The sequence below is a fragment of the Anomaloglossus baeobatrachus genome, chromosome 3 (assembly GCF_048569485.1).
Source record: "Anomaloglossus baeobatrachus isolate aAnoBae1 chromosome 3, aAnoBae1.hap1, whole genome shotgun sequence".
NCBI classification, from domain to species: domain Eukaryota; kingdom Metazoa; phylum Chordata; class Amphibia; order Anura; family Aromobatidae; genus Anomaloglossus; species Anomaloglossus baeobatrachus.
Window position 1 is genome coordinate 564,268,608 of NC_134355.1, and position 288,358 is coordinate 564,556,965.

At 47.5% G+C, this 288,358-nt stretch overlaps 3 protein-coding genes across 3 annotated transcripts; 2 read left to right on the plus strand and 1 right to left on the minus strand.

Moving 5' to 3' along the window:
• Positions 1 to 3,324: 3,324 nt before the first annotated feature.
• On the plus strand, positions 3,325 to 144,013 carry KLHL6 (kelch like family member 6). The gene is made up of 7 exons (XM_075340909.1): positions 3,325 to 3,607; positions 32,217 to 32,382; positions 69,412 to 69,861; positions 117,955 to 118,192; positions 127,616 to 127,818; positions 141,499 to 141,712; positions 142,439 to 144,013. The coding sequence occupies exons 1-7, from the start codon at positions 3,348 to 3,350 to the stop codon at positions 142,738 to 142,740; spliced, it is 1,833 nt and encodes a 610-aa protein (XP_075197024.1). The 5' UTR covers positions 3,325 to 3,347; the 3' UTR covers positions 142,741 to 144,013.
• Positions 144,014 to 241,370: 97,357 nt separating this feature from the next.
• On the plus strand, positions 241,371 to 242,687 carry LOC142295552 (putative G-protein coupled receptor 148). Its single transcript, XM_075338658.1, has one exon. It carries the CDS (start codon positions 241,453 to 241,455, stop codon positions 242,473 to 242,475), a length of 1,023 nt encoding a protein of 340 aa, XP_075194773.1. The 5' UTR covers positions 241,371 to 241,452; the 3' UTR covers positions 242,476 to 242,687.
• A 13,815-nt stretch (positions 242,688 to 256,502) lies between these two features.
• LOC142297301 (putative G-protein coupled receptor 148) lies at positions 256,503 to 257,537 on the minus strand. The gene has a single exon (XM_075341542.1). The coding sequence runs from the start codon at positions 257,535 to 257,537 to the stop codon at positions 256,503 to 256,505; it is 1,035 nt and encodes a 344-aa protein (XP_075197657.1).
• Positions 257,538 to 288,358: the final 30,821 nt, after the last annotated feature.

Below are 288,358 nucleotides of genomic sequence, written 5' to 3' on the forward strand. Positions count from 1 at the left end.
ATCACACAATTATACCAGGAGTCCTAGCTGCCCAGACATGGAGGTTAGTCCAAATAGTGGCATTTCAAGTTAGATTTTTAGTCTAGCTGCCCAGACATGGATGTTTTTAACCTAGATAGTGGCATTTTAGTTAGGGACCCGGAATATTGAGATTTACCTTGCCGTTTGTTTCCGGGCTTACATGCATTGGCCAATTCATAAACTAAAAATCTCATTTTTTCATATAACAGTAATACAGTACCAGAGTTCCCTTATACATTGATGGCATTTAGTGTGCGGCTGTATCCATTTTGTAGTTTCTAGGTTTTTTCAGCTGGCACCTATACACACTTGTAGGATGTGCGGGTCAGTTTTTTGAAATATTTGCAGTGAGTTTCTTTCTGACTGAGCACTCCGCCCTATAAACCAGGCTGTGTTTATAACCCTTATACCAGGAGTCCTAGCTGCCCAGACATGGAGGTTAGTCCAGATAGTGGCATTTCAAGTTAGATTTTCAGTCTAGCTGCCCAGACATGGATGTTTTTAACCTAGACAGTGGTATTTTAGTTAGGGACCCTGAATATTGAGATTTACCTTGCCGTTGGTTTCCGGGCTTACATGCATTGGCCAATTCATAAACTAAAAATCTCATATTTTCATATAGCAGTAATGCAGTACCAGAGTTCCCTTATACATTGATGGCATTTAGTGTGCGGCTGTATCCATTTTGTATTTGCTAGGTTTTTTCAGCTGGCACCTATACACCTATTTGAAATGAATCACACAAGTCTTGTATTCTAATGATGTGTATAATTCCTGTGCTGTGACATTATTGTTTCTAATCCTTGCACTCTGACATCACTATATGCATTATGCATGTATTCTAATGACGTGTATAAATCCTGTACTGTGACATCACTGTGTACATAATCCATGTATTCTAATGATACATACAGTGCCTACAAGTAGTATTCAACCCCCTGCAGATTTAGCAGGTTTGATAAGATGCAAATAAGTTAGAGCCTGCAAACTTCAAACAAGTGCAGGATTTATTAACAGATGCATAAATCTTACAAACCAACAAGTTATGTTGCTCAGTTAAATTTTAATACATTTTCAACATAAAAGTGTGGGTCAATTATTATTCAACCCCTAGGTTTAATATTTTGTGGAATAACCCTTGTTTGCAATTACAGCTAATAATCGTCTTTTATAAGACCTGATCAGGCCGGCACAGGTCTCTGGAGTTATCTTGGCCCACTCCTCCATGCAGATCTTCTCCAAGTTATCTAGGTTCTTTGGGTGTCTCATGTGGACTTTAATCTTGAGCTCCTTCCACAAGTTTTCAATTGGGTTAAGGTCAGGAGACTGACTAGGCCACTGCAACACCTTGATTTTTTCCCTCTTGAACCAGGCCTTGGTTTTCTTGGCTGTGTGCTTTGGGTCGTTGTCTTGTTGGAAGATGAAATGACGACCCATCTTAAGATCCTTGATGGATGAGCGGAGGTTCTTGGCCAAAATCTCCAGGTAGGCCGTGCTATCCATCTTCCCATGGATGCGGACCAGATGGCCAGGCCCCTTGGCTGAGAAACAGCCCCATAGCATGATGCTGCCACCACCATGCTTGACTGTTGGGATGGTATTCTTGGGGTCGTATGCAGTGCCATCCAGTCTCCAAACGTCACGTGTGTGGTTGGCACCAAAGGTCTCGATCTTGGTCTTATCAGACCAGAGAACCTTGAACCAGTCTGTCTCAGAGTCCTCCAAGTGATCATGAGCAAACTGTAGACGAGTCTTGATATGACGCTTTGAAAGTAAAGGTACCTTACGGGCTCGTCTGGAACGGAGACCATTGCGGTGGAGTACGTTACTTATGGTATTGACTGAAACCAATGTCCCCACTGCCATGAGATCTTCCCGGAGCTCCTTCCTTGTTGTCCTTGGGTTAGCCTTGACTCTTCGGACAAGCCTGGCCTCGGCATGGGTGGAAACTTTCAAAGGCTGTCCAGGCCGTGGAAGGCTAATAGTAGTTCCATAAGCCTTCCACTTCCGGATGATGCTCCCAACAGTGGAGACAGGTAGGCCCAACTCTTTGGAAAGGGTTTTGTACCCCTTGCCAGCCTTGTGACCCTCCACCATCTTGTCTCTGATGGCCTCGGAATGCTCCTTTGTCTTTCCCATGTTGACCAAGTATGAGTGCTGTTCACAAGTTTGGGGAGGGTCTTAATTAGTCAGAAAAGGCTGGAAAAAGATATAATTAATCCAAACATGTGAAGCTCATTGTTCTTTGTGCCTGAAATACTTCTTAATACTTTAGGGGAACCAAACAGAATTCTGGTGCTTTGAGGGGTTGAATAATAAATGTCCCTCTGAATAAACTTTTCACAATTTAAAAAAAAAAAAAAAAAAGCAATAACATTTTTTTTGCTGCAGTGCATTTCACACTTCCAGGCTGATCTACAGTCCAAATGTCACAATGCCAAGTTAATTCCGAATGTGTAAACCTGCTAAATCTGCAGGGGGTTGAATACTACTTGTAGGCACTGTATATAAATCCTGCACTGTGACATCACTGTGTGCATTAGCCATGTATTATATTGATGTGTATAAATCCTGTCCTGTGACATCACTGTGTACATTATCCATGTATTCTAATGATATATATATAAATCCTGCACTGTGACATCACTGTGTTCATTATCCATATGTTCTAATGATGTGTATAAATCCTGTGTTGTGACATCACTGTTTCTATTAGTTGTACTGTTACATCACTGTGTGCATTATCACGTTATTTTAATGTTGTGTATCATTCCTGTGCTGTGACATCACTGTTTCTATTAGTTGTAGTGACAGCACTGTGTGCATTATCATTTTATTTATATGCTGTGAATCATTCCTGTGCTGTGACATCACTGTTTGCATTACGCGTGTATTTGCATGACTTCTACAGTGACATAATTATGGTCCATGCCTAAGCCATTGGTTATGACATCAGTATGTTTATGATCCCTGCTCTGTGACCTCATGGTATGGGGATAACATACGCATTGATATATTCATAGACTTTTTGTTTATTTCTTCACTGTTTCAAGTAAATGAATAAAGCTTTTACAATGACTGGCTAGGATATTCTCTATACGTTATATGGCAATGCTGTGCTTTGTACTTCGCTTCAAGTTGTGTTACCCAATAAGATTAATGTATTTTGTCTGTCAACTAAGAAAGTTTAAGATTTCCTGTTTTGTGTGTGACGGTTTTAGATAAGTTTGGAGTCTTGAGCAGGAAATCCGTTTCACTTGTGAAGTGTGACCTAACTGCATTAGCAGCGCAGAAGTAGACACTTTGAGTTACCTACAGTCACCATCATGGGAGAATCCTTGGAAAATAGCAATGCTGACTTCATCATTTCGCTCAACAGAGAATGTCCCAAGGAATTGGGGGAAATTATTGAAAAATCCAGTGGAGACGTCCGTCGATTTGATGATACCGGATTTACGTTGTCACTTCAGAATGGGCTAGAAAACCTGCGTCTGGAGAACTCATTGACAGACGTAGTGTTGAGTGTCGGCAATAGCTTATTCTCATGTCACCGCGTCGTACTGGCTGCTGCCAGCAATTACTTTAGGTAAGAGACATCTTTAACCAAAATATTGATGCCATTTTTCATCTGAGATTAGGAGATACAGAATATGTTAGAATCTTTAATATTTGTAGACAAGTGCCTTATCTGTGATAATGTACAATTAATGGGTAAATTTAGTGAGCTGAAATAATTTATCTTCAAATTGATTTATATGACTTTATATCAAAATTCAGCAAAAACAATGTTTAACGGAAAACAAATTTAAAAGTAAAAGAGTAAAAATATGGCTATAAACATATAGACTCTATTCACAATATTGTGGCCTCTATTTATAACTTAGCCACTACATCTACCATTTTGGACGAGATACAAATAAATCTTGATAGATGCCATTGAGTTATAATGAAGACTGTCACATCCGTATTGTGGTTCTGATATTTTTTGTGACAGTAATAGCGCCGGAGACTTCAATATTCTTCCCGTCAAGAACTGAGATTTCAGATCAGTTTATAGCAACTATTGGGTATCTAAACACTGCTGTACCGCTACATAGCAGCAAAGGTTGGCAGATTAGCTCCTGAGGTCTATAGATCTTTAGCAAGCGTTGACCATGTGTTACTTCGCTAAAAAAACTTACTTTTACTAGGTCAGTGCAGCAAAATATAGTATGGTATATGAAATCTCTCTAAAAGACCACCTCTCTTCGAGAAGACCTCTGCATAAAAGACCACTTTACAGTCCAATATTGAGTGGCCACCCCCAAAATATTTCACTGTATTATATTTTCCAATAAGCAGAATTCTCACCTACATAGCTTATCCAACAATAACCATTCGCAAACTAAACATTCATCACAAAAGTACATTATTTTCTCTAGTGAATCTATCAAGAATTTGTGACACAGGTTTGGTCTTTAAGAGCCGAATGAGGAACCAGCTGCACGGAAAATACAATTTTGTATTTTCTTATATTTATATGTTCAGTATTTACCTTTTAGAAAGGTTATTTCTAAGAATATATTTAAATATACTACAGAAGCACTTCTACTAGACGTTGTTGCCTTAGAATATCTCTGGATAATAGCTGTAGACAGTAAAGGCCCCGTCACACACAACGAGATCGCTAATGAGATCGTTGCTGAGTCAGTTTCTGTGACGTAGCAACGATCTCTCCGGCGATCTCGTTATGTGTGACACATACCAGTAATCAGGCCCCTGCTGTGAGATCTCTAGTCGTTGCCAAATGGTCCAGACCATTTTCTTCAAAGGCGATGTCCTGCTGGGTAGGACACATCACTGTGTTTGATACCTACCAATGACCTCCTAACAGGGTCCCAAAGCCCGCTGAGATCGTTATACAGGTCGCTCATCATTACTGCATCATTGGCAAGGTCTGACTGTGTGACATCTCACCAGCGACCTCCCAGCAACTTACTAGCGATCCTTATCAGGTCGTACCATTGTCGGGATCGCTGGTAAGTCGTTGTGTGTGACTGGGCCTTATGACAATCTGGCCTGTAGCATTACTAGCAATATACATTAGCAGAGACGACAGGGACCTCCCAACAACCTAATGTCTATAGAGCGGTATGATCCATGTCAATACCATGAAAAAAAATAGATAGGATCTCTAGTATCTGTCTATTATGTCCGTAAGTTAGCAAAAAAAAACAAAAAAACTTTTTAGCTAATTAAAATGAGACGGTAATAAATATTCATTTTTCTAATTAGTTGTTTTTTTTATTGTACATTTTTTTTTCTATTATTACTAATATATGATATATATATACTATCTATATCATCGTGGGGGTGGCCATTTTGCCTGAGCTGCTGTTACGAGCATTCTAAAATATACTTCACAGCAGCTACATAGACCATAGAGAACATTGACTACTATGAGATATGGTTGCGGGTATGCTTTGTGACCACTGCAAAGGTTAGTGTGCAGGGTAGGGGAGGAGGTGAGCTGCCCTTGTTAACTATTGTTAGAGGTGGGATTCTATGGTGTATATACAATATATGTATATATATATATATATTGTGAGGTAGCACGGTCGGCTGCGCTGCAGAAGACACGGGATCCAGGCATTTAAGGTTCACAGCACACGGTTTTAATGTCCAAACAAAAAAAAAGTCCACAACAATATATACATGTGCCTCTCCAGCAGAGAGCTCAGGGAGTTCTGTTGACTCCCTCACACCCGGCACACCTGCCCTCGTTCCTGTTTCCATTTAACCCTTCCTTCAGCCTGTAGGGAAACAGGATTAACCCTAGAGTGGATTTACTTTCTATCATGGAGTGAGCACAACCGGGGCGAGACATACCGGCCGTCATAGATAACCCCGGTCACAGTCTCACATACCCCCCCCTCAGTTCAAGCGTGCGGGGTTGAACTCCCGCCATCAAACACGGGCCGCGGGACAAGGCATCGGTGTTGCCCTGCAACCTACCGGCCCTATGTTCAACCGTAAACCGGAAGTTCTGCAGAGAAAGGAACCACCGGGTAACCCGGGCATTCCGTTCCTTGGCGGACCTCATCCAGACCAGTGGAGAGTGATCCGTCACCAAGCGAAACTGCCGTCCCAGCAGGTAATAGCGTAGGGACTCCAAGGCCCACTTGATCGCCAGGCACTCCTTCTCCACTACGCTATAATTCCGCTCGGGAGGGGTGAGCTTCCTACTTAAGAAGGTGACGGGGTGTTCCTCCCCCTGAACCACCTGAGACAGCACTGCCCCCAGGCCGACCTCTGAGGCGTCAGTCTGTACTATGAACTCCTTCCGGAAATCAGGGTGTACAAGAACGGGCTGTCCGCACAGGACCCCCTTCAGGGCCCGGAAGGAGTCCTCGGCCTGCGGAGTCCAGCGCACCATGACGGACTTCTTGCCTTTGAGAAGGTCCGTCAAGGGGGCTGATAGTCCCGCAAAATCCTTTACAAACCTCCTGTAGTATCCCACGATACCCAGGAAGGCCCTAACCTGCTTCGTGGTCAGGGGTCTAGGCCACTTCTGGATCGCCTCAACCTTGTTAATTTGGGGCTTAATCACTCCTTGGCCTATCACGTAGCCCAAGTAGCGGGCTTCCGTGAGTCCCAACGCACATTTCTTGGGATTGGCTGTCAATCCGGCTGTTCGAAGCGCGTCCACTACCGCTTGTACCTGTTCCAAGTGGGTCTGCCAATCGGAGCTGTAAATAATGATGTCATCAAGGTACGCTGATGCATACGCCTGGTGGGGTTCCAGCACTAAGTCCATCAACCTCTGGAACGTGGCCGGAGCGCCATGTAACCCAAAAGGCAAGACAACATAGTGGAAGAGACCCTCCGGCGTAACAAAAGCGGTTTTCTCCTTGGCGGACTCCGTCAGTGGCACCTGCCAGTACCCCTTGGTCAGGTCGAGCGTGGTAAAATACCGCGCCTGTCCCAGCCTATCAATCAGCTCATCCACTCTGGGCATGGGGTAGAGATCGAACTTGGATATTTCGTTCAATCTCCTAAAGTCATTGCAGAACCTTAAGGAGCCATCGGGTTTTGGTATTAGGACAATCGGACTAGCCCATTCACTCCGGGATTTTTCGATGACCCCCAGGCGTAACATTGTCTTTACTTCCTCCGATATGGCTTGTCGTCGAGTCTCCGGTACCCGGTATGACTTCAGGCGTACCTTCAGGTGGGGCTCGGTGACAATATCATGTCGTATCAGACTGGTCCTACTGGGCAGCTCGGAGAAGACATCGGGGTTCTGCTGAACCAACCGTCTGGCCTCTCGCCTCTTAGTCTTGGTGAGGGCTTCTCCAATCCTTACTTCCGGTTCGTCCTCTCCGGAGGTCGCTGGAGCCGGAGGTGAACGACCCGAAGAGGAGGGAGATGGGGAAAAAACAGCCATCAGGCTTTCCCGTTCCTGCCAGGGTTTTAATAGGTTGACATGGTATATTTGTTCAGGTTTCCGCCTACCGGGCTGCAATACTTTATAGTTAACCACCCCGACTCTTTCCTTTATCTCGTAGGGGCCTTGCCACTGAGCCAGGAATTTACTCTCCGCCGTGGGGATTAATACCAACACCCGATCCCCGGGTTTAAAGGTCCGCACGGTGGCTTGTCTATTGTAGCGGCCGCTTTGCGCGGCCTGAGCCTCCTGTAAATGCTCCTTCACAATTGGCATGACCGCGCTTATGCGGTTCTGCATACCCAAAATGTGTTCAATCACACTTTTATGGGGGGTGGGCTCTTGCTCCCATGTTTCCTTTGCCAGGTCCAACAATCCCCGGGGATGTCGCCCGTATAACAACTCAAAAGGCGAAAACCCCGTGGATGCCTGTGGCACCTCACGGATGGCAAACATCAAATAGGGAAGCATCATATCCCAGTCTTTCCCGTCTTTTGAAATCACCCTTTTTAGCATGGTTTTCAGGGTTTTATTGAAACGCTCGACTAAACCGTCCGTTTGAGGATGATACACAGACGTACGCAACTGCTTGATCTGGAGTAGCCGGCATAGCTCTTTGGTCACTTTAGACATGAATGGGGTCCCCTGATCCGTAAGGATCTCCTTGGGCAACCCCACCCGGCAGAACACAGCAAACAACTCCCGAGCTATAAGCTTTGCTGCAGTATGTCTGAGAGGTATCGCCTCGGGATACCGGGTGGCATAGTCAACGATCACTAGGATGTGTTGGTGCCCTCGAGCGGAGTTTACGAGGGGCCCCACCAGATCCATCCCTATCCGTTCAAAAGGGACTTCTATAATGGGTAACGGTACCAACGGACTGCGAAAATGGGTCAGGGGTGCGGTAAGCTGACACTCCGGGCAGGTTTCGCAGAACCGTTTTACCTCCCCAAAGACTCCGGGCCAATAGAACCTTTGCAATATTCGCTCCTGCGTTTTCTTGACCCCTAGGTGGCCACTCATCAGGGGTTTATGAGCCAAGTCGAGGACCCGCCGACGATGCGGCTGGGGCACCACCAACTGCTCTACCCCCACGCCCCGTATTTCATCTACCCGGTAGAGTAAATCTTGCTTAAGAGCAAAATGGGGGTACCTTACCTGGGCACCGGGCAGCTGTGCCACCCTGTCAATTACTGTCACCCGACTCCGGGCATGTATTAATGTAGGGTCCTGGAGTTGGGCAGTCCCAAACGTATCCGGGGACGCCTCCAACTCCGGGATGGGTTCGACCGTCTCAGCCTCTCCTGCCAATACCTCTAGGGGCGACCTATCGGGTTCACATTCTGTCCCTATCATGGGGACCCCTACGGCAGGTGTCCCGGATTCAGGATTGTAGGGCTCAGGTCCCGGACTAACCAATATCTGAGGAGACTTAGGGGGTCCCTTCCATAAAGTCCAAAAATAGGGCAGATCCCTTCCTAGGATCACGTCATAAGGAAGAGTGTTAAGAAGTCCCACCTCATGTTGCACCTGACCGCAAGGTGCTGTGATGGTGACAATCCCCGTGGGATAGTCTCGGCGGTCCCCATGTATGCAAACCACCCCCACGGTACGTCCTGTGGCCTTTACTTTAGCCCTCAAGGTGGATCGCACAAGGGTCACTAAGCTTCCGGAATCCAACAATCCTGTAACCGGACATCCATTCACCTGTATTTGGCACAAGTGGGGCTCCGTCTCTGGGGAGACCAGGTCAGCGGCACACACCACCTGAGCATACATTGAACCCCGCCGGGTAACCCCACAATCCATGGGCTCCGTGGTGAGTGGACACTGGGCTTCCATATGTCCCACCCGCTGGCACCGCCAACATCTAATGGGGACGGAAACCCCCTTGACGGGTTGTCGTTTAGGGTACAGAACCTTCCGGACCTCAGGATTGGCGGCCGTGGCCTCAGGCGGGACGGTAGGGGACTCCTGCACCGTTGTCGGCGGTGGGTCCTTGGCCCTAGGCTTGGAGGGGCCGGACCGACGGGCGGTACGCAAAGTCTCAGTGTCCCGTATCAAGTCCTGCGTAGCCACATGCCGCTCTACCAGGGACACTAACTGGTCCAGGGTACTCGGGTCACCCTGTCCTACCCACCATTGAACGGTGACGGGTAAAGTGCGCACAAAACGATCCACTACTACCCTTTCCACCATCTGCGCCGGGCTCAGAGTGTCAGGCTGCAACCATTTTTTTACAAGATGCAACAAGTCATAGGCCTGGGAGCGTACGGGTTTGGCTTCCTCATAGAACCACTGATTTACCCGCTGAGCCCGTACATAGGTATTCACCCCCAACCGTGCCAGTATTTCGGCTTTTAGGGTCACATAGTCAATGGCGTCCTCGGTACAGAGGTCCAGGTACGCTTTTTGGGGTTCCCCCGTCAGATAGGGCGACAATACCTCAGCCCACTGGGGGGTCGGCAGCTTTTCCCGCTCGGCCACCCGCTCAAACACCGCCAGGAACGCTTCCACATCATCCCCCGGGGTCATCTTTTGCAACGCTTGTCTCACCGCTTTCCGGACGCTGCCGTCATCACCCGGTCCCGGGGTTGTTGCTGCCGGTCCGGCACGGATCGACTTGGCCAGGAGAACCATCTGTTCTTGGTGCCTTTTTTTCCTGCGCTTGCAAGGATTGCTGCTGACGTTCCAACGCCCGGAGCAGGTGTGCATTGGTCTGTTGCTGCTGTGCATTAGCCTCTTGTAGCTGTGCATTAGTCTGTTGCTGCTGCCTTAGTATGTCCTCCATGGCGTCACCGGGTTTGGGCTGTAGTATAGCCGCTCGGATCCAGGACATGTGCTGCTGGGTCACCAGGGATGGATGCTACACCTCACCGGCTGTCATGCCCGCCGATTCTCCACCATATGTGAGGTAGCACGGTCGGCTGCGCTGCAGAAGACACGGGATCCAGGCATTTAAGGTTCACAGCACACGGTTTTAATGTCCAAACAAAAAAAAAGTCCACAACAATATATACATGTGCCTCTCCAGCAGAGAGCTCAGGGAGTTCTGTTGACTCCCTCACACCCGGCACACCTGCCCTCGTTCCTGTTTCCATTTAACCCTTCCTTCAGCCTGTAGGGAAACAGGATTAACCCTAGAGTGGATTTACTTTCTATCATGGAGTGAGCACAACCGGGGCGAGACATACCGGCCGTCATAGATAACCCCGGTCACAGTCTCACAATATATATATATATATATATATATATATATATATATTGTATGTAAAGCGCTGTGGAATTAATAGTGCTATATAAATGAATAAATATTTTATACATATATATAGTACAGACCAAAAGTTTGGACACACCTTCTCATCTCTAGAACAACTGTTAAGAGGAGACTTTGTGCAGCAGTGGCTAAGGACAGGCAACAAGCAGAAGAGACTTGTTTGGGCTAAAGAACACAAGGAATGGACATTAGACCAGTGGAAATCTGTGCTTTGGTCTGATGAGTCCAAATTTAAGATCTTTGGATCCAACCACCGTGTCTTTGTAGAAAAGGTGAACGGATGTACTCCACATGCCTGGTTCCCACTGTGAAGCATGGAGGAGGAGGTGTGATGGTGTGGGGGTGCTTTGCTTGTGACACTGTTGGGGATTTATTCAAAATTGAAGGCATACAGAACCAGCATCCCTACTACAGCATCTTGCAGCGGCATGCTATTCCATCCGATTTGCGTTTAGTTGGACCATCATTTATTTTTCAACAGGACAATGACCCCAAACACACCTCCAGGCTGTGTAAGGGCTATTTGACTAAGAAGGAGAGTGATGGGGTCCTACGCCAGATGACCTGGTCTCCACAGTCACCAGACCTGAACCCAATCGAGATGGTTTGGAGTGAGCTGGACCGCAGAGTGAAGGCAAAAGGGCCAACAAGTGCTAATCATCTCTGGGAACTCCTTCAAGACTGTTGGAAAACCATTTCCGGTGACTACCTGTTGAAGCTCATCAAGAGAATGCCAAGAGTGTGCAAAGTAGTAATGAAAGCAAAAGGTGGTTACTTTCAAGAACCTAGAATATAAGACAAGATATATTTTGAGTTGTTTCACACTTTTTTAAGCATTTCATTCCACATGTTTTAATTCATATTATAAACAAAAAATACATGGCTAAATTATGTGTACACTGAGGGAGAAACTCCGTAGAATCCCTCAGTGGTACTTCCCCTCGAAAAAGCGCCTAGCAAAACGGACGTCGGGGCCTCCACCCGACACCACCTGTTGCCACTCCACCAGGTAATTGGCCTCTCTTTGCCCTCACAGTTATCTGTGACAGCGGTGAATCTTGCACTTACAAGCGCTGATCCTTCGCTGTCACAGCACACTCACTACCTGGCAGTGTTCTATCTTTCTGTGCAGAGTTCTTATCCTTTTTTTGTGATAAATTGTTCCACATAATATACAGTCAGGGCCAGAAATATTTGGACAGTGACACAAGTTTTGTTATTTTAGCTGTTTACAAAAACATGTTCAGAAATACAATTATATATATAATATGGGCTGAAAGTGCACACTCCCAGCTGCAATATGAGAGTTTTCACATCCAAATCGGAGAAAGGGTTTAGGAATCATAGCTCTGTAATGCATAGCCTCCTCTTTTTCAAGGGACCAAAAGTAATTGGACAAGGGACTCTAAGGGCTGCAATTAACTCTGAAGGCGTCTCCCTCGTTAACCTGTAATCAAAGAAGTAGTTAAAAGGTCTGGGGTTGATTACAGGTGTGTGGTTTTGCATTTGGAAGCTGTTGTTGTGACCAGACAACATGCGGTCTAAGGAACTCTCAATTGAGGTGAAGCAGAACATCCTGAGGCTGAAAAAAAAGAAAAAATCCATCAGAGAGATAGCAGACATGCTTGGAGTAGCAAAATCAACAGTCGGGTACATTCTGAGAAAAAAGGAATTGACTGGTGAGCTTGGGAACTCAAAAAGGCCTGGGCGTCCACGGATGACAACAGTGGTGGATGATCGCCGCATACTTTCTTTGGTGAAGAAGAACCCGTTCACAACATCAACTGAAGTGCAGAACACTCTCAGTGAAGTAGGTGTATCTGTCTCTAAGTCAACAGTAAAGAGAAGACTCCATGAACGTAAATACAAAGGGTTCACATCTAGATGCAAACCATTCATCAATTCCAAAAATAGACAGGCCAGAGTTAAATTTGCTGAAAAACACCTCATGAAGCCAGCTCAGTTCTGGAAAAGTATTCTATGGACAGATGAGACAAAGATCAACCTGTACCAGAATGATGGGAAGAAAAAAGTTTGGAGAAGAAAGGGAACAGCACATGATCCAAGGCACACCACATCCTCTGTAAAACATGGTGGCGGCAACGTGATGGCATGGGCATGCATGGCTTTCAATGGCACTGGGTCACTTGTGTTTATTGATGACATAACAGCAGACAAGAGTAGCCGGATGAATTCTGAAGTGTACCGGGATATACTTTCAGCCCAGATTCAGCCAAATGCCGCAAAGTTGATCGGACGGCGCTTCATAGTACAGATGGACAATGACCCCAAGCATACAGCCAAAGCTACCCAGGAGTTCATGAGTGCTAAAAAGTGGAACATTCTGCAATGGCCAAGTCAATCACCAGATCTTAACCCAATTGAGCATGCATTTCACTTGCTCAAATCCAGACTTAAGACGGAAAGACCCACAAACAAGCAAGACCTGAAGGCTGCGGCTGTAAAGGCCTGGCAAAGCATTAAGAAGGAGGAAACCCAGCGTTTGGTGATGTCCATGGGTTCCAGACTTAAGGAAGTGATTGCCTCCAAAGGATTCGCAACAAAATATTGAAAATAAAAATATTTTGTTTGGGTTTGGTTTATTTGTCCAATTACTTTTGACCTCCTAAAATGTGGAGTGTTTGTAAAGAAATGTGTACAATTCCTACAATTTCTATCAGATATTTTTGTTCAAACCTTCAAATTAAACGTTACAATCTGCACTTGAATTCTGTTGTAGAGGTTTAATTTCAAATCCAATGTGGTGGCATGCAGAGCCCAACTCGCGAAAATTGTGTCACTGTCCAAATATTTCTGGACCTAACTGTATACCCGCAACATTGCTCCTATGGCAGTGTACATCCGATTCCCTGTGGTACCTATTAAGCTGCAGAGCAAATCATTTGAGAGACTCTCCGCTGTATCTTATTGCGGCTTATTAGCCATATGTTTACACTTCTACCTTTTATTACGTGATAAAAAGTCCATGCTGACGAAGGCCTCCGGCCGAAACGTCAACTGTTTTATGGACCAAATACATACACGTAATAAATATTGAACGAACCTGATCAATAAAAAGACATTTGCATACTTATTTTGCATCATTGCTTTTTTGGGAGTGGTAGTGTGCCGGGGTTATTTTTTCCTTCGTATGTTTTTACCTTAGAGCACCTATCTATAAATAATCAGTGACCAAACAAATTTTCAACCAACATCAATTTAATAACCAGAGGGAGAAAAATTCTGTGGTCAATCAGATTGAAAGATAGTACCACCACCCCATGATTATAATGAATGGATATACAACTGATTCGAGGATAAATATACCACCAATTCACACAAAAGAATCAGAGAGCAAGTAAATGAAAGGTAAATCTTTATTGAAACCAAAGTAAAATAGAGAACAAGGGGTGTAATTACAAGACAGTGCACAAGGTGGCGTACACGCACCCCTGACGAAGCTAGCGCCGAAACGTGCGTAGGCGGGACCTGGCGTCATTTCAGCGGTGAGTAAAGTGATCTTCGGTTTTACATTTCTCTTTATATACAGTCACTCTGGGCGTTACTACCCACCACAGGGTTGTATACTCTAACCTATTCCTGTGTATTGGGCTTTTCCCTGAGGCTGTATTGAGCTTTATTGTTTATCCATCGGACACTATGATTTTTCCTTCACCGCTTATGTACGCCACCTTGTGCACTGTCTTGTAATTACACCCCTTGTTCTCTATTTTACTTTGGTTTCAATAAAGATTTACCTTTTATTTACTTGCTCTCTGATTCTTTTGTGTGAATTGGTGGTATAAATAATCAGTGATGCAGAGCTTCTCCTTTGTTGTTCCCCCCTTTTTTACAGGGGCCTTTTGACTGGTTCTATAACTATTATTAACTAGAGGTATCCCCTGTTACAAACTTAACCCATTGTGGTTTTATACAATTAGTATCAGATTTTTATAGGCCCTCCAATTGGCCATTTATTTGCCTTTTGAACTCCTGTGCCTCTGTTTTCTAATATTTGTTATATCTATCTGGCCAATACCCTGGTTCTATATTTCTTTCATACATATTTTGGCATATTGCGGTTACCCGTGTTATATATTTAACTAGGCCTTATATACATGTTTCTGGCCTTGCAATTTTCTACTTGGGTTTCCCCTCCTCCCCCTTTACAGGGGCCTTTTTGACTGGTCTTATAACTATTACTAACCAGAGGTATCCCCTGTTACAAATTTAACCCATTGGGGTTTTATACAATTATTACAAGCGTTAGTGACACCTCTGGTGTTCCCCTGCTATGTAGGCCCCTCCTATTGGCTATTTATTTGTCTTCTGAACTCTTATGCCTCTATTTTCTAATATATCTATCTGGCCAGCACCCTGGTTACATATCTACTTCTTACATATTGTGGCATTCTTTACATTTTACGATTTCATGGATTCTTTGACGTTATGAAAATATATGAAATATACAGAACGTAAAATTCTGATCCATGTCATATATAGTCTCATGTATTGCATAGTGGTGGCCTGGTTTTTGTCATGTTATATTATGTCCCTTTTTATTTCTTAGTCCACCTATACCAATGGGACCTCATTTTCCCATTTTATTGAAATATATTTTTTTGATATTGATATTAACTATTTTGAGATTCTGTATATTTATTGCTCAATAAAATTTACAATATTTTTTGCATACAAATTTGTGCCCTTTTTTCTTCCTTGTTCTCTTTGTTTATAATGTTTTAATTCATAGTTTTGATGCCTTCAATGTGAATCTACAATTCTTAGAGTTGAAAATAAAGAAAACTCATTGAATGAGGTGTGTCCAAACTTTTGGTCAGATCCGGCCCTTCTACGGGTGGCTCGAGGGTCTCCGGACCCGGGGGTCTCGCGGACACGCCGAATAAAAAGGGGGACGTAGATGTACGGGCTAGACCGTATTAAGTTCATGACGCCACCCACGGTGTGTGGTGAGGTGGGACACCACCGCTGCTGTTGTGGGGCACCCGGGGGAGATGTAGTGGCAGCTGGATGTTAACCCCTCCGTGGGCAGGGATGGTTGCCCCGGGGCCCAGTGTCCTTGTGCAGGGTATGGCGATGGCAAGGGCCGGCGCGCCCGGACGTACGGGGGAATGGTTGGTTACTCACAGTAAATGAATCACATGAGTCTTTTAGTAAACCAAGGTGCTGGTTGCCGGCCGCCGCGGCCGGTTGCATTCAGGTCCCCCACCCGGGCTGGTGGTCGCTGTCTTTTCCCTCTGCACTTGCTTTGTGTATGGTGGACTGCCTGGTCTGGAACTCAGGAGTCCGCTCCTGGCTGGATGTGGCCTAAGGAGCCGTGCCCACAGACGCTGGCTCGTGGGATCTATGGGCCCTGGTGGTGGCCTTATCCCTATCGGTGGGCTGTTGTCTTCTTTTAGGGACTTTGGGTGAGACAGGACCTATAATCCTGCCCTCAATCGGTTAATTAGCCAGGCCGCTGGTTTCCGGTCCTGGCTTCAGGGTCCGAGTACCCCCTCTGTGCTACAGTTTCCGGGTCAGTTCTCCGTGTCGGTACCGGCGGGCTACAACCCTGTCCCGGTCCACCTCGGATCTGCCGAGCCGTTTTCCCGTCTCCTGCTGACGGAGACCACCGTCTGCCACCTAGCCAAAGGCACCAGGGCTCCGACCCTGGCACCGTTCAACTTGAACCTCCTCTGCTGGAGCTACACCTAGCTCCAGCCCACACTCCTCTCAACTGGAACTACTAAACTTCACTGCTTGTTTTACCGCCCTGCTGTCTAGATCCCTGGGTGGGCGTGTCCAACTGCCTGGCCCCGCCCACTGGTGTGTCTATCTTTCCCTAAGGGGGGGTGACTAGGGTTTCAGGTCGGCTGTGTGTCACCTAGGTGAGGGATGGTGTTATGCTGGGGCCTATCTGGGACTTCCTGGTTTTGCCAGGGCATCACAATAGTACAACTTTAAAGATGGGAGATCACCTATAATAGGGGATATTGATACACACTAGATGGAGAAAAGTGTTGGCCCACACTTCTTAATTGAATTCAGGTTTTTCATTCAGCCCTTTTGTCACATGTATAATATCACGTACCTAGCCAAGCATTTTGCCTTTGCAAACCTCCTCCAACATTAACATCAACACCAAAACTTAATGGCATGTGTTTATGGCTGAGGAGCTTCATGCACATCCTACGTCACCAAGCACAATGCTAACTATCCATTTGAGTGGTATAAAGCACTTGGCCACTGGTTTCTGGAGCAGTGGAAATGTGTTGTGGAATCATGAATTCCACGTCCCTATCTGTGCCAGGAGATCGTTACTTGCCTGAATGCATTGTGCCAACTGTCAAGTTTTGTGGATGCGGGATAAGACTATGGGACAGTTTCTCATGTTTCGGAATAGACCTTTTAGCTCCAGTGATGGGAAATCTTAATGGTTCAGCATACAAGCCATATTGGACCATTGTATGCTCCCAACTTTGTGGGAGCAGTTGGGAGAAGGCCATATTGGGTTCCAGAGCAAGGTCCATAACGGCACAGTTCAGGAAAATTGGAGTGGAATAATGTGACTGGCTGCACAAAGCCCTGACCGCCACCACATAAGAGCTTTTGGATGAACACAAATGAAGTTTGTGAGCCAGGCCCCCTCATCCAACATCAGTATCTGACCTCATGGAGGCTCTTCTGGATGAATGGGTCATCAGTTCTACAGACACTCCCCAACATTTTGTAGAAATCTTTCCCAGAAGAGTGGAAGCTATTAAGCTATTATAGCTGCTAAGGGACCAACTCCATATTAATGTCTATAGACTTATGCGGGCGTCACACGAGACGATCTATCGTGCGATATGTCGTCGGGGTCACGGTTTTCGTGACACACATCCGGCATCGTTTACGACGTCGTCCCATCTGACACCTACGAGTGACGCAGAACGTTCGCAAATCGCGTATCGTTAACACGTCGCTCATTTTTAAAAAGTCGTTTATTTTTCTTTGCGCCGGTTGTTCATCGTACCCGGGGCAGCACACATCGCTCCGTGTGACATTGCGGGAACGATGAACACAGCTTACCTGCGTCCCGCGGCTCCCGCCGGCTATGCGGAAGAAAGGAGGTGGGCGGGATGTTTACGTCCCGCTCATCTCCGCCCCTCCGCTTCTATTGGCCGGCCGCTGTGTGAGGTTGCTGTGACGCCGAACGTCCCACCCCCTTCAGGAAGTGGATGTTCGCCGCCCCCAGCGACGTCGCTCAGCAGGTAAGTACGTGTGACGGAGGTTTAACGACTTTGTGCGCCACGTGCAACTAATTGCCCGTGACGCACAAACGACGGGGGCGGGTACGATCGCTCGTGCGATCGCATGATAGATCGTATCGTGTGACGCCCGCATTAGAATGGAATGTTATAAAACATCCTGTACAATGTGTAATGTGTAGGTCTCCCCTTACTTTTGTCCATATGGTGTGTTTGACCACGATGAGAATCTTTAATGTAATCTTGCTTTAAATTCTGAAATTGCAGCTGCCCTGCAATGTGCTGGTATCCACACCATCTACAAACATAAGAAAGTTTTTTAGTATGTGGCTAATCCTTAGCACCTCGTAACTTTCTATCTCAGCCTAATCTTAATCCTTTTTTGTCTATTTTTCACCTAATAGTAACAAGAATTAAACAGCAGAGGCTAAAAATGTGTAAGCAATCTAGGTATAAAATTACATTGCTTCATTAGATTACACATTTATTTCCTCATCTGTTGCTGCCAATAGTTTTATATGGAAAGAGAACTGATAAGGATCCTTGTCAGATCTGCAGCAATGTATGATACCAACAACCTAAATTATCTGGATAAACCAGAGTTGAGTTTCATCAGTAAAAGTCTGATCTGCATGTCTGGTACTACTGAGATAATGTATTGCTGACCGTAGGCAAAAGTGAAGCGCTGAGCTGTAGAGGCTGGTTATCTAACATCATGTCTGTACATCTGTACTGCAAGTTTTCCTCACTATCTGACATGAAATCAGAATAAACCTTTCCTGTTTTATGTCAATTAGGAACGAAAATTATTTATACTTGCCAAATGCCAGAATAATGAGAGAGAGAATGTCTTAAGGCATTTAATTACTTTCTGCAAAGTCAAAGGTTTACATACAACAAGAGTACTATGCTTTTAAACAATATGGGACAGCCCATATGATGATGTCATGTCTGTGTACCTTATATGAATATGCTTTGGTCAGACATGTGCATATCAATCCAAGAACAAAAGCAAAAGACCTTGTGAAGATGCTGGCGGAAGCTGGTAAGATTGTGTCATTATTCACAGTGAAATGAGTACTGTATCAATATGGTCTGAAAGGCCACTCTGCTATGAAGAAGCCATTACACCAAAAGAAACATAAAAAAGACAGATTAATGTTTGCAAATGCACACGGGAATAAAGACCTTATTTGTTGGAGACATGTCCTGTGGTCTGACTAAACTAATACGAACTGTTTGGCCATGAAACCCATCATAACATTTGGAGGAAAAAGGGAGAAGCCTAAGAACACCATCCCAACTGTGAAACACGAGGGTGGCAGCATCATGTTGTGAGGTTGTTTTTCTGAACTGGTGCACTTCACAAAATAGATGGCATCATGTGGAAAGTAGATTATGTGGCAATACTGAAGAAATATCTCAAGACAACAGTTAAGGTACCGTCACACATAACGATGTTTTCTGTGACGCAGTAGCGATCCCGTTAGCGATCTCATTATGTGTGACACCTACCAGCGATCAGGCCCCTGCTGTGAGATCTCTAGTCGTTGCCGAATGGTCCAGGACATTTTCTTCAAAGGCGATGTCCTGCTGGGCAGGACACATCGCTGTGTTTGACACTGTGTGGCAGGGTCACAGTGACTGCTGAGATCGTTATACAGGTCGCTACTGCGACCTGTATCGTTCCTGCATTGTTGGTAAGGTCTGACTGTGTGACATCTCACCAGCGACCTCCCAGCGACTTACCTGCGATCCCTATCAGGTCGCATCGTTTTCGGGATCGCTGGTAAGTCGTTGTGTGTGACTGGGCCTTCAGGAACTTAAAGCTTGGGTGGAAATGGATCTTCACAATGGACAATGACCCTTAAGCATACTGCCACACTGGTTACAAAGTGGCTTAAGTATAAAAAAGTCAATATTTTGGAATGGCCATCACAAAGACCTTATCTCAATCGTATTGAAACTTTACTGACAAAGTTGAAAAGGCAGGTGCGACCAACAAACATGATTCAGTTACACCAGTTCTGTCAGGAGGAATGGGTCCAAATTCCTACCAACTATTGTGAGAAGCTTGTGGAAAGAGATCCAAAAAGTTTGACTCAAGTCACACAGTTTAAGGGCAATGGTACCAAATACTAATGAAATGTATGTAAACCTTTGACTTTGCAGAAAATAATAAAAATGCCTTAACATGGTCTCTCTCATTAGGATTACCATTATAAATAATTTTGGTTCCTAATTGTTGTAAAACGGGAAAGGTTTATTCATGTCAGATAGTAAGAAAAACATCCAGATGTGTCTTTTTAGAGAATGTAAGTTATCTTCTGGTTTCAACTGTATGTACTTTGTCTGACATGTTTTATACAGTTAATGTCTAAGCGTGTTTTATTGCATATAGTATTTTACTGTATAATATGTACTTTATAGTATAATATGTTATGTGTGTGTGGCGCCCTGGACAAGCCAGGACGTCACAAGTACTGCAACAACACACCCCACACCCCGGTTAGGCACATCAGCTGCACACACAAAATCCTTGTTGCCTCCCTCCAGGGGCTGATGTCCACACCAAGTGGGGTGGAGCCAGGCGGTTGGCTCCACCCACCGAGGAGTTCACAGTCCTGGAGGTGGGAAAAGGGAGCAGTTCAGTTTTGGAGTGGAGTTGAGGAAGTAGTAGTGGAGGAGCTGACTGGCCGTGTCCGGGTACGTGGCCCGGGCACAGAAACAGCAAGGTTGACAGACGGTGGTGACCGTCTGCAGGCGAGGCCGATTGATGCACAACCGTAAGGACCGGGGACGGGCGGTGGCCCGCCGGTACCGGACCGGGGAGCGAAGAGAGGCCAGCACCATTCGGCAGGGCCTACGGACCCCGACCAGGCTTGGAGTCGCCATTAAACTGGTCAAATCCGTCAGCGACGGGAACCTCCGGGGTTTCCCAGCAGTAAAGACCCGACAAAAGGCAACCGCTCAACCGTGAAGACAAATACAGCTACCGCCAGAGCTAGAGTTCCCAGGGCCAGCGCCTGCGGGCAAAAGGGTCTCCTCCGGCAAATATACCGCTGGGGAGCGGGTTACCGGTGGGAAGCCATCAGGGCCGAGAACATAACACCGGTGCAGGGAGAGACAGTTACCGCCAACCTACCGGGAGTGACTGCCGCAGCCGTCTGTGGGACTCGTCCATCCAGCCGTTTGTTTTACCAGAGACTCCGTGTACGTTACTGACTGAGTAAGTACCACCGTGCCGTCTGGCACTGCGCTGCCCCGCGACCCTGCACTCGGCCAAGCCCCGCAATCCACCTTACAGTCAACAACTCCGGGCCCCGGGACTACCAAATCCCCCTACCCACGGAGGGGAGAGAAACATCCCAGCTGCTCCCTGTCATCGCTCCCGGGATCCCCGTACAGAGCAGCGGTGGTGCCCCAACCTCACCACACACCGTGGGTGGCGTCACAAACCGACATCCCAAACCCCAACAGACCACCCCTTTCACTCACGGGCGAGGAGCGCCGCTCGAGTCCCCGGATCTGGCCCACCGCTCGAGCCACCGAGCAGCAGCAGCAGCAGCCGGACCCGAGCACGGTCGAGCAGCGCACCCCCCGCCCGCGACATGTGACTAATGCATTAACCGTGTAATGTAAAGCATAGGAATGTTAAGTACGAGTGTAAGCAGATAGGTATTAGAGTAAGAGAAGGTTTTAATATGTACAGTGTAATAGATACTGTACTTCCTGGTTGCCGAGGAACTGAGAGCCAGGATGAGAGAAGTGTCAGAGAGCAAAGGATGGTTGGTGAGATAGGCCAGGAAGACAATTAGTTCTGCAGAGAGGTTCCAGCTGTGCAGACAGGTCTTGGTAACTTGGGCACATCAGGGAACCGGGATGTATCTGACTCGCCCACCTGAGGGCTATGGGACACCCGGTGCCGGGCCGGACTAGTCCGGGGGGTCGTCAGTGGTGGCGGGGCCCGACTCCGTGACCCTGGCGGGAGTCAATTAATATGGCTGACGCTTTGAGGGTGGTTATTAATAAAGTTTATATTCGTGATGCCACCTGTGGTTTGCGCTTATTAAGCCGCCGCTGCTGTATGGGGCCTCCGGGGCTGATGTAATGGCAGCTTGGATGGTCCTGCTCCCCACAGGTAGAGCGGTGCCCCGGGGCAACTGTTGGTGCTTGTAAGTGTCGATGTAGTGCTGGCGGAATAACTGAGGCAACTCCAGAGGGTGCAATTTCTAGGTGTTTACTCACAGTTCCTGGTAGGTGCACACTGGTGCCTCTGGACTGCTGAGACCCGCTGTCAGGGACCTCCGCCGATCCTGGGTAGAACTGGGGACAAAAGCCGGTACACCCCTCTATTGCATCTCTTTCTCGGTCGTCTTCTAAGCCTCGCCTTTTATGGATGGACCTGGCTTGGCCTCCACTACAGCCTCTGGGCCGGGGGCTAGCCTAGTTGGTGTTCTACCCCCTTTCCAGAGGTTCTGCTGTGGGCTGTAGCCCTGGGCGCGTGCAGCTGCCCTGGGCCTCGGTTTTTGCCTTTGGATCTGATTTCGCATCCTCCAGCTTCTAGGGACCGTCCCCTGTATGCGGCCTGATCCCTCCAGGTGTTGTTTCTGTGGAACAGGCCACTAGCCTGGAAGCTGTCTGTGGCCCTGGAATCCCTTCTGTTCTACTTGGTGTCACCTGGACCTACTGGGTCCCAGGATCTTCACCAGGAAGCGTCGCTTTCTTCTTCTTGCTCCTGACTGACTAGAGCTCTTTCCTACTGTCTCTCCTTCTCCTCTGCCTCCCGCAGACCTCCTCACACTCCTTCCTTCTCTCTCTTCTCTCCAACTTCATCTGACTAAACTCTGACCTTCCTTTCTCCTCTGCTCTCGGGTGGCTCCTCCCACCCCCCAGTTGCTAAGCTTCCACCCTATGGGAGCAGGGATGGGTCTTACGGCCCCTCCCAGCATGCAGCATGGGAGGGTTGCTGCCACTATCCCTGGTCCCTGTGTGTACCTAACAATGGTGTAGTGCAAATTTGCCTATGGACCGGCGTTCACCCCTTTCCTTACCCAGGATGGGACATCACACCGCTGGATGGGGTGCAATGTTCCTGTGGCGACGGAAGCCTCAGGGGCGCCACACTCCCCCACAGCGAATCCCAGCACGTGCTCGGGCTGAAAAACAACAAGAAATGTGGAAGAAATTGCAAAAGAAAACATTTTGGTGTACACATGAAACATTAAAACTTTCGAACTTTTCTTCCCTTTATGGGAGGCGCACTTTCTTTAACGTTGCAAACATTCTTATAAAACTCTAAAATTCTTTGGTGCCTTCCCACCAGAATTCTGGTAGGGGGCACAACAGGTGCAACTATATACAGGTAGGGATCTTCTGACCACACATAGTCCAGTGGCCCAAAACGTCTTTGTAACTTTAACTTAGGGGGTTGCATGAAAAGACTAACCAGCCACTAATTTCAATGGCCTGGTTAAAACATTACACATCATAAACAGGGGACCACATTCCAGTCTAGTGGCCCGGTACACAAACAAGGGGGTGACATCTTCGAAAAGAACAAAGGGGCAGGACATTCAGGATGGGTGACGTCTTCAAAAAGAACAAGGGCAGCACAAAAGGGAAAATCTTCAGAAATGACGAGGGGCAGACAGGGTCTATTTACAGTTCAGCTTCTTCTTTACTGTTCTATTTGCGGGGGTAGATATGGGGATCCCACTCCGGCATTGCTCCAGGCAACAGGTAGGCTGAGGAGATTATAGTTTGAGTCTCCTGGGTGTTGGTGGCTAGCCTGCTGGAGGGTGCTGCGTCCTGGGGTTGAACATGGCCGCTTGCTGGTGTGGTGCTGCTGGCGGAAGCGGTAATACACACTGGCATGGTGCGGCGCCACTCTGGCTCTTCTGGGGCTGCCTCCTCCCGCAAGATATGGACACTCAGGGCATACCAGCCACGGCTCCCCATCAGCCTTGTGTATTCCACCAGGTCGCCAGGCTTGACGTCGCGCCCTGGGTGGCCTCTGGTCAGGTGTTCTTCAATATCGCGGCGGGCAACAAACATGTCTTTGCCCAGGCCGGGCTCTCGGATAAAGCCCCAGCCGCCTTCCTGTCTGAAATTGATGACCTGGCCCCTTCTGACTGGGCCCTGGGATCCTTTGCGGGCCTGCCGGATTTTTGCTTTTGAGGCCAGGTTGGACGCCTCCACAGCCCTCCGCTTCTCCTCCCGGAGCTCCCGTTCCCGCTGCAATTGCTCCAGCTGGCGGGTGCAGGCAATCTCTGTTGCAAGCGGGGTCGCGGCAGGGCGCAGGGGACGGACCAGTCCTAGGTCGCGGACTGGAGCGGCATCCCAGTTCACCCCGGGTGAGCATGCATCTAGCAGGTCGGTAGGAGGGCTCGGCAAGGGGCCGCCAGGCTACCTGGGCCCGCGGTGCTCAGGGCGTCTTCGCTCCCAGCGTCTGCTGCGCTCTCTCTGGCCGCGGAGCTATCAGCGGGGGTCTCCTGCAGGCCTGCAGGAGAGCTCAGCGGTGTCATCTCGTAGCACCAGGGGCTTGGGCAGGCAGGGGCAACATGCGGCTTACCCAGGTCCAGTACCGCGGCCTGTTCTCGGTGGCCCACGACTTCTGCTGCCGCCTGGTTCTGCTCGGCACCCGCCCTCCGCTCTGCATCCTCCACCTGCCGTCCCACTTCAGCCTGCAGGGCGCTCAACCTCCGGGTGAGGAGCTCGACTTCCTCTCTCAGGAACTCTAGTCCAGGATCCAGCCTCTGGGTCGCCAGGGCGTCTGGCTGCAGCTTCTCCGCCATGCTGCTTGCCTGAGGACCGTTCACTGCTAGACTGCTCGGGTGGTAGACCACGCCACTCGGCTGCACCCTTTCCCCTTTTGGAGGCGGGGCCGGGGGCTGCACCAGCGCTTGGCGCCAGACTGGCACCCAGCCCATCACAGCCGGCACCGCTCCGCTCACTATCCAGTACATCTTCTTGGCTTGCTGGTCTGGCATTTAGACTTGTTCTGCCAGCCGGCCAGCTTTTCTAGTAAGTCCAAGAGGGTCTGGCTCACTGTAAGTGCTCAGGAAAATAACAATGTATAGTAGAAAAAAATCCCGGCACACTTCTGAGTCATAAGAAACAATTAATTTGTGTTCAAACTAGAGTTTATTTTGATTGAAATTGACGTTTCGGCAATTTTAGCCTTCATCAAAATTCAACTAGACAAAGGAAAAAAATATATACATACATGTATTAGTACCATACTATGTCAACTCATTATAATATATAGAAAATACAACAAAGAAAAAATACCTATATGGTATATAACAGATAATTCTCTCAATATAGGAATCTTGATGGATTATCCTGTGACAGACATCAAGAAAAAGGAGGGTCCATTAATTGAAAAAGACATATCATAAGAACTATACAATAAGGTGTATATGCCCAAAAATATAAAGAACATATTATATGAATCACATAAGGGAACAAAATTCCAAGGGCCAAAAAGAGTACAAGAGAATAAAGTAATAAGGGTTTTTTTACCTGAAAAGGGATAGAAGACATTAAGTGAAATCCAGTGTATAAGGGTATAATACCGCTATGTGGAAAGCTGGGAAATAATAAGAGTAGAAAAAAGGAAGTTTAGAACACCTTACTAACAATAAGACAATACAAAGCAAAAAGGCCCATTGGATAAGCTGGAGAGCAAAGCAGTGTTACCTGTGTCCAGGGTGATCAGCGGTGGAGTGAGTAGAGTGAACTGACAGAGAGGGTTTATAAAGGGGAAGGGCGGGACAATTGAAGCAATTTCCTGAAGATGGAATAGAAAAAAAAAAAAAAAAGAGAGAAAACAGGAGAAACAGAGAAAGGAGGACCCAAAAACTTCCATGGAGATGGCGGTGAGCGTCAGCGTAACTATAGGAAAGAGGGGAAAGAAGTAAAATTACATGTCAAAGAAGCAATATCATATCATTAGATATACGGCATTTAATTAAACAGCAAGAGTGGGTTTAATATGCTTACAAAATGGTGAGAAATACATCACAAGGGTATATGAAGACACACGGAAATAATCTGAAATATCAGAATAATGATGTGTCGGTATAGAAAACAGCACAGATAAGACGGACCTCAAATAAAATAAGATAAACTTAATGATACTCATACTCCCTATTGAGACCGTGAGGGGACAGGGTACCCAGCGTATGGATCCAATAGGATTCGGAATGAAAAGGATGAAATGTATTAACAAATGTAGTAAAAGGTCCTGTGCGTTTAACCGAACCAGTGGAAAAACTTTTTTGAAGAGCAGAGCAAACCACTGATGGAGGATAACCCCGTTGGAGAAATTTATGAGACATTTCTTGATGTCTGCGAGAGCGTAGCTCATGATTGGTAACTATGCGTGAAACCCGTTTATATTGAGAACAAGGTAATGATTGTTTCAGATGGCGGGGATGACTGCTGAAATAATGCAAAAGACTGTTGCGGTCTGTGGGTTTTACATATAAATCAGACACAATATTACCCAGATGATCCATGGAGATAAGCGTATCCAAAAAATGAATAGCTGAAGAATCAGTATGTTGTGTAAATGTTAAACCAGGAACCCTTGTATTGAGAAAGTTGAAAAAATCGTCAAAAAGGGCATGAGAACCCGAAAAAACGATAAAAATATCATCAATATAACGTTTGTAAAAGGTTATATGGGATTGAAAAAGAGGATGATTATATGCAAATAATGACTCGAAATGCGTCATAAAGATATTGGCATAAGGGGGAGCAGCATTAGAACCCATAGCGGTACCCTTAATTTGGAAATAGAATTGATCTTGGAAAAGAAAAAAATTCTTATGAAGAATAACATGTAATAATTCCAAGCAAAATTCTTTCTGTGGGGACGAAAAATCACTGTAAGTATCCAAAAACCAATTGACCGCTCGTGAGCCTAAATCGTGATCAATACTGGTGTATAGTGAATTTACATCCAGCGTGACGAGAAACGAGTCAGGTGGAAATGGACTGTGAGATTTAAGTTGGTGAAGAAAATCATCCGTATCCCGTAAATACGAGGGGGTCGTGGTGACAAGAGGAGATAAAATACGATCTAAGGTTATTGCCAATGGTGACAATAAAGAATCAGTGGCAGCAATAATCGGGCGTCCAGGTGGATGCCATAGATTCTTATGTATCTTAGGTAGTGTGTACATGACCGGAATGACCGGATTCACCTTATTAAGATAAGTAGCTAATTTAGAATCAATGACACCCGAGATGGAAAAACGTTGAATCAACTCTAAGATGGTACGTTTGATATCATGGGAAGGGTCACCCGATATAGGTAAATAAGTGGAACTGTCTGATAACTGTGACAAAATCTCAGATGTGTAATAACTCTTGTCCATAACCACCAGTGAGCCGCCCTTGTCCGCTGGCTTGATAATTATCGAAGAATTATTCTTAAGGGACTGTAATGCTTGGGTCTCACATGGAGTTAAATTATTCTTGACCCGTAACTCACCCCGTTTGACAGTATCAATGAAATTATTAATGTCAGTCTTAACGAGAGATACAAAGGTTTCTGCTGGGTGATAGTTGCGTGGAGGCATGAAACTACTGGGCATAGCCAAATTTAATGATGTGAATGAAAATAGTGAACCAGACAAGGTGGAACTCGGATCAGGCAGTATCTGATTAAAGTGAACTTTTAACCGAACAGATCTAAAAAATTTATTTAACTCTTGATCGAGTTTAAATGTATCAAAATGAGGAGTCGGGCAGAAAGTCAAGCCCTTTTGAAGGACTTGTGATTCGAGGGGGGACAAGGTGTAAGAGGAGATATTAAAAATGAGGTCCGCCTTACCTGAGATCTGGTGGTCATCCGATCTCCCGATTGAAAGTCTCCTCTGTCCCCTCCTCGTCGTTTTGGTGGCAGACCGCGTCGTGGGCCTAAAAAAGACGTCTGTGGAAAATCCCTCTCACTGCCGGAGCTAGCAGATGATGAATAATCGGGTCTGAAAGGTTGACGTCTAAGTGCGGGAGATTCACCGCACCGCCACCGATAGACTTGTCCGCGTTTATAATCACCCTTGTCTCTCATAAATTTGCTACGTTTACGTTCCTGAAGAGATTTCTTGTATTCTGATATGGTAGATTCCATTTTGGACTTCATAGTAACAAGATCAGAGGATGAAAAAGTGTTGGTTAATTGTCCTTCAATGGTTGAGATCTGTTGGGAGATGATATTCAGTTCCTTATGGAGATAATCAATAGTAAGTGTCATGAGATCATATGAGCATTTATTGAGAATCTGTTCAAAGGTAATACAGAACTCCGGATTGTCCGAGAACAAGGTTGGACGCAAAGAGACGCGTAAGCCACGGGGTATCCTCTTAACTTTGTAATACTCAGCAAGAGTAATGAGATGAAGCTCAAGGGCTACTTGGCGCTTCAGTTCACGTTCATACTCCTTGGTTCTTGATTCCTCACTTGGAGTAAATAAGAATTGGCCTGTAGAGGTCACTCGAGAATGAATAAGGGAAGATTGTTCTTCGTTATATGAAAAAATATTAGAAGCCATATTCAATAGGTAGGTACAACAGGAGCTCTAGACCAAAAAGTATGATCAGGTAAGTCCAAGAGGGTCTGGCTCACTGTAAGTGCTCAGGAAAATAACAATGTATAGTAGAAAAAAATCCCGGCACACTTCTGAGTCATAAGAAACAATTAATTTGTGTTCAAACTAGAGTTTATTTTGATTTTCTAGGCACCATTTCTCTCTCCTCCGTTCTGCATAGCGGGTTCCACTTCGCGCTCTCTCTTGCAGAACAAGGGGGCGGGGCTTACTTTCGCGCCCTTCTCCAGGCACGCCCCCCTTCTTCCCGCGCTCAGTAGCTTCAATGCAGTTCTTACAGTAAAACACACAGTCTTTTCAGGCGCACAGTACCCGGTGGGGGTCGGGCACGAAATCCTGTTCGTGACGCCAAAGTTGACTCGCCCACCCCAGGGCTATGGGACACCCGGTGCCGGGCCGGACTAGTCCTGGGGGTCGTCAGTAGTGGCGGGGCCCGACTCCATGACCCTGGCGGGAGTCAATTAATATGGCTGATGCTTTGGGGGTGGTTATTAATAAAGTTTATATTCGTGATGCCACCTGTGGTTTGCGGCTATTAAGCCGCCGCTGCTGTATGGGGCCTCCGGGGCTGATGTAATGGCAGCTTGGATGGTCCTGCTCCCCACAGGTGGAGCGGTGCCCCGGGGCAACTGTTGGTGCTTGTAAGTGTCGATGTAGTGCCGGCGGAATAACTGAGGCAACTCCAGAGGGTGCAATTTCAAGGTGTTTACTCACAGTTCCTGGTAGGTGCACACTGGTGCTTCTGGACTGCTGAGACCCGCTGTCAGGGACCTCCGCCGATCCTGGGTAGAACTGAGGGCAAAAGCCGGTACACCCCTCTATTGCGTCTCTTTCTCGGTCGTCTTCTAAGCCGCGCCTTTTATGGATGGACCTGGCTTGGCCTCCACTACAGCCTCCGGGCCGGGGGCTAGCCTAGTTGGTGTTCTACCCCCTTTCCAGAGGTTCTGCTGTGGGCTGTAGCCCTGGGCGTGTGCAGCTGCCCTGGGCCTCGGTTTTTGCCTTTGGATCTGATTTCGCATCCTCCAGCTTCTAGGGACCGTCCCCTGTATGCGGCCTGATCCCTCCAGGTGTTGTTTCTGTGGAACAGGCCACTAGCCTGGAAGCTGTCTGTGGCCCTGGAATCCCTTCTGTTCTACTTGGTGTCACCTGGACCTACTGGGTCCCAGGATCTTCACCAGGAAGCATTGCTTTCTTCTTCTTGCTCCTGACTGACTAGAACTCTTTCCTACTGTCTCTCCTTCTCCTCTGCCTCCTGCAGACCTCCTCACACTTCTTCCTTCTCTCTCTTCTCTCCAACTTCATCTGACTAAACTCTGACCTTTCTTTCTCCTCTGCTCTCGGGTGGCTCCTCCCACCCCCCAGTTGCTAAGCTACCACCCTATGGGAGCAGGGATGGGTCTTACGGCCCCTCCCAGCATGCAGCATGGGAGGGTTGCTGCCACTGTCCCTGGTCCCTGTGTGTACCTAACAATGGTGTAGTGCAAATTAGCCTATGGACCGGCGTTCACCCCTTTCCTTACCCAGGATGGGACATCACACCGCTGGATGAGGTGCAATGTTCCTGTGGCGACGGAAGCCTCAGGGGCGCCACATATCCTCCAATGTGACCGGAGCCTACGGCTCACCTCAGGATGGGCATAGTGTAGCCATCCAAGGCAGCTATTGGACACGGCAAGCTGTGGAGACAAGAAACAGGGAGAGTAGAGGTTTATACTCAGCTGCTGGAAGGCTAATATCCAGGGCGAAGGCTAAACAGAAGAAGTACACCTGAGAACAGCGGCAGCAGAACAGGATTACATTGGCCATGTCTGTCAAGAAGGTTGAAGAAGGAATAAAATTGATATTGTTGTTTTATAAAGAGACTCTCTGTGTAATGTTTTGCCCTCCCACATCTATGATGGTGATCAGCTGCAGGGAGGTGGAAGCACCCCGAAGATCAAAATAAGTGTCACAACCTCTGTCTGGGGTGGAACACACACACAGGTTCAGTCTGTTGAAATTAGAGCGGGGCCCTGTGAGCCTGGCAATTGCCCCTCTCTACAACTCTACCAGGTCTCTAATGTCAAAGATGACCATAGTACAGGGGCGGACACAGACGATATTAGGTCCCTGTGCAAATACAATACATGGGCCTTTTGCAGCCCATTAGCTCATCAAACTGCACAATATCTCCTGTTTGGAGGTGGTAGTGGGCCCCTCATCTCTTGGGCCTGTGTGAGGCAGCATAGGTTGTGATAATGGTATGTCCACCCAAGACATAGTGGTCTAAACTAGAGCAGAGAGATCCGATGTGACCAGCTCTGTTGATTGGGTTACTAGGTTGATGGCTAAACTGATAAACAGTCTAAAATAGAGCTTAGAGATCCAGTGTAGATGTGGCGCCCCTGAGGCTGCAGTCGCCACAGGGTACTGCACCTCACTTAAGGTGCAGTATTCATCTCGGGTAAGGAGGGGGTTAACCTCTGGTGTTTACACATTTCATCTTACACACAGCTTAGGTGCCTTCTCACTGGGGACTGGACAATGGTAGACAGGGGGTGGCCATCACGAAGCATGGGACTTTCCCGGTCACTAGGACAACCACCTGGGGGGCGGGCACTACTTGGGGTGGAAGTAGGAGTAACTCTTACACAAACTTTACTCAAGTTGGGACTTCAGTTCTGGCAGCACGACACCACTTTCTTCCTTCTTTCTCTTCATGGAGCCTGCGGCTTGGAGCGGGAAGCTCAGCCCAGGTTCCTCACTACTGGAGAGGCATTCATTGGGAAAGGTCACTTTCAAATACCGGTAGCTACCTCTAACTTACCGGGATCGGCTGGAGCCCATCACAGCGGAGACCAAAGGACAGTGAGTAAAGACCTGGAACCGCAACTGCCGTGTCCGTCCTTCATTGCCGGCGCTGTCGCCCCGCGCTATGGCGCCAACGGCCACTACTACCACCATTATCCTCTCTGGCACCTAGTTTCACCTGCAGGAAGCTGAACTGCTCTAGCTGTGACACCATCCGCCCCAGAGGACTGCGACTGCAGCGGCGGCTAATCCATGGCCGCATACCGCAGATGGGATCACAAGACAACTTCCAACATCCTCATCATCTCCCCACCATCATCCCACCATGCCATCCTCCACCCTTTTGGTGTACAACTTGGGGCCACGAAGCCGGGCAGGGCCACCCAGGACATCCCCCTGACCCGACATCACCGGCCCGGCTACGAGTAAATTTACCCCTGCCCCATGGGTGCTACATAGACACCTCTATTGGTTGGGTTATTAGGTAGATAGCTAAACTCATAAACAATTAGTGCGTATGTGCACCATTGAGTTAGGTGCCATGCTAAACAATAATGCCTCCTACTATATGACCATACATTACATTGTTGCTCACTGATGTAAGTGAATACCATGTAATACTATGGTAGATTTTCCATGCATCTGCTTCTGCAGAGAAATGTGTTTTGGGAAACACCAGGTGTAGACTTGTAAGAAGCGGGAATTGCAACTATTTGCTAATCACTTGGGCAGATTAATTTTAAAAAGTAGTTTTTGAGTCATTTTGAGATTTTTGTTATTCACAATATGCTTTGGTGCTGCCTTATCTGACTCAGATGTGTCTTTCTTCCTTAGAGCCATGTTCTGTAATGACCTGAAAGAAAAGTATGAAGAGAAGATTGTAATCCAGGGAGTGGAAGCAGAAACCATGCAGACTATCTTGGATTATACTTACACTAGTAAAGTAGTGATCACTAAGCAGAATGTGCAGAAAATATTAGAGGCTGCCAGTCTTTTTCAGGTAAGTCCACTATTGTCACATGGTGCCCACATTGGGCCCTGTATACAAGCTTTTGCAGGAATAAGAAGTGAAGAAGTGGTGCCTCAGAATAATGAATGCTTGAACCTGATTGGTTGCTATCTGCTACTACACATATTGTTGCTCTATGTTTTTTACATATAGTGCCCAGAATATACTAAGTTCCTGATGCTTCTGGACTTACTGAACACATGATTGCAAGATGCCTACCAAGCATAGTAGAGCTGCTGTGCAAGCAATGACTGTGGCTATTTTCCCCTGTAACTTGGGCTTAGTAACAAAAGTTTTGAGACTGACACAAATTTTCATTTTCACAAAGTTTGCTGCTTCGGTTTCTATAGTGACAAATTGCATTAACTAACAAAGGAGAGCAATGGAGTTTTAAAGGTGAAAAAGTTAAAAATACAATTTTATTCTGAACATTTTTTTTTAAAAAGATTACATTTTATTCTGAACATTTTTTTTAAAAAAAGATTACATGATAAAGTGCAATTTTAACATGACACCACAAAATGTTAATATACAAAGTAAGTAGAAGAAGCACAATGGGTGGCCATAGAGTAATGACTGGAGAAAAACCCTATCCTGGTGCAACCCGTATCAAAAGAACCTCAGGTGTGAGAGCACAATGGCATTAAATACTGGGAAAGGGGTTTGGAGGCAACAGGATTAATACCTAAGGTGTCATGTCAGGCCGTGTCACCTTCCTATTTGCTCCCCCTGCGGTGTCTATATGTTTCCATTGTGCGTGTCTCGGTGTCCATGGTTACCTTTTCGACTTCCGGGAACACACGTGGACTCTGACACCGTGGGGCGTTTACGATGGGATGACGCGTCCGCGCATACGCCGCATAAGTCCAATAGCATTGGGTGTAGTGACGATCATGTGATCGTCACTATGGATACAAAAAGGTCCTGCCGTCACACTTTAACATACCTACCCATGAATAAACGACTATAATTCCTTGTAAAACGTACATTGGGTCCTCCACACGGAGCTCTCCTTCCACCGGCAAGCTGTATGCACTGGCACCTTAGGTAATAATCCTGTTGCCTCCAAACCCCTTTCCCAGTATTTAATGCCATTGTGCTCTCAAACCTGGAGATCTTTTGATACAGGTTGCACCAGGATAGGGTGTATTTCCAGTCATTACTCTATGCCCACCCACTGTACTTCTATACTTTTGTAAACTTACTTTGTATATTAACAATTTGTCGTGTCAGGTTAAAATTGCACTTTATCATGTAATCTTTTAAAAAAAATGTTCATAAAATTGTATTTTTAACTTTTGCACCTTTAAAACTCCATTGTTCTCCTTTGTTTTATATATATTGGAGTAGGTATGGGTTCAACACCTTTATATATCATTGTGGTTGGCCCTACAATTTAATGTAAAAATGTGCCGCAGGTCTCTTTGTTTGGTAATTTGCATTAACTGTAGCTTTTTAGGAAGAATGATCAGATGAATTGCAAAAAATTGAAACGTCATTCCTTCCCATAAACTTACCTAGCCATGAAGGCTTCAAGGTTCACAGGAAAATAAGCAATTGCCGGGACCATCTCCTAAACAGGATTTAGCTGCAGAATCAGTTTAACACCAGTGCAGAGCTAGCTCCGAAATGGCAGCCTAACTGGCCTGGTGTCAAGAAGAGAAGTAAAAATGCCACCTCGGAAAAACTGATATTCTGCAGGAAGTAGAGGGATTGGACTGCAGAGGACTGGGGTAAAGTTATCTTCTCTGACCCAATTCAGTCTCTGAATGCTATTATACAGTAACTGTTGTGTCATACCAACAGTAAAACATCCTGAGACCATTCATGTGTGGGGTTGTTTTTCATCTATAGACCGGTTTTCTCACAATTTTGTCTAAGATCACTATCATGAATAATTATTTTTATCTAAACATCCTCCAAAATCAACATCTCCCAATGATCTACATGCAGTTTAGTGATGAACAATGCTTTTTCCAGCATGATGGAGACCATGTCACAAAGGAAAAGTGATTAGTGAACAAAATATTAACATTTTGGGTCCATGATTGGGAATCTCTCAAGATCTCAATCCCACTGAGAACTGATGGTTGATCCCCAAAAAGCAGAAGGACAAACAAAACTACAGAAATTGTGATAAACTCCAAGCACTGATTAAACAATATTGGGTTGCCATTTGTTAGGATTTAGTAGAGAAGCTGATATCCAGCTGCTAGGGTAAAGTGCAGAAGTCTTGAAAAATGGGGATCAACACTGTAGATACTGAACTTTCTCGAGTACTAGGATAAGGGGACACATGACTGTAGGAGTTTTTTATTGCCTTTCTTTATATTGATTTTTTTTCTAAAAAAAAAAAAAAAAAAAAGGGGGAAACACCCAGCCTAATATAGTCAATTTGTTTACTTAGTTTCTTATTACTGTTAGAAGGGCAGAGCTTAGAAAAATATAACTTCCTTTTTTATTGTCTCTTCTTTCTCCTACCAGAAGAGATGGCAGAAGCATTTCCCACTTACCCACCCCCTTTTCTTTGTTTTCCTCTGCAATTGTATATTTCATATCTTACTTGACTGCTTACCCTGTTTAGGCTTTCTTTATCATTTATCTTTTATCTATAACCTTCCTTTGTACTTGTTATCCCATAATAAAAAAAAAAACAAAAAACATGTTGATTTGCATTTTTTCCATTAACCGTCTAAGCCCAAGGGAGGGCAATCCTCCCGTCATGGGTCCCTAGAGGTTTCCTCCAAAGGGAGTTTTCCTTTCCTGAGTGCTATGGGATGACTCTTTCTGAGTTTTGGGTTTAGTGTCTTTTTATAGATTTTAGCCTGGTTTTGTTTAAAAAAATAAGTAAATAAATATAAATAAACATGTAAATGAAAAAGTCAAAATGAAAGGCGATTTAAATCAAATCAGATTGATATATTATTGTCACTGCTGTGATATTGCGGTTCTGGAGTCAGGTGAAGGTGGCCGGCAAGTTATGGTGGATTAGTTTTTATTTAATAGAAGTGTGACGCCCTGGCCTATCAGGTCGTCACAAGGGTGCCGTGCAATCTGCCCTTCTGCATGGTACCCGCTCCTCCTTGGTTACGGGTCCTGTCCCTTTGGTGTTGCTAAGAACAGGTATACACAAATCCTGAGGAACACTCTGCACCACACCCACCAAACACCCATTGAGCAACCTGAGGGGAATAGGGCCGCCCAGATGGAGGGATGGTAGAAGGAGGGCCAGAAGTGTAAGTAGTAGTCAGAGAGTGTCAGTGAGCAGTTACAGGAAAAGGTCACGCTGCGGAGCTGGGCTCCTGTACCCGTCCCAGGTGCCAGACGTTGCCCTGGCGTGGAAGGAGCTGGAACCCCGGTCGCAGGGGGTAGTGGCAAGGGGCACGGTACTGCCACAGAGGGCAGTTCGGCGGCCTTGTGCTACAACCGGGCAGGGGCCAGGGCACGACGGAGTATGCGGACCCTAGGCTGGGAAGTAGCTTTATGCAGCCTAGTAATTCACCCGACGAGGACAGAATCTTCATGAACCGCTCTCCACCCACTCCAAAATCAGGGTACTAGCGCAACAAGGGGGATAGGACTTCCCAATATCGTCCAGAAAATCCCAAGCGTTAACCCTGAGAGCAGGCTCACCTTGCTAGCCACACAGTTGAGCGGGACCCGAGTAGTTTTAGGCGAAAGGGATCCACCAAGTGTAAACACAGTGCCAAGGGACAAGGCTTCAGACCAACCAGCAATGCCAAAAGGGCACGGACACAGCATGTTCGAGCTAAAGCTACAGGGCATTCAAGACTTTGGTTTACCCGGTGTCCGTGTCAGCATCTCTGGACTGTGTGAGTACGTTGTGCCCCTTTGCTTCCAACGGGTCCCCAGCCTGCCCATCACCGAGCCCCGGGACACCTTCCCCTGCCCATGGAGGGGTTAACATCTCCAGCTGCCACCCCATGGCTCCCGGGCGCTCTCCCTCTCTCCTAAACGCAGCAGTGGTGGTATCACATTTTACCACGACCCGTGGGTGGCGTCACGAACACTATCTAATCCACCCTTTCTACCCCCTTTTTCATTTTGAGCGGCCATGGTCCGGAGACCCCTCGAGCCACTGCTGATCCCGATCCGAGCAGCCCGACGGCTGTCGTGGGGGCGGCACAGAAGCTGTTACACAATGATGGTGAATAGGCTGAGCTTTGGCAGCCAGTTTGAAGGATGTGATAATGGTAACTTTATCCAGAATCTTTGGTAGGGTCATTGTAGGTGTACCCTTTTTGGTGAACTAGCTTTGCTACTGTGGCAAATGAGAGCGTGCCGCGGCCGCTCCTGGATTGCAATCTGCTAGTTGCTGTACGACAGGCAGCTCAGGGATCTCACAGTATCCGTGAATCTCAGAATATACTTACATAGACTCTTATTATACCTCATGTGATTTTTAAATATAAAGCTCTGGCCTTTTTGTAGCTCCCAGAGAAGGGGGTACTCGGTCCCAGGCGGTAACAGACTGGGATGTCACTCTGGTGGCCGTTGCGCTGTCCCGTGCTCGGGGCCCCTTTTGTTAATGGGGTGTATTTACAGGGGAGATAAGAGTTTTTGTAATGTGACTGTGACGCCCCTGAACTAGTCAGGGTGTCACAGGGTACTGCACCCTCTTTATCTTTTGATGCAGGATTCAACCCCCCATTGTTCTGGGATCCTGACTTTTGGTGTTGCTCCATCAGCATTCAAATCCTAACCACACCTCACACCACACCCTGTCAGGCACACCAGTGGGTGGTCTAGCTGGAATAGGGCCACCCGCCTAGGGGTCAGGCAGACTGGTGGGAGGGGCAAAGTCAGAGCAGTGGTAGCCCTCAGAGAGTGAGGAGCTAGGGGAGTTGGAGCTCCCTGGGAGACGTTGGGTAGGTCACAGACGGTGGTCTGGGGCCGGAGGAGTCGGAGACCCGGTCGAAGGATATTAGAGAAAGGAGCCAGACTTAGTTTTGGAAAACGGTTGGCACCGGAGTACCTAGTAACTGAACCCGTCCCGAGCACAGTGGGGTATTGGACCCTAGATCAGGGAGTAGTTTCAAGCAACCTGATAATTAACCTGCGGAGGATAGTATCTCTATGAACTGTCCCCAAGTGCTCAGAGATCGAAGGCATCAACACAACGAGGGGAATAGGGCTTTCCAACCCATGCAGCCCACTGAAATCCCAAGTGCCAGCCATCTAGAGCACAGCTTCCCTACCTAATCGTGGGGAGTGGGACCCTGAAAGCTTCAGGCTGAGCGGTCACACAGAACATCTAACACTAGTGCATGGAGGCAAGGTACCGACCACCCGCAACACCAAAGGGAGCGGACTCCGGGACGAGCTCCCCCCAGAGAGGCAGCGGCACCCAGAGACTTGGTTTACCTTTGTGTCAAAGTCTGCTTTGCGGTCGCATCACTACCAACACTGCCTGAGTGAGTACACTGTCCTCCCCTGCTTCCAATCTGCAGCATGCTCCTACACGACTTCCACCATCCAAAGTCCCGGGGCCTCCCCCTACCCGTGTAGGGAACGTCATGTCGCTGCCCCATTCCATCTCCCCTGGGTACTCCCATCGGCAGTGGTGGTACTTCCTTTACCGTGAACCATGGGTGGTATCATGAACTCTTATCCCCTGTAAATACCCCCTTTTCATTTGAAGTGGCTGCGATCCCCCGGGTACGGAGACCCTCGAGTCACAGCAGCAACCCCTGGATCCAGGCGGTTCGACTGCTGCAGGGGCGGCACATGACGCCACCTGCAGGTTGCGGTTAAGGATGGAGAACCGCCGCTGCTCAATATGGGTACTCCCATGGATGGTGGTAGTGACAGCTAAGATGGTAGGCCCTCTGTAGGTAAGGCTGTGCCTGGGAGATGTAGTGGGGCAATAATGAAGACCACACCAGGTTGTCTTGAACAGTCTCTACCCACTGTGGACCCATGGATTGCTGGTTCAGGTCCCTTGGAGGACCAGTGCCAATGTATTGACCCAGGTTGCTCTGTCCCCAGTACTCTCTGTAGATTTGAGTCCCCGTAGCATGGAGTGTTTGGGAACCCTGGCTGTCCCTTTTGGGGTACAGTCTCCTTCTCCGTACAGCAGGCAGTGCGGACCCTGCGGGGAGGTAAGTGTCTGAACCCCGATCCTAGTTTACTGCTGATGCCCCCGGATTATTTGGTTCGATGAAGTCTGTGAAGGTGTCCTCACCATCCAGGTATTTATCAAACCGTTTGAAACTTGACATTTGACCTAGGGCCCTGTGCCCCGTTCGTGCTCTGGTCCCAGCGATATCTCGGTACCTGTCCTGGCGACCTCTCTCCTGTGCTCCTGGGTTCACCGTTACACAGACCCAGCTCAGGCACATCTACACACTTCCTCTGTGTGCTCCCGACTCTAGACTTTCTCTAATTGACTGCTGACCCCTCCCACCAGGCTGGCTATACCCAGGGACTCGTTCCCATGGTGACCATCCCCTTACATGGTTAACCCTTTATGCCCAGTGTGGAGAGGAGAACTAGGATTTTAGATGTGTGTTGGTGGAATCGGCACTGGTACTCCAGGTCCCAGGGGGTAGGTCTTGCATCCCCAAGAGGATGCAGTTCCCTGTAATGCCCTGAGGGTCTCAGGGGCGCTACATTTTGACACCAAAAATAAAGCGTTGTGTATGGTATTTTATTGGGCTTTGTAGTTGGGTCAAGTGCTAGTAAATGAGGGTCCATCACATATCCAGAAGTCATGAGTCTGCAGAAACTTGATGTATTTGTCAAAAAAAGTTTACAAACTTATGAAATGCTGATGATTATACTTCAGTAACCATAGAAACATTTGACTAAAAGTGCTAAAAACACAGAAGTAGCAAACAGTGTGAGACCCAAAATGTATATCACAAAATCGAAACTTCTACACAAATTCCGTACGCACAGGTACCTCATACAGAACGGCAAAAATGGCTTTATACAGCCATATCAGTAAAAAAAACCAAAAAACTTATGGCTGCCGAAATGTAAAATGGCAAAAAATAAAAAAACAATCCTGGAAATTAAAACTCTTTTGGGCCTGGTCATTAAAGGTTTAATAGTGGTCATTCAAAGGATAGCTATCTTTCCCAAACGCCCCCACACATAGCTTTCCTTTGTACTGTCAGCATCCTCTAATGGTGGCTTATCTCAGCATCAAACAAAAGGACTGGCAGTGAGGCCTCTTTTACACGTCCGTGAAAATCACGCACGTTTTTCACAGAAGTGTCAGAGGTGCGTTTTGCCCTTGGTGTGCCATGTGTATGGCACACGTGTGTTCTCCGTGTGTTATCCGTGATAACACACGGAGAACGGGAACTTTCTCCTCACCTGTCCCTGGATTCGCTGTCCGTGGTGCTGATCTTCGGTCTCCGGTCCTGCAGACTCCCCACTGCTGCTGCTTCCGGCCGCAGTGAAGTGAATATTCAATTAGCATAATGAGCGGCGGTCGGAAGCAAGTGACAGCAGCGGCAGAGACAGGAGGGCAGGAGAAGGTGAGTAAAGGTGTTTTTTTTTTCTCGCAGATACATGTGTTTTCTCCGGCGCGTGTCACATGGAACACATCCGTGTGGTCCGTTTGTGTTACGTGTGACCCGTTTGCGTTCCGTGTGACACCCATGATGCCATAGGAAATGTGGACATATCTACGTGGGGAGCACATGGGCACACGTATGCTCCACACGTAAACACGGTCCATGGCGGAATACGCACGTGAACGCAAACCCATTGATTTTAATGGGTCTACGTGTATCCGTGTCTCCGGTACGTGAGAAAACTGACGAGACACGTACCGGAGGCACAAACGTGTGAAAGAGGCCTAAGAATTTCAATGTACAAATCCTTCATCCCTGACATAATCTGTTGGGGAAGAGTTTAGAGATCCCCATACTCATGGCACCAAGTTTGGTAAGTTTGGCTGGCTTTAGTCTAATGTCTATGGGGGCTTTAACAGAAAAGAATCTCCTGTAAATGCAGGCTAATTAGCATTATTTTTACGAATGGTCATATCTAGAGTTCTCTGTACCAGATGCCACATGGATTAATTACCATATTTTTCGTTTTATAAGACGTGCCAGATTATAAGACGCACCTCAAATTTAGAGAAAAAAAATGCTGAAAAAAAATATGGGGTCCGTTTTATAATCCGGTGGTGTCTTACTGGAAGGGGGGTGGCAGCAGTGGTCACAGGAGGCAGGGGCAGTGCTGGAGTACAGCGATGCTGCAGGTAGTGCTGAGAGGCCCAGATACTCACTGTGGGCTGCAGCACTGCTCTGTCCTGAGGCTTCGAGCTCTGCTCTGTCCTGGGGCACCAGACACTTCTCTGTCCTGGGGCACCGGGCGCTGCTCTGTGCTGAGGCTTCAAAGAAATGAAGGTCAGAGTCGGCGCTGATGAGAGCTTGAGCTGAGAGCTCCATCTGTGCATGCGCCAACTCTGGGCGCCATTATTTGAAGTACTCATCACTGACATCTTCAGAATGGTCCATGGCTCGCCGCTCGCCAAACAGAGCCTCGCCGCCTGAAGCACACAGCCCCGTCGCACGCTGCATAGAGTCTTGCTGCCCACAGCCCTGGCACAGAGCACAGTGCCCCTGCCTCTTCTGACCCCTCTCAACTGAGCCTCAGGGGCGCAACATCTCCACCCAACCCCCCCCCCACCTCTCCCCCCGGTAAGATACATTCAGATTTTAAGATGCACCCCTCATTTTCCTGCATTTTATAATCTGAAAAATACGATATCTGCCTTACTTCCTGTTTTTTGGGGGCAACATTTTAAACATTGTGAATGGAATATATGTTTAATAAAAGGATTACAAATAACCTCAGTGAACCATGACTATTATTGAATGTTTGGTTTAGTATAGTGAATATTATCCCCATGTTTTGTTGTTTTTTGGAACCAGACTGGCTTTTAGACCTGCAGCTGCAGAAACCATATGTATACACTGCAATCGATGGCTTTATGCTTAGACTATAAGAAACATGAGGTTGTATACTGTGAGCAAACAATTCTAAGAACTTCTCTTGTGGGAAAATCACAAAGTTGCAGAGTTTCTGGTTTCTGTATTGCACAATAGAACCGCAGTTAGCTCTTTGGTGTCAAAGAAACGTCAATGCATTGCCAAGTTATGTCTTCTTAAGAGTTTGCACAAAGAAATAAATATATCACCAATGCATATATAATACTTGTTCTGTTGTTCATCCATGGGGTTCTGAGAGAATAAGAATGGTGCTCTGCAGAGCCCTATCTGAATGGAGCAGAGGTGAAGCATGTGCACCACCCCTCCATCCATTGTCAATGGCCCTGCAAGAGGTAGACGAGCGCAACGAGCCCTCAGGATCAATAGGTGTCCCTGTGCTGATTCCATGAGATAAGTTCAAGCTGTTGTCCACTACTGGAAATCCCCTGCTTAATTAGGTTTCCAGGACATTTATTGATGGTCTAACCTTAGGATAGGTCATTAATATCTCATCGGTGTGGATACAACACCCCCCAAGTCAGGTGGTGGCAGCCCGAAAGTGCTGAGTTACAGAGGTTCAAAGCTCATCTCCTTCAACAGTAAAGCTGGGTGCTGCTCATTCATTGGTTGAAATGATCTTTTGCACAGTGTAAACAGGACTCACACTGCCGAGAACCATGGTAACCTATGTACAGTGAGTTTGCCTGTGTGCCTTTCACGTCATCAGTGAGGCTATTTTGTTTCTGTTTTTGGAGCAGCAGTTTACAACATTTGACTTATATGGACTCACCATGTAAATCAGGGGTGGGGAACCTCCGGCCCGCATGCGGCCCGCCATGACCTTTTATGCGGCCGCCGGGCAGATTCCCGGGGGTGGCAGTGCTCGGCCACTGCCATGGTCTTACCGGGCGCCGGCCCTTTAAGGCTTCACATGCGCTGCTTGCGCGCACCAATGAGCTCTTTCCCTGGCAGGTGCCAGTGTGCTCAGGACTGACTTTGTGGGCGGGTTTAGCGCTCTGTGCTTCCATCCCACAGCAGCTTCACCGTTTCCTGCATTGTGCCGCCCACTCTCCACACTTTCTCCCATGCAGCGTGCCTCAATCAGTGCTGTGTGCTGCCGCTCCCCGGCGCTGTGTGCCGCCCGCTCTCTGCCCCTTCTCCGGTGCAGCGTGCAGCTCCACGTGCTGTGTGCCGCCCGCTCTCTGCCGCTTCTCCGGTGAAGCGTGCCCCCTGCAGTGCTGTGTGCAGACTCCCTAGCGATGTGGATCACTCCCACTGTTGAGTTCTCTCCAGTGCTCCTTACCACCCCAAGTGCAGTGTACCCCCTAGTGAAGACTGTGCTCTGCAAGTGCTGTCTGTGCCCCCCAGTCTCCTCCTAGTGATGTCTGTGTGACCCCCCCCTTAGTGATGTCTGTGTTCCCCCCCTTAGTGATGTCTGTGTACCCTCCCCTTAGTGATGTCTGTGTGCCTCCCCCCCTTAGTGATGCCTGTGCCCACCTAGGGATGTCCGTGCCCCCCCTAGTGCTCTCTGTGTCGCCCTAGTGATGTGTGTGCCCCCCAGTGTCGTCTGTGCCCCACAGCAATGCTTATGCCTCCCTGTGACCTAGTAATGTGTATTCCCCAGCATCTGCTGTTATGTATATGCACCCAGCCCCTCCTGTCATTGATATGCCCCAGCGTCTCCTGTGATGTGTATGCTCCAACCCCTCCTGTGATATATACGTCACACACTGGGGTATATACATCACATTGGAGATGCTGGGGCTCTACATATGACAGGAGGGGCTGGGGGCATATACCTCACAGGAGGGGCTGGGGGCATATACCTCACAGGAGAGGCTGTGCGCATATACCTCACAGGAGGGGCTGGGCGCATATACATCAAAGGAGAGGCTGAAAGCATATACATCACAGGAGGGGGCTGGGGGCATATTCATGTCCCAGCCCCTCGTTTGATGTATGTGCCCCCAGTGTCTTCTGTGATGTAGGTGTCTCTTGTGATGTATATACAGCAGTCCCAGCGTCTCCTATGTGATGTATATGCCAACAGCCCCTTCAGTGATGTATGTGTCTCCTGTGATTTATATACACCAGTCCCTGTGTCTGTTATGTGATGTATATAGTCTACCAATCTTATTATCAGAAAGAGTTGCCTGCGCCCCAGACCGTGATAAACCTGGAAAAGAGAGAAGCAACATAAGTATCACTGAACATCACAGCCGCACAAAAGAGAAGCAGCTCCGGCCACCACAATAGGGGTGAGTTAACTAACTGTTTGACCAAATATAGTTGGTTCATTTTCACATTGATAATTTTGTGCGGCCCCCAAAGGTTGGCAGAAATTTCCAAATGGTCCCCGGCAGCAAAAAGGTTCCCCACCCCTGATGTAAATGATGTCCACTGAGCGATCTGTAATAAATCACTCAGGTTCTTGCCAGTGCAAATCCTGTTTATATAGGAAGATACACCACTTGGAACATGTAGTACAAAAGATCATTACACTCTATAAATGTGTGTTTTGTTCATTCATCATAAATACTTTTATGACCAAAAATGACAAAAGTATTCTAGGAGTGGTACCTTTATTTGCTAACCTGAAAAGTTATATTTGCAAGTTTTCAGAACACAAAGGCTTCTTCTTCAGGCAGGTTTTTGTAAACATATCTGAAGAAGGAGCCTTTGTGCTCTGAAAGCTTGCAAATACCTTTATTTGCTAACCGCAAACAATATACAGTATCACTCCAAGAATACTTTTGTAATTTTTGGGCATAAAATAATTTACATACAGTAGATTTTTCTGGCTAACGGTACCACGATATAATTTTATATCGTACATTCATTGGGTAATCGGCAGCCTATTTACACTGCAAGCTAATCATGAAATAAGCGTTTTTAAGAGCGATCGTTCACAAATATCTTTTAGTGTAAATGCCGTTTAAGTGTATACAAAAAGACAAAATATGGGTTTAAACCTACCTTTAAAGTCAGAATTACAACAAGCTACAGTTTTTAAATAATGAGTGATGTTCCTTTATTGATTAATATCTCATTGGGCTCTAATTTTATATCTTTTTATATTTTTCCATAACTTCTTTGATCATTGCCAAATATTTAACTTTTTGCTGCATTTTGAAATCTTTATAGACACTTAAATGCATTTTACTGATAAACCCCCAATAATTTACATGATATTTGAGTTATTTTCCTGTAGATGACCACTCCAGTGTGTTATTTGTGGATGTTCAGCCAGTGTTTGGGTAAATAAGGACCCCTTCTTAAAGCTGGGTTCACACTAAACGACAGCGACAACGACGTCGCTGTTACGTCACCATTTTCTGTGACGTAACAGCGACCTTGTAAGTCGCTGTTATGATCGCTGCTTAGCTGTCAAACACAGCAGAAGCAGCGATCATAACGTCGCTGTGTTACATGTTCAGAGAGCAGGGAGCCGCGCTTAGCGCTGGCTCCTTGCTCTCCTAGGTACAGTACACATCGGGTTAATTAACCCGATGTGTGCTGCAGCTACATGTCACAGTGCAGAGAGCAGGGAGCCGCGCGCACTGCTTAGCGCTGGCTCCTTGCTCTCTTTGCTACAGTATACATCGGGTTAATTACCCGATGCATACTGCAGCCACATGTCACAGTGCAGGAGCCGGCGCTGGCAGCAAGAGCGGAGGCTGGTAACCAGCGTAAACATCGGGTAACCAGGGAAAGGACTTCCGTTGGTTACCCGATGTTTACGCTGGTTACAGCTTACCGCAGCTGCCAGTGCCGGCTCCTGCTCGCTTCATTTCGTCGCTCTCTCGCTGTCACACACAGCGATGTGTGTGTCACAGCGGGAGAGTGACGACGAAAAAATGAAGCTGGACATTCAGCAACGACCGGCGACCTCACAGCAGGGGCCAGGTCGTTGCTGGATGTCACACACAGCGACAGCGACGGGACGTCGCTGCAACGTCACAGAAAATGGTGACGTAGCAGCGACGTCGTTGTCGTTGTCGCTGTGTGTGACACCAGCTTTACTCTCTTTATCTTCACTCGTCTGATAGCAGAGTGGGATAAGTGTAAAAACCAGCTAACAGGAAAAGAATTCCTGCCAGTGGCTGAACGCCTTATGAACACTCAGCTCTGACCTTGACCCCCCTCTAACATCTGTACCGTCCTGGGGGTGGATTCACGGGACCGTGCACCAGACTCCCCCAGAGAGGCAACCCGGAGCGAACCCCTATACAGGGACTGTCCGGTCACCCCACCAGAGGGCCTTGATGCACGGTAGCCGGAACACTAGGGGTACGAGGTCTGAGTCCTTCAAAGATCTGTACAGGAAATGTCCATTAGTCCAAAGGGAACCGTAGGCAGGATGGATGTCTGGAACCAGGTTCAGGTGCCAGGAAGGAACAGCAGACGAGGTCCGGATCCAGCGGTATTTGCAGGCTGAGGTTACCATGTGGAATAGGGGACCGGTGACGGGGTCAGGCTGACGGAAGATGGAGGGATCCACAGCAGACAGTCACCGGGACACTTCCTGCGGAATCAGCAAGCTGGACCAGGTCAGGACGGCAGACGGGCTCTGCAGAAGAGGCAGTGTTATACGGGAGACAAGGCACAGAGAGACCTGAACACCTAGCTATGGAACACGTTGAACAGGCACCGCCCACCTGGAAAGGGAAGTCTATATACCCTGTACCTGCATCAGTCATATCCTGTTCTCGGGACGCTGGCCCTTTAAGAGGAGGTGAGTGAGCGCGCGCGCGCTAATGCGCATGCGCTAGGCCCGAGTGCCAGAGGCCAGTACAGGAAGCAGTGAAGGAGATGCAGGGGTGCCAGACAGAGTGTCCTGGGTCGCAGGGAGACGCTGGGACCGGCGAATGGGAGGCAGGGAGGACGCAGAGGAGGGGGAGTGAGAGGAGCAGCCGCGGGCAGGAGGACCGGAGCGGTGAGTGACAGGCGGCGCCGGGACCCGGGGAGCGTGACAACATCCCCCTCCAACAATGACCCCTTATCATCTCACACTTTTTCTACCACATGATTTAGCCTTTCTTGTTCGCCGTCCAACGGTCGTATCGCATTGACATAGCCGTGAGTTATCTGCAGAGCAATAGAAAATGGCGGAGGCTTTCCCGGGGGCTGCACGATATTTCTGCCTAGCTGTGCAACGGAGAGCAGTCCTCATCTACTGGAGTATACCTGCCAATATGTGAACCGGGCTTCATTGAACAACTTCCTGAATAAAGGAGCATAGAAAATAGTAGCAACACTTCAGGATTGGGTGAAGGGGAAAGCAGGAGAAAGCAAGAGTCATGGCATAGATATAGTGCAAGGCAACCTCATGCCAGGCTAAGCACAAGATAATGTGCATGGAGGCATGAAGGTATTTAGCAGCTGGTAAATGGGATCATCACACCTAGCGCTATGCTAAACTTAAGTCTTGGACCTTGAGGAGTTCTTTATTTCAATCAAGTGGATTATACTTGGGGAGTCAATGGCCTAGATACAATAAGTTGCTTGACCTGTTTGAAAACACTGGACCGCCTCTAGCTGACAATGAGAAGATCCAAGCCCTTCGTAAGGTGGTCACTGGTAAAATACAAGAGGGGAGGTATGTATCACTGAGATTGCTAGCCTCGGTGATGTGAACCTGGATATAGGCTCCAGTATGCTAGGTACTGAGAGAGTTAACAAGGCTGGGTTTTTATGAACTGGTAAAGAGATGGGTGGGACGACTGTTCACCATATATTCGCTTTAAGCTTTGGTCAAAGAGGTAAATCTAAAGCCTTTGGAATCCCTCCGGGCTCTGTGTATGGAGGTAGCAGACATCCAGAGCGGTGCTGTTGGTGTGCAAAGTGGAACCCTGAAGCTTAGCGAGTGGAACCCACAGTTATATGGACAGAATTTATGTTCTTTTATTTTGTTTGTGCCAGAAAGGTTTTTTTTTTTTCTTGTTTTGTTTTACTTTGGCTGGTTGATGACATCTAATAAACCAGTTGAAAATTTAAACAAGAAGCATTACTGTGACTACCTCAAACAGCCACTACCACACCTTCCTACAATCCAAGTACTATTAGAGCACTGGAGTTGTGGTTGTTGGAAATGAGCCTCTATATACGTATGTAGATATTGCATTCAAAACCAGACGTTTTCCAGCTAGAATAGTCATTTGCCTCATTAACAATGTATAGAGTGTACTTCTGTTTAATTTAATGTTAGCTTCATTGAAAAAAAATGTGTTTTTTCTTTCAAAAATAAGGAAATATCTAAGTGACCCTAAACTTTTTAACTGTAGTGTATACAGTGCCTTGCGAAAGTATTCGGTCTCTAAATTTTTCAACCTTTTCCTACATTTCAGGCTTAAAACAAAGATACATTTTTTTTAATTTTATAGTGAAGAATCAACAACAAGTGGGACACAATTGTGAAGTTGAACAAAATGTATTGCTTATTTTAAACTTTTATAAAAAATAATAAACTGAAAATTGTGACGTGCAATATTATTCGGCCCCTATAAGTTAATACTTTGTAGTGCCACCTTTTGCTGCGATTACAGCTGCAAGTCGCTTGGGGTATGTCTCTATCAGTTTTGCACAATGAGAGACTGAAATTCTTGTCCTTTCTTCTGTGGCGCCCCTGACCTGGTCAGGCGCCACTGAGTACTGCACCCATGCTGGGTGAGTGCAAACAAGTAACCCAAAAGGCTGGAATAGGGTGTGTACGCACAGACACATAGTGACCAGGTCTCCCACACACTAGAGTGGACCCTTGGGTAGACCCAAGAGGGGGGGGGCGTTCCTCCACATCTCAGCTAGGGGTGCTGGGGAGGGGTTGGAAGCTAAGGTGGCAGTGACAGTCAGAAAAGGAGTAGGAGAGAAGCAAGATAGTCTGAAGCGGAGAGCGCAAGGAGAAGGGGCGATCAGGCGCACGGACCCACTAGTCAGACCCTGCCCGTGAAGATGCCGTTAGCGGGGGAGACGGTTGCCACACAGTCAGCCTGAAAGACACCTGAAGAGAGAGAACAGGCAGTTGAGTACGGGGACTCCTGGTAACCAGGCACAAACGGGGTACAGGTCCCTAGAGCCAGACATCCATTTAGTGGTCTGCTAAACCTGCCGGTGGGGTGGACAACAAGTCCCACACCAACCAACACAGAGTCCGAGCATCAGCAGCAACGAGGGAGCCCATAAGGAGGATCAAGCCTGGAGCCATCTTTCTTGGTCCACACTGCCAGCAAACGGGCCAGAAAGGGGAGAAAAGGCAGTTGCAACTTCCCTGGATGACTCCCACGGTACTTTAAGTCAGGGATTGTCCGAAACAAGAAGTGCTAGGAAGGCAAGTTAGCGGTTACCCTCATACCAGCCTGAAGGATACCTCGTTCTCTCTTGGTGTATCTCAGCATCACCCGGGTGCCACTTGAAGCATTTGAAAGTGAGTAAAAACCAGTTGCAAGACACTTTGAACTGACACTGAGTCATTCTGTGACCTGTTGTTCTACACACATACACCCGAGCCCCTGGTGCCAGCCTCACTTTCAGGAGGCCACACCATCCGACTGCAGATTCCATCAGCCCCAGACGCTCGTTAAACTGCAATCCGATCAGAAAATTTGGACCGCCACCATATTGACACTGCTAAAAGTGCGTGAATTTGAAGACTGCAGCCCGCGCAGAAGGAAAGTACCACCAACGAAGAGATGTAGCTGTCTTAGAACCCCTGGAGCACTCTTGCTCCGCGAGAGGAGAAGATGGGGGCAGACCAGTCCCTGGACTTCGGGGACGTCCCAGTCCTGTGGAAGAAACGAAACTGAGCAAGGAGTGGAAGCAGAACCTGTTGAGCAGCGAGCGAGGCAAGATGGCGTCAGCGGGAAGCGACTGCGAGGAGCTGGGATGGACCAGGGCCATGACTGCTGCTGAGCTAGAGGCAGAAGTAGGAAGAATTGCCGACAAAAGAGAGGAACGGAGCAGGCGAGAGATAGCCGCTTGGAAAAAGGAGATGGTATCGACAATAAGAAACCTGCAGATGTCGGTGCAGCGAGACCCGCGTGGAGGTGCCGCGACGGCCATCTGGAGTCATCACAGGTGATAGGGACCCTTCTGCAGGATATCTCCAGCCCAACCATGGGTGAGTCCCACACTGCCCCTGCCCGACCGGGTATGCTGACCCCACCAGCGTTGTCACCAGAGGCCGATGCGATGCCTGATGCGATGCCTAATGCGATGCCCGATGCGATGTCCGGTGCGATGCCTGATGTGATGCCCGATGCAACATCTGATACGACGTCCGGTGTGATCCCCGATGCAACACCAGAAGTGACATCCACGGCCAAACCAGACCAGGCCGCAATGCCTTTTGTCCCGGCCAGACCAGACCAGGCCGCAACGCCTCTTGTCCCGGCCAGACCAGACCAGGCCGCAACGCCTCCTGTCCCAGTTGCCCGACCAGAGGTGGTCACGGCGCCCCAGCCGCTGACTGGAGGTCCCGTCCCTGTGCTCCAGCATGAAACAGACCAGGAAATGGCTCGGCTAAGGAGAGGACTAGAGGCTCGGTTCCCCGTGCACCTGGTAGACATGTACCTGGTTCCTAAGCTGCCATCCCGACCTGAAGCGGTCCCAACACCCTCTCCGCTGGAGAGGGACCCATCACCCTGCCCGGCTGCTGGAGGCTTGTCCCCAGAGCTGCTACCAAATCGATTGGAGGAGGACACAGCACCCTTAAAGAGAAAGGGAGGCCTGGAGGTCGCGCTGCCGTTCCCCTGATGACCGGCATAGGTTGCAGAACCCTTAGAACGAGAGGGAGGCCCGGAGGCCACGCTGATGTTCCCCCAACGACTGTAGGAGATTGCAGCACCCCCTGCCGAGGAGGAAGAACTGATAGCATATAGTCCCGGCATGTATGTTACCTGGGAGCCGGCTGATGACCAGGTGATGGTGATGCAGTGACCAGCCCACAGAGGACAGCGGCGTGTGAGATCCAGACACCCCCTTGAGAAGCCCACCCCAGAGAAAGAGCAAGTGGAGGCCAGGGACCTGCAGGAGAAGCAGTCCCTGCGGCGCGCCAGACATCAGGCCAGAGGTCCCCACCACCGTGGGGTAGTAGAAGAATTTAACTGCTGCACGGGGTATGGGTTTATTGTAGAGGCAGGGGTTAAAGAAGGCATCTTCGTCTCTAGAAGGGATGTGCAGTCCCACCTACAGCGGGGTCACCTTGATCGCGATCTCTACATGAGGGATGTGGTAGAGTACACTAGGTGACTCGCCCACCCCAGGGCTATGGGACAGACACTATGGTGCCGGGCCGGACTAGTCCGAAGGTAATCAGTGGTGGCTGGGCCCGGCTCCGTGGCCCTGGTGGGTGTCAGTAAAATATGTGGCTTGAATTAAAGTTTGTGTTCGTGACGCCACCTGTGGTATGCGGCTAATAAGCCGCCGCTGCTGTATGAGGCCTCCGGGGGATGATATGGCAGCAATGGTGGTACTACTCCCCACAGGTGGAGCAGTGCCCCGGGGCACAGTTGGTGCTTATGAGTGTCTATGCAGATTAAATAACAGAGGCAACTCCAAGGGTGCAGTTTCAAGTTCTTTACTCACAGTTCTTGTCAAGGCCGGCAGGAACCCTTGGACTGCTGGGACCACTGTCAGGGACCTCCGCCGTTTCTGGGTGATTCTTTTTTTTTTTTTTTTAACTTTTTTTTAATTCAAATTTTTCAATAACATAACACTGGCATAAGCGAATTCAGCATTGCAAATTCAACATTACATTGTCATGTTTGATCATCCCAAATTCCATACCAATTTTTAAAATCAATAACCGTAACATGGCAAGATAAAGCAAAGGAAAGCAGCGACCCCTTAACCCATCATTCTTATCATTCCCCCCATTGAACCCTTGTGAACATGGTAATGACATACAATAAAGAAGTCCCACTCAAATCGGTTATTTCCCCCTCTCCTTTTAGTCAGCTTTCAACCTTTCCTCCCCCACCTCCAAGCCATCCAATGTACCCTTCAATTTTTCAGTATGATACCAGACTGTGTCTTTGAAAGGTGACATAATCCTGACTATCTCCTCCCGAGTACAATAGGCCAGTATGAATTTCTTCCATTTGGTAAAGTGCTGTCGTATTCTATCCGCCCTTCTCTCTGCATCCAATCCTTCTATTTCAAGAAGATGCATGAGCTGACCCAAGATCTCTTCAATCGCGGGGACCCTAGACTCCAACCAATTTTTTAGTATCGCTCTCTTGGCTGCGAGAAGTATCACATGTATAAGTCTGGGTGGGTTAGTCATCTTCCCTTTGGTATCGTTCCCCTCCTCCCAATGGTGAAAAATAGCGAACCCAGGTGAGAGCCGAACTTCAAGACCCCACACCTTTTGTATACAACTTTTGATCTGTGACCATAATGGACTCAAATGGGGGCAGGACCACAACCCGTGAAGGAGATCAGTTCTACTACTCTTACACTTAGGGCAATACGTAAGCCTGTCTGGCTTTGTTGCTGATGGAGGGAGATTGAAACCATAAATTGCCTTGTGCATAATTCTAAATTGGGTTTCTCGCCAATTCTCATTTAAAATTGATTTACGAAGAGCATTCCACCCTCCCCTAATTTTTACCCCCATAGACGGGTCCTCAAATTGTTTTTCCCAAGATTTAAATAAACCTTCCGGGTGCTGTCCTATTAGTATATCACGCATGGCTCCATAAAGAAAAGAGATAGATGATGAAGTTATTGAGTTCTTTACCAGACAATCAAAAGAGTTAAATACTACCTCCTGGGTCACATCATGCAACTGAGTCATAATACTATATCTCACTTGGTCATATTGGATTACTTGGTTAGGCCGCAGGCCATACTGCGCTATAATTTCGTCTCTACTCAACCATCTAGGCTCTGAGGTGTGCAGGAGATGAGCAACAGTCCTTATACCCCTCACCTTCCACTCTTCAAACAGCTTATTGCTTGTCCCCTGCACAAACTCTGGATTCCCCCATATAGGCAAGTATTTGGATATTTTATGGGGAAGTTTGTAATTTTTCCTCAACGCCTTCCACGCTGCAATCGTGTCTTTAAATAAGGAAGAGTGCTTGACTTTCACTGGGAGATTAGCCTGCCTAGTATGAAGCAATGCCACCAGATCCCAAGGCTGTGCATAGTCTCTCTCAAGCTCTAACGCTGAATAATGCCTAGAGCCTTTAATCCAATCCAATATATATCTAGTCAAACAGGCTATATTGTAACCCCGAATGTTCGGCAAACTCAGACCTCCATGAACCTTAGATGCCATCAACTTCTTAAGCCCTATACGAGGGCGTTTCCCCCTCCAAATGAAATGTGAAAAAGCTCTATTTAGCTGGACAATATCTTTATGCTTGAGAAGCAGGGGAAGTGTTTGAAGATGATACATTAATTTTGATATCGACATCATCTTAATTAGGTGGACTCTACCGATTAGGTTCAATGGAAGGTCGTGCCATCTTTTAAGATCTTGCTCTATTTGGCTCAGAAGGGGTGGATAGTTTAGACTATAAAGGGTTGCCGGAACCTTACCTATTTTAACTCCCAGGTATGTGATATATGACTTAGCCACTGTAATTCCTTCAAAAGGGTTCTGCTCCCGTGTTTGAACATTTGTCCCTCCCAGGTATAGGAGCTCGCATTTTGACGCATTAATCTTGAAGCCTGAGTACGCTCCAAACTCTCGCAAAATTTGTAAAATCTCGGGGACCTGCTGAGCTGGATTCGAAAGGAAAAGCAAAATGTCATCCGCAAAAAAAGCTGACTGAATTTGTCTATTATTTACAGAAATACCCTGGAAGGTGCTATGTGTAGATAACAATCGTACCAATGGTTCCAGAGCCAGATTAAAAAGTAATGGGGAAAGGGGGCAACCCTGTCTGGTTCCTTTCAGTAACGGAAAAGGGGCTGACAGATATCCTGGAATGTAAACTTGAGCCTTCGGATTTGTGTAAATTTCTCTAATGTAGGTATAAAATGACCCCGAAAAACGCATTTCATCTAGAACTCTATAAAGCCATGACCACTCAATATTGTCAAAGGCTTTCTCGGCATCTATTGTAAGCAAAGCGGGAGATTCTCCTTTCAGAGGCTGAAGGTTAACCCTATCCAGGACAAGAAGAACTTTTCTAATATTTAGTGTCCCTGATCTTTTCTGAATGAAACCGGCCTGTGCTGGGGAAATCAGTTGGGGAAGAATTATAGCTAGACGATTTGCCATAATCTTTGACATTATCTTCATATCTAGGTTGATAAGTGATATGGGCCTATACGAACCCGGATCCTTCGGGTCCTTCCCCTGTTTAGGGATCAATTTTATATATGCCCGGTTATTATTTTGGAAAGACGCATTACCGTCTAGTATGCTATTATACAGCTCTAGTAATGTAGGTAAGATCTCTTCCTTTACTGTTTTATAGAATTCTCCCGTAAATCCGTCAGGGCCAGGGGCTTTATAATTATGCATGGAGTTGATTGTCCCCAATACTTCTTCCCCCGTAATTTTGGCATTCAGAAAAGTGCGATGCTCTTCTGTGAGTCGAGGTAGTGTCACTTTAGATAAAAGATTATTATCGGGAAATTTGTCTCGCTTTTCCGACGAATAAAGGTTTCTATAATACGTGCCTAAAGTCTCAATTATTGTCTTAGGGTTTTTGTGTATCTCCCCCTTTTGATTTTTTATTTGCATGGGTCCCTGAGTTATAATCCTATTTTTCGCTAAGTTGGCCAGTATTTTCCCTGCTTTATTTCCAAAGCGATGTAATGTAGCTTCTTGCATTGACCTAGCCATTTGTTCCCGTTTTTCCGCCCACTCATTAAAAGCTCTTTGGGCTATTACCCATCTATCTCTATGGTCCCTATCAGGATGCTTGTGAAAAGAAGTATATGCTTCCCTCAATTTATGGGAGGTTTCAGTAAATTTAAGATGAGCCTTTTTCTTCAAATAGGAAACATGTGCTATCGTTCTGCCCCGTAATACTGCCTTCGCCGTGTCCCATAATAACATAGGTGTGTCTTTATGTTGATCATTATGTACCATAAATTCCGTCCACCATTCCTTTAATTTCAAGGAAAAATCTTCGTTATCTTTAAGGAAGGAAGGATATCTCCACAGATAGTCCGTTCCTCTGGGATAAATGTTTGCTAGGTCTAGCACCACCGGGGCATGGTCAGAAATCACCAAATCCTGGATAGTAGCTGAGTGGAGCGCACGTACCAGGTTCCCTGAAATAAGGAAGTAGTCAATGCGAGACCAGGAGCTATTAGCATGTGAATAGTGCGTAAATTCCCTATCCTGAGGGTGCAATAGTCTCCACGCATCCCATAAGGCCGTGGCATTTAACAGAGGACGCATAACTTTATCATGGCCACGCGGTACATTTGGGGGGCCTTTAGCATTTTTCCTGTCCTCTAGCACAGATACCACCGAGTTGAAATCCCCCCAATTATTAGATTAAAATGGGCATGTTCTAAAATTTTGGCCTCAAGTCGTTGAAAGAATGATTTGTTGTTTTCGTTCGGGGCATAAATATTAAAGATTTTATAAATTCCTCCAGGTATCTCCACTGAGACCATCTGAACCCTACCTTCCGTGTCCGCATATGTTTCCAGGACTTGATGTTGTAATCTCCTACTGACTAATGTAATAACCCCTGCTTTCCTTTTAACTGAAGATGACCCATAGACTCCTCCAACCCACAATTTCCCCATCCTCTGCATGTCTGAACCTTCCAGATGAGTTTCCTGAAGAAGTGCAATGTCCGGTTTGAGGCGATTAAGGTGGCGTAATATCTTAATTCTTTTTTGGGGGGAACGTAACCCCTTAACATTCCAGGTAACTATTCTCATAAAGCACATGTAATAAATGGAAATCCTGACTTTCGTTTACCATGTTTTTGCTGCCCTCCCTTGCCAAAAAAAAATTCAACCAATTAGACAATTGAACATAGTGCTCACTTGCAATAATGAGAGTAGTAGTAATAATAATAACTCTGTGTAAAATCTTTGCTACTTCACTTGAATCCAAAATCCCCAAACATTTCAAACATCTCCCTCCCCTCCCCCCCCCAACTATACCAAAATACTCAGACTTCACTTTTTTCTGATCACTTTCCAAGCTCAGTCAACCTTATACTTGTATAGCATTTAACCAATATAAAGGACTGTCCCACCTACAAAGAAAGAGAGAAGGAAAAAAAAAAAAAAAAAAAAAAAAAAAGTTCTCTTTCCTTTCCTCCGCCTCAGATTTCTTAAACTTTTTCCACTGCGGCTTCTCCAACCTAAATCAAAAACAGGTGTCCCACCTTGAACTTTACACATCCGACATTTGTCTATTTGTCTTAGGTTCCCTTAAGTTCCTTGTTTTGCTGTCTCCGGTCCTTCGGGGAAGCTGTAGCGAGCTTCACAGAGCTCCCTTTGGTCACTCTCTGGTTCGGTGAGTCGTTGCGCCCTTGTACTGGAGAATTCCTGAGGTCACGAGGACTGCTGATCCGCTCAATAAAGGCCTCTGCCTCCTTTGGACTTGAGAAAGAATTGTAGGATCCATCCTGATGTCTGATAATCAACGTTGCCGGGTACTTTAACTGGAAGCGTATATTTCTCTTAAATAAGGCAGAGCATATGTATGAGAATGCCCTCCGCTGCCGTGCGACCTCCGCAGAAAAATCCTCGAAGAGTAAGATGCGCGAGCCTTTCACCTCCAAGGGATGTTTCAATTTCCTGTATGCCTGTAATATTTCCTGTTTATCGGAGAAGTCCAAGTATTTCATTATGACTTGTCTTGGGCGTCTGTTATTTTCACTCTCATCACCTCTCCTTGGCGGACCAATGCGGTGCACCCTTTCCACTTTTCTCCTTCCTGCTACTCCCAGGGTTGTAGGAATAGTGGATTCACACAATGTACGTAGCTCACCAACTGGGTATGTTTCAGGCAGGCCGACAATGCGCAAATTGCTTCTTCTGGAGCGGTTCTCCAGATCGTCCACACGGTCCCTCAGGATCAGATTCTCCCTGGCCAGACGCATGACTGTGGTGTGGTCAGAGCCGAAGTCCTCCTCTAGCGTCGACATTCTGGTTTCCATAGCCGCAACCTGTTCCACCGTCTCATCAAGTTGGTTCTGTATGGCACTGAGAGCTGTTGCTATTGATGCTTTAATTGTAGCGGAGATGTCAGGTAGCAAACGATTGGCGACTTCATCAGCCAGACGCTTATAATCCATACCCTCCATTGTTTTGAATACATCCGGGGTCCCCTGGGAATCCTCCATCTCCATCTGATGAGTATTTTCAGGTGACCGAGGGACACTTAATTCTGTATGGGCAGTCACAATCTTTTTTTCACACTGTACGCTGGATGTATGAGGATTTTGTGTTTTGGAGCTGCTGCGCAGCAGGTATCTTTCCATCAAATAGTGAGTGAAGGGACGTAAGTTTTGACACTGATTTAGTGTGGGTTGTCAGACAAATCTTGATTCTGCTCCCCCTTTTGTTTATTCTCACTTTCACCCCTTTCTCCCCCCTGCCAGAGTTATATGAATTCTCACTGTCCTGAAACTTTGCAGGGATGTATGTTTAAACTTCCCTCCTTCAGCTTCTTTCACTTTCTCCAGAGCTTTGCACTGAGTCTGTATGCCTAGAGATTCAGCTCCTGCTTATGCACAGGTCTGGACAAGATGGGGGAAGGGCCCAGGGATTCCCAGCTTTTTAACTCTTAGCTCTTTGCAGAACTTGTCAGTAGCGTGTTGTTTGCTGCTGATATCTTATCAGGACTCCAGGAGATTTATTATTCTGCTGCCGGTTAACTGCTTAGTGCTGGGGGAGTGAGTGCAAGGTAAGCTGCGTCCTGCTCTCTGTGTACAGATCTGATGTTAGTGCAGGGCAGGCTCCGGCGCCATCTTTATCATGCTGTCAGATCTTGAGAGGGAGGGGGAGAGCGAAATTCACCGCGCTGTTTCAAGTAATTATCTCCACGGCTCCCCATGAACTTCCCTGCATGTAGCAACTTCACTCACCGGTGGAATGGAGCGGGGGAGGCTGGTGGGTTGTCCGGTATATATGTCAGAGCTGCAGGGAATGACAGAGCTCAGGCATCCTGTGTCCTACATGATCAGCGCAGGAGCCGGAAGTCCCCTCTGGGTGATTCTTGGAGCAAAACCCGGTACCCTTCTCTTAAGTGTCTCTGTCTTCAGCTGTCTCCTTAAACCTTGCCTTTGTAGGATAAACCTGGCTCGGCCTCCACAACAGCCTCCAGGCTGGGGGGTCACCTGTCGGCTGATTACCCCTTTTCTAGAAGTTCTGCTGTGGGCTGTGGCCCGGGGAGTTTACAACATTCCCTGGGCCTCGGTTTTTACTGTTTGGAGATGATTTTGCACTCCTCCGATTTCTAGGGACCGTCCCCTGCTGCAGCTTGATCCCTCCACCGATGTTCCTGTGGAACAGGCCACCGCAGCTCTACAGCTACCCGTGGCCCTGGGATCCCTTCTGTTCTCTGCTTGGAGTCACCTGGACCCTGTGAGTCCCAGGATCTTCACCAGGAAGCGTCTCTTTCCTCTTCTCAGCTCCTGACTGACTTGGAGCTCTCTTTCTACTTCTCCTCCTTGCCTGCCTCCTGCAGACCGCTTCCTCTTTCCGCACTCTCTCTCAGACTTCTGTTGCTTTCTCTGTGCGGACACTCTGAGCTCACAGAGCTCCTTTCTCTTTCACAGCTACATGCTGGCTCCTCACTCTCTCACTCTCTGAGGTAAACTGAAACTAACTTGACCTTCCTTTCTCTATCTGCTCTCTTGTGGCTCCTCCCACCTCCCCAGTTGCTCTGATCTACCCTATAGGAGCAGGGATGGGTCTTACGGCCCCTCCCAGCATGCAACTTGGGAGGGTAACTGCCACTTTCCCTGGTCCCAGTGTGTTCCTAGCAATGGGTGTAGTGTGGATTTACCAGGGGACCGGTGTTCACTCCCTTCCTCACCCAGAATGGGGCATCACACCGCTGAATGGGGTGCAATGACCTGTGGCAACGGAAGCCTCAGGGGCGCCACACTAGGCATTTGGGGGAGAGAGGCTGGTTTGCCTTGGACGTGGTTCAATATCCAAGGGAAACCTTAGGGCACTCAGACTCCACCCCCACTGCTTCTACCAGGTCCCCAGAGTTATCGCCACCATGGGACGCCGAAGACACCACTTCCAGGGAACAGTGCACTGAAGTGCCAAGCACTGGTTCTGAGAGAATGAAGTCCGTTTAAATACTTTAGCAAACAGTCAGTCAAAAGAGTTTTCAGAGAATATTTGTTACCAGTTAAGAAACGTTTAAAAAGTTTAAGAAAATGTACACCCAAGAACTCATGTGTGAACTGTTGAGTATTTGTCACGCTCCCGATGCCTCGGCACCGCTCCTTACCCACTGATCCGGTCGCACCATCCCGGCACCGCTCCGTACCCACTGATCCGGCCTCACCGTCATTGCACCGCTCCTTAACCACTGATCCAGTCCACGTGTCCACCGGTCATGGCTGCCGCTCACGCTCGTGCTCTCCTGTGTCCTGTCCCCAGTCACATGTGTCTGACTCTGAGTCTTAGGGGGGCTTTGCACACTACGACATCGCAGGTGCGATGTCGGTGGGGTCAAATCGAAAGTGACGCACATCCGGCGTCGCAGTCGATATCGTAGTGTGCAAATCCTTTTTGATACGATTAACGAGCGCAAAAGCGTCGTTATCGTATCATCAGTGTAGGGTCCGACATTTCCATAATGCCGGTGCAGTGACAGGTACGATGTAGTTCCTCATTCCTGCGGCAGCACACATCGCTGTGTGTGAAGCCGCAGGAGCGAGGAACATCTCCTACCTGCGTCCCGGCTGCAATGCGGAAGGAAGGAGGTGGGCGGGATGTTTACATCCTGCTCATCTCCGCCCCTCCGCTGCTATTGGCCGCCTGCCGTATGACGTCGCTGTGACGCCGCACGACCCCCCCCCTTAGGAAGGAGGCGGGTCGCCGGCCAAAGCGATGTCGCAGGGCAGGTGAGTGCATGTGAAGCTGGCGTAGCGTTAATGTTCGCTACGCCAGCAATCGCAAGATATCGCTGCTGCGACGGGGACTATCGCGCTCGATATCGCAGCATCGGCTTGCGATGTCGCAGCGTGCAAAGTACCCCTTAGACTCATGCTTCTGTATAGGGTCGGGCCGCGCCTACTCACCTGGTCTTATGGGTCCAGCACTGCTAAATCAGGAAATGACATGAGGCTGTGCTGGGTATATAGGACTGGCCTTTCCATGTGGGCGGCGCCTGATCAACGTGTCTTGTAAGCCTTGTCTTGAAAGCTAGATGCTCAGGTCCCCTGGTGCCGTGTCCTGTTATCAATACTATTGCCTGACATTCCTACCCGGCACCTGTGCCGGATTCCTGCACTGTTTCCAGGAACTCTGAAGACCCAGTGACTCTGTTCTACCCGTCCCCTGTGTGATGCTGTCCTTGCCACGCTAGTGCTCCGGCTACCGTGCACCCAGGCCTCCGGTGGGGTGCACGGCCCAGTGGATCCGACCACCTGGACCTAACTGTATTTATTTGTTTTAACACCAGGTTATGTGCACTTTAAAAATGGACCACAGGCTATGAACTGGCTATAGCCACAAACTCTCGCATTGTAAAAAGTTACCCCAGTGGTACCAACCTCAGAGCATGCCTGTTTATGGGGCCTGGCTCTGCACCACCAGGAAGCACGCCTGTTGATGGGGCCTGTTGTCCAAAATTCCAGAGCACGCCTGTTTATGGGGCCTGGCTCTGCACCACCAGGGAGCACGCCTGTTTATGAGGCCTGCTCTCCAACACACGGAAGCTGGTACGCCTGTTTAGGGGGCCTACCCTGCACCACCATCCTCAGGAGAGGAAGATTGGAGGAAAGGTCTGGGATAGAGCTGGCCCAGACCTGGTCACCAAAGGGACAGGTGACCTGCCTCCTGGGAGGTTCTTGGGTGGGTTCAGGACTTGTGGGTGGTGAAGAATGGTACCCGGTATGATGTTTTTAAGAGAATGCCTCCCCTGTGTGGGAAAAATTGTATTAAATTTTTTTATTGTCTTTGCAGCCCGAGGACATGCTGTTGATAACCAAGGGGGAATGTGGCTCCCCTGACCTTGTCAGGCGCCACTGAGTACTGCACCCATGCTGGGTGAGTGCAAACAGGTAAACCAAAAGGCTGGAATAGGGTGTGTACGCACAGACACATAGAGACCAGGTCTCCCACACACTAGAGGGGACCCTTGGGCAGACCCAAGAGGGGGGCGTTCCTCCACATCTCAGCTAGGGGTGCTGGGGAGGGGTTGGAAGCTAAGGTGGCAGTGGTAGTCAGAAAAGGAGTAGGAGAGGAACAAGCCAGTCTGAAGCGGAGAGTGCAACGAGAAGGAGCAAGCAGGTGCACAGACCCGCTAGTCAGACCCTGCCCGTGAAGTAGCAGTTAGCGGGGGAGACGGTTGCCACACAGTCAGCCTGAAAGACACCAGAAGAGAGAGAACAGGCAGTTGAGTACAGGGACTCCTGGTAACCAGGCACGAACGGGGTAGAGGTCCCTAGAGCCAGACATCCATTTAGTGGTCTGCTAAACCTGCCGGTGGGGTGGACAACAAGTCCCACACCAACCAACACAGAGTCCGAGCATCAGTAGCAACGAGGGGGCCCATAAGGAGGATCGAGCCTGGAGCCATCTCCCTTGGTTCACGCTGCCAGCAAACGGGCCAGAAAGGGGAGAAAAGGCAGTTGCGACTTCCCTGGATGACTCCCACGGTACTTTAAGTCAGGGATTGTCTGAAACAAGAAGTGCTAGGAAGGCGAGTTAGCGGTTACCCTTATACCAGCCTGAAGGATACCTGGTTCTCTCTTGGTGTATCTCAGCATCGCCCAGGTGCCACTTGAAGCATTTGAAAGTGAGTAAAAACCAGTTACAAGACACTTTGGACTGAGACTGAGTCATTCTGCGACCTGTTGTTCTACACACATACACCCAAGCCCCTGGGGCCAGTCTTACTCTCGGGAGGCCACACCATCCGACTGCAGATTCCATCAGCCCCAGACGCTCGTTAAACTGCAGTGGCGGTCACCTATAACCCTGACCGCAAATCGAGAGTGGCGTCACAACTCAGATGTAATTAACCTGACATACCTGTTGCCAGAGAAGTCCCTGCGGCGTCCCTGGAGGTGGAGCGGTCTCTCTGAGGGACCGCCGTGGCCGGGGGCGACTCACTTCCTTTGCAAACAGCTGGAGCTGAGTGAGGTTGGATGGAGAGTGTTTGGGAACAGCAGTTTTCAGCTCTTTCCTCAGATTCTCAATTCAGGTCTGGACTTTGACCCGGCCACGTTTATTTGTGAACCACTCCATTGTAGATTTTGCTTTATGTTTTGGATCATTGTCTTGTTGAAAGACAAATCTCCATCCCAGTCTCAGGTCTTTTGCAGACTCCAACAGGTTTTCTTCAAGAATGGTCCTGTATTTGGCTTCATCCATCTTCCCATCAATTTTAACCATCTTTCCTGTCCCTGCTAAAGAAAAGCAGGCCCAAACCATGACTCTGCCACCACCATGTTTGACAGTGGGGATGGGGTGTTCAGGGTGATGAGCTGTGTTGCTTTTACGCCCAACATATCGTTTGGCATCTTGCCCAAAAAGTTCAATTTTGGTTTCATCTGACCAGAGCACCTTCTTCCATATGTTTAGTGTGTCTCCCAGGTGGCTTGTGGCAAAGTTTAAACACTTTTTATGGATATCTCTGAGAAATGGCTTTCTTCTTGCCACTCTTCCATAAAGGCCAGATTTGTGCAGTGTACGACTAATTGTTGTCCTATGAACAGACTCTCCCACCTCAGCTGTATATCTCTGCAGTTCATCCAGAGTGATCATGCGCCTCTTAGCTGCATCTCTGATCAGTCTTCTCCTTGTTTTAGATTCAATTTTTGAGGGACAGCCGGGTCTTGGTAGATTTGCAGTGGTATGATACTCCTTTCATTCAATATGATCGCTTGAACAGTGCTTCTTGGGATGTTTAAAGTTGTGGAAATCTTTTTGTAACCAAATCAAGCTTTAAACTTCTCCACAACAGTATCACGGACCTGCCTGTTGTGTTCCTTGGTCTTCATGATGCTATCTGCGCTTTAAACAGAACACTGAGACTATCACAGAGCAGGTGAATTTATACAGAGACTTGATTACACACAGGTGGATTATATTTATCATCATCAGTCATTTAGGACAACATTCGCTCATTCAGGGATCCTCAATGAACTTCTGGAGTGAGTTTGCTGCACTGAAAGTAAAGGGGCCGAATAATATTGCACGCTCCAATTTTCAGTTTTTTATTTTTTACAAAAATTTAAAATAAGTAATAAATTTCGTTCAACTTCACAATTGTGTCCCACTTGTTGTTGATTCTTCACCATAACATTAAAATTTTTATCTTTACGTTTGAAGCCTGAAATGTGGGAAAAGGTTAAAAAATTCAAGGAGGCCAAATACCTTCGTAAGGCACTGTATATATGTTCCATGTTCATTCCCCACCTATCAAACACAGGTAATATAATATACACCTGTTTATATGGGACATGTGTCCATTCTATTGTTATGTACATATATTCCATGTTCATTTCCCAACTAACAAGCACAGTGAATATAATATACACCTCTTTATAAGGGATATGTGTGGAATTCCCTGTAATCTACAGATATTCCATGTTCATTCCACGAATAAGATGCCCAAGAAACCTTTTATACCTCTCCAAATTTATGGACCAGTAAGCTATTACGTTCATTCTTTTTCTCCATTCTTTTTCTTCATTCATTTTAGTATGTCCCACTACTGGGCACCAACTCCTTAAACAATTCTCTCATCTGCTGCTTTCTTAAAGGGAACCAATCACCAGGATTTTCGTGTATAACCTAAAGCCAGTGCTATACTGGCACTATCATGCTGATTCTATATATACCTGTAGTGGTCAGCTCGGATGTATAGGTTTTGAAATCCAAGAAAGTAAAGTTTATAAAATTAGCTGCTTGTTGAGTGACAGCAGCAAAAGAGCAGATAATATCTGGGGGGGTATGCATAATTATGCCCTTCCTCTGTTAGAATTAGGTTGTGGCTAAATCCCAGTGGGTAGAAGGACCTGTGGATGTGACCGGCTTCCTTAATGGGCGTGATGCCTTGTTTGGTGGGCGTGGTGATGTTTCCTTTTGTCCACTTGCCCCCCCCTGCACTCCCCCATCTGGGGGTCTTTCCCCCGACCCCCGTGTCTGTTATAATCACCTCTATGCCGACATGGACTTAGAAGAATTATGTATCTTCTTGGTATGAGCAATGTCTTGGAGGCTCCTGCCCTTTCTGGTCACATGGGCGTGACATCAGCAGAGGTCCCTCTGGTTACTGGGATTTAGATGTTACCGTTAGGTTGATAGAATTAGCATAAGTATTATTCAATCAGGACCTGTGTGAGGTCATACCTATGTGACCTGGTATCAGCATTGTTGGCTGAGGCCCCGCCCCTTCTGATCACATGGGTATGGCCTCACACAGGTCCTGCTAGGTCAATTGAATAATACTTATGCTAATTCTAACAGAGGGAGGTGATAATTATACATACCCCCAGATATTATCTGCTCCTTTGCTGCTGTCACTCAACAAGCAGCTAATTTTATAAACTTTACTTTCTTAGATTTCAAAACCTAAACATCCGCGCTGCCCACTACAGGTATGTATAGAATCAGCCTGATAGTGCCAGTATAGCACTGGCTTTAGCTTATATACGAAAATCCCAGTGTTTGGCTTCCTTTAACACTGCATCTAGAGCCGAAAAGGGATCCCTGCCCTTTAGTTTACTGAACAGGACACTTTAAGACTGATGGGGTTTGAGTCGAAGTGTCTTTTTCCTCCCCAAGTGGAACAGCTAAAAAGCAAACTGTTTATCAATTTAATTTCCCCCATCATAGAGTGACATCTGGCAGAGAAGACACTGCGTGGGTGGGACTTTTTGTTGTTTTTTGTCCAAAGGGTTTGGGTATCCTCTTTTAAAACATACAGGTGCAGTAACTCCTTTTTATCATTTTTATTTGTTATTGTTTTCAGGTTTTAAATAAATTAGAAATGTTTGATTAATGCTGCTCTTGGCAAAAAAAACCCCAGCTACCATAAATAAATCTATTTACAGGGCTCTACAAGTTGTCACATGAAATATACACCAATCTGCTACAGACTTTCCTCACTGGATATTCCGCAGTAAAATCTGCACCATTGTTGTAAAAATGCAGTTTTCACGCTTTGCTTTACAAATAACGAATTTTGTGGTTAAAATCCAAAGCATAAATTAACATGATGTGAATTGCAAATTTTCACGGCAAGTGAGTTATACTGAGGGATTTCAAAAAAATCATTTTACAATGCTGGTACTGTAACATATGGTGCATTATCCCTTCCAGAAAAATATTTGCTGTGTATCCACTTTGCGTGCTAATATCCAATATCCTTTTAAGACCCCGTGCACACACTGCATTTTTGGTGCAGATTTGTTGTGGTTTTGGGTGCAGAATTGGTGCACTTTGTGTTTATAAACTTCAGCAGTCCTTCCCCAGCAAAGTCTATGAGAAATCCAAAATTCTGTGCGCATGTTGCTTCTTTTTTCTTACAGGTTTTGCTGCAGCTTTTTGCAGCGAAAACCAGCAGCATGTGACTCCTTTTCTACAGGTCCCTACGTTTTTCCCTGTGTTTTGCCATTGATAATATTAAAAAAACCTCAGGGACAAAAATGCAAGCAAAAACGTACCAAAAACGCATCAAAACGCTGTGAAAATGCTTGGCTTTTTTGGGTGCGTTTTTCTTCTAGATGGTGTGTTTTTCGCTGAAGAAACAAATCTACAGTGTGCGCAGATAGCCTAAAGCAGTGTCTCCCAATTCCAGTCATAAAAGCCCACCAAGTGCATGTTTTTTGAATTTCCTTAGTATTGTACGGGTGATAATTTATTCACCTGCGCAGGTAATAGTGCCAATACCTGTGCAATGGTAAGGAAATCCTGAAAATATGCAATGTTGGTTGCTATTGAGGACTAGAATTGGGGAACTCCTCCCCAACCTTTCTTACCTTGAGAGCCACATTAACCTGTTCACCCATGAGCCTGTTTTCACCTTCCTGGCCAGGCCAATTTTTTCAATTCTGACCATTGTCACTTTATGATGTAATAAATCTGTAATGGTTGAACAGATCCCAGTGGTTTTGAAATAGTTTTTTCATTACATATTGTACTTCATAATTAGTGGTGCACTGGTTGATGAACCACAACTTTGCTTGGGGACGCCATCAAACCGCAGTGGAGTAGGCAAGCAGTGGTCCAGAGCTAGGAACAGGAACAACTGGCTGTACTAGAGTGGCAGGCTGGATTGATCAGAATCTGATCCTGTCGGGTCATATCCTGATACAGTACCTGATGTGTAGGGGAACTGGGGTCAGTGGTGTCGACGGCCTGAGCAAACTGTCATGCTGTTGAGTGTTGACCACTGCGCCATGGGTCTAAGCTTACCTTGGAGGGAAGTGACTAACTAACTACTTTGTTTTCACTAGGGTCTCTGATGGTGAGGTTAGACTTATGCTAGAAGGTAGTCACCTGGTACCATTCCAGGGCAGCTCCCAGTCCTGCAACAGCTTACCCCGGGGGTTAGCCAAGCAGGTTCGGACTTAGGTACAGGCAGAACGGACAGCAGGTGGATGGCAAGTACTGGCAGGATGACAGGTTCTGAGAGAACGGCTGGTACAGACTAGACGGCAAGTACTGGCAAGACTCAGGAACTCGGGTACAGGAGCACAGGACTGCAACAGACTCAGTAACTTGGGCTGCAAAAATACTGGACTGGAACAGAGACAGCAACAGTCGTAAACGTATTCAAGGCAGGTTCAAGTTCAGGAGACCTGACTGTGGAGACACGGGGCTCAGTGGGTGCTCTTGTCCGCTGGCCCGGCCGCCTTTAGAAAGACAGTGTGGCTCAGGGCTCATCCCAACTGAATGCACGGCGTCCTTAACCGTAGGCGGAACACTACTTAGACAACACAGGGTGAGGGAATCACAATATTAAGACTTTATTGGATCCCCAAAATATTAACGGCACATAACACATAACCAGCAAAACACACAAATGTAACAGGCAACAGAGTCTCACCCTTCCACTGGCTCACCAGGGATTTAGAATGTCCATGCCTCAGAGGTTCCAGGGCTATTTACTCCAATCCAGCAGCACCCCGCTTTTGGCGGGCACCCACTGAGACTGGAATAACGCCAGATTTAGGAAGCTGGCTGAGGTCTGCAAAGTCTGTACCAGGTGACTAAATTGTCCCAACCTGGGTTTCCTCCTTAAGTAGTCTCTGGTTTGAAGTCATGTAGCCAAGTGTTCCTCTAGTCGGAGCCAAAGTCCCTAGACCGAATCCACAAGGTATCCTGGTTCTGATCCTCTAGCCAGCTCCTAAGAGCTTAGACTGGATCATGCAAAATCCATCAACAACCAGTGACTTAAAGAAGTCCCTTATTATAGCCATAGCCTTCCCTTTGGATATACTGTGCCCTTATCGGATTGGTTGTACAAGATTGCTTCTCTTATTGGATGAATTTCAAGCTGCATGGATAATGTTCATTTAATTGACGTGGATAGAAAGACTGAGGATATCTACATGAAGTCTGCAATCCCCAGACTGGACAATGGCTACTAAGGTAATTTACATTAGATTAGCAATACACAACTACATTACAATGATTGCTCGGAAAGGACTGGAGAAACAATAGTTTAGCAAACATGAGTTAACACACAGAAGAACAATACGTCTGGCTGAATTTTAAGAAACTTTAACCCATGCTAGGCATTGGGTGTCCATGTCATCACACGGACGACTAGCAAGTATGCAGACTACTGACAGGACACGTTGCTCGAGCACCTCCCAAATGGGATGATGCCTTAAATACTTAATGTCTCTCAGCCTAGAGAGCAGGAGGCAGTGAAACCCAAGCAGCCGGGAAGGTGAGTGCACCAGTGAGCGTGCTGGTGTTACACTTCATATGTGGTGTAAAACTACTCTTTGGGCGCATGGCAGGGCTTAGAAGGAAAAAAGCCCATTTTGGCTGAAAAAACATAGCAGATGCCATGTCGCGTTTGCAGAGCCCCTGATGTGCCTAAATAGTGGAAACCCCCTCAGAAGTCACCCCATTTTGAAACTACACCCCTCAAGGAATTTACCTAGATGTGTGGTGAGCATCTTCAACCCACAGGTGCTTCACAAAAGTTTATAACATTGAGCCATGAAAATAAAAACAATACATTTTTACCACAAAAATGTTGCTTTAACCCCAAATCTTTCATTTTCACAATGATAACAGGAGAAAATAGACCATACAATTTGTTGTACAATTTCTCCTGAGAGCACAGATACTCCATGTGTAGTGGAAAACTATTTTTTGGCACATGAAAGGGAAGGAGCGCCATTTTGGCTAGAAAAGGTTATGGATGCCTTGTCACATTTGAAGATCCTCTGACATGCCAAAACAGCAGAAGCCTTCAACAAGTGAACCCTTTCTGGATACCACACCTCTCAAGGAATTCATCTAGTAGGATAGTGGCAATTTTAGCCCTCAGCTAATTCATAGAATGGTATAAAATTGGGCTTGGAAAATAAAAAATAAATATTTTTCCGCTAAAATGTTGCGTGGGTAATAGCAGTAGATGAGCCACACAATTTGCTACACACTTTCTCCTGAGTTCACCAATATCCCATATGTGGTCAAATAGTACTTTTGAGGTACAGTGCAAAAATGAGAAGGGAAAAAGTGCCATATTGGAGTTCAGAATTTGCTGGAATGGTTTGAGGGTGCCATGTCACATTGTCATAGCACCTAATATGCCAGAACTGTAGAAAAACATTGTAGTACCCATACCTTCTGCCCAGCTTGTGCTTCTGCAGACACATACCCTCTCAATTAACTGGGCTCTTCTCACTACAACAATACCAAACATGTGGATGTTAACTGCGGTTTAGGCACGTTGTGGTACTCAGAAGGGAGAAGGCATTTGGGTTTGGGAGCTTGGATTTTGTTAGGTTTCTTTTTCGAGGGTGCCATAGCACTTTTCCAGAGTCTTTATGCTATCAATAATGTGGAAGCCCCCTATATTTTCATTAACAGATGACAGACCTGAATGGAGACTTGTCTTTTTTTTGGGTTGAGTTGAATGTTATTACTGGCAATTTGTAATACAGAGCATTTTGGATCAGGTCATATTTATCCTGTGCTTTATGCTGATCACTTACATTAGGGTTTGCACAAGCATTGTAATGGATTAAAACCCAGTACTGCACTGTCACTAATGCATGTTAGACCATGCTACTAGACAAGTAACTTAAAGGTCATCCGTTGACCTCGGGATACCATGGCAATGATTGGGACCCCATGATCATGTTGCTGCGGTCTCAATCAGGTGGAAGAGGAAGTGTCCTCCCCTAAATGCTGCGATCACTATTTATTATGGCATTTTGGGGGTTAAACTGCCAGGTGTGCTGCTGGGGGAAACATGTGGAATGAGAAGGGATTGTCCTAGCAGTGGACAACCCCTTTAAACAAGGAGCACAGTACTTAGAAGCCCTTTATTGTACTGTAGAGTGTAATTCGTTGCTCTATAACTGGTAATATTCCCTGTCATGCACGATGCTCAGTCAATTGGCACACTATGGTTCCAGTGAAACACGGCATAACCCTATAAAGGCACTGCAATTATTTGCAGCATGTCCTGCAGGACATATTCCAGAAGAGCATGTGAAGCATGAGAATACTATTTGTGAGTAAATCACATTAGATTCAAGAGGTGGGACCCACATCTATCAAATATTAATGGAAAAAAATATGGCAATCTGCTCACCATAACATCCTATCTCAGTATGTATCTCTGTGCATCTAAATTAGAATCCCCCATATCCTAGTATAATATCTTACCAGACGCACAAATGTAAAAGTTGCTAAGGTTTCACAATTTCCTATGTTTTTTTTTCAGTTCCTCCGAATGGTGGATGCATGTTCCAGTTTCCTTACAGAAGCTCTTCACCCCGAAAACTGTGTTGGAATTTTACGACTTGCAGATACACATTGTTTGGACTTGCTGAAGTTACAGGTCCAGAATTATATCATCCAAAACTTTTCCCAGGTCTTAAACCATGAAGAATTCCTTGAATTGACATCTGAAATTTTATATCATATTCTAAAGAGTGATGAATTATACGTCACAGAGGAAGCACACGTCTTTGAGACTGTAATAAAATGGATCCAATATAAACAATCCGAGAGAATGTCTCTGCTACCAAAAATGCTAGAATGTGTCCGACTACCTTTATTGGACCCCTGGTATCTTGTTGGTACTGTAGAAGCCAATGAACTGATTAGACAATGCCCTGATGTATTCCATTTAATGCAAGAAGCACGCATGTATTATCTGACTGGTAATGAGGTGAGTAAATATACAGCAAATATTTACCAAATTTGGAAATTACCTGAATATATAAAATAAATATCATGCATTGACAAACTGAACATTAAAGGCCCCCATATCCAGTATATTAGCTGAAATTTGTCTGAATCCCCCTAATGGGACTGGCTAACTGTCTGATGTGTATTGGGGCCACCCTTCACTACTCAGATAGATAATATTGAAGGAGAAAAGGATTGAACGTTTGGAATTTCAATTGTTGATCCTTTTGTTTTTATGTTTTTAAACCATTGATACTCATGAACACTTGCCTGAGCAAAGCACTAGTGTGTATTTGTGAGTTTGAAGATGTAGACGTTTGTCAAATTAATTTTCAGTTGACACCTATCTCATGCCAGGATAAAGGGTTATTCCCAAGTTATTAAATTGCTTTAATTAGTTAGAGACTATTAAAATAAGCACATTTGCAATTGACTTGCTTTTTCTATCTTCTGCAATGAGAGCTTTTATCTTCCATATTGCACAGCTGGTTTTCAGGGAGCCTGTCCACCAGTGCATACCAATACCTTGGCTGAGAGTGTACAGTAGTTATATTTCTGGAGAGAAGTTAATTCCTAATGAAACAAGTGAGCAACCATCACACCTGAGGTAGTGTTTTAAGGATCTCCTAATCCACTTCTATCTAGCCAATTAAAGAAAAAACACACAAACACTTTTTTTCTAAATATATTCTATGTATTGCCAATTTCTACATTTTTATTAAATTAATGCATTAAATCACATCAAGTCCATTAGCAATATATTCACTGTTCTGTAAACAACATGAATCCTTCACTTGGTGAAAATTCATGTTGTTAACACAAAGGGGAATATGTTGCTAATGCATTTGATGTGATTTATACATTGAGTTAATGGAAATTAAGAATTTGAAGGCTTAACGCCCAACATTCCAGCCATCTCTCTCCAGACCATTGATTTCTATACAGTCATTATCTGTTCACCTCTCTCTCAGCTTTGACAAGCTGCAGTTATAAATCTTGCAAAATCACCTGTTTGTAGCTTTACAAGCAGGTATCCTAATCACAGCTCTCACTGTCCCAAGTTATGTGCTTGTTCAAATGCCTAGTTAACTCTATGTGTAAATATAGTGAGAGCAGTGTAGACCTATGACCAAATCACTGATGCCTGAGTGTGTTACAGTAGAACTTGTGCTGAGCGTTATAGCTCTACTAAGACTAGGGTTATACAAGCGTATAAAAAAATTGGTCACATTTTCATCCAGAAGAGTGGGCCAATTTTTTCTCACTTGTCATCTGTGTGCTGTTTGTTTGCTGTCTTCATGCAATCTGTTTTTTACTCAGCAGCAAATCTCGCACCATAACGAGTTTGGAGTCAAATTGCAGTATGCTGCAATTTCTTTTTCATGCGGAATAGACCAGAGAAAAAAAACGCAGATCTGCACAGCATCATTGAATAAAATTGGTCCATATGCAATCCCTTTTTTTTTATTGGATTTCATTTGTCTGATTGATATGCTCCTGGTAGTGAGCCCTAATACTGCAGCTTTGCTAATCACCAGATCTGAGAGTAATTAGACTGCAGAGCAAAAAAAGCAAAAAAATTGCTTTAAAACACAGCATTTTTTGTTCCAGGAGGTGTAGACTGGGTGCAGGAATATGGTATAAAAATTTCATCACCAAATTTGCATCCCCTGGCCCAGAAATGCAAAACAAAATTTTTTTTCCTGCCAGGAGGTGCAAATGTGGTGTTGAAATCTGGTGCAGACGATTTCAGCACCAAATGTACACTTCCTGGAAGAAAACAGGGCAAACATTTCAGCAAAAAGCCGCAACAATAAATTGTGGCAAAAAATGGGTAAAAAAACGTGTTTTCTTGCCAGGAGTTGTAGATTGGGTGCAGCAATATGGTTGTAAAAAATTCAACACCAAATCTACATCTCTTGGCAAAAAAACGAATGTTTTCGTCCAGGAGATGTGGGTCTGTGAACTCAGTTACCTCCACCTGAGGTCAGTTTACCTGCGATCACAGGTGAAGGACCATGGGAACCTCCAGCTCTAACCGCAAATGACCTGAGTGATGTTACCGCTCATTGTGCAGCTCATTCATTCTCTGCACTTACAGCAGGCGGTCATGCTCTATGGCCCTGGCTGTGATTTGGATGTAGCAGAGCTGAATCTCTGTGGGATCTCATGTGGATTACTTCGTACCTGCAGGGGTGTTTGGGGGGTTAATAAAGTGGTGAAAAAGGGTGTTTTTTGTGTTTAATTTGAAATAATTTTTTCTGTGCTTGTGTTTATTTACTTTCACTTACAAATTAGTGATGCGGGTGTCATAGATGCTGCCATTACTACTCTAGCAAAGTTAGTAGCAGCTGTGAGCTGCTATTAACCCCTCATTACCCAAATTGCCATCACACCAGGGTAGTCAGGAAGAGCCGGTAAAGCTCCACGCTTGTCGCATCTAATGGATGCGACAATTCTGGGCAGTTGGAGGCTGAGATTTTTAGGCTGGGTCTCTCCAGCCTGAGAATACCAGCCCCCAGCTGGCATGATCTTGGCTGGTATCAAAATTGGGCAGAACTGCACGTCGGTTTTATTTATTTATTTAAATAATTATAGAAAAAAAAGAAGCCGCACATGGTTCCTCTTCTTTTGATACACAGCCAAGAGAAGCGCAGGACTGGGGCTGTAGCCGTGGGCTTTATCTGTACTGGGTGTCAGAATACCGGGGGGACTGTGCACTAATTCCTTTATTAATTTTATTTATACCACGATACTGACAGTAGATGCTAGAATGTATGGGCTCCTTTCAGGAAGATGTCATTTCAACACGCCCCCTATCACATAATAGAGGCATGTTCAAAATGCCGTCCGATGTTTCTAGTCAGAATAAACATTCTTTTTCTAAGTCCACATGGGCATGGAGCTGTTTATAATAGAAGAAGGGGTGTGGGGGTGAGACCCCCAGACAGGGTGAGTGCAGGGGGAGGCAAAGTTCCCCCCTTGAATGATTATGGTGGACGGGAGGAAACATCACCACGTCCACTAACCAAGCCAGTCACGCTCACTAACCTGGAATGAGCCCATACATTCTAGGCTAACATAAGATGCTAGAGTGTATGGGCTCCTTCAGTTACACTGTTTTCCCCGACCCGCGGCTGCCCTAGCACCTGTGATTGGATGAAGTCAGCTGACACACTGACACTCAGGGTGGGGGCTCGTCTAACTGTAACCAGCGGCCCAGTAAGTGAATTTGAAACCTAGGACCAGCATACAGCCATGCCGGAGCCTTGGTAAGACCACCGCTTGCACTCCTATTCCTCTATACCTTCTACTACAATTTCCATCTCTGGAATCTGGTCCCCATAGACTTATATGGGGGCGGATTCCAGACCGTATCCATATTTTTTTTAAAGAAAGCAGTTTTTTGCGACTCCGCCCAGCTATAGTTGTGATAAATAACAGTCAATGAATTAGGTTGAGGGTTTAAAAAAAAAAAGTGTAATAAAATGGGTCAAATGTGACTGTTGAGTGGTTTGGTAAATCTTCATCTTTCATCCTGCAGATTTAGTCATGTATTGGTAAGGCTTTTTTACAGCGATGCATAGTAAATATGACCTTCACATGGCAGAAATATGCCATATGGGTGCTATATAAAACTGTCATATAAAGCTGAAGTGCTGCCCTGAATCACAATCATTATAGAAGCGTGTGGGTTGTTTCTTCTAAAAATACTGCCACTTCTTTATTTGTGTCCCCCGGGTGCACAAGTTAGAGGTGTCTAGACTGATCTCTTCCTCTTTTTTGCAGCTGACTTATCGTACATCTGTAAATCTGTTTCTTACATACATCATAAAAATTTCCAATTTCATGACTCTGTGAAGGGGAACTTGTGCACCGTTGATTTATAGAACAAGTGGAAATGTTCAGTTTAAAGCCACAAAAACAAACTCATTAAAATGGAAAACAAATGTTTTGCACTGGATCTTTTTTATCTGTCTTAATTTTTTATTAGTTAGTAAAATAAGTTATGAGGGGGAACTAGCGTAACATACAGTAAAGTTGCTTTCCGTATACTGTAACTGTCTAAAATTTTTTTGAGGGAGCAGAATATTGGTTCATTAGAATGTGAAATTGGTCATGTTTCAGTAGTGAAGTGAATAGGACAATGCTACTTGCGGCATACAGGTGTAACGGGGTGCCAGGGGTGCCTCGGGGCTTGTAGTCGTGGCCCTTACTGTCAGGCTTACCCCTGGCTCCGCCGTCACTATCGGGACAGGAGATGTCTTGGTGGGGCAGAGTGTGGTGGTGCAGATGTCGTCCGACGTATAAACACTCTCCAGGCAGGATTCGATGCAAATAAAAGACATTCTTTATTTCACAACTCTTTCCAAGACCGGCAGTTATAGATGACGCTTCACACTTCCATACCTCCCAACTTTTAAAGAAGGAAAAGAGGGACAAAGTTTGCGGCGCGCGCAGGCAAATTTTTAGGCCACGCCCCCTAACCACACCCATTTCACAGTCACGCCCATATCCACTCCCCATCCACACCCATTCAGCATGGACACGCAGGCAGCCGGCGGGCCTCCAGCATGGACACGCAGGCAGCCGGCGGGCCTCCAGCATGGACACGCAGGCAGCCGGCGGGCCTCCAGCATGGACACGCAGGCAGCCGGCGGGCCTCCAGCATGGACACGCAGGCAGCCGGCGGGCCTCCAGCATGGACACGCAGGCAGCCACAGTGAGGCGGCCGGTCGCCCGCACAGAGAGGCGGCCGGCCGCACGCACAGAGAGGCGGCCGGCCGACCGCACAGAGAGGCGGCCGGCCGACCGCACAGAGAGGCGGCCGGCCGACCGCACAGACAGGCGGCCGGCCGACCGCACAGACAGGCGGCCGGCCGACCGCACAGACAGGCGGCCGGCCGACCGCACAGACAGGCGGCCGGCCGTCCGCACAGACAGGCGGCCGGCCGTCCGCACAGACAGGCGGCCGGCCGACCGCACAGACAGGCGGCCGGCCGACCGCACAGACAGGCGGCCGGCCGCCCGCACAGAGAGGCGGCCGGCCGCACGCACAGACAGGCGGCCGGCCGCACGCACAGAGAGGCGGCCGGCCGACCGCACAGAGAGGCGGCCGGCCGACCGCACAGAGAGGCGGCCGGCCGACTGCACAGACAGGCGGATAAAGCAGAGCTGAACCTGTTGGGCACTAGGACCCAGCAGCTCCACAGGCAGGAGACCACTGATCGGTAAGCTAATAGAAGTCTGCACTGCAGATGTAACTCTGCATAGGTTACTGCTATTGCCAGTGCTATCTGCAGGAGAGAGAAGTGTTGGTTGCACTTTCTCCTCAGCTTCCTGATTCCCCGTGTGTATCCAGCAGTGAGAAGCCACACACGGGGGAATCAGAGAGAACAGCTGCAGGGAAGCGCAGGCTCCAAGGCTGGGGATTTCCACTCTGGTGCAGGGGGGGGTCGGCTCTGGGGGGGGGGGGGTGCTGGCTCTGGTGCAGGGGGTTTTCCATACCTCAGCAGCAGCACAGGAGTTTCAAGGTGCGCGCTCGACTCTGTAATGATAGAAGGGACAAACAGCGAGGCGGGGCTACAGTGGGTGGGAGGAGCCACGGGACACACAGCCTCACGGGCGGGACTCGGGATCAAAGGCTCAAAAGAGGGACTGTCCCGCTGTATCCGGGACGGTTGGGAGGTATGCACTTCCTTTAGCTGGGGGAAAGCCTGTCCTGACGTCTCCTCCAGTGGGGATGTGCCCGGCTACTCTGCTTCACCTGGCTCCCACTACGGCTACCCACAGACCGGACCCACACCGGTACTGCTTCGCTCTCTGAGGTTCCGCCCGCTCCTTTTCTCTCCGGCTTCCCTGTTCTTCCAGCTCCCACACTCTGCCCCGGCTCTGCTTTCTTTCTCCCGTCCCGGACACAACTAACTGTGACTCTGCACTTTTCTAACCAACACTTCACCTCCCTCCCCTTGCTTCTGCCGGCTCCTCCTTTCCACTGTGGTGACAGCCGTCCCACCCGGCCACTAGGGGAACCCACTAAAACAATACAATAATAATAAAAACATTTTTATTAATAACAACATTCCCGGGTTAACTGTACTCCTTTGTAAGGGGTCTGCCCACACCTTACATACCTCCCCTCTTTAAGCCTGAGCCTCCCGGCAAGGCATGGATCTAAAACTACACATAAAAAACAACAGGATCATTGCAAGGAAACGACAAGCAAGTTCACCTTTGGGGCAACCGCAAGGGGCGCACCAGTCCAGTGCCCGGAGTTCCTCCTGGAAGCTCCCGGTCTTGGTCGTGCCCGGAGGCTTTTGCAGCACTCCCGGTCTTAGATGTTAAACGGCAGGAACACAACTCGAAAAACTGCTTCTTAATGACGCGGAGGGGCCCCTGGCTCAGTCCAGCAGCAGGTTCCCTCCGGGCTCAGCAACTTGAACGGTACAAACAGCAAACTTCTTCCGGTTCAAAAACAACGCCGGTGTCTAACGAAAACAGGCCAGCCATCTTCCGGTCTTGAAAAGTCACTCCGGATGATATGCACGTTGCCATTCGGCTCGTTGGGCCTGCACGTACTCCGACAGGGACTGTCCGGGCAACCGGCGCAGCCTCCGGAAGGGCTCATAACTGATGGTGGGCTCCGGTGTTTCAGCCTCCGGCTTTGCTTCTTCTACCCCCGACGGGGGTGAGGGGGTCGCTGCACGGGACGGCTGGGGGCTGCCCATGATGATTACCGGATGCGTGGTTATGTTTTGGTTAATAGCCAGCACCGCCGGGGTTCCTTTCTCCGGGTCAGCGGTCGGTCTGGGCATCACTTCAGGAGCTACGGCCAAGGTGCGTCTCGGGTGGGAGAGTTCAGCTAGCACCGGTCTTGGCTGCGACCGCCGCCGGTACTGGCATTCCTCCCACTCCAGTTCTTGCTGCCATTGAGCAGCCTCTTGTGAGGTAGGCATCCGGGTTACGCCGACTGCAAAGAGGCCTCGGCATCCCACCTCTCGCATAAACCGGACCTTTTCCCCCGGATATAACGTGTGCAGGCGCTGGGGTAGGCCTTCAATGTCCAGGTTCACTCTGTTATAAAAGTAGTCATCGCCGGTCTCTTCATCCTTGATGAAGCCGTAACCCTCCTTCTGATTGAACTTCACCACAATTCCTGTGGTGCACTGCTGCTCGAACTCCTCACTCCGGGAACCAGCCATCATTTCCCGGGCCACGGTCTCGGCAAGCAGTCGCTCCTGTACCGGGTCGGGTTCTGGTGACGGGGACTTTCGTTGAGGTAGGGGTGACGGCTGCACTGGGTCCCAAAAGAAGCCCCAATTGTCCCTCTCTAGCTTCCGGGCGTATGATTCTTCCGGAGCCGGATCTGGAACGGGTGTCGAGGGTCTCGCCGCGACTGGCGGGGGTGTCTCTAGACATGGGGTTCCCAAGAGCCGGTTCCCTGCTGGCAGCTGAGCGGTGTACGTCGCTCGGACCTCGGTCGTGGTCTCTCCGGTTACCGTGTCCCACGTCGTCACCCAGGTCACTTTGGTGGCCCGTCCCGGTCCTCCGGGTACAGTCGGCAAGTGAGAGGGAAATCCCTCCGCAGACGCAGCCGCAATCTGCTTCTGGTGGCTTCGGTCCAGACCAGGCGTGGCCACCACAGCTTGTTGTCCCTCGGGGTTCTCCATTTTGCCTGTAGTACGAGTCACTAGTAAGGGCGTCAGGGTCAGTGGAGATGCTGGAGGAAGTGGAGGCGGGCTTGCTTTTCCCGCTCTTGGGTATACTCCACCCCCAGTCTCACACATCAGATCGACCCCTCCGCGGCGGTTCTTCTTTCTCTTGGGAACACCGCCCACTTCACATGTCTTCAGCCGTGCCCTGGAACCGGTATCTCCCCTCTTTGGGCGGAGTACTCCGAACTTCTTTTTCGGCACCGGCCAGCCCCAGGCTCTTCTCTTGGCGCCAACTTTTCGCGCGCTTTCTGTGTCCTTGAAGACGACGGCCATCATGCCGCCATCTTGTGCCCGGTCCAACACCTCAGGCACGGTTTCTTCTTCCCACCATGGGATCGGGAACCTTCTCTGAAAGTCTGGATCCTGTGCCCGGTCCAACGCCTTAGGCACTGTTTCTTCTTCCCACCATGGGATCGGGAACCTTCTCTGAAAATCTGGATCCTGTGCCCTAGGCACCACTTGGTCTCCATCTTCTCGGTTAGGGACCCCTTGCATAGAATCCGCATCCTGCCGACTACGCCACATGTAACGGGGTGCCAGGGGTGCCTCGGGGCTTGTAGTCGTGGCCCTTACTGTCAGGCTTACCCCTGGCTCCGCCGTCACTATCGGGACAGGAGATGTCTTGGTGGGGCAGAGTGTGGTGGTGCAGATGTCGTCCGACGTATAAACACTCTCCAGGCAGGATTCGATGCAAATAAAAGACATTCTTTATTTCACAACTCTTTCCAAGACCGGCAGTTATAGATGACGCTTCACACTTCCTTTAGCTGGGGGAAAGCCTGTCCTGACGTCTCCTCCAGTGGGGATGTGCCCGGCTACTCTGCTTCACCTGGCTCCCACTACGGCTACCCACAGACCCGACCCACACCGGTACTGCTTCGCTCTCTGAGGTTCCGCCCGCTCCTTTTCTCTCCGGCTTCCCTGTTCTTCCAGCTCCCACACTCTGCCCCGGCTCTGCTTTCTTTCTCCCGTCCCGGACACAACTAACTGTGACTCTGCACTTTTCTAACCAACACTTCACCTCCCTCCCCTTGCTTCTGCCGGCTCCTCCTTTCCACTGTGGTGACAGCCGTCCCACCCGGCCACTAGGGGAACCCACTAAAACAATACAATAATAATAAAAACATTTTTATTAATAACAACATTCCCGGGTTAACTGTACTCCTTTGTAAGGGGTCTGCCCACCCCTTACACAGGTACATGGCACAATATAAATACTGAAAAGGCTGCAGCCCTAGCATAAGAGCTTCAAACATCTTATAGGTGGGGTATCAAGAATTGAACCTCCTCCGCCACCTAATCCGATATTGATGTCCTATTCTAATGATAAGCAACAGTGGTGCATGAGCATGCTCGCCATTGCTCGATACTAGATTGAGCATCGGGGTGCTTTGATATGTTCGTTACTCGATTAAGCATCACAGGTTCTCGAGCACCATGCTTTTTTAAAGAAAATGTGGACAATAAAAGCATGGTCATTTGCAACCTGTGCCTTACTAAGAATAGCAGGTCTCTGCCACTATCGGCCTGACCACCACTAGCATCATCAGGCACATGTCATCAAAGCACCCGACTAGGTGGTTGAACATCTGGGTCCACAATGTTTGCAGGGTTTTCAGCACATCCTCTTCATCTGTGCTATGTGCTTGCCAGTCCCCTGCCCAGGACGCAGATGCCTCCTGCCCTGCACCTGTCATTGCACATTTGAAAGCACCATCAGCAACCAGGTCCGATGCTTTGACCCAGCACAGCATTTAGCTGTCCCTACTTCAGGCCTTGGAATGCAAAAGGAAATACCCAGCCACCCACCCATCCACAGGCCCAAACACTAAATGGGCACAACATTTCCAGACAGCTTGACCTGAAAATGTTGCCATTTAGGCTTGTGGACACTGAGGATAATGGTGGCGGCACACGTACCATGCCTAGCCAACGTGCTCAACTTAGTGGTTCAGCGGTTTCTGGAAACCTACCCAGACTTGTTGGAGCGACTTGTGAAGGTACGTCGTGTGTGCGCCCAATTTTCTAAATCAGCTAAAGCTGCTGCCAGTCTAGCAGTGCTGCAGCAGAGCTTGGAAGTGCCAGCTCACTGACTGGTGTGCGACGTGCCCACGCGCTGGAACTACACATTACAAATGTTGACAATTCTTTGTGAGCAGCAGTGGGCAGTAGTTGAATACCAGCCACAACATATCCGTTGTTATTTCGGTCAATTTCTGCACATAAGAACCTAGGAGTGGCCATGAATGTCTGACACATGCAAGGTTCTACAAAACTTAGGGGAATCAAAGATGGGGAGCACCGATGACACCATAATCAGCGTAGCCATTCCGCTTCTGTGTCTACTCAAACTCTCGCTCCTCTCAATTTAAGAAGATTTGCATGTTAACCAGGTGGAGATGGAGGAATAAAGCACACAGGGTAAGATAACTATTGTAACTATTAAGCCTCCTAACATACCTGAACAGGTACAGGCTGAAATGCTGCAATAAATTGAAAATGCAGCTAATAATAATAATAGTCGGGTCCTTATTATGGGGGATTTCAACTCTCCAGACATACAGTGGGACATAGAATCTTTGGGTTGTGCTAAAAGAGGTAAGCTGTAACTATTCAAGACAATTTCCTCTCTCAGATAGTAGATGAACCGACCAGGGGAGATAATTTACTAGATCTGGTCCTCTCAAATAGACCAGATACAATTTCAGTTCTACAGGTCCAGGAGCACTTGGGCACCAGCGATCATAATATGGTAAGCTTCAAAGTAATATTCAATAGAATATTTGAAAGGGGAAATGCGAAAACCTGGAATCTTAGGAAAGCTGATTTCAACAAATTAAGGGAAAAGCTCAATTGTGTAGATTGGGACAATGTCATGGTAACTGGAGATACCAAACATAAATGTTGCAAGTGTAAGGATATACTGCTTGAGTCCTGTGAAAAACAAATACCCTCTGGTAATAAAATGTCCAGGAATAAAATGAAATCACTATGGATAAATAAGGCAGCGCAAAGTATAATAAAACAAAAATATAGGGCGTTTAAAATCCTTAAGGCTGAGAATACAGAAATAGCATTTCAGGAGTATAAAGTGTTATGATCCGGAACCATAGAAGACCACCATAAATCATTGGTAAAAGGTGACAAGAGCATTGGCAACTAATCTGGCCGCCATCCCCTTACTAACCATCACAACTAGAAGCAGCCGAGGGGTGAACTAACATCCTGTGCACCGCGAACCCAGCCGGAGAACTAGCTATCCTAAAGGAAGGAAAGATGAATAACTCTCTACCTCAGAAAATAGATAAAGAATAGCAAGCCCCCCACATTCAAAGACTGCGGTGATATAGGAAAACACAATACACAGATAGATGATAGGATTAGCAAAGGTGAGGCCCTCACTGACTAAAATAGGAAAAGGACAGGAAAGGGGCTGATGGTGGCCAGAAAAAAACCCTTCAAAATTCCAAATTCCTGATAGTACAAAAAGGCCCTCAGATCGCACGATCTGCACTCCATCCTATACCAGGCGCTCTTGTCATACCAATGAACATAAAACAGGAATCATTACAAATTCAAAAAGCCACAAACACATAGACTAATAGGAGCAATACTCCAAACCTAACTGCAGGGAGTTTCCCAGCTAAGCAACTGAGAAGGAAGATCCCTGCATACAAATAAACTGAAAACAACCACAGCAAATGACAAACTCAGATAAGAGCAAAAGAACCAAACAACAAACAAAGACATAGCACTTATCTGGGGTAGATGAGGTATGGAGCAGGATGAAGCAGGCTGGTGAACAAAGAACAACTGACATCCGGCATAGCCTGCTATCAGACCAGGATTTAAATAAAAACAAAAAAGTGAGCCGGAGTATGAGATGGTATACATGGTACTTGTGAGACCATGTTCACACTGGCCATGAGACAAAGAGAAACCAAGGAAAAAATTGTGAAAAAATACCCTGCTGTAACTAAATAAAAGCATAGTGCATATAAACATAGGTTACTTAGTAAACACTGTTTTTGATCAAACAAAGCATAAAGCTATCCCACCAACGCCAAGGTGTACCCAGTTGGGATAGTACCTACACTCTCTAATATTAAAACCTTACCATGGGTCTAAAATAGGCCTCAATGTGGCTAAGGGCTGAGAGCGACCGGGTCCCAACAGGACACACACAGTCAGGGGGATTCACAGAATGAAATGTCCAGCTCGCTGAGAAGGGGGCCACTCCCTGTTTGTACTGAATACAAAAAAACTACATAAAAACAAAAAAGTGAGCCGGAGTATGAGATGGTATATATGGTACTTGTGAGACCATGTTCACACTGGCCATGAGACAAAGAGAAACCAAGGAAAAAATTGTGAAAAAATACCCTGCTGTAACTAAATAAAAGCATAGTGCATATAAACATAGGTTACTTAGTAAACACTGTTTTTGATCAAACAAAGCATAAAGCTATCCCACCAACGCCAAGGTGTACCCAGTTGGGATAGTACCTACACTCTCTAATATTAAAACCTTACCATGGGTCTAAAATAGGCCTCAATGTGGCTAAGGGCTGAGAGCGACCGGGTCCCAACAGGACACACACAGTCAGGGGGATTCACAGAATGAAATGCTTTTTTTGATCAAAAACAGTGTTTACTAAGTACCCTATGTTTATATGCACTATGCTTTTATTTAGTTACAGCAGGGTATTTTTTCACAATTTTTTCCTTGGTTTCTCTTTGTCTCATGGCCAGTGTGAACATGGTCTCACAAGTACCATGTATACCATCTCATACTCCGGCTCACTTTTTTGTTTTTATGTAGTTTTTTTGTATTCAGTACAAACAGGGAGTGGCCCCCTTCTCAGCGAGCTGGACATTTCATTCTGTGAATCCCCCTGACTGTGTGTGTCCTGTTGGGACCCGGTCGCTCTCAGCCCTTAGCCACATTGAGGCCTATTTTAGACCCATGGTAAGGTTTTAATATTAGAGAGTGTAGGTACTATCCCAACTGGGTACACCTTGGCGTTGGTGGGATAGCTTTATGCTTTTTTTGATCAAAAACAGTGTTTACTAAGTACCCTATGTTTATATGCACTATGCTTTTATTTAGTTACAGCAGAGTATTTTTTCACAATTTTTTCCTTGGTTTCTCCAGGATTTAAATAAGCAGAGAATTAGCAATGGAAACTCCCATTGCTCAACACACCTGGTCTCTGTCCAAACCATTCCTGGCCACAAGAGGGAGCCTCCCAGCAGCCAAAGCATAACTGACATTCACAACAATAAAGATATCAATTGGAAATGTAAAAAAGAAATCAAGCAAGCAAAATTAGCTACTGAAACAAAAATTGCCAAGAACATTAAAATAAATCCCAATTTTTTTTTATAAATACATTAATGCCAAATGGAAAACAAAGGATAGTATTGGCCCCTTAAAATACAATAATACATTAATTATAGAGGACAAAGGAAAGACTGAGATATTAAACAGGCACTTTTCATCTGTGTTCACCAATGAACTCACTATTCCAGGGATCATTCAACAAGAAAAAAATCAAAGTTCACCACCTCATTTAAATAATTTAACATAAGAAGTACGCCTGCGTCTGAGTAAATTAAACATTGACAAAACCCCAGGGCCAGATGGCATTTATCTACGAATATTGAGGGAATTGAGCTCAGTAATTGACAGACCACTGTATCTCATTTTTTTAGACTCGATTGTAACAGGGTTGGTGCCTCAGGAATGAAGGATTGCTGCTGTGGTACCGATATTTAAGAAAGGTAAGAGGGTGGATCCAGGCAACTACCGTCCAGTAAGCCTGACATCAGTACTGTGCAAAATTTTTGAGGGCATTTTAAGGATAAGAACGCACTTTGCGTTCACCTACTTGCAGTTCTAAACGCATGTTTTGGGCTTAATTCATTTGACCAAAGTTGCCTTTTTCTGAAGTTTAGCGCTGAAAACGCATGCGTATTTACCGCGTTTAAGATGAGTTTTCAGCGCTTTTTACATGCTTTTTCACCTGCGTTTTGACAGATGCGTTTTGAATATTAAGACACTGCTAAATAAAGATTAAATAGTCAAACAAAATAAAAAAAAGTGAAAAAAAGGAACACATAAAATTTTAGAAATAAATTAAGAAAATAAAAATATTTAATAAAATGATAGCGGTAATATACTATTTATTGGAAATATAGGAAAAAATTTATAATTTTCTTAAATTTAATTGTCGGACTATGTGTGTGTGTAAAGGGACATATGAAATCATTATTTTAATGTCCAAAAAGCATGTGTTTTGGTAGTCCAAAATGCATGTTTTCTGCACATAAAAAGCAGGTAAAACACAGGAATTTGAAGGATTCTTGGTTTTTGCCATTTCTTATTGACTTCAATGTTAGCAAAACGCACCCAAAATGGCAAAAACAATTGACATGCTGCTTCTTTGAACGCATGGTTTTTGCCACAAAATATGCAAATTAAACGCAGCGTTTAGAAACGCAAAGTGCGGTCTGAAAATCACAATTTTCCATTGACTTTGCTGGAAAATCAAAACGCATGCCTTTTGGCATGAAAAAGGTGCTTCTCAAAACGGACCTAAAAAGCAGCTGAAACGCAGGTGGAAACGCAAAGTGCGTTCTTACCCTAAGAGAGGACATGCAAAAATATATTGCAGAAAATAATATAACTGACAGACAGCATGGATTCATGAAAGATAAGTCGTGTCTAACCAACCTGTTGGGGTTCTATGAGGGGGTAAGTGCAAATCTGGATATCGGTAATGCAGCTGGTGTGCATTATTTGGACTTTGCAAAGGCATTTGATACTGTACCACATAATAGCCTTATACTAAAGCTCCAGAAGCAAGGACTAGGGGACACAATATGCAACTGGGTAAGGAATTGGCTAAAAGATAGGAAACAAAGAGTAGACATAAATGGTACATTCTCTAAATGGGCTATAGTCAGCAGTGGGGTGCCGCAGGGATCTGTGCTAGGACCGATTCTTTTTAATCTCTTGGGATTGGATTGATAGTAAAGTGTCAGTCTTTGCTGATGACACCAAACTATGTAGGATATTAAACACGGACATTGATAGTACAATATTACAAAAAGATCTGGATAAGATGTCAGAATGGGCAGACACTTGGCAAATGAGATTTAATGTTAATAAATGTAAAGTAATGCACCTAGGACGGAGTAATCCTATAACTGCGTATACATTAAATGGAAGTAAACTTGGGACTATAGAACAGGAGAAAGACTTGGGTATTCTGGTTACAAATAAGCTGCAAAAGCAAACAATATTTTAGGGTGTATAAAAAGAGAGATTAGATCCCATGATCTCAACGTATTGTTACCCCTCTATAAATCACTTTTAAGGCCACATCTGGAATATGGGATCCAGTTTTGGGCTCCAAATTTTAAAAAGGACATTCAGACAGAGTATGTTCAAAGGCGGTTAACTAGACTACTACAAGGAATGGAAGATTTCCCATATGATGAGAGGTTGAAAACGTTAGATTTGTTTAGCTTAGAAAAAAAAGTCTCAGAGGAGATCTCATTTATATGTATAAATACGTGTGTGGGCAATATAAATGACTTATTACTTCCCAAAGTCAATACTAAGGACCAGGGGGCACTCACTGCAAGTGGAAGAAAAGAGATTCTGGCAGCTAAATAGGAAAGGTTCTTTACAGTTAGAGCAGTCAGACTGTGGAATGCCCTACCACAAGAGGTAGTAATGGCAGATACTATAAAAGCTTTTAAAAAAGGGCTGGATGATTTCCTCACTACACACAACATTGTTGGTTATAAATGACTTAATGACAAAATGTATAATTGGTGGAGGAAGGTTGAACTGAATGGACCTGGTTCTTTTTTTTCTCATCTTCTTAGTATGGATAGGGTGAAAATGAAGAGAAAGAGGACCAACAGGAGATGGTTGCCTGCGCTACAGAGGGTATTATCCACACCAGCTTCACCCTGTCTGTTAAGCGCGGATGAGCTGAAAAGGAGAAGGAGAAGAGGGAGGGTGAGGAGATGGAGAGTCATCTTCCTGATGGGGACAGGGATGTTTTGCCTGTTGGGGGTGTGGAACACATGGCTGACTTTATGTCTCACAACCTTTCCCGTGACACTCACGTTACACGCATTTTATCCAATACTGATTACTGGTTGTTTACTTTTCTCAACCCAAGCTACAAGGAGAATTTTCCATCTCTTCTTCCTGCGGTGAGAGCGCTAGTGAAATGGTGCAATACTTGAAGGCCCTATTCCAATAACTAGTGCAAATATTTCTGTCGCGGGCGGAGGAGTGGAAGCTGCGCTCTCCCACTGCTCGGGTCCGGCTGCTGCTGCTGCTCGGTGGTGGCTCGAGCGGTGGGCCGGATCCCGGGGACTTGAGCGGCGCTCCTCGCCCGTGAGTGAAAAGGGGGTTTGATTGTGGGGATTTGGTGATTGTCCGTGACGCCACCCACGGTTGTGGTGAAGTTAGTGACACCACCGCTGCTCTGGACGGGGATCCCGGGAGCGGTGACAGGGAGCAGCTTTGATGTTAGTTCTCCCCTCCGTGGGTAGGGGTTGGTTGTCCCGGGGCCCGGTGATGGGGTAGGGATGGATGGCAGGCGGGTTACGGGGCCTGGTGAGGTGCAGGGTTGCGGGGGCAGCGCTGTGCCGCACGGCACGGTGGTACTCACTCAGCCAATGATGAGGACACAGTTCTCGGTAAAACACACGGCTGGATGGACGGGTCCCTTTTCCCGCCTCCAGAACTGTGAACTCCTCGGTGGGCGGGGCCAACCGCCTGGCCCACCCCCCTGGTGTGAACATCAGCCCCTGGAGGAAGGCAACAAGGGTTTGTGTCTGACTTCGGTGTGCCTGACCGGGAGTGTGGGGTGTGGTGGTGTTGTTCTCTGTGGCCCCTGGCTTGTCCAGGGCGCCACATTTCCATCTGACAATGCTGACACCATAGGTCATAGTTCCTTTTTTCATTTGACTCATTTGACAAATGTTCCCTTTTTTCTGGTGTATGCCCATACACGTTTCATGGTTTCTTCTTTTTCTTGTCTTCATCCACCACATCAACAGGATTCATCATGTGACTCTCACATTTTTTTTTTTTTAACAGGTGGCCCTTGCTGAAAATTTTTAGCGTCATCAAGCGACCTTTGCCCAAATTTTTAAAGGGTCATCATGCTGCCCTCGCTCCAAATTTTAATAGAGTAAACAGGAGGCCCTCACTCTTAATTTTTCCAGGGTGTGTACGATGCACTGTGTGTATGAGGCTTACCTCTACAATTCTCTTAGATATTTAGATGTATACCCCCAGGGGTAAATGTTTTTCACCTATTGAAATAAGTGCATACGCTTTACAAATCTAGGAGTCTAACTTCTTTACTGCCTTTTATAGAACTCATTATACAGGAAAGAATGTTTCCTAACATTTTTTTCCTGTAAAATCCATTTATCTTTGGATTTGTATGTTTTATTGTCAGTCCATAAAAGTGGAGTAATACTGTGACAACATTGTTTCTAGCAGTGACCTGGGAGTCAGAGATGCCTCCAGGTGTCTTCCCCATGCTGTTTCCATCCATTTCAGCGATTTTCCTGCCCCCTCAGCCCTCCTGGTAGGGTCTTGTGGAAAAATGCTCCAGTTTCCAGTTGACTTCTATTACACTCGGTACTCAAGTCGAGCCCATCCGAGCATCCGACCTGTCTAATTTGAGTACCAATCACTTGAGCATTTTTTAGTGTTCTCTCATCACTAATAGGCAATCAGTTGTCTGATTCCAGAAAACCCTTTTAGGCTGGACTCAGACGAGCGTACGGCATCTGATGCGACAGCATCGGATGCGATATGCTAATGACTCCCAGCTCAGGCTCTGCTGCGAGTGTGAGCCGAGTGTCATGCAACTGTGACCCGATCATCCAATCAGGTCACAGCTGTGAAGGTGAGGACGGGCGCTGCGGAGGAGAGGGAGGGGTTAATCCCCCCCCATCTCCTCCATTGTCAGCCTGTGCGTATATCGCACTGCACTGGGTTAACATCCGAGTGCAGTCCGATGTATCTCTCGCACCCATTCACTTGAATGGGTGCGAGGGATATGGCTCTAGCAGAAAATCGCAGCATGCTGCCGCTTTTCTCGCATTCAGAATCTGGATGTGAGAAAAGCTGACTAACTGCTCTCCCTCATTGACTAACATTGGTCAGAGTGCAATGCGAGATTTTCTCACATTGCACTCGTCCGATTTTCACGCTCGTTTTAGTGTTCCCTTAGGGTTTGGTTCCGTTAGAGTATAGCTTCTGATGCGGGAGCATCTGAAGTGATATGCTAATGACCCTCTGCTGCAGGTGTGTTCCAAGGGTCATGCAACTGTGATGCCATCTTGCGATCGTATCACAGGTGTGGAGAAGAGGGAGGGATCACTTTCTCCCCATCTCCTAGGCTGTCTGTATCTGTGTACATCGTACTGCGGTCATATAATATGCGAGTGCCATGTGTGATGTTTCACACGCTCCCATACACTTGTATGGGGGTGCGTGATCCAAGACTCGGTGCAAAACGCAGCATGCTGCGATTCATTCCGCATGGCGCTTTGGCATGAGAAATTGTGAAGCCCCGCAGGTGTTGTATCGGTGCATACCTTCAGGGACTCCACGTAGCTGGTGCTGGTCACAGGTAGGGAATCTTCGGTTTTGATCGTGACGCCACTCTCAGTATTGCGGTCAGTGGGGACCGCCACTGCAGGTTAGGGGACGCCTGGGGCTGATGGTGGGTGCAGTCGGATGTAGTAGCCTCCTGAGAGTGAGGCAAGCCCCAGGGCCCGGTGTGGGTTTGTAGTACCACAAGTCGCAGAATAACCACACAGGCAGGAGGTCTTTTAGGGTTTTTACTCACATTTGATGGCAGGGTGAGTAACCCGGGCGTAGCTGGGATGAACCAGATGGGAACCAGGTATCCTTCAGGCTGACTTTATGAGGGTGACTACTGACTCGCCTTCCTTAGCCCTTGGTGGTTTGGGGTGACCCCGACTTTGAGTCCCTATGGGGGTCACCCAGGGAAGATGCTGCAGCCTCTCTCCCCTTTTTGTTTGCCGTTTGCTTGTTCCCCGGACCAGGCCACTCCAGCTGCTTGCCTCCTGTGACCTATGGGCCCTCACTGCGGTTACGTGGCTGCGGCTTTTGTGGTGTTGTGGTGTGGGCTTTGAGAGCCCCACACCGGCAGGTTTAGCAGAAGAAAGCTGGATCTATCTTCGCTTCGGGATCTGCCGCCCTGTTGGGCCTGGTGCTCTCTAGCAGTCTCCTTACTTCCCACTCCGTGCTTTCTCTCTAGCTGAAGCTGGCTTTCAGGTAGCACTCCTAGTTGACCGTTCTCCCCCGTCAGTAGCCACTGCGCGGGCGCTGTTAGACAGCATCAACCCCACAGGTCTGCTCCTCACTGAGCCCTCTGGAGTTCTGCTCTAACTGACTCACTGCTCCTCCTCTCCTGTTCTTGCCTACGCCACCTAGCAACCAGACTCTCCACCACACCCCTTGAGAGGAGATGGAGGCTTTTGGCCCCCTCCACTATTCCAGTGAAGGTCAAGGCTTTTCCCCCTCCTGGGTTCCCCAGGGGTCCTCTCAAAGGTACATGTGTGAGACCTGATCACTATGCGCCTGTGTTCCACACCCCAGTCAGCCATCTGGATTACCTGTATTGTACTGTCCCCAGCATGGGTGCAGTACTCAGTGGTGCCTGACCAGGTCAGGGGCGCCACATTCCCCCTTAGTTATCACCAGCACGTCCTCGGGCTGCAAGACAACATTTTAAAATGCATAAAACATTAAAACATGTAAAACATTTTTAAAAGCACCAGGTACCATACATCACCACCCTCCACCCACAAGTCCGTTAACCCACCCAAAACCCTTTCTCATTGGCCGCGGCTTCAGCCACTTCTGGCAGGATGTAGAGGCGGCTTACATGGGCTGGTGGTTTCAGGGTATACCTGGCCTGGTGGAACCGCGCCTTCAGCCACTTCTGGCAGGATGCAGAGGCGGCCTCCACAGTTGGTGCTGACCAGGTACCCTCTTTGTGGTGGTGAGCCAAGGCCCCATAAACAGGCGTGCTCTCTGGTTGCAGGTGAGCCAAGGCCCTATATACGGACGGGCTCCTCCTGGTTGCAGACGAGCCAAGCCCCTAAACAGGCTGACTCTGGTGGCGGTGGTGCCCTCTGGTGTAACTATTTACACTGCGAGAGTTTGTGGCTATAGCCAGTTCATAGCCTTAAGGTTTATTTCTCACAATAGTTTTTGTGGGCACATGTTTAAACTTGAGAACGTTGCAAACAAACTTTTCAAAACTTCAACTGGTAACTTCTTTCTTTACTTTACGTTACTCCTCTTTACCAGGGCTTGAGCCTGTATGGCTGCGGCACCTGTTGGTTTCTCCATCTTGGTCATCAATGGGTTCCTTTTCTTTTCTTTCCTCTGTATCTTCTGTATCTGTTTCTTTCTCTGTATCTGTTTCTTTATCTCTGTATTTTCTTTCTTCTTTGGGACATGGTGCTACATCAAGCGCATACAATCCTCTTTCGCCTTCATGCATAGTGAATTGTACTGAATCTCCCATCTTTAGATTTCTGCCAGGGTGTCCTCTAGGCAGATGAGCGCTCACATCTCTTCTGTTGACAAATATCCCTTCTTTGATACCAGGTGCTACGATGAATCCATATCCACTTCTCAAATTGAAATCCTCCACTACTCCTCTGAAAAGGGGTCCTCTGACCTGGGCTCTGGACCTTCTCAGTAACCTTTTCTCCTGCAGGTCTCTGGCTGTGACTTCTCTCTGCTCTGGAGACTGTGGTGCAGGGGACAGCGTGGTTCTGTTGCGACGCCTTGTCTTACGGGCTGGGTTTTGCCGGGCTGTTACTTCAATGCCTGCAGGCCCCCAGGTGAGGTTTCTGGGCTGATCTTCGTCAGCAGACGGTGTCAAGTCCTCCTCATCCCAACGTGAATAGGGTAACATCTCCGGCTCTGAGTATAGATCCACTGCCGGTGGCTCCGGAGTCAGCTCCTCAGCTTCCTGGCCTCCTCTCCCCCTTAGTTCTTCGCTGCACTCTGGTTGTGGCAGCGCTGGGGATGAGTGGTCCTCAGCTGGTCCGGGCGGTGGACTCTCTGGCGCGACTGCAGGGGCTGCCTGAATCTCCTTGGGGGTGCGCGGAGGGCGCAGGTACTGATCCACCAACCACTGCGGAAACTTGGCCTCCATGTCGGCCTTCAGCTGCCAGTATGTGGAGTTCTCTCCCAGCATGGGCTTCCTATCAGGGACCTCTGTGGACTGGGGAGCAGTGTCTGCTCTGGCCTTGCAGGCCGGGGTAAACGATGAGGTAATCTCTTCTTGGCGGGCCGCGCCTGGCATGGCGGCGGCCTGGTCTTGGCGGGCCGCGCCCTGTTTGGCGGCGGCCTGGTCTTGGCGGGCCGCGCCCTGGATGGCGGCGGCCTGGTCTTGGCGGGCCGCGCCCGGCATGGCGGCGGCCTGGTCTTGGCGGGCCGGGCCTAGCAGGGCGGCGGCCTGGGTCAGCGTTACGCCTGCGGCGCGGATGAGGGTCGCGGTGGCATCCGGTTCTTTGCGGGCCGGACTGGGCGCTGCTGCAGGGACCGGGTCTTGGTGGGCCGAGCAGGGCATCGCTGCGGCCGCTGGGGCTTGGAAGGCCGCACCTGGCGTGGCTGCGGCCTGCTTCAGCGTCGCCGCACCGGACGCCTCTTCGGGGACCGCGGGCGTGGCAGCAGGGGTCGGGGCACTTGCGCTGGCCGGGGCATCACTCGACTCACCCACTGGTGGCAGCATCGGGGTCTGCGTCGTCGCCGTCCTGTCTGGCACTCGGCGCGCGGCTCTCCTTTCATAGGCCCGAACCGCCGCGGTCATCTCCAGCATTTCCATTCGTTCTTCCCGGATCTGCTCCACAACCCGGGTCTCCAGTCGGTCGCAGAACTGGGCCAGCTCCCGATACCACCAGGCAGCGGAGCCCGGTTCTGGATTTCTGCGGTCAGACGCCATTTCTTCTGCGCCCTCTTCTGCACGACTCTCCAGCTGTGGACTCGCCGTTGCCTCTGATAGCAAGCTGTTCAGTTTCTGCTCTGCCTCTTTCAGCAGCTCCTCTCCCAGCAGCAGGCTTGTGGCTCTCTTTCCTTCCCGCCGTCTCTGAACGCTTCCACTCTCATAGCTGGCAAGCTCAGAACTCTGCAGGGGATCTCTGGGTAGCCACACCTCTTCGTGGGCGGTAACTTCTCCCAGCGCGGGCTGCTGTTGTTTTTCAGCGCGCTTTTCATGGTGGCAATATGGCGGCGCTTCCAATTTTCCAAGCGGACCGCCCAGGCACATGGTCACCTGTCTGAACAGGTCTAGTCCTTATCCTGTTCGTGACGCCAGATGTGAAGCCCCGCAGGTGTTGTATCGGTGCATACCTTCAGGGACTCCACGTAGCTGGTGCTGGTCACAGGTAGGGAATCTTCGGTTTTGATCGTGACGCCACTCTCAGTATTGCGGTCAGTGGGGACCGCCACTGCAGGTTAGGGGACGCCTGGGGCTGATGGTGGGTGCAGTCGGATGTAGTAGCCTCCTGAGAGTGAGGCAAGCCCCAGGGCCCGGTGTGGGTTTGTAGTACCACAAGTCGCAGAATAACCACACAGGCAGGAGGTCTTTTAGGGTTTTTACTCACATTTGATGGCAGGGTGAGTAACCCGGGCGTAGCTGGGATGAACCAGATGGGAACCAGGTATCCTTCAGGCTGACTTTATGAGGGTGACTACTGACTCGCCTTCCTTAGCCCTTGGTGGTTTGGGGTGACCCCGACTTTGAGTCCCTATGGGGGTCACCCAGGGAAGATGCTGCAGCCTCTCTCCCCTTTTTGTTTGCCGTTTGCTTGTTCCCCGGACCAGGCCACTCCAGCTGCTTGCCTCCTGTGACCTATGGGCCCTCACTGCGGTTACGTGGCTGCGGCTTTTGTGGTGTTGTGGTGTGGGCTTTGAGAGCCCCACACCGGCAGGTTTAGCAGAAGAAAGCTGGATCTATCTTCGCTTCGGGATCTGCCGCCCGGTTGGGCCTGGTGCTCTCTAGCAGTCTCCTTACTTCCCACTCCGTGCTTTCTCTCTAGCTGAAGCTGGCTTTCAGGTAGCACTCCTAGTTGACCGTTCTCCCCCGTCAGTAGCCACTGCGCGGGCGCTGTTAGACAGCATCAACCCCACAGGTCTGCTCCTCACTGAGCCCTCTGGAGTTCTGCTCTAACTGACTCACTGCTCCTCCTCTCCTGTTCTTGCCTACGCCACCTAGCAACCAGACTCTCCACCACACCCCTTGAGAGGAGATGGAGGCTTTTGGCCCCCTCCACTATTCCAGTGAAGGTCAAGGCTTTTCCCCCTCCTGGGTTCCCCAGGGGTCCTCTCAAAGGTACATGTGTGAGACCTGATCACTATGCGCCTGTGTTCCACACCCCAGTCAGCCATCTGGATTACCTGTATTGTACTGTCCCCAGCATGGGTGCAGTACTCAGTGGTGCCTGACCAGGTCAGGGGCGCCACAAAATCAATCGCAGATAGACACTGCCCCTTAATTTTGCACTGGTGCGAATGCAATCTGATGTTTTATCGGATTGCACTCCCACAGGAATATCGCAAATGGAACCGACCCCTTGTTTTACAGTCCTTGCCAATTCCCAATCAACATTAGCTTGTCACCTACCGACAGGCTCTGCATCCATTGAATAACTACTTTGTGCTGCTACGTTGGGCAAAACAGTGTAGTTGTCAATTATTTTCTAAAAATCTGGAATATTAACTAATGATGACTACCAATTCATGCCGCAGTTTCGTGTAGGTATGTCTACTTTATTTCTTGAAGTCTTTAATACATCTATAATAATTCGCTCACCCTCCTTCCCTCTCCCAGAATGTGCAGTTACATGCCCATAATAGTGGAGCTTCCCAATATAAGGCTATGTTAAAAAAAAATTATGCAAATTAAAAGCTGCTTTTACAGAACCAGCAAAGTCTATGAGATTCCAGAAGTCTCATGCACATGATTGCTTTTTTTCTTCTGACTGAATTGGAACACTGTTGCGTTTTTGCAAACAGTAGTTTGTCAATTCTTTCAGCGTTTTTTTCAGCATTTTTCCACCATGGAAAGTAATGATGTAGCAAAAAACGCAACCATGCCTTTTTACTGTGTTTTGGTGAACAAAACTAACTTTATTAAACATGTTCTCTAGACAAATGACACATATAATTTACACCAAAATATCACAGCAAAAAAAGCAACAAAAAAAGCAGCAAAACCTTTTTGTAAGCAGCTTCTTAGAGAGCAAGTTTCGCTTGCAGAAAAAAACGTGTGAACATAGCCTTATGCATTAACAATCCTTCTATGAATGCTGGTTTTTGGAGGTTTCGGTAAGGTTCAGTAGCTCTATGGGGACTTTCTAACTTTCTTTTTTAAGGCTCCTAGGATGTTCTGGGAGAGTTGACAAGTATGTCCTAACATAGTCTCCTCCATATAATCTAACAAACAGTAAAAAGCCCTGGTATCAGTAGTGCCCCTCCCCCGATCCCCCCCACAGCCTGCTGAGCCCATTGTAGCACTTAGACCATTAGTTACTTACACATTCTAATAAAGGTTGCTATAAGAAGTTTTTATTTCATTGGTAGTATTAGGCCAATCAAAGAGGACGTGTGGCGCCCCTGAGGCTTCAGTCGCCACAGAGGTACTGCACCTCAGCAAGAGGTGTAGTATTCCGTCCCGCGGACACCGGCTCAGGGCACTGTGTGCGTAGGCGTGGAACAGGCGGCCGAGAAGTCAGCGTAGGAAGACGACCAGAGAAGGAACACTAGAAGGGTGTACCGGTCTCGACCTCTGAATTATCCAGGATCGGCTGGAGCCCATCACAGTGAAACCCCAGCACTCCGAAGGTGGTCACTGACATGTCGTGTTACTTTGGAACCTGCTACAGTGAGTAAAAACCTTGAGACTGCATCCCGGTGTCGCTCCATTATTTGCCTGTGCCTGCACCACCGCCATCACCTACTAATATCCCCATCCGCCCTGGGGCCCAGCTCTGCCTGTAGAGAGCTATATTAACCAAGCTGCGTCACCATCTGCCCCAGAGGTCCCCATCTAGCAGCGGCGGCACCTAACTTGCCGCATACCACAGGTGGCGTCACGAACTACCATCCTCATTATCATCCCTACTTGTACTGATACCGCCGGGGTCATGGAGCCGGGCCTTGCCACCGCAGCGTCCCAGAAATGGAACCCCGGCCTGGTAACGAGCAACCCCCAGGCCCCGATGCGGGCGTGTCAGATGTGCCAGGGTACGTGCACAAATTAAAGAGGTCATTCACCCCTTTTCATTACTGGCCACATCGATATTATGTTGAGAAACAAGGATTCTCTCAAATACCTTGTGTTGACAATTCCGCCTGTGAGCGGCGCTATTGCGGACCACTCATTTCCATCGCGAGACCTCTGATGTCCGGTGACGTCAACTTCTTGTTGACCTGACATCATCATGGCCGACCCCAGTGTCCCTGAGTAACTGGGCTGTGGGCAGAATTTCACCGCTCACCACAGCCAGCATCGCTCTTGCTTGCGTGCTCTGCAGTGAAGGAGGAGGGAGCAGGGAGATGATTGGCTGTGACGCTGGGCTGTGATGAGTGGTGAAATGCCACCCACAGCCCAATCACTCAGGAAGACTGTGGCCCGCCTCAATTGACGTGACATGACCGTACATGAGAGGTCTCGGAGCCCCGGGGGTCATGCAAAGGGGATCAGCAGACCGCAATAGTGCCACTCACAGGCACTATTGGCAACAAAAGTAATTTGAGAGAAACCTTGTTTCTCAACATAATATCGATGTGGTCAATAATGAAAAGGGGTGAACCAGCCCTTTAAGTATTTGCAGCAGAAATTCTGCACCAAAACACTGCAGTTTACAGCACCAGTAAAATGAATGAGATTTCTGGTCTCGTCCCTTATGTTTTCCTTACAGATTTTATGCAGTTTCCAGTCTGCAGTATGTCAATTCTTTCATCGTTTTTTGCGTCATCTTAAATCCATTCAAATAAATATGGAAAAAAACACATCAAAACTACTTTTTATTTTTTTTACATCATTTTTCTTGCCAAGAGATGTGTTTTTGGTGTACAAATTTCTGCTGAAATACTTTACATGTGCACATAGCCTTAAGCTGGTGGTACAAGTCTTTTACTCTTTTTGAACAAATTTAAGCAATAAGTTTCACAACTTACAGGAAGTGACTTGGTCTCCCAAAGTGAGAAAGGAAGTTTATGTGGCGACAGATGGTACGACTGTGGACGTCTGCTCCTTACTGTTATTACCTAATCTATTTCAAGATATTTTGTTTACAGTGTGTGCACTTAAAATGAAAAAAAAAAAATTAAAAAAAAGCAGAAAAATCTAAAAAACTAGTTAATGGTATATAGTAAAATGCTACAAACCTATCAGTAAAGAAGATTTCCTCTGTAACTTGCAATAGAATTTACAATATTTTTAAAGGGAACCTGTCAGGTGTAATATGCACCCAGAACCACAAGCAGTTCTGAGTGCATATTGCCAATCCCTGCCTAAAAGGCTATGTGCACACGTTGCGTTTTTTTCAGCGCGGAAAAAAACGCACCCTCTGGCAGAGGGGAGAATTGTAAACAATGCGTTTTGGGAATAACGCATCAAAAACGCATGCGTTTTTCGTGCGTTTTTCATGCGTTTTCCATGCGTTTTCTTCAGGTGCGTTTTTGACCACATGATCCAGTGACAGTGCCACAGTACATCCAGTACACAGTGCCAGCCTTCCTGCAGAGATGTGAGTGATGTCCACGGGAGAACGCAGCTGCCCATGCCCACGATTTGGGTTCAGGCTGCTGTGGACTTGCTCTATTCTACCTGCAGAGAACACTCATCTCCGCAGCATAAATTGACATGCTGAGGCTCGAGAAGCTGCACCACAGGTCAGTTTATGCTGCGGAGAAGAGAAGCCCAGTGGGCACGGGATTTCTAAAATTCCTTCCACTGTGCTTCTACTGCACAACGCAGCGTTATGGACGCAGGGAAAACACTCTGCGCACATAACGCTGCAAACCCTGAATGTGGGCACACAGCCTAAAATGTGTCAATGGATGTCAAACATATACATAACGTCCCACCCCCCTGCATATTCTAAGCTGGCGCCCTTTAGTGCCTTTCATGTGGCACTAAAGGGTGCCTAGCCTTGTATTTAGCCCAAAAAAGAAAATAATTAAAATAAATTACGTGGGGTCCCCCCTATTTTTGATAGCCAGTCAGGGTAAAGCAGACAGCTGTAGCCTGCAAACCACAGCTGACAGCTTCATCTTGTCTGGTGATCAATTTGGAGGGCTCCCCAAGCTGTTTTTTTTTTTTATTTATAAATAATTAAAAAAACAAACAAACGTGGGGTCCCCCCCAAATTAGATCACCAGCCAAGGTGAAGCTGACAGCTGGGGTCTGGTATTCTCAGGATGGGAAGAGCCATGGTTATTGGACTCTTTCCAGCCTAAAAATAGCAGGCCACAGCCGCCCCAGAAGTGGCGCATCCATTAGATGCGCCAATCCTGGCGCTTCGCCCCAACTCATCCCGCGCCCTGGTGCGGTGGCAAACGGGGTAATATATGGGGTTGATACCAGATGTGTAATGTCACCTGGCATCAAGCCCAGCAATTAGTGATGTCACGGCGTCTATTTGATACCAGACATAACTAATTGACAGTAATAGCAAAAAAAATTGACAACCAAAAAAAAATTTATTTGAAAAAACACTCCCCAAAAACATATCCTCTTTCACCAATTTATTGAAAAGAAAAAAAATTGGGTCCGCAGTATCCATTTTTGACGTCCCACATCACCTCTGCGGGTCACAGCTGCACAGTGCCGAGCAGCAGCAGCAGCCAGCGCAGCTCACACTGAACACAGGAAGCTGTCAGCTGCTCGGCACATGTGACCGGCGCACACTGTGAAGGAGGAGGGGGCCGCGGGGGATCAGCGCTGTGACAGGTACGGGGGTTACCGGGGGACACCGGAGGACACCGGGGGGGAATAGGGGGTGACCTGGCAGGGCCTGGGGAGCAGTTTTCTGTCGCATGTGTTATTGCACATGCGACAGGAGTAGGGCGGCCAGTGCGCTGCTGTGCGCGCGGCCATGTTGGATTTTCGGGAGGGGGTCGGGGGTCGGGGCGGCACTTTGGCGACACTGGGGGCTTTCCTGAACTTTGCCAGGAAGTGAGGTCAACAGGAAACCTCTTGACCTCACTTCCAGGTAAATGCCTGCGTTCTGTATGCCGATAAAGCATGCGGACCGCAACAAAAATGCAGTGAACTGCGGTGTACCTACGTTCTGACCCGCATCATTGATTTCAATGGGGGGAGAACGCAGCCACAACGCACAAAAGAAGTGACATGCTGCTTTTCTTTCCGCACCGATTTTTGGCATCCACTGATGCACTGATTTTTCGGCTTTCTCATACACTTTGCTGGGAAAGCTGAACGCATGCAATTTGCCACTGAAACGCTGCGGTTCTAAACGCAGCGGTTCCGCGGTAAAAAACGCAACGTGTGGACACAGCCTAACCATCCCTGTATACACTAGCATAGATAAAGAGATCTTTAGAAAAAGTATTTCTAAAGATCTTAAATCGTATGCTAATGAGCGACGGGACTAATCCCCTGTGTGTTAATTCCCCTGGCCAGTCGCCTCCATTAGTGTGCCGCCCCTGTGCCAGCAGCCGGCGCTGCTCGGATCCGGGCCTTCTGGGGTGGTGGCTCGAGGGTCTCCGGACCCGGGGGTCTCGCGGACACGCCGAATAAAAAGGGGGACGTAGATGTACGGGCTAGGTCGTATTAAGTTTGTGACGCCACCCACGGTGTATGGTGAAGTGGGACACCACCGCTGCTGTTGTGGGGCACCCGGGGAGATGTTGTGGCAGCTAGATGTTAAGCCCTCCGTGGGTAGGGATTGCTGCCCCGGGACCCAGTGTATTAGTGCAGGGTATAGCGACGGCAAGGGGATGCTTGATTACTCACAGTCAATGAATCACACGAGTCTTTGGTAAACCAAGGTGCTGGTGGCCGGCACCGCGGCCGGTTGCATTTGGATCCCCCACCCGAGCTGGTGGTCTCTATCCTTTTCCTCTGCACTGACTTTGTGTAAGGTGGACTTCGTAGTCTGAAACTCAGGAGTCCGCTCCCGGCTGGATGTGGCCTAAGGAGCCGTGCCCACAGACGCTGGCCCATGGGATCTATGGGCCCTGGCGGTGACCTCCTATCCCTACCGGTGGGCTGTTGTCTTCTATGAGGGACTTTGGGTGGGACAGGACCTCTAGTCCTGGCCTCAATCGGTTAATTAACCAGGCCGCTGTTTTCCGGTCCTGGCTTCAGGGTCCGAGTACCCCCATTTGTGCTCCGGTTTCCGGATCAGTTCCCCGTGTCGATACAGGCGAGCTACAACCCTGTCCCGGTCCACCTCGGTTCTGCCAAGCCGTCTTCCCGTCTCCTGCTGACGGAGACCACCGCCTGCCTCCTAGTCAAAAGGCACCAAGGCTCCTACCCTGGCACCGTTCAACTTGAACTTCCTCTGCTGGAGCTACACCTAGCTCCAGTCCACACTCCTCTCAACTTGAACTACCAAACTTCATCTGCCTGTTTTCCCGTCCCGGGCTGTCTAGACCCCTGGGTGGGCGTTTCCAACCACCTGGTCCCGTCCACTGGTGTGACTGTCTTTCCCTAAGGGGGGTGACTAGGGTTTCAGGTCAGCTGTTTGTTTCCTAAGTGAGGGAAGGTGTTACATGGGGGCCTATCTGTGACTACCTGGTTTTGCTAGGGCGTCACATTCCCCCTTGGCTTAATAAAGACCGTCAGCGGGCTGTCCGACCACCAACATTTATTGAACAGGAACTGAAATAGATGAAAAAGGGGTAAAACACAATACAAGTATACTAACATATTTACATCGAAGTACATTTGTTTTTTTCCCTTACGGGACGCACTTTTCGTAAACGTTGCACATGTAAAACTGGGACGGGACGGACCGGGTCCTTCTCACCTCACCCTCACCCAAAACAACCTGCCCGCTGGTGCCACCGCTAAGCAATGGTGCGCACCCCTTGCCCAAGTCCAGGACAGGTCCGGGTGTTGCCCGTACGGGCTGGGTAAAAAGTTCCTTACCCGGCAGTCTTTTTCAGGGACCCTACATCCAGGGGTAGTCACCGGTTTTGCTGGCTACAGGGCCTTGGCCGACTCTACCGCAGGCCCTTCCTCCAACCAGCCTCTCCAGAGACTGCAGCAGGTGAGAAGGTTGGTCAGGGACTATTTACAAGACCCAATAGTTTATGGGTTGACCTGCCAGTTCAAAGCCATGGTCCTTTTTAAAACATTTTCACAAACTGTAACAGGTAACAGTCCCAATGGGGACTTTGCAGGGGAGTTAGCCGGGAATCACTACCTAAACATCTTTTTCAGGGCTGGAGAGTGGCGGAGAGGGGCGGAGGTAATGCCCTTCACCCTCGCTCACCCATCTTTTCACATCTAGGGCGAACCACCCCCTCTCTCCGCAATGCCGGGTGTACGTCACCAGCTCTCCGGGCTCAAGGTCCCGGTCTGGGTGGCCAACAGGCAGATGTGTCGCGGGCGGAGGGGACGCGCTCGCCATGCTCACGTCCGGGGCTTCTGCTGCTGCTGCTCGGTGGCTCGAGCGGTCGGCCGGACCCGGGGACTCGAGCAGCGCTCCTCACCCGTGAGTGAAAAGGGATGGTTTGTTTAGGGAGAGAGTTCGTGATGCCACCCACGGGACGTGGCGATGGTGGCACCACCGCTGCTGGTGACGGGGATCCCGGAGAGATGGTAGGGAGCAGCTAGGATGTTGTCCCCTCCATGGGTAGGGGTTGGCGATCCCGGGGCCCGGCGGTGTAACGAGGAGGCTGGATGGCCGGGGTGCAGGGCTGCAGGGGCAGCGCGGCACGGCGCCGGATGGCACCAGTGCACCCACCCAGACAATCAATGACAGAGTCTCTGGCAAACCAAATGGCCGGATGGACGGGCCCCGCAGCCGGCTGCAGTGTTGTTGTGCTCTCCCCGGACGGCTGAAGACGGCCGTCCTTCCCTGCACCTGTTAGAATGTTCTGACTCCCGTGGTTGCCCACCGGTAGTCCGCTCCCCGGCGTATAGGTGCCGTAGGAGCCCGTCTTGCCCGCAGGCGCTGGCCCTTGGATCTCCAGCCACGGCGGCGGCTGTATATCCTCTCGGTGTGGACTGTTGCCTTCTGTCGGGTCTTGGTTGTTGGGAAACCCCTGGGGTTCCTGTCACACTCGGATCCGACTATTGTCGGCGGCTCCAAGCCTGGTCGGGGTCCGACGGCCCTGCCTGTGCGCTCACCTTCACTCCGCTCCCCGGCTCGGTACCGGCGGGCCAACGCCCGACCCCGGTCCTACAGCCCCGCAGAGTCCCGCCAACTCCTGCAGACGGCCACCACCGTCTGCCAACCTTGCTGTCAGTGCCTGGGCTCCTACCCAGGCACACGCAGACGTTTTACTCCTCTCACTTTCACCTCCTGAACTAATCTGTCTGTTTTCCCGCCTCCAGACCTGTGAACTCCTCGGTGGGTGGGGCCAACCGCCTGGCTCCACCCCACCTGGTGTGGACATCAGACCCTGGAGGGAGGCAACAAGGGTTTTTGTCTGACTGGTGTAACTGTCTAGGGAAAGGGGTGTGTATGTTGTCATGTTTCTGACTTCCTGGCTAGTCCAGGGCATCACAGATGAGGGGCCACGTCCCTCCGGGACACGAAGATTTTGAACTCCAGGCTCAGCTTGTAAATAAAACCCCACCCCTTTTGGGGGTTAAAGTGCCGGACCTGGCCTTGGTACGTTGGGCCCCGCACCCGGAAGCTGGCATTCCTCAGATGGTCCTTCTCACTGTAGGTCCGGGACAGGACCTCCGCCTTCCTTTTCTCCCGGACGGCAATCTCCTTACTGAGCTGGCTCCGCTGCCGCTCCCAGTACGGAACATCTGCTGCCTGCTCCGTTTAAACCTGCGTGGGGGCCGGGCCCAGCCGGAGTCCCTCCGTGCCGGCTACGATCGGCACCTTTGGCAATGGAAGGCCCCGCTGTGAAGGCCCCGTTGTGACATGGCCCGCTCTGCTACCCCACAGGTGCATCCCTGCTGTGCCTCAGCCGAGGCCGGGAGTTTGGGAGCGGTCAGTGTCTCTGGCGGTGCTGGCTTCCAGTCGGGGACTGTCTCCGCTGCGGCCGGCTGGATTGCTGGGGCCGCTGTCATCATGGGTGCTGCTTCCTCCGGGACCGGATGGGACACCTTTCGGGCTGTGCGCTGGCGTGGAGCTGACACGGGTGCCGGGGGGGTGACGGGCTTACTTCTGGCGTCTTCCGCTGGCGTGTCTTCACGGGCAGACGGGACGGATTCTGCTGCCGCTGCTGGGGGCAGCGGACCGAGCGGGGTGTCAGCAACAGAGGGAGGCAGCGTGGCGGGTGGGGACAGACCGGGCCCCTCAGCCTGATCGGCCGGTCCCTGAGAGACATAGGTGCGTGGGTCGCTTACCCGCTCCTCTGAGGCTTCCTGCACTTCATGGGCCATAACGGCTGCCGCTAACTCCGCCATCTCGGCCGTCCATCGTTTGAGCAAGAAGCTCGCCTGCACCTGGATCTTGCGGCACATGCGCTCAGTCTGGGCTTCTACCCAGTCGGCTGTTCCGCGTACAGGCTCCTTCACTGCGGGCTTGCCAGACGGGTCGGCCATGCTGCACTGTTTGTATCCAGGAACAAGAAGGGTGGCAGGGTACTGGAGTCCCTGCCCTTTATTTGCTCGGGTCACATGTTGCAGAATCTTCACCCGCCCCCCCTTGGTCTTTTGCCGGCACTCCCTTTTGCGGCTTGTTAGTTTCGTTTTACGACCTCGGGGTTCACCTTCCGGCCGTGTTCCCAGGGTGTGGGGCTTCCGCTTTCGCGCCCTTTTCTCAGGGAAGAAGATGCTGGGCTGTAGTTTTCGCGCCTAGAAATGGCGGCAAAAATGGCGACTTCTGAAAATTTCTCAACGGATCACCGCTGACTGTCCAATACAAGGCGCACTTCCACCAGATAAGTGGATGGGTAAGTATCCTGTTCATGACGCCAAGTTTTTGGGGGTGTGCCACCCCTGTACCAGCAGCTGGCGCTGCTCGGACCCGGGCCTTCTGGGTTGGTGGCTCGAGGGTCTCCGGACCCGGGGGTCTCGCGGACATGCCGAATAAAAAGGGGGATGTAGATGTACGGGCTAGGCCGTATTAAGTTTGTGATGCCACTCATGGTGTGTGGTGAAGTGGGACACCACCGCTGCTTTTGTGGGGCACCCGGGGGAGATGTTGTGGCAGCTAGATGTTAACCCCTCCCTGGGTAGGGATGGCTTCCTCGGGACCCAATGTCTTAGTGCAGGGTATAGCGACGGCAAGGGGATGCTTGATTACTCACAGTCAATGAATCATACGAGTCTTTGGTAAACCAAGGTGCTGGTGGCCGGCGCCGCGGCCGGTTGCATTCGGATTCCCCACACGGGCTGGTGGTCTCTATCCTTTTCCTCTGCACTGACTTTGTGTAAGGTGGACTTTGTAGTCTGAAACTCAGGAGTCCACTCCCGGCTGGATGTGGCCTAAGGAACCGTGCCCGCAGACGCTGGCCCATGGGATCTATGGGCCCTGGCAGTGACCTCCTATCCCTATTGGTGGGCTGTTGTCTTCTATGAGGGACTTTGGGTGGGACAAGACCTCTAGTCCTGGCCTCAATCGGTTAATTAACCAGGCCGCTGGTTTCCGGTCCTGGCTTCAGGGTCCGAATACCCCCCTTTGTGCTCCGGTTTCTGGGTCGGTTCCCCGTGTCGGTACCGGCAGGCTACAACCCTGTCCCGGTCCACCTCGGTTCTGCTGAGCCGTCCTCCCGTCTCCTGCTGACGGAGACCACCGTCTGCCTCCTAGCCAAAGGCACCAGGGCTCCTACCCTGGCACCGTTCAACTTGAACTTCCTCTGCTGGAGCTACACCTATCTCCAGTCCACACTCCTCTCAACTTGAACTACCAAACTTCATCTGCCTATTTTCCCGCCCCGGGCTGTCTAGACTCCTGGGTGGGCATGTCCAAGAGTCTGGTCCCGCCCACTGGCGTGACTGTCTTTCGCTAAGGGGGGGGTGACTAGGGTTTCAGGTCGGCTGTGTATTTCCTAAGTGAGGGAAGGTGTTATGCGGGGGCCTATCTGTGACTACCTGGTTTTGCCAGGGTGTCATATTAGCATGTTAGTACGCCCCATGTGGGTGTGCTATCATGCTAATGAATACGCAGCATCAGAGGATGATGTCACTCACCTCTCTGCCGCCATCGCTGCCCGACACTGGATTTCGACTCAGTGTGCATGATCCCGGAGTTTCGATCATGCGCGCTATGAAGCCGGTGTATGCGTCTTGGCTTCAAACTGAAGTAGTGCGCATGACTGAAACTCTGGGGTCACGCACACTGAGCAGAAATCCAGTGTCGGGCGTTGATGGCACCGGAGAGGTGAGTGAGATCTTCCTCTGATGCTGCGTATTCATTAGCATGTTAACACACCCACAGGGGTGTACTAACATGCTAATGGACTAGACTGGCCCGGGAACTAACACCCAGGGGACTAGTCCCTGAGCTCATTAGCATACGATATAAGATCTTTGGAAATACTTTTTCTAAAGATCTCTTAGGCTACTTTCACACGTCCGGTTTGAGCACTGCGGCTCAATATGGCTGTGAAACCTATGCAACAAATGCGTCGCAAACATCGCATCCTTTGCATAAGTTTTTACATGCGGCCCGTCCGTTTTTTTCCGGTTGCGGCACGCTACTGAGCATTCGCAGTGGAAGAAACCGCATGCGGCGGCCGGATGCGTTTTTTTCCGCATCGCGCCGCATCTGGCGTCCATAGGCATGCATTGAAAAATGCGCCGCAGCGGCCGGATGCGGCGCGATGCGTTTTTTTTTTGCCGGAGCAAAAAACGTGCCAGGGAACGTTCCATCCGGCCGCCGCATCAGCTAAATCTGCCGCATCCGGCAAAAAACGTACAGAACACAAGCCCATGCGGCACAATGCGGCGCCAATGCAAGTCAATGCTGGTAAAAACGGCAAAAAAAAACGGTTTCGTTTTTTCAGCAGAGCGCCGGATTGTGCCGCACTGCTACAGCAAGATGTGTGAAAGTAGCCTTTATCTATGCTAGTGTATACAGGGACGGTTAGGCAGGGAGTAGCAATATGCACCCAGAACTGCTCGTGGTTCTGGGTGCATATTGGACCTGACAGGTTCCCTTTAAAATCTGGAAAACACGGGGAGGGACAATGTTTTTATTTTGACTTTCTTTGACATTTTTGAAAGATGAGAATAGCGCAGAGAATTCCTAAATGATAACAGATGTATTTCATTATACATTTTTTTAGGACACAGATTATTGGAGTACATGTATGTTACTAATATTAAACTCACTACAATTTTTTATCGTTTACCAAAGATCTTTTAAGATGCACCATGAATTGTTTAATTTCATTTCTTGCCAAAATTATGAAATGTGCACGTGACATAACTCACACCGCTCAAATCACAGCAGAATAGTAATAATGGGTATTTATTTTAGAGAGGTGGTGCACTACACAGCATAGTGCCCACACATTGATTTAAACCTCATAAAGAAGGATTTTCTCAAATACCTTGTGTTGGTAATAGTGCCTCTGAGCGGTGCTATTGTGGTCCGCTCATCCCTATCAGGTGACCCCCCCCATCGGGTTATGTTATTCTATGGGTGATGGCACACACGCGCAAAATCACACGGAACGTGTGTCCGTGCGGTAAGTACGTGCCTAAAAATGTCAGCCAGCAGCCGCCCGGAATTGCCGCATACAATATATGCGACAGTTCTGGGACTCTACTCGGCTCTTCCCGATTTGCCCTGGTGCGTTGGCAATTGGGGTAATAAGGAGTTATTGGCAGCCCATAGCTGCCAATAAGTCCTAGATTATTCATTGCAGGCATCTATGAGACACCCCCAATGATTAACCTGCAAGTTAAAGTTAATAAACACACACAGTGAAAAAATCCTTTATTTGAAATAAAAAACAATAACAAATACCCTCGTTCACCAATTTATTAAGCCCCAAATACCCATCCATGTCCGGCGTAATCCACTGAGGTCCAGCGTCGCTTCTAGCTCTGCTACATGAAGGTGACAGGAGTGGCAGAAGAACACCGCCGCTCCTGTCACCTCCACGCAGCAACTGAGGTGAGCCGCATGATCAGCTGTGCTGTCACTGAGGTTACTCCCGGCCACCGCTGGATCCTCCACCTGTGACAGTAAGTCGCCTGAGTGACAGCGATGAAGTCACAGGTGAGTTGCGGTCTCGGGTGGAGGATCCAGCTAGGCACGGGTAGCCTGAGTGACGGCAGCGCTAATCGCACTGCTCACTTCAGTCACTCAGGGGATTAGCGGTCACCGGTGAGTCCTTCACGGGTGACCGCTAATCAGTACGCGACACCCAGACAGAGCTGCGGGATGACAATTAAGTCGGGTGAAGTTTATCCGACTTCATGCTGATCGTGCAACTCTGTCTGCTGTCTGCCGACATGTATCAACGACATTTTACCACATACACGGACATTACACACGGACATTCCACATACACATACACCGACATTCCACACGCACACACGGACATTCCACACACACACACGGATAGCACATGCCATCACACGGATGTCATACGTACCGGAGAAACGCCCAAAAAAACGGAACACGGACCCGAAAAACGGCCGTGTCACACGTACGTTTTTTATGCGGAACTGTGTTTTCGGCCTTAGATGTAGTAGAGCTCCAGCTGATCCTGCCCATTCCCTTGATTAGCAGGTTTATATGTACATTGTATATTCACAGTAAGCTGCTAATCAGTGCTGGTGGTGTAGTTAGACCAGGAAGCAACTAGTCCAGCAGTGATAATCTACTGCAGACAAAACACAAATTTTATTGAAACCACAGCACACAGCCTAATAAGTGACACATCACTGAATTCAGTGTCTTAGCCACTAACTCATACTGCACTTAGATTGCATAGCAAAAACCTGCTGATAAGAGTCCCATTAACAATTTTTTACTTTTTTGAGTTAGTTAAATCTCTTTTTTTTGGCTCATTTTGCTTGAGGAAAACAAGTTACCTAATAATTCTGTAAATCTTGATAAAGGGTGTTGTATACTTCGGCCCCAACATCCCTCATTACACAAATACATATCACCTGATCGTCTTAATCCAATAAGCATTCAAGATTATACAGCTTGGAGATGGGAAATCTGCATAAAATGATGAGATCTGGACAAAGTAGTCACTTGCCTAATAATTCTGCACAAAGTGTAGATATAAAAAGCACAATGTAGTAACATCACAACATCGAAGCCCTTGCATATCCGTCTCCGTGTCCACTTTACACTTTTCCATCCATGGAAATGATCACGTTTTGTTCCAGAATTGTGTGAGGAGGGAAATATGAGATAATGTGATAGCGGCTCTGTAAAGATGCCAGAGAGCATTCAGCTCGTCTCCATGTGTGATCTGCTCATAAACAGATCTGTCATTGAACTGGCGATCTACATGGAAGGAGGGGCAGTCACTGAGATCACACAGCGCGACGCCTCTTCCAAATACATATATTTCTATGGGAATTTCCACTATTTCTTTCTCTTGTCCACAATGAGGTCGCCTGCATCCAAAAAGGTCATTGGTCTTAAGTCAGATGATTTGTAGATTGATTTCCGATTTGTTATGGGATTGTACTTGGATCAATGATTTTTTATATCCAGTAGGGGATTTATAAGGAAAATGAACCAGAATTCTGCTGCAAATGTTATTACTACAAAGTGGTATTCATATTGTCTATTCAGGGAGAAAGGAGATGACCTCTAGCGCCACCTATTGGAAGCAGCAATCCTAAAAGTCAAAAGTGGCCTTTTAACAAGCCTTTTCATAGGATTTAGGATTTAGGCTCTGTGCCCACGTGTGCGTATTGCATGCAGTTACGCTGCGATCTGCACTGCAGCGTAACTGCATGCGTCCTGCGTCCCCAGCACAATCTATGGAGATTGTGCATAATCCATCCGCACGTTGCGTTTTAGAACGCAGCGATTTGCATGCTGCCAAATCGCTGCGTTCTAAAAAGCAACATGTCACTACTTTCCTGCGCGCTGCATGCTGTCTCCATTCTGTCTATGGGAGAGGCAGCAGCCAGAGCGCACGAATTCTGCAGTCACCAAAGTTTCAGAACGGAGCTCTTCAGCTGCGCTCTGAAGCGCACATGCAGTGACATTACGCTGCTGTGCAGAGCACACATACGTGGGCACATAGCCTAAGGCTGTGTGCGCACGTTGCGTTCAGTGTCTTGCAGTTGTAAATGCATCCTCTGGCAGAATTTGGCAATGTCAAATTTGGTTTTGACCACAAAAACGCTGAAAATACGCATGCGTTTTTATAGCGTTTTTATAGCGTTTTTACTGCATTTTACATGCATTTCATTTAAAGACTCATGCGTTTTCAAAACAAATAAACTACTAAATAAAGTTTAAACATTCAAACACATGAAAAAAATGGAAAAAAATTATAAGAAATATCATGCTTGAAATCATACACAAAATAGCTAATTTAAAAAAAGAAGGATTAATGTGATCTAAGATTTCTGTATAAAATAACGATAAATTATTGTTTTTCATTTTTTTAATTGTCGGACTGTGTGCGTGTAAACTCTCCTTGTTCACGTCATGACCTCAATATAAAGTAAAAAATGCATGTGTGGCGCCCTGGACTAGCCAGGTCGTCACAGGTAACACACACACCCCCACTAGACAGTAACATTAGCCAAACACAAAACCCTTGTTGCCTCCCTCCAGGGTCTGATGTCCACACCAGGTGGGGCGGAGCCAAGCAGTTGGCTCCACCCACCGAGGAGTTCACAGGCCTGGAGGCGGGAAAAGGAAGGAGAACAGTTTAGGAGGTTGAAGTGAGAGGAGTAAAGTAGAGAGTGTCTGGGTTTGAGGCCCAGGCACTGACAACAAGTTTGGCAGACGGTGGTAGCCGTCTGCAGGAGTGGTGGATCGACGCGGAACCGTAGGACCGGGGTCAGGTGGTGGCCCGCCGGTACCGACCGGGGAGCGAAGTGAAGCTAGCACACACAGGCAGGGCCATCGGACCCCGACTAGGCTTGGAGTCGCCGTCAACAGTCAAATCCGAGTGTGACAGGAACCCCAGGGGTTTCCTAACAACCAAAGACCCGTTAGAAGGCAACCGTCCGCACCGTGAGGGTATACAGCTACCGCCAAAGGCTAGAGACCCAAGGGCCAGTGCCTGCGGGCAAACGGGCTCCTTCGGCATCCATACACCGCCGCTCTTTTCTATTTGCAGAAACCTGACAAACCAATCTGGCTGACAGTGAGGAGCCTCATAGCTACAATTCTCCTCTGGGAAATATTAAAACTGTCTCTTCAGGTAGTCACCCCAAAACACCATGTAAGCAAATTGTGGTTCTGATCTGGCATAAATCCTAAGTCATTTGAAAAGGCTCGATAAAGGGTCACTTTTGACTTTTAGGGCATGTGCATATGATCAGAACTCACTGCGTCCTGAACACAGTGAGTCCTGATCTTTGGGGCCGCGTGTCTCCTCCGCAGGTGAATGCAGGAGATCGCAGCTGCTTGTACCCACAATCAGGGTTCGGTACGCTGCGGTCTCCTCACTGTGTTCTCCCTACGGAGGACGAATGTGATTCCTCAGCAAACAATTGACATGCTGCAGTCTGGAAACACGCACCGCAGGTCAGTGTTTGCTGAGGAAAAAAGAAGCACAGTGGGTAGGAGATTTCAAATCATGTCCACTATGCTTGTACTGTACAACGCTGTGTTTTGGATGCAGCTGAAGGTTGCTGAGTCCAAAACGCAGCAAACACTGATCGTGGGCATGCACCCTTAGGCCTAGGACACACAGCGAAAAAAAACGGTGCGAGTGGAATGCGATAAAAAGTCACATTCCACTCGGACCAATACTACTGTATGGGTCCACTTCCATGAGCGATTATTTTTCTCAGCCCTAATCGGACCGAGAAAACAGTCGCAGCATGCTGCGGGTGGAATGTGATCCTGTTCCACTCTCACCCATGCAAGTTTATGGGCGAGAGAAACATCGCACTGCTTTTGCGTTACACCGGTGTAACGAGAATGCAGTGTGAGAATCGCAATTGCCAGCAACAGAGGAGAGAGGGAGATAAATCCCTCCCTCCCCTCCGCAGCTCTGGTCCTCCCCTGTAGCTGTGGTCTGATTGCACCATCGGTCCTCAGTCGCAATGACCCTCGCATGACACTCGCGTGAGCCGAGTGTTATGTGAGGACATGCAGTAATGCCCGTGTGGCCTCGTCCTTAGGGCAGCATCACACGCTACGATATATCGGGTGATATGTCGTCGGGGTCACGGATTCCGTGACGCACATCCGGCATCGTTTGACATATCGTAGCGTGTGACAGCTACGAACAACTGGGAACGAGCAAAAATACTCACCTTATCGTTGCTCGTTGACACGTCGCTCATTTTCAAAATGTCGGTCCTCCTTCTGTGCTCCGTTTGTTCGTCATTCCTGTGGCAGCACACATCGCTCCGTGGGACACCCCGGGAATGACAAAAACAGCTTACCTGCGTCCCGCCGGCAATGCGGAAGGAAGGAGGTGGGCGGGATGTTACGTCCCGCTCATCTCCGCCCCTCCGCTCCTATTGGCCGACCGCTGTGTGACGACGCTGTGACACCGAAAGTCCCTCCCCTTCAGGAAGAGGATGTTCGCCGCCCACAGCAACGTCGTCCGGGAGGTAAGGGCATGTGACAGGGGGTTAAAGACTTTGTGCGCCACGAGCAAATAATTACCCGTGATGCACAAACGACGGGGGCAGGTACGATCGTTCGTGCGATCGCCCGATAGATCGTCCCGTGTGACGCCGCCCTTAGAATTGCTACCTCCAATAGGTGGCTCTAGAGTTCGTCTCCTTCCTCCCTGAAGAGACAATTTTAATATTTCCCAGAGGAGCATTGCAGCTGGGGCTCACTGCCAGCTTATTTTTTGCGTCTCAAACTGACGTTTTTAATGGTACCATTTTTGCGCAGATGTTATGCTTTGATCGCCTTTTATTGCATTTTGCACAAAATTTGTAACAGCAAAAAAACCTTAATTTTGGTGTTGGGAATTTTTTTTAACGCGACAACGTTTACCGATCAGTTTAATTGATTTTACATTTTGATTTTTACCGCTCTTACAGCAGTCGGACTGCTCGGATCCGGGGTTACTGTGGCTTGAGGGTCTCCAGACCCAGAGGCTTGCGGGCACCCAAAAATAAAAGGGGCTATATACAAGGGGATTAGTGTTCGTGACGCCACCCGTGGTTCACGGTAAGGGGAGTACCGTCGCTGCTGATGGGAGTACCCGGGGGAGGAGATTGAGCGGGGCAGCCAGATGACGTTCCCTCCACGGGTAGGGTATGCCCCGGGACTCTGGATGGTGGAGATGTAGGGGAGCGTGGTGCAGGCCAGGCGGGGAGATTCAGGGGATTCAACTTATTCACTCAGGTCGTGAAGGTGTTGGTGCGGCCATTGAGCAGACTCTCACACAGGAGTAGTCTCTCGGTGCCGCTGCCACTCAGGGAAACTCGTCCGGGAATCCGTCCCCGTTGGTATTGCTGACGGTTCTGGACCTGCCTCCATGCACTGTATTTAGACGTTTGAGTGACCCCTCAGCCTGAAGCTTTTGGGGTCCCGCTCCCTAGAATTAGTTAGAGGAGCTGTGCTGTCTATGGCTGAAACTTGGGATCTCAGTAGGCCGTATTAGCTGGAAAGCTCTATCCCCCTCGTTGTGTTGGTGCCTTCGATCTCTGAGCTCTTGGGGACAGTTCATAAAGAGACTATCCTCCACAGGTTAATTATCAGGTTGCGTGAAGCTCCTCCCTGATCTAGGGTCTAGTTCCCCGCCATGCTCGGTACCAGTCCGGGTACTAGATTTTCTGGTGCCGACCGTTCTCCAAAAGTAAGTCTGGGCACCCTTCTCCAATACCCTGCGACCGGGTCGCCGACTCCTCCGGTCCCAGACCACCATCTGCAACCTAACCAAAGTCTCCCAGGAAGCTCCAACTTCCAGCTCCTCACTCTCTGAGGGCTACCACTCAACTCACTATGTCTCTCCCACCAGCCTATCTGACCCCTAGGCGGGTGGCCCTTTTCCAGCTAGACCACCCACTGGTGTGCCTGACAGGGTGTGGTGTGTGGTGTGGTTAGGATTTGAATGCTGATGGAGCAATTCCAAAGGTTAGGATACCAGAACCATGGAGGAGGAGTTATGCACCGTAAGAGAAAGGAGTGCAGTTGTCTGTGACACCCTGACTAGTCCAGGGACGTCACAGATTGGGCATTTCTGAATGTGGCAATACCAAATATGTGTATATTTTTTATTTTTATAACTGTTTAATTTTCAATGGAGCAAAGGGGGGGGGGGCTGATTTAAACTTTGGGGGTTTTTTTATTTTTTTTACAACATTTTTTTTTTTTTATTGTACTAGTCCCCCTAGGGGACTATAAGGATCAGCAGTCTTATCGCTGATTCATTTCTGTTGATCAGAGCTGCACAGCTTAGATCAGCAGAAATGCAGCGTTTCTGTTAGATACGCTGCTCTGCTGGCTGAAACAGAAATTACGTCATGATAGTGACAGGAGTCATCGCATAATTGTTGCTATCATGTCAACCTTCGGCTCCCCGTTTGGAGCCACAGGGCCTCCAATGGCGGTAGGGAAAGGCAATTTCATTGCCGCGGCCATTTAAGTTGCGCTGTCACATTTTGACAGCGCGATCTAAGAGGTTAGCAGGTGCGGGTGGATCGTAGATCCACCCACGCTTGATAGCCGTACATGTCTGCTGTTCAAATCAGCAGACATGTGCAGCGATGGCCACCGGCTCAATGCAGCAGCCGGCGGTGATTACCCCTTCATGATTTAGGACGTACCAGTATGTTCTCGGTCATGAAGAGGTTAATCAGCAGTAGATTATCATTAGAGGATTACTTGGCATGCTGGCAGGTAGTCCAGCATTCATGACCTCTGTATAACTGCTAGATCTGTAATGTGGCGTGGGATGGTATTAGTGGGTGAGGTAATCGTCTGCCACATCATGGCACGCTACATGAAGATGGAGGTCCTGGCTGGGTGTCGCACTCCGGAGGCAATACTCCTTTGTAGACTGCATAGTTTTACTGATTATAAACTTTGCTCCTTCCCTTCAGGACCCCCACGTCATGTGGCTCTGCAGCTCCTCAGACCTGAGGTCTGTTCCTCTCACAGGCTGGGCCCTATTTGACGTTCCCACAGAAAACGTTTCTCTCCCTCAGCCCCAGCTCCTCTCCTATAGGCTTATCCCAACTGTTACCTGTCTGTTGCCGGGCAGATTTAACCTTTCACCTGCACATATAACACTAATAATACCTTATTAAGCATCCTACATTATATTCTACATAACATTATACCATTACACATACATTACATCATCAATACTGCTACACCTCTGCATAGTAACATTCTTAACTCTGCTACATCTTATACATTACAATACCTTACACTATACATTCCTATATAACATTACTTTATATCTTATCTATATATATAATTGCCTTATTCTGTCTGTCTGTCTGTCTGTCTATCTGTCTGTCTATCTGTCTGTCTGTCATGCTCCGAAATTGTGTCCTTACGGTGACACAAAGCTGATTGGCCGCTGGGCTCGCCATGGCCCCGCCCCCCCACATGGATTGGCCTCTCGCCCCGGCTCTCTGCAGGCCCCGCCCCCCTCACGCAATGCACGCTCGCTCTGGCCCAACTGACACGGAGCCCCGATTCCCAGGTGAGTACACACACACACATCAGATCACACTCACTCTCACACTCACTCTCACACACACCTCACAGATCACAACATCCTGGGATATCGCTTGCTTCTACACCGGCTCCGTCAGGATCCCGGCAGCGCCAGACATAACCTTGCGATGCTGGGATCTTCACGGAGGCCGTGAAAGCTGGTAACCATTATACACATCGGGTAACTAAGGTCCCTTAGTTACCCGATGTGTATCATAGTTACCAGTGTACACCGGCTCACACTCACTCTCACACACACCTCACACACACATCACATCGCATCCACACATCAAGGTCCTGCAGCTGCGGAAAATACAGACACATAACAGCACACACATAACAGCACACACATAACAGCACACACATAACAGCACACACATACACACACACAAATCAGATCACACTCACTCACACACATCACATCGCATCCACATACTCACAACATCCTGGGATATCGCTTGCTTCTCGGCGGCGATACTGTGCTGTTGTGATCTTCCAGGACCTGCCGGAGGATCACATGGCCAGAAGCATGTGATATCCCCGGATGTTGTGAGTATCAGCGCGTATGTGCGATATCGTCAGTGTCTGTGTGTGTGAGTGTATGCGATCGGGTGTGTGTGAGTGGATGCGATCGGGTGTGTGTGAGTGGATGCGATCGGGTGTGTGTGAGTGGATGCGATCGGGTGTGTGTGAGTGGATGCGATCGGGTGTGTGTGAGTGGATGCGATCGGGTGTGTGAGTGTCGGCAGAGGAGCTCGGCGTGCTGGAGGAGGCTGGGAGCAGAGAGGCTGATCATGGGGAAGGCTGGGAGGAGAGAGGCTGATGCTGGGGGAGGCTGGGAGGGGGAGGCTGGGACGAGGGAGGCTGATGCTGGTGGAGGCTGATGCTTGGGGAGGCTGATGCTGGGGGAGGCTGGAAGGAGAGAGGCTAATGCTGGTGGAGGCTGATGCTTGGGGAGGCTGATGCTGGGGGAGACTGGGAGGGGAAGGCTGATGCTGAGGGAGGCTGGGAGGAAGGATGCTGGGAGGAGAGAGGCTGATCCTGGGGAAGGCTGGGAACGGGAGGCTGATGCTGAGGGAGGCTGGAAGGAGAGAGGCTGATGCTGGGGGAGGCTGGAAGGAGAGAGGCTGATGCTGGTGGAGGCTGATGCTTGGGGAGGCTGATGCTGGGGGAGACTGGGAGCGGAAGGCTGATGCTGAGGGAGGCTGGGAGAGGGAGGCTGGGAGGAAGGAGGCTGGGAGGAGAGAGGCTGATCCTGGGGAAGGCTGGGAAGGGGAGGCTGATGCTGGGGGAGGCTGGAAGGAGAGAGGCTGGAAGGAGAGAGGCTGATGCTGGTGGAGGCTGATGCATGGGGAGGCTGATGCTGGGGGAGACTGGGAGCAGAAGGCTGATGCTGAGGGAGGCTGGGAGGAAGGAGGCTGGGAGGAAGGAGGCTGGGAGGAGAGAGGCTGATCCTGGGGAAGGCTGGGAAGGGGAGGCTGATGCTGAGGGAAGCTGGAAGGAGAGAGGCTGATGCTGGGGGAGGCTGGAAGGAGAGAGGCTGAGGCTGGGAGGAGAGAGGCTGATGCTGGGGAAGGCTGATGCTGAGGGAGGCTGGGAGGGGAAAGCTGATGCTGGGGAAGGCTGGGAGGACGGAGGCTGGGAGGAGAGAGGCTGATCCTGGGGAAGGCTGGGAGAGGGAGGCTGATGCTGGAGGAGGCTGGAAGGAGAGAGGCTGATGCTGGCGGAGGCTGATGCTAGGGAGGCTGGGAGAGGGAGGCTGATGCTGAGGGAGGCTGGGAGAGGTAGGCTGAGAGAAGAGAGGCTGATGCACACACACACACACACACACACACACACGCGCGCGCACTGCACAACACACCACACACACACACACACACTGGGAACCACAAACAACTGCCCTACACAGACACCCACACACACAGACAACGCTGCACACACACAACACCCAACACACAAACACCGCGGCACACACAAATATACGCACATACCGCACAACACACACATTGCACAAAACATACCTCCCCCCAAAACACACCACACACACACAAACCGCGCAACACACACACAACGCTACAGACACACAGCGCTCCACAAACAACGCAACACACATACAACACCGCTCTCACCCCCCGTCACACCCAGACAACACCCAGAACATGTACAGCGCCTACACAAACACTTGGTAACTACAGACAACAACATCTCTCTCTATATATATATATATATATATATAACAAAAATCATACATGAACTACACAATACGTAAATTCTAGAATACCCGATGCGTAGAATCGGGCCACCTTCTAGTCATATATACATATCTATCTATAGATATATATTTAAGAACACATTTGGTGTCTTCAAGGGTAGGAACCCGACCACCATCTTGCAAATTTGCAGCAGAGAAAACAGTGATTTTATCAAAATGACAGCAAACAGCCCAGTAAGTGACACATCGCAGGAATCAGGGCCTCTGTCTCAACATTATGCTACTCTCAGATGGGGGAGCAAAAACCTGCTGACAGATTGCCTTTAACCTGAGAACAGCATTATGCAGGGACAGAGACCCTGATTCTAGTGATCTGTGACTTACTGGGCTGTTTGCTGTAGTTTTGATAAAATCACTGTTTTATCACTAGATGACTAGTTAACCTGCTGCGAGGTAGTCCTCCATTTTCATGAGATCTGTATAACCTCACCACAGTGATTAGAAATTTTTTGCTCATGTACAGTGTACACAGAAAGCTGCCAATCAGTGGTGGGGGCAGGGTTATACAAGGCTCAGTTTTCAGAAAACTGTTAGGGGCACTTTGCACACTGCGACATCGCAGGTGCGATGTCGGTGGGGTCAAATTGAAAATGACACACTTCCGGCATCGCATGCGACATCGCAGTGTGTAAAGGCTGGATGATACGATTAACGAGCGCAAAAGCGTCGTAATCGTATCATCGGTGCAGCGTCGGCGTAATCCATGATTACGCTGACGCGACGGTCCGATGTTGTTCCTCGCTCCTGCGGCATCACACATCGCTGTGTGTGAAGTCGCAGGAGCGAGGAACGTCTCCTACCGGCCTCACTGCGGCTTCCGTAGGATATGCGGAAGGAAGGAGGTGGGCAGGATGTTTACATCCTGCTCATCTCCGCCCCTCCGCTCTGATTGGCTGCCTGCCGTGTGACGTCGCAGTGACGCCGCACGACCCGCCCCCTTAACAAGGAGGCGGGTCGCCGGCCACAGGGACGTCGCACGGCAGGTGAGTGTGTGTGTGAAGCTGGCGTAGCGATAACTTTCGCTACGCCAGCTATCACCACATATCGCTGCTGCGACGGGGGCGGGCACTATCGCACTCGGCATCGCAGCATCGGGCTGCGATGTCGTAGTGTGCAAAGTGCCCCTTAGATTTGCAGCAGATAAAATGAAAGGATTTTATCAAAATGACAGAAAGCAGTTCAGTAATTGACATATCACTGGAATTAGGGTCTCTGTCCCTACATCATGCTGCTATCAGATGGGATATAAAAAGCATGGTGGCAGATTTCCTATAAAAGGTGCCTAAGGGTATGTGCGCACGTTGCTTTTTACCTGCTTTTTACCTGCTTTTTTGCTGCTTTTTCTTCTGCGCTGTTTAATGCCAAAATGGATGTGTTCTTCTATTCAAGCAAAGTCTATGGGAATTTGGGTTTCTTGTTCACACTATGTTGTTCAAAATGCTGCCTTTTTGTGGCAGAACTTTGGTCAAAAACTCAGCTTTGCAGTGCAAAACCCAAATGGCAAAAACAATTGACATGTTGCTTCTTTGAAAAGCTGAGTTTTTGACCAAAGTTCTGCCACAAAAAGGCAGCATTTTGAACAACATAGTGTGAACAAGAAACCCAAATTCCCATAGACTTTGCTTGAATAGAAGAACACATCCATTTTGGCATCAAACAGCGCAGAAGAAAAAGCAGCAAAAAAGCAGGTAAAAAGCAGGTAAAAAGCAACGTGCGCACATACCCTAATACTTCACTGTCTCTTGCCGATTGATAATTTGGTACCTAAGATTGCAATATAGACCAGTACCCTTCTCTGCCAATTTCCAATAGGCCATATCTCCTTGGTGCACGTGTTTAAGACCATGCGGCACCCAACATTAATTGTCACAAACTGCCAAGTTTCTAGCGCATGTTAAATAGTGGATCAGAACCAATGTCGTGAAACTGTCATTACTCTCATCATTTGTGTGTCCTTTGTCGCCACCTGCTGACAGTTTACAGTGACTGCTCCCCTGCATAATTAGTAAAGCTACAATTACAAAGCATAACCTTTACTGTTAATAACAATGTATTGTATTCGCTTCTTCTGTAGATAATTTCTGAGAGAACAAAACCGCGGATTCATGAATTTCAGTCTGAAGTGTTTATGATAATCGGAGGTTGCACAAAAGATGAGAAGTTTGTCACCGAGGTCACTTGTCTTGATCCTTTGAGAAGAAGTCGTCTAGAGGTGGCAAAGCTACCCGTGTGTGAGCAAGACGGTGAAAGCGAGTTTAAGAAATGGGTGGAGTTTGCCTGTATAACCTTCAAAAATGAGGTCTACATATCAGGTATGTGCCACCATAGGTCATATTTCTTCTGAAAGGGGTTCACAGAATATGGGCCTTGATAGATATATGATAAATGTCCGACAAGAAGGGGTCCAGCCTCTGGGAGCATGATTATTTCCATAATGCTCATAGACTTCAGTGGAGAGATAAGGGTGCTTTACACGCTGCGACATCGCTAGCGATAGCACCCGCCCACGTTGCTGTTTCGTCATGGGGGTGATCGCTGCTGTAGCGAACAATATCGCTATGGCAGCATCACATGCACATACCTGCTTAGCGACGTCGCTGGAGACACCGAACAATCTCTCCTTTAAGGGGATGGTTCGTTCGGCGTCACAGCGGCATCACTAAGCAGCCGCCCAATAGCAGAGGAGGGGCGGAGATGAGCAACCGGAACACACCGCCCACCTCCTTCCGTCCTCATTGCCGGTGGACGCAGGTAAGTAGATGTTCATCGCGCCTGCGGTGTCACACATAGCGATGGGTGATGCCACAGGAACGACGAACAACCAGAGGCGTGCACCACCAACGATATTATGGAAAGGAGCGACGTGTCAACGATCAACGATTTTTGACGTTTTTGCGATCGTTGATCGTCACTCCTAGCTGTTACACGCTGCGATGTCGCTAACGACGCCGGATGTGCGTCACAAAAACCGTGACCCCGATGATATATCGTTAGCTATGTCGCAGCGTGTAAAGCACCCTATACACAATGTGTTTGACCGTTCTCCCAGGATGATGCAGTCCTCCATGGCAGTAAAGGTGAGAAATGTCTGTTTGCTGGGAGCCACACATTATTTGGAATAGGGCCCCTGAGATACTTATTTCCACTCACTGCACAATTGCGGTGAAAAGCAGTTTGAAAAGCGTATGGGAAAGGGATGAGCCTTGCTGTTTCATCAGGTTGTCTATGGTGAGAGTTTCTCAGCTGTGTCTATCAGTCCCATAAACAGGGCCGCCACTAGGGATTTCAGGGGCCCCATACTGGCAATATTTTCGAGCCCCCTTAAGACTCCGCCCAGGCTCCACTGCAGCTATGCCTCCACCATGCAAACCTTCCTCAGTCCCGCTGCCACTCTTGGAAAAACGTGTATATACAGTACAGACCAAAAGTTTGGAAACACCTTCTCATTCAAAGAGTTTTCTTTATTTTCCTGACTCTGAAAATTGTAGATTCACATTGAAGACATCAAAACTATGAATTAACACATGTGGAATGAAATACTTAATAAAAAAGTGTGAAACAACTGAAAATATGTCTTACACTCTAGGTTCTTCAAAGTAGCCACCTTTTGCTTTGATTACTGCTTTGCACACTCTTGGCATTCTGTTGATGAGCTTCAAGAGGTAGTCACCGGAAATGGTCTTCCAACAGTCTTGAAGGAGTTTCCAGAGATGCTTAGCACTTGTTTCCCCTTTTGCCTTCACTCTGCAGTCCAGCTCACCCCCAAACCATCTCAATTGGGTTCAGGTCTGGTGACTGGAGACCAGGTCATCTGGCGTAGCACCCCATCACTCTCCTTCTTAGCCAAATAGCCCTTACACAGCCTGGAGGTGTGTTTGGGGTCATTGTCCTGTTGAAAAATAAATGATGGTCCAACTAAACGCAAACCGGATTGAATAGCATGCCGCTGCAAGATGCTGTGGTAGACATGCTGGTTCAGTATGCCTTCAATTTTGAATAAATCCCCAACAGTGTCACCAGCAAAGCACCCCCACACCATCACACCTCCTACTCCATGCTTCACTTTGGGAACCAGGCATGTAGAGTCCATCCATTCACCTTTTCTGCGTCGCGGTGGTTGGATCCAAAGATCTAAAATTTGAACTCATCAGACCAAAGCACAGATTTCCACTGGTCTAAAGTCCATTCCTTGTGTTCTTTAGCCCAAACAAGTCTCTTCTGCTTGTTGCCTGTCTTTAGCAGTGGTTTACTATCAGCTATTTTACTATGAAGGCCTGCTGCACAAAGTCTCCTCTTAACAGTTGTTCTAGAGATGTGTCTGCTGCTAGAACTCTGTGTGGCATTGACCTGGTCTCTAATCTGAGCTGCTGTTAACCTGCGATTTCTGAGGCTGGTGACTCGGATAAACTTATCCTCCGCAGCAGAGGTGACTCTTGGTCTTCCTTTCCTGGGGCGGTCCTCATGTCAGCCAGTTTCTTTGTGGCATTTGATGGTTTTTGCCACTGCACTTGGGGACATTCTCAAAGTTTTCCCAATTTTTCGGACTGACTGACCTTCATTTCTTAAAGTAATGATGGCCACTCGTTGTTCTTTACTTAGCTGCATTTTTCTTGCCATAATACAAATTCTAACAGTCTATTCAGTAGCACTATCAGCTGTGTATCCACCAGACTTCTGCACAACACAATTGATGGTCCCAACCCCATTTATAAGGCAAGAAATCCCACTTATTAAAGTAGTAAGCAAAGCAAAATGTGGCTACTTTGAAAAACCTAGAATATAAGACATATTTTCAGTTTCACACTTTACTATAATGTGTATATGTATGCACATACAATCATGGCCAAAAGTGCTAACACCCTTGACGTTGTTCCAGAAAATGACATATTTCCCTTAGGACAATTAATAATACATCCTCTACACTGCCCCTCTCCATAATACACCCCTACACTGCCCCTCTCCATAACACACTTTCTACACCACCCCTCTCCATAACACACTTTCTACACCACCCCTCTCCATAACATCTCTTCCACACACATTACCCCTCTGTATAATAATCTCCACACAAGCTGTCCCTCTTTATAATATCCTCCCACACACACTGCCCCTCTTTATATTATCCCCCACACACACTGCCCTTTGTATAACATTCTCCTAGTATATATGTTCTCTGTCTGGTATATATGTCCCCTTCCTGGTATATATGTCTCCATCTTGGGCCTTCTTGGTATGTATGTCCCCCTTCTCATATACAGTAATACAGTATATGTCCCTCTCCTAGGCCCATCCTGGTTTATTTGTCCCCTTATTAGCATATATGTCCTCCTTCTGGCATAAATGACCCCTTCCTGGGACGCTCCTGGTACATATGTCCCCATCCTAAGCCCCTCCTGATATATATGTCCCCATCCTGGTTTATTTGTCTCCATACTGGTATAAATGTCCCATCCTGGGCTGCTCCTGGCATATATATTTCCCTCCTGAGCACATTTTGGTACATATGTCCCCTTTCTAGTTTTTGTCCCCTTCCTAGTACATGTCCTACTCCTGGTATATATGTCCTTCCAAGACCCCTCCTGGTGTATTTCTGTGCCGTAAAAATGAAAAACCCAAAAAACATTTTACTTACCCTCCCCGGTCTCATGTTGTGTGGCGTCCTCTCTGAGCCGCGATGCATTTCAGCTGGATGTGTGCCCTCGGATGCACATCCAGCTGAAGCATGGCAGGTACTGGGGTCGGCGGGCCCACCCCCACCAGTTCTGGCGATCGTCCTGCTCCTGTGTACAGCTCACGGAGAGCTTACCTTTCCCCACGTCCTTGCCACCTCTGCGGCTGTGTGTTGCATGCAGCAGTGTGATTAGATTGCAGAGTAATGACCACATCACGCTGCTGCATGCTGGGCTACAGGATGACATGCTGGCGCTCTGCTCCACTGACCTAGCATCCAGCACATGGTTAATTTGCATGCGATGCTCCTTTACATGCAAATTAGCCATGTGTAGTGGCCGAAGTGATACGGCTGCCACCTCTACTGTGGCTGTGACTCAGACCTTGTGAATAGGGGGGTCTGGGCCTGGACCTTAATAAAGCTAAGTAATTAGCTCGACCTGGCCGAGCCTCTCTCTTCACCGGACTCCATACTCCAGTCATGGTTATTATGCCTTGACGATAGCTCTTCCCATAAACAAGCAGATAAGAGGAACTTGAGACTCCCCTAGTCCTATTTTATGGGGACCCTGTTGTGGGACCTCGAGTCATCACATATTTACTTCCTACTCTTTAAATGTTGAATGATGGAACAACCACCCTAAAGCTTGTGAGTGCTGTTGAAAGCTTTCACACTCAGTCACTGGTAAACCAAAGTTTGGATGTGGTCGGTTCCCGCGGCCGGCTGCTGATGTCCCCTGTGGGGTTGATGGTGGCCCCTTTTCCCGTGCACCTCTGAATGTTGTGTTTCGGCTCCCCTGCCTGAGCAGTGGTAGCCCGCTCCCCGGTGTTGAGCTGCCGGAGGAGCCCTTGGTTGCCCGCAGGCGCTGGCCCGTCGGGTGTTTGGCCCTTAGCGGTGGCGCTCATCTGGTCTCGGTGGGCTTTTGCCTTCTTTCGGGACATTGGGTGTGGATGAACCCGTGAGGTCCAGCCAGCAATCAGTCAATTTGCCTATACTCAGTGGCTTCTAAGCTAGGACGAGGTCTGAGTACATGGTTTCTGGTGCTCCGGTACACGGTTGACTCCCCGGTTCGGGACCGGCGGGCTCCAACCTAGGCCCGGTCCGTATGGTTCCGCCGGTTGCTGTACCGGTACTCCTATAGACGGCCACCACCGTCTGCCTGCCTGACGTTTCCAAGGGGCCCAGGCTCTTACCTGGGTCCCTGACAGCTGCTCCACTACCACTCACTGTCAACTCAAAAACTGTTCTGTTTGAACTTCCTGCCCCAGGACAGTAGTCTCCTCGGTGAGCGTGCCTTTCCGTCTGACTCCACCCACCTGGTGTGCTCTACTGGCCCTGAGGGAGCCATCAGGTCTCCCTTTCGGGTGACATGTGTGTGACCTCACAGGGGATGGGGGTGTGTATGTGGTAGGTGTTATTACCTGTGACCCCTGGGGTCCAGGGCGTCGCACATGCGGCCGCAGGTATGATGTTGTTCCTCGTTCCTGCGGTGTCACATGTAGCGATGTGTGCTGCCGCAGGAACGACGAACAACCTGCGTCCTGCAACAGCAACGATAATCGGGATAGGAACGACTGGACAACGATCAACGATATGGTGAGTATTTTTGATCGTTAACGGTCGTTCCTGCGGTGTCACATGCAACGACGTCGATAACGAGGCCGGATGTGCGTCACGAATTCCGTGACCCCAACGACATCTCATTAGCGATGTCGTTGCGTGTAAAACCCGCTTTAGGCTCTCGTGCAGATCAGGATTCTTCTGCCGGGGATTCACAGACACAGATTCTAGTTTCTTTTTCAACAGTCTTTTACTAAAGTTATGCACAGTATCTCTGTCACATTATTACTGTGGGCACAACCCTTGAACATTGTAGGCATGGTATATTTCGACTTCAAAGCAAACTTTTACTGCAGACTGCACCATCATTTCTGGTACTACTGCTGCGGTTTGTACTTCCTCTTCAGTATCTGACACCCCGGCTTCTTTCATTCAATAGAGTTATAGAGTCCCGCACGGCCATGGTCTCGTCCCACCCACAGGGACCCAGTACTATTAACGGTTTTGAACACTGTTGGACAAAGCTCATCCACTGATGATTCTGAGTTGCCCTGTTCAACCAAGTCTATGCCAGACCTCTGCTCTAGGACTGGTGCCGCTGGAGTCAGTCACTACCCGGAAAACTGGAGTTGGGGTCTGGTACTCACTACTGCAGAATAGGGATTATACGGGACGTTGTCCCGTCTTAAGATGGAGTCCTTACAGTTTGCTTGCAGATTCTCTAGGGATTAGTGATGTGTCGGTTGCGAATGATCCGACACAAAGATCCGGCTCCCTGCTGTGAACAACAGGAGCCGGATCACCAGTGAGAGCCACTAAAATATCTAAATGGCTCTTTTCGCCGCCAAAACCCTGCCCACCCACGGCTAAACTCCGCCTACTCAACAATCTAATTGGTCGCTTGTAGGTGGGTGGGGTTTAGCCATGGGTGGGCGGGGTTTTGGCGTGCGTTACTATAATCTTAAATATGTGTTCACCTGGGATGAACACATATTTAATAAGGAGCCGAGAACGATCTGAAAGATCTGTCTCTTTTTGGTGAGCGGAGCCATGGGAACCGGATCACCAAAAAGAGCTGGACTGCCCATCACTACTAGGGATACCCCAAGGGTCGAGTTGACTTTGGCACAGACACCCACTCATTTTGGCCTCAGGTATCCAGCTGGCTTGCATACGTATTATTATTATTTATTATTATAGCGCCATTTATTCCATGGCGCTTTACAAGTGAAAGAGGGTATATGTACAACAATCATTAACAGTACAAAACTGGTATAGGAGGAGAGAGTCTACAGGGAATGGGTGATGGTACAATAGGTGAGGACAGAGCTCATAGTGCAGTGGTGTACTGGACTGAGGGCTATTGTAGGTTGTAGGCTTGTTGGAAGAGGTGGGTCTTGAGGTTCCTCTTGAAGCTTTCCATGGTAGGGGAGAGTCTGATATGCTGAGGTAGAGTGTTCCAGAGTATGGGGGAGGCACTGGAGAAATCTTGTACGTGATTGTGGGAAGAGGAGATAAGAGAGGAGTAGAGAAGGAGATCTTGTGAGGATCTGAGGTTGCGTGCTGGTAGGTACCGGGAGACTAGGTCACAGATGTAGGGAGGAGACAGGTTGTGGATGGCTTTGTATGTCATGGTTAATGTTTTGAACTAGAGTCATTGGGCGATGGGAAGCCAGTGAAGGGATTGGCAGAGTGGCGAGGCTGGGGAATAGCGAGGGGAGTGGTGGATTAAGCGGGCCGCAGAGTTTAGGATAGATTGGAGGGGTGCAAGAGTGTTGGAAGGGAGGCCAGAGAGCAGGAGGTTGCAGTAGTCGAGGCGGGAGATGATGAGGGCATGTATTAATGTTTTTGCTGATTCTTGGTTAAGGAAAGCACGGATCTGGGAGATATTTTTGAGTTGTAGTCTGCATGAGGTGAAGAGGGCTTGGATGTGTGGCTTGAAGGATAGAGCAGAGTCGAGGGTTACTCCAAGCCAATGAGCTTGTGAGACTGGGGAGAGTGAGCAATCATCAAGTTTGATGGAAAGGCTTGTTGGAAGAGATGAGCGAGGAGGAGGAAAGACAATGAACTCTGTTTTGTCCATGTTAAATTTTAGGAATCGCGCAGAGAAGATGGATGAAATATCTGACAGACATTGTGGAATTTTGGTTAGTAGAGAGGTAATGTCAGGTCCAGAGAGGTAGATCTGTGTGTCATCGGCATAGAGATGATACTGAAAGCTGTGGGACTCTATGAGCTGTCCCAGGCCGAAGGTGTAGATGGAGAACAGCAGGGGTCCAAGAACTGAGCCTTGGGGGACACCGACAGATATGGGGCGAGATGAGGAAGTGGTGTGAGAGTGGGAGACGCTGAAAGTTCGGTCGGTTAGGTATGAGGAGATCCAAGATACGGCCAAGTCTGTGATGCCCAGAGATGAGAGAATCTGTAGTAGGAGGGAATGGTCTACTGTGTTGAAGGCAGAGGACAGGTCCAGGAGGAGGAGGATATAGTAGTGTCGCTTGGCTTTGGCGGTTAGTAGATCATTGGTGACTTTGGTTAGGGCAGTTTCAGTAGAGTGATGTGGTCGGAAGCCAGATTGTAGGTGGTCAAAGAGGGAGCAGGATGAGAGGTATGAGGTCAGCTCAAGATGGACATGCTGTTCCAGTAGTTTTGACGCATAGGGGAGAAGGGTTATGGGGCAATAGTTTGACACAGAGGATGGGTCAAGGGAGGGCTTTTTGAGGATGGGTGTAATGGAGGCATGTTTAAAGCATGAGGGGAATACACCACTTGTTAGTGATGGGTTAAAGAGATGGGTTAGGGCTGGGATGAGGACTGTGGTGATGTTGCGGATGAGGTATGATGGGAGCGGGTCCAGTGCACAGGTGGTTAGATGTGATCTTGAAAGTAGAGATGTGATCTTGAGAGTAGAGTGGAAAGATTGTTTTCTGTCATGGTGGAGAAGCTGGATTTGGAGGAAGAGGGCTGAGTAGCTATGATGAGGGGCCGTGGTGATTGTGGGCCACAGTTTGCTCTGATGTTATCAATCTTCTGCTTGAAGAAAGAGGCAAAGTCTTCAGCTGAGATGAAAGGAGAGGGAGGTGGTGCTGGAGGGCGGAGTAGAGAATTGAAAATGTTGAATAGCTGTTTAAGGTTGTGAGAGAGAAAGGATATGAGGGATGAGAAGTAGGTTTGTTTTGCAGCAGTGAGTGTGGACTTGAAACTGGTGAGGGACTCTTTATATGCAGTGAAGTGCTCAGTGGAATGAGACTTCTTCAATCTGCGCTCAGCAATTCTGGAAGCCCGTCTCAGTTCTTTAGTGTGCCTCGTGTGCCAGGATTGCCTGTTGATTGTGCGGGTTTTGGTGTGTGTTAGGGTGGCAGCTGATTCGAGAGCTGCAGAGATTGTAGTGTTGTGTAAAGTTGCAGCAGCATCTGCATCGTGTAAAAATGCAATGTCTGTGAGAGGGAGAAGGGACTGAGAAAGTGTGTGTAAATCAAGGTGTTTGATATTTCTTACTTCTCGCTATACCTCCCGCAGATACAGCTTGCTCTACATGTCACTCTCACGCTTACTCTCCCTGAATTCGGATTGAGCCCAACTGTACCCTGCAGCTGGCTCCTCCCATTGTGGGCTTCCCACAGCACTTAACTATTTACTGTCTCACCTTCCCTGTCACAAAGCAACACCTAACTTCTTTACCAAAGAGCAGTACATAAACTGGCTACTAGATGGCCACATTTACATGCATAAACACATTGCATATATTAACACAATTCACATTATTATAACACAATGATGACCAGTGTCTTCAGGGTGGGGCACACGGGCCTAGCACCCTCTTACAATAACTAAAGCTTGAGAGTAGGGAGCTGACTGCTGGAACCCTCGGCGATCCTGAGAATGAGGCTTTGAAAACCATAATTAGGGCTCTGCAATGTCCAGTCTGGAATCATGCTGGATTAACCCCTTCACGACTGAGGACATAACGGTACAGCCTAAATCATGAAGGGGTGATAACCATCGGCTGCTGCGGTGAGCCAGGTATGATCCCCACACATGTCTGCTGATTTGTACTGCAGACATGTGTGCCTCGCAGGCGCAAGTGGATCCACGATTCATCTGCGCCTGTTAACCCCTTAAATTGCACTGTCAAAATGTGACAGCGCGATTTAAATGCCCGCTGCGGCGAATGTGCCTTTCCCCGCTGCCGTCTGAGGCTCCATGACGCGATGATTGTCATGGTAGCACAGGGTCACGTGATGATTCCTGTTGCTTTCATGATGTAGTTCTGTTGCAGCATTTCTCCTGATCAATGCAATGCAGCTCTGATCAGGAGAAATGTCCAGGTACAGTGTTTGGGTGTCCAAAAACTGTGGAGGATGCTCAGGAGACAATTTAACTTACTATCTTGGGACTTACTCTTTAAAATCATACTGCTTGTTTCTGTGCATTTCAAAAGAAAATACCTGCTGAGTTTTTCTTCTTTTTCTTTTGAGTGATTCATAGATTTTTTTTTTCCTAGGTGGTAAAGAAACACAGCATGAAGTGTGGAAATATAACTCCTCTATTAATAAGTGGATACAGATTGAATATTTAAGTGTGGGCAGATGGAGGCACAAGATGGCGGCACTGTGTGGCAAGGTGTATGCTCTTGGTGGATTTGATGGCAGCCAAAGGATGTACAGTGTAGAAGCGTATGACCCATTCCACAATTGCTGGACAGAGGTGTGTAATTCCTATTTCTTATTGACTTTTTGTTATTTTCACAGTATTCCTCTGATCCTGTAGACTCGCGGACAGGGTCCTCTCTCCTCCTGTACCAGTCTGTGCCTTGTATTGTTCATGATTATTGTACTTGTCCCTATTATGTATACCCCTTTTAAAATGTAAAGCGCCATGGAATAAATGGCGCTATAATTATAAATAATAATTATTTATGATGTTGCATAGTCTATAGATACTAATGTACAGCGCCGGCCAGATGTGAGCACTGACACCTAGTGGACACCATGAAAAATGCAACTTATAGGCGTCACCTACTAACCTACATTGATATTCAGTTCAACTCCCAATCTTTGGCAGTGAGATTATGGTTTCAGCAAAGAAAAGGCTTATTCAAAATGCCAAGGAAAGTTTGACAAATTCTCAATATATTTTTTTACAATTTCCCTGTAGTTTCCAGATCATTGCTTGCTGTCAGTCTATAGAAATTTTAATTGTTTGATTTCACTGAATATAAATGTGTTCTGCTCATGAATCAATTTACAATAAGGAAATAAAGGACAGATATGTTTCAGTTACTCCCCTATTGTGGCCACAATTCACTGTCATTTATCTCTTCTCCAAGTTTTTGATTTGGGGATTGGAGAAGAGGTAACCAAAGTACATGTTTTATAGGTAAGGCTCTCATTTCTGGAAGCAGTATCTATTGGGAGAACAAAAAGTTGTATTTTTCAAGTAACAGCGCCATAATAAAACAATTGGGAGAGCCACATGGGAACATAGGTGCATAGGCCACCTTCACCAGAGACCCTCTTTCCCCCAACAAGGGGGTCCTATAAGTAGCATGTGTCTCTAGCAGATATTTATGGCACACTAGGGTGCTTTACGCGCTGCGTCATCGCTAACGATATATCGTCGGGGTCACGTCGTTTGTGACGCACATCCAGCGCCGTTAGCGACATCGCAGTGTGTGACACCAAGGAATCATTGCTCGTTGACACGTCGCTCCTTTCCCAAATATCGTTGCTGCTGCAGGTATGATGTTGTTCGTCGTTCCTGTGGCAGCACACATTTCTGTGTGTGACACCGCAGGAACGACGAACATCTCCTTACCTGCGTCCACCGGCAATGAGGAAGGAAGGAGGTGGGCGGCATGTTCCGGCCGCTCATCTCCGCCCCTCCTCTGCCGTGTGACGTCGCTTTGACGCTTTCACGCCGCACGAACCGCCCCCTTAGAAAGGAGGCGGTTTGCCGGCCAGGGAAGGTAAGTCCGTGTGATGGGTGTTAGCGATGTTGAGTGCCACGTGACGCACAACCGACGGGGGCGGGTACGCTTGCTAGCGATATCGGTACCGATATCGCAGCGTGTAAAGTAACCTATTCTGTTTAAGGCTAATCTCACATGTGCCATATTTAAGGCCCCTTCATACCTCTGTCTCCCATGCGAGTGGTGTCCATTTTCACACGTACCAGCGGCACGTTCACATGTATACTAATTAAAGTCAATAGAGATCTTCACCCAACCCATGTGTCAGTGTGAAACACCTGTGTGTCTGGGTGCTTCACACGGGGACAAGTCTGTTTTTTGCTGGCAGCACGGGTCAAATATGGACAGCACATAGATCACATCCATTTGACATCCATGGGACCAGAAAAAAAACGAATGTAATAGAAATAAATGTTTTTTTATGTGTAAAAGATGTGAAAAAATGCTAGGTAAATGCTAGATAGATAGATAGATAGATAAATAGATTAGATGAATAGATAAATGAATAGAGCTAGATAGATGGATGGAATAGATATAGATACTGTAGATATATAGAGAAATTGCAAGATAGCTTGTTCAACTATTTAGCAAAAGTAATGACTAATTTTAGAAAAAATGACCTGGGGTTCCGCCAATTTTCATAGCCACCACAGGTACAGCAGCAGATGCAGGCTGCAACCCTCAGCTGTCAGCTGCCTATTGGCTGGTCACCGCTCGTCCTTGCCCGCAGCCGCTCACACACTGCTGTGACCCACTGCTGTGACCTGCTGCAGTGACCTGAGGTGATCTTATGAAGTCATCTGAGTTCATTGCAGTGATTCTCACACAGCAGTGTGTGAGGCTGCAGTAACTGCTCTCCCTGCCAATGAGGAGCGATCTGTTCTTCATTGGCTGGGACAGTAAAGGGCACTTTACACGCTGCGATATCGCTATCGATATTGCTAGCGAGCGTACCCGCCCCATCGGTTGTGCGTCACGGGCAAATCGCTGCCCGTGGCGCACAATATCGCTAACACCCGTCACACGGAATTACCCTCCCTGCGACGTCACACAGCAGCCGTCCAATAGCAGAGGAGGGGCGGAGATGAGCGGCCGGAACATGCCGCCTACCTACTTCCTTCCTCATTGCCGGTGGACGCAGGTAAGGAGATGTTCGTCGTTCTTGCGGTGTCACACATAGCGATGTGTGCTGCAGCAGGAACGACGAAAAACATTGTACCTGCAGCAGCAACGATATTTGGAAAAGGAGCGACGTGTCAACGAGCAACGATTTTTCATGTTTTTGCGCTTGTTGATCTTCGCTCCTTGGTGTCACACGCTGCGATGTTGCTAACAGCGCCGGATGTGCGTCACTAACGATGTTACCCCGATGATATATTGTTAGCGATGTCGCAGCGTGTAAAGCACCCTTTAGTCTTGGAACATCGTGGGACCCCCTTTTGAATTACGTCGGATTGTAGGTCAGGGTTTTTGGAGGGAAATAAATTGGTGAATGATGGTGTCTTTTGTCTTTATTTCTTTCATGTCTGCTGGCAATTCACAGCTGGCATCAACCCCACATATTACCTCGTTTGCCACCGCACCAGTACAACGGGAAGAGCAGAGTACAGCGCCAGATTTGGCGCAACTAATAGATGCGCCACCTCTGGGGAGACTGCGGGCTGCTATTTTTAGCCTGGGAAGGTCCAAAGTATCATGGTCCTTCCCACCCTAAAAATATCAGCCCCAGTTGTCTGATGTATCAAAAAAGATCTAATAAAAATTTGAAATGCTTTGGATATCACAATGGACATTTTCATACCTTCCCAGTAGCCACATCACAGCGATCTTATTATACTGGGTCCTACAAGTTCTTCTGATTAGCTATGTCGCTTACCCGATGTAGGACATTGCAGTAACTTAGGTATCCATGGTTACGACCAGGCATATAGTAGCAGTTAGTTAGCTGTTAGTGGTCATAACCATGGATACCTAAGCTGCAATGCCCTGTACATGAGGTAAGCAACTTAGTGAATAAGAAGGACTATACTACACTTTTAATTGAAGATATTTACTAATATCATTACTATTATTACACCTATTACATATTGGGATAGAATCTTGGAGATGGAAAATAACCCTTTAAGGAAACTGGATCCACTTCTAAGCCTGGGTTCTAATAAACATTTATAAAACAAAGACATTGCACCTTTCATGTCCCCTTCCGTCACCACCATATGCAGAAAAGGAGCAGGCACTATAGAGGAGAATACAGTAGATTTGGCCTGTATCTCACATGCATGCCTGATCTGTGAATAACGAAAAAATCTACTATGCTGCATATCAAATTCCTTCCAAAACACCTCAAAAGTTTTAAAATGCCCATCATCAGTGGTGTAACTAGAGTCTGATGGGCCCCTGGTGCAGAGTTTCAGCCTAGGCCCCTCCCATAAATTGTCCGATGTATGGGCCATTGTAGCATTCTAAAGCGGGCTTTACACGCTGCGATCTCGCTAGCGAGATCGCAAGCGATCGTACCCGCCCCCGTCGGTTGTGCAACACGGGCAAATCGCTGCCCGTGCCTCACAACCTCGCTTACCCCTGTCACACGCACTTACCTGCCCTGCGACGTCGCTCTGGCCGGCGATCCGCCTCCTTTCTAAGGGGGCGGTTCGTGCGGCGTCATAGCGACGTCACACGGCAGGCGTCCAATAGAAGAGGAGGGGTGGAGATGAGCGGGACGTAACATCCCGCCCACCTTCTTCCTTCCGCATTGCCGGTGGACGCAGGTAAGTAGATGTTCGTCGCTCCTGCGGTGTCACACACAGCAATGTGTGGTGCCGTAGGAACGACGAACAACATCGCTAATAAGCAGAAAATTATTTTTTGTTTCAGGACGACCTCTCCGCAACAAACGATTTTGACCACTATTGCAATTGTTTAAGGTCGCTCATAAGTGTCACACACTGCGATATCGTTAATGACGCCGGATGTGCGTCACAAACACCGTGACCCCGACGATAATTCATTAACGATATCGTAGTGTGTAAAGCCCCCTTAAATCCTATAAAGACATACAAGTTGCCCTCCTTCCCACTTCATTGTGTAGTAATGTCCCCTTTCCTGGTAAAATGTCCCCCATCCTGGTAAATATGAACCTCATCCTGGTATTTGTCCACATCATGGCCCCAGCCTGGTGTATGACCCCATCATGGCTATATCTTGATATATATGGTCCCATCCTAGTATATATGTCCACTATCATGGCCCCATCCTGGTATATATATCCCCATCCTGACCCCATCATGGTATATGTCCCCATCATGGCCCCATCCTGGTGTATGACCCTGATCATGGATAGCCTGGTATATATGACCCCGTTATGGTATATATGGCCCCATCATGGCCCCATCCTGGTATTTATGGCCTCATCCTAGCATAAATGGCCGCATCCTGGTATATATGTCCCTGTCATGGCCCCATGCTGGTATACATTCCCCCATCATAGCACCACCCTGGTATATATGTTCCCATCATGACCCCATCCTGGTATATATCACACCATCATGTCTCCATCCTGATCTGTAGCCCCCATCCTGATCTGTAGCCCCCATCCTGATATATAGCCCTCCATCCTGGTACATAGCCCCCTCATCTTGGTATATAACCCTCCATCCTGGTATATAGTCCCCATCATGCTATATAGCTCTGACATCCTGGTACATAGCCCCCATCATGCTATATACCGCCCTAATCCTGTTATATAGCTTTCCATACTGGTAAATAGCCCTTTGATCCTGGTATATAGCCCCACCCTCGCACACAGTAAATACAAAAAATAAATAAACGATTGTACTTACCTACCCTGCGCTCCCCCGGTGTCGTCCTGTGACACTGGCATGCCAGCAACTGACCTGCGTCTTAAGTGGTGCGGCGCATGACATCAATGTCATGTGCAGCCACTTACAGCCCTGGCAGTTGTCAGCATATTCTCTGCTCCCCATGCCCAGGTTTGTGCGTGAGGGGAGCAATGAATATTCACAGCCTTCAATGGCGGTCGGAACATCGCTGTGCGGGGACCTGATGGGTCTCTGTACTGCAATGTATTTCAGCTAGATGAGCGCCCACGGACACACATCCATCTGAATCAGGGGCAGGCGGGCCCCCTGCAACCCCAGGCCAGGTTGCAGCGGCGATCTCTGCGACTTCGGTAGTTACGCCCCTGCCCATCACTATATATAGGGGATATTTTACTTATGCTTTTCTGTTCCCAAACATCAAATACAGTTAGTTTTTTCCATATCAAAGCATGGATATACTATCCAACTTATGGAAAATACACCTATGGAGCCAAATGGGGGCATTGTGTAAAATATGGAGAGATGGTGGCATAAGAAAAATTTTAGTCAAATTAGCTCTCCCTATGGCCCCTTCACACATCAGTGATTCTGGTATGTATGTTGCAGTTTTTTTATGTACCAGAATCATGGATATACACAGACCAATTAAAAACAATGGGTCTGCGCTCACATCAGTGATTTTTTTCACTGACCGTGTTTCTGCCTACATGCGTTTCTGTGTGTTCCACACGGAGACATGTCCATTTTTCTTTGGCATAACTGATTTCACACAGATCTGTGTAACACATACCAGAGAAAACACGTACATTTAAAAAGCGTTTTAAACACACTCGTCTCCAGCTATGCTGTCTTCAGCAGCTGCTGTCTACTGCTTCCAGGCCGGCTAATTATGCTCATGCATATTCACTGCATAGCAGACCCAGAAGTAACAGCAGTGGAGAGACAGCAGTGGCTGGACACAGATTGCAAGGAGACTTCAGCACCAGAGACAGCAGCGCCAGGGAAAGGTGAGTATAGAAGAACCTGATCTCTGTGTTCTATCATGGCTAGCGCACGGAGATCACATGTGTGCCAAAATCATGGCACATGTATGAAGGAGAACTCACAATAGTGCATCTTTAACACGTCAGTGAAAACGTCAGCATATCGTCTATGTAGAGGGCAACGTTTTCTATTAGTAAGCCATATTGAAAGCCTTTCGCTACTTGGGACATTGTCAATGCTGCAACAAGAGAAAAAAAATAAAAAAAGAAACACGCAATTTTGACATTTCTACATTTTTCCCTCTTTAAAAATGTTTACTGATTTAAGTCATTTTTGTATTTTAATAAGAGTCAGACTTTTAGGTATGTGGGAAGGCCAAATACTTTATATATATATATATATATATATATATATATATATATATATATATATGCTGTTTACATCTAATGTTTTTAAATGGAAAAAAGAGGGGAGTTTCGAATTTTTATATCTTTTTTCCTGTTTCAATTTTTTTAACTTTTCACTTTTTTGTGACAGCAACTATTCGTTTGTTTGTACTGTACTATATGCAGCAACAATACAGTATTACTGTATATACCGTATAGTAAAAATGAGTGTCTCTCATAAAGCCCACCCTTTCCATGGCTGGACATCATAGGAGAAATACTGTAACATGATAGTCATGGGGTCTTCAGCCGACCACCCGCTATCATAGTAATATATTAGCTCACTGGGATTCAAGGCCATTGTCAGCACCCCGGCAATGAGCTCATCCTGCGCAAATGGGGCCCACCCCGTTGGGGGGAGGGGTGGACAAACTGCTCCGGGTGAGTGACAGCAGCATTTAAGAGGTGTGATCGATTTGGAGGTAGCGCTGAATACCGCTGTTAAAGACTGCTGACAACTATGTAGTGTACTTGGCATCCGCCCTCAGCTTCTCAGCCTATGGATACGGTTCCACTTGTGCATAGCTTCTGATGTAAGAGCATTGGAAGCGATATGCTAATGGCCCTCTGGTGCGAGCGTCAGCTGAGGGTCATGTGACTGTGATCCGATCTTGCGATTGGGTTACAGCTGCGGAGAAGAGGGACGGAGCACTTTCTCCCTCTCCTCCGCTGCCTGTCTCTGCATACATCGCACTGCAGCTGGAGGAAAAGCGAGTGCAGCGCGATGTTTCACACGCTCCCATAGACTTGTACAGGGGTGTGTGAGCTCAGAATTGCTTAGAAACGCAGCATGCTGTGATTAATTTCTCAGGCCGATATGGCATGAGAGCGCAATCTCAGATGAACGCTGCCCTGTAGTTTTGCACTGGTGCGAGTGCAGTCCGATGTTTTATCAGATTGCAGTCGTCCGTGCAAAACGCAAGTGGAACCGAACCCTACTCCAAACAGCCTGACACACTCCAAGACGTAATGATACGTCATAGAACTTTAAAGGGTTAATTGCATTAGTATAGTCTTAAAATAGTGTATGCTGGTAGAATGGAGCTTGGAAGTACTAACGGTTCACAGGCTATTGGGCACAATACTTAACTTGCCATCTTAAATAATTACAGCCGCCCTTCCCCCATTTATCTGTAAGAGGCAATGATAAAACATGGGCACGGCATTGGTGCTTCGGACATGAACAGGTGCCAGTATTATGCAATTATGTACACACATTCATTGCTTTTACAGCGCCTATTATTATCTGTGGTGATGTTTGCTGTTCATGCATCGCTGGTTTGAGTATACAGAAGTACAGTCATCTGAAGACCTCGGCAAATCTGTCACTGCTGGGATACGGCAAACAAACGTCAAGATCCAACTGTGTCACAGTGATGTAATGGGGTCATTAACCTTTTAAAAGCCCTGGAGGCTAATAATAAGGCAGTATGACATGACGGTTGGCTGTCACTTTTCTGTTTTGTATCTGTAAACCATTCAGCTAAGTTGTAGTCAGGACAGTCTGTTTGGGTGTGAGTTAATGTTCCAGGTAGGACTATAAAGGAAAATATACCAAAACTGGCTAAAAACAAATTCTGTGTTTTGCCCATAGCGACCAATTATGATGCAGCTTTTATTTTGCCACAGCTGTTCACAAAATTAAAGCGGAGTTCTGATTGGTTCTTATGGGCAAAATAGACAGTTTTTCTTTTTGGAAAGTTTGAACAAATGAGGTCTAAAGATCTATATTTATAGATTCTACTTAGTATAAGGCTATGTCCGCACTTTGTTTCATCCTAGTTGCAGTTCTAAACACATCCTTTGGCAGAAATTGCTTTTGCCAAAGTTGCTTTTGACCACTAAATCGCGGTAAATACGCGTGCGTTTTTAGCGCATTTTAGCCGCGTTTTTAGCGCTTTTTACATGCTTTTCCATTGCGTTTAGACAGATGCGTTTTGAACATTAAGACACTGTTACCCCTCTATAAATCACTTGTAAGGCCACATCTGGAATATGGGATTCAGTTTTGGGCTCCACATTTTAAAAAGGACATTCAGAAGTTAGAGTCAGTTCAAAGACGGGCAACTAGACTACTACAAGGAATGGAAGGCCTCCCATATGATGACAGGTTGAAAAACGTTAGATATGTTTAGCTTAGAAAAAAGACGTCTCAGAGGAGATCTCATTTATATGCATAAATACATGTGTGGTCAATATAAAGGACTGGCACATGACTTATTTCTTCCGAAGACAATACTAAGGACCAGGGGCACTCACTGCGAGTGGAAGAAAAGCGATTCAGACAGCTAAATAGGAAAGGGCTCTTTACAGTTAGAGCAGTCAGACTGTGGAATACCCTACCACAAGAGGTAATAATGGCAGACACTATAACAGCTTTCAAAAAAGGGCTGGATGATTTCCTCACTACACACAACATTGTTGGTTATAAATGACTTAGTGACCAAATGTAGAACTGGTGGAGGAAGGTTGAACTAGATGGACCTAGGTCTTTTTTCAACCTTAGTAACTATGTAACACTGCTAAATGAAGTTTAAACAGTCAAACGCAATGAAAAAAAGGAAAAAAAAAGAAAAACATATATAATTATTGAAATCATAACAAAATAGTTATATTTCATATAATTATAGCGGTTTTATACTATTTAAGGCTAAAAAGTCACAGCGATGTCGCTGACAAGGTATGTACGATCCACACATATCGCACGTACCACGTGGCAGGGTGCTATCGCACTCGACATCGCTAGCAAACGCTAGCGATGTCGCAGCGTGTAAAGCGGCCTTTAGGGTAAGATGGCGTGGTGCGGCTTCCTTCATGGCTGAAACTCTGGCCACTCACATTGAGCAACAGCTGCAGAATATTGTGAGTTCTCCATCTTTATGCTACAGGCAAGATCACACAGTGTAATTTTAATGCAATTCTGATCAGTAAAAACTGTAGGTAGTTTTTGTGTGAACAGCAATGGTGTCGCTCCGCTACATTCACAAGACCATCTTCTCGGTCTAAGTGCTGCCCCTGAAAAAAACCTGACAGTGCTCCAATGTTCTTCAATAGGGCAGTTTAGATGATTATTTTTTTCATATAGATAAAATGTCTGTGAAAAACAAACCAGCCCTGAAGCTTGCACTAATCTTACGTAATTGAAATTAAAGTTTCCCATTCAAGTCCATAGGTGCCAAAAAAGCTAAAACTGATCCTGTACGAATCATCCGTATTGCATCAAAGCTTTAGGCCTTTTTCACACCTCAGTCAAAAACACACAGGTTTTTCACTGACGTGTTAAATATGCATTTGGCCCTCTGTGTGCTGTGATTTTGGTACATGTGTTATCTCCGTGTGCTATCTGTGATAGCACATGGAGATCAGGCACTATAGGGTGCTGATATCTCCCACGCTGCTATCTCCGGCCACCGCTGTCTGCCTGCTGCTGTTACTTCTGGGTCGTGGTGCAATGAATATTCATGAGCATAATTAGTTGTCCTGGAAGCAGGAGACAGCAGCGGCTGGAGACAGGTGAGTATAAAAATAATTTTGTTTCACAGGCACGTTTTTTCTCTGGTACGTGTTTCACGGATCACATCACTGTGTGGTCCGTGTGACATTAGGCTATGTCCGCACGTTGCTTTTTACCTGCTTTTTACCTGCTTTTTTGCTGCTTTTTCAACTGCAGCGTTTAATGCCAAAATGGTTGTGTTCTGCTTTTCAAGCAAAGTCTATTGACATGTCAATTGTTTTTGCCATTTGGGTTTTGCACTGCAAAGCTGAGTTTTTGACCAAAGTTCTGCAACAAAAAGGCTGCAGTTTTAACTGCATAGTGCGGACAAGAAACCCAAATTCCCATAGACTTTGCTTGAAAAGCAGAACACAACCATTTTGGCATTAAACGCTGCAGTTGAAAAAGCAGCAAAAAAGCAGGTAAAAAGCAACGTGCGGACATAGCCTTAGTGATGCCCGAAAAAAATGGAGTTGTCTGCCTGCGGAACACATGGACACTTGTGTGCACCGCATGGAAACACGGTCAGTGAGAAATCACTGATGTGTGCACAGATCCATTGATTTTAATGGGTCTGCGTATGTCCATGATTCCGGTACATGTAAAAACAGCAACATACGTACTAAAATCACTGACGTGTGAAGGAGGCCTAAAGAACACATTCAATTCTTTAGCATAGGAAACTGTATTTGTTTTGCAATTGTAATAACTAGTGCTGATAAATATAAATTGATGCCATACAGTATGTGATTGGCAGATAATACAGAAGGAAAAATGTCCATTCTGTGTTTTTTATTTCTTTATGAAAATTGGATGACTTTTTTTTTTTTCTATATACGCTATTGTGAACTTAGTCTATCGTTCAATCAATGAAACCACACAGATGGCATCCCAAGTTCTGCTCAATGTTTTTCATGGGCCCATAGATTTCCATCGACTTGGATAAAAATTGGGTGTCTACTTATAATGGTGTGAACCACTAAGTCCACAAAAATACGTGGATGTGGTCATAAAAGGTACGAGTTCTATGCATGGAAAACACAAATAGAAATTGCATGTAAAAAAATAACTTTGGAATATATAACATGAAAAACAATGTTGGCTGGAAAAAAGCTGCATACATTGCACATGATATTCGGAGTTTTTTTTTATGCATTTAATTGTATGGGTAAAAAACTCAGCTAAATAACTGTAAAAAAAAATGAATACGCTGTGGTTTTAAAGCAAAAATGTACCGCAGCTCAAAAGTACCTCACCCCAAAAAAATAAAAATAAATAAATACACCATGTGAATAAGATTTTATAAATCTCATTTATGTTCCTGCTTCTGTAAAATGCTATGGTTTTCTGTACAGAAAAAAAAAACAGTAAAAATTCTCCTTGTGAATAAGGCTGGTTTCACATCAGTGGTTTTTTTGCCTTAAGGCAAAAAACGCAAACTGCATGTTACTAGATCCGTTTTTTGTGGAGTACAACGCAAGCCACCGCAAGTGGCCTGAATGTTTTTTAACTGGGTCCGTCTACCAGCTCCAGCATAAAAACGGACCATTCACTTGCGTTTGCATGCGTTTGGGTGCTGTTTTTTTGCTTAGTTTTGACGGATCCGTTTTTTCTATGTCATCTGCCATTCAGCTTTGCTACATGGCCGCTGACAGCAGACACAGACAGAGCGATGTAGCAGAGCTGAATGGCCGCTGACAGCAGACACAGACAGAGCCGCACGATCAGAATGAAGTCGGATGAACTTCACACCACTTCATTGTCATCCCGCGGCTCTGTCTGTGTGGCATGGCCTGATTTTCGGTCACCGGTGAAGCTCTCATTGGTGACAGCAAATCCCCTGAGTGACTGCAGTGAGCCGCGCGATCAGCGGTGCCGTCACTGAGGTTACCCGCGGCCACAGCTGAAGTCCTCCCGCTGAGATCTGTGGCCGCGGGTAACCTGAGTGATGCCATCGCTGATAGCGTGACTCACTTCAGTCGCTGCGGGGAGCTCACAGAGAGCGGTCGTGGTCTGTGCCGCTCTCTGTCAGCTTCCGATGTAGTAAAGCTGAAAGCGTCGTGGGACCGCTGTGGATTACGTCGGACATGGAGGGGTATTTGGGGATTTTATTAAAATGGTGAAAGAGGTTGCTGTTTGTCTTTTATTACAAATAAAGGATTTTTTGGATGTGTGTGTTTATTTACTGTAACTTACAGGTTAATCATGGAAGGTGAATATGAAAAAGGGAGTGTTGCATAACAAACTATATATAACCCTTAAAAAATTATGTTTTATTATTACTTATTAAAATCCACAACCCTTGTGCAAAATATTTCAAAAGGGAAAAATAAAGGGAGGAAGGTAAGATGCTCACCCTTTACTATAGCCCTCCCTCCTGTCCACTACCTACCGCGGGGGTCGGCACCCTGATAACTACAAAAATGGCGCCCCCACTCGGCGGTGGCTGACCCTGTAATGTCCCTCAATGGACCCTCAATAAGATGGTGAAAAATAGATAAAGTCAAGGGTTATAACCCTTTCAACTCCAAACTTAAAACTCCACTCCTCCACTAAACTAATCTCAACTGAACTGACTATTTTTCCCGCCTCCAGGCCTGTGAACTCCTCGGTGGGTGGGGCCAACTGCCTGGCTCTGCCCCACCTGGTGTGGACATCAAGCTTGGAGGACGGCAACAAGGATTTTGTTTGACTGTTGTTGCCTAACCAGGGGAGGGGGTGTGTGAGATGTTGTGTTTGTGACTACCTGGCTAGTCCAGGGCGTCACAATAGGCGCCGGTGGGTGGGGAAAGCAGGGAATACGAGATTGAATAATGAGCGGACGGCTTTTTCAAAAGAGGAGAAGCCGCCACAGTGTGAACGCCGTGCAGCGCCGCGCCGGTGGCCCGGAGATCGGTGAGCATGAGAGAGGGGGTGGGATGGATAGACCGACATGGACAGAGAGAGAGATAGAGACAGAGAGAGAGGGAGAGACCGACCGATAGAGAGAGAATAGAGACCGAGAGAGACCGACTGACAGAGATAGAGATTGACCGACATTGTTAGCTTGCTATAGATAGATAAAGATAGATGAATAATGATAGATATATTGTGAAATCTAAATATAGATATATAGAGATATATATATACATATATATATATATATATATATACACACACATGTATATATATATATTTCTTAATAAATATATCAATAGATATTATATATTATAGAATTTAATTGAAAATAAAGATTTGGAAGATTTTAAAAGATAACTAATGTGTTTCAGACCATGTTTATTATGGCAAAAAGGAACCATCCAGCCGCATACAACCGCAAGTGTTAAAACCGGAACCGGCAACCATTGAAATACATTGCAGCTACTGCTGCAATGTACAGGATCCGGTGAGCTGCAGTTTTTGGACGGAGGCAAAAAATGCTACATGTTGCGTTTTTGCAACATGGTAAAAAACTGCAAATCACCTGATCCTGACATAGGCGCATGCAAACGCATGTGGCCGCAAGTCCATTGACATTGCATTGAGCTGACAACGGATCCAGCAACATGCGTTTTGCATTTTTCTGCCGACCAGCAGAAAAATGCTGATGTCAATCCAGCCTAAGATCTTATAGTCTATAGAAATTTCAATTTACTCTCATTTGTTTTCTGACAGGTGGCTCCATTAATAATCAGTGTGAGTTCATTTGCTACAGCGAGTCTCCACAACAAGCTGTATGTTATTGGGGGTGGACCCAATGGGAGACTGGCCACAGATAAAACCCAGTGCTATGACCCCGCCACCAACAAGTGGAGTATAAAGCGTCCAATGCCGGTTGAAGCAAAATGTATTAATGCTGTAAGCTTCCACGATCACATCTATGTTGTTGGTGAGTTGTTTTATCATTTTATAACATGGTTTTTAAAATTGTTCCTCCCCCTAGCTCACTTGGAAGGAAGAAAAATATGGTGGGCAGGTCAACTCATTGTGGCCTTGTCCAGTCAGGGTTAGCCTTTGGGTATATGGCTATCTAAGGCTACTTTCACACATCAGTTTTTTTCCATCAGGCACAATCCGGAAAAAAATGGATAAAACTGATCTGGCGCCAGATCCGTTTTATACCCATTGATTTGTATTAGCGCCGGATTGTGCCTGATGGCCTTGCGTTGCATCCGGCTTTTGCGGATCCGTTGTAATTGGCTAATGCGGCGGCCGGATGGAACGTCTCTTGTAACGTTTTCTTGTCTCAAAAAAACGGACAAGACGGATGTGCCGGATCCTTTTTTTTTTTTTTTTTTTTTTGACGGATCCGGTGTACCCGATCCCTCAAAAAACTGATCACTCGCATCCGTTTTTTTCATATTCTGTGCCGGATCCATTGCATTAGGCACACGCCGGATTGTGCCTGATGCCAAGAAACTGATGTGTGAAAGTAGCCTAACTAGTAAATAAGCATTAATTACTGAGATCAGTAGGTTACAAATTGGCTACAAAGTTCAATGCTGTCATACCGGGCAGCCTATGGATAAAGGTGGTGGCGCTGTTTTTGTTATTTTTTTCTTTAAATACTACAAATAAATTTTATATATAGAATTTTTTTATTTTTTTTTTACAGGGGGAGCCATGAAGGCATTGTATTCCTACAGCCCTCTAGATGATACTTGGAGTCTAGTAACAAAGTTTAACCAAGAACGGGCAAGCTGCGGGATTTCTGCGTGTTGTAATAAGATATTTATCACTGGTGGCCGAGACGAGAGGAACGAGGTGATTGCTACAGTTCTGTGCTGGAACATCGAGACCGGAAAACTGACTGAGGAATGTGTCCTCCCTCGCGGTGTTTCCCATCATAGCAGCGTCACTATAAGAAAATCCTACACTCACATCCGTAGGATTGTCACCGGAGCGGTTTCTGTGTAATCTCCAAGAGGCTAAGCTGCACCAGTGTCTTAATATGTAAATAATTTCTTAATTTATTGCAGTCGTTTTTAAGAGTATTTCAGGAAACATGTTTATTTTTTATGTCTGGATATTTGCTCAGAATAACATTTCTATTTAGGAAGGGCGTCTCTTTTCCCACTTAGCAGTATTGTTTTCCAGACTGAGACCTCTTTAGGATTTCCATTGATTTTAAATAGATGAATGTAGCTTATCCGGTACATATTGTCAAACTGCAACATAGAAGATGTTGGACTTAAGTTTCTCAGTGGACCGAAGTAACTAAATTCTAAGTGTCAGCCCTACATTATACAGGGCAGCTGCCAGTCCATTTTTAATTTCATGGAAAACTTTGCTCTCATTATCGGTACAGGAAAAATTGCAAGTTAGATCTAATTAGTTATTTGCGATCAGTCCTTCAAAATAACCTCTTTTGGAGCTGACTCTGGGACAATTTTCAGCCAGACTTTTTGGGGCTGATCAGTGAGTTATTGCCTGGCCACTAGGCTCATCTGGTGGGTTACCAGCACTGAAAGTGAAGTTCATATAGACCCAGTGCACATACCTAGAGCAGTAACTGCTCCTGTAGGCCCTGATTTATCAGGACTGATGTTTTGCACACTCATCTTGATGAATATAATGCTCAGCTACTATGCACCCCTGCAAGAAATGTATTCCAATTGGGTAATGAGAGTATGTCTACCCAAATTTAGACCGTTTATTGGTATAACAGGTGAATTTCTCACTTAATTGGCCACTAATATCCCTCCTGCCAGAACTCAATCAGCGTTGGGGGAAAAAATGTCCAAGACTAAAGTAAATGACAAGTCACTACACTTTCAGCAAGTGAATTCCGTAAAAAATTGCAGCATTTTAAGCAGGTGTGTTTTTGTTTTTTTTTTTTGCTTTTATTTTTAAAAAAAACAAACCTCATTAATCTGGACTTTAGATTCTGTGACTGAGTAGAATTTTTTTGCGTGCAAGTTTAACCCCCCCCCCCCCTTTCCAGTTTATTTGTACTTATATTACTAGCTATGTTGGATGGCAGAAAGTGTGTGTGTGTGTCTATTACTGATTAGCAGGGGCAAAAAAAAAATTTCCGCAGTATTGTAAATTGGTTGCTGTGGCTTTTTATTTCTACATTGGCAGGACATTATGACCCCAGGTATATTTCATGCTATAGCATCTATTTTACATGTTTTATTTTGCTCCCAAATGTATTTTGTGACATTAAAATGTATATAATATTGTATAAATGTGTAATAAACTATTGTATTTTTTTTTTTTTTTTTATTAAAATAAACATTTGCATGGCATGAAAAAAAAAAGACTGTGCAGCTGTATGTGTGAAGCCCCGTTACCTGTAGCAGTCGCTGCAGGGACTTCTCTCCACCTCCATGAAGTCACCAGGTCTTCACGTGTGGGAATCTTCTGGCCACAGGTAGGTCAGGTTAACTTCAATAGGAATCGTGACGCCACTCTCTGTAATTGCAGTCAGGGGGTGACCGCCACTGCAGTTTAGCGAGAGTCTGGGGCTGATGGTAAATGCAGTTTGGTGTTATGGCCTCCCGAGAGTGAGGTTGGCCCCAGGGGCTCGGGTGTAAGTACGTAGTACCACAGATCGCCGAATAAATGCAGAGTCCAGGAATGTCTTTCAGGGTTTTTACTCACTTTTTGATGGTAGTTGTGAGACAACCCGGGCAATGCTATGATGAACCAGGAGGAGCCAGGTATCCTTCAGGCTGAGATGGGGGTGACTGCTGACTCTCCTTCCTAGCACCTTTGTTTCGGATCACCCCTGACTTAAAGTACTGCGGGGTGCACCCAGGGAAGTCGCTGCTGCTGTTCTCCTCTTTCTGACCTGTTTGCTGACAGCGTGGACCAAGGATAAAAGGGCTCCAGGCTCGATCCTCCTTATGGGCCCCCTCATTGCTGCTGATGCTGTGGGTTCTGTGTTGGTTGGCGTGAAACCTCTAGTCCCACTGCCTGCAGGATTTAGCAGACCACTAAATGGATGTCTGGTTCTAGGGGTCTGTCCCCCGTGTGTGCATTCATTACCAGAAGTCCCTATACTCAACTCCCTACTGCTCTCTCTTCAGGCGTCTTTCAGTCTGACTTTGTGGTAATGTTCTCTCACACCCCCCCCCCCCCAGCAGCCACTGCAGGGTCTGACAGTGTTCTGCTCTTCAGCTCTACACTTCAGACACGGCTGCTCCACTCCTTCTCCTCTGACTGCCACTGCACAACTCTCTTCCAGCTTCACTACAGCACCACACTAACTGAGATGCGAGGACTACGCCCCCTTCGTGTGTGTGTGTGTGTGTGTGTGTCTGTCAAAGGGTACCTGTGTGTCTACACCCTATTCAGCCTTCAGGATTACCTGTTTGTACTGACCCAGGCGTGGGTGCAATACTCAGTGGTGCCTGACCAGGTCAGTGGCGCCACATTCCCCCTTAGTTATCAACAGCACGTCCTCGGGCTGCAAAGACAATAACATTTTAATGCATACCATATTTAAAACATGTAAAAACATTATAAAACACTGTACAACACTCCAGGTACCATTTTTTTACACCACCCTCCACCCACAAGTCCTTAACCCACCCAAAAGCTTCTCAGAAGGCAGCTCTATCCCAGCCTTTCCTCCAATCTTCCTCTCCTGGAAGTGGTGGTTAAAGGTAGGCCCCATAAACAGGCGTACCCGCTTCCGAATGGTGGAGAGCCAGGCCCCATAAACAGGCGTGCTCCGGTTGGTACCACTGGGGTAACTATCCACACAGAGTTTGTGGCTATAGCCAGCTCATAGCCTTTGGTCCATAGTAGAATTGCACAAAACCAGGTGCTTAAAACAGGTAAAACTTGAGGGTTCTCACAATAGTTTTTGTGGGCACATCTTCTTAAACAGGTAACGTTGCTTCAGTTTCAACTGGTAAAACTTTTTTTACTTTCTCTTCTTTTCTCAAACAGACTTTCTCCTTTCACTGGTGCTTGGCACTGCAGTGCTCTGTTCCTAGGAAGTGGTGTCTTGCGTTGGTTCTTGTGCTCCCTCAACACCTTCAACATCATCAATATTCTCTTCATCTGTAGCGTCTTTAGCTTGTGTGTCTTTAGCTTGTGTGTCTTTAGCTTGTGTGTCTGTGTCTTTAGCTTGTGCGTCCTTAGCTTGTGCGTCCCCTGGTGGCGGTGACTTTGGGGACCTGGTAACAGCAGTAGGGGTGGAGCTGGATCTTGCCATGGTATGCTTTGGGCACTGCATCACATCCAATGCTTACCAGCCTCTCTCTCCCTTGTGCTGGGTGTATTCTACCAGATCTCCTGGTTAGAGGTCTCGAACAGGGTGTCCTCTGGGTAAGTGGGACCGGACATCTCTTCTGGACACAAATATGCCCTCTTTAATGCCGGACTCTACTATGAAGCATAGCCGGTTCGCAGGTTAAATTCTTCAACCACTCCGCGGTGGATAGGACCTTGTGTCTGGAACCTGGTCTGCCGCAGGGACTTTTTCTCCTGTAAATCCCTGTCCTCCACTCGTTTTCTGTCTGGAATAGGCTGTTCAGGGGGTTGCCTTGCCCTCACGTGGCGCTGTCCTCTGCCGGCTGGTCTCTTCATCACCTCACTGTCTGCAGGCTCCCAGGTCAGGTACATACTGGGCATGAAGACGGTCAGCTCTTCTTCCTCTTCCCATCATCGGGGGGGGGGGGGGGGGGCAACAGCGCGACCTCTGGGCCTCCCTTTCTTGCAAAAGGTGCTGCGTCCTCCTGCATCCGCCTGGGGATCGTCACTTCAGCCTCCGTGCTTCTCCTTGGTGGTGCTGAGTACTCCTTCGGTTGTTCTGGCAGCAACCCTAGGGATGGACTTTCATCTGAGGGCCAGAATGGTGGACCCTTCTCTGCCACAGAGGGTGCTGGGACTGCTCCGGATCTGGCTGGCGACCTGAGGAACAAGTACTTGTCCACCAGGTGGGCTGGGAACTGAGCTTTAAAATTCTGTTTCAGTCGCGCCATCACTTCGGCCACTTCTGGCGGGAAGGTAGAGACGGCATCCCCAGTCAGCAACTCGGGCGCTGTGACCACTTCTGGTCATGGGGTAGACGTGGAAGGCGTTACGGCCTTGTCTGGTCTGGCCGGGACTGGAGACGCTGCGGCCTGGTCTCGTCTAGCCGGGTGTGGCATGGTTGGGGCCTTGTCTGGTCTGGCTGGGACTGGAGACGCTGCGGCCTGCTCTGGGCTGGCCGGGACAGGAGACGCTGCGGCCTGGTCTGGGCTGGCCGGGACAGGAGACGCTGCGGCCTGGTCGGGCGTGGCTGTACCGGACATTGCAGCAGGGGTCTCCGCGGGAACCGCAGCATGGATCGATTCAGCCTCTGGTAACGGTTCCAGCAGGGTCAGTGCATCCGAGCGAGCAGGGGCAGCGTGGGACTCATCACCCAAAGGTATCAGCAAGGGGGTCTGGGTAGTCGCCTCTCTGTTGATTGCGCGGCCTACATCTCATGGGCCCAAATCGCCACAGCCATCTCCCGCAGCTCCGGGCGACACTCAATCACTTGCTGTATGATCCTGGCTTACATCCAGTCACAAAACTGGTCAAGCTCCCAGTCCCACCAGGCGGCAGTGCCTGGTTCTGGCGCGGTTTGCAGACGCCATCCTCCCTCTGTCACTGCTCACCAGGTTCTGGCCACGCTGCAGCCCAAGTTTAGTTTTCTCTCTTAATTTCATTTCTTTTTCCACCAGCCTGATGTTTTCCCCTCCGTGGGTAGGGGTTGGTGGTCCCGGAGCCCGGTAAGGTGAAGGGAGGAATGCAGGGTAGGTGAGGTGCAGGGTCGCGGGGGCAGCGCGGTCGCGGGGGCAGCGCGGTGCCAGAGGGCACGGTGGTACTCACTCAGCCAAGAACAGATACAGAGTCTCCGGTAAAACAAACGGCTGGATGGACGGGTCCCGCAGCCGGCTGCTGTGATCACTCCCGGATGGTTGGTGGTGGCTGCCTTTCCCTGCACCTGGTGTGTGTCTTCGGTCCTGATGGCTTCCCACCGGAAACCCGCTCCCCAGCTTGGATAGATGCCGGGGGAGCCCCTTTTGCCCGCAGGCTCTGGCCCTGGGAGCTCTAGCTCTGGCGGTAGCTGTATCTCCCTGTTTGGTTTGGACGGTTGCCTTCAATCGGGTCTTGGTCGCTAAGAAACCCCGGAGGTTCCCGTCGCTAACGGATTTAACCAGTTTAACGGCGACTCCCAGCCTGGTCGGGGTCCGCAGGCCCTGCCGGTTTGTGCTGGCTTCTCTTCGCTCCCCGGTTCGGTACCGGTGGGCCACCGCCCAGCCCCGGCCCTACGGTTCTGCGTCGATAGGCCACTCCTGCAGACGACCACCACCGTCTGCCAACCTTGCTGTATGTGCCCGGGCCACGTACCCAGACACGGTCAGTCTGCTCCTCACTTGCCACGTCACTCCTTCTCCTTCACTCTCCCTAACTGTTCTGACTTCCTTTCCCGCCTCCAGGACTGTGAACTCCTCAGTGGGTGGGGCCAACCACCTGGCTCCACCCCACCTGGTGTGGACATCAGCCCCTGGAGGGAGGCAACAAGGATTTGTGTGTGCGGCTGATGTGCCTAACCGGGGTGTGGGGTGTGTTGTTGCAGTACCTGTGATGTCCTGGCTTGTCCAGGGCGCCACATTCCCCCTTGGTTAAATGCAGACCGTCCGCGGGCTGCCTGTCCATCACCGGTTTTATTTTTGCAAGTGAAAAAGATAAATATACAGTAAACGGCAAACATATTAACATAAGCATTTTTCATGAAACTTCCCTTAACGGGAGGCACTTTCTTTAACGTTACTAACGGTACATTTTTTTTAACAACACACGGCTTACGCTCTCTCCCACCCCAACAACCTGGCCCTGATGCTGCCCCTAAGAAAATGGGCAGCACCCCTTGACCCCAGTCCAGTTTCAGGCTGCCCGAACGGGTACGGGTACGGTATTTCATACCCTATGGTCTTTTCAGGGGGACCCACGTCCATGGGGAACCCCTGACCCTCGGAGGATGGCCACCGGTCCAGGTGGTGACTGGGCCCCAGCCTACTCTGCTGCGGGCCCTTCCTCCAATCTGCCTCTCCGGAGGCGGCAACAGAATTATGCCAAATATTTACATTTCCACTAGTTTGTGGTTGCCCTGCAAGTTCTCGGGCGTGTCCGTAAGCAGTTCCTTACGCACGGTGCAAAAGGTCCCCACTGGGACAAACTTGCCGGCAACGGCCGGTTCAATCACGGTTGACAATCTGGTTACAGTTCGGTTGATTCATTTTCATTTACTCACATAACGGTGCTGATGGTCCCAACGGGGACAACTGTGCAACGGGGGACCGCTGACTCACTTCAGGTCCACCCCACAGACCGGGGGAGGGGGCTGGGCTGGTGCTTGGGGCTCCTGGCCTCCTCTCAGTTTGGCGTCCAGGGCAAACCAGCCCCTCTCTCCGCAATGTCGCGTGTACTGGACCAGATCCCCTGGGAGCAGGTTACGGCCCGGGTGGTCCTCTGGTAAGTGGGCATTAACATCCCGGCGGGCTATGAAGACTTTGGCCTCCAGGCCTGGCTGAAAGATGAATCCGTACCCCCGACGGACATCAAACTTCCTTACTTGCCCCTCGTGGATCGGGCCCCGTACCTGGAAGGTGGCTCTGCGGAGACTCTCCTTCTCCTGGACGGTGCGGGCTGTCACTTCAGCTCTCCGCTTTTCTCTCTCCGCAATTTCTCGGCCTAGCGGGGTCAGTTCCCTGTCCCAGTAAGGGGCTACTGCTTGCCCCTGCGCGCGGGTCAGGCCCCGCGAGACTTCCACCACGCTGCCCATCACTGGCGCCCTCTGTGGAAGGTCCCGCGGTGTCATGGCCTGGGGCGCTGCCTCGCAGCAGCGACCCGGCGCAGCCTCAGCCGAGGCGTGGGGAATGGGTACAGGGTTCCTCTCCTGCTTGACCTCCGCCTCCTCCTGCACGGGACGGACTGCCGGAGCCGGTACGGGACTAGGTACGGTCACTGTGGGTGCATCTCCGCGGGCGGGCACGTTCTTTGGTAGCTTCCAGGGAAGCAGTTCAGGACGGTTACGGGCTTCGGTTGCAGGTCGGTCCGCTTGGGCGGACGGGCAGGGTACCGCTACCAGTTGGGCAGGTGCCGGGCCTAGTGGTGGGGCAGTAGCGACTAACACGGGTAGCGGGGGAGGCAGCAGGGTGAGCGGGTGTAGGCCGGGCCCCTCAGCCGCAGCGACCAATCCCTTGGGAATACAGGGGCTTGGGTCCCTTACCCGCTCCTCCAAATCTTCCTCCACCTCGCGTCTCCGTATAGCCGCCACCACGTCCGCCATGTCGGCCTCCCACTCCTCCAGGAGGAGCTGCACACGGACCTGCAGGCGGCTGCTTAGCTGGACGGTCCGGACTTCCACCCACGCCGCGGTACCAAGCGCGGGCGCAGGGACTACGGTGTTGCCGGACGGACTATGCATTCTTGCAGCGGCCTCTTCCAGGAACCAAAGATGGCCGCAGAGTCCTGGCGTCCCTGCTTTTATAGCCGCGGTTTACATGTGGCCGGACGCCATCCATCCCCCCTTGGTCTTTTTTCAGCACCCCCTCTTCAGGGGCGGAGCTTCGGCTTTCGCGCCTCCACTGCTCGAGAAGACGCTCGAGCGGGAAATCTTCGCGCCCAAGATGGCGGCTTCTGAAATTTTTCGTCCGGATACCACCGGCGGGACACAAGGCGCATTTCTGCCAGCCGGCAGAATGGTAAGATCCTGTTCGTGACGCCAAGTTGTCGCGGGTGGGGGGTGCGCTGCTCGACCACGCTCGCAGCTCGAGTCCGGCTGCTGCTGCTGCGGCTGCTGCTCGGTGGCTCGAGCAGTGGGCCGGATCCGGGGACTCGAGCGGCGCTCCTCGCCTGTGAGTGAAAGGGGTTGGCTTGGCCTGGGAATTTGGTTTGTGACGCCACCCACGGGTCGTGGTGAGGTTGGGCACCACCGCTGCTGGTGACGGGGATCCCGGGAGCGTTGTTAGGGAGCAGCTGGGATGTTTTCCCCTCCGTGGGTAGGGGTTGGTGGTCCCGGAGCCCGGTAAGTTGAAGGGAGGAATGCAGGGTAGGTGAGGTGCAGGGTCGCGGGGGCAGCGTGGTGCCAGAGGGCACGGTGGTACTCACTCAGCCAAGAACAGATACAGAGTCTCCGGTAAAACAAACGGCTGGATGGACGGGTCCCGCAGCCGGCTGCTGTGATCACTCCCAGATGGTTGGTGGTGGCTGCCTTTCCCTGCACCTGGTGAGTGTCTTTGGTCCTGATGGCTTCCCACCGGTAACCCGCTCCCCAGCTTGGATAGATGCCGGGGGAGCCCCTTTTGCCCGCAGGCTCTGGCCCTGGGAGCTCTAGCTCTGGCGGTAGCTGTATCTCCCTGTTCGGTTTGGATGGTTGCCTTCAATCGGGTCTTGGTCACTAGGAAACCCCGGAGGTTCCCGTCGCTAACGGATTTAACCAGTTTAACGGCGACTCCCAGCCTGGTCGGGGTCCGCAGGCTCTGCCGGTTTGTGCTGGCTTCTCTTCGCTCCCCGGTTCGGTACCGGTGGGCCACCGCCCAGCCCCGGCCCTACGGTTCCGTGTCGATAGGCCACTATTGCAGACGGCCACCACCGTCTGCCAACCTTGCTGTATGTGCCCAGGCCACGTACCCGGACACGGTCAGTCTGCTCCTCACTTGCCACTTCACTCTTTCTCCTTCACTCTCCCTAACTGTTCTGACTTCCTTTCCCGCCTCCAGGACTGTGAACTCCTCAGTGGGTGGGGCCAACCACCTGGCTCCACCCCACCTGGTGTGGACTTCAGCCCCTGGAGGGAGGCAACAAGGATTTGTGTGTGCGGCTGATGTGCCTAACCGGGGTGTGGGGTGTGTTGTTGCAGTACCTGTGACATCCTGGCTTGTCCGGGGCGCCACACTCTCGCATCAGATGCCATACGCTAATGTGTCTGCAGCCTTATACGGAGCTCATGAATATGCTGGAATACCTGGCAGCCCAGATAGTCCTCTAATGATAAGCTACTGCTGATTTAAACAGTGATTTTATAAAAACTACACTAAGCAGCCCAGTAAGTGACACATCCCTGGAATCTGGATCGCTGCCCCTACGTTATGCTGTTCTCATATTAGATGTTAGCCTGGTGACAGATTCCCTTTAATAGCTGGGCCATCTCTTCATATTTCTCAGTTGCCTGTGCCTACAGTCCATGACATAGTAGAGGGGGAAATAAAACTACACCTACTGGTAAATGTAATTTTAACATTTTACTATTTTTATCTGGGCTTGAAGTCAGACTGTTTGAGACATTTGGCAGAGTGGATGTAAGAGAAAATGTGAGTCCAACATTATGTTAATAGTAAACCTTTCTGTATGATGATGATGGGGTGGGTACTTATTATTTAAGGGAATGGGCTTACACACAATTTAGATAAGGATACTGCTTTGAATTCAGAATTGTAGCCAAGCATCCTCAAAGAGCGACTTCTACCAACTGTCCATAAGGAATTTGGTGATGAAAAAATGCTTTTCCACTATGACGGTCACGATGTCACAGGGCGAGAGTGATAAAGAAGTGGCTCAGTGAACAAAACATTTAAATTCTTAGCCTATAACTATTAAACTCCCCAGATCTCAATCCTATTGAGAACATGTGGGTAAAGAAAAATACAGAACTTGGACTCTAAGCACTGATTAGACAAGAATGGGTTGTCAGCAGTCAGGACTTGACCCAGAAGCTGATTTCCAGCATGCCAGGGTAAGTTCTTATTGGGAAAAAAGGGTCAAAATTGTAAATATTGAGTTTGTGTGTAACAATCGGGGTGGTGACAGCCATGGCTAAAGTGGGCATCATCTGCTCCCCGACTTCTTAAAGGAGAATTGGAGTCTTGGCTGGGTGTGTATGTTGCTGTTACCTTGGCAAGCTGCCTATGCAGACCACTTTATGCGCTGTGTAAGGGGGTGGCAGTAGCCCCCTACACCTCCCGACAACTTCTCTTCTTGTCCTGATAGGAAGGTGAGTTGAGGTGGAATTACCTAGCTTACCACTAGAGTGCACATTGTTCACATAGTTAGATGCAGGGGTGAAGGATGAGCTCAGGGTAGATAGGGGAGGGGTACTAGGTAGAAGGAGAGGAGTGTAGTAAAGAAGTGTTAGAAAGAGGCTGCCGAGGAAGATGGAGTGGAGGTAGTTTGAATCCTGATGTAGAGCAGGCCGCCCTGTTGGCTTGAGGATTGGTGAAAAAAGTCACGGACGCAGCAGTCGTGGGGCTAAGTCCTAGGGACCCCACTGTGTAGGATTGCTGAACAACACCAGAAAGTGGGAGATCAGCATAGCCAGAGCACCCATATCCACAGGGAGAAGGGCTGGTAATCCAGGAGGCTAATGCAACGCTGACAGCCGGGGTAATGAGAGTAGTGAGGAAATGGATGTGTCCTGTCTCGGAAAAGGAAGGTGTTTGCAATACCATTAAAGTGGAGATATTGAATGAGAAACTGGAGTCTGGTTCTCTTTTACCGGGACTGTATCCTAACCCAGAGGTAAACTCTTCAGCACCCCAGGGAGCTGGCACTCTTCTACCGCCTATACACACTTTATCCCCTTTTCATGAATTGAGCCGGTTGGGGGTATCTGCAGCACCTACGGGGCAAAGGGGTCGATTGGCTCAACTTTACTCGTCGCCGGCCCGGTGATGCAGGTCTCTGCGATGTCACGGGTGGCCTGGCCCGGTTCCGTGTCCCTGAGGTGTACAGTGAAAGGGAAAGGTGGGAATGATTGTCATGACACCACCTGCGGTACGCGGCCAGTGATTAGCCACTGCTGCTGTAGCTGTCCTCCGGGGTGGATGGTAGTAGCAGCAAAGATGGTTTCACTCCCCACAGGTGGAGTGGGCACCAGGGAAATGAAAGCGGTGGGGGTGGCCGATGGCGCTGAAGCGCAGGCCGGTAGCACCAAGAATGACGAGGACGACACCGGGGCTGCGGTTTTTTTACCTCACAGTTCGTAAGATGCCCACTGGTGCCGCTCTCTGCCGCAATGGGCTCCAGCCGGTCCCGGGTAAATCAGAAGCAATCACCGGTGTCTGTGGAGTGTGAAACCTTTCTCCTCTGCACTTACTTGTGGATCCCCGTGGCTTGAAGCAACTTGGGGACCCCGGTGATCTTGTAAGTGTCTCGTCCTGTATGCAAGTGGTGCGGATCCTCGCTGTGGGGCCTGGCTACAATCCCGACCCAGGATCCTATGTGTCAAACTGCTCCAGGAAAATGGGTGGTGAGCGATGGGAATTGGAATCCCCATCCTCTGCAGATTCTGGTAGTCCAACGTGTAGTATGTCCTACCCCAGGGCTCTGCACTCTGACTGCACTGGCACTGTGGGAATGGTTAGGCTTGACCTCAGCTACCATGCTCTCCTCTGTCTCACTAGCTCCACCGGTTGCCTCTCACACTTTTCCAGTCTGCCCGGTTCTAGCAGGAGAAGCTCTCAAGCACTCTTTCCTGCGACCGTGTTCTTCAGAGTCTCAGACTATTCTAAAATGAAACTGCATATTCCTACTTCCTCAGTGCAGCCCCCACCTCTCTGATGCCTCACCAGTGGTTGTCCCAGCAACCGGGAATTTCCCTTGCTGTCTGGCTTCCTGAGTTGTGTAACTGTCTGAATCACTGGTTGGATGTTGTGTAAGTGAAAAACACCAGTGACTAACCTCTTCTTACCCGGGATAAGCATTGTATCTTAAATGAGATGCAATACCCTGTGGCGACTGAAGCCTCAGGGGCGCCACATATCACGACTACAACCCCAAGCCTCGCCAGGGCCCTCGGTGGTTCCTTTAGCTGGACATGGCAAACCAGGACCCATTGAAATAGAAATGCACGAGGGATACCATCATCCATAAACAAACTTTTCTTTACTGAACAACTTGATGAGAAGTATGTTCACCAGATAGCAAACACAACACTTAAAGAATACTTCTTCTGCATGATGGGGGGGTATGTCAGATACATAAAAAACACACATATACAATTGCCAATATTATAGTAGTAAATACTCATCAGTCAAAAGGTGATCTGTGCTGGACCATATAGCTGGACTGTGAAATAAACAGTAAAGGAATAAGAGAGAGGCAACCGAGATTGGCCACAACATTAATTAAAAAACAAGAAAATAAATCTAAAAAGCAGAGGTTATGGCAATTCAGGTGTGGAAATGACGCTGTAACTTAGAGGAAAAAAAAAGGAAGAGTGCATAGGTGGCAATAAAAAATGTATCCTACTGTGCAAGAGATATTAGTATTAATAGAAAATGGGATAAATATACAAAAAAATGCCTTAGAGATAAATAGTAAAGATGTAACTATAAATGCACACATATACAGTATGTAAAAAAATTATTCCTCTAATTGTTGTGTAATATTTGTGGTCCAGATTTCTTAGTGAGGACCTTCTTGGCTTAGATACGTCAATACGACTCCTGACTACTATTCCCATGGTCCGTTAGATGAGGACTACATGCTTCTTGCTGTGCCACTGCATCTTGAATTCCCCATAGAACACGTGTCTCAATCTGTCCATCTTCTCCAATATGACCCTCAGGCCTTGTTATGAGTCGCCAAAGGGGAGGGAGAAGCTCTGCGTCACTGATGTGTGTAGGTGCTCAGAGGTAAAATACAGCAAGAAACAAGGGATAACCCCGGCACACTACTGCTCCCAAAGAAATAGAGTCAAATGACTTTTCATATGCAAATTTTTCTTTATTGATCAAAAATTGAATCTGTAGAGTATGTAATATGATTCGTCCGAACAAGTCGACGTTTCGGCCTTAAGCCTTCGTCAGACCGGACATTATCATAATAATATGGTAGTATAGAATCATATAAAGTACACTCCCAGCAATATACGTGTGCACACTGCGTCTGTAATATACTGTTAATTGGACTACATCGATATATTCAAATTCCATGGGAGCATCAATATGTTGACTGTGGGTATGTTGGACGTATGCTATGTATGTAAAGATCTATGACCGTGGAAGGGGCTCTGTAGGCTCAACGACCATAGCCGATGTGGTGGCACAAGGTAGACTAGGTTTGAGTCCAGCGAGACAGAGTAGGCACACTACGTTTTCAGTGGTATGCACAGATATGTTGGGGTTCCGTGGGAACAGCGATATGGATACCGTAGGTATACTGTTGGTATATTATGCTTATGTGGATAGAGCTGTGGTAGGAGAGCAGTAGATTCCCCACCTCTATAAAGGAGTGGGATGGTTCACTCAAAATGTCTATATGGAAAAATCACCAGGTCCAGGTTCTGCCTAATGGAATAGCCAAATGTGTAATATCGCCGGTAGGACCGGAGGAGTCTGTGGCCAAATCAAACCGGTGCTGGAGCCGGACGTGCGGTCTGTGTGTGGAGACAGGATCTCCACACACAGACCGCACATCCGGCTCCAGCACCGGTTTGATTTGGCCACAGACTCCTCCGGTCCTACCGGCGATATTACACATTTGGCTATTCAATTAGGCAGAACCTGGACCTGGTGATTTTTCCATATAGACATTTTGAGTGAACCATCCCACTCCTTTATAGAGGTGGGGAATCTACTGCTCTCCTACCACAGCTCTATCCACATAAGCATAATATACCAACAGTATACCTACGGTATCCATATCGCTGTTCCCACGGAACCCCAACATATCTGTGCATACCACTGAAAACGTAGTGTGCCTACTCTGTCTCGCTGGACTCAAACCTAGTCTACCTTGTGCCACCACATCGGCTATGGTCGTTGAGCCTACAGAGCCCCTTCCACGGTCATAGATCTTTATATACATAGCATACGTCCAACATACCCACAGTCAACATATTGATGCTCCCACGGAATTTGAATATATCGATGTAGTCCAATTAACAATATATTACAAATTGTCTCTCCAGTAAAGGAGACAAACTCTAGCACAGCGCCACCTATTGGAAGTAGCGATCCTAAAAGTCACAAGTGGATTTTCAACAATCCATTGCAATATGACTCAGGATATATAAGCCAGATCAGAATCCCAATTTGCAGACACGGTGTTTCGGGGTGCTTGCCCCTCGTCAGTGCAAAGTATGGGGGTGTCTGATCTGGCTCATGAGAAAGCTATGTGGGGACCACGGGGGAACACTATTCTCCTTAAGGAGACTTTGCAAGCCAGTCTGGCTGCCAGGTAAGGGGACTTATAGCTGCAATGCCCCTCTGGGAAATATTCAAATTGTCTCTCCAGTAAAGGAGACAAACTCTAGCACAGCGCCACCTATTGGAAGTAGCGATCCTAAAAGTCACAAGTGGATTTTCAACAATCCATTGCAATATGACTCAGGATATATAAGCCAGATCAGAATCCCAATTTGCAGACACGGTGTTTCGGGGTGCTTGCCCCTCGTCAGTGCAAAGTATGGGGGTGTCTGATCTGGCTCATGAGAAAGCTATGTGGGGACCACGGGGGAACACTATTCTCCTTAAGGAGACTTTGCAAGCCAGTCTGGCTGCCAGGTAAGGGGACTTATAGCTGCAATGCCCCTCTGGGAAATATTCAAATTGTCTCTCCAGTAAAGGAGACAAACTCTAGCACAGCGCCACCTATTGGAAGTAGCGATCCTAAAAGTCACAAGTGGATTTTCAACAATCCATTGCAATATGACTCAGGATATATAAGCCAGATCAGAATCCCAATTTGCAGACACGGTGTTTCGGGGTGCTTGCCCCTCGTCAGTGCAAAGTATGGGGGTGTCTGATCTGGCTCATGAGAAAGCTATGTGGGGACCACGGGGGAACACTATTCTCCTTAAGGAGACTTTGCAAGCCAGTCTGGCTGCCAGGTAAGGGGACTTATAGCTGCAATGCCCCTCTGGGAAATATTCAAATTGTCTCTCCAGTAAAGGAGACAAACTCTAGCACAGCGCCACCTATTGGAAGTAGCGATCCTAAAAGTCACAAGTGGATTTTCAACAATCCATTGCAATATGACTCAGGATATATAAGCCAGATCAGAATCCCAATTTGCAGACACGGTGTTTCGGGGTGCTTGCCCCTCGTCAGTGCAAAGTATGGGGGTGTCTGATCTGGCTCATGAGAAAGCTATGTGGGGACCACGGGGGAACACTATTCTCCTTAAGGAGACTTTGCAAGCCAGTCTGGCTGCCAGGTAAGGGGACTTATAGCTGCAATGCCCCTCTGGGAAATATTCAAATTGTCTCTCCAGTAAAGGAGACAAACTCTAGCACAGCGCCACCTATTGGAAGTAGCGATCCTAAAAGTCACAAGTGGATTTTCAACAATCCATTGCAATATGACTCAGGATATATAAGCCAGATCAGAATCCCAATTTGCAGACACGGTGTTTCGGGGTGCTTGCCCCTCGTCAGTGCAAAGTATGGGGGTGTCTGATCTGGCTCATGAGAAAGCTATGTGGGGACCACGGGGGAACACTATTCTCCTTAAGGAGACTTTGCAAGCCAGTCTGGCTGCCAGGTAAGGGGACTTATAGCTGCAATGCCCCTCTGGGAAATATTCAAATTGTCTCTCCAGTAAAGGAGACAAACTCTAGCACAGCGCCACCTATTGGAAGTAGCGATCCTAAAAGTCACAAGTGGATTTTCAACAATCCATTGCAATATGACTCAGGATATATAAGCCAGATCAGAATCCCAATTTGCAGACACGGTGTTTCGGGGTGCTTGCCCCTCGTCAGTGCAAAGTATGGGGGTGTCTGATCTGGCTCATGAGAAAGCTATGTGGGGACCACGGGGGAACACTATTCTCCTTAAGGAGACTTTGCAAGCCAGTCTGGCTGCCAGGTAAGGGGACTTATAGCTGCAATGCCCCTCTGGGAAATATTCAAATTGTCTCTCCAGTAAAGGAGACAAACTCTAGCACAGCGCCACCTATTGGAAGTAGCGATCCTAAAAGTCACAAGTGGATTTTCAACAATCCATTGCAATATGACTCAGGATATATAAGCCAGATCAGAATCCCAATTTGCAGACACGGTGTTTCGGGGTGCTTGCCCCTCGTCAGTGCAAAGTATGGGGGTGCCTGATCTGGCTCATGAGAAAGCTATGTGGGGACCACGGGGGAACACTATTCTCCTTAAGGAGACTTTGCAAGCCAGTCTGGCTGCCAGGTAAGGGGACTTATAGCTGCAATGCCCCTCTGGGAAATATTCAAATTGTCTCTCCAGTAAAGGAGACAAACTCTAGCACAGCGCCACCTATTGGAAGTAGCGATCCTAAAAGTCACAAGTGGATTTTCAACAATCCATTGCAATATGACTCAGGATATATAAGCCAGATCAGAATCCCAATTTGCAGACACGGTGTTTCGGGGTGCTTGCCCCTCGTCAGTGCAAAGTATGGGGGTGTCTGATCTGGCTCATGAGAAAGCTATGTGGGGACCACGGGGGAACACTATTCTCCTTAAGGAGACTTTGCAAGCCAGTCTGGCTGCCAGGTAAGGGGACTTATAGCTGCAATGCCCCTCTGGGAAATATTCAAATTGTCTCTCCAGTAAAGGAGACAAACTCTAGCACAGCGCCACCTATTGGAAGTAGCGATCCTAAAAGTCACAAGTGGATTTTCAACAATCCATTGCAATATGACTCAGGATATATAAGCCAGATCAGAATCCCAATTTGCAGACACGGTGTTTCGGGGTGCTTGCCCCTCGTCAGTGCAAAGTATGGGGGTGTCTGATCTGGCTCATGAGAAAGCTATGTGGGGACCACGGGGGAACACTATTCTCCTTAAGGAGACTTTGCAAGCCAGTCTGGCTGCCAGGTAAGGGGACTTATAGCTGCAATGCCCCTCTGGGAAATATTCAAATTGTCTCTCCAGTAAAGGAGACAAACTCTAGCACAGCGCCACCTATTGGAAGTAGCGATCCTAAAAGTCACAAGTGGATTTTCAACAATCCATTGCAATATGACTCAGGATATATAAGCCAGATCAGAATCCCAATTTGCAGACACGGTGTTTCGGGGTGCTTGCCCCTCGTCAGTGCAAAGTATGGGGGTGTCTGATCTGGCTCATGAGAAAGCTATGTGGGGACCACGGGGGAACACTATTCTCCTTAAGGAGACTTTGCAAGCCAGTCTGGCTGCCAGGTAAGGGGACTTATAGCTGCAATGCCCCTCTGGGAAATATTCAAATTGTCTCTCCAGTAAAGGAGACAAACTCTAGCACAGCGCCACCTATTGGAAGTAGCGATCCTAAAAGTCACAAGTGGATTTTCAACAATCCATTGCAATATGACTCAGGATATATAAGCCAGATCAGAATCCCAATTTGCAGACACGGTGTTTCGGGGTGCTTGCCCCTCGTCAGTGCAAAGTATGGGGGTGTCTGATCTGGCTCATGAGAAAGCTATGTGGGGACCACGGGGGAACACTATTCTCCTTAAGGAGACTTTGCAAGCCAGTCTGGCTGCCAGGTAAGGGGACTTATAGCTGCAATGCCCCTCTGGGAAATATTCAAATTGTCTCCAGTAAAGGAGACAAACTCTAGCACAGCGCCACCTATTGGAAGTAGCGATCCTAAAAGTCACAAGTGGATTTTCAACAATCCATTGCAATATGACTCAGGATATATAAGCCAGATCAGAATCCCAATTTGCAGACACGGTGTTTCGGGGTGCTTGCCCCTCGTCAGTGCAAAGTATGGGGGTGTCTGATCTGGCTCATGAGAAAGCTATGTGGGGACCACGGGGGAACACTATTCTCCTTAAGGAGACTTTGCAAGCCAGTCTGGCTGCCAGGTAAGGGGACTTATAGCTGCAATGCCCCTCTGGGAAATATTCAAATTGTCTCTCCAGTAAAGGAGACAAACTCTAGCACAGCGCCACCTATTGGAAGTAGCGATCCTAAAAGTCACAAGTGGATTTTCAACAATCCATTGCAATATGACTCAGGATATATAAGCCAGATCAGAATCCCAATTTGCAGACACGGTGTTTCGGGGTGCTTGCCCCTCGTCAGTGCAAAGTATGGGGGTGTCTGATCTGGCTCATGAGAAAGCTATGTGGGGACCACGGGGGAACACTATTCTCCTTAAGGAGACTTTGCAAGCCAGTCTGGCTGCCAGGTAAGGGGACTTATAGCTGCAATGCCCCTCTGGGAAATATTCAAATTGTCTCTCCAGTAAAGGAGACAAACTCTAGCACAGCGCCACCTATTGGAAGTAGCGATCCTAAAAGTCACAAGTGGATTTTCAACAATCCATTGCAATATGACTCAGGATATATAAGCCAGATCAGAATCCCAATTTGCAGACACGGTGTTTCGGGGTGCTTGCCCCTCGTCAGTGCAAAGTATGGGGGTGTCTGATCTGGCTCATGAGAAAGCTATGTGGGGACCACGGGGGAACACTATTCTCCTTAAGGAGACTTTGCAAGCCAGTCTGGCTGCCAGGTAAGGGGACTTATAGCTGCAATGCCCCTCTGGGAAATATTCAAATTGTCTCTCCAGTAAAGGAGACAAACTCTAGCACAGCGCCACCTATTGGAAGTAGCGATCCTAAAAGTCACAAGTGGATTTTCAACAATCCATTGCAATATGACTCAGGATATATAAGCCAGATCAGAATCCCAATTTGCAGACACGGTGTTTCGGGGTGCTTGCCCCTCGTCAGTGCAAAGTATGGGGGTGTCTGATCTGGCTCATGAGAAAGCTATGTGGGGACCACGGGGGAACACTATTCTCCTTAAGGAGACTTTGCAAGCCAGTCTGGCTGCCAGGTAAGGGGACTTATAGCTGCAATGCCCCTCTGGGAAATATTCAAATTGTCTCTCCAGTAAAGGAGACAAACTCTAGCACAGCGCCACCTATTGGAAGTAGCGATCCTAAAAGTCACAAGTGGATTTTCAACAATCCATTGCAATATGACTCAGGATATATAAGCCAGATCAGAATCCCAATTTGCAGACACGGTGTTTCGGGGTGCTTGCCCCTCGTCAGTGCAAAGTATGGGGGTGTCTGATCTGGCTCATGAGAAAGCTATGTGGGGACCACGGGGGAACACTATTCTCCTTAAGGAGACTTTGCAAGCCAGTCTGGCTGCCAGGTAAGGGGACTTATAGCTGCAATGCCCCTCTGGGAAATATTCAAATTGTCTCTCCAGTAAAGGAGACAAACTCTAGCACAGCGCCACCTATTGGAAGTAGCGATCCTAAAAGTCACAAGTGGATTTTCAACAATCCATTGCAATATGACTCAGGATATATAAGCCAGATCAGAATCCCAATTTGCAGACACGGTGTTTCGGGGTGCTTGCCCCTCGTCAGTGCAAAGTATGGGGGTGTCTGATCTGGCTCATGAGAAAGCTATGTGGGGACCACGGGGGAACACTATTCTCCTTAAGGAGACTTTGCAAGCCAGTCTGGCTGCCAGGTAAGGGGACTTATAGCTGCAATGCCCCTCTGGGAAATATTCAAATTGTCTCTCCAGTAAAGGAGACAAACTCTAGCACAGCGCCACCTATTGGAAGTAGCGATCCTAAAAGTCACAAGTGGATTTTCAACAATCCATTGCAATATGACTCAGGATCTATAAGCCAGATCAGAATCCCAATTTGCAGACACGGTGTTTCGGGGTGCTTGCCCCTCGTCAGTGCAAAGTATGGGGGTGTCTGATCTGGCTCATGAGAAAGCTATGTGGGGACCACGGGGGAACACTATTCTCCTTAAGGAGACTTTGCAAGCCAGTCTGGCTGCCAGGTAAGGGGACTTATAGCTGCAATGCCCCTCTGGGAAATATTCAAATTGTCTCTCCAGTAAAGGAGACAAACTCTAGCACAGCGCCACCTATTGGAAGTAGCGATCCTAAAAGTCACAAGTGGATTTTCAACAATCCATTGCAATATGACTCAGGATATATAAGCCAGATCAGAATCCCAATTTGCAGACACGGTGTTTCGGGGTGCTTGCCCCTCGTCAGTGCAAAGTATGGGGGTGTCTGATCTGGCTCATGAGAAAGCTATGTGGGGACCACGGGGGAACACTATTCTCCTTAAGGAGACTTTGCAAGCCAGTCTGGCTGCCAGGTAAGGGGACTTATAGCTGCAATGCCCCTCTGGGAAATATTCAAATTGTCTCTCCAGTAAAGGAGACAAACTCTAGCACAGCGCCACCTATTGGAAGTAGCGATCCTAAAAGTCACAAGTGGATTTTCAACAATCCATTGCAATATGACTCAGGATATATAAGCCAGATCAGAATCCCAATTTGCAGACACGGTGTTTCGGGGTGCTTGCCCCTCGTCAGTGCAAAGTATGGGGGTGTCTGATCTGGCTCATGAGAAAGCTATGTGGGGACCACGGGGGAACACTATTCTCCTTAAGGAGACTTTGCAAGCCAGTCTGGCTGCCAGGTAAGGGGACTTATAGCTGCAATGCCCCTCTGGGAAATATTCAAATTGTCTCTCCAGTAAAGGAGACAAACTCTAGCACAGCGCCACCTATTGGAAGTAGCGATCCTAAAAGTCACAAGTGGATTTTCAACAATCCATTGCAATATGACTCAGGATATATAAGCCAGATCAGAATCCCAATTTGCAGACACGGTGTTTCGGGGTGCTTGCCCCTCGTCAGTGCAAAGTATGGGGGTGTCTGATCTGGCTCATGAGAAAGCTATGTGGGGACCACGGGGGAACACTATTCTCCTTAAGGAGACTTTGCAAGCCAGTCTGGCTGCCAGGTAAGGGGACTTATAGCTGCAATGCCCCTCTGGGAAATATTCAAATTGTCTCTCCAGTAAAGGAGACAAACTCTAGCACAGCGCCACCTATTGGAAGTAGCGATCCTAAAAGTCACAAGTGGATTTTCAACAATCCATTGCAATATGACTCAGGATATATAAGCCAGATCAGAATCCCAATTTGCAGACACGGTGTTTCGGGGTGCTTGCCCCTCGTCAGTGCAAAGTATGGGGGTGTCTGATCTGGCTCATGAGAAAGCTATGTGGGGACCACGGGGGAACACTATTCTCCTTAAGGAGACTTTGCAAGCCAGTCTGGCTGCCAGGTAAGGGGACTTATAGCTGCAATGCCCCTCTGGGAAATATTCAAATTGTCTCTCCAGTAAAGGAGACAAACTCTAGCACAGCGCCACCTATTGGAAGTAGCGAGGGGCAAGCACCCCGAAACACCGTGTCTGCAAATTGGGATTCTGATCTGGCTTATATATCCTGAGTCATATTGCAATGGATTGTTGAAAATCCACTTGTGACTTTTAGGATCGCTACTTCCAATAGGTGGCGCTGTGCTAGAGTTTGTCTCCTTTACTGGAGAGACAATTTGAATATTTCCCAGAGGGGCATTGCAGCTATAAGTCCCCTTACCTGGCAGCCAGACTGGCTTGCAAAGTCTCCTTAAGGAGAATAGTGTTCCCCCGTGGTCCCCACATAGCTTTCTCATGAGCCAGATCAGACACCCCCATACTTTGCACTGACGAGGGGCAAGCACCCCGAAACACCGTGTCTGCAAATTGGGATTCTGATCTGGCTTATATATCCTGAGTCATATTGCAATGGATTGTTGAAAATCCACTTGTGACTTTTAGGATCGCTACTTCCAATAGGTGGCGCTGTGCTAGAGTTTGTCTCCTTTACTGGAGAGACAATTTGAATATTTCCCAGAGGGGCATTGCAGCTATAAGTCCCCTTACCTGGCAGCCAGACTGGCTTGCAAAGTCTCCTTAAGGAGAATAGTGTTCCCCCGTGGTCCCCACATAGCTTTCTCATGAGCCAGATCAGACACCCCCATACTTTGCACTGACGAGGGGCAAGCACCCCGAAACACCGTGTCTGCAAATTGGGATTCTGATCTGGCTTATATATCCTGAGTCATATTGCAATGGATTGTTGAAAATCCACTTGTGACTTTTAGGATCGCTACTTCCAATAGGTGGCGCTGTGCTAGAGTTTGTCTCCTTTACTGGAGAGACAATTTGAATATTTCCCAGAGGGGCATTGCAGCTATAAGTCCCCTTACCTGGCAGCCAGACTGGCTTGCAAAGTCTCCTTAAGGAGAATAGTGTTCCCCCGTGGTCCCCACATAGCTTTCTCATGAGCCAGATCAGACACCCCCATACTTTGCACTGACGAGGGGCAAGCACCCCGAAACACCGTGTCTGCAAATTGGGATTCTGATCTGGCTTATATATCCTGAGTCATATTGCAATGGATTGTTGAAAATCCACTTGTGACTTTTAGGATCGCTACTTCCAATAGGTGGCGCTGTGCTAGAGTTTGTCTCCTTTACTGGAGAGACAATTTGAATATTTCCCAGAGGGGCATTGCAGCTATAAGTCCCCTTACCTGGCAGCCAGACTGGCTTGCAAAGTCTCCTTAAGGAGAATAGTGTTCCCCCGTGGTCCCCACATAGCTTTCTCATGAGCCAGATCAGACACCCCCATACTTTGCACTGACGAGGGGCAAGCACCCCGAAACACCGTGTCTGCAAATTGGGATTCTGATCTGGCTTATATATCCTGAGTCATATTGCAATGGATTGTTGAAAATCCACTTGTGACTTTTAGGATCGCTACTTCCAATAGGTGGCGCTGTGCTAGAGTTTGTCTCCTTTACTGGAGAGACAATTTGAATATTTCCCAGAGGGGCATTGCAGCTATAAGTCCCCTTACCTGGCAGCCAGACTGGCTTGCAAAGTCTCCTTAAGGAGAATAGTGTTCCCCCGTGGTCCCCACATAGCTTTCTCATGAGCCAGATCAGACACCCCCATACTTTGCACTGACGAGGGGCAAGCACCCCGAAACACCGTGTCTGCAAATTGGGATTCTGATCTGGCTTATATATCCTGAGTCATATTGCAATGGATTGTTGAAAATCCACTTGTGACTTTTAGGATCGCTACTTCCAATAGGTGGCGCTGTGCTAGAGTTTGTCTCCTTTACTGGAGAGACAATTTGAATATTTCCCAGAGGGGCATTGCAGCTATAAGTCCCCTTACCTGGCAGCCAGACTGGCTTGCAAAGTCTCCTTAAGGAGAATAGTGTTCCCCCGTGGTCCCCACATAGCTTTCTCATGAGCCAGATCAGACACCCCCATACTTTGCACTGACGAGGGGCAAGCACCCCGAAACACCGTGTCTGCAAATTGGGATTCTGATCTGGCTTATATATCCTGAGTCATATTGCAATGGATTGTTGAAAATCCACTTGTGACTTTTAGGATCGCTACTTCCAATAGGTGGCGCTGTGCTAGAGTTTGTCTCCTTTACTGGAGAGACAATTTGAATATTTCCCAGAGGGGCATTGCAGCTATAAGTCCCCTTACCTGGCAGCCAGACTGGCTTGCAAAGTCTCCTTAAGGAGAATAGTGTTCCCCCGTGGTCCCCACATAGCTTTCTCATGAGCCAGATCAGACACCCCCATACTTTGCACTGACGAGGGGCAAGCACCCCGAAACACCGTGTCTGCAAATTGGGATTCTGATCTGGCTTATATATCCTGAGTCATATTGCAATGGATTGTTGAAAATCCACTTGTGACTTTTAGGATCGCTACTTCCAATAGGTAGCGCTGTGCTAGAGTTTGTCTCCTTTACTGGAGAGACAATTTGAATATTTCCCAGAGGGGCATTGCAGCTATAAGTCCCCTTACCTGGCAGCCAGACTGGCTTGCAAAGTCTCCTTAAGGAGAATAGTGTTCCCCCGTGGTCCCCACATAGCTTTCTCATGAGCCAGATCAGACACCCCCATACTTTGCACTGACGAGGGGCAAGCACCCCGAAACACCGTGTCTGCAAATTGGGATTCTGATCTGGCTTATATATCCTGAGTCATATTGCAATGGATTGTTGAAAATCCACTTGTGACTTTTAGGATCGCTACTTCCAATAGGTGGCGCTGTGCTAGAGTTTGTCTCCTTTACTGGAGAGACAATTTGAATATTTCCCAGAGGGGCATTGCAGCTATAAGTCCCCTTACCTGGCAGCCAGACTGGCTTGCAAAGTCTCCTTAAGGAGAATAGTGTTCCCCCGTGGTCCCCACATAGCTTTCTCATGAGCCAGATCAGACACCCCCATACTTTGCACTGACGAGGGGCAAGCACCCCGAAACACCGTGTCTGCAAATTGGGATTCTGATCTGGCTTATATATCCTGAGTCATATTGCAATGGATTGTTGAAAATCCACTTGTGACTTTTAGGATCGCTACTTCCAATAGGTGGCGCTGTGCTAGAGTTTGTCTCCTTTACTGGAGAGACAATTTGAATATTTCCCAGAGGGGCATTGCAGCTATAAGTCCCCTTACCTGGCAGCCAGACTGGCTTGCAAAGTCTCCTTAAGGAGAATAGTGTTCCCCCGTGGTCCCCACATAGCTTTCTCATGAGCCAGATCAGACACCCCCATACTTTGCACTGACGAGGGGCAAGCACCCCGAAACACCGTGTCTGCAAATTGGGATTCTGATCTGGCTTATATATCCTGAGTCATATTGCAATGGATTGTTGAAAATCCACTTGTGACTTTTAGGATCGCTACTTCCAATAGGTGGCGCTGTGCTAGAGTTTGTCTCCTTTACTGGAGAGACAATTTGAATATTTCCCAGAGGGGCATTGCAGCTATAAGTCCCCTTACCTGGCAGCCAGACTGGCTTGCAAAGTCTCCTTAAGGAGAATAGTGTTCCCCCGTGGTCCCCACATAGCTTTCTCATGAGCCAGATCAGACACCCCCATACTTTGCACTGACGAGGGGCAAGCACCCCGAAACACCGTGTCTGCAAATTGGGATTCTGATCTGGCTTATATATCCTGAGTCATATTGCAATGGATTGTTGAAAATCCACTTGTGACTTTTAGGATCGCTACTTCCAATAGGTGGCGCTGTGCTAGAGTTTGTCTCCTTTACTGGAGAGACAATTTGAATATTTCCCAGAGGGGCATTGCAGCTATAAGTCCCCTTACCTGGCAGCCAGACTGGCTTGCAAAGTCTCCTTAAGGAGAATAGTGTTCCCCCGTGGTCCCCACATAGCTTTCTCATGAGCCAGATCAGACACCCCCATACTTTGCACTGACGAGGGGCAAGCACCCCGAAACACCGTGTCTGCAAATTGGGATTCTGATCTGGCTTATATATCCTGAGTCATATTGCAATGGATTGTTGAAAATCCACTTGTGACTTTTAGGATCGCTACTTCCAATAGGTGGCGCTGTGCTAGAGTTTGTCTCCTTTACTGGAGAGACAATTTGAATATTTCCCAGAGGGGCATTGCAGCTATAAGTCCCCTTACCTGGCAGCCAGACTGGCTTGCAAAGTCTCCTTAAGGAGAATAGTGTTCCCCCGTGGTCCCCACATAGCTTTCTCATGAGCCAGATCAGACACCCCCATACTTTGCACTGACGAGGGGCAAGCACCCCGAAACACCGTGTCTGCAAATTGGGATTCTGATCTGGCTTATATATCCTGAGTCATATTGCAATGGATTGTTGAAAATCCACTTGTGACTTTTAGGATCGCTACTTCCAATAGGTGGCGCTGTGCTAGAGTTTGTCTCCTTTACTGGAGAGACAATTTGAATATTTCCCAGAGGGGCATTGCAGCTATAAGTCCCCTTACCTGGCAGCCAGACTGGCTTGCAAAGTCTCCTTAAGGAGAATAGTGTTCCCCCGTGGTCCCCACATAGCTTTCTCATGAGCCAGATCAGACACCCCCATACTTTGCACTGACGAGGGGCAAGCACCCCGAAACACCGTGTCTGCAAATTGGGATTCTGATCTGGCTTATATATCCTGAGTCATATTGCAATGGATTGTTGAAAATCCACTTGTGACTTTTAGGATCGCTACTTCCAATAGGTGGCGCTGTGCTAGAGTTTGTCTCCTTTACTGGAGAGACAATTTGAATATTTCCCAGAGGGGCATTGCAGCTATAAGTCCCCTTACCTGGCAGCCAGACTGGCTTGCAAAGTCTCCTTAAGGAGAATAGTGTTCCCCCGTGGTCCCCACATAGCTTTCTCATGAGCCAGATCAGACACCCCCATACTTTGCACTGACGAGGGGCAAGCACCCCGAAACACCGTGTCTGCAAATTGGGATTCTGATCTGGCTTATATATCCTGAGTCATATTGCAATGGATTGTTGAAAATCCACTTGTGACTTTTAGGATCGCTACTTCCAATAGGTGGCGCTGTGCTAGAGTTTGTCTCCTTTACTGGAGAGACAATTTGAATATTTCCCAGAGGGGCATTGCAGCTATAAGTCCCCTTACCTGGCAGCCAGACTGGCTTGCAAAGTCTCCTTAAGGAGAATAGTGTTCCCCCGTGGTCCCCACATAGCTTTCTCATGAGCCAGATCAGACACCCCCATACTTTGCACTGACGAGGGGCAAGCACCCCGAAACACCGTGTCTGCAAATTGGGATTCTGATCTGGCTTATATATCCTGAGTCATATTGCAATGGATTGTTGAAAATCCACTTGTGACTTTTAGGATCGCTACTTCCAATAGGTGGCGCTGTGCTAGAGTTTGTCTCCTTTACTGGAGAGACAATTTGAATATTTCCCAGAGGGGCATTGCAGCTATAAGTCCCCTTACCTGGCAGCCAGACTGGCTTGCAAAGTCTCCTTAAGGAGAATAGTGTTCCCCCGTGGTCCCCACATAGCTTTCTCATGAGCCAGATCAGACACCCCCATACTTTGCACTGACGAGGGGCAAGCACCCCGAAACACCGTGTCTGCAAATTGGGATTCTGATCTGGCTTATATATCCTGAGTCATATTGCAATGGATTGTTGAAAATCCACTTGTGACTTTTAGGATCGCTACTTCCAATAGGTGGCGCTGTGCTAGAGTTTGTCTCCTTTACTGGAGAGACAATTTGAATATTTCCCAGAGGGGCATTGCAGCTATAAGTCCCCTTACCTGGCAGCCAGACTGGCTTGCAAAGTCTCCTTAAGGAGAATAGTGTTCCCCCGTGGTCCCCACATAGCTTTCTCATGAGCCAGATCAGACACCCCCATACTTTGCACTGACGAGGGGCAAGCACCCCGAAACACCGTGTCTGCAAATTGGGATTCTGATCTGGCTTATATATCCTGAGTCATATTGCAATGGATTGTTGAAAATCCACTTGTGACTTTTAGGATCGCTACTTCCAATAGGTGGCGCTGTGCTAGAGTTTGTCTCCTTTACTGGAGAGACAATTTGAATATTTCCCAGAGGGGCATTGCAGCTATAAGTCCCCTTACCTGGCAGCCATACTGGCTTGCAAAGTCTCCTTAAGGAGAATAGTGTTCCCCCGTGGTCCCCACATAGCTTTCTCATGAGCCAGATCAGACACCCCCATACTTTGCACTGACGAGGGGCAAGCACCCCGAAACACCGTGTCTGCAAATTGGGATTCTGATCTGGCTTATATATCCTGAGTCATATTGCAATGGATTGTTGAAAATCCACTTGTGACTTTTAGGATCGCTACTTCCAATAGGTGGCGCTGTGCTAGAGTTTGTCTCCTTTACTGGAGAGACAATTTGAATATTTCCCAGAGGGGCATTGCAGCAGTATATTACAGACACAGTGTGCACACGTATATTGCTGGGAGTGTACTTTATATGATTCTATACTACCATATTATTATGATAATGTCCGGTCTGACGAAGGCTTAAGGCCGAAACGTCGACTTGTTCGGACGAATCATATTACATACTCTACAGATTCAATTTTTGATCAATAAAGAAAAATTTGCATATGAAAAGTCGTTTGACTCTATTTCTTTGGGAGCAGTAGTGTGCCGGGGTTATCCCTTGTTTCTTGTTATGAGTCGCCCACCACAGCACTGCAGTGGTCACCTGCGGGATACTGCGGGGACATCTCTGTAGGGACCCTTCTGGCAACAGGTATGTCAGGTTAACTTTCATAGGAGTCGTGATGCCACTCTCGGTTTGCGGTCAGGGTAGTGACCGCCACTGCAGTTTAACAAGCGTCTGGGGCTGATGGTGTCTGCAGTCTGGTGGTATGGCCTCCCGAGAGTGAGGCTGACCCCAGGGGCTCGGGTGTGTGTGTGTATGGAACAACAGGTCGCTGAAGAACTCAGTCTCAGTCCAAAAATGTCTTTCAACTTGTTTACTCATGTTCAGCTGGTTTTGTGAGGTAATCCGGGCGATACTGAGATAGACCAGAGGCAACCAGGTATCCTTCAGGCTGATATAGGGGTGACTGCTGACTCGCCTTCCTAGCAATTCTTGTTTCGGACAACCCCTGACTTAAAGTACCGTGGGATTCATCCAGGGAAGTCGCATCTGCCTTTTCTCCCCTTTCTGGCCCGTTTGCTGGCAGCGTGGACCAAGGTGGATAGCTGCAAGCTCGATCCTCCTTATGGGCACCCTCATTGCTGCTGATGCTCGGACTCTGTGTTGGTTGGTGTGGAACCTCTAGTCCCACTACCTGCAGGATTTAGCAGACCACTAAATGGATGTCTGGCTCTAGGGACCTGTTCCCCATGCGTGCTTCATTACCAGGAGTCCCCGTACTCAACTGCCTGTCCTTTCTCTTCTGCAGGAGTCTTTCAGGCTGACTGTGTGGCAATTTACTCCCCCGCCAGCAGCCACTTCACTTGCAGGGTCTGATTAGTATGTTCGCTCTCCCGCATCTGCACTTCAGACTGGCTTCATCCAGCTCCTCTTCCCTTGACTGCCACTGCAACAACTTGCTTCCAGCTTCTCTACCACACCACTAGCTGAGATATGGATACCACGCCCCCTCCTGGGTCTGCCCAGGGGTCCCCTCTGTGTATGTGAGATCTGTTCCCCGTGCGTGCATAGCCACCAGAAATCTCGGTACACGATCAGCTGACTTCCTCAGCGTCTTTCTGTCCAATGTCTGGCAACTGTTCTCCCCCGCCAATGGCAACTACACGTGCAGTGTCTGACTAGCATGTCGGCTCTCTTGCGTCTTCACTTAAGACTGGCTACCTCCAGCTCCTTTTCCTGACTGCCACTAAAACCTAGCTCCCAGCCTCTCTACCGCACCCCTTGATTGGATGTGGAGGCACGCCCCCTCCTGGGTCTGCCCAGGGGTCCCCTCAATGGTGTGTGAGACCCGGTTACAATGTCTCTGTGCGTACACATCCTATTTAGCCGTTGGGATTACCTGTTTGCACTCACCCAGCATGGGTGCAGTACTCAGTGGTGCCTGACCAGGTCAGGGGCGCCACAGTTACACTCTAGTTTCTTATCTAGTATACATATTTTTTGCTTTAGACTCGCTCACCTGGGATTTGGATTCTTTCCTTCCTGCTACTTTTTACTTTAGGCCTTCTTGACTTAGTTCAGGGATCCATCTGCTACTTAATCTTTGCATTAGGGGTGCTTCACACATAGCGAGCTCACTACCGAAATCGCTGCTACGTCACGGTTTTGGTGACGCAACAGTGACCTCATTAGCGATCTCGCTGTGTGTGACACTGAGCAGCGATCTGGCCCCTGCTGTGAGATCGCTGCTCGTTACACACAGCCCTGGTTCGTTTTCTTCAAAGGCGCTCTCCCGCTGTTACGCACACATCGCTGTGTGTGACAGCGAAGAGAGCGACGAAATGAAGCGAGCAGGGAGCAGGAGCCGGCATCTGGCAGCTGCGGTAAGCTGTAACCACAGTAAACATCGGGTAACCAGGGGAAGCCCTTTCCCTGGTTACCCGATATTTACCTTCGTTACCAGCCTCTGCCGCTCTCGCTGCCAGTGGCGGCTCCTGCTCTCTGCACATGTACAGTTAGGTCCAGAAATATTTGGAAAGTGACACAAGTTTTGTTATTTTAGCTGTTTAATACAATTATATATATAATATGGGCTGAAAGCGCACACTCCCAGCTGCAATATGAGAGTTTTCACATCCAAATCGGAGAAAGGGTTTAGGAATCATAGCTCTGTAATGCATAGCCTCCTCTTTTTCAAGGGTCCAAAAGTAATTGGACAAGGGACTCTAAGGGCTGCAATTAACTCTGAAGGCGTCTCCCTCGTTAACCTGTAATCAATGAAGTAGTTAAAAGGTCTGGGGTTGATTACAGGTGTGTGGTTTTGCATTTGGAAGCTGTTGCTGTGACCAGACAACATGCGGTCTAAGGAACTCTCAATTGAGGTGAAGCAGAACATCCTGAGGCTGAAAAAAAAAGAAAAAATCCATCAGAGAGATAGCAGACATGCTTGGAGTAGCAAAATCAACAGTCGGGTACATTCTGAGAAAAAAGGAATTGACTGGTGAGCTTAGGAACTCAAAAAGGCCTGGGCGTCCACGGATGACAACAGTGGTGGATGATCGCTGCATACTTTCTTTGGTGAAGAAGAACCCATTCACAACATCAACTGAAGTCCAGAACACTCTCAGTGAAGTAGGTGTATCTGTCTCTAAGTCAACAGTAAAGAGAAGACTCCATGAAAGTAAATACAAAGGGTTCACATCTAGATGCAAACCATTCATCAATTCCAAAAATAGACAGACCAGAGTTAAATTTGCTGAAAAACACCTCATGAAGCCAGCTCAGTTCTGGAAAAGTATTCTATGGACAGATGAGACAAAGATCAACCTGTACCAGAATGATGGGAAGAAAAAAGTTTGGAGAAGAAAGGGAACGGCACATGATCCAAGGCACATCACATCCTCTGTAAACATGGTGGAGGCAACGTGATGGCATGGGCATGCATGGCTTTCAATGACACTGGGTCACTTGTGTTTATTGATGACATAACAGCAGACAAGAGTAGCCGGATGAATTCTGAAGTGTACAGGGATATACTTTCAGCCCAGATTCAGCCAAATGCCGCAAAGTTGATCGGATGGCGCTTCATAGTACAGATGGACAATGACCCCAAGCATACAGCCAAAGCTACCCAGGAGTTCATGAGTGCAAAAAAGTGGAACATTCTGCAATGGCCAAGTCAATCACCAGATCTTAACCCAATTGAGCATGCATTTCACTTGCTCAAATCCAGACTTAAGACAGAAAGACCCACAAACAAGCAAGACCTGAAGGCTGCGGCTGTAAAGGCCTGGCAAAGCATTAAGAAGGAGGAAACCCAGCGTTTGGTGATGTCCATGGGTTCCAGACTTAAGGCAGTGATTGCCTCCAAAGGATTCGCAACAAAATATTGAAAATAAAATTATTTTGTTTGGGTTTGGTTTACTTGTCCTATTAGTTTTGACCTCCTAAAATGTGGAGTGTTTGTAAAGAAATGTGTACAATTCCTAGAATTTCTATCAGATATTTTTGTTCAAACCTTCAAATTAAACGTTACAATCTGCACTTGAATTCTGTTGTAGAGGTTTCATTTCAAATCCAATGTGGTGGCATGCAGAGCCCAACTCGTGAAAATTGTGTCACTGTCCAAATATTTCTGGACCTAACTGTAGCTGCAGTACACATCGGGTTAATTAACCCGATGTGTACTGTAGCTAGGAGAGCAAGGAGCCAGCGCTAAGCAGTGTGCGCGGCTCCCTGCTCTCTGCACATGTAGCTGCAGTACACATCGGGTTAATTAACCCGATGTGTACTGTAGCTAGGAGAGCAAGGAGCCAGCGCTAAGCAGTGTGCGCGGCTCCCTGCTCTCTGCACATGTAGCTGCAGTACACATCGGGTTAATTAACCCGATGTGTACTGTAGCTAGGAGAGCAAGGAGCCAGCGCTAATCAGTGTGCGCGGCTCCCTGCTCTCTGCACATGTAGCGACGTTATGATCGCTGTTGCGTCGCTGTGTTTGACAGCTAAGCAGCGATCATAACAGCGACTTACAAGGTCGCTGATATGTCGCGGGCGGAGGAGGGGACGCTGCGCTCTCCCACTGCTCGGGTCCGGCCGCTGGTGCTGCTGCTCTGCGGCTGCCGCTGCTGCTCGGTGGTGGCTCGAGCGGTGGGCCAGATCCCGGGGACTCGAGCGGCGTTCATCGCCCGTGAGTGAAAAGGGGATTTGATTGTGGGGATTTATTGTCCATGACGCCACCCACGGTTGTGGTGATAATGGTGACACCACTGCTGCTCTGGACGGGGATCCCGGGAGCGGTGACAGGGAGCAGCTTGGTTGTTATTTCTCCCCTCCGTGGGTAGGGGGTTGGTTGTCCCGGGGCCCGGTGATGGGGTAGGGATTGATGGCAGGCGGGCTACGGGGCCTGGCGAGGTGCAGGGTCACAGGGGCAGCGCTGTGCCGCACGGCACGGTGGTACTCACTCAGCCAATGATGAGGACACAGTTCTCAGTAAAACACACGGCTGGATGGACGGGTCCCACAGACGGCTGCGGTGTTGTTGCTCCCGGCAGGTTGGTGGTGACTGCCTTTCCCTGCACCTAAGATGTCTGTACGGTTCCAATGGGTTCCCACCGGTAACCCGCTCCCCGACTTGGATATGGGCCGGAGGAGCCTCTTTTGCCCGCAGGCGCTGGCCCTGAGAAACGGTTGCCTTGGCGGTGGCGGTGTCTCTCTCACTCGGTTGGACGGTTGCCTTCTGTTGGGACTTGACTGTTTGGAAACCCAGGAGGTCCCCTTCACTAACGGATTCGGCAAATTCACGGCGACTCCTGGCCTTGCCGGGGTCCGAAAATCCCCTGCCAGATGGTGCTGGCTCCTCTTTGTGTACCGGTCCGGTACCGCCAGGCCACCGCCCGTCCACGGTCCTTACGGTAGACTCCAATCGGCCACTCCTGCAGACGGTCACCACCGTCTGCCAACCTTGCTGATCTGTCCGGGCCACACACCCGGACTCACTTCAGACTGCTCGACTGCTACTTCACTTGCTCTCACTTTCACCTCTCCAACTAGACTGACTGTTTTTCCCGCCTCCAGGACTGTGAACTCCTCGGTAGGCGGGACCAACCGCCTGGCCCACCCCCTGGTGTGGACATCAGCCCCTGGAGGAAGGCAACAAGTGTTTTGTGTTCTGGCTTTGGTGTGCCTGCTGGGAGTGTGGGGTGTGTGGGTGTTGTGCTCTGTGGCCCCTGGCTTGTCCAGGGCGCCACATTCCCCCTTAGTTAAATGCAGACCGTCCGCGGCTGCCCGTCCATCACCGGTTTTATTTTCACCAACTGAAAAATATAAAAAACGGTAACAGACATACAAGTATAATAACATCTTCCCACATCGGGAGGTACTCTTACTTAAACGTTACTAACGGTTGCAAATGGTTACGGCTTCCGCTCTCTCCCACCCAAGCAACCTGGCCCTGATGCTGCCCCTAAGCAAACAGGCAGCACCCCTTGACCCCAGTCCTGCACAAGTTGCCCGAGCGGGTTCTGTCCTTCCTCTCCAGAGGATTGCCATGGTAGACCACGGTGCCCAATACGGGGCAGTGGGTAAGCATCTTTATGCGTGATCTGGTTAATCTTCCGGTAATCCACACACATCCGCATAGTGCCATCCTTCTTCTTAACCAGTACCAGCGGCCCAGGGACTACAGCTGTCCCTGATAACCCCTGCCTCCCTCATGTTCTTCAACATGTCCTTGGCACATTGGTAGTGTGCAGGGGAAATAGGCCTGTACCTCTCTTTGATAGGAGGGTGTTCACCGGTGGGGATATGGTGTTGGACCCCTTTAATCTGCCCAAAGTCTAGGGGATGTTTGCTAAAAACTCGCTCATACTCCCGTACCACCCGGTAGACCCCTTCTTTATGATGTGCAGGGGTATCGTCAGTACCTACGTGTAACTGTCGGTGCCACTCATCTAACTCCCCTTGGGGCGGGTGAGTGCCGGCAGTAGGTGGTGAGATTGGGGGAACTGCCTCGTGGATGGTGTGGGGATCCAGAGTGAGCTACTTGGCAAGTGTAGCGTACCGGGGAAGCCTGACTTCTTCCTCCCCACAGTTCAGCACCCTCACCGGCACTCTCCCCTTCTTTACATCTACCACCCCTCGGGTGGCCATTACTGTGGGCCAGTGTTCAGAGGGCATGGGCTCTATCATGGTGGGGTAGTCGCACCCCTGGGGCCCTACCGCTGCCCTACACAAATCATCTCGCTCCTGGGAGGCACAATCAAGGGGGCAACATCCATCACTCTCACCCCACCAATCTCTCCTCCTGTCGAGTTCACATGCTGACGGTACATCAAGGCTCGGATCTCACGCTGCACAGCTCTCTGTCGGCTCCCCGCCGCCGTGGCGGCCAGCTCCTGCAGTAGGGTCAGCACATCACTCATACAGTGCTCCATCACATTGGTTCCTAGCACTATCTTCGGGTTATGATCACTGGGTTCATTCATTATCACAATCATACCCTGGTGTTAGAGTTCAGCTCGCCCCACGGTCATGGCCACTTGTTTGTATCCCACTTGGGTCAATGGGAGTCCATCAGCAGCAATCAGGGTTATACTGGCATCTGGGGGAGCCAGCTCGTCCGTCCCCCAATACCGTTGATACAATGTGTATGGTATGGTGGTTACCTGTGATCCAGTGTCCAGGAGAGCCATCACCGGTATGCCGTCCACAGCCATGGGGATGATGGGTCGGGCCCCGATGTATCGGTCCCGCCAGTCTGGGGGGGCCATGGGGTTCTACTCCTGAGGATTGGCCCGTGGCCCCAGGGGTTGCTCGTTTAACGGACACCGTCGGGAGTAGTGGCCGGGTTTGCTGCACCTGTAACTAATCGGGGGTCCATACCGTGAGTCATTGGTTCTTCTCCGCTGCATCCAGGGGACGTCCTCGGGACAATCGGTGAGCTGTATCTTTGCCGGAGGCTGGGATCTGGTCGGAGGCTGGAGTGCGGCGAGGATCTTGGCGAGGTCTCCATCCATGCGGCGGACTTGGGCAGCCAGTTCTTCCATCGTGCTGCTTGGAGCTGTAGGTACTGGAGATGCTGGTAGGGCAGGGGCCACCACGACGGGGGCCGTCTCAACTGGCCATGGAGCTGGTTCCAAGACTTCCGAAGCTGGGGGTTGCAGGGCTTTAATGGCCCGTTCCTTTAACACAACAAAGTCCACATCAGGGTGTTCTAGGGCCCACAGCCGGAGTTGTTTGCGATCCTCGGAGGACCTCATCCCCTGCACAAATTGCTCTACTAACATTTTGTTGCTGTCCGCCTCATTGATGGTGTCTACCCGCTTCAGTGTGCGGAGGGCGGTTTGCAGACGTAAAGCGTAGTCCCGAATACTGTCCACAGGCCGTTGCCGACATTGGTAAAACTGCATCCTCAGCTCGGCTTCGGTACGGGTCTCAAAGGCAGTCTGTAGTTTCTCAAAGATGGTGGCTACAGAGGACCGATCCCCCTCGGCCCAGGTCTCCGCCTCCTGCTCAGCCGCGCCGGTTAGCTGCCCCAGCACTACCGCTGCACGTTGCTTATCAGTCAGGGGGTACAATTCTAGGAGCGGGCTAAGCTTCTTCCGGAAGACCTGTAACGCATCAGGTTTCCCGTCGTACTGCGGCAGCCAGGTAGCTCCGGGCACATAGGGCAAGGAGAACGGCATCACCTGAGCAAGAGCTGGGACCGCGGCACCCCCCGCCAGCGCGGCCGGGACCTGAGCAGGCCCAGCCCCATCCACGGGTGCCACTGCAGCTGCGACCGCCGCTCCTCCAGCAGCTCCGTCGGGCGCAGACATCTTGTTTTCGTCCCCCTTAGCCTCTTTCCGGCTCCTCCTCTATCGGGGCGGGTTTAGGCCTCCGCGCCTCCACTACTCGAGGAGACGCTCGAGCGGGAACTTTTCGCGCCAAAGATGGCTGCTTCTGAAATTTTTCCGGCCGGACACCTCCGGCGCTAACAAGGCGCACCTCTACCAGATGGCAGAGCGGTAAGATCCTGTTCGTGACGCCAAGTAGTCGCGGGCGGAGGAGGGGACGCTGCGCTCTTCCACTGCTCGGGTCCGGCCGCTGGTGCTGCTGCTCTGCGGCTGCCGCTGCTGTTCGGTGGTGGCTCGAGCGGTGGGCCGGATCCCGGGGACTCGAGCGGCGTTCCTCGCCCGTGAGTGAAAAGGGGATTTGATTGTGGGGATTTATTGTCCGTGACGCCACCCACGGTTGTGCTGATAATGGTGACACCACCGCTGCTCTGGACGGGGATCCCGGGAGCGGTGACAAGCAGCAGCTTGGTTGTTATTTCTCCCCTCCGTCGGTAGGGGGTTGGTTGTCCCGGGGCCCGGTGATGGGGTAGGGATTGATGGCAGGCGGGCTACGAGGCCTGGCGAGGTGCAGGGTTGCAGGGGCAGCGCTGTGCCGCACGGCACGGTGGTACTCACTCAGCCAATGATGAGGACACAGTTCTCGGTAAAACACACGGCTGGATGGACGGGTCCCACAGACGGCTGCGGTGTTGTTGCTCCCTGCAGGTTGGTGGTGACTGCCTTTCCCTGCACCTAAGAGGTCTGTACGGTTCCAATGGGTTCCCACCAGTAACCCGCTCCCCGACTTGGATATGGGCCGGAGGAGCCCCTTTTGCCCGCAGGCGCTGGCCCTGAGAAACGGTTGCCTTGGCAGTGGCGGTGTCTCTCTCACTCGGTTGGACGGTTGCCTTCTGTCGGGACTTGACTGTTTGGAAACCCAGGAGGTCCCCTTCACTAACGGATTCGGCAAATTCACGGCGACTCCTAGCCTTGCCGGGGTCCGAAAAGCCCCTGCCAGATGGTGCTGGCTCCTCTTTGTGTACCGGTCCGGTACCGCCAGGCCACCGCCCGTCCACGGTCCTTACGGTAGACTCCAATCGGCCACTCCTGCAGACAGTCACCACCGTCTGCCAACCTTGCTGATCTGTCCGGGCCACACACCCGGACTCACTTCAGACTGCTCGACTGCTACTTCACTTGCTCTCACTTTCACCTCTCCAACTAGACTGACTGTTTTTCCCGCCTCCAGGACTGTGAACTCCTCGGTGGGTGGGACCAACCGCCTGGCCCTCCCCCTGGTGTGGACATCAGCCCCTGGAGGAAGGCAACAAGGGTTTTGTGTTCTGGCTTTGGTGTGCCTGCTGGGAGTGTGGGGTGTGTGGGTGTTGTGCTCTGTGGCCCCTGGCTTGTCCAGGGCGCCACAGATACGTCACAGAAAATGGTGACGTAACAGCAATGTCGTTGTCGCTGTCGCTATGTGTGAACCCAGCCTAAAGCTGGTGTCACACTAAGCGACAGCGACAACGACGTCGCTGTTACGTCACCATTTTCGGTGACGTAACAGCGACCTTGTAAGTCGCTGTTATGATCGCTGCTTAGCTGTCAAACACAGCAGAAGCAGCGATCATAACGTCGCTGTGCTACATGTGGAGAGAGCAGGGAGCCGCGCTTAGCGCTGGCTCCTTGCTCTCCTGCAGCACACATCGGGTTAATTAACCCGATGTGTGCTGCAGCTACATGTCACAGTTCAGAGATCAGGGAGCCGCGCTTAGCGCTGGCTCCTTGCTCTCCTGCAGCACACATCGGGTTAATTAACCCGATGTGTGCTGCAGCTACATGTCACAGTGCAGAGAGCAGGGAGCCGCGCGCACTGCTTAGCGCTGGCTCCTTGCTCTCCTTGCTACAGTATACATGGGGTTAATTACCCGATGCGTACTGCAGCCACATGTCACAGTGCAGGAGCCGGCACTGGCAGCAAGAGCGGAGGCTGGTAACCAGCGTAAACATCGGGTAACCAGGGAAAGGTCTTCCCTTGGTTACCCGATGTTTATGCTGGTTACAGCTTACCGCAGCTGCCAGTGCCGGCTCCTGATCGCTTCATTTCGTCGCTCTCTCGCTGTCACACACAGCGATGTGTGTGTCACAGCGGGAGAGTGACGACCAAAAAATGAAGCTGGACATTCAGCAACGACCGGCGACCTCACAGCAGGGGCCAGGTCGTTGCTGGATGTCACACACAGCGACAGCGACGGGACGTCGCTGCAACGTCACAGAAAATGGTGACGTAGCAGCGACGTCGTTGTCGTCGTCGTTATGTGTGACACCAGCTTTAGGCTTCCTTGCCTGGATTAAGCAAATCTTCCTTCACTTTGTCCTTGTTTTCTTAGATCTTGCTATGTGATATAGCCTTTCCCTAATTGGCACACAATACCTGTTGTTATGCAGGTCTGCAAACTACAAGATCATAGGTCTTCACTTCTCAATGATCCTCCCTATCTAACTAACAAGCCAGAAACTGCTTTCCTTGTATCCATGTAAAGGGGGCTTTACACGCTGCAATATCGCTAGTGAGTGTACCCGCCCCCGTCGTTTGTGCGTCACGGGCAAATTGGTGCTCGTGACGCACAATATCATTAGGAGCCGTCACACGGACTTACCTGCCTAGCAACGTCGCTGTGGCCGGCGAACCGCCTGCTTTTTAAGGGGGCGGTTCATGATTCGTCATAGCGGCGTCACTAAGCGGCCGCCCAATAGAAGCAGAGGGGCGGGGATGAGCGGCCGTAACATCCCGCCCACGTCCTTCCTTCCTCATTGCCGGCGGCTGCAGGTGAGCTGTAGTCCGCCGTTCCCGAAGAGTTACACGTAGCGATGTGTGTTGCCTCGGGAACGACGAAAAACCTGCGTTCTCAACAATCAGCGATTGTTTGAAAATGAACGACGTGTCAACAATGGACGATTTGGTGAGTATTTTCCATCGTTAACGGCCGCTCGTTGTGTCACACGCAACGACGTCGCTAACTATGCCAGATGTGCGTCACGGGATCCATGACCCCGGCGATATATCGTTAGATACATCGTTGCGTGTAACGAGGCCTTTACTCCTCCATTCTGGGCTGGTCTTAATGCATGGCACTCTGGGTTTTTTCACCTGCGTGCCCCCTGACTGCTGTGCCCTGTTTAGGTGAATAAAAGGTTAATGGCCATCCCACATTAAACCCCTTTTCCTCCTCCCCTATGATGCGCTTTCCCCTCCTACTTCATCCTCCTTAAATTCCCTGCCTTTTCCTGTTCTGGCCTCTCCACCTTGCAAGACCCGAAGCTCATCTCCCACCCTCCCACCCTATTTGTTTTTATGTTTTACTACTGTGCCTCACCAAGTCACAGCGATTTTTAGGTTAATACGAAGACATTCGTGCACCGGGAGTCCGGATGGAACACATCGTTTCCTTGCTAATGGTTTACCAGGCCAGTTGCCTGATGTCAAGAGCTGTGACCTTCCCCATCCACAAAAGATGAGAATGCTGTTGTTTTATCTACTTCCCCAGTAAAGAGTTATGGTTAAAGTTACACATATGTGATTATTACGTGGGACTTTAGTTTGGGCTTTTCAGGTCACAGCAGTCTGCAACTGACATGCCCACCAGGGCCGTGGGGCACTCGTTGCCGGGCCGGCTCTGTTCTGCTTGGGGGATGTCATGGCGACAGGACCCAGCTCCGTGACCCTGGCGGTGTGGTTAATAAATGACGTGGTGGAAATATTTACAGGGGATATGAGTTTGCGACGTCACATGTGGTATGCGGCAAAATAGTTGCCGCCACTGCTATTCAGTTCCCTTGGGGCCGGTGGTGATGCAGCTGAGTTGGAATAGCTCTCCACAGGTAGAGCTGGGCCCCAGGGTTGTCGATGGGAGATTGGAGTCTATGGTGTTGAGATGCAATGGCTGGGGTGCAGGGTTGGAGGTGCAGACAATAACTAGGCAACACAGGAATGCAGTCACCAGGTCTTTACTCACAGTTAAGAATTCTAGGTTAGCATGGCTGGTCAAATACTGCCCTTGGAGTGCTGAGTCCTGCTGTGATGGGCCCCAGCCAATCCCCGGATAGTTCGGAGGCACAATCCGGTACACTCTGCTGTGTTCCTTCCCTGGTCATCTTCCTGCGCTGGCCTCTCCCACCTGCCCCGCGCCTCACACACAGAGCCCTGAGCCAGTGTCCTCGGATACTTTTTGTCGGTGGCTTCCCTGCCTTATCCCTTTGTCCTATATGGTCACCTTTACACTGAATGTGTGTGGATGTAGCTTTGATACTTGCAGTAACTTCAGCCTCCGGTTCGCTAGCTGAGCCTTGTAGTTCTCCACTAGTTGAGGGGCCAGTCCCCTTTGCGGCAAAGTCCCTCCACACTGGTATACCTGCTGTGGATTTGAGCCCATGAGTGTATGGCGCACTTCCCGTGGTTCTGAGATTCCTTCTTCCCTAATCCTCGGACGAGCTGTCCAGCTCCAGACCCCAAGACCTTTCTCCTCCATATCCACTCCCTGACTCACTAACGTTCCACAGTTTGCTCCCACTAACTAAACTCCACCTCCAGACTAGCTTCAGGTCAGTGCTTTCCCTAAGGCAGCAGCTTAGGTTGCAATTCGCCCTAACTACAGCCCAATGGAGTGTTGCTAAATTAAGAGTCTGTGTTTGTGTGTATACCGACTTGTGACCCCCTCCTTACCCGGGAATGGGATACCACATCTCTGGCTGAGGTGCAGTACCACTGTGGCAACTGGAGCCTCGGACGCCACACAACCACTTAAGTGCATGCAAATCACCAAACAGTTGAAACCACTTATAAAACCCTACAATGCATTATATAACCAAAAACCCTTCAAGGGGCTGTGGGCAGTTGTTGCGCTCCTTTATATTAGCATCCACTATTCTAGGAAAACTTTCTGTAAAATTATGGAATGTGGTTAGGAATTTTTGCCCATTTATCCAGAAGAACAAGTTAGATACCGATGGTGGAGGAGAGGACTTCGCTCGCAAGTTCCATTTAGTTTTTCCCAAAGGTGTATTTGAGATCAGCCAATTAAACATACCCAACCATGTCTTTGTAGACCTAGTTTGTACACTGGTCATGCTAGAGTACAAATGGGCCTTCTTAAAACTATTCCTCCAATTTTGGAAGCACACAGTTGTCCAAAATTTCTTGTATGTTGAAGTATAAGGATTTAGCTTCACTGCAACAAAGGTACTGGGCCAACCTCTTCAAAACAGTCCTATAGCATTATCCCTCCTCTCTGCAACTGTATGTGATCTCCAACTTTTGGCGGAATTGTTCTGGTTCCTAAATGCTTCCAATACTTTTCGATATTACAACTCACAGATAGCTGTGAAGTATTTAGGAGGGAAATAATTTAATAAACGGACGTCTTACAGGACCACACGAATTCCGTGAGCTCTTTAGGACTAACCATTATTTCACAAATGTTCTTATAGGCAGACTGCATGACTAGGACTGGATATCACCAAACGTGGTGGGACTGAATGAAAAACCTGATTGCAATGATTAAGAGATACTTGTGTTCATATAGCATACATATGCGATTTGTTAAAAGGAATTGCCCATAGAAACCAATCAGAAGCCAACCTGCTCTCTTTTTGCTTGCACTGGTATTGATACATAACATATGGTGGAAACTCAATCTTTCGACTTACTTAATACCGATTGGCTGACTGTTCCAGTGCATCCATTATTAGACTCATATTATTAATATCATTCTTTTATTAATATGTTATCAGATAATTGCCTGTACACTATAAAAGTATTACAGTAGTTTATTAAGTTAGAATGTGCCATAAACACCAGCCAAAAATCTTATAATTCATTAACCTGTGCTGCTAGCTATATCTGCCTACTAAATATAGGTTTTAATGAGAATTTTGTTATCTGACAGTCAGGCCTGGCTTCCTGCAGCATATAGCTCCTATCTGCTTGTTATTATACCAGGTTGCCTAACAACACTATTTAGTCGTGTGTCTTCCTATATGTATACAATGTTTTATGTTCACTGGGGTGGGGGAAAGCATTTACATAGATGTACTATACATCAATGGCAAATATAAACTTTTTAATTTTTGCAGGTATTTCATATATAAAATAATTCCTAATATCACAATGGTTTAACAAGAAAAAAATCAAAATGCGGGTTGAATATAATGCAGGCTAACAGAAAATCTTCAACCCTTAATAAAATAGTAAGTTTTATTAGTAATTATTAAAAGTAACCCCATAGACACACAAACAAATAACAAAAACAGGGTCAGGTAAACCCTCAAGTTGTTGGTACAATTACAGATAGACAGAGGAAGGGAGGGGGGGAGAGGGGAAGGCCCTCGTAACCCTAAATTGATATAGGTGTCCCTACAACGGAGGGTGTGACACCTTAAGTTACCGGGCTCCCCTGTTCCGTGTCGACTGGCCGTTATCCTCACCCTAAATTTAAGGAGGATGGGAGAGGAGAAAGGGAACCGTCCCAAAGGGAGGGAGTTGGGGTTTAACGGTAAGTATAACGTTTTAAATAATTCCTGACCAAAGACAAGGTAGATATACAACCATGTGAAAAAGTAGATGAAATTACACGACTTGGCTCATATGATAATCTGTGACATTATAAAATGTCACAGAGAGAGCCACTATAATCCCTGTATATATGTAACAGGACTAGGTTATCGGCAGACAAATTTACTACCACCCACTGATACTAATGTCCTTAACTGTAGGTGCCAATAGCCCCCGTCACTGATATCATTAGTGAACAGACATTAGACAAAAAGGGAAAAAGGATAATCCTTTCCCTGACAAAAGCAGGTCTTCATCCCTGCCTGGCCTCAACGCGTTTCTCCTTTCCCATAAAAGGTTCCTCAGGCTTGGGGAGACACAGCAAATCCTGTGAGGTGGTGATCCATGGCTGTAAGCCATGTCTCCTTTGGGATGGTTCCCCTTCTCCTCTCCCATCCTCCTTAAATTTAGGGTGAGCACAAGAACCAGTCGACGCGGAACGGGGGCACCCGGTAATTTAAGGTGTCACACCCTCCGTTGTCAGGTAGGGACACCTATATCAATTTAGGGTTACCAGGGCCTTTCCCTCCCCCCTTCCCTTCCTCTGTCTATCTGTAATTGTACCAACAACTTGAGGGTTTACCTGACCCTGTTTTTGTTATTTGTTTGTGTGTCTATGGGGTTACTTTTAATAATTACTAATAAAACTTACTATTTTATTAAGGGTTGAAGATTTTCTGCTAATATCACAATGCACACAATTTTCCAACTTCTGAAAGAATAAATGGGATATTATTTGGAAAGTTAAAGAGGTATTCCCATCTCCACAATCTTATCCCAATATGTGCTAGTTGTAATAATAATAATAATAATAATAATAATAATATTCGCAAATATCTCCTATTAGAAATGTACTATAGTTCTTCTGTAACGTATAGCCATGTATCTTACCTCATGTGCAGGGCATTGCAGCTTAGGTATCCCTGGTTACGACCATGAGCAACTAACTAACTGTCACGATAGTAGTGGACGTAACCATGTATACCTAAGTTGCAATGCCCTGCACATGAGGTAAGAGATATGGCTATATCAGAAGAACTACACTATATTTCTAATTGGAGGTATATTCTTCAATGTAGTAGTGCTCCAAATCTTTCAAAATACGAGTTCACCTGTAGGGGGTCAAGGCTACGCCACCCCCCTGGAGAAGTAGCCAGCACACATAAAGGTTTATCTTTTGTAATAAATTGTAAAGTGTATGTTGTAAATGGCCACCAGGTGGCAGTGTGGTTTAATGGCACCTGGTTAGGCAGAACAAGGGTTAAGTGAAAGAAGGAGGATAGGGTAAAATAGGACAGGATGCAGAAGGAGAGTCTTCAGTAGGAGAAAGAGATAACAAGCCAAAAGATTGGATTACGGATCCTAAGGGTGAACCCTTTGACACTTCACACGAGGGGTCCTGCTCTTTAAAGGACTGTTGGAACTGTATCCCCAGAAGAGGGGTTTAGTCCGGTCGGTTGGGGTGGCATCTGTTCTTTCCTGCATAGAAAACCCAACGAAAACCCCTACAAGACCGAAGGTCAGTGGGCCCTTAAAAGAGAAGGGTAGGTCCTGGCCAGAAGCAAGAACGGAGGAGTGCTGTCGCACATAGCCTTTCCAAAGCGCAACCTAATTCCTGTGGGTGGGTCTGATAGGCTTAAGAACTTTTTGAATCGGTTTGTGCAGTGTAACGTCAGACGGGAGAATTAGGGGCCTAGCAGTATCCATGGGAGCTCAGATGCCAGGAAAGCAGTCGGCTGGTAAATTATATTATGGAAAGATGTCTGGAGGGAACCCCATCGGAGTCCGAAGTGGTGCCTGTGTCATGCGAAGTGAAAGTTTCCCTGTAAGGAATTCCAGTAAAAGTTCAACTATTTGCAGAGAATATATCTGTGTCTGACTTACTGACTCAGTAAAAGTGTGGATTGTGCAAAAGCATCCTTGCAAATGAGTGGCAACCGGGAGGCAGGGGTTACAGAGCAGCTGTGCTGTGGCCTGGCAAACACTGAATACACGACTACCACTGCCTCCCTTTGCCGTTCTACACATCTCCTAATTGCAGCCCTCTTCAGGTCAACCCACAGATTTTCAATTGTATTCAGGACTGGGCTCGTGCTTAGACCTTTCCAAAACTTTAACCTTATGGTAAAGCCTTTCTTTTGCTTGGATTTGGAGATACGTTTAGGCGAAATCATAAGAGGGTGTCCGCTATACATCAGAGCTGACACCTCACGGTATTGCCCACGATTGATGCTAGTAGTGAATGCAGGCGTTTCTCTCTCTGATACCCCTGTCAAAAGAGGGAGCTCCCTCTTTCCTTCTATTGGCACAATGTAATAGCGTCATGCCGATTGTCTCTTTGGTGATATCAGACTGAAAAAATGGCTCCGGGGTCTCTAATGTACAGTGACCTTCAAGTATTAATACTGTGGAAGAAAAAAGCTCTATAGGGTCTTATCCGGGGAGAATACAAATCCTGCAAGGGGTAAAATGCACTCACCTATTCAGGTTGTGAAAGTCATAACCCCTTCAAGCACATGTAATGATGGTATCAAGAGCAGCCCCGAAGTGTGGAACATATAATAAATGGAAGAAAAATCGGGTGTATACCACGCTAATATACCATGAGAAGATTTACTAAAAATATTCCTTTATTGTTGTACAGGTCTACACCTTTCAGAGATATCCATCTCCTTCATCAGGACAAAAAAGGAACTGTTCCTTTTTATGTCCTGATGAAGGAGATGGATATCTCTGAAACGCGTAGACCTGTACAACAATAAAGGAATATTTTACTAAATATTCTCATGGTATATTAGCGCGGTATACACTTGATTTCTTCTTCCATTTATTATAGGTACATTGGCCTGTAAGGTTCTGCCTTGAACAGGACCTGACATGCCTCCTGCCTGTGTGTGATTGACTGATCTAACACCCAGCAATGTAAAAGCTTTGTAAAGTATTAAACTGGCAATTGAAGCTGGGAAAATTAATGTCTCACACTATAACCAAGTAAAAAAGTAAAAAAAAAAAAAAGCAAAAGTTTGTAAAAATTAAAAAATAAACTACAAAAAAAAGGAAAAGCTTTTGGATGTAAAAACTGTGTTTTTCCGAAATATCAAGAGTAAAGGGGGCTTTACACGCAATGACATATCTAACAATATGTCGTTGGCGTCACTGAATTCGTGACACACATCCGGCGTCGTTAGCGACATCGTTGCGTGTAACAGCTCTGAACGATCAAAATACTCAACTTATCGTTGACACGTCGTTCATTTTCAAAATCTCGTTGGTCGTTGTGGATGCAGGTTGTTCGTCGTTCCTGAGGCAGCACACATCACTACGTGTGACACCCCGGGAACGACGAACAACAGCTTACCTGCGTCCTACGGCAACGAGGTGGGCGTATCGATAATGCGGCTGCTCTCCGCCCCTCCGCTTCTATTGGACGCCTGCTGTGTGACGTCGCACAAACCGCCACCTTAGAAAAGAGGTTGTTCGCCGCCCACAGCGACGTTGCTAGGAAGGTAAGTCCGTTTGACGGGGCCTAGCGATATTGTGCGCCATGGGCAGCGATTTGCCCGTGACGCACAAACGACTGGGGCGGGTGCTTTCACGAGCGACATCGCAGTGATGTCGCTGCGTGTAAAGCAGCCTTAAAGGGAAAAAAGTACACATTTTGTATCGTTCCACCCGGAAATAAACAATCTATAAAAACTAATCAACTACGCACCAACTGTATATACATGCCATTAAATTAAAGGGTGAATCAACAAAGACAATTTGACACTTTTCATTCTATGTTTTCTGTGTCAGCATAATGAAAAAGCTTTATTTTTGGCATTTTTTTATTTATTTTTCTTACAATGTTCATCAAACGGGTTAAATAATATGACAGTTTTTATAGATTGAATCAACAAAGACAAATTGTCCCCCAAGAGAAGGAAACAAACAAGTGGTTCATACTAAAATAAATATTTTATTTAATTAATTAAAAAAAAAATTTAAGATAAAAAACTGAGATATTCCTGAGAGGGATCCAGTAAATACCCAGATATTATGCAAGTCACATACAAGGAGGGATGTAAAAAAAAATTTTTTAAAAAAAATATTGCACTCAAATTATGTTACAAAACAATGCATCAACCCTGGCCCACACATAAATAGTATATAGAAAAGTGTTGCTGGTAAAAAACCCATACAATCACTGTAAACTAAAGACTCTCAATAAGCTGCCAGAAGAAACCATAAAGTGCACTATAATCAGAAGAAATTCATGGACATCCACATTCCCTAGTACAAGAAACATAAATAATACACCCAAGGCTAAAATTGCAAATTTTACCTAGATTCTAGGTCCTAGAAGGTAACTGTAGATTCCCTGGGTCTGGGTAACAAGTCCCTCCAACCCAACGCCGTTTCGCCTTTGCTTCTTCCGGGGGCGTGAATTGCATAATATCTGGGTATTTATTGGGTCCCTCTCAGGAATATCTCTGTTTTTTACAGTCATATGAAAAAGTTTGGGCACCCCTATTAATGTTAACCTTTTTTCTTTATAACAATTTGGGTTTTTGCAACAGCTATTTCAGTTTCATATATCTAATAACTGATGGACTGAGTAATATTTCTGGATTGAAATGAGGTTTATTGTACTAACAGAAAATGTGCAATCCGCATTTAAACAAAATTTGACCGGTGCAAAAGTATGGGCACCTCAACATAAAAGTGACATTAATATTTTGTAGATCCTCCCTTTGCAAAAATAACAGCCTCTAGTCGCTTCCTGTAGCTTTTAATGAGTTCCTGGATCCTGGATGAAGGTATATTTGACCATTCCTGTTTATAAAACAATTCCAGTTCAGTTAAGTTTGATGGTCACCAAGCATGGACAGCACGCTTCAAATCATCCCACAGATGTTCAATGATATTCAGGTCTGGGGACTGGGATGGCCATTGCAGAACATTGTAATTGTTCCTCTGCATGAATGCCTGAGTAGATTTTGAGCGGTGCTTTGGATCATTGTCTTGCTGAAATATCCATCCCCTGCGTAACTTCAACTTCGTCACTGATTCTTGCACATTATTGTCAAGAATCTGCTGATACTGAGTTGAATCCATGCGACCCTCAACTTTAACAAGATTCCCGGTGCCGGCATTGGCCACACAGCCCCAAAGCATGATGGAACCTCCACCAAATTTTACTGTGGGTAGCAAGTGCTTTTCTTGGAATGCCGTGTTTTTTTGCCTCCATGCATAATGCCTTTTTGTATGACCAAACAACTCAATCTTTGTTTCATCAGTCCACATGACCTTCTTCCAAAATGTAACTGGCTTGTCCAAATGTGCTTTTGCATACCTCAAGCAACTCTGTTTGTGGCGTGCTTGCAGAAACGGCTTCTTTCACATTACTCTCCCAAACAGCTTCTCCTTGTGCAACGTGCGCTGTATTGTTGACCGATGCACATTGACACCATCTGCAGCAAGATGATGCTGCAGGTCTTTGGAGGTGGTCTGTGGATTGTCCTTGACTGTTCTCACCATTCTTCTTCTCTGCCTTTCTGATATTTTTCTTGGCCTGCCACTTCTGGGCTTAACAAGAACTGTACCTGTGTTCTTCCATTTCCATACTAAGTTCCTCACAGTGGAAACTGACAGTTTAAATCTCTGAGACAACTTTTTGTATCCTTCCCCTGAACAACTATGTTGAATAATCTTTGTTTTCAGATCATTTGAGAGTTGTTTTGAGGAGTCCATGATGCCACTCTTCATAGGAGATTCAAATTGGAGAACAACTTGCAAGTGGCCACCTTAAAAACCTTTTCTTATGATTGGATACACCTGCCTATGAAGTTCAAAGCTCAATCAGGTTACAAAACCAATTTAGTGCTTTAGTAAGTCAGTAAAAAGTAGTTACAATTGTTCAAATCAAGAAATTGATATGGGTGCCCATACTTTTGCACTGGTCAAATATTGATAAAATTCGGATTGCACATTTTCTGTTAGTACAATAAACCTCATTTCAATCCAGAAATATTACTGAGTCCATAAGTTATTAGATATATGAAACTGAAATAGCTGTTGCAAAAACCCAAATTGTTATAAAAGAAAAAAGGTTAACATTAATAGGGGTGCCAAAACTTTTTCATATGACTGTATCTTAAATTTTTTTTTTAATTAATTAACTAAAATATTTATTTTAGTATGAACCACTTGTTTGTTTCCTTCTCTTGGGGGACAATTTGTCTTTGTTGATTCAATCTATAAAAACTGTCATATTATTTAACCCGCTTGATGAACATTGTAAGAAAAATAAATAAAAAAATGCCAAAAATAAAGCTTTTTCATTATGCTGACACAGAAAACATAGAATGAAAAGTGATCAAAATATATCATACAAAAAAATTATCAATAAAAACCTCATCTTGTCTTGCAAAAAAAATAAACCCTTCTATACCTCAGTCAACAAAACAATAAAAACATAGCTATCAGAGTATACTGATGGAAAAACAAATTGTTTATAAAAATTGATTTTAGTGTGCAAAAGTAGCAAAACATAACAAACCGTGGTATTTTTGCGATCATACTGACCCAAAAAAATAAAGCTGCCTGATCACTTTTACGGCATAATGAATGGCGTGAAAAAAAAAAAAAATTTTTGTTTTTGGTTCACTCTGCCACCTAAAATAAAATGGGATCAAAAAATGTTATGTAGTCCAAAATGGTAAGAATAAAAACCTCAACTCATTCCGCAGAAAACAAGCCCCCACAAAGAAAAAAAGAGAAAAGCTATACTGTAGGTCTCAGAATAGGGTGACCTTATCACTGATTGTGGGGAGACGGGCAGGGGATTTTGGGATGCTATTCTATTACTGTATAGAGTAGTGTTGTGTCATATAAAGAGATTGCACACTTATGGAGTTAGCCCGGACATTCCTTTTAACATCAACATGTGAATAAATTACCACAATTTTTAGGTAAAGTGTACCCCAATTCGTCACAACCACTGGAACTGCAGTTTTTTGTTATGCCACTTCAGACAAGCAGTTATGCTTATGGTAGTAAATAATAATTGGTCCCATGTCAGATCTTCTATTCCTCTGGGCCTATTAGAGCTTACATTCATGGTGTGTGTAAGCCAGATTGACAGAATTGCAGACCTGGCACTGCTCAACGAGCTGATCTCTAGGAAAATTCCCGAAATATCCTGAGAAATAAATCTACGTGACTGTTTCTGAGATCACTCACAACTATTGCCCACTATACACGATAAGAGTTTGACCATAATTTTAGTTTTTAAATCACTCCTTTTGCTATTTGCTTTTATTATAAATTATTGCTCGTTGTGGCATTTCTTTCAAACTTTTTTATTTCTGTTTTATAAGCATATGGTATTTTAGTACCATTTTGTACACCCACGTTTCTTGCTGTTATCAAATTCTGTAAGGCTAGTTTCACACTTGCGTTGAATGGCATCCGTTGCATTGCGTTGTGTAATGGATGCAACGGATGTGTTGCATATAGTGGCACAACGGATGCAACGGATGCTGCAAAACAACGGAATCCGTTTTTGATTTTTTTTTTACAGTTTTACCGGCGGCAGACTATTGTGAACGATCAGCTGATCGCTCCTAGTAGCCGGCCGCCGGGTGATCAGCTGATCGCTCCCTGCAGCCGGCCACCGGGTGATCAGCTGAGCGCTGTCACTTGCTGGCCACCGGGTGATCAGCTGATCGCTCCCTGCAGCCGGCCCCCCGAGTGATCAGCTGAGCGCTGTCACTTGCCAGCCGCCAGGTGATCAGCTGAGCGCTCCCTGCAGCCAGCCGCCGGGTGATCAGCTGAGCGCTGTCACTTGCCGGCGCCCTGGCATGCCGGCGGCCGATCGCTTAGCTGAGCGCTGTCACTTGCCGGCGCCCGGGCATGCCGGCGGGCGGGTGCTCAGCTGAACGTTCGGCCACCGCGAGCCAAAATAAAGTTTGTGATTTAAAAAAAAAAAAAAAAAAAAGAGCATGCGCAGTGAAATCCAGAGGATTCCGCTGCTCAAAACGGATTCTGCTGTTTTCCAAAAGGGCAGATTGGAACGGAAGGAAAACAACGCAAGTGTGAAAGTACCCTAAGGCCTGTGGAGAAAAACACCATACCTAAGGCTAGTTTCACACATCCGGGTTTTCGCCGGTTTGCCGGATTCGGCGGACTCCAGTTCAGTGTGATACAGTACAAGGGCAGCGCGGCAACTTCCGGATCACATGCTACGGTCCTATGACAGCATGTGAACGGAGCTTGTCGTGCTGCCATTGTACTGTTTACACTGTACTGGAGTGCGCCGAATCCAGCAAACCGGCGAAAAGTCATATATGTGAAACTAGCCTAACACACATAGCCACCTTGTGACCACTTACACAGGGGAAGACTCCCACATCCCTGGAAGAAAAACACTCTCAACAGTATCGGAGTCCATGAGATAAGCCTAAAGTGACTTGCAACTGGACCTTATGCTTGAGACATCCTTCACCCTGGTTAAGGGAATTTGTCAGCAGAACTGCACACCCCAAACTATTTGTATGGGCATTTAGCTATTCCAAAGAGAAGTCCAGAAATATCTTTACATGGCTAGTCTGTACGTCCATTACTGAAAACATAACAGTTGAATTAATATGTAAATGAGACCAAAGAGTTATTTGTAGATCTGAAGCTATGCCACTCCAACTTTACTCCCCACCCAGCTCCAGTTCCTCACACTTGACAAAAGGCTCCTGTGATGGTGGGATATGGGGGGGAGGTATATCTTGCTGTACAGATTCCTATTTTAAGCTTGGTTCACTGTCCATTATTTGTACTGCTTCTGTGTACATTGTATTGTTTGTAAGTAATCACCCCCTATAGTGCAAGGTTATAGCCTCTTGAGGCACTTCCATCCCTGGGTGTGGGGGGAGGTGGGCCTAGAGTTCACCTACTGTAAATTCTTTGCTTACCTGGGAGATTCAGGCAGTCTGTTTGGAGAACTTGAAGTGAGAAGGATTGAGCCTCTGGGAGAAGCTGGGACTTCAGAGAGATCTGGACATTTATCGCTTATTGGATTATATTCATATTTCTGGACTAATTTTACCCTCTGTTTTGTGGATTATGTTATGGACCATTTGATTTGCTTGGAATAAATGCTCTTTGGATTGTACAGCCATCTCTCGCTCTGTTGATTGTGTGATACGGGATAAGGACCCCGCCACAGCTCCTTTCCCTGAAATTGCACAGCCTAGAAGCTGTCAGCAGGTGTGTAACGATCGCAGTCACAGAGGGTGCGGCCGTGACCGAGCCCATGCAGGAGGGTGGTCTGCACCTATATTAGCTAGATGTGTCCGAGGATCCACATTCAGCTGAAATATATTACAGTGTAGGGACCCAGCAGTGTAGGAACCCACCAATCAGAGGCTGGCAGCTATTTCTGGTATGTACTTGGTTTACCACGTTGTCAGCGTCTGCTTTCTTGCTGAGTAAGTACCTAATTAACTCCTGCAACCAGCGAGCCTGCGCTCCCTCTGCACTGTCCCCAATCATCCAGAGTCCCGGGGCCTATCACTACCCGAGGAGGGTGACGTCATCTAGCTTCCCTACTCCATCACCTCGGGTACTCCCATCGGCAGCGGCGGTACTCCCTATCACCGCACACCACGGGTGGCATCACAAACTATCTATATCTCCCTTGTAAATACCCCCCTTCTGCATTCGAGTGTGACCCTTAGCCCCCTGGTCCAGAGACCCTCATGCCACAAGCAGTGACATCTGGATCCAAGCAGTTCGACCGCTTCTGGGGCGATACATATGTCCCTCACCCTGGTATACAGTACAGACCAAAAGTTTGGACACACCTTCTCATTCAAAGAGTTTTTCTTATTTTCATGACTCTGAAAATTGTAGATTACCATTGAAGGCATCAAAACTATGAATTGCCCCATGTGAAATGAAATACTTAACAAAAAAAATGTGAAACAACTGAAAATATGTCTTACTTCTAGGTTCTTCAAAGTAGCCACCTTTTGCTTTGATTACTGCTTTGCACACTCTTGGCATTCTCTTGATGAGCTTCAAGAGGTAGTCACCGGAAATGGTTTTCACTTCACAGGTGTGCCCTGTCAGGTTTAATAAGTGGGATTTCTTGCCCTATAGATGGGGTTGGGACCATCAGTTGTATTGTGCAGAAGTCTGGTGGATACACATCTGATAGTCCTACTGAATAGACTGTTGGAATTTGTATTATGGCAAGAAAAAAGCAGCTAAGTAAAGAAAAACGAGTGGCCATCATTACTTTAAGAAATAAAGGTCAGTCAGTCCGAAAAATTGGGAAAACTTTGAAAGTGTCTCCAAGTGCAGTAGCAAAAACCATCAAACACTACAAAGAAACTGTCTCACATGAGGACCGCCCCAGGGAAGGAAGACCAAGAGTCACCTCTGCTGCGGAGGATAAGTTTATCCGAGTCACCAGCCTCAGAAATGGCAGGTTAACAGCAGCTCAGATTAGAGACCAGGTCAATGCCACACAAAGTTCTAGCAGCAGACACATCTCTAGAACAACTCTTATAAGGAGAATTTGTGCAGCAGGCCTTCATGGTAAAATAGCTTCTAGGAAACCACTGCTAAGGACAGGCAACAAGCAGAAGAGACTTGTTTGGGCTAAAGAACACAAGGAATGGATATTAGACCAGTGGAAATCTGTGTTTTGGCCTGATGAGTCCAAATTTGAGAGATCTTTGGATCCAACCACCGTGTCTTTGTGAGATGCAGAAAAGGTGAACGGATGGACTCTATATGTCTGGATCCCACCGTGAAGCATAGAGGAGGAGGTGTGATGGTGTGAGGTGTGCTTTGCTGGTGAAACTGTTGGGTATTTATTCAAAATTGAAGGCATACTGAACCAGCATGGCTACCACAGAATATTGCAGCGACATGCTATTCCATCTGGTTTGCGTTTAGTTGGACCATCATTTATTTTTCAAGAAGACAATGACCCCAAACACACCTCCAGGCTGTGTAAGAGCTATTTTACTAAGAAGGAGAGTGATGAGGTGCTATGCCAGATGACATGGTCTCTACAGTCACCAGACCTGAACCCAATTGAGATAGTTTGGGGTGAGCTAGACTGCAGAGTGAAGGCAAAAGGGCCAACAAGTGCTAAGCATCTCTGGGAACTCCTTCAAGACTGTTGGAAGACAATATCCAGTGACTACCTCTTGAAGCTCATCAAGGGAATGCCAAGAGTGTGCAAAGCAGTAATCAAAGCAAAAGGTTGCTACTTTGAAAAACATAGAATATAAGACATATTTTCAGTTGTTTCACACTTTTTTGTTAAGTATTTCATTCCACATGTGTTAATTCATAGTTTTGATGCCTTCAATGTGAATCTACAATTTTTAGAGTCATGAAAATAAAGAAAACTCTTTGAATGAGAAGGTGTGTCCAAACTTTTGGTCTGTACTGTGTACCAGGGTGAGGGACATATGTATCGCCCCAGAAGCGGTCGAACTGCTTGGATCCAGATGTCACTGCTTGTGGCATGAGGGTCTCTGGACCAGGGGGCTAAGGGTCACACTCGAATGCAGAAGGGGGGTATTTACAAGGGAGATATAGATAGTTTGTGATGCCACCCGTGGTGTGCGGTGATAGGGAGTACCGCCGCTGCCGATGGGAGTACCCGAGGTGATGGAGTGGGGAAGCTAGATGACGTCACCCTCCACGGGTAGTGATAGGCCCCGGGACTCTGGATGATTGGGGACAGTGCAGAGGGAGCGCAGGCTCGCTGGTTGCAGGAGTTAATTAGGTACTTACTCAGCAAGAAAGCAGACGCTGACAACGTGGTAAACCAAGTACATACCAGAAATAGGGTCAAATATACCAGGAAAGGTACCAGGATGAGGGAAATATATATCTGGAAGGGGCCCAGAATGGGGGACATATATATCTGGAAGGATGAGGGAAATATATACCACTAAGGAGCCCAAGCATGGGCAACATATATACCAGGCTGGAGGAAAAATTGTCATGCTGGTCTTTCCAGGGAGACTCGTCTGCATTTAAACAGACGTTTTTTTCCTTTTAGCATCTAAGAGGGTAATGCTTCTTTTGCAAGTTTGATTGGAGGAATTCCCTCAGGTACTTTAAGTTACTAATTAGACTGGGCTTTTAAAAGGTCCCAGTATCCTTGACACAGGGCTGGTTATTTTCTCTCCTCAGTTTACAGAGACAGCCTGTGTGTGTGGTCGCACCATATCCCAGTTCCAGTAGCCTTCTGCAAACAAGGAGTAGTTTGCAGAAGCGGTTTTTGTTTTGTTATTTCTATTTTATTTTTGGTGTTGTCCCCTGGAGGTGTCCCGCTGAACAGGTAGGGAGTCTCTAAACCAGGGTCTGGGTAGGAGCCAAGGACAGGTCCGAGGGTCACGCCACGCTACCTTCAAGCATACCCGTGGTTTGAGGGCAATTCAGGGAACTCTAACGTACAGATTAAGAGTAGTCCCCTGTCCCTAGGTAACAGCCTTATGCATGACATAATAACCATCCTGCCATTTTTTTGTCCTTGGTTCAATTATGGATCCTGCTGCACCTGTCTTTGCTGACCTTGTGCAGGTGGTGAGCTCCCTGCACACAGAATTCGTGCAGCAAATGCAGTACATCACGGTGCTCTTAGTAGTCGAGCCCCAGATGGCACTCCCTGACAGGTTTTTGTGTTCCGGGAGTCTTGGAAATTGTATTTTAGACTCCGTCCCTGATCGTTAGTGAGTGAAGCCTAGCAGATTGGGGTAATAATCTCCCTGTTGCAAGGGGATCCCCAAGCCTTGGCTTTCTCTCTGCCGGCCGATTCCCCAGCTTTGCGGTTGGTAGAGGAGTTTTTCATGGCTCTAGGGTTGGTGTATGGCGATCGGGATGGCGTCTCTTTGGCGGAGTCCAAGCTCCGCCAACTCCACCAGGGAACGCGACCAGCGGAGGAGTACTGCTTGGCGTTCCAGAGATGGGCCACAGACACCCACTGGAATGACCTGGCGTTGAGGAGTCATTTCTGCCGTGGGTGTTCTGGTAGGTTTCAAGACTCCATGGCGCAGTACTCCGTCCCAGAGTCATTAGAGGCTGCCATGTTGCTTGCCATCCGGATCGACAGGCGCTTTAGGGAGCATCGAACCCGTTCTCTGTTTCCTGTACTCCCTATGGAGGCCCCGCAGGTGGAGGAGGACGAACCCATGCAGTTGGGGGGGATTTCCTCTCGTCGTACTCCACCTGCAGTCCAGCGTGAGTCGGGAGTTTGTTGCTTCTGTGGAAGCAGTGGGGATTACATCGAGTCCTGTCCTGCCATCACCACCCTGTTACCATCTAGAGAGCCGTGTCCCCCTGGTCGTGTGGGAGGTAGCGACCAGGGCATCCATTTGTCCTCCATGCTCCCCTCTCTCCCGGTTCATTCCCCACTGAGGCAGACTAGGGTTAGTGGTCCCACTTCTCGGGGTAAGGTCAGCCTCCCCGAAAGTGTGGTTCCCAAGCCGGTTTTGCCCAGCGTTCCCCTGGCTGGCAGACCACCCCCTCCTGGTCGTATGGAGGATTGTGTCGAAGGAGTGTGTTTGTCCTCCATCTTTCCCCCTCTCCCGGCTGCTTCCCCTTTGGGATGCAGAGGGGGAAAGCTTCCCACTCCTCAGGCTCCTGTCCTCCTGCCTGAGTGTAAGGTTCCTATGACGAGTTTCCCCAGTGCGCCTTGCTCCTTTGCGTCTCCAGTGGATTCATCTCCCTCAGGTCCCAGGGAGGAGGGTGGCCTGAGTGTACCTGCCTCCTCTGGTGCTTCTGCACTTCCGGGTAGTGGGTTTGTGGGGATGCCTGTGAGTACCGTGTCTGTGGGTCGCATGTGCCGTCACAGACAGCGGGGCCGAACTAATAAACGGACAAGTCCAGACCTGGTTGTGGGTGACTGCGTTTGCTCACTGCTAGTGCCAACCAGTGGCAGGGTCAGGCTGTTTTTTTTGGCTCAGGGTTTCTGGGTCTGTATTGTGTGGCTGAAGTGTTGTGCCCCTCAACGGTCCGGTTGGAGTTGCCCCCATGCTTGGTGCCCATGTGTTTTTTCTGGTCTCCCGACTCCGGAGGTTTGTTACCTCTTTGGGATTCCCGTTTTTTTCCAGTCTGCTTTGATCCTCCCCTTCTCGGTCGGGTGGTTGTGCCTGATATTGAGTGTCCGGTGACCGCTCCTTAACGGGGGGGGGTACTGTGACGCTGGTCTTTCCAGAGAGACTTGTCCTCATTTAAAGGGACAAGTCCCTTCCTTTTAGCATCTGAGGGGTTAATGCTTCTTTTGCAAGTTTGCTTGGAGGCATTCCTTTAGGTGCTCTAATTAGGCTGGACCTTTAAAAGGTCCCAACATCCTTCACACAGAGCTGGTTATTTTCTCTCCTCAGTTTACAGAGACAGCCTGTGTGTGTGTGTGTGTGTGTGTGTGGTCGTACCATATTCCAGTTCCAGTAGCCTTCTGAAAACAAGGAGTAGTTTGCAGAAGCAGTTTTTGTTTTGTTATTTCTATTTTATTTTTGGTGTTGTCCCCTGGAGGCGTCCCGCTGAACAGGTAGGGGGTCTCTAGACCAGGGTCTGGGTAGGAGCCAAGGACAGGTCCGAGGGTCACGCATCGCTACCTTCAAGTGTACCCGTGGCTTGAGGGTAAGTCAGGGAACTCTAGCGTACAGGGTAAGAGTAGTCCCCTGTCCCTAGGTCGCAGCCTTACGCGTGACACAAATAGACTAGGAAGAGGCCTAGAATTGGGGACATATATAACAGGATAGGTGCCATATACACCAGGATGGGGACTTGCAGTATATACCAGGACATGCATACCAGGAAAGGGGTCATATATACCTAGAAAGGGCCCAGGATGGGGGTGTATATACTAGAAAGGGGCCCAGAATTGGAGACTTCTATAGCTGGAAGTGGTCAAGGATGGAGGACATATATACCAAGAAAGGGCCTAGGATAGAGGACATACATACCAAGAAGAAGCCCAAGCTGGGGGACATATATACCAGGAAGGGGTCAAAGATGAGACATATATTCTAGGAATGGGCCCAGGATGTGGACATACAGTTAGGTCCAGAAATATTTGGACAGTGACACAAGTTTTGTTATTTTAGCTGTTTACAAAAACATGTTCAGAAATACAAATATATATATAATATGGGCTGAAAGTGCACACTCCCAGCTGCAATATGAGAGTTTTCACATCCAAATCGGAGAAAGGGTTTAGGAATCATAGCTCTGTAATGCATAGCCTCCTCTTTTTCAAGGGACCAAAAGTAATTGGACAAGGACTCTAAGGGCTGCAATTAACTCTGAAGGTGTCTCCCTCGTTAACCTGTAATCAATGAAGTAGTTAAAAGGTCTGGGGTTGATTACAGGTGTGTGGTTTTGCATTTGGAAGCTGTTGCTGTGACCAGACAACATGCGGTCTAAGGAACTCTCAATTGAGGTGAAGCAGAACATCCTGAGGCTGAAAAAAAAGAAAAAATCCATCAGAGAGATAGCAGACATGCTTGGAGTAGCAAAATCAACAGTCGGGTACATTCTGAGAAAAAAGGAATTGACTGGTGAGCTTGGGAACTCAAAAAGGCCTGGGCGTTCACGGATGACAACAGTGGTGGATGATCGCCGCATACTTTCTTTGGTGAAGAAGAACCCGTTCACAACATCAACTGAAGTCCAGAACATTCTAAGTGAAGTAGGTGTATCTGTCTCTAAGTCAACAGTAAAGAGAAGACTCCATGAAAGTAAATACAAAGGGTTCACATCTAGATGCAAACCATTCATCAATTCCAAAAATAGACATGCCAGAGTTAAATTTGCTGAAAAGCACCTCATGAAGCCAGCTCAGTTCTGGAAAAGTATTCTATGGACAGAGGAGACCAAGATCAACCTGTACCAGAATGATGGGAAGAAAAATGTTTGGAGAAGAAAGGTAACGGCACATGATCCAAGGCACACCACATCCTCTGTAAAACATGGTGGAGGCAACGTGATGGCATGGGCATGCATGGCTTTCAATGGCATTGGGTCACTTGTGTTTATTGATGACATAACAGCAGACAAGAGTAGCCGGATGAATTCTGAAGTGTACCGGGATATACTTTCAGCCTAGATTCAGCCAAATGCCGCAAAGTTGATCGGACGGCGCTTCATAGTACAGATGGACAATGACCCCAAGCATACAGCCAAAGCTACCCAGGAGTTCATGAGTGCAAAAAAGTGGAACATTCTGCAATGGCCAAGTCAATCACCAGATCTTAACCCAATTGAGCATGCATTTCACTTGCTCAAATCCAGACTTAAGACGGAAAGACCCACAAACAAGCAAGACCTGAAGGCTGCGGCTGTAAAGGCCTGGCAAAGCATTAAGAAGGAGGAAACCCAGCGTTTGGTGATGTCCATGGGTTCCAGACTTAAGGCAGTGATTGCCTCCAAAGGATTCGCAACAAAATATTGAAAATAAAAATTTTTTTTTGGGTTTGGTTTATTTGATCAATTACTTTTGACCTCCTAAAATGTGGAGTGTTTGTAAAGAAATGTGTACAATTCCTACAATTTCTATCAGATTTTTTTGTTCAAACCTTCAAATTAAACGTTACAATCTGCACTTGAATTCTGTTGTAGAGGTTTCATTTCAAATCCAATGTGGCGGCATGCAGAGCCCAACTCGCGAAAATTGTGTCACTGTCCAAATATTTCTGGACCTAACTGTATATACCTGGAAGGGGCCCAAAATGGGGGACATATATACCTGAAAAAGGACCAAGATGAGGGACATTAGTAAAGAAGGGGGACATTACTACATAATATAGAGTGTGTGTGTTAGGCAATACAAATATCTTTATAAGATATAGAATGCTACAAGAGCCCATGTATTCTTACCAACATGCAAAGGTGAGCACAGGTGCAAATTTTGCATTGGATTCGGAACCCATCGGACTTTAGTTATACTCCACTGGCTGTTAGACATGCTGGAGGAGATGAAGCTGGGTGGGGAATAGAGCTGGAGAAACAAAGACTTCAGATCTACCATAGCTCTTCAGCATCATTTTCATACCAATTCAAATAATGTTTTTTCAACAATGGAAGAACATACTTGCCATGTAAATCAATTGCTGAACGTGCCTTTGAAGATGGTGTACAGTGGGTGAAATCCTGCTGACAAATTCCTTTTAAGGACCAAATTGATAACTTGAAGCTTTCAATTAAAAAAATCTATTAACTTGCAATATCTATGATGAGACTCTATTAAGCCAGCTTTACACGTGGCAATTTCGCATACGATATCGTATGTGATTTGCAACGCCCCCATCGTATGTGTGGCACGTTCAATTTGTTGAACGTGCCGCACAAACGATTAACCCCCGTCACACACACTTACCTTCCATACGACCTCGATGTTGGCGGTGAACGTCCACTTCCTGGAGTGGGAGGGATGTTCGGCGTCACATCGACGTCACGTGGCAGCCGGCCAATAGATGCGGAGGGGAGGAGCTGTGCGGGACGTAAACATCCCGCCCACCTCTTTCCTTCTGCATTACCGGCCGGGAGCCGCAGGACGCAGGTAAGATCTGTTCATTGTTCCCGGGGTGTCACACACGGCTATGTGTGCTACCCCGGGTACGATGAACAATCTGACGTTCAATCCATGAGGAATGAACGACATGCGTGCAATGAACGTTTTAACGTTCAATCGCAATCGCACGTAGCTGTTACACACTGCAATGTACCTTACGATGCCGGATGTGCGTCACTTACGACATGACCCCGCCGACACATTGTAAGATACATTGCAGTGTGTAAAGCTGGCATTACACTTTGCATAATTGAGAGGATCACAAAGAGGACTGTTGTGGTCAACATTGGTCGATGACCAGAATAGCAGCACCTCGGTCACTTTTACCACTCCAGTACTAATAAAGGAAGTTAGATGACTTTCCTGTACACCTGAGAGTTACCTACCCTGAGGCATTCAGGTAAAACTATGTTTTCGGATTATTAAAAGAGCTAAAGTATATTGTGAGAAATCCAAGACTAAGCATCTTGGTTGCTTCTGTACTAAAATAAATCTTGTTTCCTGTGGATGGCAGTGCACATTTATGCGTTTTAATAATGAATCCTTAGCAAGTCTTGAAGCTTATATCATGATACTTACAATTATTAGTTGCAATGCTATGTTGTTCTGAGCTTTGTCCCGAGACTGTATTTACTCACATGAGTCACAGCTCTATAGATTGATCTTAATTTTACTCAGTACACACAGACATATACACCCACATACTAAGGCCAATATCATTAGGGGTCAATTAACATTACACTATATTTAGCAACTGCTATCCGCTACTCTGGATGCATTAAAGCTTATGGTGTCAAGAAAATGAAGTTTCCTATACTTTCTTTCATGGAAAAACTGTGTCGAGGGGGCTGTAAGCAGGAATATTACGCCATACGCACGCCATGTCTTGCTGTATTACTTCATGGAAGTTTGTAAATGAAGAATTTTTGGAAAGACATTTGTAGCCATATACTTGTCCATGTTACCAGTCAAAACCTAGAAGGAGGGTTTGTTCGCACCCGTCCTGCAGTTCAACGTATTGCAAAAGGGCATCAGCAGTCTCCACAAATCATTAACAAAAGGGCAACATTTCAGTTTATCACAAACTTCTTTCTAGGCCAACACCATTATGTACAGTATATGTATACGTACATTGTAAATAGTAACATCTGGATCACATATGATCTGCTTGGCCATGTTATCTGTCCTACTGTGTCCTCCTGAGTTCTGTTTCAAATTAGCAGCAAAGAGGACGACATGTTATCATCCTCATCTACACAGTGTGGATTTGAAATCTGCAACATCTCAATTCAGGATACTGATTGAAAATATCGAAGTGACCGTAGCATTCATAAAGATAAAAATATACCAAGTGACCAGACAAAGTGAGAGCATATCACCAGAGATTCAATACCATAGAATAAACCTATGCTAAAATCATCATCAGTGAACTAAGCTAATGGGATGCATACCATAATAGTTAATGCAATCGAATCCTTTTTAACCAACCACTTGGTATGTTAGAGTTATTAAAATATCATTTGGAGGTATAGCAAATGCTTATAATTACCTTATTTTACACCTGATGGACCGAACAGCCTGACACCCCTCACCCCATCATGTGTTTCACCCAAGCTTTGTCAGGGGGCGTGTGACAAAGCTTGGGCAAAACACGTGTCGGGGTGAAGGGTGTCAGGCTGTCTGGTCCAGCAGGTGTAAAATAAGGTAATTATGAGCATTTGCTATACCTCCTAATTGTATTTAAATGCCATAACTCCCCTTGAGAGATATATTTGTTGAAGCACTGTTTGCTATTTTAATATGCTAATTTAATGTATTATTATTTTTCAATACAAAATATACTTTTATCTTTATGAATGCTGCTGTCACTTCTATATTTTCCCTCAGTGCCCTGATTGAATGTGGAGATGTTGTATTGTATTTGAAGTGCTTTATGACCTTATTACTGTCAGGACTATTGTGGCATGCGCCAACATCTCAATTTAGGCTATGTGCACACGCTGAGTTTTCAGTGCAGAAATTTTCTGCACCTGGTGGCAGAAAAACACACCAAAAAATGCATGCATTTTCTAGAGCGTTTTTGTGTCATGAATTTTTTTTCTGAAATCAATGGCTGGAAGGGTTAAAAAACGCAGGAAAAAAAATGCTACAAGAATTGACATGCTGCATTTTTTCTGCACCGAAAACAAAATAAGCAACTTGCGCCCAACACTGCAGAATTCTCAATGACTTTGATGGCATAAGGATAGACATGCAGAATTGGGTCACAAACTGCACCCAAAAAAAACACATAAAAAATGCACTGTGTGCACAAGGCCTTCTGCTTCCAGTTGGATTGTAAAACATAGGAGGAAATCTGCAGCAAATCTGCAGACAAATCCACATTTCCACACACACGCTGCAGATTTTGATGCACATTTCCACTGGATCCGTCACAAAATCCGTCCATATGAATGTACCTTGAATGTGTAAGAGGATTATTTGGATTATACAACTGTTCATTTCATATTGCTCGTTATTGATTGGAAATCATTTGCTCTCGGAGTATTATTGTCGCACACATTGCACACCCTCGCACACATGTAATGAACAGCAAGTAACCAGGGACAATGTCCCCTTGGTGCTGCATAGATCTCAGCAATAACTACATTAGTCAGCTAAATGAGTCAACAACACGTTATCTGCTGATAACCAATTCATTACTTTTTGAGGCGCAGAAGGGAATATGATTTCCCATGCAGTTCGGCAGGTGAGTGCAGCGCTCTATAAGGAAGAATGCTTTTATTTATGGGTTCTCTTGTCATAACGGATTCTTAACGAGCTCTTCCATATTCTTTTATGCAAATTTGCCAAGAATATAAAATTATAAAAAATAAGTGGAAGGTAAGTGTAATATAAAGTATTCTTTTCATGTATTCCGCTTGCCTAATTGTAAAATCCATAAGAAGACGATATGTCATGTAAGGTCTTTGTCGCGTCACTTATATAGTATACTTACGGTATACATATATCATTATTGTCTTATTTTACTTGTTATGTACTTGCTATGTTTTTGATAGGGGTCCTTTTAGTCAAATGAGATAATAACTCAAAGGTTATGGGGGAAAACTTGTAAATTTCAAGGGGTGTGTTGGGAAGAAAAATCCTAAAACGAATGACGTCACTACTCACATATGGATCATTTTAGTCAATAAGCGTTATTGTTGCATTGGGCTTACTTATCTTATCTCATCTTAAACTTAATCCAGACTCAAGGTCCTCTTGGTCTACTTCAATTATCAGAGACGGTCTTTGGACTTGGTGTCCTAGAAACAAACTGTTCCACATGGTTATTTATGAACAGGTTCTGATAACTCAGATCAGTCAAATCCAATGATTGCAGAAACAAAAATAATGAAAAAAAATAAATGCAGTTATACTGAAAAAGGGATATTTAGGGTAGAATTCCCCTAACCTGATCATTTAGTGTATACTTGGTCCATAACACATATGGCAGCAGAAGTGAAGTTAGAAAGTAATGTTTTGCCATCAGCATTGTCTGTGTATGTTATGCAGATAGTAGATACATATTAGGCTATGTGCGCACTCTATAGATTAGGTGCAGAAAATGTCTGCACCAAAACCCGCACCTTGTGGCAGAAAAATGCACCAAAAAACGCATGGGCTTTTTGGTGTGTTTTGGGTGCATTTTTTGCTGCGTTTTTGTGCCATATGTTTTTTATTTTGTGAATTCATTGGCTGGAAGAGCTGAAAATGCAGGCAGAAAGGGCACCAACAAATGACCTGCTGCTTGTTTTTTCTGCACCAAAAACTGCAAGAAAAAAATAAGCAACATGCGCACAGCACTTCAGAATTCTCATTGACTTTGCTGGGATAAAGACAGACATGCAGATTTGAGCAACAAACTGCACCAAATCTGCATAAAAAACCCCTCAGCGTACGCACACAGCCCTTACCATTCACATTTGGTCCTTTGTCCTGTACTGTATATGGGGTTGTATACTAACATATAAAGAGAATTCATAGACCCCCAGAAGCTATTAAACAGAAGCTATTACGATACTATTTCACATGTGAGTCCTTGTTAATGTACACAATATTCCATATATATTAGGCTTTGTTCCCACCATGAGCTTTAGGTGAGTTTTCGATGTTGCTGAAATTCTGCACCATTTCTGCATCCATTAAGTAAATTTGGTTATTTTCATTTTTTTTCATTCATTTTTTTGGGTGTGTTTTTTACGCGTTTTTTGATGTTGTGTTTTTTTTGTCTCTTTTTGCTATGTCGTGTTTTAAACAAAGCTGTTTTGTTTTTGATACTTTCTGGTATTTGGCATTAAAAAAACTGTATTGATATATTTACAGTATGTGCGGATTATATGTGGTTTTAGTGAAATTCCACAGCTGAAATGAACTAAAATTGCCTGCAGATTTTTTTCTTGCGTTTTTTTTCTCCATATCTAATGCAAGTCTATGGGGAAAATCTACTCATATAACTTAGTGTATCCACAAGAGAAATTCACAGGTTGTGGATCTGAAATACGCACGGCAGGTTAGTTCATGTTGAGTAAAAAAAAAAAAAGAAGCTCAGTGGGCAGGAGGCTTCTATGAATCCCATCCACTTTGCTGGAACTGTAGGACAAAAAACTGATTGTGGGCACACAGACTTAACTGCATAAGGCTATGTGCGCACTCTACGTTTTTTCATGCGTTTCCACAGCGTTTTAATGACAAAATGCATGCGTTTTGATTTTCAAGCAAAGTCTATGGGAAATTGTGATTTCTTGTGCGCACAATGCTGTTAAAGACGCAGCGTTTCAGTTGCAGAAAATTTGGCAAAAACTCAGCGTTTAAAGAAGCAGCATGTCAATTGTTTTTGCCATTTTGGCAGCGTTTTGCTAACATTGGAGTCAATGAGAACTTTCAAAACACAGCCTAAATCAAAATCCCAGCATCTCACATGCTTTTTTGATGCAGATAACAAGCTTTTTTGACAAAATAAACGCATGCCTTTTTGACTTTATAATAAAGGCATAATATGTCCCTTTACACACACACAGAATCCGACAATTAAATTAATGAAAAACCATAATTTTACATTATTTTATGCATAAATATTATAAAACAGTTATCATTTTAATAAAAATAGCTATTTTGTGCTTGAGTTTAATCATGATATTTGTTATAATTTTTCCAGTTTTTTTCATAGTGTTTGGATGTTTAAAGTTTATTTAGTAGTGTATTTGTATTCAAAACGTATCTGACTTTAAGCAAGGAAAAAGCATGTAAAACGCGGTAAAACGCGCCTAAAACGCAAGCGTATTTTTCGCGTTTTTGTGGTCAAAACCAAATTTGACAATTTCTGCCAGAGGATGCGTTTAGAACTGCAAGTAACTCAACGCAAAGTGCGCACATAGCCTAAATAACTTTTTAGTAAAACTTCACTTTTAACCCCTTCCCACTTTGTCCAATTTATATTTTTTCCTCCCCTTTTACATTTTGGTACTTTATAATGCACTGAAAATGAGGGAAAAAAATTCCAAGTGTGGTAAAATTGTGAAAAAAGCTGCAATTCGACTACTTTTGGGGTTTTGTTCTTCCCTCGTTTAGTGTGTTGTAGAAATGACCCGACTACATGATTCTTTACTTCAGTACAATTTCGGCAGGGTCAAACTTTACAAACTTGTCTCTGACTTTGTATTAAGATAAGTGGTTTGTGCTGCCGTTTTCTGAGACCCCAAACTATTTTTTTATTTCTCGATGGAGCTGTTTTTTATGATGTTTTAGTTGTTTTTCACAGCATTTTTGGGGAAGGAGAGTGAATTGAGCAGCATTTTTGGCATTGTGATTTCTTGGGCATTTAATATAAGGAATACAAAGTTTTATATTTTGATCAACTGGACTTCTATGGATGTGGCAATACAAAACTGTTTATTTTCAATTTTTCAATACTTTTATATTTTTTCCACTACTACATACTATTGTAGTATAAAGATTCCAGTGATGGATGCCTTTAGTTGATCCCCAACTGAAGTGATAATCCATCGGCATCTCGCAATCGCATTGATATAAAATTGGTTACTGTTTTTAAGTTTTGCAAGATTTATATAAAAAATAAATATTGAAAATCTTGATGTTTTCACACTGGCCACTTCGACAGCAACATACTGGCTCTAAGGGCAGAGTCACGCTGGCGTATGACTCACACGAGTGCAGTGAGAAAATCTCGCATTGCACTCGGCCCCATGTAAGACAATGCTGCAGCTCAGATCTGCGAGTTTTTCCTCAGCCCTAAATGGCCTCAGAAAAAAACTGCAGCACGCTGCTATTGTCTGCGAGAGCCATATCACTCACACCCATAAAAGTCTATGGGTGCGAGAGAAACATCGGACTGCACTCGGATGTCATCCAAGTGCAGTGCGATATATGCACAGGCTGACAATGGAGGAGATGGGAGATTAATCCCTCCCTCTCCTCCGGAGCTGTATTTGATCTCAGGAACAGACCACTGTCGCATGAAACTTGGCTCACACTCACAGCAGAGCCTGAGCTGAGGGTCATTAGCATATCGCATCCTATGCTCTCGTATCAGAAGCGATACAAAAGTGTGACTCTGCCCTAATACATTGACTTTCCATAAAAGAGGTTTTGGACATGCTCTGCTGTCATAAAGGTCATTGTGTGGGAAGGGGGAGGAGGTGCGCTTACTGTGAATTATTGTGTTATTATTGTGAATGGTGGTACCAAATGTATTTACTGTGATGAGAATGAAACTGCTGAAAAGTATTCTATACATTAGAGGAAGTGTTAGTTTAGTATTAGGCTTAGTAAATAATTTGAAAATTGCAATATTTCTGATTTATTTTTTAGATATAGAGATAAGAAATAGTGAACAACATTATCAACATTTTATAAAAAAAAAAAGTGCATTTATCATAAAACCTGATTTAAACAATAGGTCATTTTCTAATGACACAGCCTTTATAGGATACTTTTACCAATGACTACACAACTCTTTACACTAATAAATGTTAGTTCAGCCTTCTTTAGGCATTATCTATCCCCCATTTACTTGAGATGGCTGGATTGTCATTGGAATTGAGATGGCTGGATTGTCACTGTCACCTGTACCTTGACCCCCCCCTCCCCAATTTCTCACTGTAGATTGTAAGCTCTCACGAGCAGGGTTGTCTTTTTTCCCTCTAAATATTGTATTTTCTATAACTGTTACTTGTTTGTATATGATCCTCCAGAATTGTAAAGCGCTGCGGAATATGTTGGCGCTATAGAAATAAAGATTATTATTATTTATTATTCTTTACAAACTGAAGAGATGTCAGGATCTGTGTGAGGCCGTTTTGTCAAATTGGACTCACTTTGCTTAGCAGAACCAAGAGGGACCATGGCCTTTACACTATATAGAAATATGAATTTACAACGGTGCCCTCTGGGTTGCATCTACAGAGGCGTTTCTGGCTGGAGGAGTGAGCTCGAATGGCAAAAGTAGTCGCAAAAGTCGGGTGATAAAAAAAAATGGACAAAATCAAGATATGTAGTCAGTCAGGGGGATAGCCTGGGTCAGGTACCAGGAAGCCAGTTAAAGTCAAAGGAAAGTCAGTCAATCTAGTCAAGGTCAACATCAGAGAGAAACAGAGTCAGATAAAATCGAATTCCCAAGATAGGTCATGTTCAGGATACAGCAGTAATATATTGCACCAGAAGTGTAGCCAAATGCAATAACTGGCAACTCCCACTAGCCTAGAAGTTTAAATAGGGCAGGGTGGGGGCGTGTCCGAGACATGGTGGCGTGAGGAAGCTTACCTCCAGAGCTCCTGCGCCCACAGCCTTATTTTGCAGACTCCAGCGGTCCCTTCTCACCCGAGATGGCCCCCAAGAAAAGACCGGGCGGTGCCCCCGCCTCCGCATCCCCCGGAGTGAGTCAGAAGCCCCAGGGGAGCCTCTCTAGATGCCTGGCGGTGTCGGGCCGGGAGCTCCCGCCGGCGGCCCTGGACAAGATGGCGCCGGCGTCTCAGCAGCGTTCCCCGGCTGGGGATTCCCCTGGAGCGACCCGGCGCCCGCCCACAGCCTCTGCAGCAGCTCGGGTGTCGGGTGAAAGGGAGAAGCTGGTGAACGTCACAGCAGGGAGACCAGCGGCGGCAGGTCAAGGTACAGAAGCATGGAGGAGGGGGGGACCCACAGGCACGGCCACACAGCATGTCACTGAGGGGGCAGAGGAGGCCTCGGCATCTGGGGGATCACCTGTGCTGGGATTCCCTACGTTCCTCTGCACCCCTGGTACACCTCCTTCTCTGGGGCAAGCAGAAGACCCCTTGATGACAGGCGACCAGCCCCCTGGCCCCCCCCGGGATGACTTGCAGGCTTTGAGAGAGCTTATATTGGCCCTCCCCAGCAAAAAAGATCTGGAGGATGTGGTGGCCAGGATAGAATCCTCCCAGCAGATGGCGCTGACCACCCTGAGGGAGGAAATGGTGGTGCTGGAAGATAGAATAGAGGCAACAGAGCAAGCACAGGAGTCCCTGGAGGGTAGAATGGAGAGGATTGAACGGGACTGTGAGTCTTCTAATGCCCGCATTAGGGAGCTAGCTCTGCTATTGGACGATCAAGAAAACAGGGGCAGAAGAAATAATATAAGGCTGAAAGGTATACCGGAGGACTGGCCCCAAGATCTGCTGCGCACCAATGTCTTATCCATATTCAATCAAGTCACTGATCGCCCACCTGAGGCCTCCTATCTCTTTGACAGAATTCACAGGGTCGCAAGGCCTGGCCCCAGATCTGCTTCCTTCCCCAGAGACGTTTTATGTCGCCTGCATTACTATGGGGACAGAGAGAGGATTCTTCAGGGAGCCTGGTCGAAGGGCTCTGTGGATGTAGATGGGGCTGTGGTGAAGCTATTTCCGGACGTCTCCAGCCGCACACTATACATGAGACGGTTGCTTCACCCCCTCCTGCTCAAAATCAAAGAGGCAAGCGCCTCGTACAGATGGGGCCACCCCTTTCATCTGATTGTCCGCAAGGGGGACTCCGTGTTCCCATTGAGGAGGCACTCTGAGCTTTCAAAATTGTATGACTTTCTTGGAATACCAGACTGCTCTATCCCGGACTGGATGGAGTGGGAACCTCAGGCCCCTACAGGGCGGCAAAGGAGGAGGGACGGCGTCCGGGCCTCCCCCTGTGATGAATTTGGAGGGTCATGAAATCTCTCGGTTGCTGATGGGTCGGGGAAGTGACCAAAGTGGTGGCTGAATGGTCGGGAGAGGAGTATGGTTGGGGGTTGTCTGGGGTGCCCCCTGACCTCCTGGCTCCGAGGGCAAGTGTTCTGGCCATTCGACAGGCCCAACAGTCCACTGCATACTGACTAATGTTCATTGCAACTTTGATCTGTTGTCGTTGGGTCGTTTGTGGGGCGGGCGGGGGAGGGGGGTCTTGCATTTCCATCTTGGGTGGGAGGGTCCGTGGGAGGTTAATTTGACAGACCCTCCCCGGTCGTTTGGGGTCTGGGTCATCAGGCATAAATAAGTGAGGCGCGGGTTGGAGCTCTGGCCACATGTCAGTTCTTGTCCCTATCTATTCCCAAGCAGTTTCTGGGCTGGTCCCTGGTACTGCGTGCGGCAGAACAGCTGCTTTTCCACTCTCTGTCTTTTCACTTTCTGCTCTTCTACATCTTTCTCTCTTCCCTGCTAAAGGGTCTTTGCTTTCGCTTGCCTATATCCTTTCCACCCCCCCTCTCCCACTCATCCGTTTTCCCTCTCTCTTTCCCCCTCCCTCTTATTTCCCTTTTTTTTTTTTTTTTTGTGTGTAACTTGTTGTTTGCTCCTCCAGAGGTCAGTGACGGAGTATGACGAAGCTGAGACAAGCTGCGCTTCGGGTGGGCTCACTGAATGTTAAGGGTCTTCACAGCCCGGAGAAACGGTCTATTCTCCTGAACCTACTATGGAAAAACCGAATTCAGGTCGCTTTCCTCCAAGAAACACACTACTGTGAGGCAAAACCATACAAGCTTGCCGATAGAAGGTATCCTGTTGTGCATCATTCACCCTCCCCTGACTCTAGATCCAGGGGGCACAAGCATCTTAATGTCCAGTACGCTCCCATGGGAACTGTTGGACTCTCGATCGGATGATCAGGGAGGGCTTCTGATGCTCAAGGGACGCATTGCTACTCAGACTTTCACCTTTGTGGCGGTCTACTTGCCAAATTCGGGTCAATGCCCCACATTGCTGCGTTACCTTGAGCAGATAGAGGAATTCTCTGAGGGTACTCTGGTCCTCGGGGGTGACTTTAATGTTGTGTTGGAGCCGCCGAGGGATAGCTCCAAAGGGGTGTCCAGTGTGCCACATTCGGCACTACGTCGCTTGCGACGGGGTTTACATGACCATCAACTAATAGACGCATGGCGATTGATGCATCCATCAGACAAAGATTTCTCATTTTACTCGGCAGTACATGATTGCTACTCCAGGTTAGACCTCTTTTTCCTCAAACATGGGGATCTACATTCTCTGGTGGCTTCCTCAATCGAGTGCATATCATTCTCTGATCACGCCCTGATCACAATAACTCTATCCCTCGGTTACCCCATCGGGAGGCAGAGTCAGTGGACCCTGAACACTTCGCTACTCGACGAACCGGTGACAATGCAGGAAATAAGGGAGGCCTTGAGGGAATATTTCAGCGGCAGCGGGGGGGAGAGGTGTCCCCGGGAATTGTCTGGGAGGCACACAAATGTGTGGTGAGGGGACTGTTCATCAAACATGGGGCACGTCTGAAGAGAGAAAGAGAGGCTAAGGTTACTTCCCTTCTGGCAGACATTAGGGAGTTGGAGGCAATCCACAAGGGGTCTCTGGGAGGGGACGTGGGGGGCATTTTGGTCAAGAAGAGGGAGGAGTTGCGGTCCCTGCTATATTATAAGGCTAGGGGAACATTGGCTAGGTGCAGACGGCATTTCTATGAATTTGGCAATAAGAGTGGCAGGGCCCTGGCTAGAGCTCTGAGGACTCAGAGAGCGAGAGGATATGTTTCGAAGGTGCACATCGCGGGAGACAGGTGGGCTACTCTGCCGAAAGACATTGCCTCCGCTTTTAAAGATTTTTATTCCACCCTTTATGCAGTTGATGAGGGGCGGTCTGGGAAGGCCAGGACGGAATTGCGTAGCCGTATACGGAAGTACATCGCGGACTCCGGCTTGGGAGGTCTCAAGCCGGAGGCTGCGGCCGATCTGGAAAGGCCCATCTCGGAGGAGGAATACTGGTCCGCACTTAAAAAATCTCCCACAGGCAAGGCCCCTGGTCCGGATGGTTTCCCTCTGCTCTATTACAAAAAGTTGGATTCCATTTTGATTTCCCCGTTTCTCTCAGCATTTAACCATGGCCCACATGCTGAAGCTGTCCCCTTGCCAAGGGATACCCTGGCTGCTAATATTGTAGTTATCCCTAAAGAGGGCAAAGACCCTACTTCGTGCTCTAGTTACCGACCCATTTCTCTCCTCAACACAGACCTGAAGCTCTTCACTAGGATTCTTTCGGATAGACTTTCCCCATTGCTGGGGGAGATTGTTCACCCAGACCAGGCGGGGTTCATGATGGGTAGGGAAGCAAGGGACAATACGACTAAGGCATTGAACATAATACACAAGGCTAAATCCGATGGGCTGCCTTTGATGCTTCTGTCAACCGACGCAGAAAAAGCGTTCGACAGAGTTAACTGGATTTTTATGGAGGAGGTCTTGCGGGCTGTGGGGTTGGGGAGCATGATGCTTGCTTGGATTTGCTCCCTGTACAGCATCCCTTCGGCAGCAGTCAGAGTGAACGGTCTCCTTTCAGAGAGATTCCCCATTCGCAATGGAACAAGACAGGGCTGCCCTCTCTCGCCCCTGATTTTCATATTGACTCTGGAACCCCTGCTCAGTCGGATCAGAAGCAACGTTAACATTTCGGGCCCTAACGCCTCAGGTTCTACTTATAAAATCGCGGCTTATGCGGACGATTTGCTTTTTTTTATTACCAACCCGCGGGTTTCCCTCCCTAACCTTCTGAGAGAGTTGGAAACATACTCCTCTCTATCCAACTTTAAAATTAATATGTCAAAATCGGAGGCCCTAAATATATCTCTTCCCCTTGAGCAAGTCACATCGCTACAATCCGCGTTCGAGTTTAGATGGGCTAGCCAGTCCCTGAAGTATTTGGGCGTCCAGTTGACTGCGGACCCTAGTCAAATTTACAAGTTGAATTATCTCCCGCTTCTGCAATCAATTGGGAAAGATTGCGCTAACTGGGGGAAGGGCTACTTCACATGGTTCGGGAGATGTGCAATTTTGAAGATGAATATCCTGCCACGTCTCTTATACCTTTTCCAAGCCTTGCTGATTAGAATCCCTAGCTCTTTCTTCAAGGAACTGGCCTCTCTACAGATCAAATTTATCTGGGCCAACAAGCCTGCGAGACTTTCCCGGTCTCTTTTGTGCAGACCTAAGAGTAGGGGAGGCTTGGGTATCCCAGACCTCAAAAAGTATTATTTGGCCACGCACATGGTTAGGGTATTGGACTGGTGCCGTCATTCCGGCACAAAGCCATGGGTGGCCCTAGAACAGAGTTTCTCGGAAATACATCTCCCGGCCATCCCCTGGCTTTTGAACCTCTCCCTGCCGGCTCTGAGATCCCATCCTACCATTGGCGCCACTCTTGATTGCTGTGCGATAGGGGAGGTCAGACGACTCATTTTGCCAGTGCCTTCTCCTATGACACCCATACTGGGTGACCCGGAATTCCGTCCTGGTCTTTCGGACCCGGTCTTCAGAAAGTGGGTTCAAGGGGGCAAATTCAGAGCTTGTCATCTGGGTAGAGAGGGGATTGGCTTTCACTAGCGGATATCCGGGGCTTCTTGCCTTCGGGTCCCCTGGGGGATTGGAGGGCTATGCAGTTGAGGCACTACATGCACTCCCTCCCTCGCTTCAGTCGATATGTCGGACCTCCTACGGGATTTGAAAAGTTGTGCCTGGGAGAGGGAGTCTTACGGCACTCACTATCCCTGGTATATAACATGCTATCAGATCCGGGGGATTTGCCCCCCCCGGCCTACCTGCTGCAGTGGGAGAGGGACCTGGGGATTAGTTTATCTGACTCACAAAGAAACAACATTCTCCAGCTGGCACATAGAACCTCGATCAGTTCCAGACTGTTGGAAGCTAACTACAAATTGTTGGCTAGGTGGTACAGGGTCCCGACCAGACTCCATAGAATGTTTCCCTCAGTCGACCCAGTTTGTTGGAGATGCGGTTTGGGGGAGGGTGATTTTATGCACATTTTCTGGTCCTGCCCTTCGTTGCAGCGGTTTTGGTCAGAAGTGGGGGAGGTAATCAGACGAGTGACCGGTACTACTGAGACATTGGGTCCGGAGCTATTCATTCTACAGCTTTCCGAACTCCCGGTCCCTAAATATAGGCGATCTTTGCTTAGATTTCTGGTCATGTCGGCCAGGTCTTGCATCCCGCTTGGTTGGAAGTCTAATACCCCCCCACGGTGACACAGTGGGTTTCGCGGATTAACGATCTGATGTACATGGAGGATTTGACATCCTCTATTAACGATCGCCAGGAAGACTTTTATAGGACATGGTTTCCATGGATGGAGTTCACCCACTCGGCGGAGTATGCGGACTTGCTCTTGGAACCTCAGGAGTCGTGATTTACCCCCTTTTTTTTTTTTTTTTTTTTTTTTTCTTTTTTCCCTTCTCTCTCCTTCTCTCTTTCTTTCTCCCCCTCTCTTCTTTCCTTTTCCACACTATTCCCCGATTTTCCTTCCTGCTTACTTCTTCCACCCCTTTCTCTTTTTTTCTCTTTCTCTACAGGCCTTCAATCTTTTTCAGGCTTTGACTTCTTTTTCTTCGCTCTTCTCCCTACTTTCCTAAAGTTGGGTCGGCTTATAAAAGATGTAAACTGGGCCAGACTTGAGTAGTAGTGGAGATGGGAATTGCATATGTGTGCTGACTGTTTGTATATATATTACCGTCATTTCTGTAATAATACCTGCGTCCCAGTTGGGAGCAGGGGATGTATTGTTTGATACGAGTTTGGCTTTAAAATAAAGAATTTAAATAGGGCAGGGTGCCACCCTGTTGGTCATAGAATTAATAAGCAATTGCACTGTCTAATTAGTTCAACTATAAACTTGTCAACAGAAATGTCTATTACCTATCTGGGTGGCACTACAACGCCCAATTACACCAATACACTTAGTTACATGGTTTGGATGAAGTCGGCGTGATGGCACCTGCCAACAGAGACTGATATTGCCTGAGCAAGGTAACGGGTATGTTACAACAGATCTCCGGCAGAGGAGCATGTGACCAGACTTGTCTGTCAGCTTCCTCCAGTTATAAAACACTGCACATGGCAAAGCTGATTTTCAATTAGAGGAGACTGATGGACAGGTCTGGTCACAAACCCCTCTATCAATGGCCAGAACTATGTGTAGTCTGGGAAGAAGTGTAGCAAAATTAGATCCCCAACACTATTAAAATAAAGTTAAAATAGATACTCATTTTGTCATGGGGTATGTACAGGTGGAACAGGTGCTCCTAGGCTGACCCTAAGACTGGGGCCCCTGCGTCGTCCCGTATCTCCTGGTAGCCAGGTTCGAGCCTCCAGCGTGACCCAGTCTCCTGTCTGTGCCCTGATACTACTCTCACCATCCTGGGAGCGGGCCGGAAACCCAGTAACCAAAACCCCACAAATAGGCACAGAAAAGGGTAAACAATAACTTGCACACACTACACTTAAACATAAAGGACAGTATGTGAACAGGGGAGTAAACCAAAAGGGATAGGGTATTAACGCACAACTGGAGGACTCACACACCACGCGAAACCGCAACTTATAAATCACCATATCACAGGAACCAGGAAGCAAAGCTAAATGCAGCAAACAGCCCCAGAATCCAGAACCTTATAAAGGCTGGAGATGGTGATCAGCAGCCTGAGCTCCCAGCAGCTAATCACAGGCCAGAAGAAATTAACTCTGGCTGTACTGGACAGCAGTGAAGCCAGAACCAGTCAACACCCATGACAGGCTGTGCAACTAAAGTGTCCCAGTTTGTCAAGCTCTGCAGTGTGAACAGAGTTAGACACCCCTATGACACCCAGCGAGTGCAATGCAGAACACCGCACAACACATTTTAACCCCTTCACCCCCAAGCCAGTTTTCATTTTCACCTTCCTCTCCAGGTCAAATTTAAAATTTCTGACCAGTGTAACTTTATAAGGTAATACCTCTGGAATGCTTCAACAATTCCCTGTGATTTTGATATAGTTTTTTGTGACACATTTACTTTTTATTAGTGGTAAATATTGGTCTGTATGATTTGCGCCTATTTACGAAAATATCAAAACTTTGACAAAAAATTAGAAAATTTGCAATTTTTGAACTTTAACTTTTTATACCCTTAATTCAGCGATTGCAAACAAAGCGAAAATATCCAGCACTCTTGTGGTATTCAGCAAAATTGTAGAAAGAACTTCTTTATTCAAAATTAATTAAAAATCCATCATCATAGCTATGATTAACCTTCGTCCGGCTGAGTAGGTACAATTGTAACTATTCCGTTTTAAAATTGCAATAACTTTTTTTCGAAAAGACGTAGAGGGCTGAAATTTCGTGACATCTCTGCAGTTTTGGTCCAGAATATATTGGCCAAATTTCAATAAAATATCTCCACCCCCTTCCGATATAAGGGCTCGAGATATTTTTGCATCCATAACAAGCTGCATAGGTACAAATGTACCCTCATATATTTTGAATGAAGATAATGCAACGAAAAAAGAATATTTTTTTTAATGATAATGCTATTTTATTATTATAAACAAGTAAAACAACTGTTCATTTACATTATAAAAGAAAATGTAAGAAACTTTTTTTATTGATTTTCATCGCAAGTAATGCATGTTGTCTTTGCTACCAAGTGTTCATCGCAAATGGGTTTCACACAAACCACACAAGACTTTCTAGTCTTACGTTGTTTTCGCCTCAGGTCTCGGCAGACATAGCAACTACCAACAACAGGGGAGGGTCCACGACTACCATGAGGTATTTGAGGGCCAGCTGCTGCTTGCGATGCTACCAGAATGCATCGTCCAAGCACCATTTCTAAATGCACCTCGAAGAAAATGGTTTCTCATCATCATTCGGTTTGTACTACGATCTTCAATTGCAGGCATACACAGCTGATTTGCGAGATCTTTCAGGAACTTTTTTTCATTGATCCTTTGTCCTGAAGCTTGGATTGTGTTCTCTGTAGATTATTATTATTTATTTATAGAGCACCATTAATTCCATGGTGCTGTACATGAGAAGGGGGTTACATACAAAATACATATACAAGTTGACAGACTAGTATAGAGGGAAGAGGGCCCTGCCCTTGCGGGCTTACATTCTATAGATGATGTAGGATTCTAACCCAGTGACGTCAATCATATTGTAGAAAAATGCCAGAGGCCAACGTAATGTTCGTCGTTTCACAGTGTACTCTCCTAACATTTTATCCATAACATCAAGTATGCCTTTTGTTTTGTTGTAGTATTTTATTATCTCTGGCTTGGCTGCTAGTGTCTCTTCAACTTCTCCCGTCATGTGCATAGATGATAGAAGCACGACTGATTTGTTCTCCTTTGGGACATATGAACAGACTGTTGCATCATGATTGTAGGCAAAATTTGCCAAGTTTACAGGCCTTTCTTTGGCAGGCTGCATGTTGCTAGGTATAGGGCCACCACTAGTATTTCAGGGCCCCATACTGGCAAAATTTTTAGGCCCCCTTGGGACTCCGCCCAGGCTCCACCCCAGCTCTGCCTCCACCCATCAAACCTTCTACAGTCTCACTGTCACTCTTGGAAAAACACGTAATATATATATACACACACACACACATATATGTCCTTCTGGCATATATGACCCCTTCCTGGGCCACTCATGGTGTATATGTCTTGCTCCTAGTATAGATGTCACATCCCGGGGGTCTCCTAGTGTGTGTGTGTCTATATCTATCTATATATATATATATATATATATATATATATATATGTATATATTGCAATTATTACTATTATTCATCCCCCTCCTGGGCACATGCGGGTATATAAATTCCCAGCCTGGTTTCTGCCCCTCCTGGTGAATATGTCCTCCTCCCGGTATATATATCCCATCCTGGGGGCATTCTGGCATATTTGTCTGCTGCAAAAAAAAAAACAAAAACATTTTGCTCACGCTCCCTGGTTCCCACGTCGCACGGCATCTTCTCTAAACAGTGAGCGGTGATGCATTTCAGCACCCTCCCGTGCATCTAGACCAGGGGTGGTGAACCTTTTTTCTACCAGGGGCCATTTGGAAATTTCTACCATCCTTCGGGGGCCGCAAAAAATTATCAGCTTGAAAATTATCCTAATATATTTGGTCAATTGATTAATTAACCCTTACTGTGGTGGCTGGAGCTGCTTCTCTTTGGTGCCGCTGTGGTGTTCGGTGATATTGATCATGTGGATTCTCACAACTGCTTTTCCAAGTTTGTCTCGGTCGGGAGTGCAGTCAACAGATTGGTAAATCATATACATCATGTAGTAGATGCTGAAGGCACATACATCACAGGAGGGGCTGAGCGCATATGTACATATCACACGAGGGGCTGGGGACATATACACACATCACAGCAGGAGGAACTGCGGGCATATATATACATCACAGGAGTGGCTGTGGTTCGGACAGTACTGCTGGGCACAGACAGCACTGGCGGTGGCACAAACAACACTAGAGGGGCACAAACAGGACTGGAGGACATGAACAGAACTAGAGGGAGCACAGACAGCACTAGAGGGAGGCACACAGCACTGCGAGGGTGGCAGGAGGCTCACAGCAGAGAGGCAGGAGGTTCAAAGCAGAGAGGCAGGAGGTTCAAAGCAGAGAGGCAGGAGGCTCACTGCATAGAAGAAGGAGGCTTACAGCAGAGATGCAGGAGACTCAAAACAGAGAGGCAGGCTGGCTCACAGCAGAGAGGCAGTAGGCTCACAGCATAGAGGAAGGAGGCTCACAGCAGAGAGGCAGGAGGCTCACAGCAGAGAGGCAGGAGGCTCACAGCAGAGAGGCAGGAGGCTCACAGCAGAGAGGCAGTAGGCTCACAGCAGAGAGGCTGGAGGCTCACAGCAGGGAGGCAGGAGGCTCACAGCAGAGAAGCAGGAGGCTCACAGCAGAGAGGCAGAATACTCAAAGCAGAGAGGCAGAAGGCTCAAAACAGAGAGGAAGGAGGCTCACAGCAGAGAGGCAGGAGGCTCAAAACAGAGAGGCAGGAGGCTCACAGCAGAGAGGCAGGAGGCTCACAGCAGAGAGGCAGGAGGCTCACAGCAGAGAGGCAAGAGGCTCACAGCAGAGAGGCAAGAGGCTCACAGCAGAGAGGCAAGAGGCTCACCGCACAGGGAGGCAGGAGGCTCACAGCAGAGGGAGGAAGGAGGCTCACAGCAGAGAGGCAGGAGGCTCAAAACAGAGAGGCAGGAGGCTCACAGCAGAGAGGCAAGAGGCTCAAAACAGAGAGGAAGGAGGCTCACAGCAGAGAGGCAGGAGGCTCAAAACAGAGAGGCAGGAGGCTCACAGCAGAGAGGCAGGAGGCTCACAGCAGAGAGGCAAGAGGCTCACAGCAGAGAGGCAAGAGGCTCACAGCAGAGAGGCAAGAGGCTCACCGCACAGGGAGGCAGGAGGCTCACAGCAGAGGGAGGCAGGAGGCTCACAGCAGAGGGAGGCAGGAGGATCACAGCAGAGGGAGGCAGGGGACCACGGGGTGGAGGTTCCCCACCCCTGATCTAGCTGAAGCAAGACAAGGGCTGGGGTCAGCTGGCCTGCGATCGGCGGCCAGCCATGGGCAGAGATCAGCAGGCCCAGGCAGAGATCAGCGGCTCCCCCCAGCAGAGATCTGCGGGCCCGGGCAGAGATCAGTGGCTCCCCCCAGCAGAGATTAGCGGGCCCAGGCAAAGATCAGTGCCCCCCCCTTCAGAGATCAGCGGGCCCAGGCAGAGATCAGCAGCTGCCCCATCAGGGATCAGCGGGCCCGGACAGAGATCAGCGCCCCCCTTCATCAGAGATCAGCGGGCCCAGGCAGAGATCAGCGGCTCCCCCAGCAGAGATCAGCGGGCCCAGGCAGAGATCAGAGGCTCCCCCCAGCAGAGATCAGTGGGCCCGGGCAGAGATCAGCGCCCCTCCATCAGAGATCAGCGGGTTCAGGCAGAGAGAAGCGGCTCCCTCCAGCAGAGATCAGCGGGCCCAGGCAGAGATCAGATGCTCCCCACCTCCATCAGAGATCAGCGGGCCCGGTGAGAGATTAGCGCCCCGCCAACAGAGATCAGCGGGCCCGGGCAGAGATCAGCGCCCCCCCACCTCCATCAGATCAGCGGGCCCGGACAGAGATCAGCGTCCCCCCAGCAGAGATCAGCGGGCCCCCTGGCGAACGTCTTCAGCTCACAGCGCTTACCTGTCCCCGCTGGCTGCCGCATCCTCGCCACCTCAGCCGCTGGAGTGTAATGAGGTCTCAGAGTGACCTCACCACTCCGTTGCCCTGCTCTGCTCCAATCACCCTTTCGCATACAAATTAGTCATGTCTGGTAGTGAAGGGACACTGCAGGGCCCCTCTGCTGCTTCTGTGACTGGGGCCTGGTGAAGAGAATGGGCCCGTCCTGCCTGGGGCTTAATAAGGATAAGTATTTACCCCGGGCCTGGCGGGGCCCCCTCTCTTCACGGGGCCCGGTACACCAGTCACAGTAGTAAGGCCCTGATGGTGGCCCTGGCTAGGTAGGAACCTTTTGTTTTTTCTCACTGTACCAACTAGTGTCATGTTCCAGGAGTTCAATACCTTAGCTAGTTCCATGGTTGTAAAAAAAGTTGTTGGTGGTGACATTTCTTCCAGAGCCTTTATACGAGCTCACTAGGTCCAATACTGTTTGTTCACCAATGTTTACTTGTCGAGGACCATCAGTTGTTTTCCCAGTGTAGAGTTGACCTTGTAATGGGTAGGCGTTTGACGAGTCACAAGCCCAGAAAATCTTTATGCCATATTTAGCTGGTATTGAAGGTATATACTGGGTAAATTTAGTATTGCCTCTAAATGGAAATAATTGCTCGTCGACGGTGATACAATTATATGGCTTGTAGGCTCTATTCAGATTTCTGTTCAGCATTGTCCAGATGTCCCGTATTGGTGCAGCTTTATCTGTTTGCACACGTTCTGAACGTGTATTTTCATTGTCAAATCTGATAAATCTGAGTATCATCTTGAAGCGGTCACGAGACATGGCTGCACGTATAAGAGGCAGAGCAGCAACATTCCACATTTCCTCCAGATTCTCTTTGATTTCTCTGTGCACACCAGCAGCAATCAGTATGCCCAAAAATGCATGGAGTTCAGTTTCAGTAAATTGCTTGAATGTTTTTTGTGGTGGCCGTTAAGAAGAATCAGGAAAATGTTGTACCAGTTCGTTGTTGTAAGCATCACAAACTCTCTTGGCCTTTCGATTCGTTTCTTGTAATATGATGTCACATATCTCGGGAGTCATGATTGACTTGAATAGCTCTTTTTCTGTATACAGGTTGCTGATTGCTGCAGGGCCACCTCTTTGTTGTAGGACATTATGAGATTTTGTTTGTGCATTTGGCAGTGGATCATTACACCATTGAGTTTTATCCTTAGCAGTCCAAATGTCGCCTGCACTTTGAGGCACAGACTCATCCTCAACACTTTCGTCTGAGTCGTATTCTTTTTCCTGCTCTATGACCATTTCTTGTTCAATGTCTGAATCTTCTTCAGTAACATCCACTTGTGGTACATAGTTTTCATCATCAGATGCAACATATGGTTCTTCCTCATGCTCAGAATCAGATTCTTCTAGCATTCGCATTATTTCGTCAGAAGTAAATCTGTAAATATGAAAAAATGAAAAATAAAATAATTTTCCGAAATACTACACAATACTACATTATTGGCTTTTCACAAAATGATACTAACCTGCAAACAGGTTTTCTTGGATTATAGCGGAAACTAGATCCAGCATCACTATCACTCATGATGACTTGGTAGATGAATTTTGGCTTCGTAATTTCGTTCAGTAACACGTGGCAAGTAGAATGAAACTCGATTCTAAAGTGCAGATAAAAAAGTAAATTATTTCTAGTGATAATTATTGATAAATGTCATTTATATATTATGTAAACCGTATACGGTTTCAGAATTTTCATTCCCTCTTCGACTGTTTTTTCGACCAATAGGAAAATTGTAACAGAGACACCATCTTTATTTTATGCTGAATATAAGTAAAACATTGTAAAACAATATAGAGATACTAATTATTATCTATTTTTCGTATAAAAATCATACCTATAGTGGTAAGTTTCATACAAAATATATGTAAGCCAAGTCCAGGCTCAAAGACAATTTCTGACTGTTCTGTACCCACATAAGCGGATTGAAGGTATATCTGGCTGTTAGATGCTGTGAGACTTTCCTACCTTCGTATCCAAGAAATTGAAGACTTCACAAGCCTAGAAATGTGTGTGCTCACAGCAATGAGATGAACAGCAAAATGGCTACTGAGAGGAGGGAGGCAGGAAGAGAAGTAGAAGCCACTCCCAGTTTGAATCAACTTAATTGACAGCAACATAAGTGAGCAGTAACAACACTGGCCAATAGATATCAGCATAACATTTGTAGCTGAATGAACTTTAGTTTCTGAAACCAAGTAAAGGAGAAAGTCTTCCCACAGTGGAGGTATATATGAAGGTAAAATTGTACCTCTGCAGCCTGTTAACGTTGTAAAATTATGCAGCCTGACGAAGGTTAAGAGCACACTACGTGCTTGAAACGCGTCATTATGCATTCTCGTGTCCATGATGCTGCATTTTTAATGATTTTCAAATAAAGACGTTCTTTCTACAATTTACTGGATACAACAGTGCTGGATTTTTTTCCCCTTGTTTGCAATCAGCGATGCTGTGTCAAGTTTGTGCACCTGCTTCCTAGCAGAGATAGCTACTCCTCTTGCATTGTCTTAATTCAGAGAGTTGTATCACATAAAATTGTTAACAAATACCATTTAGGGAGTTAGAAAGGCTAAAATATTATCACAATTACAAAAAAAATTTTTCGGTCCACATCAAATTTGAAGTGTGTTTGAGGACCCAAGTGCCAAAAAATACCCAAAAGTGGCACCATTTTAAAAACTGCATCCATCAATGTGCTCAAAAAACATTCAAGACATAGGATCACTATTTGAATGTTGAAGAGCCATTTTGCCTGGAATAGATTGCGGATGCCATGTCACATTTGAAGAGCCGCTGACATGTTAATACTATACAGCAGAAACCCCCACAAGTAACCCCATCCTGGAAACACCTCTTAAAGAATTCATCTAGGGGTGTTGTGAGCAATTTTAGCCCTCAGGCGATTCACAATATTGTACAAGATTTACATGTGAAGCTAAAAAAATACAATTTTTTTTCCACTGGAATGTTGCATTGGCCTCAGAGTTATATTTTTAAAAAAGCTAATAGGAGAAAATTGACCAGACAATTTGTTACATTTTCTTAGGAGTTCGCCAATACCTCATATGAGTTTGAAAACTACTTTTGAAGCACTATGCAAAGTTCAGATGAGAAGGAGGGCCATGGAGTTAAAATGTAGTTGGAATGGTTTGGGGGTGCCATTTCACATTGGTATCCTCAATGAATTAATTTAGGGGTGCAGTGAGCATTTTCACAAAACAGGTGTTCCACAGAATTTTATACCATTGGGCGGTGAAGAAAGAATAATTAAATTTTTTTCACTAAAATGTTGTTTTAATACCAAGTTTTTAATTTGTTTTAAGGCCTAATAAGAAAAAAATCAACCACACAGTTTGTTGTGTAATTTTGCCTGATTGTGACTATCCCCTCTATTTAATCGAGAACTACTTTTGAAGTACACTGCAAAATTCAGAAGGGAAGGAGCGCCATATTGGAATTCAGAATATATTCGAATGGTTTGTGGGTACAATGTTACATTAGCAAACCGCTGAGGTGCCAAAAAAGCAGAAGTCCCCCATAAGTGACCCCATTTTACAAAAGTGCACTCCTCAATGAATTCATCTAGGGGTGCAGTGAGCATATTTACCCAAAGTTGTGTCACAAAATGTTATACCATTAGCGGGTGAAGAAAATTACACTTTTACCACTAAAATTTTGTTTTAGCTCCAGATGTCCAATTTTCAAAAGGGGAATAGTGGGTTAAACAAGTTCTTCTGAATGGAGTAATATTCCATATGTGATTGTACAGTACTGTTTAGCTATATGGCAGGGCTCATGAGGGAAGGAGTGCATTTTACTTTTAGAGCACAGATTTTCGAAAAATAGTTTGTGGGCTCCATTTACAGAGCCCCAAAGTGTCAGAATAATGGAAATCCCTTCAAGTTTTTCTATTTTAAAAATCACACCCTTCAGGGAATTCATCTATGAGTGTAGTGACAATTTTGTCTCTGGAAACCCCCCTGGAATTCAACGCAATGAATGGTGCAGAATTAAAAAATGGCAAAAAGCCCTTGTAGTGTCCAGTGCATTGTAGTGTCAATACATTGTGCCCAGCTTGTGCTTCTGGAGACACACACACACACACACACACACACACACACACACACCGTAAATCAAGCAGACTCTCATTGCTACAACAAAGTCAAACATGTGGGTGTTAACTGTGGTTTAGGGAGCATTTGGATTTGGAGTGAATATGATATAAGTATTTGATCACCTACCAACCATCAATAATGTTTGCTCTCACAGACCTGTTATTTTTTTCTATAAGAAGCTCCTACTCTGCCCTCATTACCTGTATTGATTGCATCTTTTTGAACCCATTACCTGTATAAAAGACTCTTGTCCACACACTCAATCACTCACACTCCAACCTCTCCACCATGGCCAAGATCACCAGGGATAAAATGGTTAACCTGCACAATGCTGGGATGGGCTACAGGAAAATAGACAATCAGCTTGGTGAGAAGACAATAACTGGTGATGCAATTATTAGAAATTGGAAGAAACACAAGTTGACTGTCAATTTTATTCGGTTTGGGGGTCAATGTAAGATCTTGCTTCTTGGGGTAAGGCTGATTCTGAGAAAGGTCAGGGATCAGCCAAGAAATACATAGGAGGACCTGGTCCATAACCCGAAGAGAGTTGGGACCAGAGTCTCAAAGATGAACATTTGTAACACACTATGCCGTCATGGATTAAAATCCTGCAGGGAACACAAGGTCACACTGCTCACGCCAGCAAATGTCCAGGCCCATTTGAAGTTAGCCAATGACCATTGTGATGATCCAGAGGAGGCATGGGAGAAGATCATGTGTTCAGATGAGACGAACATAGAACTTTTTGGTATCAACTTCATTTGTGTGGAAGAAGAAAAAGAATATGTGCAACCTCAAGAACACCATTCCAACCGTAAAGCATGGGGGTGGAAACATCATACTCTGGGGGTACTTTTCTGCAAAGGGAACATGTTACGGGGGGACCGGCAGATTAGGACCAGGGGGTATATATCCTAACCGCCAGTCGGGGCCCACCGTGCTCCAGATGACAATGGAGCTGCTGGCACCTGAGGGTTAGGCGGAGACTATAGAGCTGGATGGCTCTGAGATAACCCAGGAACTCTGGGAACCGGTCACGTGTGTTGGGACACGTCAGACCGGACGACAACCCGATTAGCGTTTTGGTGCACCTAGCGCTACACCAACCACGTGTGCAGGAAACACATCAGGCCAGGTGGTAACCAGGTAGCATTGACCGGAAGACCGCCACGAAAGCGCCCTGTCGGCCACGTGTGTAGGACACGTCAGGCCGAGCGGTCCTCCGATTAGCGTTTCTGGCCACCTCTCGACTGGCCACGTGTGTGTAGGACACGTCAGGCCAGATGGGTACACCAGTAGCGTTGACCGGGAAGCCGAGGAGGATAAGGAACACCCTGTTAACTCCACAGGGGTCCTGGGGTACGCTGTCCGTGCGCGTAGGGGGCACAACCGGACAGGTGGCGCAGCAGGTGCGTTGTCCGTGTGCGTAGGGGGCACAATCGGATAGGTGGCGCAGCAGGTGTGTTGTCCGTGTGCGTAGGAGGCACAATCGGACAGGTAGCGCAGCAGGTGCGTTGTCCGTGTGCGTAGGGGGCACAATCGAACAGGAAGCACAGCAGCCGCAGCCCAGTTAACGCCACTGGGCTGCTATAGCGAGACTGTAACGGTAGGAGGGAAGCACGGCGCCTGACCCTGATGTGCCGAGCCACGAATCTTGGCGTGACAGGCACCGTTCGCCTAACCCTACCTACCGCTTCCCAACATAGGCTTATGCCGCAATGAGGCTCTAACATGGAGGTGTGCTCTGACTGAGCAAAAGTGAAGACTGCGCACCTCCATGTTGTCTACAGCCCCTTTTATAACCTGGGTCCGCCCCAAACCCAGGGTGGAACCACCAAGGTCCAATAGCAGAGTGCCATGTCATCAGTGATGTCACATGCGACCTATCCGGAACCGCCACGTCATTGATGACCTCATGGCAGCCACGCCCCAAACACTTCACCAGTCATCGTCTGACGACCAATACTGAGGTGCCAGATCATAGGGGCGGGCCTCTGCGAGCCAGTCCAGAGTTGCCACGTCATCAGGACACCTGACACCCTCTGCCCTATCAGGGCCTGCCACCTCACGGACATGCTCAGTGAGGTCCTTACCGGACCTAGCCTCTGATGCACTAAGTGCCTGAGCATGCTCAGTAGCCTGAGCCACAGGCTTAGAAAGCAGACTATCAGTTTGAGCATGCTCAGTAGGCACATCCCAGAACTTAGACACAGCATGAAGTCCAAGTACCTGTGCAAAGAGGCTGTTAGGGTTAATTGTGGGAGCATGCTCAGTAGCCTGAACTGAGGACTTAGTCTCAGACATAACACAAACAGGCTGAGCATGCTCACTAGGCAAAACACCGGGCTTAGACTCTGGCTGGGGTAAATCGGCGCACGCATGCGCACTAGCCGCCTCTCCACACTTTGACGTGGTGGAAGGAACAGCCAACTGGACGACCCGAGGCACGGCCAAGAACGGCAGCCGGCACCTGGGCGCAACAGGAACCGCAGCAGGCTGCTTGCGGCTATGGCGGCGCTGGTTCGTAACAGAACAGGATGCATAGGGTTATGTATCTGGAGATTTTGGTCAACAACCTCCTTCCATTAGTAAGAGCACTGAAGATGAATCGTGGCTGGGTCTTCAGTATAGCAATGACTCGAAAAACACACAGCGAAGGCAACTAAGGAGTAGCTCTGTAAGAAGCATTTCAAGGTCCTGGAGTGGCATAGTCAGTCTCCAGACCTGAATCAAATAGAAAATCTTTGGAGGAGCTGAACCTCAATTTTGACCAGTGACAGTCCTGAAACCTGAAAGATCTGGAGAAGATCAGTAATAGAGAAATGGGCCAAAATCCCTGCTGCAGTGTGTGCAAACCTGGTCAAGGACTATAGTTAAGTTCTGTTTTTCTATTGTAATAAATACTTATTTCATGTAATAAAATGCAAATTAATTAGTTAAAAATCATACAATGTGATTTTCTGGATTTTTTTGAGGATTCTGTCTGTCACAGTTGAAGTGTACATACGATAAAAATTACACACCTCTACTCTTTGTAGGTGGGAAAAACTGCAAACTCGGCAGCATATCAAATACTTATTTTCCCCACTGTACATTAGGTTTCCAGCTACATCTCCAAGCTTTATTCCTCTGGTTAGTACCATTATAGTGCTACCAGATTTTGTTTTAGGTTTGGCTACTATCACACTAAAAAACGCTTTTTTTAAAAAAAAAAACAAAAAACTAAGTTTTTTTGCATCACCGTATTTTGAAGGCTATACTTTTTTATTTTTTTGCTGACATGTGAGGGATTTTTTTGTGGGATGACTCAGTTATTATTGGTACCATTTGGTGGCCACATAAAATTTTCTGATCGCTTTCCATTTTTTGCTTTTTTTGAGGCAGAATCCAGAAGAAACAGAAATGGAAATTTTTTTTTATGACGTTTACCATATTTTTTTATGTTTTGCTGCTTTTACACAATAAATACTATTTTATACAAAAACATAATTGATTTTGCATTGCTATATTCTGAGAGCTATAGCTATTTATTTTTATGCTGATGGAGAGGAACAGGGGTTTATTTTTTGCAGGACGTTTTCAGTGATACCATTTTTATTTACATTCAAATTTTTTATTACGTCTAATAACACTTTTATGTTGGTTGTATGATCAAAAGACATCACTTTAGTTACGTGTTTTTTTCTATTTTTTTTTTTAGTTCTTCACTGAAGCGGTTAACTAGTGTGACAGTTTTACAGATCATGTTGTTCCGCATGTGGAAATACCAAATGTGTACTTTTTTTAAAATTATTTTTTGTTTTACATAAATATACTTATTTATTGAAATAATGTGTTTTACATTTTTTGTTCTTTATTTACTGATTTTTTTAAATATTTTTGCAATTAAAAAAAATGTTTTTCACTTTTTACTTTGTCCCTGTATGGGACATTAACTTTTCTTACTCTGATTACTGGGGAATAATGTACTGCAAAGTACAAGTATTGCAATACATTATACCTGTTAGTGTGACACCGACAGAACACCTGTTAGACCATGCTCCTGACATGGTCTAATAGGCAACCGTCATGGCAACTATCAAGCCCCTGTGATCACATAGTAGGGATCCTGATAGGGTGGGAGAGGGAGTGCACTGCCTCTCCAAGCATCCTAAATGCTGTGATAGCTATTGATATCGGCAATTAGAAAGTTAAACAGCCAGAGGTGGCACAGGTACTGACCTAGACTGACAGCCGGAGCTCGGCTATCACTTAAGCCAAGCTCCCCACGACGATTGTGCGAGCACAGCTCCTATGCCGCATGATTTGCTGACCCCTTCTCGACCATGACGTAAACTTACATCAAATGTCATGAAGGGGTTAAAGTAAAACATTCCATCACTTTTGAATACAGGTCCAATATTATGTAATATATATCCTTCTAAACTGTCACAACAAAAATAGTAACATAGCACTAGACACTACAATCTTTGAATTGAAAAAAACTCTTTAAGGCCGCTTTCACACATCTGTGTAAAACACATACATTTTGCACGGTTCTTGGTGAGGTGCGTATGTGTTTGCATGTGTCCGTGTGTGTGTTCAGCGTGTTCTTCAGTGTGTTATCCATGTGACATGAAAAACATTTTTGGTCAAAGACCTTCTTCAGTACACGTCCTTGGAAATAGAGAACTATCTGGAATGGTGCAGTATGATGCAGAGCTATCTATGAGCGTGCCTGGTTTACTGACTTTTAATGTGTGCTGCAGTCATGTCTATTTGGTCTTTTTTAAAAATTGTCTAACAGTAAGGGCTTGTTCACAGTGTATTCAGGTGGGGGGGATCACAGCAGGTGGGGGGATCACAGCAGGCGGGGGGGGATCAAAGCAGGTGGGGAGGATCACAGTAGGTTGGGGGGATCACAGCAGGTGGGGGGGATCACAGCAGGTGGGGGGAATCACAGCAGGTGGGGAGATCACAGCAGGTGGGGGTGGGGTCACAGCAGGTGGGGGTGGGGGTCACAGCAGGTGGGGGTGGGGTCACAGCAGGTGGGGGTCACAGCAGGTGGGGGTCACAGCAGGTGGGGGTGGGGTCATGGCAGGTGGGGGTCACAGCAGGTGGGGGCTCACAACAGGTGAGGGGGTTACAGCAGGTGGGGAGGGTCACAGCAGTTGGGGAGATCACAGCAGATGGGGGGATCACAGCAGGTGGGGGGGATCAAAGCAGGTGAGGAGGATCACAGCAGGTGGGGGGATCAAAGCAGGTGGGGAGGATCACAGCAGGTTGGGGGGATCACAGCAGGTGGGGGGGAATCACAGCAGGTGGGGGGAATCACAGCAGGTGGGGGGAATCACAGCAGGTGGGGAGATCACAGCAGGTGGGGGTGGGGTCACAGAAGGTGGGGGTCACAGCAGGTGGGGGTGGGGTCACAGCAGGTGGGGGTGGGGGTCACAGTAGGTGGGGGTCACAGCAGGTGGGGGTCACAGCAGGTGGGGGTCACAGCAGGTGGGGGTGGGGTCACAGCAGGTGGGGGTGGGGTTACGGCAGGTGGGGGTCACAGCAGGTGGGGGGGTCACAGCAGGTGGGGGCTCACAACAGGTGAGGGGGTTACAGCAGGTGGGGAGGGTCACAGCAGGTGGGGAGATCACAGCAGATGGAGGAGGGTGAGAGGTGGGAGAGGGGGAAGCAGATGAGGGAGGGGGGCAGCGGCTGATTGGAGAGGCGGTGGCAGATGGAGGGGACGCAGTAGATGGGTTCAGTGATGCTGGATCAGGGGCAGTGACTGCTGGGGCAATGGCAGCTGCTGAAAGGAGACAGTGTCTGTAACTTACCGATCGCTCCCATCACCTTCCACAGACTCCGGAGTGAAGCTGAGGGGGCGGTCTCCGGCCCCAGATCCACAGTGATTTGAGAGAGCGGTCACAAGGCCGGTCTCTCCAATCAGAGCTGGGGGCAGGTGAAACTGAGGTCACCCAGCTCCAGCCAATGATCGGTGCTACAGCTGCACTGAACATGGCTGGATTTCAATATTTCAGCCATTTTCAATGGCTGAAACATTACAGTGGCTGTGATTGGCTGAGCGGCGTTTGTCAGCCAATCACAGCCTCTTTAGGTCCGGGGAGGAGACACCACCCCTCCTGAGGTCAGGCAGAGGGCCCCTCCTCCCCGAATCTAAGATATTTGCAAAGAGATCGCAGCTACCAGGGCCGCGATCTCGCCATGACGTACTGGGTACGTCATGGGTCCTTAAGTACCAGAGAGCTATGACGTACCCAGTACGTCATAGGTCGCTAAGGGCTTAACACATTTTCAGGCTCTAGGGGCCCGCTCCCGCTTGGGGCCCCTGTTCGACTGCAGGTGCTGTCAGTGCAACGTCCCTGCCCCCTGCCCCATGGGGCCCGGTGAGCAGAGAAATGAAAGGGGAGGGGCCAGGGCTGTCAGCTGTCCGGGCCCTGCCTCCTGCTCACTGCACGACCAGCCCGCCCTCCGAAATGTACTGTCAACGCCCCCTGCCCTGGGGCCCGGTGAGCAGAGAAATGAAAGGGGAGGGGCCAGGGCTGTCAGCTGTCCGGGCCCTGCCTCCTGCTCACTGCACGACCAGCCCGCCCTCCGAAATGTACTGTCAACGCCCCCTGCCCTGGGGCCCGGTGAGCAGAGGAATGAAAGGGGAGGGGCCCGGGCTGTCAGCGTGTCTGGGCCCCCCCTCCTGCCTCCTGCTCACTGCACTGCCCGCCCTGCGAAATGTACTGTCAACGCCCCCCGCCCCTGGGGCCCGGTGAGCAGAGGAATGAAAGGGTAGGGGCCTGTCAGCGTGTCCCCCCTCCTGCCTGCTGCTCCCCGGGCCCAGTACAGGAGTCCCAGTAGTAATGCCCTGATGGCGGCCCTGGTTGTGTCCCTGCAGAAATTTCTGCAGCGATTTGAACAGCACACGTGCGCTTTAAATCGCTGCAGAAACACTGCGTGATGAATGCAGTGGAAAGCCAATTTCTTGCGCTCTGGATGCAGCCCCCACCATAGATAGAGCGGGACCTGCATCCAAAGCGCGCAAAAGAAGTGACATGTTGCTTTTTAGAATACAGCGATTTGGCAGCATGCAAATCGCTGCGTTCTAAAATGCAACGTGCGCATGGATTATGCAGAATCGTCATAGATTGTGCTGGGGACGCAGGACGCACACAATTACGCTGCAGTGCAGAACGCAGCGTAACTGCATGCAATATGCACAAGTGGGCACAAAGCCTAAAGGGTACTTTATACACTGCGACCTCGCTAGCGATCTAGTTAGCGATGTGAAATTCTACAGCGCAAGTGCAATCTTTCGAGATCGCACATGCGTAAAATAACCTATGTGCGATCTCAAAAGATCGCACTTGCGCTCTAGAATTTCACATGTCTAACGAGATCGCTAGCGAGGTAACAGCGTGTAGAGTACCCTTTAGGCTATGTGCCCACATTGTGTTTTTCCATGCATTTCCGCAGCGTTTTCAACAGCAGTGTTTTAATGCCAAAATGCATGCATTTTGATTTCCAAGCAAAGTCTATGAGAAATAGGGATTTCTTGTGCACACTTTGCTGTTCAAAACGCTGCGTTTAATTTGCATATTTTTGGGCAAAAACTCAGCGTGAGCAACATGTCAAATGTTTTTGCCATTGGAGCTGCATTTTGCTAACATTAGAGTCAATGAGAAGATGCAAAACGCATTCTACATCAAAATCCTAGCGTTTTACATGCTTTTTGGATGCAGAAAACAAGCGTTTTTGACAATTTAATTGCATGCGTTTTTGACATTATATTAAATGCATGATATGTCCCTTTACACACACATAGTCCGACAAAATTAAGAAAAACATTAATTTAACGTTATTTTATACATAAATATTAACAAATATTTATCATTTTAATAAAATCAGCTATTTTGTTTGATTATAATCTTGATATTTGTTATCATTTTTTTTCCATTTTTTCATAGTGTTTGAATGTTAAAACTTTATTTAGCAGTGTATTTGTCATCAAAACGCATCTGAGTTTAAGCAATCAAAAAGCATGTAAATCGCGGTAAAAACGCGGCCAAAACGCTGTAAAAACGCAAGCGTATTTATAGCATTTTTGTGGTCAAAAGCAACTTTGGTAAATACCATTTCTGCCAAAGAGTGCGTTTAGAACTGCAACTACCTCGACGCAACGTGGGCACATAGCCTTAAAGTGTTTCTGCAGTATTTTTCACGGATTCAAATGAATAGGAAAAAAATGCAAAATAAAATGCATAAAAATACACTCAAAACTTTTATGCATTTTGTATACAGAAAAAAAGGTGAGAAAATTTCAATGTGTGTCAGGACAGTTTAAAGGGGTTGTTGACTACTTGGACAACTCCTCCTCATTCCCCATGTTTGCCCCCATAAAAATAACAAGCCTATACTCACCTCCGATGCTGGCGCGGTTCCAGCGATGTCAGAACTGGTGTTCCCGGTGCCCACATAATTATGACAAATGAGCTCCATGACCAATCAGCACTGGCTTCCTTCTCCCCACCTTTGTTCGGTTAAGATAACAGCAGGAAGTGAGTGGTAGTCACAGCGCTCACTTCCTGCTAATTACTTAAACATCTGAAGGGGGATAGAAGAAGCCGGCACTGATTGGCCGTGGGGCTCTCGTGTCATAAGAATATCATGTGGGGACTGGGAATGCGACTTCCAACCTAGTTGGAACCGCACCGGCGGCACCTCATAAATTATATATGCATCTTTCATATCTTTATCGTGCAAATAGGAAATGTTTTGGCTGGTTTCAACAGCTTGTGAGAAAATTCTAGTACACATAATCAAGGTAATGACCAGACTGTATTACTAATAAATTTTAATAAGGATGTAGGTGGCGTGATGTCACAACTCTGACCCTCAGACTGGCCCACTGGGTGACCAGAGAATCCTATGGTGGGCCAATGAACAGATGTGTAATGACTGCTAACTCAGAGGGTGCAACAGTGACTAAGTCCTGGAGTGGAAGGGGGACTCCTTGTGCCAGTAATTTTTTTCCAGCTACATGAGCAAGTGATAGGTCTACAGTTTAGGGGGCTTTACACGGTAGCGATATCGCTAGCAATTTGTAGCGATAGCGAGCGTGTAAGTACCTGACCCCGTCACGCATGCGATTGTTTGTGATCGCTGCCGTAGCGAACATTATCGCTACGGCAGCGTCACACGTACTTACCTGGTCGGTGGCGTCGCTGTGGCTGCCGAACAATCCGTCCTTCAAGGAGGAGGAACGTTCGGCATCACAGCGACGTCACCACGACGTCACTAAGCGGCCGGCCAATCAAAGCGGAGGGGCGGAGATGAGCAGGACGTAACATCCCGCCCACCTCCTTCCTTCCGCATTGCGGCCGGCGGCAGGTAAGGAGCCGTTCCTCGCTCCTGCGGTGTCACACATAGCAATGTGTGCTGCCGCATGAGCGATGAACCACCTGGATAAACAACCCTTACCGATTTTTGAGTTTGGGACGACCTCTCCATGGTGAACGATTTTCACCATTTTTGAGGTCACTTAAGCTCGCTGGTCAGTGTCACACGCTGCGATATCGTTAATTACGCCGGATGTGCGTCACTAACAACTTGACCCCGACGACAAAACATTAACAATATTGTAGCGTGTAAAGCCCCCTTTAGTCTAGAGATATCAAAGGCTGCCAGATGACATTAGTGCCCCAATGCAAGTGTCCTAATGACGCTAATGTATTGCCTCACACTGTTGCTTCTTGGAACAGGACAAGTTTTTTGCCACCTTAGTATGTTTCAAGCTGACTTTGGACTTAACCACCAGACAGAGAGCTTATACGTGTTCCCTGTTCTGCCAACGCTTGATCAGATTAACATGATAAATCTGGTAAGATTTCCTTCTCCCTGGTTAGGTGATCTTGAAAGGCGGTGCAAAAGATGCTGAAACAGGGAATCATCGAAGAGTCCAAGAGTGGCTGGTCCAGTCACATAGTGTTGGTGCCAAAGCCAGATAGGGAGTGGCGCTTCTGTAATTAATCGTACCGCTCGTACCATGATCTCCTGCACCATATTATTGAGAACATTGTGGAGCAGGGCATGCGATGAAAAAAAAATTCGATCTGCGTATGCGCAGCCTCTGCTCATATTCGTCTCTACGGTTTCTTCAATAAAAAAGGCAGGTAAGCTGTCTCAAAAGTGTTCTGTGTGTGGAGGGTGAAGGGTCTTGTTTATGTGACTCAGTATCTACCAGAGGCTTATTAAAAGACTAACGTCTAAACTGGTGAGCCTGTGCAATTTATGGACTGTTTATTTTTTTTTGGTTCTATTATACTTTTTAGGCCCATGAGAGGCTGTTTTTGTTTGGATTGTACCTAGAACTTTATTAAGAAAATAAACTTCTGTAGGAAGGTGGATACAACAATCTATTCAACCAGACCAGCCTAGTAGAACTAGTGATGGGACACTGCCTTCTGCTGGTCAAGAATGTTGCCTAGGAATGAAGAATAGCTTAGGAATGAAAATCAATCCAGCAGTTTCATGGAGGGAGGCTGTTCATGTAAGGACCAGGCGAGATGGGAGTGTACCACCCACGGGGCAGGGGTTAAATACTCGTCGCCGGGCTCAATGATGTCGGGTCTGGGGATGTCACGGGTGGCCCTTTCTGCCCAGTTTCGTGGCCCCAAGGTGTACAATAAAGGAAGGGGGTTGGGGGTGATGATGGTGGAGGATGTTAAAAATAGGATTGACGTATCCACTTAGCCAGTATATAATGATTGAAGAGAAAATAGAGGTGCAAACCAAATGTGGGTTTATTCAATAAAGGTTAAAAATTATTACAGAAAAAATAATGTTTGGCTTTAGTTAGAATTGAGTTAAGAGAGAAAACGATAGAGAGAAAGAGTCCATTATCTTACATAGCTGTGATGTTATGGCAGGCAATCTTCTATCTGGATTCATCTGGTTGAGAATGGCCCCATTCTAAACCCTATTAAGTGTATTCCAGCTTAAATACAATTCACCACACCCTCTTTTCCTCACTTGTCTCTTTAAATGGCTTTAAACATATTTTCAAGAACCCAATATAACTCGTTCCCAATTTTAACCATGCATTAAGTTATTGTCACATGGTCCGAAATCTGCAGCGTAAGTGTCCTGCGCAGTACAGTTTTCTAAAACCAGCTAATTGACCCTTGACCCTAAAAAAATATAGAAACTCTTTCAGGCTTGTTGACCTTCGACCTAATGTAATACTTAGAAGGCCTTCAATGCTATTCCAGACCTCGGCTAGTTGACCTTTGCCCCTAGTGTATAGCAAAATAGCACTGAGTTGTCAGCCAGCTTTGATTTGACCATGTCAGATGCTTTGGTTTAACCATGTCAGATGCTTTGGCCAGAAACTTCAACCTCACAAATACACTCTTCATACAAGCTAAGGCCTGGACATTTATACATATATTATAAGAATATATGTAGAATTATTATGGAACAAATATTCATAATAACTCCGTATTTTACAGAGGATTTATGTTGTGACGCTACCTGCGGTACGCGGCCAGGGAATAACCGCCGCTGCTGTCACTGTCCTCCGGGGCTGATTGTTGTAGCAGCTATGATGTTTCTGCTCCCCACAGGTGGAGCGGTCCCCGGGGAAGATGATGCGGGGAGTAGTAATGGCTGGCGTCGAAGCGCGGGGCTCCAGAGCCGGCCAGGAGAGGCGGACACAGTCTCTGCGAGTTCAAGGTCTCTTTACTCACAGTCCTGTTTTCACCTGGAAGATGCCGGTCACCGCCGTGATGGGCCCCAGCCGATCCTGAATCCGTTGAATGTCAGAACCGGTACAGTGAATGGTGGGCCCTTCTTCCTTGCACTTATTAAAGTGGATCCCCGTGGTTTGAAGCTTCTTGGGGACCCCGGTTCTTTAGAAAGTCTCTACTCCCGTCACGTATGCAGGTGCTGCTGGTCCGTTGTGGGGCCGGCCTTGGAACACTGTTCTCCGGGAACTGTGGGGACCGGAGGGACATGCAATCGCCCTGGCCTGCAGATTTTGATGGACAACTTAAAGTATAATCCACCCTAGGATTCTGCACCCTGCACTGCGCCGGTCCCGAGGGAGCAATCAAGCTCTCCCCTCGGCGACCATATTGTCTCCTGCGTCCCACCAGAGCCACTGGTAAAGCTCGTCTACTCTCTTCCTCTCCTGCTGGAGAACTCTCTAACTGTTGTGTTGCTCCTAACTCCTTCTGGTGCCTGTTCCTCCCCCGGTTCCCCGTCGTTAGTGGGTGTCAGCCCACCATGTTTGGTGACTGCCTTAAGACCCAACCCTAGCCGGTCCCCAGTGGGGAGGCCAACCCGGTTGTGTGTATGAGTTGGTGTGTTGTGAAACTGGTACCGACGTCCACTGGATCCAGGATGAATACTGCACCTTAAATTAGGAGCAGTAACCTGTGGCGACTGAAGCCTCAGGGGCGCCACAGGAGCAGTGACTCAGCAGTTGGTTATAAAAGCCCCAGAGCTGACCAGAAGAGAGGCTTTGGCGCCAAGGAAGAGAAGCAGGGGTGACGATGGTTGCCTCCCCTACAGAAGAGTCAAGTGGACTGATTGCTGCCCCCAAAAGCCCATGATCAGTAGTATGTCAGTAGAATGCCCAGAACTCCACTGTCATACTCAAGTCATGAACATCACCTGTCAAGACCCCGAGCCCAGACTACGAGGTCAATCTGTAGACATTGCCTGTCAAGACCCTGAATACCGACTACAAGGTAAAGCCTCAGACATTGCCTGTCAAGATCCCAAGCCCAAACTACAATGTCAAGCCGCAGACGTCGCCTGTCAAGATTGCTGCCCGTGGGTGACCCGAGTGTGCCAGGCTGTTGCTTCCTGCTTGGCTATGCAGTACCTAATGTGGGGACTGTAATTATAGTGTCTCAGACTATGTCTGTTATACAAGATATTGACTGTTGTTCAGAGACTTAAGGTAACGTACTGTTGGGATTATAGAGAGACAACTGCGTTAGTAGGGGCCCCGACATACGTAATCCCCTGATGGTAGTTGATTTGGGTTAATAATTGCTTAGTAGTAGAGTGTTTATACCTGGGAGAGTTATACTAGATGTATGTAGACAAATGTTATTTTTATTGTATGTGTAATCTGAATAGACTGTGATCAATTTTCCTGCGATAGCAATACGCTGTACTAGCCCTATCCCAGTTTGTGTAATAATAAATCTAAATGTGAGTCACCACTGTGTCTTCATTCTCCTTGTGCTGCTGGTACACTTCAGCTGTCTTGGATATAACTGCAGTGCCTGTCTGTGTGAACACTATCGACTACCCAGCTGCCTGTAAGCGAGAAGCTCTTTACACTTTATATACTGTAGTCAACATATATAATTCATTATAGATAACTTTTCGTGGTTCCACATTTCTATTTATATTTTCCCATTATTGATACTTCTACAGAGATTGTTTGAGAAAAGATTCTTTCGAATCGAAACGTCACCTATCTACAGTCGCAATTCAGGAGCACCTCCATATCTATCCATACATGCTTGTAACACTTCAATATAATGAATTCACATTGCAAGACGAGTGTGCAGTGGATACTTCTGACTAATTTTTATAGCGACAAATGTAGTGAACCAAATATGATATTTTTTTATTCTTTAGATTTGAAGGACATTCCAGGAAAATTTAGGTGATTTCAATAGTGTGTTTTTTTTTATATTTCACTTTTTTTTTTATTTACATTTTTTATTACCCTCTCACATGGGATTAGAACCGCCAATTGCTTGTACAAAACACTGCAAAGTGCTGGGCTTCATAGATGTACAAACATGGAAGACGTAGGGCCTTCGCTAGCCTCCTATCGGTCGTGACAATGCAATTTGCACCATATTTCTAACCTCTTAATGCTTCTAAGTTAGATTTGGTTGCTGCAATCTAATGGGATTACCTACTGTGATCATAACTAGCTCCAGTTATTGCAGTTGTCATCTGTACAACACAGCCATTGCCTGCGCTATATGGAGCGGGCTCAACTCCTGAGCCAGCTCCAAACATGCAGTGGACACAGGGTGGTTTGGCTTTCTGAGTGCCCCACCATTGCTTGGCTTCGCTGAGGGCTGGCACTGGCCCTAGTAAAGTAGGGAAACTATCATCAGAAAAATGATTAATCAGGTTTTTATGTTACATGCACTTTTTTTTTAATTTTGCCTTTTTTTTTTATATATTTTACTCTTTAATAAAAAAGAAAAATGAGTAATTTTGCAGTTTTCACAGTGACCACTTTTTAGACACATATTTCCTAGCCATTCAGGAAGACTTTTCATTAGAGACAGGATTACAGTGACCAATCACAATAGGCGATGTCACAGCTATCCCTGCTCCCCTCCCTTCATAATGATATTTGCACACGCTCATTAGACACTTTAATTGTGGCAAAAGTACAGGTAATTTCATGAATCAACAGGACGCTACAGTTCAAAAAGCCCAGTGTGAAAATTGCAAAAATGTTATTTTTATTTTTAATACTAACTATGATATAATAAATCTAAAAATAAGGAGCGCTGATAGTGTAATACCAACAGATTAGTGAGGTAAATCGGGAAAAATACACTCACCTGAAATGGTTGTGACAGTCACAACCACTAATACGCATAAGATAATGGCGTCTGCTGCAGCCCCACGTGGATGTGCATACAAAATGGAGAGGATAGGGGGTTAATGCCGCCCATCAGCCGAAATGAAGATGTAAAATGTTGATGATAATAATTCTTTCTTTTATTCTATAGGTCTACGTGTTTCAAGGTAAACACCTCTTCTTCAGGACCAGAAACATCAACATAAAGCATCAATGCTTTATGTTGATGTTTCTGGTCCTGAAGAAGAGGTGTTTACCTTGAAACGCGTAGCCCTATGGAATAAAAGGAAGAATTTTCATCAACGTTTTACATCTTCATTTCGGCTGATGCGCGGCATTAACCCCCTATCCTCTCCATTTTGTATGAACTATGATATAATAAAAGAAAAACATTATAAAAAAAAAACAATAGGTCATTTTCTGATGATAGCTTCTCTTTAAACTCAAAAACTATACATATTAGTGTACATTACCATAAAACCAAACTCCAATAATTAATGAGATTTTACCACTTCCTCATTTCTTTCTCTTTAATACAGGTTGAATTCAGTGATCTTGAAGACCATGTCTACTTTACGAAGATCTTATCTACATGAATAATAAACTCTGCTGAATGATGAGGCAAAAATGCTTATAGATTATGTCAACAACTGCACAATATTTATCTCCAACCCATCATTACCGATCACATCCAATGTTTCCTTCAACAATAACACAATAGGAGATTCAGAATGTAATTCCGAATCCGCATCTCTGATGTGGATGTTCTTGATTCCAGCCGCCATTTTCAGCATTGTCACCTTACTGGTCAACCCAATGATCCTTGTTAGCATCCTAAAGAAGGACGCACTACGGAAAGAGACAAGGTACATTCTTCTGGCCAATGTGATGGTCTCAGACCTCATCTTTATTTTGTTTAACTCGGTCATCTCCACGTGTAATATAATCCAATGGTGTCTGCACAAGGCCCTCTGCTTTGCCATGATAGTCTTGACATTTGCAGCCTACTCCAGTTGTGTTTTGACTTTTACTGCCATGGTGGTCGATACATATATAGCTATCTGTTTCCCCCTACATTATTATTCTCTTCTCTCGATGCAACGGACAAGGAAGATACTATTGGCAATATGGATTTTTTCAACATTTTTCCCCTTGTTAGTATTTTTAATATCTGAATCACTTGAAGGAAACTTTCTTGAAGCTCAAAATGTCTGTCTTATGCTATACTATGGGCCTGACGAGAAGAAAAATAATTTAGTGACTGTAGTTTGTGCTCTAGCCATATTTTTCTTATTGATTTGTTCTGTAATGATCACTTTCTTTTATATAAAGTTATACTCAATGACACGGAAGTCAGGAATCTGGGTAAGCCGCTTCTCCAGAGCTCGAATCACTCTGCTGACGCACTCCATTCTGCTGTGTCTTTATATTGTACCTGCTTTTATCCTGACAGCGGAAGTCATGATGTTCAAAAACAGAGTTATTGGCATGGATGCAAGAATATGGATATCAGCTTGTAATAATGGACTAATGATGATTATGCCAAGAGCCTTGTCACCCATACTGTATGGACTTCGTTACCGAGAGTTATCTGCCACACTAAAACACTGGTTTTCTCGAAAAAGAGTGCGCACAGATTCATGTAGATGACATAACTACCCACAATATCGCATACATTTAGCATTTTAATTGCACTTGTAATTTATTTTTGTATCATGTAGTAATTTTATTAAACACAATTCTGTAGATTGTTTTGACTTTTCAGGCAGTTTTCCGTAAATGTTTATTTAAGCTAATAATTAACCATAGTAGGGACAACTGCGTGTAAAAACCTATTGTGCCACTTCATTAAGTAAAGAACAAATGGAAAGAATTAAAGAAGCTGCTCAAGAGCTGTTTTACCCCTATACCTCTGTATATATTGTATGTGTGTACTGTAGTGTGAGTGTATTGATACAGTTGGAACCGGAAGTTTCCATTCACTCTCTATAAAGACACATGTGCATGTTTTTCTCACTATCTGCCATTTAACCCCTTCAGCCCCCAGCCTGTTTTCACCTTAAAGACCCGGCCATTTTTTACATTTCTGACCAGTGTCACTTTGACAGGTTATAACTCTGGAACGCTTCAACGGATCCTGGCGATTCTGAGATTGTTTTTTCGTGACATATTGTACTTCATGTCAATGGTAAATTTAGGCCGATATTTTTTGCATTTATGTGTGAAAAGGTTGGAAATTTGGCGAACATTTTGAAAATTTCGCAATTTTCAAAATTTGAAATTTTATGCCCATAAATCTGTGAGATATGTCACACAAAATAGTTACTATGTAACATTTCCCACTTGTCTACTTTACACCAGTGCAATTTTTGAAACAAATTTTTTTTCCGTTAGGAAGTTAGAAGGGTTCAAAGTTCATCAGCAATTTTTCATTTTTCCAACAAAATTTACAAAAAAAATTTTTTAGGTACCACATCACATTTGGAGTGACTTTGAGAGGCCGAGGTGACAGAAAATACCCAAAAGTGACCCCATTCTAAAATCTGCACCCCTCACACTGCTCAAAACTACATCCAAGAAGTTTATTAACCCTTTAGGAGCTTTACAGCAACCAAAGCAATGTGGAAGGAAAAAATGAAAATTTTACTTTTTTACACAAAAATGTTACTTTAGCCATAAAATTTAGCATTTTCACAAGGGTATCAGGAAAAATGCACCATAAAATTAATTGTGCAATTTCTCCTGAGTACACCGATATCTCATATGTGGGGGAAATCAATTGTTTTGGCGCACGGCAAGGCTCGGAAGAGAAGGAGCATCATTTGAATTTTTGAAAGCAAAATTGTCTGGAATAATTAGCAGATGCGATGTTGCGTTTGGAGACCCCCTGAGGTTCCTAAACAATGGAGCTTCCCCACAAGTGACCCCATTTTGGAAACTAGACCCCTCATGGAATTTATCTAGATGTTTATTGAGCACTTTGAACCTCTGGGGGCTTCACAAAAGTTAATAACTTTGAGCAATGAAAATAAAAAAAAAAAAAAATTACCACAAAATTGTTACTTCAACCAGGTAGCTTTTTTTTTCACAAGGGTATCAGGAAAAATTGCAACATAAAATGTATTGTGCATTTTCTCCTGAGTACACAGATACCTCATATGTGGTGGAAATCAAATGTTTGGGCGCACGGCAGGGCTCGGAAGGCAAGGTGCGACAATTGACTTTTCAAACGCAAAATTGTCTGGAATCGTTAGTGGATGCCATGTTGTGTTTGGAGACCCCCTGAGGTGCCTAAAAAATGGAGCTCCCCCACAAGTGACCCCATTTTGGAAACTAGACCCCTCATTGAATTTATCTAGATGTTTACTGAACACTTTGAACCCCTGGAGGCTTCACAAAAGTTAAGAACGTTCAGCCGTGAAAATATATATATTTTTTTTTTACCATGAAATTGTTATTTCAACCAGGTAGCTTTTTTTTCCACAAGGGTATCAGGAAAAAATGCACCATACAATGTATTGTGCAATTTCTCCTAAGTACACAGATACCTCATATGTGGTGGAAAGTAATTGTCTGGGCACACAGCGGGGCTCAGAAGAGAAGGAGCGCCATTTCACAGCAAAATTGGTTGGAATTATTAGCGTACGCCATGTTGCGTTTGGAGACCCCCTGAGGTGCCTAAACAATGGAGCTCCCCCACAAGTGACCTCATTTTGGAAACTAAACCCCCATGGCATAAATCTACATGGGTAATGAGCACTTTGAACCCTCACGTGATTCATACATTGAGGCATAAAAACAAAAAAGTACTTTTTTTTTCCACAAAATGTTATTTTAGGCTCCATTTTTTAATTTGTACAGGGGTAACAGGATAAAGTGGACCGCAAAATTTGTTGGGCAATTTGTTCTGAGTACGCTGATACCTCATATGTGGCAGAAAAACACTGTTTGGGTGCACGGCAGAGCTCCAGAGGAAAGGAGCGTCATTTGACTTTTTAAATGGAAAATTAGCTGGAATCGTTAGCCGCACCATGTCGCGTTTGGAGATCCCCCTGATATGCCCAAACAGTGGAGCTCCCCCACATGTGACCCCATGTTGGAAACTAGACCCCCCCCAATACAAAGAAATATTAGTTTGGCATAATAAAAAATACAGACGTCAGTAAAAAAAAAAAAATATATGCACCTGCAACTGACACTAAGGCAAGTTCCACACGTGAGAGCAATGCACAAATCTCGCATCGCATCACCCGACACAGCCGCACACTCCTGTCTGGAAGAGAGCGACCGTGCCGGATGATGCGGTGTGAGACTCGAGCATCGCTCTCATGTGTGGCACTGGGCTGACCCTTACAATATTCAGTAAAAAATACTGTAGTTGATGATTACTACAGTATAATTTTACTGGCCCTAAACTAAGTTTATTTGCATTTCTCTCTTAGTTTACAGAAAAAAAAATTAGGACGAACGCACAGATGTACTGCAAAAAGGGGGGGGACTAGGTGGGATGGAAAAAAGATGGATGGAGGATAGAAGAGGGCGCAACGGATGCAGGAGCGGCGGAGGATGGGTGAGGGGGCACGGCGGAGGATGGGTGAGGGGGCACGGCGGAGGATGGGAGGGCGTGGCAGATGGAGGAGCGGTGGAGGATGGGTGAGGGCACAACGGATGCAGGAGTGGCGGAGGAAGGGGGGGCGAGGGGAAGGGTGGAAGGGGAGTGGGAGGTGAGATTGGGGATAGCTACCTTACAGAATGGATCTAGGCAGCAGGATTGCAGCAGATCCAGGAGGGGGGGGAGGGGGCAGAGGATTAAGGGGATGAGAGAGAGCAGGCAGCAGATCAGGGAGGGGGCAGAGGCTAATGGGGGAGTGAGGTGGTAGATGCAAGGGCGCAGAGGCTGATTGGGGAGTGAGGTGGCAGATGCAGGGGCGCAGAGGCTGATTGGGGAGTGAGGTGGCAGATGCAGGGGCGCAGAGGCTGATGGGGGAGTGAGGTGGCTGATGCAGGGGCGCAGCAGCAGATGGAGAGAGAACTGTGGCTGATTGGGAGAGTGCGGCGGCAGATGGGGAGAGTGCGGCGGCAGATGCAGGGGCGGTGGAGCAGCTGATGGGGAGAGTGCGGCGGCTGATGCAGGGGCGGTAGAGCGGCTGATGGGGAGAGTGCGGCGGCTGATGGGGAGAGTGTGGCGGCTTATGCAGGGGCGGTGGAGCGGCTGATGGGGAGAGTGTGGCGGCTGATGCAGGGGCGGTGGAGCGGCTGATGGGGAGAGTGGAGCGGCAGATGTTGGGGAGAGTGGAGCAGCAGATGCTGGGGAGTGCGCAGCGGCAGATGCTGGGGGGTGCAGCGGCAGATGGTGGGGAGTGCAGCGGCAGATGCTGGGGAGTGCAGCGCCAGATGCTGGGGAGTGCAGCGGCAGATGCAGGGGAGAGTGGAGCGGCAGATGCAGGGGAGAGTGGAGCGGCAGATGCTGGGGCGGTGGAGCGGCAGATGCAGGGGCGGTGGAGCGGCAGATGCAGGGGCAGTGGAGCGGCAGATGCAGGGGCGGTGGAGCGGCTGATGCAGGGGCGGTGGAGCGGCTGATGGGGAGAGTGGAGCGGCAGATGTTGGGGAGAGTGGAGCGGCAGATGTTGGGGAGAGTGGAGCGGCAGATGTTGGGGAGAGTGGAGCGGCAGATGCTGGGGAATGCAGCGGCAGATGCTGGGGAGTGCAGCGGCAGATGCAGGGGAGAGGGCAGCGGCAGATGCTGGGGCGGTGGAGCGGCAGATGCTGGGGCGGTGGAGCGGCAGATGGGGAGAGAGCAGTGACTGATGGGGAGAGGGGAGCGGCAGATGCTTGGGCGGTGGAGCGGCAGATGGGGAGAGAGCAGTGACTGATGGGGAGAGGGGAGCGGCAGATGCTGGGGCGGTGGAGCGGCAGATGCTGGGGCGGTGGAGCGGCAGATGGGGCGAGAGCAGTGACTGATGGGGAGAGGGGAGCGGCAGATGCTGGGGCGGTGGAGCAGCAGATGGGGCGAGAGCAGTGACTGATGGGGAGAGGGGAGCGGCAGATGCTGGGGCGGTGGAGCAGCAGATGGGGCGAGAGCAGTGACTGATGGGGAGAGGGGAGCGGCAGATGCTGGGCGGTGGAGCAGCAGATGGGGCGAGAGCAGTGACTGATGGGGAGAGGGGAGCGGCAGATGCTGGGGCGGTGGAGCAGCAGATGGGGCGAGAGCAGTGACTGATGGGGAGAGGGGAGCGGCAGATGCTGGGGCGGTGGAGCAGCAGATGGGGCGAGAGCAGTGACTGATGGGGAGAGGGGAGCGGCAGATGCTGGGGCGGTGGAGCGGCAGATGCTGGGGCGGTGGAGCAGCAGATGGGGCGAGAGCAGTGACTGATGGGGAGAGGGGAGCGGCAGATGCTGGGGCGGTGGAGCGGCTGATGGGGAGAGTGCAGCGGCCGCCGTGACGCTCTCCTCCCGCTGCGCCACCCCCTGCATCTGACGCCGCTTGCTCTTACTGCTGAGTAGCGGCGTCACATGCAGGGGGAGAGTAGCGGCGTCAGATGCAGGGGCGCAGCGGGAGAGCAGGGGCGAAGCACATGGAGCAGGGCAGTGGTGGATCGGGGGCTGTGACTCACAGATGGGCGCCCGCAGGGATCGCTCTCCTCAGATTCCACGGAGGGAGAAGCTAAGGAGAGCGATCTCCTACAGCGAGCTCACCCGGTTCCAGAGGCACGGTGCTGCTTGGAGAAATCGGTCACAAGGCTGATCTCTCCAATCAGAGCTGGGGGCGGGTGCAGTAAAGCTCACTGAGCTCCAGCCAATGGCCAGTGCTGCAGCTGCACTGACATAGCTGGATTTCAATGCTTCAGCCATTTTCAATGGCTGAAACATAACACTGGCTGTGATTGGCTGACGAACGCCGTTCAGCCAATCACAGCCTCCGTAGGTCCGGGAAGGAGACACCACCCCTCCTGAGGTCAGGTACAAGTCCTCTCCTTCCCGAATCTACAGTTTTTTAAAACCGATCGCGGTGCCCGGTGCTCCGGGGCCGCGATTTCGCCATGACGGATCTATCCGTCATGGGTCTTTAAGTACCAGGGCACCATGACGGCTAGATCCGTCAAAGGTCGTGAAGGGGTTAATCAGAATAAACCTTTCCTGTTTTAGGTCAATTAGAAACCAAAATTATTTATATTTGCCAAATGCCAGAATAATGAGAGAGAGAATGTTTAAGGCATTTTTATTACTTTCTGCAAAGTGAAAAGGTTACATACATTTCATTAATATTTGGTACCATTGCCCTTAAACTGTATGACTTGGGTGAAACGTTTCGGATATCCTTTCACAATCTTCTCACAAGGGTTGATAGTAATTTGGGCCCATTCCTCCTGAGAGAACTGATGTAACTGAGCCATGTTTGTAGGTTGCGTTGCTTGCACCAGCCTTTTCAGAAATTTTCAATAAGAAAGAGATCAGGGTTTTGTGATGGCCACTCCAAAACATTGACTTTGTTATCCTTAAGCCACTTTGTAACCAGTTTGGCAGTATGCTTCAGGTCATTGTCCATTGGAAGACTCATTTCTGCCAAAGCTTTAAATTCCTGGCTAATGTTTTCAGATGTTGCTTCAGTATTGCCACATAATCCTCATGATGCCATCTATTTTGTGAATTGCAGCAGTCCTTGATGCAGCTAAACAACCCCACAACATGATGCTGCCACCCCCGTGTGTTCACAGTTTGGATGGTGTTCTTAAACTTCAAAGCTTCTCCCTTTTTCCTCCAAATGTAATGATGGTCTTTATGGTCAAATAGTTCAATTTTAGTTTTGTTAGACCACAGGACATGTCTCTAAAAATGTCTTTGTTACTGCGTGCATTTGCAAACATTAATCTTTTCCTTTATTATGTTTCTTTTGGAGTAATGGCTTCTTCCTGGCAGAGTGGGCTTTCAGCCCATGTTGATACAGTACTCGTTTTACTATCAATATCAATACAATCTTACCAGCTTCCACCAGCATCTTCACAAGGTCTTTTGTTCTTGGGTTGATATGCACATGTCTGACCAAAGTACGTTCATCACTGATACACTGAAACCGTCTCCTTCCTGATCAGTATGATAGCTGGATATTCCCATCTTGATTGTATTTGCATATAATTGTTTGTACATGTGAACAAGGCACTTTCAAGTATCTGGAAATTGCACTCAAGGACGAACTAGACTTGTGCCAGTCCACAATTCTCTTCCTGAGATCTTGGCTGATTTCTTGCCTTTCCTATGATGCTACACAAAGAAGCAGTGTGTTTCAGGTGAGCATTAAAGTACATCCACAGGTGTGTCTCTAATTCAAAAGTTGCTAATAAACCTATCAGAATCTTCCAAAGACATGACATCATGTCCCATATTGTTTAAAGGCATAGTACTCTAATGCGGGCGTCACACGAGACGATCTATTGTGCGATATGTCGTCGGGGTCACGGTTTTCGTGAGGCACATCCGGCATCATTTGCAACGTCGTTTCGTGTGACACCTACGAGCGTCTCAGAACGATCGCAAATCGGTTACAAATCGTATATCGTTTACACGTCGTTTATTTTTAAAAAATCGTTTAATTTTCTTTGCGCTAGTTGTTCATTGTATCCGGGGTAGCACACATCACTACGTGTGACACCCCGGGAACGACGAACAACAACTTACCTGTGTCCCGCCGGCAATGAGGAAGGAAGAAGGTGTGCGGGATGTTTACGTATGTTCTCCGCCCCTCCACTTCTATTGGCCGGCGGTTGTGCGACGTCGCTGTGACGCCGAACGTCTCATCCCCTTCAGGAAGTGGATGTTCGCCGCCCACAGCGACGTTGCTCAGCAGGTAAGTATGTGTAACGGGGGCTTAACGACTTTGTGCGACACGGGCAGCGATTTGCCCATGACGCACAAATGACAAGGGCGGATACGATCGCTCGTGCGATCACACGATAGATCGTATCGTGTGACGCCCGCATTAGTGTATGTAAACATTTGACTTTGCACAAAGTAATAAAAAAATGCCGCCTTAAGGCTATGTGCGCACTGGAAAATGGAATTTTCTCAAGAAAATTCCGCAGGTATTCAAAGATTACCGCACCCGCGGTAAAAAACCTCGGCAAACCGCACCCGAAAACCGCATGCGGTTTGCCGCGGTTTGCTGCGGTTTTACCGCGGTATTGTTCGCGGTATTGCCGCGGTTTTGCCGCGTGCGGGTTGGTATGTGCTTTATTGCATTCACTGCAATAAAGCACATTGAAAATGAAAAAAAAAGTAATTTCATTCTGAGATAGTAGATAGATAGATAAAGAGACAGAAGAATAGATAGAGGGATAGATAGATAGATAGACAGATAGATAGAGGACAGATCGCTGCATTTCTCCCGGTCGGTAGTGAGTTCACATTACCGGCTGTGGGAAATGACCGGTAATTACCTCTGCTGTCTCGCTGCGAGTCTGCATTCATTCAGCGCTGTGTATCAGTCGCGGCTGGATGTAAGCAGCCCAGGAGCTGTGGATTACGCCGGAGCTTTGTTTCGGGAGGGGTTAATAAAATGGTGAACGAGGCTTGTTTGTGTTTTATTTAAAATAAAGGATTTTTCTGTGTGTTTTATTCACTTTACTTACGGGTTGATCATGTCAGCTGTCACATAGACGCTGCCATGATCAAGCCCAGAGTTAATGGCGACGATCCGCCACCATTAACTCCTTGTATTACCCTGACTGCCACTGCATCACGGCAGCAGGAAGAGCCGGGGACACTCCGGTACTGCCGCATAATGCATGCGACAGTCCCGGGGCAGCTGCAGCTGATATTCTCGGCTGTGGGAGGTGGGAGTGAGGCGGGGGACATTAACCCTGCCCCTCTCCCTCCCCAGCCTGAGAATACCGGGCCGCCGCTGTGTGCTTACCTCGGCTGGACGGTAAATATACAGCAGAGCCCACGTGGTTTGTTTTCTATATTTCCGTTTGCTTTCTATGTGTATTTTATGTGTCTGTGTTCTATGTCTGTGATGTCTGTGTGTCTGTGTCTGTGATGTGTTTGTGTTTACTCTCTGCTCTGCTTCCTCATCCTGTAATGACATCACTTCCCTGTAAAATCGCAGGCAAGCGATGTACATTACCGCAGGTAAACCGCGAAATACTGCAGGGAATAACGCAGGAAAACGCAGTGAACCGCACAGAATTTGCTGCCTGCGTTATTCCCTGCGGGATTTCACGATTACATTGCAGTGAATGGAGTGAAATCCCGCAGCGACGTGCGGAAAGAATTGACATGCAATTGTTTTTGCTGTGGGAATCCCGCAGCAAAACATGCAGCTGTCAAATTCCACCCAGTGCGCACAGGATTTTTTTTTCCCATAGGTTTTGCTGGTGATTCACTGCAGAGATGTTATGAACATTTTCTGCAGCGAAACATGCAGCAAAACCGCAAAAAATCCGCGGCAAAATCCGGTAAGTGCGCACAGGGCCTAAAACATTCTCTCTCATTATTCTGGCATTTGGCAAATATAAATAATTTTGGTTCCTAATTGACCTAAAACAGGAAAGGTCTATTCTGATTTCATATCAGATAGTGAGAAAAACATGCAGATGTGTCTTTTTAGATAGCGGATGGAAACGTTTGGTTTCGATTGTATATCCACCTGCTGCCGTCTTGTCTGGTATCCAGAGTGATGTCACTACTTTTCAGACTCCTCGGGTCATACTGCGCTTTGTGTTACCTGTAATCGCTTTTACAATGTGTCATCCCGGTAACCCCGCACGCATTCTCAGCTCTGGTCTACTTACTGCACTATTCTGTTCAGCCTCAGTTTTGCACTCTGAAGCCACTTTTTGCAGAATTATCAACACTGTTGCATTCTCCTGCGCTCTCCACATATAGAGATGTGCGGCGATATTCTGCAGGAATTTTATCATGCTGTATCCTGCAGAGTTTAGCTTCCCTGTCCAGGGGTTATACTAGGCAGCTCTTCTCGCCATGTGGTGCCTGAATTTAGGTTCCTATTGGCTTCCTATCTCTATTGTTACATCCTGGTGTGTGTCTATACTATCTCTCCAGATTATGACCTCGCTTGTATCCTCTTTTCTTTTGACCACCTTTCCGTTCCTGACCTCAGCTCTATAGTCTGACCCTGTGCTGCCTGCCCTGACTTTGGACTGTCTGACTTTGTTTCTGCCTGTGCCCTCTGTACTTCATACACCTGCCTTGCCTCTTTGGTCAACTGCTACAGGTTCGGAGACTCCCTTGAGAGTAGTACCTGGTAATTATCTGCAGCCCAGCCTATCCTCACTATCTGAGGCTCTATTGAATACAGGTAGTCTCTTAGTCATGCCCCTCCAGGGTAAGCCCAGTCAATGGCGCAGTGGGTCCAAACGCATCCGTGATCACACAATGTAAGTCTAGGGAGCATCAGAATGAGCCTCCATTAGTTTGAATTGTAAAAGAGACTTCTGGCTCACACACAGAGTATATAGTGAGTCAGATAGTCTGAATTGCAGTCACAAGACTCATAAGAGGAGTGAAATGGTGTTGGATATGGGACAAAACAGCAATAGTTTAGCATGCTAACACACTGACACTACAGTATATACACATATACACAGGTTTAGGGTGCAAAAAAATCATAGGAGTGCTTCTCTAAATGAAGTCCCATAGAAAGTTTGCAGCGCACAGCTCTATCAACTGAATAGTGGCTGCAGCTGGGTACTGCACATCCACCCCAATTCAAGTCAATAGTGAGCAGATGTGCAGTCCCGAGCCATGACCACTATTCGGTTGAAAGAGCTATGCTGTGCACTTCCGAAACTCAGCAAATCCAGCTGCTGGCAGTACCGGGAGCAACTGATTGGCGGGGATGCTGGATGTTGCATCCACATCGATCAGATATTGATAAATTATCCTAAGGATGGGCCACTAATTTCAAAGTCCCAGACAAACATTATGTATCTATGAAGCTTCTATTTAAAAACACCCCAAATCTTGCCAAATAGAATGTATCCATACTGTGATAACACTCTTAACTTACTATTTTAGTTAGACTTCAGCTAGAGATGAGTGGATCTTTTCAAATGCAAATGTCACGGGCGGGGAGGACACCGCCGCTGCTGCGCGCTCGCTAACGCTCGGGACTGGCGCTGCTGTGGCTGCTGCTGCTCGGTGGCTCGAGCGGTGGGCCAGATCCGGGGACTCGAGCGGCGCTCCTCGCCCGTGAGTGAAAGGGGTTGTTGATTTGGGGGATTTAGTCCGTGACGCCACCCATGGGTTGTGGTGAAGATGGGCACCACCGCTGCTGGTGACGGGGATCCCGGGAGCGATGACAGGGAGAAGCTGGGATGTTGTTTTCCCCCTTCGTGGGTAGGGGTCGGTGGTCCCGGGGCCCGGTGGTGAGACGGGGAGGCAGAATGGCTGGGATGCAGGGTTGCAGGGGCAGCGCGGTGCGGTGCCGGATGGCACTGGTGTACTCACTCAGGCAGTCAATGACAGAGTCTCTGGTAAACCAAACGGCTGGATGGACGGGTCCCGCAGCCGGCTGCAGTGTCTCTCCCCGGACAGGTGATGGCGGCTGTCTTTCCCTGCACCTTGAGGTTCTCGTTTGACTACTATGGATCCCCAATGGTAGTCCGCTCCCCGGTGTTTGGATGCCAGAGGAGGCCGTTTTCCCGCAGGCGTTGGCCCTTGGGCCTCTAGCCTTAGGCGGTAGCTGTATACCCTCACGGTGTGGGTGGTTGCCTTCTATCGGGTCTTCGATTGTTAGGAAACCCCTGGGGTTCCGGTCACATTCGGATTTGACTATTATCGGCGGCTCCAAGCCTGGTCGGGGTCCGATGGCCCTGCCTGTGTGTGCTGGCTTCACTTCGCTCCCCGGTCGGTACCGGCGGGCCAACGCCCGACCCCGGTGCTACGGTTCCGCGTTGCTTCACCACTCCTGCAGACGGCCATCACCGTCTGCCAACCTTGCTGTCAGTGCCTGGGCCACAAACCCAGACACCCACGTGTTTGCTCCTCACACTTCAACCTCCAAAACTACTCTGACACTTTCCCCGCCTCCAGGCCTGTGAACTCCTCGGTGGATGGGGCCAACCGCTTGGCTCCGCCCCACCTGGTGTGGACATCAGACACTGGAGGGAGGCAACAAGGGTTTGTGTTTGGCTGGTGTCACTGTCTAATGGGGGGTGGGGGTGTTTGCGTGTTATCTGTGATGACCTGGCTAGTCCAGGGCGCCACACAAACTTTCTGATTTTGCTGAAATATCTCTAAAGATTTGATTTGCAGTGAATAAATTGGCGTGACAAATTATACATAGGGAGAGGAGAGAGAGAGAACCCTGCTGACCCTAAAAGATAACACTTTACAGGTGAGAGAATGGACCCTACTGACCATAAGAGCTTACACTCTACAAGAGAGAGTACCCTGCTGATCATAAGAGCTTACACTCTACAGGAGAGAGAGGACCCTGCTGATAATGAGACCTTACACTCCACAGAAGAGAGTGACTCTGGAAAACAACTCTGTTGTACAAGCTGTCCTCCACTAGGACCTGCTGATCTGTGATGGCCCCCCGATACTGACCACCACTTTACAAGGTATGATAATCCTCTAATGTCATAGTTGCAGGGCATTATCGGGAGGCCCAAGCAGCCAAGCAAAAAGACATTAGCCCGCTATCTGATGCTTTTTTTTTTTGCGAACTGGGAATCAAATCTCAAAGTGTTTGGAATTTCAGGAAATTCGACTACAACTTAGTCCTCAGTGGATCGATCCGCTCATATCTAATTGCCACTGCTGGAAATTTGATCAGGTAATCTGTCTACTCTGCAGTGCATATATTTCATAACCTTTCCTATGATAAGAAGAATTTATAAAAGCAAACTTATGCCAAAATTTATACTTGCCCACAATTTATCATTTGGGATAGATCTAACATATAATTAGGAAAAATATCGGAAAACTGTAAAATGTCCCTTCTTAAGTGTTGAATATAGTACTATCTAAAGATGATTCAATTCACAGGACCCTTGTCCAGCTGCCAGGTCACTACTCCATGGCCATTAGACAGGTATGAACTGCCTTCCTACCTGCTGGCAACCATGGCTCCTCTTTTGATTTGCCAGCCTGGCACAACATCATCGTGAAGCACACACATCACACAAAGCCAATCAAAAGAGGATTCTTTTGATTGGCTTTGTGTGACGTGTGTGCTTCACGCACATGCTGGCAGATAGGAGAAGATTTGCAGGCCCAGGATAGGCCATCAATGTAAACGTAGTTCATAACCTCTTTAAATCTATTTGATCTTTTCCTATTAGTAAAATAAGTTGGTTGTGTAATATCCTTCATATGCTATGGTCTATAAACATATGATAATAGATGTATTTATACAATTTTGTCTGCTATACCTGGTTCAGCCCAGTATTGTCTTCCTGAACATGTGAATGGGTGACTTGTCAGTTTCAGTGCAATAAGATGAAGTTTAAATACACATATTCACATTTCAAGGGGAAAGGATTTCCTAAAAGAAGGTTTGGTCCATACAAAAATGACAATAGTTTAGGTGTGTGCACAATTTTATCAAATAGTGTGTCCAGTTATCCACAATCAATAGTGTTAATCCGTGGTGCAGTATTGGTTGCGTGCAACCAGGGGAAATAATTATTGTACCCTTCAATCTTATAGTAAAGCCACCTGCGTCCAGTGCAAAGAAGGCCCTATTTTATGATTTAATTAAAAATGCAATGACTAATGTATATTTTACCCTGCAAAATAATATAAAACATGTAGTCATATAAGGGGTGAATAAAATAAAAAGTGAAAGTCAGACTGAAAACAAGTTTACTATTTATTTTACAATTATATATATATATATTACACATGACAGCACAAGAAATGACCCATCTGAAATTTACACTTTGTCATTCCTAACCCCAAATATACAGCAATATAAATGTTATGTCATTTACATATAGCATGGCACCTGTTCCAAATGAGACATGTCAAGAATTCTCCTTCTCTCAAAATTCTTGTGGTAGCTGAGGTCCCATGTCATGGAGCACCACCAGTCTGATTTTCATTTCATTTTCACACATGATACATGTTGCCTATATTGCTAAAATTGATATATACATCTGAAATTTCTAGAATAATTTTTGGTAAATCTGTTGGACCGATGATACCTGTGACCCTTTAGCCAGACCACTTTTTTCAAGTTATAACTGGTTAAAAGCTGCAGATTTTAGTGATAACATTATGGGCCCATTTCATGAAGATTAGTCTTGTAGACTCCAATCTCAATAAAGAGGCGTACTGAAGGAGGAGGAGGAGAGGTTCACAACAATCAGGCACATCTCACAAGTGGCATGCATCCCTGTGTGAAAGTTGTTGAGGACTGGAGTAAGATTTTTAGGGTAAAATACATAATGTCTGGCCATGAATTAGATAAATTGGATTTGTCATGCCCTGTCTTGAGTTAGCTTTGATAGCGCTACTGACAACTGGCATGAAAACGCCAAAAGTTACAATGTTTTTGCACAACTTACAGAAGTCTTTTGACTTTTTAAGCTGTTTTACAGCAGGTTTAGCTATTGAGTTTAGCAGACATGTCATGTATAGGGCACAGAACTGGAAGACAAATTCCATGGAACCAGTTTTACCAGCGTGTTGGATGAGCTCTACATTAACCTTCAAATATATCTGTTGGCAGATGCTACAAGGCCATGACGCCTAAATTTACAAAACAACCTGAGAGATTTATATATCTCTCTATATCTGAACCCATATAGGAATGGAGAAACACCCTTTGGCAGGACTATTAGGACATTACAGATGGTCATTGTGATCAGCATCCCTATTTCTAGACTGATAACCTTATTAATGTATAGTAAGGATTCTACCAAAAGAAGAAGTAGAGGACAGAAGTAAAATCCAAGTATGATATGGTGCATCAGGAATGTGACACTGGCCCTGGACGATACTCCTTTCCACATACCACTTTCTCTGGTTTTGTAACACAGGAATAAGTAGCAACACAAAATCAGTGAAAAGCATAAAATGAAACCGATAATGAAAAGAATATGGCACAACCTGATGGCCTGGTCACCATGTAATGTTATCAGCAGTATGACCGGAAGAGAACACAGGTCGTATTGGCATGGAACAGGTTTCTGAGTAAAGTACAAGACTAAAAATAAGACACCAGCAAAGAGGCACGAAGAGAACCAGAGCAAGACAATCAACTTTCGAGTTCTTGATGGAGGTAGAAAGATCATGTAATGTAGAGGCCACAGGATGGCCAGGTATGTGTCCACCACCATTCCTCCTGCTGTGAGCACTCCACCACCATAGGTTACAGCCAGTGAAAATAGAAGTAGGCCACACAGGTATTTCGGGATATATATGTTGGTCATGTTACATATGCTGCTCATTGTGTACAGGAGCAGGTATATTAAATCTGATAACAGAGCATTTCCAAGAAGCAGGAACTGAGTTTCCTGACGCAGGCTGAAATTGGAAAAGATAGAAAACAGAACTGGAGGTGTCACTAAACTGGCAGCTGCAAAGCAGACGGCGGTGGGAAGCAGAAACATCCTCATGTCCGAGTGAAAGGGAAGCCATAGCCAATCTGGATTCAAGTAGTGAGATACGCTGGCCACATTCTGGGTGAAATTTCCCACGTCTCTCTGTGACATCAGAGACACAGCACAGCCCGAAGAGTTCATGTCAGTTCGTAGATCCAAGTATCCTCCAGATAAGCAATGTCATGCAGAATAAAGTTCATGTCCAAAACGCCAGAATTTTGGCACAAAGCTCTTGCTACCGTCTATGATAGTTGAATCCATATCCACAAAACTAGAGCTCCCACAGCACCGTGTGCGTGTCTACCTGTTTCTTCATGGCTTTGTCCCACCCACTGCCATAATGAAGCAGCAGATGGGATGTCTGCTTGACCAAGCACATCACTGAGGAGGATTGATTATATCTACCGCACCTGTCATCATAATATCTGATGATAAGAGGAAAATGTATACAATTGAAGAAACAGGCTGGTCCTGAAAGAGATACCTGTGCTTTGTTCCTACGTTAACACCTTTAGCCCATGAACAGCTGAAATGAAGCGTGATGCATGTCCATGTTACCAAGATAATGCAGCATTTCTCAGTGTATGTTATCTTTACCTTCACTGGATGCATCAGCGTCCAATGACTATATATAGCGGGTAAATAGAGAAAAACATATCTGCCCATCTGTCTTTTGTGCTGCTTGTAAACCTCCTGCCGTTTTCTTTTATGTTCCATAAAGTCGTGGAGTGAATGTTCAAAACAAGATATAAACTTTTTATAAGCAGAGTAACCAACATGTGGAGAAGGGACCCATAGACCTCTCAGTATAGCCCATGCTTCACCTTCATTTTAGGTTTTTATATCATCTGACGCTTGTATTCTTCTATCACTCCTGGGGAGGGTCCTTTCTCTCTCTATGTCAGTCTGACAAGTCTATGCTTATTGTCCTTGTTCCTATCTTATATGTACTGTATAATGGTATACTTATGTACTGAAATGGTTTGTACATTCCTCCTAACTTTAGTAGAACAGAAAGAGCGACAAAGTATGCAGCAAGGCAAATTTTGACCACACCCCTAGCCACAACCCAAGCCACACCCACTTGTATTTTTTGTACCCTAGCAGAAGAAGGTGTCAGAGGAGCGGACATTCAGTAGACACTCAGACTGCAGGGCATAGACCCAAATCTAAGACTGTTCACTGTATCCGGGACAATTGAGTCTAGGGATGAGTGGATTGATCCACGGAACTCCGGTCCATAATCCAGGTCAGTGGTACTTGGCGGCTGGACAGAAGGCCCGTGAATCTCTTACTTTCCAGCATTGCTAGTGCGGTGTTGATTAGTACTGGTATGATGTGCGTCAAACTCATCTCTAGTTGGAACCCATGGATTCATTTTTGGTTTATTCATTCATAGTCATAGCAGCTACAATGTTCTCATTTTCATGTAGCTTTGCTATACGATATCTGGATTTTTTTGTGTTTGTAAGGTCGTAGTCACACGTTGAATAAATAGTGTATTTATTGTTTTCTGCAGGTGATCTAAGCAATAACTATCTTTTCTGGTTATAGCATTTTTTCTGCCTTTTCTCCCTTATTTGATACGTTTTTAGTGCAGATGTGAAAATGCGTTCTTAATGTGGTTTTTATAGTACAGAAAAGCTTTGATCCTGCACTTAACCCCTTTATGACCAAAGACATACTGGTCGTACTTCAAAATTTTTTTTAACCCCTTAGATAAAAGTATATGTGCCGCCCCTGCAGCGGATCGAACCGCTCGGATCCGGGAGTGGTGATCCTTCGTGGCTCAATCGTCTCTGGACCCGGGGGCTTAAGGGCCACAGTCAAATGGAAAGGGAGTATTTACAGGGGACTTGGTATAGTTTGTGATGACACCCGTGGTGTGCGGTAATTGGGAGTACCGCCGCTGGCCTCCATGGTTAGGGTTAGGCCCCAGGACTCTAGTGGGTGATGCTCCAGCCCACACTCCTCTCAACTTGAACTCTAGACAGATCTGTTTTCTTTCCCGCCCCAGGGCTGTCTAGACTCCTTGCTGGGCGTCTTCCAACCGCTTGGTTCCGCCCCCTGGTGTGTCTATTCAGCCCTGAGGGGGGTGACTAGGGTTTTAAGGTTGGCTGATGTCACCTGAGAGGGAAAGGTGTAGTGCAGGGGCCTATCTGTGACTACCTGGCCCGGCCAGGGCGTCATACCACCACCATCCTCCCTGGGGCCACAGATCTGCCTGTGGAGAGCTGAACCATCCGAGCTGCGTTGTCATCCGCCCCAGCAAAGAAGTCCCGCAGCGGTGGCTAATGCCGGCGTCACACGGGACGATCTATCATGCGATCGCACAAGCTATCGTACCCGCCCCCGTCGTTTGTGCGTCACGAGCAATTAGTTGCCCGTGGCGCACAAAGTCATGAACCCCAGTCACAAGGACTTACCTCCCGAATGACCTCGCTGTGGGCGTCAAACATCCTCTTCCTGAAGGGGGAGGGATATTTGGTGTCACAGCGACGTCACTCAGCAGCCGGCCAATAGAAGTTGAGGGGCGGAGATGAGGGGGACGTAACATCCCGCCCACCTCTTGCCTTCTGCATTGCCGGTGGGACACAGGTAAGCTGTGTTCGTCGTTCCCGTGGTGTCACACAGAGCAACGTGTGCTGCCATGGGAACGATAAACAACCAGAGCACAGAAGGAGGACCGACTTTTTGAAAATGAACGACGTGTCAACGAGCAATGATAAGGTGAGTATTTTTGCTCGTTCACAGTCATTCCTAGGTGTCACACGGTACGATATATGTAATGATGCCGGATGTGCGTCACTAACGACGTGACCCCGACGACATATCGCCCGATATATCGTACCGTGTGAGGCCGGCATAATAATTGACCGCACGCCACAGGTGGTGTCATGAACAACCACCCCCATCGTCCCCATCCCGAGCCATTTTATTGACACCTGGGGTCACGGAACCGGGTGAGGCCACTGCGGCGCCCCAGGAGAAGCATCGCGGCTCGGCAACGAGTAACCCCCGACCACGTGAAGGGCGAGCGCTGAGGAGGACAGGTGCTGCGGAGGAGAGGGAGCACTGCACTCACATTACACCGATGCAACGCGAGTGCAATGCGATGTTTCTCCAGCCCCATAGACTTGAATGGGTGCGAGTGGAACAAGATCGCATTCCACCCGCAGCATACTGCCACTGTTTTCTCGATCTGATTACGGCTGAGAAATCATCGCTCATGGGAGCTGCCCCATAGAGTTTAATTGGCCCGAGTGGAATGCAATTTTTTTATCGCATTCCACTCGCTCCGTTTTACTCGCCGTGTGTGCTGACCCTAATGCAGGTGTCACACAAGACGAGCTATCGCACGATGCATCGTCGGGGTCACGGTTTTCGTGACATACATCCGGCATCGCTTGCGACTAGAGATGAGCGAAACGGTCGTGGTTCGTTCGAGTTCGGTTCGGCGAACCGGTTCGGCGAACCACTCGAACCGCATAGGAAACAATGGGAGGCAATCACAAACACATAAAAACACCTAGAAAACACCCTCAAAGGTGTCCAAAAGGTGACAAACAACTCACAACACAAACACATGGGAAAGTGACAAGAACAAATTCTCATGCAAAAACAAAACAGCGTTACGAGGAAAAAGAGGATGAGACACAGATATAGGCATGGCATGCCCTTCTAAAATCATCTAAAACACCGCAAGGTGACTCCAAGCGGAGTCTCCTTTATTTTCGAAAAATTGGGCCACACAGACACCCACCCCTTCAGTGGCAGCACTTGTGCCCCAGTTGTACACTTCACAGGTAGATTTGCATCAAGCACATTGAAAAATACGCCATCCTTAACTGTCCCCAGGATGACACCAGGGTAGGTAGCAAAGTCTTTACTGATCCCAGATCTGTTCATCTTGGATCATTTTTAGAAACACAGCAAGCAAGGGTTACTCCAAGCGGAGTCTCCCTTTTTTCCAAAAATTGGGCCACACAGACACCCACCCCTTCAGTGGCAGCACTTGTGCCCCAGTTGTACACTTCACAGGTAGATTTGCATCAAGCACATTCAAAAATACGCCATCCTTAACCGTCCCCAGGATGACACCGGGGTAGGTAACAAAGTCTTTGCTGAACCATGACTTGTTCATCTTGGCTCCTTTTTAAAAACACAGTAAGCAAGGTTTACTCCACGCGGAGTCTTCCTTTTTTCCAAAAATTGGGCCACACAGACACCCACCCCTTCAGTGGCAGCACTTGTGCCCCAGTTGTACACTTCACAGGTAGATTTGCATCAAGCACATTTAAAATACACAAGCATTTACTCTCCCCAGGATGACACAGGGGTAGTAAATTCCTTGTGGATCCATGACTTGTTCATTTTGATGAACGTTAGTCTGTCCACACCACATTGTCACTGGACAGACGCGTGCGCACACACCCAGCAGCACTGAAGGCACGTTCAGAGACAACGCTGGCAGCTGGACACGACAAGATCTCCAAGGCGTAAGTGGAGAGCTCTGGCCATTTTTCAAGATTTGAAGCCCAAAATGAGCAAGGCTCCAGTTGCAAAGTCATGGCATCGATGTTCATTTGGAGATACTCCTGTATTATCCTCTCCAGCCGTTGACTATGTGTCAGACTTGTTGTCTCTGGTGGCCTTGCAAAGGATGGTCTAAAAAAATTATGAAAAGATTCAATAAAATTGCTGTTACCAGCACCAGATACGGTGCTGCTGGTACGGTTAACCTGTTGAAGATGACGAGACCGTCCCATGTTTGTCGAGTTACAACCGGAAGATTCACTCCGTGCACCACGGGTGTTTTGTGGAAAAGCCGAGTTAAGATCGAGTAACAGCTTTTGCTGATACTCCTGCATACGTGCGTCCCTTTCTATGGCTGGAATTATGTCACAAAATTTGGACTTGTACCGGGGATCTAATAGTGTGGCAGGCCAGTAGTCATCATCACTTCTAATTTTGACAATACGAGGGTCATGTTGGAGGTAGTGCAGCAAGAAGGCGCTCATGTGTCTGGCGCAGCCATGCGGACCAAGTCCACACTGTGTTTGTGGCATAGAGGTGCTAACCGTTCTTTCTTCCTCTGACATCTCCCCCCAACCTCTTTCAACTGAAATTTGACCAAGGTCTCCCTCATCCGCTGAGTCTTCCATGTCCATGGACAGTTTGTCCTCCATTTCTTCATGTTCTCCTGCACCTTCCTCAACATTTCGCCTGCTACCATGCGCCCTTGTTGATCCCTGACCCCATGGTCCCATGCCTGCCGCCTTGGTGATGATGAACGTCTGGACCTTGGTGATGTTGTTGTCTCTTGCGCATATTAATCCTCCTGTAGTTCCTCCCCTTCCTGTTGTCCCACCCCCTGAGTCCGAATAGTGTTTAGCGTGTGCTCCAGCATGTAAATGACTGGAATTGTCATGCTGATAATGGCATTGTCAGTGCTAAACATATTCGTCACCATGTCGAAACTGTGCAGAAGGGTGCATAGGTCCTTGATCTGAGACCACTCCATCAGGGTGATCTGCCCCACCTCTGCATCTCGTTGGCCCAGGCTATATGTCATGACGTATTGCACCAGGGCTCTGCGGTGCTGCCACAGTCGCTGTAACATGTGGAGAGTCGAATTCCAGCGTGTCGGCACATTGCATTTCAGGCGATGAACCGGCAGGCCGAAAGACTTCTGGAGCGATGCAAGTCGCTCAGCTGCGGCGGTTGAACGGCGGAAGTGAGCAGACAGTTTTCGTGCCCTGTTCAGAAGGCCATCTAGGCCGGGATAGTGTGTTAAAAATTGCTGGACAACAAGGTTCAACACGTGAGCCATACAAGGCACGTGTGTCACCTTGCCCAGGCGAAGGACCACACCCAGGTTTGCAGCATTGTCGCACACGGCATTACCAGGCTGCAGGTTGAGTGGAGACAACCATTTACCAAACTCAGTCTCCAGAGCTGCCCACAACTCAGCCGCTGTGTGACTCTTAGTTCCAAGACATTTCAAGACAAAGACCGCCTGATGCCATTGCGCTCTGCTGCCAGCATAGTAATGAGGGGTGCGTGATTCCTTCTGCGCAGTTACAACGCTGGTGGCCTGACCAGGCAGGCTTGGGGCGGAGGTGGAGGACCCAGACGAGGTGGAGGAGGCAGAAGCAGTGGAGGAACTTGGACAGACAGAGGATTGACACACAAGTCGTGGGGACGGCAAGACTTGTGCAGCAGACCCTTCACCATCTATCACCATAGTTACCCAGTGCCCAGTCAACGACATGTAACGTCCCTGTCCATGCTTACTGGTCCAAGTATCTGTGGTGAAATGCACCCGTTCACACACAGAGTTTCTCAAGGAAGCGGTGATGTTGTGTGCGATATGCTGGTGTAGCGCTGGCACACCTTTCTTAGAGAAGTAGTGGCGACTGGGCATCTGGTAGTGGGGCATAGCGACAGACATAAGGTCTCTAAAATCCTGTGTGTCCACCAGGCGGAAAGGCAGCATGTCGGTAGCCAAGAGCTTACAGAGGGATAAAGTCAACCTCTTAGCTTTGTCATGGGTCGCAGGAAATGGCCTTTTATTTGTCCACATCTGAGGGACAGAGATCTGGCTGCTGTGTGTAGACGGTGGTGAGTAGGGTGTCCCTGGAAAAATGCGGGTTTGTGAGGAAAGTGCAGGCGTAGACATGATGTTGCCTTCATCCAACGTTGGTTCTATCGATGTCTGAGAGAGCTGTACACACGCACTTGTTTCCCCTTCCAAACCAACTGACGACCTACCAAGCAAACTGCCTGTTGCAGTTACAGTGGTGGAAGTTGTGCGTGGAAAACCAGGTGTGACAGCTGTCCCCACAGTCCTAGAAGATGAAGAGCGCGCGGATGCACTGGAAGGGGCAGGCGGTGGATGGTCCGCTCCACTAGGCCGCATTGCAGCACGGTGAGCTTCCCACTGGGACATATGATATTTATTCATGTGACGATTCATGGAAGAAGTTGTCAAACTGCTGAGGTTTTGCCCTCTACAAACAGAATCACGACAAATTTTACATATCACATGATTTGGGCGATCTTTTGCTATGTCAAAAAAGAACCAGGCTAGGCATGGCTTAGAGGGCATGCGACCTGCTGAGCCACCCTGACTATTGCTCAGAGGCAGAGTGGTGGCTGAGGATGCAGTTGTACTCCTCCTCTGTCCAGGAAGGCGCAAGGTAACTTCGTCGTCAGTAGCATCCTCCTCCACCGCCTCTGTTGACCTCCTCGAGTGCCTGACTGTGGGTTGACAGTAGGTGGGATCTAGAAGTTCCTCATCAAGCGTTGTGTTTGCACTCCCCTCCCCCTCAGACCGAGCCTCTTCCTGCCCTGACCGAATATTTAAGTTGTCATCCCAATCTGGTATCTGCGTCTCATCATCATCAGTATGTTCCTCATTGTCTATTACAAGGGGTGTTTCAGTTTGTGAATAAGGGTCAACATTATGCTCAGAAACTTGGTCATCACGGCCTGAATCTGAGTCACAAAGGTTCTGGGCATCACTGCAGACCATTTCCTGGTCTGTACTTACTGTAGCTTGGGAACAGACCTCTGATTCCCAGGCTATAGTGTGACTTAACAGCTCTGCAGACTCAGCCATCTCTGTTCCACCATACTGTGCAGGGCGGATGGAGACTTGAGAGCTGGGAGAAAGCAAGAGTGATTGGGATGACAACTCAGAGGACTGGGTTTTTTTTGGATGCGGTAGTTGAGGTGGAGGAGAGGGCACTTGTTGGACCACTTGAGATCCATTCAAGCATTTTCTTTTTTTGGGCAACATCTACCTTTGTTCCAGTTGTTCGTGTTCGTAAAAAAGGGAGCACATCCGATTGTCCACGGAAAGTAGTAGACATCTTATTTTTGCTGGAACATGGCCTATCTTCAGCAGATGTTAATGGAGCTTTGCCACCCTCCCCACGGACACAAACTTTTTTTCCTTTTCCAACACGCCTGTTCTCCTTTCCACTAGCATCTGTCATTTTGCCACTCATTTTGTGATTTCATGAAATCTCCGCCTGCATGTAAAGATGCTGCTGAACTGTGCAATTTGGTGGAGCCTAAAAAACACTGTTGCATTTTTAAATGCAGAATGAAAGCTTTTCTGTAGTATTAAAAAGCACTACTGTAAAAGTGCATCAAATAAGGGGGAAACACATAAAAGAAACTCATCAAACAGGCAATAAGAGAAGATTGTTATTACATTGTGTGGTGTGGACACCTGCAGAAAAAAGTAGTTAAAAAAACACAGCATTTATGCTATGTGTGATCATGGTCTAAGCGTAACATTTTTAATACATTTTTTTATGGATTTAATAGAGAAAAATAATTAATCACACCACATATTTATGCCATTTGCCGATCCCCATAAATAATCTGATTGCTGTTTTGGGACACCAGATATGTCTGTTACTTGCTGACTTGTGATGTTTATTTTTATTTATTTATTAGCTGTAGTACCCAGAGTTGTCTCTTTGTCTCTCTTCTATGTGTCACTGTCTGTCTGTCTCTGTGTCTGTCTCTCTCCTTGTCTGTCTGTGTCTAGGTGAGCCGCCCTCACGTCAGTAGCAAATGGGCTGCTCGGATCCGGATCCGCAGTGGCTCGAGGGATTTCCGGACCCAGGGGTCGCGCGGACACTTGAATAAAAAAAGTTACTTATTTGTACAGGGATTGCTGCAGATACTTCATGACGCCACCCACGGTGTGTGGTAAGATATGGTACCACCGCTGCTGTTGGGGAGCACCCGGGGGAGATGGCATAGCAGCTGCATGTTAACCCCTCCGTGGGTAGGGATGGATTCAATGTCCAGAACACAGGGAGTGATGTAGGCTGGAGGTGGCGCGTCGGGCCGGACCGGGGAATGTTGGTGTCCTCACTGTAGAAGAATTGCACACGAGTCCGTTGGTAAACCAAGGTGTCAGTGGCCGGCTGCCGTGTTCAGATGTACTCAGGTCCCACACCCGGCTGGTGTATGGTGTCCCTTCCTCCAGCACTCTGTATTTTCTCACTTTTGGACGACTCCGTCTGGAACGGAGAAATCCGCTCCTGGTGTAGTTTGGTTGGGAGATGTGCCTGCGAAAATTGACCCTTGGGATTTCAGTGGGTGTATGCGGATACCCTATCCCCCGCGGTAGGCTGCCGTTTTGTTCTATCTGGGCTAAGCTTTTGGAGCTAGGCCTGAAACCTGCTCCCGGCCTGGTGAATTAGAGAAGGGGCTTGCAACAATCTTCTAACTAGGGTCCAGGTACCCCGCCTGTGCACAGTTTCCGGACCGGATCTCCGTTGTCGGTACCGGCGGGCTCCAACCCTATCCTGGTCCACACTGGATTTCCCGTGTCCGTATTTTCGTCGCCTTTTGACATAGTCCACTGCTTGCCACCTAACCAGCAGACCAGGGCCACTACCCTGTCTACTCTCCACCAGGCTCAGCTTGTCCTTGACAGTCTGTCACTGTCACTCCTCTCCACACGACCTCCAACTTCCATCTTCAAACTGATCTAAACTCCTCTGGTCTGTTCCCACCCCTGGATCCTCAAGACCCCTAGGTGGGCTCTGGCAATCCGCCTGGTCCTGCCTACTGTTGTGCCCTTCTAACCCTAGGGGGGGTAACTAGGATTTTGTGGCTGATGGAACCTTGTGTGGGAAGATGTTATGTAGGGTGTATGTACTTCTGTGACCACCTGGCGGCGCCAGGGCGTCACATTCCCCATTGGTTGAATACAGCCCGTTTACGGGCTGTCTGACCACTGATGTTTATTTTCTAAGAAACTGGAAAAAGATAAAAAAAATTATGTAACATTTCTTCCCTTTATGGGAGGCACATATTCTTGAACGTTGCATAACATAACAAAAATTACATTCCCGTTTTTCCTCACCCGCCACCCAAACAACCTGGTTCCTTGGTGCCACCGCTAAGAATGGTGGGCACCCCTTTTCCCCAGTCCACAGGTGTTCCGGGTAACGCCTACTCGGGCCGGGTAAAAAGTTCCTTATCCGACTGTCCATCTCAAGGGCCCCAAGTCCGTGGGACCCTTGGCCTGGTGGTTAGCCACCGGTTTCAGTAGTGGCTGGGCCTCGGCCTACTCTACCACAGGCCCTTCCTCCAATCTTCCTCTAAAGAGGCGGTGTAGGTGATGAGGAAACAACAAGAAGGTAGTTGGGGGGTATTTATAAGACCCAGAAAGTTTTGGGTTGACCTCGCCAGTCCTGAGGTCATGGTGCATCATTAAATAACGGGGTTAAACTTAAACACAATACGGGTAGCCGGGAACTGCTGCCTTTCACTCTTGATCATCATACAGGAAGCTGTGGGGAGCTAGGCAGGGTTTCTCGTTCACCACTACCCATTTCTTCACATCGAAGGCAAACCACCCTCGCTCCCCACAGTGCCGGGTATAACTGACTAGGTCCCCGGGCTCCAACTCACGGTCCAGTTGACCTGTAGGTAGATGAGGGGCCACATCACTCCGGGACACAAAAATCTTGGAATCCAGTCCCAGGTCATAGATGAACCCCCATCCCTTTTGGGGGTTGAAGTGGCGCACTTGCCCTCGGTGGGTCAGGCATCGAACCAGAAAGGTAGCCTGCCAAAGATTGTCTTTCTCCTGGTATGCACGTGCCAGTACCTCGGCCTTCCGCTTCTTCTGGGTAGCGATCTCCTGCTTCAGCTGGCGCCTCTGTCGCTCCCAATACGGGGCACGGGCTCCATGCTCCGCTTCCTGCTCAGGGGCGTGGGCCACACGGATGCCCTCGGTGCCGGCCACAACCAGCTTCTCACTATGCCGAGGGCTCCATCTCTCATTGGCCTTCTCCGCTTCCCTGCAGATACATCCCGCCTGCTCCATAGCCGGGACTAGGCACTGGGGAACGACCTGTGCGGTTGCCACTGGTGACTCTTGGAGGGACACCACCTCCGGTGCGGCCGGGCGGACTGTCGGGGCCCTTGTCATCTCCGTCGCGGCCGGGCGGATTGCCGGAGCCGTCGCCATCTCTGCTGCGGCCAGGGCCGGGGATGACGTCATCAGTAGAGATGAGCCAACCCCCTGGCGTTCGAGTTCGGTTCGTCAAACGGAGGCCCCGTTCGACGAACGTTCAACGAACCGTTCGACGAACCACTCAAACCCCATTGAAAACAATGGAGGCAAACACAAACACATAAAAACACAATATACATGTACACATACAGTTAATAAACATTGCCATAAGACTTACAGGTCCCCACGACGCGTCCTGCACTCTGTCTCCCGCCGCTTTTCCTTCCGATAATAACTGCCTCCTCCCGGTAACCAGCACTGATAGGACCTATCGTGACATCAAAATAGCATGGGACCAGTCACGTGTCTATTATCTCATTGGCTACAGACTGGTCACATAGCTAGACGTCATGCTAGGTCCTGTCAGTGCATCTCTCCGGTACGCGGTGATCGTTCCAACATCTCTGTGTACCAGCGAAATGCTCTGGCACATGGTCGGCCCACATGCAGAGACTAGATGCTACAGCCGGTGAATTGCGGCACCAGGAATCACGTGATCGGAGCACCGGTGCTATGGTAACCCGCCTGTCAGCGGTGACGTCACCGCTTACAGCACGCAGCTTCTGCTCACTCACTGAATGAATAGACTGCACGGGGAGCACCAGCGTCTTCCTCCCATGCAGTGCTGTCTGATGTAGCAGAGCTGCATGGGTTGAAAGAGAAAGAAGACAGAAGAGCAGGATCGTGGAGTGATGACAGGGAGTAATAAAGATGGAGTCTCTAATGTTTCTGTGTATTGATTTCTATTAAAGTATTTTTTCTCTGTGTGGTGTCTTTTTTTTAACCCTTTATTGGAGATTCTTAATGGCCAGGTCAAACTTGCCTGACATTAAGAATCTCTGGCTTAATACTAGCTAGTAAAACAAAGCTAGTATTAACTCATTATTACCCAGCAAGCCACCCGGCTTCAGGGCTGCTGGAAAAGTTGGATACAGCGCCTGATGATGGCGCTTCTATGAAAGCGTCATTTTCTGGGGCGGCTGCAGACTGAAATTCACAGCAGAGGGGCCCAGATAGCTTGGGCCAAACTGTACTGCGGATTCCAATCCCCAGCTGCCTAGTTGTACCTGGCTGGACACATAAATGGGGAGAAGCCTATGTCGATTTTTTTTTTTTAATTATTTCATGAAATTCATGAAATAATTAAAAGAAGGGCTTCCCTATTTGTTTTAGTTCCCAGCTGGGTACAAATAGGCAGCTGGGGGTTGGGGGCAGCCTTACCTGCCTGCTGTACCTGGCTAGCATACAAAAATATGGCGAAGCCCACGTCAATTTTTTGGGGGGCAAAAAAGTCTTGCATACAGTCCTGGATGGAGTATGCTGAGCCTTGTAGTTCTGCAGCTGCTGTCTGCTCTCCTGCATACACTAGTGAATGGAGCATGCTGAGCCTTGTAGTTCTGCAGCTGCTGTCTGCTCTCCTCCATACAAACAGACAGCAGCTGCAGAACTACAAGGCTCAGCATACTCCATCCAGGACTGTATGCAGAAGTTTTTTGCCCCCCCAAAAAATTACATGGGCTTTGCCATGTTTTTGTATGCTAGCCAGGTACAGCAGGCAGCTACGGGCCCCCAACCCCCAGCTGCCTATTTGTACCTGGCTGGGAACCAAAAATATAGGGAAGCCCTTTTTTTTTAATTATTTCATGAATTTCATGAAATAATTAAAAAAATATAATGACGTGGGCGTCGCCCAATTTTTGTGTCCAGCCAGGTACAACTAGGCAGCTGGGGATTGGAATCCACAGCTCAAGGTGCCCAAGCTTTCTGGGCACCCCTGCTGCAAATTGCATTCTGCAGCCGCCCCAGAAAATGGCGCTTTCATAGAAGCGCCATCTTCTGGCGCTGTATCCAACTCTTCCAGCTGCCCTGGAGACGGGTGGCTCGCTGGGTAATAATGGGGTTAGGCCTAGCTGTATATTATCAACTGGCCCTAAGCCCGAAATTCATGGTGTCATGCCAATATTAGACATGGCCATCATGAATTTCTAGTACAGATAAAAAAAAACAACACACAGAAAAATATTTTTATTAGAAATAAAACACAACACAATTAGTGACTCCATCTTTATTGAAATAAAGAACCCCCCTCCACAGTAATTCTGAGTCAAGGGTCCCGCGCTGTCCAATCCAGATCCAATATCATCTGATCAGTTTGCTGGAAGGCAAAGCGATCAGATGATGTGTCAGGTTCAAGGGCCTGAATCACAAGACACAGCAGCTGATTGTATAAACGGCTTTTATACAATCAGCTGATGCATCAGTGCAAACAAAACCCCAAAACACTACACACTTCTGTGCAGACTCCTGTCCGACAGCATCAGCTGATAGTTTAATCGATAAAAAGCCGGCCTCAACCCTCGACTTATAGTGTCAGCTGATTCCGTCAGGTGACCGCATCAGCTGATCATCGCCAGATCTGAGAGAGAGAAAAAGAGAGAGAAAAGAGAGAGAGAGAACAAGAGGGAAAAAGAGAGACTAAGAAAAAGAGAGAGAGAGAAAAAGAGAGAAAAAGAGAGAGGGAGAGGAGAGAGAGGGAAAAAGAGACAAAGAGAGACAGAGAAAAAGAGAGAGAGACAAAGAGAGAGAGAAAGATAGAGAAAAAGAAGAGAGAAAGAGAGAGGGAGAGAGAGAAGGAGAGAGAGAGAAACAGAGAGAAGAGAGAGAGGGAAAAAGAGAGACTGAGAAAAAGAGAGAGAGGAGAGAGAGTAAGAGAAAGAGAAAGAGAGAGAGAGAAAAAGAGAGAGAGGGAGAGAGAGAGAAGAGAAAGAGAAAAAGAGAGAGAAAAAGAGAGAGAGAGAAAAAAAGAGAAAAAGAGAGAGAGGGAGAGGGTGAGAGAGAGAAAAAGAGAGAGAGAAAGAGAGAGAGAGAGCAATGCAGCCTCATTCCGTGAACTGCTCCGAGTTTAGAGGTGTGTCCCGCGGCTCACAGCTGATGTCCGGCTCCTCCCCTCAGTGCATAATTAAATTAAATTATAATTATAAATAAATAATTATAATTTAAAATAAATTACATTTTTTACCAGGACGGCCGGGACTCAAACTCCTGAACTAATGCTTCTTAGGAGGGAGCTCTATCCATTGAGCCACTGGCTCTAATGAGAAACATAGTCAGATTTGGTAATCTTGACGTCTACATTGCAGAGTGAAGTCTGGTGACAGCGCAGCTCACTTCAGGTGCTACGTGGAGAGGACACAGATTGCTCCCTGTCATCTTCATGTAGCAGACCTGACAGTGTTGTGTGCATTACTTCGGACCTGGATTGTTGTTTGGGGATTGATAAAAAGGTAAATGAGGGTTTTTTTGTCTTTTATTCCAAATAAAGGATTTTTCGTTGTGTGTGTTTCTTTACTTTCACTTACAGTTTAATCATGGAAGGTATCTCGGGGAGACGCCTGGCATGATTAACTCCTTATTACCCCGATTGCCACCGCACCAAGGCAATTCGGGATGAGCTGGGTAGAGTCCCGGGACTGCTAATGGATGCGGCAATTCCGGGCGGCTACAGGGTGATATTGTTAGGGTGGTGGGTTCCCCATAATGTGGTGCTCTTCATCCTGACAATACCAGCCTCCAGCCGTGTGGCTTTATCCTGGCTGGTATCAAATATGGGGGGAACCGCATTTTTTTTATTTATTTATTTTACTGCACGATATAGAGCTGCCCGCCGGCAGCTGTGATTGGTTGCAGTGAGATAGCTGTCACTCAGCGTGCGGACGTGTCTGACTGCAACCAATCAAGGGCGCCGGTGGGTGGGGAAAGCACGGAATAACTGATTGAATAATGAAGCGGCAGCAATTTTCAAAAGAGGAAATGCTGCTTGAGATTTGTGACAGCCGTGCAAGCAAGACGCCCATGATCGGTGAGTAGGAAAGAGAGAGGGATTGTGTTGGGGACGCAGGAAAGGTGCGTACATACTTACTGTGAAAAGCCACGTTTTTGGTTCTCGAACCGTTCTCGAACGTAACTCGAACTGCCGAACTTTTTGCAAATCGTTTGAGTTTGTTGAACGACTCGAACACCCCCCAAAATCACTCGAACATAAATTGGCGAACCTCGAACATCGCTCATCTTTAGTCATCAGCACTGCGGCCGGGCTCGGGGTCGGAGGGGATGTCTTCCTGACTGCGGTCCGGTGCGGGGCCAGGACGGGTGTCGGAGAGGGGATGCTGACAGGGCCCGAGGTCCCCATGGCTGGGGCTTTTTCGGTAGATATGATCAGGGTTTGCTGTCGGTGTTTGAGGTAGCGGGCCGATCGGGGCACTGGCTGCGGACACAAGCGGCGAGGGAAGAGACGTGGCGGACGGGAGCAGGCCGTTCCCCTCAGCCATGACGGCCGTTTCCTGGGGAACATAGGGTCGTGGGTCACTGCTTACCTGCTCCTCCGAGGCCATCTCGATCTCGCGTGCCCGGACAGCAACAGCCAAGCCCTTCATCTCGGTGGTCCACCGCGTCATCAGAAAATGCGCCTGGGCCTGGATCCTCAGAGACATCCTCTCCATCTGTACTCCAATCCAGTCGGCGGTCCCAGGAACGGGCCTCTCCACTGACTGGTTGTCGGACTCCTGAGACATCCTGCCGCTTGCTCATCCAGGAACGGGAATTGGCAAAGTCCTGGTGTCCCTGCCTTTTATCTCCTTGCATCACATGCCGCTTTCTCGGTCCTCCCCCTTGGTTTTTCGACAGCAGTCTTGCAGGACCCACTGTCCTTTTCGCTTCCTGTCTGGGGAGTCACTCACTTCTGCCCGCGTTCCCAGGGGGCGGGGCTTCAACTTTGCACCCTTTTCGGGGAAGATGACGCCGGGCTTGTTGTTTTTCGCGCCCAAAAATAGCATCAAAATGACGGCTGTCGAAAATTTTCAAATGGATCTCCGTTTACTGTCCAAAACAAGGCACACTTCCACCAGGTAGGTGGATGGGTTACAATCCTGTTCATGACGCCAGGTTTCGAGGTGTGCTGCCCCCACATCAGTAGCAGCCGGGCTGCTCAGATCCGGATCCGCAGTGGCTCGAGGGATTTCCGGACCCGGGGGTTGCGCGGACACTCAAATAATTAAAGGGACGTATTTGTATGGGGATTGCTGTAGATACTTCGTGACGCCACCCACGGTATGTGATAAGATATGGTACCACCGCTGCTGTTGGGGAGCACCCGGGGGAGATGGGATAGCAGCTGCATGTTAACCCCTCCGTGGGTAGGGATGGATGCCCCGAGGCTCAATGTGCAGAACACAGGGTGTGATATAGGCCGGAGATGGTGCGCCGGACCGGATCGGGGAATGTTGGTGTACTCACTGTAGAAGAATTACACACGAGTCCGTTGGTAAACCAAGGTGTCAGTGGCCGGCTGCCGCGTCCGGGTATACTCGAGTCCCACACCCGGCTGGTGTATGGTGTCCCTTCCTCCGGCACTCTGTATTTTCTCACTTTTGGGCAACTCCATCTGGAACGGGGAAGTCCGCTCCTGGTGTATTTTGGTTGGGAGATGTGCCCGCGAAAACTGACCCTTGGGATTTCAGTGGGTGTATGCGGATACCCTATTCCCCGTGGTGGGCTGCCGTTTCGCTCTATCTGGGCTAAACTTCTGGAGCTAGGCCTGAAACTGGCCTGGTGAATTAGAGAAGGGGCTTGCAACCGTCTTCAAACTAGGGTCCAGGTACCCCGCCTGTGCACGGTTTCTGGACCGGATCTCCGCTGTCGGTACCAGCGGGCTCCAACCCTGTCCTGGTCCACACTGGATCTCTCGTGACCGCATTCCCATCGCCTTTTGACACAGTCCACTGCTTGCCACCTAGCCAGCAGACCAGGGCCACTACCCTGTCTACTCTCCACTAGGCTCAGCTTGTCTGTCACTCCTCTCCACACGACCTCCAACTTCCAACTGATCTGAACTCCTGTGGTCTGTTCCCGCCCCCGGATCCTCAAGACCCCTAGGTGGGCACCCCCAATCCACCTGGTCCTGCCCACTGATGTGCCCTTCTTACCCTGTGGGGGGTGATTTGGATTTTGTGGCTGAGGGAACCTTGTGTGGGAAGATGTTATGTAGGGTGTAATGTACTTCTGTGACCACCTGGCGGTGCCAGGGCGTCACATATGTCTCTGTCTGTCTGTTTCTATCTCTCTGTCTGTCTTTGTATCAGTCTATGTGTCTCTATCTCTGTTTCTCTGTGTCTGTCTGTCTCTCTATTTCTGTGTCTGTGTCTGTCTCTCTCTCTCTGTGTTTGTCTCTTTGTCTGTGTCTGTCTGTCTCTCTCTTTCCCCACCTGTCTCTTGCCCCATCTGTCTCTTGCCCCATTTGTCTCTTTCCAGGTCTATCTCTTTCCAGGTCTGTCTCGTTCCAGGTCTGTCTCTTTCCCCGTCTGTCTCTTTCCCCGTCTGTCTCTTTCCAGGTCTGTCTCTTTCCAGGTCTGTCTCTTTCCAGGTCTGTCTCTTTTCCCATCTGTCTCTTTCCCCATCTGTCTCTTTCCCCGTTTGTCTCTTTTTGGGCGGTCTATTTCCTGGTGTGTTTCTTTCCTGGTCTGTGTTTTTCCAGGTCTGTCTCTTTCAAGGTTTGTCTCTTTCCCAAGCTGTCTCTTTCCCCGTCTGTCTCTTTCCCCATCTGTCTCTTTCCAGGTCTGTCTCTTTCCAGGTCTGTCTCTTTCCAGGTCTGTCTCTTTCAAGGTCTGTCTCTTTCAAGGTCTGTCTTTGTCTGTCTCTCGGTCTGTCTCTTTCCCCGTCTATCTCTTTCCCCGTCTGTCTCTTTCCAGGTCTGTCTCTTTCCAGGTCTGTCTCTTTCAAGGTCTGTCTCTTTCCAGGTCTGTCTCTTTCAAGGTCTGTCTCTTTCCCTGTCTGCCTGTCTCTGTCTGTCTCTTCAAGGTCTGTCTCTATCTCTCTGTTTCTTTCCCCATCTGTCTATTTCCAGGTCTGTCTCTTTCAAGGTCTGTCTTTGTCTGTCTCTCGGTCTGTCTCTTTCCCCGTCTATCTCTTTCCCCGTCTGTCTCTTTCCAGGTCTGTCTCTTTCCCCGTCTGTCTCTTTCCAGGTCTGTCTCTTTCCAGGTCTGTCTCTTTCAAGGTCTGTCTCTTTCCCTGTCTGCCTGTCTCTGTCTGTCTCTTCAAGGTCTGTCTCTATCTCTCTGTTTCTTTCCCCATCTGTCTATTTCCAGGTCTGTCTCTTTCCTAGGTCTGTCTCTTTCCCTGTCTGTCTTCCTGTCTCTTTTCCTGTCTCTTTCCCTGTCTGTCTTTGTCCATCTCTTTGTGTCTTTTCCTGTCTCTTTTTCCCTGTCTGCCTGTCTCTGTCTGTCTCTTTCCTTGTCTGTCTCTATTTCTCTGTCTCTTTCCCTGTCTGTCTCAATAAAGGTCAGTCTCTGTTCCCATCTGTCTCTTTCCCCATCTGTCTCTGTCTGTCTCTTTCACTGTCTGTCTGTCTGTCTCTTTCACCGTCTGTCTCTGTCTGTCTCTATCTCTCTGTCTCTTTCCCTGTCTGTCTGTCTCTCTGTCTCTTTCTGTCTCTCTCTATCCATCTCCCCACTGACATCATATTACCTCACACATAAGCTTATTATACTAACACTGTCCTTTGTTCCTATAGCAACCAATCACAGCTGCTATTAACAAACTGTAGTTCCAGGCGGCTTCATTCACTTTAATGGAGGCATGTTTTTTGGAGAGTAACTGTAAAGCACAGGGTTAAATTTTCCTGTCAAAACATAGTCTACGACGTTCCCTGGGTCACATGAGGCGTCTGTGCTAAATTTCGTGATTGTAAATGCGATGGTGCGGATTCCTTTAGTGGACATACACACCCACACACACCCATCCACACACACACACATACATACACACATATACTCAGCTTTATATAATAGATATTTTAAAAAAAGCACAGTACAAATGTAATGATTTCAAATTTTTTTTTTGCTACTTTATAGGAAGAAAAAAATCTTTTATTCTCCTCTAGAGTACATATATGAGAAAGAAAGGAACAGTCGCACACTGCAAAACCACGATAAATTCTACCTAATAATTTTTTTTGAGGTATTTAGAATATTAAAATGGCCATTATAATACTAGCCCAGCGCCCCTTCAGGGCACCCTCCTTTGCTGGGTCCTACGCTAAACTGCATCTTTTCTGGGTTTTAAAAACCTACAAGATCAGCAGGTGAACACAATAAGGCTAATGAAGCCGCCAGGGGCTAGAGTGCAAATCCAGCAAAACAGAGAAAAATATTTATTAAGATGAATTTATTGTGGTTTTGCAGTGTGCTACTGTTCCTTTTTTTCTCATATATTTCACCTCACATACAGATATGCACCTGTTCACATTTGTAAAGGTGCTGTTTGAAGTTAGGGTAGTACCATAATGGGAAACCGGCAAGGGAACCCCTGTTTTCATTCTGTTTTCAATGTGTGTGTGTGTGTGTATATATATATATATATATATATATATATATATATATATATATATATATATATAGATAGATAGATAGATAGATAGATAGATAGATAGATAGATAGATAGATAGATAGATAGATTAGATAGATAGATAGATATTATAGATAGATATACAAATACAGTGCTATATACAATGTATCATGTGCAGTATAGTCTGCTTGTGGAGTCAGAGGCTTCACATCAATAAGGCTTCAAGAATACAAAATTCTCCTAGTGACATCAGCAGAGCCTGTGGTTCTAGGCTTTAGTTATTTTCTATGTTTTGCAATTATTTTTAGCAGTTTTATAGGACAAACAAAATCGGACTTCTTCTTCACCTCAAGAATACAGAGCCATAGAAATACACTGATATGTACAGATCAGATGTATCTCTATCTACCTGAATAATTTGCTTCTGGGTTCACTCTACACTACAGCTCAAGATGACCAAATTTTCCTTTGTTCTTCCATGTGAGTTGTGGCTCATTATTAGAGCTACTGCTTTGGAATATTGAGGCTGTGAGTTTGATCCTAGTGGGTATATATTTTGAACCAACTTGTTAATATTCCAAAACTAGAACATATGTTTGAGGCAGCAAGAATATTACCAGCCAATAATCTGCTAAATCCCGTAATCTGAGCCATACTGAGGTGTTGTTAATCATCACCAGTGTCACTTTTATGCAACATTGACAAAGCATTCACTGAACCCATGGAAGAGGCAATGAAACAAGTAGTGAAAATTTAATATAAAACATCACAAACTTTATTGAAAATGAATCAGATAAGAATACTGTATTTGAAGACAACTAAATGAAACCACATAATGGAAAAAAAGGTGGAACAAACTGAAACCTTAAATATGTATAAAGCCTATAAATATCTATCTAATAAAGTTTGTGAAATTTTATATTATATTTGCACTACTTGGGCATTTCCATGCTCCTTCTATGGGTTCGTTGGAGATTCACTTTATGTGACCTTCCGTATAGTTTTTGTACTTCGTTGGTGTTATTGACAAAGCATTGCAAAAAATAAATTGTATCTAAACATACAGTATAATAGACTCTTTGCTAGAGGCGGTATATCCGAATACTACTTCTATATAACACACAGTGTATATTGAAGTAGTTCTGTCTTCCAGAAACTGGCAGTAGGTCTGGGAGTTGAGCTTCACTCCATCCTCATCCTGAAAAGGTCCCACAAATTCATCTTTGATGATAGCAGCCCATACCAGTACCCCACCTCCACCTTGCTGGCGTCTGAATCGGAGTGGAGCTCTCTGCCCTTTACTGATCCAGCCTCTGGTCCATCCATCTAGCCCATCAAGGGTCATTCTCATTTCATCAGTCCATAAAACCTTTGAAAATTCAGTCTTAAGATATTTCTTGGCCCAGTCTTGACGTTTTATCTTATGTGTCTTGTTCAAAGGTGGTTATTTTTCAGCCCTCCTTACCTTGGTCATGTCCCTGAGTATGGCACACCTTGTGCTTTTTGATACTCCAATAACGTTGCAGCTCTTAAATATGACCAAACTGGTGGCAAATAGCATCTTGGCAGCTTCACGCTTGATTTTCCTCAATTCATGGACAGTTATTTTGCGCCTTTTTTGCCCAACACGACTCTTGCGACCCTGTTGGCTATTTGCTATGAAACGCTTGATTGTTCGGTGATCACGCTTCAAAACTTTGGCAATTTCAAGACTGCTGCATCCCTCTGCAACACATCTCACAATTTTGGACTTTTCAGAGCCCGTCAAAACTCTCTTCTGACCCATTTTGCCAAAGGAAAGGAAGTTGCCTAATAATTAAGCACACCTTATATAGGGTGGTGATGTCATTATACCACACCCCTCCTCATTACAGAGATGCACATCACCTGATTTACTTAATTGGTAGTTTCTCTCTCAAGCCTATACAGCTTGGAGTAGGACAACATGTATAAAAAGTATCATGTGATCAAAATACTCTTTTGCCTAATAATTCTCCACACAATGTACAGTGTGTCCACCCATATCCTGCCCACCGCCATTAACTTGAGAAAGGCGGCAGCTATTGACATAGAAGTGGCGTCTAGGTATGGTAAAGTAGCCATGCGCTACGCAATGAAACCACCCATAGCGCCACCTGGTGGAAAACAACGGAGTTAGCATTTTTATCTCAAAAACGGAATGAGATAGAAAAAAAAGGGAATTACAAAGTTGTAGGGCATCATCAATTCAATACGAATCGACACCTTACATACAGAAATGCTATGATTAGAACGTGTAAAACTCACAAGGCTGCGGACGTGAAGCGATACCTCATGGAGACCTTCCTACAAGTCATTGGGTATGGTGGCTGTATGGAGTGGCCTCCACGTTCACATGACCTGACCCCATTGGACTTCTTTCTGTGAGGTCACATCAAATAGCAGGTGTATGCGACCCCTCCAGCAACATTGCAGGACCTATGACGATGTATCACAGATGCTTGTGCAAACGTGTCAACTACCATATTGCACAACGTGCAGCAAGATACAGTATGCTGTCCAGAGTCCAGATGTGCATTGCAGCTGACGGTGGCCACTTTGAGCATCAAAGTTAAATGAGCGCCATATGTGTGACCAGCATTCAATGTTTTGGGGGTCATGGGTTTCATATCATAGCATTTCTGTATGCAAGGTGTCGATTCGTATTGAATAGATGATGCCCTACAAGTTTTTAATTCACTTTTTTTTCTCTATCTTGTTCCGTTTTCAAGATAAAATGCTAAGGGTACTTTCACACTTGCGTTCAGCGGAGTCCGTCACTATGGAGAATAGCGCAGTCCGTTAACGCACTGCGCTATTCTCCATAGACTTGTATGGACGACGCACTGTAACGCAAGTGTCAGCGTTGCATCCGCTGGACGACGCAGCGTCGTTCTTTTGACGCTGCGTCGGGCAGAAGAAACGCAGCATGTAACTTTTTTTGAGCAGCGCCATCCGTAGGATTTCACTGCGCATGCTTTTTTTTTTTTTTTTTTAAATCACAAACTTTATTTTGTCTTTCGGTGGCCGAACGTTCAGCTGAGTGCCCGCCCGCCAGCATGTGAGAGCGCTCAGCTGAGCGCCCGGCCGCCGGCATGCCCAGCTGCCGGCTATTGAGAGCGATCAGCTGATCGTTCACAATAGTCTGCTGCCGGTAAAACTGTAAAGAAACAAAAAAATAATAATAATAAAAAAAGCTTCTGTTGTTTTGTACGATCCGTAGCATCCGTTGTGCCACTATATGCAACGCATCGGTTGCATCCGTCATACAACGCAATACTACTGAAGCCGTCCAATGCAAGTGTGAAAGTAGCCTAACTCCGTTGTTTTCCACCAGGTGGCGCAATAGGTGGTTTCATTGCGCAGCGCATGGCTACTTTACTATACTTAGACACCCCTTCTATGCCTATAGCTGCTGCCATTCTCAAGTTAATGGCGGTGGACAGGATATGAGTGGACACACTGTATAGTATGAAGATCTTTAGTTGATCTTTTTGGTGCAAATGCGACTTAAGGCCCCGTTACACGCATCGATGGATCTAACGATATATCGCCGGGGTCACGGATTCCGTGACGCACATCCGGCATCATTAGCGACGTCATTGCATGTGACAGCAAGGAACGACCATTAACAATGGAAAATACTCACCCTATCGTCCATCGTTGACACGTCGTTCCTTTTTAACAAATCGTTGATTGTTGAGCACGCAGGTTGTTCGTCGTTCCCGAGGCAGCACACATCGCCACATGTGACACCTCGGGAACGACGAACTGCAGCTTACCTGCCAGCAGCGAGGAAGAAAGGAGGTGGGCAGGATGTTACGTCCCACTCATCTCCGCCCCTCCGCTTCTATTGGGCGGCCACTTAGTGACGCCGCTGTGACGCCGCACGACCCACCCCCTTAGAAAGGAGGCGGTTCGCCGGCTACAGCGACGTCGCTAGGCAGGTAAGTCCGTGTGACGGCTCCAAACGATTTTGTGCGCCATGGGCAGCGATTTACCCGTGATGCACAAACGATGGGGGCGGGTGCTTTCACCAGCGAAATCGCTAGCAATATCGCTGCGTGTAACACCCCCTTTACCAGGCCTTGAAGTGCCCACTAGCCTAGGGCTCCGCACCCTGAGATGTGCACCGGTCCTGAAGGAGCTATGAGCTCTCCTCTCAGTGACCGTATTCTCCTGTGTCTCACTCCATTCCCGGTGGTAACTTGACTGACTAAGTGTGTGTGGGGCTCCTGCTCCCCAGATCAGTCGCCCCACCCACTCAAGCCCCAGAGTTAGTGGGTGGAACTCCCCAGACGATATTGTGACCATCCTAAATGACCCTACCTTAACCCCGTCCTGGTGAGAGGGCAACTGGCTTATGTGTTGTGGTGGATGTTATGAACTGGCACCGACCTCTTCCTTACCCGGGATGAGCACCACACCTCTGGGGAGATGCAGTACCCTGTCGCGACTGAAGCCTCAGGGGTGCCACACATCCATAAGACGCAAATACAATTGCTTACAGTGTCTCCAGCAGAAGAGCTGTAATCAGCTCACTGTTCTGCCAGGAATTCCAGCAGAATGCAGGCTGCTTCCTGCTTGTGCCCTGCTAGAGATGGTGCACGCAGGGAATATCGGATGGAGCAATTCAGTGATGTCATCACGCAATCCAGCACTCTTTGCTGTACAGGATACAAGATGAGATGGAGCTGGACAGGGAGTCACAATTAGGTGAGTATGAGTTGTTTTTTTTTCTTATATTAGTTTGCCAATGAACGGGGGACATTACAAGAGAGCTGGCTGTGGGAACATAAGAGGGTCTTGCTGTAAGAACATACGAGGGGCTGGCTGTGGGAACATATGTGGAGTAGGCAGTGAGTTCATACATAAGGAAGCTGTGCGGGATATACGTGGGGCAGACTGTGCGGACATACAGTTAGGTCCAGAAATATTTGGACAGTGACACAAGTTTTGTTATTTTAGCTGTTTACAAAAACATGTTCAGAAATACAATTATATATATAATATGGGCTGAAAGTGCACACTCCCAGCTGCAATATGAGAGTTTTCACATCCAAATCGGAGAAAGGGTTTAGGAATCATAGCTCTGTAATGCATAGCCTCCTCTTTTTCAAGGGACCAAAAGTAATTGGACAAGGGACTCTAAGGGCTGCAATTAACTCTGAAGGCGTCTCCCTCGTTAACCTGTAATCAATGAAGTAGTTAAAAGGTCTGGGGTTGATTACAGGTGTGTGGTTTTGCATTTGGAAGCTGTTGCTGTGACCAGACAACATGCGGTCTAAGGAACTCTCAATTGAGGTGAAGCAGAACATCCTGAGGCTGAAAAAAAAGAAAAAATCCATCACAGAGATAGCAGACATCCTTGGAGTAGCAAAATCAACAGTCGGGTACATTCTGAGAAAAAAGGAATTGACTCGTGAGCTTGGGAACTCAAAAAGGCCTGGGCATCCACGGATGACAACAGTGGTGGATGATCGCCGCATACTTTCTTTGGTGAAGAAGAACCCGTTCACAACATCAACTGAAGTCCAGAACACTCTCAGTGAAGTAGGTGTATCTGTCTCTAAGTCAACAGTAAAGAGAAGACTCCATGAAAGTAAATACAAAGGGTTCACATCTAGATGCAAACCATTCATCAATTCCAAAAATAGACAGGCCAGAGTTAAATTTGCTGAAAAACACCTCATGAAGCCAGCTCAGTTCTGGAAAAGTATTCTATGGACAGATGAGACCAAGATCAACCTGTACCAGAATGATGGGAAGAAAAAAGTTTGCAGAAGAAAGGGAACGGCACATGATCCAAGGCACACCACATCCTCTGTAAAACATGGTGGAGGCAACGTGATGGCATGGGCATGCATGGCTTTCAATGGCACTGGGTCACTTGTGTTTATTGATGACATAACAGCAGACAAGAGTAGCCGGATGAATTCTGAAGTGTACCGGGATATACTTTCAGCCCAGATTCAGCCAAATGCCGCAAAGTTGATTGGACGGCGCTTCATAGTACAGATGGACAATGACCCCAAGCATACAGCCAAAGCTACCCAGGAGTTCATGAGTGCAAAAAAGTGGAACATTCTGCAATGGTCAAGTCAATCACCAGATCTTAACCCAATTGAGCATGCATTTCACTTTCTCAAATCCAGACTTAAGACGGAAAGACCCACAAACAAGCAAGACCTGAAGGCTGCGGCTGTAAAGGCCTGGCGAAGCATTAAGAAGGAGGAAACCCAGCGTTTGGGGATGTCCATGGGTTCCAGACTTAAGGCAGGGATTGCCTCCAAAGGATTCGCAACAAAATATTGAAAATAAAATTATTTTTTTTTTTGGGTTTGGTTTAATTTGTCCAATTACTTTTGACCTCCTAAAATGTGGAGTGTTTGTAAAGAAATGTGTACAATTCCTACAATTTCTATCAGATATTTTTGTTCAAACCTTCAAATTAAACGTTACAATCTGCACTTGAATTCTGTTGTAGAGATTTCATTTCAAATCCAATGTGGTGGCATGCAGAGCCCAACTCGCGAAAATTGTGTCACTGTCCAAATATTTCTGGACCTAACTGTACATGTGGCTGGCTCTGGGGACATACTGTATGTGGGGAGGAATATACATGAGGCTGGCTGTGGGGACATTATAAGCAGGGATGGATATGGGGACATCATATTATATGGAAATCTGTGGGGAACAACATACTGGGTGCTGGGGGTCATTATACCTGGGCTGTGGGGATATTATACTGTATAAGGGTCAGTGGGGGACATCATAATGTATAGGGCAATTTGGGGGACATTGTACTGGTGGCCTTGGAGACATAATACTGTAAAAGGGGCTGTGGTGGACATAACACTGTATAAGGGGCTATGGTGGACATCATAGTATATATTGGGGATGTTGAAGATATCATACGGTATGAAGGGCTGTAATACTGTGTAGAGGGAAAGTGTTTGGAGTGAGCACAGTTTGGAGAGGACAAAGTAGTGATCAGCTTGAAGGCATAGTGGGAAAAGGAGGCACAGAATGGATATGGAGAGGGGACAGTGTGAAATAGGGGCACAGTATGGAGAAAGGTTAGCGGGTGCACAGTGTGGAGATATAGAGAGAGTGTAAGATAAAACAGTGGAGAAGCGACAGCCATGGTATAGGCTGTGGTTCATAACCGTGGACGGTGTGGCAGTTATGGCTGATAATGGCAGAAAGTGGAGTGGTGATAGGTCATTAAGGCGGACAGTATGGAGGTCAAATACTATGGAAGGCTTATTTAGGTCATAATATGAACAGATATTGTTATGCTGAGGGCATTTTAGTAACACTATTATTTTTGTGGGGATGTGCTGCAGAAGACTAGAAAAAAGGGATTCTGAAGAGAAAGCTGTGGATGGGAAAAGTCATCATGGCATCTGGACAAGATGGAGACAAAAGGAAAGAAACACCTCAAGTCCGAGAAGATGTCACCTATAAGGTAACTGGATGTAAATGTTTACTTGTTGATGCTGACTACATCTCATCAGTACTGTGGTTCCTGTATGGTCCACAGTCTAATGATGATTGATAACAACTCCTAGTATCTCCTTACAATTGTTAAGGACATACTGTGAGTTGTAGGTTCATGAGAGCAAATGTATATGGGACCGACTGAATATTACAATTGATTGCTGAACTAAACTTGGTGATGTATTCATGTACTAATGGTGGTTCTAGTTACATACACCGACAAGCAAAAAGGTAACAATGTTTTGAACTTTTGATGTTCAGGCTCCATATCTCACTATCCACTACAGCTTTGAACATGAGACTGCCATCATTTTATGGACAGTGATGTTGGCTATCTCATACATAAATTAGACCTGCAAGTGTTTACCATATGATTAGTTATGCAGATTCTTGTCATGTCACAGCATTGCTACTGTTTTGCTCCTGATGGTGGAAAAAGATTTTTCTTCCTGTATACTACAAATTGCAACCTGTTCTCAGATTCCCTAATAGCTCAGTTTGTTATAAGGTTGATTGCCAAGGGCTGGTGCGAATCAAGGAATAGCCATAAAGAAGGTTTCCCTAGAGAAGAGAAATACCATCATCCAGCTCATCAATAGCATTCACTCAGCCAAGAAAATTGCCAAACTGCATCATGTGTGTGCCATGACAGTTGGAAGAATACGAAATGAAGTCCATCCATTCATTCAAAAGCCAAGAGGTGGACAACCAGGTAAAATATCGGAGTCAAAAAGTCGTCTCATCACAAAAAATGCAGTTTTGGTGCAGTTTTCAGTCACGTGATGCAAATTTGCTGCAGAAATCTGGTGTAGACATTTCAGAACCAAATTTGCATGTTCTGGCAGATAACTGCATTTTTCTGTTTGGCAAGAGATGCAAATTTCTGCACCAAATTTGCATCTCCTGGCAGAAAAACAGCAGCAAAACGGTGTCAAAACTGCTTTTATGTGTGCGGTTTTCTGCCAGGAGAAGTAGATATGGTGCTGGAATTTATACACCAAATTCCTGCACCAAATCAACATTTCCTGGCAAAAAACTGCATCAAAACTGCATCATGTTTTGATAAATTTTTTGCCAGGAGATGCAGTATTGGTGAAGAAATTTGGTGTATAAATTTCAGCACCATATCTGCAACTCTCGGCAATAAAAACGCGGTTTTCTGCCAGGAGATGCAGGTCTCATTAAACTTGATAAGTTCACCTGAGGTAAGGTCACTAAGTTCACCTGGGGTGAGTTTACCTGCAGTCAAAGGGGGTTTACCGTGGGAACCTCAAGCTGTGACTACTTACAGCTGCAGCTCAGTCAGTGTCTGCCTGAAAGTGAAGCGGGTGGTCATGTTCTCTAATGTGCCCTGCAACTTCAGTATGTAGCAGAGTTGGGATCTTCATGGGATATTGTGGTGTGCATTAAATCAGACTTGGATGTTTTGGGGGTTAATGAATTGGAGAAAGAGGGTGTTTTATGTTTTGTTTTCTTTTTAATAAAGGATTTTTCTCTGCGTTATGTATTTATGTCTTTTGACTTACAGAGTTAGTAATGGGGGAGTCTCATAGACCCTTCCCCATTACTAATCCAGGGTTTAGTGGAAGCTGTGATTTTGACAAATCACAGCTGTCATTAACTTCTTATATTACCCTGATTGCCACCACACCAGGACAATAGAAATGAGAAGGGTAAAGTGCTGGGATTGTCGTATTTAATAGATGCTGTTTTTAGCCTGGGGGCCCAATAACCATGGCCCTCCCCATGCTGGGAATACCAGACCCCAGCTGCCGGCTTTATCTTGTCTGGGTATCAAAATTGGGGTGACCACATGCCCTTTTTTAAAATTATTTATTTAAATAATAAAAAAAGTGCATGGGGTTCCTGGTATTTTGATACACAGCCAAGATAACACGCACAGCTGGGGGCTGCAGCTTGTAGCTGTCTGCTTTATCTTTGCTAGGTATCACAATATGGTTGACCCTACGCCATTTTTTAAATTAATTTATTTATTTTTACACCACTATAGAGATGCAGACACCGTGTGTGATTTTAACCAATCACAGACGCTGTTACAGATGGTGGGGGCATGGTCTGACTGCAACCAATCACAGATGTCAGGATGGACAGTGGGCAGGGGAAGCAGTGAATATGCATCATCTAATGATCAGACCCAGAAGTAGTGTTACTGCCACGGGGAAGGTCGGTAAGTATAATCATTCTGCTTTATTCCTTGTTTTCTTTCTTTTTCCTTTTTTTTACTTCTATCATTATCCAGGTGGCTGAACCTGATCAGTAACATAGACGTCCCTGAGAAGTCCGTGTTCGGGGTCCGTGCACCAACACTAGGCATCCGGTACGCACCTCGAACTTTACAGTTTGGGTTTGCTCATCCCTAGTTCGCTCATCCCTAGTCACAAACTCCCAATGCATCTATATGAGAACCAGAATGAGACTCTCATAGACTTGTATTGAGTTGAGACCTCTGACGCTCTATAAAACACTGGAGCTGATGGCAGGTCACAAGTCACAGGACAACGACTGCAGCGGCGGCGACAGAAGGCGAATAATGACTGCTTGTTACTTGATGGAGATCGGGGAGCATCGGGATACTTGGGTACTCATGGTGCTCAGATGTGTCATTTGTGAAACATCAAACACAACGCACCTGCTCGCTTAAGTGACTGACGCAAGCCAGCACCCCAGTGAGAGCCATTTGCAGTCTCTAAATGGCTCACACTTGGGGTAAAAACAACGTTTTTGGATGTAGTGACTGACTTTATGTGGGTGGAGAGCTGAACTGCCCAATCATTGACTGTCATCAGTGCTTATTTTGTAAATAAGATCGCATCTCTGAGGCAAGGAGCGGGGGGGGGGTGCTGTCAGGTGCTGGCGGCCGAGATTGAGGAGCAGGAGGGGGGGTGGACTGTCAGCCGGCGGCAGAGATTGAGGAGTGGGGAGGCACTGGGTTCCCAGCCTGGACCCCATGCTGCTATATGGAGTATACATGTCCCCTGTTCTGCGTTTTGCAAAAAAAAAAAAAAAATCATATACTCACATGCTCCATCAGGTCTTGAGCAGTGCAGTGCAGGCAGGACATCGCACGCACAAGACGACAGAGTCCCGGCGCTGAGTGATGACATCACCACGCTGGGACTCTGTGTCCTGCGTGTGTGCTGTCATCAGCAGCAGTGCAGGGAGATCATGTCACCTCCACACTGCCAGGGAATCTGTCACCTTCAATACACGATCTGACATATTACCAGACGCATATTTGCCCTAATAGCAGCTCCCTACCCATTCCTGTGCTGTAAAATTGTATAATATGAAAGTAATAAAAAACATTTTATTACTTTCATATTTTCTATGTAGATTACAGAGCCGCTGGCCCCATGGGCGGCGCCTTGCCCTATGGGCGTCTGCATACTCTCCGTGGTATCACGCCCCTGTGGGCGTGATACCATGGAATCACATGAGCAACGTTCCCGTTGCTCATTCTATCCTGTGCGCGTTTATACTTACCATTGCGGCAGGCTTCTCTTCCGGGTTCTCCTTGTCAGTTTCAGACGCGCACTGCAATGAACACCCAGAAAAGAAGCCTGCCGCAATGGTAAGTATAAACGCGCGCAGGATAGAATGAGCGACGGGGACGCACAGGGGCGTGATACCACGGAAAGTATGCAGACGCCCATAGGGCAAGGCGCCGCCCATGGGGCCAGCGGCTCTGTAATCTACATAGGAAATATGAAAGTAATAAAACGTTTGTTATTACTATGGGCGTCTGCATACTTTCCGTGGTATCACGCCCCTGTGCGTCCCCGTCGCTCATTCTATCCTGCGCGCGTTTATACTTACCATTGCGGCAGGCTTCTTTTCTGGGTGTTCACTGCAGTGCGTGTCTGAAACTGACAAGGAGAACCCGGAAGAGAAGCCTGCCGCAATGGTAAGTATAAACGCGCGCAGGATAGAATGAGCAACGGGAATGTTGCTCATGTGACTCCATGG

What these genes read in the sequence shown, in the direction of transcription:
- KLHL6 (XM_075340909.1), top strand. Translation starts at nt 3,348, where the DNA reads ATGGGAGAATCCTTGGAAAATAGCAATGCTGACTTCATCATTTCGCTC. An exon ending in AGGCTGCCAGTCTTTTTCAG is followed by an intron (nt 32,383 to 69,411) that starts GTAAGTCCACTA and finishes TTTTTTTTTCAG; the next exon opens with TTCCTCCGAATGGTGGATGC. An exon ending in ATTATCTGACTGGTAATGAG is followed by an intron (nt 69,862 to 117,954) that starts GTGAGTAAATAT and finishes CTTCTTCTGTAG; the next exon opens with ATAATTTCTGAGAGAACAAA.
- LOC142295552 (XM_075338658.1), top strand. Translation starts at nt 241,453, where the DNA reads ATGCTTATAGATTATGTCAACAACTGCACAATATTTATCTCCAACCCA.
- LOC142297301 (XM_075341542.1), bottom strand. Translation starts at nt 257,537, where the DNA reads ATGAACTCTTCGGGCTGTGCTGTGTCTCTGATGTCACAGAGAGACGTG.